We start from the raw sequence: 243,482 nt of genomic DNA, 5'->3' as shown, positions 1-243,482 counted from the left end.
CCCTCTCTATTTTGTTTCTCCATCTGCTTCCCCTTTCTCCATCCATCATTCCTTTGCCAACCATTTCACAGCGGCCACCTGTGCCAGGCTCAGGAGACACAGCAGCGGACCTAGTGAACACAGAAAGCGTTGGTTGCTCAAAGTCTAGTGACAGACACATGAACCAATGACCATGAGAAGAGCTGGATGATATCACCTGTGACCAATGCTGTGGAGCAGATGCACAGGTCTTTGAGAACCTACTGCAAGGCAACCTCACCTCGATGGAGGAGGGCCTGCTGAGGAGTGGCAGATGAGGGGGAGCCCACCATGAGGAGACGGTGGTAGAGGTGGTCCAGGCAGGCGTGAGAGTGGGGAGAAAGTACACATCATTCCAAGGGGACAGCTTGATGGACTTTCACAAAGTGAACCCAAGTTATTCCCAGTACCCAGGTTTCTGGACACGGCATTGCTGGACCCTAAAGCCCCTTTGACAACCTCTCCCCATCACACTCCTCCAGGATATGCCTGCCATGAACTATCGCAGCCCTGTTCATTTGGATAAGCTCCACCCTCTCTTTCTTTATAAGAAAACAAACCCAGTGTTGATTTAGGAGATTAAATCAAAGTCCCCACAAAAAATGGCAAAGGGGACTACTGTGACAGAGCACACATGTATACAGAGTGGTTGCCACATAGGTAAACAGGCCATCTAACAGATTTCATGTATTTTAACATTCTTCTGTGGGTGGAGCAGCAAAGTCAACACAGTGGGTGATTTTTGTTAATTCCCCAAAATATGAAGTGACCAGAGGCTCACCCAGTGTGAGTTTTCTGTGCTGTGAACTGCGTCCTGGATGGATTATGAACTGTCCAAGTCACATTCCTAGACTCAGAGCAACAGGTAACAAATCTAACATTACCTTCAAGGGAAGCATTATGATCACTCAGGTTTTCAAATCAAAGTGCCCTGCTCCTTCCCCCTGTGGTGGAATTTTGGACAAACTACTTAATTCTCAGTCTGTTTCCTCAATGCTGAAATGGTGATGATGCTAGAATCTAACTCATCAGGTATCATGGGAATTAAAAAGCAAAGGCAGGTACTGCTTCATAATAAGTCTGGTACTTAGTAACTATTCAATAAATGATGACTGTAATTTAGTAATCCAGACATGTACCTGGTTGGTGGAAGTTTAGGAGAACCAGGTGAGGAGAGAGGCTGAGACTTCTCAGATGGAAACCAGAGTCACTTACGGAAAGGACAAAGGTGATAACCCAGCCGGGGAATTTAAGCCTGACACACTGACTGAAAGTACGGTAGGGAATAGGAAGTCATTGTCGCTTGTTTCTAAAATGCCCATTTCCATGATAAGGCCACCACATATTGCAAGTATTGTCTGAAGAAACCAGCAGAGCCTGGCGTCATTCATTTCTGGTGTGGCCATGTGTTGCTGAACTGAGAAAGATAGAAGCATTTGGCCACAGACACATGAGTTCCAAACCATAGTCGTGGGCGGGCTGAAAGGCCCTGAACTCCTTTGCTGCCTCCTGATATGGCGGCCATGGGGGAGGGGCCTGGAGAAACCCAAGTCCTGCCTGCGCTGAAGGAGCTGGAGGCCAGCGCTGAGATGCTTGTCTGTGTCAGGGCAGGTTCCTGGGTGCTTGCTCTGCCCCTCGCAGTGTCGCAGCACCCCTCAGGGAGAACTCCTTTCGGGGGGGACACGGGTCCATGAGAGCACACTCAGAGGGTGCTCGTTGTCATTGCAGCCTGAGGAGGTTGTGTGGACCAGGGCCCTATCCGGTCCTGGGACTGGGAAAGGATCAGGGGATAAGACAAGGGGGAGGGTAAGAATAGTGTAGGAAATGTAGAAGCCAAAGAACTTATATGTATGGCCCATGGGCATGAACTAAGGGGGGGAATGCTGGTGGGAGGGGAGGGTGCAGGGTGGAGGGGAATAGAGAGGGGGAAAATGGGACAACTGTAATAGCATAATCAATAAAATATATATATTTAAAAAGATAAGGGACTCTGATTGCTACTTCCTTCTTTGATTGTGTCCCCGAGAAAGAAGTTCTGAGGAATTCGAGGTGAAAAGGCTTAGGTCAGCCAGTGCACGTGATAGGCTGGGGAGAGACGGGTCAGCTGTACTCCTCCCTACTTTTATTTTTCAGATAACCCAGAGCCTTGTGGAAAACCCTTCCTTCTTCCTGAAAGGTGACGTGTGGGTAGGGACAGGTACAGAGAAGAAATATTCAAAGTTGGAATGTAATGGCTGGAAGACAGAGGAAGGGCATTTGGTAAATTGGTGGGGGAAATGTTCACTTTCCCAGAAAAGTCAATGACTGACCTTGGAGGAGGGACAGACCTTGGGGAGGGGAGAACAGGCAGCACGCTGAGGACAAAAGACTGGCAAGCAGGTTCTTGCAAGGCCTGGGAAGCCACCGGATGTGGGGGTAGTGCCGACCAAAATTCACATGGGGGTGCAGTGAGAACAATCAGTCACCCGAAGAGGGTCTCAGTCTTGATGGGTGAACTTCCAGGGACCCTCTAAGGACAGGATCATGCACAGGCTGTTAAGCCAGTGCAGCTTCTGTGGATTGGGGGCTTCTCCATCTTCCCTCTGGCATCGTGAACAAGAAAACCAATCAAAAAGGATGCCTGTACCCTTTGGGGGTGGGGGAGCAGAAAGAAATGGATGTCCTGAGGAGACTGTCTTCATCTAAGCCAGTTTTGGGGTGTCAAGAGGGACAGAGCAGAGAAATGAACCTCTGGAAAACAAGAGGAAGGAGTCAGGGGCCTGCAAGAAGAAGAAAGGGGGACCCTGGGGCCTGGACCAGCAGAGGATCCTGTGGGGCTTCTCACAGGGCTGCTAAATGCCCACGGACACACTGTGAAAGATAATCCGAATAATTTCATTTATATGGATACTGACACCATCACAAAGAAAGTAAATGAGGAAGTCAAAACTGACAAGTACTACCGGGTACGGAATACACCGAGATGCCTCACAGAGATCAGACTTCAGTTAAGCTCAGATATGCCTGTTACTACAAAATGCAAGATGGGTGAGCAAAGGAAATAGCGTGCTTACTGGATAAGAAAATGCTGCTGGGGAGGTGCGCACGAAACTATTAATATCTGTTTATCCATCTTGGAGCCACAGTTACGTCTGGAGAGGACAATCGTTAGACAATGGACCAAGGGTGAAGATAAGCACAGTGTGCTCAATTGCAGACTCTCCCTCTGAACAATCAAGCTTTATTCATTGCGGGTACGCTCATCATGTTAACCTCTTATTATGCAAAACTGTCAGTGCAATTGCACAGTGCAAAATATTTGGGACAATTTACAAGCGATGCTTAACATAGCTGCTAAAAGGGGAAAAATGAACTAGAGAGGGTTTGCTGAAGAGGATTCTCATGCTCTGCTCAGATCCACACTGGCAAACTGATCTGGCCATCCAGGATCGGCCACCCCTGCCCCTGCACCCCGGTCCTCCACAGTAGGTGCTAGGCCACTAAAACACCTCAAAGGGACCTGAAGGGAATCAGGAGCGCAGCTCTGAAACACTGGACGCCTGGATTCAGAAGTCCATTCCAACTCTGACCTCACGGCACTTCGAGACCCTCAGCAGAGCTTCCCCCTCCAGGGGTTTTTCACCCTCTGGAATCTGTCATCAACTGTAACCAGGACTTTCCCTCCTCCACCATGTCCTCCCCATACTCCTTCTCCAGATAAGAAACACAATGTTTTGCCTTGGCTGGTGTGGCTCAGTGGGCTGAGTACCAGCCTGTGAACCAAAGGGTCACCAGTTTGATTCCTAGTCAGGGCACATGCCTTGGTTGTGGGTCAGGTCCCCAGTAGGGAGCAGGCAAGAGGCAACCACACATTGATGTTTCTCTCTCTCTCTTTCTCCCTCCCCTCCCCTCTCTAAAAATAAATAAAATTTTAAAAATAAACACAATGTTTTATTTTTCAAGCTACAAATCAAGACAAGGAATTATAGAGAAATAAACCTCCCCTTCTTAAGAGATTCACTGTCAAAAGTGAAAACGCATCACAAGACTACCCTTACTATGCGAACAGCATAAATCATTTTATGCACAATGACCCCAAACACCAGGCATCATCACAGAAGAAGATAATCTAGCATTTAGGACAGATCACCAGTGTGTCAACCAACATTGTATCTTATTAGCTGCATGTTCGTCTCCTGAGATCCAGCACGGGCTAATAGGCAGGCGAACCCTCCTAAATGCTACATTATCTTCTGTGGTGATTCCTGGTGTTTGGGGTCATCCACACATACAATGCCTTAAATGGAGAGTTTATCAAAGAGAACTTTGTTTTGGAAAAACACGAATTTGAAAAAAATGTGTAATTAGGAGTGTGCACTCAGCACACTTATAAATCTATCCTGAAACTTGTTTCCCTCTGCTTTTCATCATCTCACTGTTTGCATGCATGTTTAAATGCTAACTGGATCAGAAAGTATTTAGGTGAATTGTATCAAATGGGATCTGTCAGGGAAAGCGTCAGGAGGAGGCAAAACTTGTGGGCAGTGATTTCAGAAGAAAGACATTGTTCAGCAGAAAAAAATGGAATGCCTTTCCGGAAAAGAAGGAAAGCCCGTGGTTGGTGAGTAGTTTTTCTGAATCATTTAAAATATAATTATATAGATTCTCGAATTTCGAGGAACCAAGATGGCGGCGTAGGTAGACACACTGCGCCACCTCGCACAACCAGAACTGACAGAGAATCGAACAGCAAGGGGGACTGACACCAAGGAAACAGAAAATAATCATTCATCCAGACTGGTAGGAGGGGCGGAGACGGGCACTGGGATGGAGAGGACTCGCGTGGCTGTGGCGGGACTGAGACTGGCAGAGTGTGGGACAAATGGCGCAGGCAGTCCGAGCACTAGCGGACCCTGCGGCCCCACATTTGCACAGATAAACCCAGAGGGCCGGACTTAGAGTGGCAGAGAGTGGGGCAGGCAGAGTGGCGGGTAGCACCCTGCGGCACCACATTCGCCCACAGATAATCCGGACGAACGGCGGGCAGCAAAGCGGACCGCTGCACAACCCAGGGCTCCAGCTCGGGGAAATAAAGCCTCAAACCTCTGATTGAAAGCGCCCCTGGGGGTTGGGGCGGCAGCAGGAGAGACTCCCAGCCTCACAGGAGAGGTTGTTGGAGAGACCCACAGGGGCCTAGAGTGTGCACAGGCCCACCCATTCGGGAACCAGCACCAGAGTGGCCCAGTTTGATTGTGGGTATCAGAGTGGAAGATTGAAATCCGGAGGAGAGTGAGGCGGGCGCCATTGCTCCCTCTCGGCCCCTCCCCCACATAGAGGGTCACAGCGCAGTGACCAGCGTTACCCCGCCCCGGTGAACACCTAAGGCTCCGCCCCTTAAAGTAACAGACGCGCCAAGACAAACAACAACAAAATGGCCCAAATGACAGAACACTTCAAAGCTCCTGAAAAAATACAACTAAGCGACGAAGAGATAGCCAACCTATCGGATGCACAGTTCAAAGCACTGGTTATCAATATGCTCACAGACTTGGTTGAATCTATTCGAAAAACAGATGAAAAAATGAAGCCTATGCTAAGAGAAACAAAGAAAAATGTACAGGGAACCAATAGTGATGAGAAGGAAACTGGGACTCAAATCAATGGTATGGACCAGAAGGAAGAAACAAACATCCAACCAGAAAAGAATGAAGAAACAAGAACTTGGAAAAATGAGGAGAGGCTTAGGAACCTCCAGGACACCTTGAAACGTTCCAACATCCGAATTATAGGGGTGCCAGAAGGAGAAGAGGAAGAACAAAAAATTGAAAACTTATTTGAACAAATAATGGAGAACTTCCCCGATCTGGCAAAGGAAATAGACTTCCGGGAAGTCCAGGAAGCTCAGAGAGTCCCAAAGAAGCTGGACCCAAGGAGGAACACAACAAGGCACATCATAATTACATTACCCAAGATTAAACGCAAGGACCTACATCCAAGATTACTGTATCCAGCAAAGCTATCATTTAGAATGGAAGGGAAGATAAAGTGCTTCTCAGATAAGGTCAAGTTAAAGAAGCTCATCATCACCAAGCCCTTATTATATGAAATGTTAAAGGGAGTTACCTAAGAAAAAGAAGATCAAAAATAGGAACAGTAAAAATGACAGCAAACTCACAGTTATTAACGACCACACATAAAACAAAAACGAGAGCAAACTAGGCAAACAACTAGAACATGAGGGTTATCAATAAGGGAGTGGGAGGGGGAGAGGGGGGTAAAGGTACAGAGAATAAGTAGCATAGATGATAGGTGGAAAATAGACAGGGGGAGGGTAAAAATAGTGTAGGAAATGTAGAAGCCAAAGAACTTATAAGTATGACCCATGGACATGAACTATGGGGGGGGGAATGTGGGAGGGAGAGGGGTGGGCAGGATGGAGTGGAGTGGGGGGGGGGAAATGGGACAACTGAAATAGCATAATCAATAAATATATTAAAATATATATATATATAATTATATAAACAATTACTTAAATATAAAATATTTAGTACTAAGAAGTCAAAGCAGAGAACACTAGAAGAATTAATTTCCTTAGTAATATTAACATATTTTTAAAAATAAGGTTTATGTTAATTTATAATGATTATTACATATTATTGATAGTTATTATGCTGACACATAAACACTATTTTATATTTTAATAACTAGAGAATAAGTGCTCCCTAATTATGCTTCCTTTACACAAGTATTCTGTCTGACTTATTTATTATGTTTATGATTTATTTTGGCCAAAAACATCCTGACCTTTATTTTATTTTTTTATTTTTAAAGATTTTATGTATTTTTTTTTTTAGAGAGAGGGGAAGGGAGGGACAAAGAAAGGGAAAGAAACATCGATGTGTGAGAGAAACATCAATTGGTTGCCTCTAGCATGTCCCCAAATGAGGATGGAGCTCCTGGCCCACAACCCAGGTGTGTGCCCTGACTGGGAATCGAACTGGTGACCCTGTGGTTTGCATGACGATGTCCAACCCACTGAACCACACCAGTCAGGGCCTGACCTTCATTTTAAATGAGACAGCTAGGTCCAGGATGGTTATGTATCAGCCCAGGGCAGCGGTGTGCTAGACACTGCTTCTGCAGCTCCTGGGAGCCAATTGTGTACATCTCTCCCCATGTTCACATTCAGTGCCATCACAGGGTAGCTTCAAATCAGCCCCTGAAAGGGGTATTTACACCATGGCCATTGGCAAACAATACAATCAGGGTTTCTTCCCTCCCTTCTCAGAAGCCACTTACTACAAGGCCATTGGCCCAGGGCTTACATAAATCAACTGAAATGTGTAGCTAGGACTGGAGCTCAGGTCTTCTGACTAAATACCTGTGAATTACATAACTTTAGCAGTATCCAGAGGTCCTGAAAGGCTATGGTTCCAGCCTATGAAAAAAATAAGCATATGGCATCCATATTGGCATGTGTGTAAAGTCATCAGACCCTGACTCCAAATACTGTATGTATAAGCTGAGTCTTACAAAGCAATTTAGAAAACACATTGAAAGTCTTCAAATGCTCATATGAATTGGCCAAAGGTTTAGCTTCTAGCCCTCTATGCTGAGAAAACCATCCCAACAATAAAAAGAAAAATTGTGCACATAGTTCATAGTCAACTTTGATATGCGTTATGGTGTCTTATTGAAACAAATTAGGAAAAGTAAAAATATTCGACCATTGAGGATTGGTAGGTAAATATGATACATGCTCCCTGGTAACAGATGCAGCCACTACAATTAATTTTATTAAGACTGCAGTATGACAAACACATACAGTTTGGTCACAATTATGAAAAAAAGAAACAATGATTTTATGAGACGCAGAACAAAACCTATAAGTTTTTCTGTAGGCATTGGGCTGATGAGGTATATTTCCTTCCTATTTTTTGTTATGTTTTCATTACATGTTTCTTCAAGATAAAAACAACTATTTTATTTGTTTTTAAATTAAAGAATTCAGGTGGATATAGGTGCTGGGAAGGAGCTTTGAATTTCAAAAAAAAACCCATCCAATTTAAAATACTTTAGGTATCTGAGGAATTTTGTATACTTTTAAGTATCACCTCTTCTATGGACAAAATGTAATTTTACACAATAATCAATTTTAATAGACAGTTTCATTGATTTAATGTAGCTGTGTTCTGTGAATGACTTTGGGTTTTTCACTGGAAAATGTATGTAACCATTCAAACATACACACTCAACAACACTGGGAAATAAAATCATGTGGAGTGAAAAAAAGATTAAAATTTTATCGATGATGCTATCTAAGGTACTCTGCTTAAAAAACATAAGTAAATAAAATCAGGTCATGCCCATAAATATAAACTTACAAAGAGGAAGAAGGTTAGACAGAAATATTTCATAATGTAAATACTGGTTATCTCTGAATGATGGAATGACAAGTAGTAACTTATTTTCTTGTTCAGACTTATGTATTTTCCAAATTATCTATAAGTACATATATTATCCAAAAGTTATTGAAAAATTATTTTTAAAACATTATCCTCTGCTTGGAAAATAGTATGGTAGTTCCTCATCATTTAAATAACTGTGTACTCAAGCAATTCCACTTCAAAAGAGTTGAAAGCTGCGGCCCAGACAGATGTGGCATGCCCACATTCATAGCAGTATCATTCACAATGGTCAAAAAGTGGAAGCAACCCACGTGTCTGTCAATGGATGAATGGATAAAGACAATGTGTATATACGGTGCAATACTATTCAGCCTTAAAAAGGAAGGAGATTCTGATACATGTTACAACACGAATGAACCTTGAGGACATTATGCTAAGTGAAATAAACCAGTCACAAACAAAGGGGCAAAAACCGTGTGATTCCACTTGTATGAGGTACCTGGAATAGTCAAATTCACAGAGACAGACAGTGGAGTGGAGGTTACCAGGGACTGGGGAGAAGGCAACAGGGAGTCAAAGTTACGGGTACAGAGTTTAGTTTTGCAAGATGTACAGAGATCAGCGGATGGATGATGGTAAAGGCGGCACAACCAAATGAACATACTCAGTGTCACTGAACTGTACACTTAAAAATGATTAAAATGGTAACTTTTAGGTTAGATATCTTTTCCACAATTTAAAAACCAATTTCTATCTGATTTGAATTAAAAGCCAGATAATACTGAGGCCCAGACAACATGGTGAGGTTGATGATAAAGCTGGAAGGCAGTGGACCAAACACTGCAGGGTCTCAGCAGCCCGGCAGAGCTACTGGGTAGGAGGAGCCCTGGGGAGAAGATGTGGACAGAGACCCTGCCGGAGAAAACGCTGGCAGTCACACTCCACTGAGCAGAGGTGTCAGGAGAGGGGAAGGAAGTCAGAAGTTATCAAAGCCTCCTATATCCTGGATGCTCGACATAAACCTCCATGTTTATGACTAAGGAGAGAAGGCTAAGGGAAGTGACTCGGCCAGGGTCCCAAAGCTGGCAGGTGGCAGACACTGTCTTGAGCTCAGATGTCTCTGACCCCATATCTGTGCTCTTTTCTCCTTACCATGTTACTTCCAGGTATTAGAAATGAAAGAAAGGAGGAAGAATGGTGGAAGAGAAGACAAGGAAATGGGAAGAAAGTAGAAAAAGAGAAGGAAAGGGAGCGCCAGGAGACAGGAAGGTGAGATTCAAAGCTGCAAACAGGAAGAGACTTTTAAATAAGGCCCCGAGTCTGCATGGAACTTTTTGACAATTGTGGTTTGTCAGCATGGTAACTGATTCATAATTATTTTATGGGAGTTTAGCAACTCTAAATGTAACCGGCTCGGAGCTGTTGCAGAGCTGTTAATCCTGAATGTTTATTACCCACCATTCAATAAATAGCTTAATAAATCTAAAGTCCAAGTTATGGGGATGGTTATGGTGTGCTATTCAAATTCTAAGCAATTACAATAAAACCATGTCTATTGAGGGTAATACATTTTTTTTATTTGATATTGGAGGATGCAGGAATTTGATATCCCTTTGAGCTATTCTTTGCTTTTTGTCCGGACCACAGGGGGCCGGGACAGGGCAGAGGTCAGAGACTGTCCCTGGGTTGCTGTCTGCCAAGGCAGTGGAGTGAGATAGGGGACACAGGCTTATCACTTTCCATGGTATTTGGGGATATTGGTTCCTGGTGGTGGTGATATTCCAAAGTGTTTGGTTCCCTGTTCAGAGCTCATCTCCAGTATGGTAGAGTATGCCATAGCCCACATTGGAAGGGCTTTGGTCACCGTCTAGAAGGTAAGTGATTTGGGAAGAGTCAGGAGGGATGACCTCTCCTCACAGGTCCCATCAAGATCAAGGACTTCTGCTCTTCCGCTCTCCTGCTCTCTGCTTTCCGCTCCATTCCAGGAGCCTAAAGCAGCCACACAGAGGGTAGAATAGAATGGAGACAAAAATACACACACACACACACACTTCATGGTATTACTTACCCCTTGACCCACGGATCTCGTCTCACTCCCTGACATGCTGCCTTCCATTGTCTCCTACTAAGGAAGCAACTGGTGAAGGTGATGCAAAGGAGAGCAGAGAAACAGTAAAGTGGGAAAGATATTGGCCTAAAAGATTGCAGATCTGATCTTGGCCTTAGCTCTTATCTTTACTGTGTGGCTTTGTACAAGTCACTTCAACTGAGAGGCCTCAGTTTCCCCTTTCAGTTCTGACATTCTGGGGGTTTATGCTTCAATAAAAACAATAGCAAGTGAACTAGAGAGACAGGCAGGAAAGGTGCTGAGCAGAGGAGGAACCCTGTCCAGCCTGGAAACAAGACTTATTTACATCATCAAAAGGCAGAAGTCTGAATCCACCATCTTCAGCTCAAATATTTATCGAGTACCTACCAATTCAGTGTCAAGTTCAATGTTTGAAATCGTATGCAACTGAGATGCATTCCCCTCCCTGCTAGTTCAAATCTAGTGAACTGGGAGACACAGATTTAAATAATTATAGGACAAGGAGGTAAACGCTAAACTGGCATTTTAGAGAAAATGTTTTAGGGGCAGAGAGAAGGAAAGTCACTCATTTTGATTTGGGGAAGGATGTGTTTAGGTGAGACTCAATGGAGAAATTGATTGAGCTAAGCCTTACAGATGGATCAACAGACATTTACCACTGAGAAAACTGGGAAAGGGCACCCCAGGTAAAGGGAAGAGCAAAGGCAAACGGGCATGGAAATGCATTCATTCACCTGCAACATGCCAGGAATAGTTTGGGGGCACTCGGGATACAATAGTAAATCAGACAGAACCTCTGACTTCATGGAGCTTACAGACAAGTTCTGACTTCATGGAGCTTACCAATGAATAAGATGGTATTAGGACATGACCAACCCTGTGTGATGAAGTGCAGGGTGCATGATGAGGAAAAGCTGGACATCAACTTGAAAAGACACCAAATTAAAAGATTGTGGAGGGTCATAGATACAGTGCTTAGGAATTTGTATTTGTACTTTAGGTAGTGGGAAGCTAACAAAGATTTTTTAGTGGAAAAATATTCCCAGATTTATGTTTTAGAACTAAAACCAAGTAAAGAATACATTAGTGAGAAAGAGACTGGTTGCTGAGAAAGCAAATACAGTGTTATTAGTATAATCTAAGAAAAAGATGATGAGAATAAATGTAGGACCACATCTGTGGGAATGAAGACATGGAGAGATTTAAAAGGCATTTCAGAGGCACAAACAAGATCTGGTGACATGAGCAGTGAATGAGAAAGAGGCGAAGATGAGACCATTTACAGAATGAGTGACTGGAAATGTACACCATTCTCAAAGATGAGGAATACAGCAGAAAGAGGAGGTTAAAGGAAAATCATGCAGTTGAACTCTAGGTGACTACAGGTCAGCACTTGGACCTCATAAGTCCAGGCTGGACCTAGTGATTGGAGAATCTTCAATCTAGATTTATAAACTGAAGCCATGAGAATGCGTGAGGCCACTCAGAGAAAGAGTGGAGAAGAAGACTGTCACACTAATGAAACTCATCTGGAAGGGGGTAAGTGACGGAATTTAGAATAAACACTCAAGAGCATGATGTCCTAGAAAAGAGTAAGGGAAATAAGTAAACAGATGAAGGGGCTTTACAGGATAAATGCTGCCTGAAGGGCAACCAAAACCAGAAAAAAAGGGGAATATACCATGTAAGCAGTAACAGAAGAGAGTTGGGCTGGCTATACTGATCCAAGAAAATAGACTTTAAGACAAAATTGTTAGTAGAGACACAGAAGATGTAACAAGTAAAAATATATATGCACCTAACAACAGAGCCCCCACATACATGAAGCAAAATGCATGACAAATTAAAGGGGAAAATAGACAATTTAACAATAATAGTTGGAGTCCTCAATATTCTACTTAATAATGGGTACAACGACTAGACGGAAGATCAGTGAGGAAATAGAAGACTTCCATACAGAGAACAACACTATAGGCCACCCAGGCCTACCAGACATCTGTAGAACATCCTGCCCGACCCTAGCAGAATAGATGCACCTAGCGTAGGCTCCTGGACAGACCATAGTGAATTCATAAGACGAGCATCAATACATTTAAGAAGATTCAAGTCATACAAAGTCTGGTTTCCACCTACAATGGGATAAAATTAGAAATCAATAACAGGAGGAAATTGGAGAAATTCACAGATTTGTGGAAATTAACCAACATACTCCTAAATATACAATAAGTCAAAGAAGGAATCATAAGGAAAACTAGAAAATATTTTGAGAAGAGTAAAAATGAAGACAAATTTTTTAAAAACTTATAGGATACAGCAAAAGCAGTGCTTAGAGGAAAGTTTGTAAAATGTTATTTTTTTAAAAAGAAATATTTAAAAATAAAAAAGATTGAAAAACAGAAACCTAACCCTTCTACCTTAATTAAGAAACTAGAAAAATAGGAGTAAACCAAACCTTAAACAAGCAGAGGAAGGAAATAATAAAGGACAGAATGGAAATAAGTGAAATATAGATTAAAAATGGAGACAGACAATCTATAAAATTAAAAGTTGGTTCTTTAAAAAGAATCAATAAAATTAATTAATCTCTAGCCATATTGATAAAAAAGAAAGAATACTTAAATTACTAAAAATTAGGAGACATTACTACTGATTTTATAAGAAACAGTATTATAAGGGGCTATTATAAATAATTATAGGCTGACAAACTGAATGAACTAGATAAAGTAGACATGTTCCTAGAAAGGTATACACTGACTCAAGAAGAAATAGAAAATCTGAACAGACCTAAAACGAGTAAACAGATTGATTTAGGAATCAAAAAATTCCCACCAAGAAAAGCCCAGCACCAAATAAATGGCTTCACGGGTGAATTCTACCAAAGTTTTAGAGAAGAATTCGCACTAATCCTTTTACAAAGTCTTCTAAAAAAATGGATGAGGAAGGAAAGTGGAATCCTCATACATTACTGATGGGAACGTGAAAATGATATAGCTTCTTTGGAAAAAAAACTAGTTTGGCAGTTTTTCAAAAGTTAAACATAGAGGTACAATATGACCCCACAATTATACTCCTAAGTATAGACCCAAGAGAAATGAATACTCATGTTTGCAAAAAAAAAACAAAACACAAAAAACCTTGTATTTGAATGAATGTTCATAGCAGCACTGTTCATAGTAAATAGCCCATGGGTAGAAGCAACCCGAATGTCCATCAGCTGATTAATGAATAAACAAAATACGGTACCCATACAATGGAATACTGAGCTATAAAGAGAAATGAGTTTTTATACATGCTACAACATGGGTGGGCCTTAAAAACCTTACTGAAGTGAATGAAGCAGATACAAAGGCCATATACTGCACAATCACATTTATAGAAAATGCCCAGAACAGGCAAATCCATACAGACAGAAAGCACATTTTTGGTCATCAGGGACAGGGGGGAGAGGGAAAGAAGTGAGGGGCACAGATTTCTCCAGGTGAAGAGTATGTTCTGGAACTCGATAGCAGTGATGGTTGCAAAACCAATGTATTGTGCACTTAAAAAGGTACCTTTTATGGTATTTAAATTATACCTCAATAAAAAAATTATAATAGTTTATGCATTTTGGTAAAAAAAGATTCAACAAAGATAATAGACATTCAATAGATCCATGAAAGTATTTGTAATTGAAATGGTAGGTAATTCCTCTGCTAGGCAAATAGAAATTATAAATTGACCAAGAGACTAAATCACAATAAACAGAACAAATTATAACAAAATATAATTCACAGAAGGGCATATGCAAATGGAAGAAAATATACTCAATTCACTGAGAGTCTCAGAAGTCTAAATTAAAATAACAATAAGATATCATTTTGTACCCATCAGACTGGCAAAAATTAAAAAGAACTCTCCTATCTATTGCTGGCAGGGCTGTCAGAAGTAGAGTATTCTTATGTATTGCAGGTTGGGATAGTGATAAAGTTACAGCTATTCTGGAAGCTAGCAAGCAACAATTATTAATTCAAAGTACATATATACTTTGACCCAGCAACTCCACTTCGGTGCATCCTATTTAAATAAAAAGAATGGTTTCTGAGGACACAGACGATAGAAACTGGGGCTGGGTTTGTATATAAGAATCCTACGGGGAAAGCTTTTCAAAATGCACATGCCTGACACTCTCTCCACCCTGGTTCCCTCCCCCGTCTGTCGCAGGGTCTGCAAAAATGAGTTTTTTGGGTTTTTTTACTAATAGTATTAGGATGGCGCCATATACTATCCTCATTTTGCAGGTTAAGAAACTATAGACCAATGACTAATTAAGCGATATTCCTAGGATTTTATGACTGCAGAGCACATGCTTTCTCTACTGCACTCCCAACTTTGTAGGAGAATTTACCAAAGACTCTGAGTAGGTGTCTTAACATCTCAAAGGAACCATGGGAGTCCAATGCCCAGCAGCTTGTTTTAGTTTTCACTTTTCTGCAAACAGTTACTGAGCTTCCAACATGTGCCGGGAATTATGGTAGGTGCTTGGAGTCGGGGATGAGGAAGTGAGAGGAGAGATATGAAAATCCACAGATGAACAAAATAGGCTGGATGAACTCACAGTAAGTGGGGGAGCAGGTGAGTAAAATGAGGCCTTTACAATCAGTGGTACGATCAGTGAGGCCAGACGAACAGGGGATTTGTCCTACCTGTGAAGGCTCCAGTGAGCAGACATCTAAGACCCACTTAAAGTAAATGGGTCTATTTAGATATTCCTGTTTCTAAACAGGAGTAATACTGTCCCTCTGAACAGGTAAAGACTGCCTTCTTGGGGTCCATCATGTTTCACCCTTACCTTGGGGGCAGCCCAAAGTAGAACAAAGTTGACCACTTCCTCAATGCCCGAGGGCTCTGCAGGGACCAGGCTGCCATGAGGCTCTGGCAGCAGGGACCTCAAGTCGACAAAACTAAGTACGTGAGTCTTCAAAGTATTTCAGGACATGAGTGTGATCTCGCAGAAAAGATAGAGCTTTACCAGGTGAAGAAAAAGGAAGAGACTTCTGAACAGATGGAGGTGTGTGAGCAGAGGCGAAAGTCCAGAATGCTCGGAGTCATAGATGGTGGACTAGGGAGTACACTGCCGGGGTTGGGGGGGAGCCCCAGCTCCGCTGTTCCCTACATGTGCGGGCTCGGGCCACTTACCCAGGAAGAGCAGGACGTTTCTAATTCTGAAACAGAGAAATTGGGGGACAGGCGGGGTGGAAGCGGTGCTCAGATTGTAGGTTTGCCCAGATTATAAAGGATCCTATCTGAGTTTGAGCTTTAGTTGGTTGGGGAAATTGGGAGCTAGAGTAGATTTTTAAGGCGAATGTTACAAGGTCAAAAAAAATTAATTTTGATCATTTCTTCCTTACTCCCCAGTGGTTTTACTGCCCGGCAGGGATTTCTGTGAGGCGTTTGAAGAATGCCTGTGAGTGGAATCAGCCACAGAGAGATGGCAAGAGGAACACACATCTGACATGGACTGAATCACATATCTCTTCAAAGCAGAGTGGAACCCGGGGAAGGAGTGTGGTGTCCCAGTGCAAGGGAGTGAGAGGGGCCCACAAAGCCAGGTGTTTGTGCTGCATCTGCCTTTCAGGCCCAAGAACTTCTAAAACATCTGCTCTCCCTCTGTGCTTTCAACTTATAAAAACTGTCTCTTTGATCTAAAAGAAAAAAAAGGGATTCAGCCTCTAGGTTAATGCTGTTGGCTAGGTATTTCAGAGAGGCTGCATGACTTAAGCATGAGCAGAGAGCTAGGCACGGCACAAGCAGCTGTGGAGATAAAGCCAACCCACTTCACCAGTATAAATCACACTGTCCTCATCTATAAAGTGCTATAAAATGGGGGATGTCACCCCTGTCCCATATTCCTTCCCAAGGAGGGGGCGCAAGGGGTCTTGTGAGGCAAGTCTCTGCAGCAGATAGCTGATGCCATAACCATGATTCTTAAGCAAACCCTCAGAACCACAGTGGCATAAATCAGTAAACACTGAATTAGCTCATCAGTCTGTGGGGTCCAGGTGATCTGGGTCCAGCTGCTCCTCACTGTCTGCCAATGTGACTGTGGTCAGCTGCATGTCACCTGCACGGCTCTGCTGATATGGGCAGGGATCACTCATATGCCTGGGGGCTGGTTAGCTATTCCTGGCCTTGGGACAACTGTGATGACTTGACTGTGTTCACAGTCACGTTCTTCTAATGGCCATGGCATAGGACAAAAAGGAGGAAAAACTCACAAGTGCTTTTCAAGCCTCTGCTCATGTCACATCTTCTAACAACCCACTAGCCAAAGCAAACCACATGGTTACCCCGACAGAGAGGGAGGGCGTTGCGTAAGGTGAGGGTGCTGGGAGCATGAAGAATTGGGCCGTTTTGCCATCTACCAAGGCCTCTATAGACTGTAAGCTATGCAAATAAGTGTAAGATCATGTTACCACCCAAAGGCAGTTTAATCAGTGGATGCCTGTTGCATTGATTTACACAGGCATTGGCCTGTCTCAGACCTGATTACTTTCACAAGTTTTTCCCACTGCCCCACAATTTTTCACAGCTAGACTAAAATTCCATTTAAAAATTATCTGTAAACTTTTCTTGGACAGCTGAAGCTCTCTGCTCTCTCTGCATCTGATATTATAGTGTGTGCATGTGTGAGTGTGTGCGTGGGGGTGGGTGGGTGCTAGTGGTGATTTTCTGTTTCCATTTAGCTTAAGTCATCAGTGATCGCTTTAACTTGGCAGTTTCATCGGGGCTCTTTCTAAATGCGCTGACATTTCAATTAAATGTCAGCGGCGTCATTCTGTTTACCAGCTGGAAGCTCTGCAGCGGGGCATATAGGTAGTGCTGGAGACAAGAGACTTCCCCTTGGTGGGGTGCCAGCCAGTGCCTCTCGTCTGTACTGTACCCTGAGGGTCCTCTGCATGTGTATTTGGACAGATGGATTGTCCCTTCAATATGTCCCTTGTGCTCTCGGTCAGGAATTTTCAAACTGTTCCCTGAACCCTAATGCACGTGCTTCAGGCTTTAGAACGTGGAATAAAACTTATTTTGCCCTCCCAGCTTAATTAAAGAATAGCCTGGGTTAGCAGGCCAGTCAATTAAAAAGCTGTTGTTTATAACTATATTATTTATATATATATCAGGCTTTTTGTTGGGAGTAGCAAAAGAAAACAGTTATTTTAATAAAGGGCTGTAGAGCTTCTCTGCCTGGGTTTGAACCCCGGCTCTCGCCATCCCCCAGCTGTGCGCTCTTGGGCCACTTATCCAGGTTCCTTTTTTCTTATTTAATTGATTTTGAGAGAGAGAGAAACATTGGTTTGTTGTTCCACTTATTTACCGTATTTTGCCGTGCATAATGTGCTCCCATGTATAATGCGCACCCACATTTTTGGCCCAAACTTTCAGGAAGAAATGTTCGTTTTAATTTTTTAATGCAATTATTATTTATTTATATTCAGAAACAAAGCCGATTATCATATTCCAGGGTATTATTTTGCATATGGATATCTTTATTGCTTTCTAGAGCTACACTTTTAACTCATAAACATAAATAAAAGAATTAAAAACATTTATATAGATATGGAATTAGTACTACCCATGTGTAATTCACACCCTTATTTTTCCCTCAAAAATTTGGGTAAAAAAATGCACATTATACACAGCAAAATACAGTATGCATTCATTGGTTGATTCTTGTATGCGCCCTGACCGGGGATTGAACCTGCAGCCTTGATGTATTGGGTCGATGCTCTAACTATTATCCAGGTTTCTGGGCCTCTATTTCCATACCTGGGAATGATAATATTGTCTGTGCTGAGGCTTAAATAAGTTAAAATGTTTGAAGCAGTCAGAGAAGTGTCGAAGTATTTGTTATTATGTATTATTAATACAATACAACCAAAATAAGATACGGATAATAAATCAGATGCAGAAGCTGATATAACAAATACAACCATCATCCATTGTTCCTGATTTAATCTTATTTGTTAATCCAATCTCATTATTGTCACTGATGGACTTTTAAAAATAATTAAATATCATGAATTAGAAATTATAAAATAAACACATAAGTTCCTGATGAAATTTCATTTGGGGGAAAAAATGTTCTGCTGCTTAGCAGCGTTGAAAGCCAGTGCTTGGAGACGTCTCACGAGATTCTGAATTAGGAGCTTAACGAGCAAATCAGATCGACCCATGTGGCCCCGGAGGACGGGCTTCAGAGTGAGAGAGTGAGCGTGTAAGTACAGCAGTAAGAGCCGAAGTCACTCCACAGTCCTTTCCACTAGCACGTTTGGTTGAACCAAACAATTTGCAAGAGTATTTGGTGACAGTAATCCTCTATGGAAATAGTAATTGCCTCGTGTATTGACCAGGGTCTGGAAATGTCCTATGAACCATTGCTAAAGTCAGGGAAGCCTCCAAGACATGTGTGGCTATTACCAACATTGCTGATAGGCCCAGTTCTAATACTCTGTGCCCACAGAATCCACAAACAGCGGGATTTCAGGGGGAGCTGCGGCAGGTCCCTGCCTCTCCACTCCTGCCACCGTGTGGACAGATCGCTGCAAATCGCTTTGATTCCAGTTAGGGAAGAGCCTGATGGGCCATCAAGTCCAAGCAGAGCAAAGGTGGGCCCCCTCTTCTGCCGGGTGGGTGCCGTTGTGAGCTGCCCTCGCTCTCCCTGTGCTTGGACAAAGCCAAAGAAAGGAGCAGCAGGGAGACGGACAAGTGGGGTTGCTACCAGCTCGGACTGTGCTCAACACAGCTCCCTCCGGTGGACAGAATCCACCCCATGTTACCGACGGACACACTGAAGCCTCTCTCGGTGGCTCGGCAGGGCTTTGAACTAAAGGTTTCTGTCTGCAGTTCTCCTGGGTACCCTCGGGGACTGCTTCAAGGAGGAGCTGGCAAGTGCTGAGAACTTCAACTTAGAAATTAATGCAAAGCATAATTAACCTGCATTATCACTATTTTTGTTGTTGTTATTATGGCATCCACGTCAGCCGTTTCTCAATAAGCTGTATATGCCCGGGAGGCCTCAGGGAAACAGAACCTGTTCTCCTCCAGCTTTTCCCATTGGGGCAGCCAGGTGCTCCCATGTCATGGGCTCCTACCTCGATTTTACTGGCCTTATCCAAATCTACACAATGGAAATACTTTATCGTTAACATTTATCTGTTATGATTGACCATGTGCATTTTGTACTTGTCACATTTCATTGTACTGCAAACATCTTCTGTTTAACACCAAACCATCCCTGTCAGTGCATGGGTATGTAATTTGGTTTTATACATCTTATTACCACAGCGAGAACATAGGCTCAATTCTGAAACTGGGGAAGACATTGGGCTTGACCAGACACCTCCCTCGGCTGGGTGGGGATGGGGGGTGGTGCAGAAAAGATTGGCACCAAATTGTGAAAGGGCTTGCGTGGCAAATGCAGGTATTTATATATATTTTTTCTGGGCAATAAGAAAGGTATTGCTAAAGAGGAAGGGTGGGTGATATAGGCAAGCAGGGTACGAGACTGTACATTTGAGGTCGAAAGACAGAATTGAATGAAATAAAAAAATGCGAGGCCACGCGCTGACTGCTGCAGTTAGTATGGCTCTCCTTATCTCTGCTTCCTTGTCTCTGAAAGGACTGGACCGCTTAGAGCAGAGGGGAAGAGTCCCGGTCTCGGAGCCAGATAGACCTTGATGCATATGCTAGCTCAGCTACTCACCAATCTGTAGACTGGGGGGAAGTTTGCGTACCCCATGGGACTATGGTGAGGATACAGCTAGGGGGTAGACAGCGCAGTCCCACGGCTGCACAGGCTTGGATATACAGTCACTGTCTCATCCTCATTCATTTTAGGGACCGGAGGTTCCCTAAGCTGTCTTCCAGCTCAGATGTGCCACGCGTCCTTCATGTGATGAGAAAACACTTTAGAAGAATGAGGGTCTAGAAGTTAAATCACTGGTTAATGAATTCGTGGCTTAATCTATTTTAAAAAATCCTCTCCTGGCAGGAACCCCAAGGAAAATGATAGTAAAGATCTAAACATTTCTCTCAGAAAAAAATGACGGCGACTGGAGAGTTTTTCTCTAAAGCGTGTTTAATTCACATCACTTGAGGCTGCCCAGGCCTTACGGGCCAGTCTCTCCCTGCTCTCAGGAGAGGAATGGAATGACATGAGGCAAGGAATACACCTTGAACGTCTTAGATGATAAAAAAGGATTAAAAATCAATACTCCTTCTGCTTCAACTCTTTCAATTTTGTTTTCATATCCCTCCTGCAGAACGGCGCACAGCTACTGAAGAATGACTGGTGTGTTTAGGGGCACCTTCGTGTGTTTCGCCAAGGGATTTGGAAAGTTTTTCTAAATGTCACTGCCTCCTGCAAAAGTCCACGGCATCGATGTTTGCAGAGGCGGTGGTGCTGGGCCCTGGGGAAGGGAAAACACTAGGGCTGGGCTGTCTAGTATGGGAGCCACTAGCCACCTTCCCAGTGGTCCACAGCCATGTGGGGCCAGTGGCTTCTGTACTAGCCTAGGCAGAGAGCATTTCCATCGTTGCCGAGGGTTCCCCTGCACAGTACTGGCTTAGAGACCAATTTGCTGACTCATAATCCGAGTCTCCAAGTATTAGAGAGCACAGAGGGATATGAGAGATAGTCCAGTCTTGCTCCAAACCAGACAAGATGACAGAAGACCTATTTCCAGTCCTAGCTCTGCCACAGCTTGTATGCGGCCTTGGTTTACCAACCAAGCATCACATGCTTTGGTTTTCTCATCTATAAAATGGGTTTAATCAATTCATTCAATCTGCAAGCTAATTATTTTTTTTAGTATCTACCAAGATGAGATACTGTGCTGTAGACTGTGAACGTCAGGACAGGTTCCATTGAGTTTCCAGCAGCGTCCCTGAGAGCTGACGGAGGCACAGCCCTGTGTCACAGGACCGCCAGTGAGAAGCACCCAGATAATATGCACTGAGTGCCTTCCACTGGGCTTGGCGCGCGGGAGGGCTCAGCATGCTGTCTCACTGTGCTGTCAGAAGCCATGAGGATAAAGGGAACTCCCTTCAGGTTCTCCCTTCACATTTTGCTGGTCTTTCTCTCAAGCTGGCAAGCTGAACATGGCTGAGAGAAGAGACAGAGCAGTGAGCCAGAAGCTGGGTGTCTGGACAAGGTATGGCCTTATTCCAAGACCACTTCCACCCCTGTCCAGGGAGGTTACAGGCTCCAGGGACCAATGGAAAGAAGCAGCCTCAGGGCCCCCACCTGCTCAGATGAATCTGGAGTATCTGTTCCCAAGGGAGGAGCTGGAGGAATTGCCTCCACATCTCATCTTGGCCCTACAGCATCTTAGCCACACTAGCATCTCCTATTTACAGGACATAGGCGAGGAAGTGGGTGGAAGGACCAAAGCTCAGACGGGATAGAAGACCCACCCACTTTCACAGCGGCTGGTACTCAGGCCTCCTGAACAGGCCATAAGGACACTTCCCGTGTTGAGGCATGTTTGGCCCATCCTGCCCACATCACTGCTTGTCTGTGTCTCTTGTCATGTGTATGCCCAGGTGAGGGCGCCTCAGCCCCACAGCCTGGTGCCTCCAGAGGAGTGTTCTGGGCTTGAGGAGAGGAGGCCCAAGGTTCTGTCTCAGCCTTAGCTGTGTGTTCTTGGGCAAGGCAACCAACCTCTGAGAGGCCTGCATCTGTGAAATGACCATAAGTCTTATGTGTGTTTTAATGAGAACCAAACATTGAGAGATAAAAGGAAAGAGCATGCATGAATTAAAGCCCCAGGCAAAGGTACTGATATTTTGTGACTAGCGTGGATGCTCTGGGGAGCTCCTGATGCCTGCGGTGATGTCCCATGTAAGGAATCTGCAGCTTCAGGACCATGGAGAAAAGGCAAAGAAGGCTTCCTCTATTGCTAACTGAAGCTTGCTCTAATGCCCAGCTTCCTTCCCTGGCCATCTATAACCTGAGAATCTCAGGGACAGTTGGGTCTCAGCCTTCCCCCCTGATCAATTCCCCATGACAATCTCTGTGCACTGATCACGTGGCCTGTGCCCGGACACTGCTGGTGACCAGGAGTTCACTGCCTGTCGAGGCTGCCCATTCCATCTTGGGCAGTCCTGGCTGATGGAACAGCAGCAGGAAATGTTATTTTTGAGAGTTGTCTAGTTTAGTGTTAGTGACTACCTGGACAAGCTAGTTAGGGAGGAGGTAGATGCTGCCGGGCTCAGTGGTAGAATGATTAACTACCATACATTTGTCATTGGCACACTGTGGAAAGGATGCAGCATATCTGCCCTCCAACCCCTGGTGCTAGAAGCTCTTCTTTCTATGGGTTAATTCTGCTTTTACTTTATTGGTCCTTACTTTCCCCCTATGGTGAACATTGTTGGTGGCCTTGCCAAATATCAATTCCCCTTTCTTTTTTCCCAAGAAAACCCAATATTGCCCAGGTTTCCACTGCCCCCTGCCCCCACCTCATGAAATCCCAGAAGAAGCTGACTTGCAGCAGCTCCACATTGGGTCATGATTAGTCTTAACCACCCAGCACAATTCCACCTTCTGTACCACGGCGATTAATTTAGAAAGGAGTGTGTCACCCAAGAGAGCCAGTGAGATGAATCGGAGGTGTATGCTTGGGGGTTCTAAGAGCTGTCCTCATTCTTCTGAGAGTTACGGGGAGTCGGGTCTTGCATTCCTACTTGATTTGAGCAAGAGAGTGTGCAGTCATTATTGCTACCAGTGGTCATCCTGAGCATACTAGAGTAACCAACTGAGGATAAGGCGAACACTGGACGGCAGAGTGGAGGAATGGAAAGAACCTGAGAGCTAGATTGTAACACTGAGCCCCTGAATCAACAAGCCTTGAGGACCATGATACCTCTAGACCTCCAGTTACACAAACTAGCAAATGTCCTAGTTATGTAGAGTAGGGTGTTCTGCTGTCTGCACTCATTAAGTCATTCTCCTTGGGCCACATAGATGTGACAAGCCTAATTCATATCGAAACGCCTAGAGATGGCCACCCTCTACTCCTGTGTCTTCTCTTCTCCAGGTTCAACTGGGGTTCCTTCAACTAGACTTCATAAAGACTAGCTAGGAGTAATTCAGAATTTTTCAGGCTATCTTCAAATCGATTTAAGTAAGTCTATAACACCTGCATATAGTTTTTGTTTTCCACACCTAGCCACCTGGTAAGGCCGGGAGAAAAGTGAGCCAGCTGTGTACCGGCCACCCTGCCTCCTGCCATTGCTCCAGGAACCCCTGTGCTGCCAGTGGTCTCACAGGGCTTCTCTTTACCCCCCCTCTTGGCCGAGGCAGCCAAGTTCTTCTTGGCTTCTGGGTAAATAACTCATGTTCCCATCACTGCACGTCACAGATAGAGAGTTTTCAGTGGGGCTCAATGTAATTGCTACCATCTATCACTTTAATAGCCTAATGAAGGTGAGATGTAATTAGAAAGGGTGTCAGTGGAATATGGAGTTTGTTTTACAATTACCCATACAGCCGGAGGGACCATCAGCACAGAACATTGCCTTTTAAAAGCCCGAGAAACATGTGGCATAAATGTTCATCACTGAATGACTTAAAGGGAACTGTGGTCAAATTCCACCACATTTTCTTTAGCTCCTTTGAATTCTGCGGCAGGTTTGTTTGCCTTGGGCAATTAGGTGGGCTCTGAAGGACGTTGCATAAGAACTCAGTTTTTGTAAATCAAATCCTCACTTCCTAGTGACTTACATTAACATTACTGAGCTGTTTCTCTTCTCTTTTCATGTCTTGAGTGTCTTTGGTTGCCCCTTCTTTGAAGAGCAGTTAATGATTTTTAAATAAACATAATCATCCTGACTTGCTAGTAAAAGGAACTTTGATAGCCTAACATTCCTTTTCTTCAAGTGGAGAATTTCTGCCTGAGGATCTTTTAGTGCAGTAAAATATACATAACATGAAATTTAGTGCTTTAACCATTTTAGGTATGATGCAATGGCGTTACGTACAGCCACACGGTTGTACAACCATCAGCACTGCCTATTTCCAGAAAGTCTTCATCTTTCCAGACAGACACTCTGAACGCATTAAACAGCAACTCCCATTCCCCCTCTCCTCAGTCCCTGGTAACTTTTATTCTACTTCCTGTCTCTGGATTTGACTATTTCAGGTATCTCATACAAGTGGAATCACACAGCATTTGTCCTTTTGTGTCTGGCTTATTTCACTTAGCACAATGTTCCTCAAGGTTCCTCCATATTGTAGCCTGGGCCCGAGTGTCCTTCCTTTTTGAGGCTGAGTGGCATTCCATTATATATATAACATATATAATGGAATATATATATATACAATGGAATAGATATATACACCCACACTACATTTTGTTTATCCATTCATCCATGGATGGACACTTGAGCTTTCCTTCTCCTTCTGGCTCTTGTGAGCATGAGTATACAAATACCTGTTTCAGTCCCTGCTTTTTATACTTTTGGGCCATGTATAGGTAATGAATCTAACTTGCCTAAGGTCCAGAACCAGGAATTGGTGGGTCTGGACTTGAACCTAGGCCTTCTGATGCCAGGTCCAGGGCTACTTTGGTGACAGTTCATTCTGAGCTGCTTGACTCAAACCCATTCCACATTCTGGTCTGATGGTAGAAAGATAAGCAGCAGATATCAGGAGAAACAAGAGCCTTTTCCTTCACTTCCCTCACAACCAGTAGTCCACCACCCTGGTAATTTTCTGGGTGTCCTGGTATATTTAGGCATGAAGGTTTGCTCAAGTGGAAATAAAGATTCTCCCTGGTATTGTCTTCTGTGTTTTCCCCAGTGACAGACCTAGGCAGGCCTAGGAGGAATGGAAATCACCAGGCAGGAACACTGTACCGTGGGAAAATATAGCCTGGGAAAGTGCCTGCCTGGGAAACTGCCTGCCGACCCTACCCAAGACAAACGGATGCCCGGCTAAGATTGGGGTCTGGGGTCAGCCTATCCAGCATAACAGGATGTAGCTTTAACCCGAGGTCTGACAAGATGTGTCAAGAACAATGATCAGCAGAAATGGCACCCAGCAACCAGCTCTAACCAATCAGACTCTCACATCCCAACCAGTTACCCTGTGCAGGTTTTTGCACTTAAAAACCCTGCCCTAAGAACAAGCGAGTCTTAACCTCCCTTGGTTGGCTCCCCAACCTCCCTTGGTTGGCTCCACTTTTCCCTCTTATTCCCCCCTAATAAACCCTGCATCCGTCTGGTTTCTTGAGTGACTCTGACTTAACACCCAACATTCATTCATCAAACATATGTGAAAACCAAAGCTCAGTCCAGCTTCTCTCGCTCAACTGTGGTATGACAAACCTTCTCTCTCGCTGTCTCCCCACCATCCTACCTCAGTGCCCCTGCAGCCTTGGTTTGAATGTGGTTTATCCAACTGGAAGAAATCAGGGGCAGACAAGCCACTGGATGGCTGACCCTAACTTAGAAGATATTGTCAGTGGGAAGAACATTGTCCCCAGATTACAATCACTTCCCGCTAGACAAATGCAGGGCTTGTTTCCTGATGAATGTTGTAGAAGAAAATATCAATTACTCACTGTAGCTTCGTTGGATTGCTGCAGCACTCACGCTTGCTAAGGGGCAGGCACACACTTCTGGGAACTGAGCCACTGGGGACCAAGAACAGCCTCAGTTTAACAACACCCAGTGCCCAGACCAGGAGGCAGGAGATGCTAAATGGGCAAGAGGGAGGGAAAGAGGAGGCTCCATCTCCAATCTGCTGTGTGACTTTGGGGTGTTTGGTTTGTTCCAGCCAGAGAACAAGCACTGACTTCTGCAGTGGTGATGGTGAGGACATGTATACTGGGAGCCTCACCAGAAGAGGCAGCCCCTGAACTGGAGTTTCATTCAGCCATTCAGATCCCAGATATTTAGTGAGCACCTACCCTGTGCCAGGCATTGTGTTAGGGTCTGCAGGAGCACAGAGATGACAGCCAAGGACCTTCCTTCATGGAGCTTACATTCTAGCCATGAAGATAATGAACGAGTAAACACGGTAAGTATGGATTGTGAAATGTGCTCTGGAAGAGGTAAAGAGGGTAGTGTGATTGTCCATAGCTGGGGGAGGCCTATTTTAAACCTTGTGGGTGGGGAGGTGTTTTAGGAGGGGGCTTTTGAATTGAGACTGAAGGATGACAATAAGTGTCTTATAAGTAGAGCTGGTGAAAGCTCCAGATGGAGGCATCGGCTAGTGCAAAGGTCCTGGGGTGGAAAAGAGGTCATGTGTCCTGGGTACAGGAGGAGGTTCTATAGCTAGAGTCTGCTGGGCACCAGGAGAGGCTGCACCCTTGTGGTCAATAGCTGTGTTGCTGCTTTTGGGAACAAGGGAGGTTTTTAAGGAAGGGAAGGATATTCAATGGATTTTAGGGTCAGAGAGAAGCACATGGCCTGCATCAGCCTCAGCACTCCCCATCTCACTACCTGGATGGCCCTACTGATCCTCGGAGTCTCTATTTCCTCTTTCATTCATCATGAAATGTTTGCGTTAGTTTTGATTTTTTAAAATAATATTGCATTAAAATATGATTTACCTTGATTGTTGAATTCTTGGTTTCCCGCTTACATTTTGCCCCTGGAGTGAGTGCCCTGTTTTCCTAGGCCCTTACCCTCTTCCTTCAGATGTGGCTCAGAGGGTAGGGACTTGGAGATGCCACAGCTTTTATTTCCTGACGATGGTTTAAGAACACTCCTCCCCGACCCCTGCACCTTTCTCTGGCGTGGTATCATGTGTGCATGGAGACGCAGCTCTTCTCCTTCATCTAATCTCTCTCAAATGCCGTGGGGCTGGGTAACAGCAGCCATCCCCAGAAACCAGCAACCCGGGAGGGCTTGAAAAGCAGACAGAGCAAGAATCCAACCTCTCAGACACTTGGCAGCAGATCCCCGCCCAGTGGCCCCATGGATCTGGCTGAAATGCCCCTTTTCCCACTCAGGGCACAGCAGTCTTAAACAGAGGCTTTGCTTCCTACCCAGAAGAGATAAGGGAACCAACAGAGTCTGGAGAAGGGCAGAGAACAATGAGAAAATTGAATAAAGGGCCTTTGGGAAGCTCTAACCCCAGCAAGGTAGCCGCTGACACAGGAGCCAGGCACGGATTTTGATGCCTTTATCTGGCTCCCCCTGAAGTCCTGCTGCCGCCGCACTTCCTGAGGCTGGGCCAAGTAAGCCTCCCACGGGAAATAAGAGCCTCCATTCAAGAGGCCCTGGGAGGCAGCCAGCTTGTGGGAGAAGCCTCTGCTAGGTCAGGGGATTAGGGCTCAGCTCTATCTCACCTCCAGCCTGGTTCACGCCTGTGTGCCTCTGTGATAAAATCCCCAGAGAGACTCCCTAATTCCCTACAGGGCATGGACTCCTCCATGGCTGGGTCTGTGTTTAGCAGTTTTTAAAATCTTGTCTCCAGCAGTTCAGTTGGTTGAACCATCATTCCGATATGCTAAGGTTGTGGGGCTTGATCCCCTTTCAGGGCACATATACAAGAATCAGCCAGTGAGTGCATAAATAAAAGAAACTACAAATCTCTCTCTCTCTCCCTCTCTCACATACGCGCGTGCACACACACAAATCAATTTTTTAAAAAAATGAGTAAAATCTTATCTCCACATGTGATGCGTGCCTAGCACTTAACAAATTTTGGTGGAAGATGTGTAAGATTTTAAAAAATCAGAAATGTGAAGTCCTATGCCAAGGACAGCAGGGGTGGGAGGGTTGAATGCACCCAGGGGCCTCTTAAACTCTCAACTCCACAATCCTTGTCTTCTACCCTCTGCCTTCTCAACTGGATTTGTTCTTAGTGATAAACTCTTCCTCCCATCAGAGCTAAACTGGAAAATTCTTTGCTGTTCTTGAAGACCTTTGAATAATGTTTGAAGTATATTTAATATACTGGAGGGAAGATTGGATTTAGGGAAGAATATGGATTTCACACATAACAGACCTAGGCTTGGAAATTGCTTTAACTTGAAAAAAAAAAAAACCAGTTTCTTAAGTATTATATAATTTTTGAGGGCAAAGGATATGCAGGCACACAAATTCCTTAAACTCTCCCCACAGTGGGTGATGACCCCTTTGTGGGAAATCCGGTGCAGACGATTCAGTGTGAGATCTTTCGCTCTCCGCATTTTATGCAACCTCTCTGCAGTACGTGGCATCCCCTCCTCTCCAGGCTTCCACAGTTACTCTCCGATTCTCTGCTACTTGACGTGCTCCTTTCATTCTCTGTCTCAGTCTTTGCTGTCTGCATTCCCTCCTCCTGCTGCTTAGACATTGGAATTCTCCGGGGCTCTCTCCCAGGATGACCTAGCTCACTGTCCCCTGTGCTGGCCTGTCACTTCAGTCCCCATGACTTCCACTCTCTCTCCAGCTCTCCCCTCATCCTGGGACTCCAGGTTCAATGCCCAACCTCCTTGGGGAACTCTGCTTGGATTCATATTGTGTCTGAAATGAAACTTGTCTGAGAAAAAAGATTTGCTCACCTCCCCCTGACCTGGAATCCTCATCTTAATGAATGACTTCCCCACCAGTTTTGGCATGCTGGGGCGATCTTTGAAGTTTCCTGCCTGCTTGTCTCTCACATACAAATAGATTAACAGAAATGCAACAGGGTGTCCTTGGGAATATTACTTATTTGTGCTCTCCTCACCATACCCATTATCCCTGATCTAATTCAAATCTTCACATTGTTTTTCAATTTTGCAAAATTATTGCAAAGCCCTCACATGGATTTTCACCCCTCAGCCTCTTTCCTCTCCAATCTCTGCCCTCCATGCCCTGGTCGGCGTCTTTGTGGTCTGACCGTCAGGAATCGGCTGTTTTACTGCCTTCCCCTGCCTGCGAGGTGGGGGGAGGGTGCCGCCTGCATCCACGCTGGTCTAGGCATGTCAGAAGCTGACAGTAAAGCCTCCCGTGGTTTTTCTCATTCCCTCTCCAAGCTCCCACTCAACTGGAAGCAAAACGCCAGCTCTTAGATCCAGCTTCGGAGCTAGAGCTTTAAAAAAACACCTTTTTTATTGAGGAAAATTTCAAACATATATGGAAATAGAGAGAAAAATATAATAAACCCCAATGAGCCATCACCTGGTTCAACCACCAAGTTTTAACTCGTGGCCAAACTTCTATCTTCTCTACTCTGTGCGATACTCCTCTCCCCATCCTGGGTTATTTTGAAGCAAATCCCAAACTACAACATTGGGTTTTGACAGAGCAGACCCACCAGGGGTGCAAGCCCTTCAGTGTGTGATAACCTTGGTGCCCTTGGTCACCTTTTCTCAGCACCTCCCTGCAGGGCAGCTCTGGAGGACAGGGCTCTACGAGGGACCCAGGGACTCAGCCATGCTAATCGTGGGTCATGAGCCTCTGCTCCACTGTCATCCATGGGTGATGCCACCCCGTTGCACGGGCATGGAGAGAAGTGGCTGGGGCCACATGCCTGGTACCCCACCCAAGACCCCCAGTTGCCCTCTGCTGAAGGGATCCCAGCAGCTAGCAAAGCACTACCCCCCACCTCCCCAGGCTGGGATATCTCACCGTCAGGGGGCTCATCAGATTTCCCAGCAAAAGTTAAGATCCATTCCTGAGCTTAAAGAGAACCTGAGGGACACAGAACAGCAGCAAAACAAAGGGAAGGAATGCAGATGCTGAAGAGTTAAAGCAGAAAATACAGTATCCAGGTTCCCAGGGACCCCTTAGAGGGACCCAACTAAGTAGTTTAGGGAGGGAACAAGGGTGACCAAGCTACAGGTAGCACCGTAAGGAGATACTGTGTCCAGGCAGCTGGAAGCCAGGGGTGTCAGGCCCGAAACTGAAGTGGTTAGTGTTTCCTGAGGGCCTCAGCAGAGCCTTTTTTGTAATCAAAACCATTTGCAGAACTCTGGGCTCAAGATGCAAATTTGCATATTGCTTTACATAAGTCAGCATATGGAGTTCGCTCACCCCTAACACCAAGAAAGGGAAATTAAATTCAATTAGATTAATTAGTGCAACTGATTGCAAATTGTTTTCAGGCCTAATATTAAGGGTGCTGCATGCAGGAAAGAGAGAATGGATTTTTTAATTGGGATTGGTGGGAGGATGGGAGGAAGAAAGGCAGCTTGGGCAGCCCAATGAGGCTTTCAGAGATGAGGGAGAGAAATGCAGAAGGTGGGCGGAGGCTGTGCCTGGGCTTCCAGGGGGCATTTTAGCCCTCCACCTCACCCCTCCCCTGTATTACAACTGCTCTAGACCGGGCAGAGGCCGACTTCCCTGGAAGATAAAGCTTGGGCTTAGGGCCACTCTCTGGGGGGATCATTCCCACACCCGGGGTTGCATGTGTAAATTTTGAAGAGAGCCCTCCAACTGTATGCCTCACGTTCCTAAAAACCTACATCCGCCCCTGCTACTCTCCTGTCTTCCTGCTCCTCCTTCCTTTGCTGGTTCGCTTCTCCTCTTTCCTGCCTTATTTCTTGGAATTCAGGGTGGGAGATAAGGGCTCAAGGGAAGAGAGCTCTTGGGGGCAACCCCTGAAGGCCCTGTGAGCACAGGCCTGGCCAGCCCTGACACCTAGCCAGGCACACATTGGTAGCTCCAGCTCCCCCAGGTCAGGGGTTAACTGGCCACGTTTACCAGGTGTCTGCCCTGGCCATGTCTGGGACCTGTCTCTTGAGGCCTGTCCCTCCTTGGCCTACTGGGTTTGTTTAGTTCATGAGAAGGATAAGTCTGCCTTATGCCCTGTGCTAAGAAAGGATCACTGTCATGAGGCCCAGCTCACCTGGCAGGGGCCCAACGTCCTGCAAGCCCTCGCCCTGCCCACTGGACATCAGTCCTTCCTGGCATTGCCATGTCAATGGGGCAGATGATGGGAAGTGTGGCATGCCTGACACTCCTGCCACCTGCCGCTCCCACACCTGGTCCTGGCTCTCTCCCGTTTCTCTGGCTTGTATCCCTAGGGTGTCAGGTCTGAGTCAATCTCAGATCTCATAAAAAGGGATTTGTATGCTTCCTTTACTTTTGCTTTCCAGACCTGGCCTCTTGAGATGGCCGAAGGCAGGGCACTCCCCAGAGAGGTAGGGGGCCTGGCCTGGAGCCTCTGCCCAACTTCCTCCCCGCACATATTCTCAATGGGGTGCTCTGTTTAGGCTTTCTGCATGAGGAGTCACAGTTGGTGGCACAAGGACTCCTGGGTGGCTTAGCAATGCCTGAAGACTCCCCTCCCTCCCTCTCATCCTTCCTTCCTTCTTACATTCCTTCCTTCCTTCCTTCCTTCCTTCCTTCCTTCCTTCCTTCCTTCCTTCCTTCCTTCTTTTCTTCTTTCCTTCTTTCCTTCCTCAAACACGTATTGTCTCCCATGCTGTAGGCCCTGTGCTACTGTGAGGTCATTCAGACTTAGATCCATATAGTCTAGTAAGGGGGGTTAGGAAAAGGCCAGAAATAACCATAACAGGAGGCAGAATAGAATTAGCCTTCAAGAGAGACACACACAGAGCCTAGCTTGTTTAGAGGTAAGGGGCACATATCAGGGTAGGCAATCAAGAAAGACTTCTAAACACAGACCATACAAACTGGCTTTCCAGGCAAGGTAAGATGGCCACAAGTAGAAATGGAGGGCAGGGCCCAATACAGAGGGACCAGAAGCTGTCACGGCACGTTGAGGTGGGAGACTCACCCCAGGAAGGAGCTGAGCTTCACCCTAGAGTTTGGGTGGGGAAGAAGCTGACAAGTCTGGAGAGACTTGTGGGCAACAGACAGCCTAAGGGGAAATGAGGAGGAGGCATAGCTATGAAGGAAGTGGAAGAGGGCAGAAACATGGCAGAGGTGTCAAAGACCTCTTGTTCCTTTTCACAAATTCCTCCCCCTTCCTGCTACTCCCAGCTGCTGGTGAAGATTGGGGTTGGAGGATCTCAACTCACTGACCCCTAAGCTAGGCTCTGCTAAGTCTGGGCTGAGGCCTCCATGCATATTACATGTTAACAGCTGGAGTTCTCCTGAGAGCCTCAGAGTTCCTTGGTTGGGCCTTGGGCATCTAAGGAGTGTGGCTGTCCATTCAGGCAGTGGCCCATTCTGTGTAATGGTAAGTGTGTTCCTGATACCGCTAACCACTTCTAATAAACCCCACGCCAGTGGGCACAGCATGGAGGGGCAATCATCACCTTCCTGGCTCCCTCATGCTGTAGTCAGGATTACAGACACATGAATCAGAGATGGCAGCCTGTAACAAAAGCTTTACCTCCAGCTGTTCCGTTCATTTTCTAAACAACAACAGAACGTCCCCTCCTCCTCGACTCCTCCCATTTGTTCCTCTGTGTGTGAGAATTATTACCAGCAAATGCATTTATCTAAACCTCCCAGATCAGACAGCTTGAAGGAGGGAGGCCAGAAATATCCGCATCACAGGAGGCCACCCTATGTCCCATGTCACTCACTTCTGCCTCTCCTTGCTGCTGGTAACTTCCCACTGAGAAAGGGGATCCCAGGTCCCTCTGTGCCCAGCTGGACATGGTCCATCTCCCCTGCTGGCTCTGTCCCTGACCCTCTTCCAGGGCTGCTCCTGCTCAGGGAGCCCTGGCCCTGTGTGCTGAGGCTTAGCACCAGGCCTCTGGCTCGTAAGTGGGCTACTGCCTTGTACTGTGCTTGCTCCCCACATCATTTCTGCCTCCACTCGAATACTGGAGAGCCTGCCTGGTCCCTGCCTGGTGCCATGGCTGTCCTAAGATCCTTATTGATTGATTGATTCATTGATCGATTGATTTTTTTCATTGAGGTTAAATTCATATAACATAAAACTGACCATTTTAAAGTGAGCAATTCAGTGGCATTTAGCATATTCATATTGTGTTACAACCACTACTGTCTTGTTCCAAAACATTTTCATCACTCCTATAGGAAAACCCCATACCCATTAAGCAGTTACTTTAAATTTTCTTCTCCCCACAGACCCTGGCAACCAGCAGTCTGCTGTCTCTATGGATTTACCTATTCTGGATATTTCATATAATTGGAATCATACAATATGAGACCTTTTGTGTCTGGCTTCTCTCACTTAGCATAATGTTTTCAAGGTTCATCCACATTGTAGCATGTGTTAGAACTTCCTTCTTTTTGTGTTAGAATAATAGCCCATTGTATGTGTGTACCACAATTTGTTCATCCATTCTTCCATTGGTGAATATTTATTTCCATGTTTGGCTATTGTGAATAGTGCTGCTATAAATATGCATGTCCATGTATTTGTTTGAGCAGATTTCATTTCTTTTGGGTATATACCTACAAGTGGAACGACAGGATAAACTCTACACTTAACTTTTTGAGAAACGAGCAAACTGTTTTCCACAGTGGCCGAACCATTTACATTCCCATTAGCATGAGCGTTCCAATTTCTCCACATCCTTGTCCACACTTGTTTTCTGTTTAATACACCATCCTAGTGGATATTAAGTGGTATCTCATTGAGGTTTTGATTAGCACTTTTCTAATGACTAATGATGTTGAACATTGTTCATGTGCTTATTGGCCATTTGTATGTCTTCTCTGGGGAAATGTCTATTCAATTCCTTCATCTACTTTTTTTTAACTGGGTCATTTGTCCCTTTATTGTTGAGTTGTAAGAGTGTTTTATATATTCTGGATACTAGACTCTTATTAGATACATGATTTGCAAACATTTTCTCCCATTCTGTAGGTTGCCTTTTCACTTTCTTGATAACGTCCTTTGATACACAGAGGTTTTAATTCTGAGGAAGTCCAATTTATCTAGTTTTTTCTCTTGTGTTGCCTGTGCTTTGGTGTCATATCCAAGAAATCATTGTCAACCGTGTGGTCATGAAGCTTTATCCCTATGTCTTCTTCTAAGAGCTTTATGGTTTTAGCTCTTATCTTTAGGTCACTGATTGGTTTTGAGTTAATTTTGGTATATGGTGTGAGGTAGGGATTCTTAATTTACTCTTACCTCCTGCTCCCAACCCCACTTCAGCTTGGGGTCCAACCCAGGTCCCTTAGCCTGCTGGCAGTTGTCCCTGATGCCTGCACTGCTGAGTGTTTCTTGCCCTGGATTATCTGTTGGTCTGAGATGCCCCTCCATTCCATCCTAGCCTTCATGATGTGGGTTGCTTGTCTAGACTGCTGCTTCTTGCCCTGGATTGAATTCCATTAGACAGGACTTCCTTTCAGCCAAACTACTAGGTCGTTTCCTCTCTGTTGTAGATGCAACCCAGGCCCTCTTCTTTCCCTGAGACTGAGCTGTCCAGCTATAGCATCAGGCCACACCAGCAGTATCTTGTGACAACATCAAGTTTCATCAGTAAAGTGCATGGAATCTGGAACAGGGGACCAAATGCCAGCTATGCCACATATTACATGTATGACTACAGAGAGTTGCTTAACCTTTTTGTGCCTCAGTTTTTTCATGTATAAAATGGGGAAAATTATTACACCTGCTTCACAGGGTTGGTGTGGCAATAGAGTTAATACATTAAAAAGGTTAAGAGTGCCTCCAACACATGGTAACTCCAACATTCTGTGATTGTTAAAAATGTCTAAAAATACCACTGGTCCCTGGGAAGGATAATACAACCAACCAGAAGAACATTTCAGCACGCTCATTGTTTTTCTAGGTCCAAGGTTGGGAGGGGCTTACCTATCAGACCAAGGAGAAGAATAAACCTACTCATACCAATGGCTGTGATGAACAACTAGACATAGGAAGGAAGGACAGGAGGAGGGCACAGGGCTCAAAACCAGTCTTGCTGGTTGCAAAATGTTGTTGGTGCCTCCAGGTTAGATAAATCTATAGCAAATGCATGATCTAATAAAAGCAGCAGAAAGTAGGAACTGATTTCGCTGAGTTTTCCTGCGTTGTTCTATTTTTTTCCCCTGATTTGCCCACCATGGAGCTCTGGGGGAACCTTGTTATCCCTGATGTAATCACTACTGGCAGGTTTGTGTCCTGAGGCAGGTTTGTGTACTGAGGCCAGAATCTCAAAGGTTCCCTCAGAGTCCCCCCCTAAAGAAGCCTGGGAAGAGGACCCCTCCCTGTCTCCACCCCCAAGGCTGTGTCCTTTTCAGAGTTTCAGGTATCTCATCCCCAGAGGGAGGTAAGCCACTGGAATTTATTATCTGTCTGAATAGGCTCTGTGCAGTGCACCAAAATAAAATGGAAAAAATAGAGCTGTCTCAGCAAAATCTGCTGAATCAGAATTAACAAGAAAATCTTGTAACTAATGATCAGAAATTAAAATGTACTCAGGAGCTATGGTGTTTAACTGATTAGCAGGGCTGCGGAGTGGTATTGTGCAGGATAATGGAACTGGAACAGCTCATATTCTGCTGTAATGACCAAGGGTGGAAGGTTCCCAAACTTATCTAGACTGGTCCCCAGCAACCTGGAGTGCCACCTCTGCTCAGGGACTTCCTTTTCTCCTCACCCCAGCTCTCTGCTTCTCTCACTGAAGGGGCCTTACCTTTCTAAGCACCTCTCAGCTAACAGTCTTATATCTCATGACGGCCTGGTGGGACACACGAAACAGCTTGTGGTGACCTCCCCCCATTTACACAGATGCACATTGAGGTGCACAGAGGTTGTGCCCGTAAGTGGTAGGGCATGACCCAGGATTCGAGTTTTTGAATTATTGGAATCCCTGTACAAAGGCATCCTTGTAAACACATAATCTCTAGTTTAACTTTTCTATAAACCTAGATTTTCATGTATTGTGTACTTAACGGGCTGTGGACTGCACCACGCTGGCAAATATTGGCACCCGAAGTACAAAAGTATGGTTGTTTTCTATATTTTAAAATGTTTTCTTGCTTGCTTAACTCTAAAAGCACTTAAGTTTTACAAAGTAATTCAGATCTGGGGCTGCACTGAACCGTGAATGTTTTTAGTCTCAGAGCAAATGTCTTAGGAAGTTATGGGGAATGAAAAAGAAGGGTGTAGAAAGAAAAGGGCTTGCAGCCTTGCAATGCCACCTTGTCTTTCAGACAACTCTCGTGGCCACCAAATTATCAGTATCACAATTAGCCACACTTAACTTGCCAGAATAATGAACACCGATGAGGGAGGAGCCTGTCAGTCTGCACGCTGAGGGGGAGACACTGGGTGGTTTGATGTGAGTTTTATTTGCACAAGTCTCCCGGGGAAGACAGAGAGGAGGCTGTTCCTCCCAGGGGAGAGAGCTGCATCCTTCAATTATAGGGACACAGCAGGAGCCTAGAGAAGAAAGCCGTCAGGAGACTCGCCTCCAGTCTTCCTTTCACACTTTAGTCTTGAAGCTGGAGAGAATAATTCTCTTCTTTGCCTCATTTCCAACCTCTCTAAAATGGGAATAATCATGCCTCCCTTCTAGGGTTGTTGAAAAGTCTCAAATACTGTATGTAAATTATATAAGTCTGTAGACATAAAAATGCAGTGCTTCTACTAGAGTAGGAATTCAATGATAACATATCTGGTTATTAGCAAGATTAGCCAGAGTAGCAGTCCCTGTATTGTAACAGCAGGAGGCATTTGCTTAAGCATTTCCTAGGTCTGACTTGGCCCTTCTCTATGACTATACGAAAATGCTCTTCCACTAAAAGTCCTGCTGAACTTCATTTTGGTGTGACACCTCCCTGCCATACCAGTCTGAGATCATCCCTTCCTCCTCAGTGTGGTCTGAATTTCATATTAGACCAAATATTGCAACACCCAATAACACCTTTTCTATTTATAGAATCTGAGGCACAGACCGAGCTGATTGGTACAGACAGAGTGGAGCAAAACATCAGAACTTGGGTGGTAAGTAGTGGGTAAGGGGTTAAAATATGAGTCTTGACAGGGCAAGTGAGTCTATAGAGCCAGCCTGAGACCAGGAGGCCAGTGTGAGGTCAGAGAAGAGCCAGGGGGAGAACCAGTGGTGATGCAAAGTTAAGGTCTGGGGTTTAGGTCTTGTCCAGCCAGGGCAGAGATTCAAATGGGCAGGCAGTTTGCACCGAGGATGTGTGGCCTAGTACATCAGAGTTTCAAATTTAGGCAGTAGGCATTCTCAGACAAGAGTGTGCTGTCAATTAGTAAGTAGGTCACTAGAATCACTTTGGAGATTTTCTGGAAATACAGATTCCCATGCTCCAGCCACTGAGATTCTGATAGAGTAAGTCGGATGCACTGTCAGAGGAGATCATGAGTGTTCTGGCTCTGCAAGTGCATGTGCTTACCAGGTGATGCTTTTCTAAAAAGCCTCCTAATAGCAGCAACTTTGAACTTAATTTAAAAAGTTTTACCAAGAGGCAGGAGGTCTTCAAAGCATGTGAACCAGATGCTCAGAAAGTGTGGTGAGCTTACAAGCACTTTAGGAAGAAAAAGTTTTTAAAAAGAAAGGCACACGCCATTTTGAAGACCAAGAAACCAAGGTCAAATTATATAAAAAGAAAAAGAAAAGCAGTTATTTTCTTTAGACGGTTGCATGTCATCACCAGGATCCCAGGTTCTTCCTTCAGGATGTCCTGCCTCAGATTTCCCCCCTCAGACAGACCCACCAACAGCCATGTCTAAGAGACACAGTAAGTATTCAATCATACATCCTGTTGCCTTAATGCACTTGTAGGTATTTTCCTTGACATTGTAAGAGGAGTCTCAGGCACTAAGCTGAGGCCCATTGAGAGGCTGGTTTTGAGGGAAAGACCACTGTGAGACCATGAGGGTCAAGAGGCATTGGTTTATCAAATGTACTTATTTCTTCTCTTTGATAAAAACATGCTTGCTGAAATTGGTAGCCCCCAGCTCTCTTCCCCTGCCTTATGTCCAGAAAGCCATGCCTGGCTTAAATCTCTCCAGTAGGAAACCAACAGACTGTTTTCTAGAGAAACTAGAAGAACCAAAAGCAAACACCTTCCGATATTGACAACTGAATGAAAGGCCCCAATGAAAAGGCCACATCCCCTTCAATCACCCCGTGGTTCAGCTCACCAAATGGCATGCCCTGCCTCTTCACACAGATTCCCGTTGTTTTAGTTTCTCACAATTAAATATACTCTACATACTTAGGTAACTGGAAATTTGGGGAAAATCCTCCAAACCGAATGATGGAACAAAGCAAACAAACAAATCCACAGGAAACTGAAAAATTCCATAGGTAGCCATCTAATAACTAAAGAACTGGTATAAGACAAGTCTCCAGAAATGCAGGATATAAGAGTCTTCAAATTGATATATGGAACTATCAAAAGACCAGGTATAAAGAGATAGGGGGGGAAAAAGCAAACAAAATAAAGTGGCTTAGGAAAATGACTGCACTGCCATCAGTGGGAGCCCAGGAGCAGAGGGGGAAGCTACGAGGCAAGGAAACAATTTTGGGCATACAAGTAACCACACGTCTCTTGTATTCCTGAATATCTTGTGAGAGAAGCATTGGCTGCCTTTGTTCTAGACTCCCCTCTCAGGTACACATGTGTGGTGAACAGCTTTAGAAGACAGAGATAGTATTTCCCTCCAGAGCCAAAGGCAGGCATGCCCGTTATAAAAGACTTGGGTTCCCTAAGCTCAGGGTTCCTGTCTTGTAACACAACTCATTGTGTGTGTGCAAGTATCACATGGCCTTCTTTATGTCCCCTTATGAGAAATGGGGTTAGAGAAACAGGTGCAAAAATGCTGACATTTTGGCTTATCCCATGGCTGTGAGTATAAACTGTCCTTTGTCTCTGACCCAGGAGCCCTGTATCTTCCACCAGCCTCCACGGTACTGGGCCAGGCCAGCTTGCAGGCTCACGTGTAGGGCAAAACCTCATTCTTCACAGTTCCTTACAGCCATGCCGTCAGAATTCTGAAGGATAATGACTTTCACCTTAGAATTTCATATGTGACCAAAGCAGAAAACAAATGTGAAATAGAATAGAGAGTTTTAAAATTCAAAATTTTTATCTTGACAAACTTAAATTAAAAATTTTTTTACCTGCAGTGAATGCACCCATCCTTAGCAATGGATTCTAGGATGTTGTCTAGAAAAACTAACTAAATTAATTAATTACAAAATGAGAAGGTGTGTGATTCAAAAAAAGAGGAGAAGCAAATTTAGAGTTGGAGAGAAGAAAACTCCCAGGATGTCAGCATGCATTGTGAGAAGTATTATCATAACATGTAGAAAAATTTGGAGAAGAGTTTGAAAGATCCACAGAAAACCAAGGTAATGAAAAAAAAACCAAGCAATTAATAATTCTAGGAAAAACAAAAGATTGTACAAGAAAAGAATGTTTGGTTCATTATTGGCTCATTGTGTAAGTGCTGATGGTTAATTTTGCCAAAAATAATTCTATAAATATGTTACAGGAGTGAAAGGAGAGAGATGTGGGCGTTGGTATAGAAAAACTAAGTCCTTATCTACCATGCACAAAGTCAATAGATAAAACTGATATTTGAAGAAACAGCAGTAGAATTTTAAATTACAGAGGTAATTGCCAGGGGAGAGCCCTAGGAGTGTGAAGGGCGTTATGTCTGGGGAGAGAGAGAGTGCATGTGGAACAGGGGATTTCTGTACGCACACATTACTTCAAACAAGTACTCCTTGATAAAAATAATCAACACATACGAATTCGAGTCTTTAGAAACGACAAAGATAGATTGCACAGCCTTTTAGTTTCCGAACCTTTTTCCAACCAGATTGGGCTAGTCACTATCATCTCAAAACTCCCCCTTTTCTCATCATGAAAAGACAATTTTTAAAATGTGTTCCATTTTGAACTTCTTAGTTATACTATATATCACTTCAGTTTCATGTTGTTCTTGATAAGATTTTTTTGAAGTTAAACTTTCTTGGAAAAAAAAGGAAAGAGAACAGGGGCCTGGGATGTGGAGCCGAAAGATGTGGGTTGCAGCCCCGCCTGCCCCATGACTTGTTGTGAGTCCTTGGGCACGTGACCGCACGGCTCTGAAAGGCAGCTTCCTCCCTGCAGAGAAGGCCCCCACCACCCTCCTCACGGGCAGTTACAGCCGGGCTGGGCCTTCTATTACTGCAGCCTCAGGAGACTGGCTACACGCATGAAGCAGGCATCCACCAAGTATTGATGTGATTAGAGTAAACTGAGTGATTTCTAAAGACATTTTAAAACAGAAGCAAGTGGCTGCTATTATGCAGGTGCAGACCTACCAAAAAGCTGAATTTGGGCTTGAAATGCTGTTTCAAGATTCTGTTCATGGTCAGATTTCATCCTACCATAGAAATGCACAACTGAAGGCAACGCCGTTGGGCTCTTGCAATTAGAAAGAATGGGTAGAGAAGAGGCAGAGGTAATCATACCCGTTTTCCCAGGAATGACTTGGCCTTATTTTATCTTATTTCTTATTTTTTTAAAACCTCACTCAAGGACATGCTTTTTGATTTTTAGAGACGGGAAGGGAGGGAGAGAGAGGGGGAGAGTAACATCAACTGTTTGCCTCTTGTATGCACCCTGACCAGAACTTGAACTCACGGCCTTTCAGTTTACAGGATGATACTCCAACCAACTGAGCCACACCTGCCGGGGAGCCTTTGCTCCCTGATAAAGAATTCGTGTTGGTCCACCCTGGATTCCCAGCAGATGCAGGGACTTAATCTTCAAGCCACACTCCCTCATTGGAGCTCCTGGTTCTGGAGTCTGAACTGTGACCTGTGGTTGGCCCACATCGGCTGGTGTCCACTGTGCCTTCCTCTGGGCTCCCTTCCCCAGGCACTGCCTCGCGGGTTGGCTGTTACCAGAAGCTGAGTTGGTCTGGATGTCTCAAAGCCAACTGTAGCAGGGAGGAAGGTCAGCAGTCACCCCTCTGAGCTATGCCCTGCTATTCTCAGGAGGGCCAGTCCTGCTCAGGGTGGCCGAGTGAACCTGAAGGCAGCGGGAGTGCCCTCAAGGCAGTTCTGAATGCTCTGAAGTTCCTATTAACTGTGTAATGTTAATTCCCCAGGGCTGCAGGGCAGAAGCACCTGATTACCCATCAACAGAAGCTACAGTCTGAGAGTTTTTCATTTGCTCCATGATCCAACAGAAAGAGTTCTTGTAGTTACAATGAACTACAGCCTGTTTGTGCTGCTCAGGTTGCAAGGGCCTATTCTGGAGAGAAAAATGTATATGGCCCCAGCCCGGCTGATTAGACACGAGAGCAAATGAAGGAGCAGTTTAATCTGGAAAATCTAGTTCGGCCCCCTCGGGGTGGTTCAGTTCAACAGGCACCCTGAGCACCAGCCCTGCCAGACGCAGGGGGTCCCACCCTGTGAGCAGCTTGCAAACAAGTGTGGGGGAGGTAGACACACCGACAGAGGAGGTGCAGGTCGTGAAGTTCTAAGTGGGCTCTGCAGAGGGTGCTGTTCCCACAGAACGACACAAAAACCCAAAATGTTCCGTGAGGACAGAGGCTGCCATAGGGACACCCAGCCTCCCAGCACCCCGTCCTGCTGGGAGTCCAGAAAGGGTTTCTTAGGTGATGGCTCAGCTTCCTTCAGTCCCATTTTCTTATCCGACGTCAAAACAAATCCTCGAAAGTACATAAAGATAATACCTTCATTATATCAGTGCCAGGGTTGAGCCAGGTACTCAAAGACAGTGTAGAGAGGCAAATGTGGACTCCTGGGCCTGGAACTCTGCCCTCTCTTCCCCTTGTCCTCTCAGCCTTACAACTCCGCCACCCCTTTCTCTGTAAAGCTGTTCCATCCCCTCTTCTGTGCCCCTTGTACTCGAGTGACCTCTGTCATAGCTGTGGTCACACCCGGCACATCCTCCTTCCCACCTGCTCTCCTCCTCTCCCCGGACTCTGTAATGTAAGATCCAGCTCTCTCCCCCTGCTTGTTGTCCTTGAAGGCAAGGGCTGGTGGCCAGCTCCTGGCATCATGCCTGTCATGTAACAGGTGTCTAGTAAATATGTGTTGCTTAAGGATTTATGCATACAGGTGGGGGGGTGCTGAATCACCATGTACTTTGCGAGGCTACGTGGTCACTGAGAAGAGGCTCTGCCACCCATCAGTGGGGCCACCATGACCAGTAATTTATTTAACTTCTCTGAGACTCACACTCCTCATTTGTAAAATCATGAGGATAACAGCTACCTCTTTGGAAAGCTGTTAGCACTCAATGAAATGGTGACTGTAAAGCACATAAACATATAGCTGGCACATAAGAGTGGCTCACTAAATGCTAGTTCCCTCCCTCCCTTCCTTACCTAACAAATGGCTACCGAGTGAACGAATTTGAACATCGATGTGGCCAACCAGTGGTTAAAGATGTAGAACTACTTGATTTGAAAAGCCAGACCCATAGGGAGTTTTGCACCAGGGACTTCCCTCTATTTGTGGCAAGAACACACATTCATTATTCCAACCTCAACGTGAGAAGCAGTGTAGGCTAGTGGTTATGAACCCAGAACTCAGGAGTAAACTTCTTAGACTTGAATCTCGCTTCCAGTATCAGTTAGGTGACTTTGGGCAAGTTACATAACCTTCTTGGCCCTCAAGCGGCTCATCTGAAAGATGGAGGGAACAGTAGTAGTTGTTATTATGTTGCTATTATTTTCATGAGGATTGACTAAGTTAAATTCTTTAAAGCTGTTAGAACAATACCAAGTATAGGGAAGCGCAGTGTAAGTGGTTGCTAAGCTACTGTTCTTCTTTTGCATGTGTCTAAAATGTTTTATGATTAAATAATTATCAGGTACTCAAATAGAACAATTAAACGTGGGACCTTGAAGACGCTTGCTAGGTAGACAGAGCAGGATACGTTTGCTCCGTCTCCTCTCCTCCCACACCCACCACCACGATCTCCCGTAACCACGGTCTACTTTCTACTCTGACTGATGGTGACAGGGTCCCAGCCTCACAGTCTTTCCTGGACATGGCCTCTGACAGGCCCCTCTTCCCAGAACCCCACCTCCAAACCACCTTACTCTCCACGCCTCGCTACCCCTTCCACCTTCCCCTTCTCAGAATCTGGTCAGTGTTACTTCCTTGCTCCAGCACCTTTGGTGGCTCACAACTACTTACTCAGTTAAGTTCAGAGTCTTCTGCCTGGCATTCAAAACCCCCTCTTTGGCCTTACCTGACCTCCGTTCTCCTTCATTTCTTTTACACCTCAGGCTGGCTGACCTGTTCCACGTCCGCTGAGAAAGGCCAGTCCTTCCCTGTTTCTCTGCCTTTGCTTAGGCTGTCATCACCTAGGATTTGTCCCCATCTCCACCCTTCTGAAGTCTAGCTTATACCTCAAGTTCATCTCACATGAGGTCTTTTCTTCCTTTGAACCTCAGAGTTCTTTATTTGAACTTTTTTTTCTGACAAGACATCTGGCTTTGGGATCTTAACATCCTGTCTGCTTTCTCAGGACCATGTGTCCTATAAAGCCACCCCTGGTTTAGTGAGATAGATGAGACCCTACTCCTTGAGCCCTAGCGAAAGGCAGGTGGAAGCCCCGACCCTGGGCACAGGCACCCCAGACAAACACGGTGTTCTGACAGCTTCCAAGAGGAGCTCCAAAAGTGAAAATCATGCAGGTGCCAGGCTGCTGAGGAGCTAAAAGGGGCTGAATTCAGGCATGAGAGCTGAACTCAGAGGTGATTCAAACAGAGGGTAAGAGGCTGAGCTGGAGACTTTCCTGGGTACTGGGGTGTGATGCAACCATCCCTGTGAGTGAAGAGGGCGCTTCTGGGGTGCGGGGCCAGACTGGACTGTCTCTGCCAGGCCTCTGTGACTAGCATGCATGTCCTGTTTCTGTCTATGACACCAGTGACATTGTGCATGGCGTGGCTTCCCCAGAGCACACACAGGGGCAAGCACACGGGTGGCAGACCCCATCAGTGAGCACGGGCAGGGAATGAACACAAAGGCTGAGGAAGCACCCAGTGGGCAAGTGGCGGAGAAATGCAGGCAATGAAGGGCCAAAACCAGCCGGAAGGCTGCCATTTCCCTCGCTGTCCTGCATGGCTCCCCTCTGCTTCCTCCTCCCCTGGCTCATCGCCAATTCAGAACCAAAGAGCAGGGCTGCAGGGGGCTTGAGTCCTCCACTACCCAGGGCAGCCCCTCTGGGGAGTCTCAGGCCCCCGCCTGACCTCTAAATAACCCCTGAGGATGGAGGGTCAGTCCTCAACATTCCCAGTCCCTGCCCTCTGCTCTGGAAACAGATGTTTGAACCTCACACACACACAAACACACATACAAAATACAATGATGACATTTTTAGACATAATATGTGCTTGGCTCTGTGCTGAGAAAGTCACATGAATCATTTCATTTAATTCCACACTAAAATTATGAGATTATTAAAATTTAGAAAGGAGGAAATTAAGTTCAGAGAGGTTAAGTAATTTGCCTCTAGCCACACAGCGCGGAACTGGGGGAGCCAGGATCTGGACCTAAATCCATGGGACTAAGCACATTAGAGGAGCAGGTTGGTCAAAGAAAAAGGGGGGACCAGGCTCAAGGAAAGGTTTTTCTTCTGTACATCAGGGTAGGAGAAATTGGGATACTATTCCAGAAGGCTTCCAACTCCCTGCTGACAGAGGAAAAATGATATTTTCAGTACAGGCAGGGGAGGATTTTGGGCCTGGGTGGCCTGAAGGAGTCCCCTCACTGTGGGGACAGGCCTGGGCATCCCTGAGCTGAAGGACAGGCCTGCACAACAGATTAAAAGACCCAGCGGAGCTGGCTGCCCCATGATCTTACACCTTGGTGCTGTGGCTGGACACAGCTTTGGAAAAGAGCTTTGTTTCTCCCACCGGAATTTAGCCCCCGGCTGTCAGCTCACCTGGTCACCATGAAGCACCCTGCAGACTCAAATGGGGATAGGAACCCATTATCTTTCCTCCATCCCAGGAATGCGTGAAGCCCCACAGGGAAGTCACTTTGTCTTCCCAAGAGATTGGAGGCACAGTGCACACCCGCAGTCCATCAGCTTGCCCTGGCATCTGCAATGGCAGCCCTTCACCCCAGCATTGCAGCCGGCCCAGGGGCGGGGCTGTGCGCCTGGAGGCTGGAATTTCTCAGAAGGCCACCCAGCGCGACTTCCACAGGGGCGCACATCGCTCCCGGCTGTGCTGGACAGTGAGTTATTGCAGCCTGTTATCTTCAGCAGCAGGTGGAGGCATCCTGGGCTCCTTCCTGCAGAGCGAAGCCAGGTAATATTTACTGGCTCAAATGAATAAGGTAACCAGCCCTGTCACAGCACAGAGGATGCATCTCTCACCCAAGGGTTTTGGTTTTTTTTTTGCCTCCTTTCTTTCTTCATTATGTTTGTAATTTTGTTTTATTATTTCCCATTGGAAAGCTGTGAAATGAAAATGATGCAATCTACTGCTGTGAAATAATGTCGTGCTCGAGTCCTTTTCCAATAAGCCCCGAGGTTTGCACTGTGATGGCTTCATTAAATTAGCCGGCTCCATGGCAAATGAAAAAGCGCTCGGAGCTTTGGATTTTGTTAATCTGGGTTGGGCTGTCTGAGACCTAACTAAGACCACCAGGGAGCTCAGGAGGTTGGCTCTGCAGGCTGGGGAGAAGAGGCCTCCACCCACTGCCGTTTGCAGTCCCAGAGGCCACCATGTGTGCACAGCTGCTGGACCTCTGCGGTGACCTGCAAACCTTCACTGTGCTCCCCAGCATGCCGGATGCTGCCCTAGGTGTTGTCACGTGCCAAAGGAACAAAGAGGTCTCTCTGGGGACACAGTGGACAACGGGCTCAGAGTATGGAGGGGGGGAAGGGAGGGGGTTTAACTCTACTGCAGGTTCGACTATGGTGGATCGCAGGTGGAAGGTGAGCGCCTCCATGAGGCCAGCCAGGACTCAGGTTGCCAGGTGCCAGGGTATCTGCCCGAGATGCTTGCAGATGAGATGTGAATGCACCGCCATCCCTCAGAGTTTATGAAAACAGATTCTCTCTTGCTGGGTTCCGCTGCAGTATTAAAGATTTCCATTACTGATAGTTCTTTCCAGTTAGCACTTTCAGTATTAAACTCTGTCATTACAAAGTAAAATATGCATGATCTCTAAATCTATGTGTATTATAACGAGGTTTCATTGTTATAAATTTGTCTTCTCGGTCCTCCATTTCTGCTTTTGCTGTCTTTTTAAAACTGTAATGTCTGATAGCTGTAGCCAGGGGGTAATTAGGAAATGGTACTAAAGAATCACAGGCTTATTCTCTCACTTATTCATGGAGATGTGTTGGGTGTCTATACTAAGATATGGGCCCACAGCAGGTGGGAGAGACAGTGGTGACAGCCAATTACAGCACTAAGGAATTTTGGTCTGAGCTGACATGGAAGTTGTCAGCTCCCCCCACCACACAAATATTGGATAAAATGTAATAAAGCAACTTGACATCACAGCTGCATGCGGAAGGATGGAAGGAAAAAATCCTGATTCCAAAAACAAGAGGGAATTCAAAGCAAGTGGGGAGTGAGAGCCGATGGGGAGTTGTAACCAGATGTGTGCGATCTGGGCTGGGCTTCTAGCACCCGCGGCAGAGGCAGACACTGAAGACCAGCCCGACAGGTGGCTGGGACCAGAGGTGGGACCCAACATAGGGCTGGGTGCTTAGCAGGGCCAGACAATCCTCATCTGGCTGGGTGAGTGGCAATGGCATGAAAGCAAGAACACGAGTTGGGTAGAAAAAGATCACCTGCAAAAGATCAAAATCCAAACTTGTGCCAAGCATAGATGCGGGGTCTAAATTTCTATCATCGCCCCACAGCATGGGAACCACAAATGGGGAAATTAATATACAAATTGGTTTGAAATCAATGGAACCCAACAGAGACAGACTCGAACCTTTTCTGAGGCATGCCTCCATAACCAGGGGAAATAACTACTGCGGAAGAGGAGCTCAGACACAGAAATTACACGGCACACAAGAAAACAAAGGGGGCGAGTCTCAGATTCAATATGGCACCTAGCCCCGCCACCCATCCATGCTGGCCCCAGAATTACCTAAAGACTCCCATTTCCACCCATCCATTCAACATCTTCATCACTCCAAATCTCATCCAGACACTAGAGTGTCTGAGGCCTCTGCCTCTCTCCTTTCCATGTATGTACACTCACATATAGGTATAAATTTCCTTTCACGTAACTTGTACACCACACCATTAAGATACATAGAACTGATACCGTTCCCATCAGTTCCCACCAGCCAGTTGTGCTCCCAGGTGAGGGGGTTTCTGCCACACCTGGCCACCTCTTCACCTCGCAGGTGGTGAGACCGCTCCAGGGTGGTGGCTCTTTAAGCTCTGTTTGGAGTCTAAGTCTTATGAGCCCTAGAAACATGAAGAGTACAGGTTCTTTCTGGTTTCACAGGTCAATGTCATTTGAAAGACTTTCACTTTCACCCACAGCTACGGGAGGCCTCCTGAGCTACTTCTTCTAGGCTATGGAAATTCAAACTCAATGATCAGGGTTGACTCAGGACATTAATTCATCATCTATCAGAGAAACCCTGACCACCAGGTCACACTCACTTGGCTGTGCATGTGCAGGTCACAGGCATCCCACACTGGAGCAGGTCGCTGTCCTATCAGGGTATCATTAGCTTTGTCTTGGATTGGTTGAGGGTTCAAATTGCTACTGTTTTTGCTTTTAAATCACAAATTATTCTTGCTTCAGCTTCATCATCACTAGCTTAGTGGACAGAGGGCATGTGGATAACTACACAGTTGTAGTGACTTCTGTTTGCATCATCAGTGTTTTTAACCTGTATTTTCCACTAGGGAGGCCTTAGGATACATGCCCCTGTACCTGAAATGAATATAATGCTACAGGTCAATTGCACTTCAATAAATGTAAGAAAAGATGCACACCCAGCAGCTCACATGCCAACCATCCATATCTCCACTCGCAGGTTACCCTCCACATCCTTCACAGCCCCAAGTCCTGCTCTAGTAAGTGGGAGGTGGTGGGATGGGTGTTTGTTCTCCTGACACATGGAAAGCAGCCAAGATTTTTAAAAAGGCCCCCTGGGGCAGAGGCATCCACTCCTTTTCCATTTCCTCAGATGTTCGAGACAGACCTACAGCCACCTACACGTTATGACTTTTTGGGGTAGTAAAATGTAAGTAAAGTCACTTTGTCTTGGGTGAGGATAGTTGTTCCAATCACCCATTTAGGAAAACATTCACTGAGCGCTTGATGTGCCTGGCCCAGTGCTGGCAACAAAGCAAGACAAGAGACAGCTTTCCTGTCTCCACAGAGGGAGACAAGGGCACCGGTGGGGACAAGGCCAGCTCCGTTAGTTTAGTTTATTTTAGTGCAGTGCCTGGTTCCCCTGCTTAGGGAAAAGGGCACTGATGACCCTTATGTTCTTTCTTCTTAGCAAGACTGGCTTAAAGTCTGTGGACACACAGCTTAAGGAGACATGAGAACGTCTCCTTCAGATGTCTTTATTCCATGGCCTCCCCTTCTTTTCACAGTGGGGACTGAAATAGTTCCCAAAGAGCCAGATCATAACTAAGGTGAGAGGAGGACCGTGTGACCAATACAGCCACATCAGCAGTTGGCCACAATCATGCATTTTATTGGGTTGGCCAAAAAGTTCGTTTGTTTTTTTACATACGATGGCTCTAGTAGTGCTTAGTTGTCTTGAATTTCATTCAAAACAATTTTGTTAGATTGTATGGTGACAATACAATGTATGGTGTCATATCAGTATGCATTTTTAAAAAAACACCAAAATTGGTGAATTTTTGTGTACTCATTTCAATACTGAAGATGGAAGAAAATATACAATGTTTTCTGCATATTATGCTTTATTTCAAGAAAGGTCAAAATGCAACTGAAATGCAAAAAAACAGATTTGTGCAGTGTACAGAGAAGTTGCTGTGGCTGATTGAATGTGTCAAAAGTGGTTTGCAAAATTTCGTGCTGGAGATTTCTTGCTGGATGATGCTCCACGGTCGGATAGACCAGTTGAAATTGATAGCAATTAAATCAAGACATTAATTGAGAACAATCAATGTTATATAACGCAGGGGATAGCCGACATACTCAAAATATCCAAGTCAATAAAGTTATTGGTGAAAATGAAAAATATCTTTTACTTTACAGAAAAAACTAAATGGACTTTTTGGCCAACCCAATATACTGTGAGCCTACACAGCTGCCGGCCAGTGACGACTTTCTGGATGAAGGGGAGACGGACACCTGTCCAGGATATCACAGCTGTTGTGGTGGATGGATTCTAAAAGGGCCCCAGGGATCCCTACCTCCCGGCATCAGCTCTCTTGTGTAACCCTCTGCCCTTGAGTGTGGGCTGGGCCTACTGACTTGCTTCTATTGAGTAGAATGTGGGAAAAATGATGGGGAAGAACTTGTGAGATGAGGTTATAAAAGATCTGGGGCTTCCTGGCTTGCTTGCTCTGGTGAAGCAGGCTGCTGCATTGAAGAGACCTATGTAGCAAGGAATAGGGGCAAGCTTCTGGACCACAGCCCCCGAGGAACCAAATCCTGCCAACCACCGCTGAGTGAACTTGGAATAGATCCCCCCGCCCCCACTGCAGCTTGAGATGGCTGCAGCCCAGCCAACTTCTGGATCGTAGCCTCGTAATTAGCCCTGGAGCAGGGCACCCAGTGAGGCTGCACCTCGATTCTTGCCCCATAGAAATCAAGAGATAATAAAAGTGTGTTGCTTTAAGTGGCTAAGCTTTGCAGTACTTTGTTACTTCGCAATAGGTAACTAAGACCGTAACTAATCCATATGTGGTAAACTTACCTTGGCTGAGAATGCACAGACAGGTTTGGGGAACTTTTGAACAATACAGATTGGTTCTTCTCTTAAACTCTACTTATGAATGGACACCCACTGGACCTAGAACACGTGGGGAATTGATGATGGTAAGAAATGCTTTACATTAGTGGCTGCTGACAATAGGGCCATAAGGGCCCACAGAGCCACCCATCTAGGGCAGTAACTCGAAGCAGGGAGGGGCGTTGAAATCAGCTGAGGAGCCTGGACCCCACCCTGGACCCACTGAAGCGGGGTCTCCACAGGCAGAAGCCAGAGCCCCCCGAACAGGTACAATTCCCCGGATGACACACACAGACTGTATGCCAGGGTAAGGACCACTGATGAGCACATACTCTCCAAGTTGACAAAATAGGAAATGAAGGGCCAGAGACATGACAGGTCTAAGGTCACACAGCATATCAGTGGCAGCCAAGGTCTCCCACCTCCCTGTTCTCTGCTTTGTCCAACCACCACAAGGTCCCACAGCCCCCAGGCACCCACTCAGTGGAAAACTCAGCCCAGTTCTGAGCTAATGCAAGTAGAAACAAGGTAAGAGATACACAGAAAACTTCTTAAGTTTCTTTATTTGTTCAGAAAACAACTAACCTCCACTCTTCAACTTTCAATTCAGCCCTGGCCTAGTGAGTGACTTTTCTCTCCAGCCTCTCGTTTAGGCAAGGGAAAAACATGAACACTTCCCGTTAGATCTGTCTCCAGACACAAATCAGGAGCAGATCGGGCCAGAACTGGAGCTTCACAGCATTGAGAAGAGGCGGGGTCTGCCTGGGAGCTCCACTTGGCTTGTAACTTTTCCTCCATCCTCCCTGAGACAGCCGCTCCTGCCCTGGGTGGCTCTGCCTCCATCTCCCAGGTCAGGGCATCTGTAACAGTCACAGGCGGCTTGGAGCCTGATTTCCAGTCTGCTTTCCTCCGGAGAAGTGCCGCCCCACAGTCCCCGCTGGTTCCGGTATGGGTCCTCACGAGCTCACCATGTCCCAGTGCTGGCTCATCAGTGAGGACTCACACGGGTTGACCACGATTTCCCTGTCGTTCTCAGTGCCATCACCAAACATGTCTGTGTCTAGGCAGAGGTGAGATGCCATGTGCTCAATGCGGGAGCCAGTCTTGGTCCATTGCTGAGAAGACGGAGAGGAGAAAGGATGAACCGGATTCTCTGGCTAAGGCCGGGTCCTAGCAATAACATCACGGGGTCCGGCGGAATCAGAAACGTTTAACCACATGACTAGAGTCAGTCCCCTTGAGACGTGACTTCACGGTCTCATGGAGAAATAAAACTGCAACTAATTGCTCTACCAGGTATTGTTGTTTTTCTTTTTTTAATCAGACTTAAAAAAAAGTAAAAGCAAAATCAATATGTTTGCTAGGAAAACTCATTAGAAGGGAATAACCTTCCAAGCAGTAGGCCAGAAAATGTGAAGCGAGTTAGTCACAGAAGCAACCAAAGAAATGATCCACACTCAGTGTCTGCATGGTCGCGAAGGGTGGGAGTGGGCTGGGGGATGGCGACGCAAGAGGGGTGGGGGTGGGTGGGCCTCCTGGGCAGCATGTAAACCTCTGCTCCTGCAAAGTGCTTCAGCACATGGGGGGCCCAAGTGGAGAGTGGAAGGAGGGTCTCATGCTGCTGCTCCCCAGAGGTCACCTTGCATGACAAGCAGGGTGGGAATGGACATGTGTGGGGAAATCACCACTGACCACGGGCTATGGGCCATGTCAGTTAGTTTCTCTAAACAGCTACCCCGTGTGGTTGAGCATCATGGACTCCATTTCCTACAAGAAGGAGCTGAAGCTCAGAGAGATCCAAACAGCCAGTGAGACATAAACAGGCATTTGAGTCTCAGTTTCCCTAATGCCAGTAAGCAACCGGCAGGGAATTGAGCGGAGCCAGTACCTTGCTGCTAGAGGAGTGGAACATGTGGTGTGCCCAGAGTACTACGAGCTTGGTGGATATGCTGCCAGAGCCCAAGGCTCCTGAAGGCAAAGGTTTGAGCCTTGCTCAGCCTTGTGGTCCCAAGGCTTTATCCCAGTCCTTTCCTGCTCTGGGATCCCAGGTGCGACCCAGGGCAAGACATGATAGTACAAGATACACATACACGCTGGGGTCCAACAAAGTCAGTACCCACGGAGGGTATCAGAGGCAGCACTCCGCCCGTGTCCTAACCGTAAGGACCTCTCTCTTTCTTACCAACACTCCTCTTCTATAGTTTCTCTCTTTTCCTGCATATGGGACTCAGACCTACACAGGCCACCACATTATTGAAGGCAGCCACGCCCCAGGGCAGACCCAGTGCACTCACCTGCTTGTCATCTCCATTCTTGCAAAGGACAAGAACCACCGGGGCGCCAGGGAAAAAGGTGATGACTGACAGGCACAGCTCCTCCTGGAGGATCTGCTGGGTGTATGTGAAGGCCCAGACCTGGAGGGGCAGAGGCCAGGAAGGGTCACATTAGGGTCCTTGGAAGAAGCCACCACTGGTGAGCACTACTGTGCCCACGTGAGATAACATAACACAGCTCGGTAAAAAGCACTGGGGACGGGGCTGACAGAAATCAATTGTCAACAAGGTCGCCTTAGAAAATGCTACTGAGGAGCCCGCAGGTCACACTCCAACTGCAGTCTCTGTCCCCACACCCCACGAGGGGGACTGGCCTGGGTCATGCAGGCCACCTCTGGGGGGAGCTGAGCAATACCCCTGCCAAGCTGCAGGGTCTCCGATTTGTTTTGGTAGGTTTCTGTTCTCCACACTTGACGTTTCCAGCAGCTACCTGGTAGGTCGCACCCTTCAGCTGTTTTTAGAATATCCCTTCTTCTGTGAAAAGGAGTCTAAATCGGTACTGTGAGAACATGAGAGTTATGACAAGAGGCAGATGGAGGGACAAAGTGTCCCGAGGGAGCTAGTGGAAGAGGAGTGTAGCAGGAACGAGGACAGGCATGAGAACTACAATTATTCTGGCGGGCGCATGCACACCAGCACTCCCGGCAGAATAGATCCCTTGGCCCCCGAGCTCCTGCAGGGAGAGAAGCTGAGAAGCTGGATGGACAAGCAGAGTTCTGACGACAAAGGGAAAGGGGCTTCCTGTGAGGTTCATTAGGAATCATGTTCCTCAGTATTTCCTCCAAAGTGCCAGAATCAGAGCGCAACTAACTGCTGAAAAAGCCACATACTTTCTAGTTCTTTCATCAAGGGGTGAAAGTACTGCTATAATAATATCAAAATGTGAACCTCCCAGGGGTTTTGCCCAGACCGAAAAATGGGGAGATTTGCCCTTTGCTGTTATCACAGGGGAAAAAAAGGATGATCCCTTCACCTCCACTTCACCCCTGCCAACCAGCTGACCCTCAGCCTCTAGACCAGGCCCCTGAACAACTGCTTCTCCTTGGCCAAAGAATGAAAAAAAGGGTCCGTTAGCTGGCCAGCCTGCACACTAGGACCCTGTGCCTCATAAGCTGATAGTGTTTACCCGCCTCTTGCTCTCTACCTTCCCTAGCTCACGGCAGCCACCTCCTGACCCTGGTCCTCTCCTGACCTCCACTGTCTGTTAACATCGTCAATGTCCTTCTGTGACTTGGCTTGTTCCTCGCCCTTCCCACAGGTGGTCCTTCTGCTGTCCCCGCAGGACCACCTGGATGCTGACTTCTGCCTCTCCTGATCTGGGACCTTCCTCTGTCTCTCACACCTGGATGGGGCTGCCAGCCCAGTGGGAGCCTCTGTCCCCTGGGATTGGGGTATGCCTATGGGTTCTCTTGTCCCTTCTAAAGTTGCTGGTGTTGGGAGAAGACCTAGACCAGAAAGTGAATGGAAATATGGATGAAAAAAGACAGGCCATGACTTGAGAAAACTTGGGGCCAGGGGTTCTTATACTCTTCCATCTACTTCCAGATCTACATATGTTTGAATTTTTTTATAGTAAAACCTTGTGAGATGTACTCCTTGGGACAGATCAAGTTCTGCTCTGGCCTGTGTATGTCACCATTCTGCACATACCCTGCCTTCCTCCAGAATGAGCTAAAAGGGAAAAGACGTCTGATGCAGAGAGGCGATGCAAAGACAGGATGAGACGGCTAATAATGGCTAGTACTTCTGGAGCCCTTACTGTGTGCCAGGACTGCTCTGGGAGCTTTACACAGGTTAATTTGATCTTCATGAGAATCCTATTAGATAGCTATTATTATCCCCATTTTACAGATGGTAGAAGTAAGGCTCAGAGAGGGTATCCAGAGTCATGTCCTAGTAAGTGGCCCCTGCACATACTCTTTCCATCAGCTCTGCTATTGCTGCTGCTGCTGCCGGAGTCATGGCTGGTTCTAGAACCCTTTTATTCATTTAATTATGGAACATGTCTGTCCCTGAGATCCTCTCCCAGGTTGTAAATATTAAAACTATAAATCAACTCCACTTTGACAGAAGAGAGCTGGCAAGAAATTCTTCTTCTTGGCCACTTCCCAATGGCAACCCCTATGAGGAGGGAAACAAAGGTCACACCCCATTGTTGGGACTGGAGAGGAGACAGACCAGAGAGTAGGCCCCTTCCCTATCATTGGTGGGAACCAGGCATGTAGGAGTGGAGGCCACACTCGGGGGACTCCACACCAGAGCAGGGGACTCACAGAGCTCTGGCTTCCAGCCTGGACAGCCCCACTTTTCTTTCCGCCCCTGGCTCTGTCCCCCATGGTGAACTCCATGCCTGCATGTCCATGCTTGGTCATTCCCCTCTACATGGTCCCCCTTGGGTCTGGTGGTGTGTGCTAGGGACACACCCCACCTCGGGAGGGGCAACCCAGAGGTGAGACATCCACACACGTCCTGAAATCAGACTTGGGCTACGTGGGTGAGGAATTCGGGATCCTAGATGTCTAGGGTTTATCACAAAGGGGGGAGAAGGGTCTGGATTTTGTGCGGAGAATTCCCTGCTCTGTTGCGAAAGGAGGCAAAGGCCCATGGCCCAGCTTCGAGGGCAAGGCTGCCAGGGAGCCAGGGACCCAGGCCCACCTACAACCGTCCTCAACTTCAGACTCCGGCCATTGTCTGGAAAGGAGGCCAAGCACACAGTCACTGAGGGGGAAGGGAGGTAGTGTCATCCCTTTGTCCCATTACTCCTCCCCGCCTCCCCCAGTGAATGGTGGTGGCAGTGAACCCAGTAAGCTGGCAGTGAACGGTGCCTCAGCAATTTACCATTCGCCCTGCAATTATCTTACCCCCACCTTAACCTGGCTTTCTACTTTCACACGAAAAGCATTGACTGGCTCAACAACAACAAAAACTTTAAAAATATATCATAGTTTCTGATTTTCAACTGGTGTGTCACAAGAATTCTTAAGACATGCAATACCTGACTACTTAGTCAAGGGCACTGACCTCTTTTCCCTTAAATTGTCAAATTAAAAAAAATGACAACAGCCATCACAACAGTAGCCATCCGGTGTGAATGCTCTGTCTTCAACCACAGAGTCACATCTTATTGGTCACCGCATAATTACGCTGCATCTGATTGGTTAATTCTTGGTACCAGTAATCCTTGTATAAAAGTATGGGCACCTGATTTCTTAAAAAGTCACTTCGGAGCAAAAAGGATAGGTAATAACTATAATTTTTGTAAATTAATCAAAATTATACCTATTTTTTGGTGTGTTGCAGAATTTGAGTAATTACTTTGTGCCGTGAGATGAAAAAAACTGAAAAAATGCCGACCTAGTGGCTTTGAAAACTGTAAGTGCTGGGGATGATGGTGTTGGGGGCGTGTGGAGAGGGAGATTCTTTGACATCTGACCCACCCCCTCCACAAGTGCCTTTCAGGAAGGAATACACAGGATACACCCCTGAGGCTGGTGTCTGAGGAAACCATCCCAAGACCCCCAAGGGTCTTGCACAGATAGGGATCGAAGCCTTTTCACTAAGTGGATTTTCAATTAGCTGGCACTTTACGGGCATTGAAATAATTCGGCCTCTCAATTTCCCAGAGGAGCACTGCCTGATGGCCACATCTGCTAGAGAGGAGGCTGGGGAGCAGAACACAGGCGGCAGCACAGGAGCAAGGGAGGGGCTTTCCAACTCCCACCCTGTAGCCTGCCAGGCTTCCTCAGAATGGCCAGTGATGAATGGGTTTATTAAACAAATCCCGGAGTCAGAAATGGATTCAGGAGGGCAGCAGTGGTTGCTCAGACTGGCCTGGACCCAGGTGGTAAGCATTGGGCCCCTGCTGATGGTCCCACCTGGGGGACCAGCTAATTCAGACCCCCCCTCCCCCCCCCCCCCCCGCCGCCAGCCCATGGCACACAGCCACATACCCATGGAAGGAAACCCAGAGGCCATCTTGGAGGTGATGTGGGTGGCCTTGCCTCCTTTGGTAAGGGGCTGGGGAGGAGGGGGCTTTCTGCTGGAAGAGGGGAGCTGGTGATGGAGCAGGATGGTCCAGGATGGACAGCCCCAAGGCCCTCTGCGCTTGGAGGAAGTCCCTGTAGACAGCCACTGCAGTGGGAGAAGAGACTGCCTGGTAGCAGGGACAGCAGACTTCTCTCTAGGAGATGTCCAACTAGCCACAGCTGTGAAAGCTGGGATGAAACAGGCCACAGCATCCCGCCCAGGGCCTATGGTCTTGCACTGGTTGGAGAAGCACATCAGAGATTTCCTCGAGAGGAGATAAGTGAAGGAGCAAAGTTCTGAGAGGGGTATGCGTGAAGATGAGTTGGGGGCCTGGGCACAGTGGCTGAACTTAGAATGGTCCAGGGGCCCCTCTAGGAGGCCAGAAGTAAGTGGTCTGGGGCCACAGTTCTCAAAGGGGAGATTTTGCCCCTGTCCACCTTCCCCGAAGTCATTTGGTTTTGGAGACATTTTTTGATCTTTATGACTAGTTCGGGGGTGGTTACTGGCACCTAGTGGGTAGGGCCAGGGATGCTGCTAACCTTCCTACAATGCACAGTACTGTTCCCATAACAAAGACTTATCTGGCACAAAGGATCAGTAGCGCTGAGGTTGAGAAACCCTCCCCTAATCTTAAGGGCTCGGTCTCTGGAGACAGCGGGTCTGTGCCTGCACCCTGTTCTGGTATTACTCATAACCTGGGAAGCACTGGCCAACGTGTCTAGGCCTCATCTACTCCATCTGTGAGATGGGAGTAATAACGGGACATAGTTTAGGGGGTTGTTTGAAGAATACAGTGATGCATGTGAACACACTTAGCCCGGTGCCTGGCCCCTGGCACAGAGTCTCTGGGAACAGTGCTTTTAATGACACGTGGGAAGGAGAAGTGGCTGGGTGAGACTAGAGAAACATTGACACAGAGAGAAAAGTTAGGGGGCTGTGTTTTCATCAATGCACACGGACAGAGCACTTACCAACGGTGGCAAGTTTCCCTGTGTGGTAAGTAGTAAACAGTGGAGAAGAAACACTGAAAGCCAGGCAGCATCACTGCTCATGCTGTGCTCGGATGGCAAACTAGCTCACTTAGAGCTGACAAGTCCCGTATAGGTACTTCATATTCATTGTCTATTTAATCGTCATAGGTTCCTACCTCTGGGAGGTAGGTACAATTTAATGGAAGAAAACCTGTTACTGAAGTCAGTGTTATTTTGGGCAACAGCAGGAGCAGACCTCAAGGTAGGTGGTGAACGTGGGACTTCCTTGGTGAGAAGGGGTGAGAGTAACTGGGGTCACCAGTTGGCCTTGAACCTCTAAGGCTGCGATGGGCAGCACACTAGTCCATCGAACACTCCCTTGAAGCTCTTCAGATAAGGTGTCTGGAACGAGGTGGTGGGTTCAAGTGAAACTTGAGTTCAGCTGATCTCTTGATGCACCTGGATCCCTGAAGGATCACCCAAATGCACCGACTTCCCGGGGCTGGAATCCTGGCTCCCCCGCTTATGAACCCTTGTAAACTTGGGTGAGTTACTTAAGTCTGTACTGCAGTTCCCTCATATAAAAAAATGTAGAGTCAGCACCTACTGCAGAAGGTCACTGTAAGGAATAAATGGGTTAACACACAACCATGTCCAGAAGGGTGCTGGCCACAGAACAAGTGCTAGTTACCGTCCGCACGTTGACTGTGATGATGGAAAAGAGGAAGAGATGGCCGTAGAGCACAGGGGGCAAACACAAGGCCCGAAGGCTCAATCCCGCCCTCCACCTTGTTTCTACCCAGAAGCAGCACTGAGCTCTCACTTAACTGTTAGGGAGTAGTTACATTTATACAGTCCTAAAATTACATTCGGCCCTTTGCAGGCAACAGTGAGGCTGATCTGGCCCCCAGTAACAATGAGTTTGACACCCCTGCCCTAGAGGTTTTCCTTTAGAAATCTGCCTTTGCTTTGACTCCCAGGAGATGCTGGAGTGGCAGTTGTGATGGGTCCACTCTCAAGGGGGTGTTGAGAAAACTCAGGGAGGAAGGGTGGTACCAGGTGGGGAAGGTGACATGTTGGCGACCTGTCCCACTGGCAGACTCACCTAGAGGAGCCAGTGTGAGTCCGGGTCTGGGGAAGAGCTTTTCTCTTCACCTCACCGCCCCCCGCTCCCGTCTCCGCCCAGGGTTCCCAGCTGTCTGCACACCTACACCGCGAGCCAGTAGCCTGAAGTGCTGGGATCCAGGTAGAAGAACACACTCAGAAGTTTTTCACTGATGTGGTTTCCTTTTCTTTAAATTGGGATAGCAGCTAGATTGGTGCATCTGTCTTCCTTCTAGGGAATCCAATACATATTTTTCTAGGGAAGCCAATAAAGTTAAGAGGAAACTTGTTAACCTGGAGGCTGCTCGGGCTTCGTACATTTACAAACTCATGATGTATCTCTCTTGCCTTCCACCTAAGGCATCAGTTTGCTGATGTCTTCAATATACACTCAGATAAAACATTTTGCTCCCAAGGTTGATGAGCCAGCCAGGAAAGGGAGGTGAGGCAGGGTGAAGGACGAATGGGGCTGGGGGTGAAGCAGGGACACAAGCCAGCATCAGAGCCAGAGGACAGACATGGTCTGACAGTCTCCTTTCAACGATGAGGACACCCACGTGCCCAGCAACACGCGCCCTGGACAGTGAGTGGCCGGGGGGAAGCAGAACTCAGAACTCTCGGCTTTCACAAGTGGTGATCGTTCACCCCAGACATCTAGAACGCAAATGACCCAAGTCTGATTTCAGGACATGTGTGGATGTCACCTCTGGGTTGGCCCTCCCAAGGCACACTGTGTCTCTAGCACACACCCAGGCCCAAGGGGGACCATGTAGAGGGGAATGACCAAGCATGGACATGCAGGCATGGAGTTCACCATGGGGGACAGAGCCAGGGGTGGGAAGAAAAGGGGGGCTGTCCAGGCTGGAAGCCAGAGCTCTGTGAGTCCCCTGCTCTGGTGTGGAGTCCCCCGAGTGTGGCCTCCATTCCTACATGCCTGGTTCCCACCAATGATAGGGAAGGGGCCTACTCTCTGGTCTGTCCCCTCTCCAGTCCCGACAATGGGGTGTGACCTTTGTTTCCCTCCTCATAGGGGTTGCCATTGGGAAGTGGCCAAGAAGAAGAATTTCTTGCCAGCTCTCTTCTGTCAAAGTGGAGTTGATTTATAGTTTTAATATTTACAACCTGGGAGAGGATCGCAGGGACAGACAGCTTCTGTGATTAAATCTGAATAAAAGGGTCCTAAAACCAGCCGTGATTCTGGCAACAGTAATAACGGCAGAGCTACAGCACGGTGGCCGGATTTTCTAAATCCACCTTCACCACTTCCTGGCGTGTAACCTTGGATAACCTCTCTAGGCCTTGGTTCCATCATCGGTAAGATGAGGATAATAGTAATACAGTAGTCCCTCCCCCCTTTATCCTTGGAGGGTACATCCCAAGATCCCCAGTGGATGCCTGAAATCTTGAATAGTACTGAATCCTATACATACTATGTATTTTTCATACACACACACACTTTTTCACTTAAAGGGAACACTTTATGGCTTCTCTTTGGCATAGCTGAATTGTCAGCGTCACATTCTTGTGTTTGGGGGCCATTAAGTAAAATAAAGGTCACTTGAACGCAAGTGTTGCAATTCTGTGACAGCGGCTCTGACAATGCAGAGGGCTCCTAAGTGACTAATGGGTGGGGAGCATATACAGTGTGGATATGCTGGACAAAGGGATGATTTGCATCCAGGATAAGGTAGAATGGCCCTAGATTTTATCACGCTACTCAGAAGGATGTGTAATGTAAAACTTATGGATTGTTTATTTATGGGATTTTCCTTAATATTTTTAGACCATGGACAACTGAAACCATGGATAAGGGGGACTATTGTACCTACTTTATAGGGTTCTTATATCACTTGCTTGACAGAGCCTCTCAGACAGAAAAGGTGGGACCAGAAAAGGGGGATGCATGAGTCCTGTGAAGGGCAGAGGGGCAGACATGACTCCCTCTAGGTAGGCCAAGAGGCAGGTCAAGGAGAGAGAGGTAGGAGGGAAGAGGCAAGAACCCCTGGATGCCATGATACATTAGCAAAAAGGGGTGGGAAGCAGAAAGACAGGACTGTGAGTTTATGTAGAAGGGAGGAGCAGGTACTGAAAGGAAGAGAAAGGTGCCATAACTCAGTCCTACAAGGTGCATACCCCACAGATGCATACATGTGCTCGTGTGTGCACATATGCACACACATGTGTATATATGCACACCACAGCCGGGGACCTCCGTGGTCCCTCAAGGGGTCTAATGCAGAAGTAAGCATGATATCCCTTGAGAGACCAAAGAGGCCTGGCCTTTCATTTCAGCATCATCACAGTTATCAGAGCACGTAGATGTCTGCTGAATGAATGAATGAATGAATGAACTCACAAATGAAGATACAGAATTTGTGAATCAGTGAAACAGAGGAGGCTGCCAAAGCTGGAAGCATGGATAGAATCTCCAAGAAATCACTTACAGGGAAAAGAGCAGTGACCTGAGATTCTTGGTGAATACTCCTTGTAAGTGTTAAGAAAGTTGGGAAAGAATCCAGCAAAGGAAAGAGAGACAGGGAGAATGGAAATGCGGGAGAATCGGGACCACGCAGAGCCAGCAGAGCTGGAGGGGAGTTTAGGAGACGGGTGTACTCCAATGCATCCAGCAGGTCCAATGTTACAGAGGTTGAAACAGGCCATGTATTTGTCAGTGACCTTTGAAGAGCTGTTCCATCATCAGAAGGGAGAGCACTGGCCCATAGAACGTGGGGATGCTATGTTGGTGAATCAACTAAGTCACCAGGCAACCTTTCCGAGAGGGGGCAACATGCTTCCTCCAGACCTGCGGGAAGCAGGAAATAAGCAGAGGAGGAGCCACAGGCCTGGTGAGGGCAGGATGGAGGTGAACAAGGGCCCTCCTCAGAGACAGGGGTAGCAGAGGACGGTAACGGCTTCAGCAAATCTGATGTCACTACCTGGAAGTCAGGGTTAAGTCAGTGGAAAGATTCACAGAGCAGGCATTTCAGGCTGGAGCAGCGACACTCAGCGACATGCGTTTCTGTTTGCATTTCATATCTGGGAGTAGCTGTCCTACCCGCCCTGCCTGACCCAGCCCACACTGCCAGCAGGTTGGACACCAATGACATACTCATTAAACGGCTAATTTAATGGCAATTTCCTATGGGCATGACACTGTCTGGTAAGGTGTCCTTCAAAGACATCCCGTGTCCTTGGAAACTCAGCGGAGTGAACCCAGTCTCAAACTGAGGGGAGTCATGCTTCTCCTCCCCTGCTGCTGAGCTCTGGCTATAACTGGACACCTGGTGTCACATAAAAGCAGGTGATAGAGGTTGAGTCCATGCACACATTTGCAAATCCCCAGCTGGTTACTTACCTGGGACTTTGCATCCTCGCCTTTGCTCTTGACACATGGGTTTAACTTGAGGTTGTAGATCTCTGGGTTTTTCTGCCTTTGAGACTCCAGGCACTTCTGTCTCTGTCGGATATTGCCCTTCTGGATGGAGGAATCCTTGGGGACTCTAGAAAGAAGCCACAGGAGAGGTGAGAATCCATGGCTCTTGGGATTTTTACACTAGCAGCAAAGAGGTAGGGGCAGTGCTTTGAGAATGGTAGGGGTATTTTTTTCCTGGGCCCTGCTGGGGAGAATAGCCTTAGGAACAAGGCAGCAAGGAAAGACCCAGGAGTTAAAGGTCAGACAGAGCTGGAATGGAGCCAGTGGCTGCCTGTCCATGTCCTCGGGTCACATGGGGGTTAGGGAATGGCACTCAGACCCCAGCAGTTGAGAAACACTGCTCCAAGCTAACCTCAGTCCCTGATGCTACTGATTAGTGTAACTTGTCTTCTGGTCTCAGGGGTCAGAGGGAGCTCATTGGACTCCTCAGACCTCTATCTCCTTAAAAGCCCTCATCCAGTTGGCTGCAGGCTGTCCCTTATCCAGACCCAGGCAGCTGAGGGCCTTTCCCGGCAGCTACCAAAGGCTCACGCAGTAGGGCAGATACCTGAGTTCTGGGTAGACATTCTCCAGGTACCACTTGAAGCTCTGGCAGTGCAGTTTCCTCCTCAGGTCCAATCTGCTCTCAATGCTGGGCGTGAACAGGAGGATAAAACACAGCTGTGTCACAGGCAGGTACCGGGCTGCACGGCACAAGGCACAGCCTGTCCCCTGAGTCTGCACCCACCTCTCTCTGGAGGGCGCTGAAAAAATTAACCAGGAGAGATCTCTAGAGCCCCAGGCAGAGCTATGGAAACACTGAGCAATACCTCACAATGGTGTGGTAATGACACCAAGGACTTGTGCTTTAACTTCAAAGTGGATTTTGGGGGTATTTTGACTTTTCATTAAAAACAAGGCTACAAGGACAGTTGGTGTGTTGTAATAATTCACCATTGGGGCTCGGAGTCTACTTACTCACACATCCTTCTTAGGGTTCTGCAGCTGAAATGCCACCCCAGACCACCCCAGCCTCAAAGAATCCTCTTCTTTGGTTGGTTCTGGGGCCTCATCATCTATTTGTTCATCACATATTTACTGAGTACCTACTATGTGCCAGGCATGTGTCCAGTATGGGATATAATGATGAGCTTTTGAGTAATAGAGAAAGGTAATGAAACAAGCGATCCCAACCCGATGTGGCCGGGGGCTGGGCACACACGGCCTGTGGGAACACCACAGGGGTATGCCCTCGCTTGGCAGGTCTGTGGTGGTCAGTGTGGTAACGCTGAAGGAAGAGTGGACGTTACCTAGACAAACCAGAAAGCGGGTAAAACAGGCGCCCTGGTAGAAGCAGAGTAATGCATGTGAGGAAGTGTGAGGGTGTAGGCGGGAGCAGCTCTGTGGGAGGCGAACATATGTGTATGTGCAAATATATGTGGGGGGGGTGGAAGAGGGGAAGTGAGTGGGATGAGAGACAAAGATACAGACCTATAAGGTCTTGTGAGGCGAGGCTCTGTGGAGGAGGTGGGACTTTATTTTTAGGGCAATGGTGTCATGGATGGGTTCTGAGCAGAGCATAACGTGATGATGTTAGCAGTTTAAGAGCATCTTATTGATAGCAAATGGGTCTGATGGGGCAAAGCTGGAGGCAATGAAAGCAATTAAGGAGGTGGTTGTAGAAACCTGGGTGCTGATCATGATTTCAGGTAGAAAAGAGGGGGTGGGAATGGAGAGAAATGACAGGTTCAAGTCCCTCCACTTCTCTCCATCTGCACCACCAGCACCCACCTGAGTTCCATTTGCACCTTGTTGCTCCCAGGCATCCACAGGAAGTGGCCCTGCTCTGCCCGGCCACACCTGCTGCCCGCTAAGCCCACATCAGGTGCTGTCTTAGCACCAGGACTTTTTATGCAGCACTAACTACGTTTTAGCACCAGACTCCAAGCAACACAGGGGCAGGGATGACATTTTAAAAAATGCTGAATGTTCAGTGTTCAGCAAGGACCTGGGTGCTCAGTGATGCCAGGATGTGGTGATTATTTGGACATGAAGGGGGAGGGAGGAGTGAAGGTCCACAACCAGGTTTCTGACTTGGGCTATAGGATGTAAGGAAGAGCGTTCACTGAGATGGGGAACATGGGATGAAGAGAAAGTTTGGGTGCCAAGTGGATGAGTTCAGTTGGAACTTGAGTTGGAGGAGCCTGGGAGACACCCAGGTGGAGATATCTGGTTAATACTTGGATGTAAGGGACTGGAGCTCAGAGGAGAGGTCCAGGTTAGAGAACGGACACGTGAGTAGCAGCAGCACTGAAGGGGTAGCTGATGCCAGAGAAACTGTGCAGTAAGAAGGCTTATGACAGACCCTCGGGGAAGACCAACATGGAAGGGTGGCAAGAGGAAACTGAGGCTGAAAATGGGACTGTGAAGGTGGAGCCTGAGCAGAAGAACTAAAGCCAGGACAGTTACAGAAATCCAGAGATCAGAGATGTGATAAGAAGGGGGGTAGGGGTGGGAGAAGACTCATACTAATGGGGTAACAGACAATGGTATGGGGTCCGAGGGACTAATGGGTGAGCCAGGTGGGAGCAATCAGAGCGGGAGGGACAGGTAGCTGTTTCATGAAGCTTGGCTCTAAAGGAGGAGAGGACAGGGTGTAGGTAATGAGCAAAGTAGTATTGAAGGACAGTTTGATAGTGTTTTCTTTCTTCCTCTTCCTTTTCATTCCATTTTGAAGATGGAAGACACTGAGTAAGTTCAAATGCTGGTGGGAACCATGCAGTGGAGGAGGGATGAGCCATCAGGGGGAGAGTGGACACACATGGACGGCCAAGGCCCCTGGAACAGTGGTTCCCACATTGTCTGCACATTAGAATCACCAGGAGGGGGTGTCTTTTAAAAAAATCCTGCAGCCAGGCCACACCCCAGATTAAATCAATTCTCTGGGAGTGGAGTAGAGGCCTCAGCAGTTTCGGAAGCTCCCTAGGTGATTGCAGTGAGCTATTTTGGGAACCACTGCCCTCGAACCTTGCTCCTGGGGTTGAGGTCCTCTGACTAGCAAGCAACACACTATCAGCTGGGAACTTATTAGAAATGCAGTCCTACCAAACCGGCATGTGCTTTTTAACAAGATCCCCAGGAGATCTGTGTGCACATTAAAGTTTGATAAGCCCTGAGCAGGAGGCAGGAGGAGATGAATCCAGGCTGTGGGCACTCAATAAATGTTGATTTATAAATGAGTGCAGGAACGAAAGGTGTGTCTGGAGTACAGGTGGAGGGCTGGCCTGTCCCAGCAGGAGGCTAACCTTGTCCTCTGAGATGAAAGAGACAGAGAAGGATGATGCAGATACAGTGAAGTGTATACTTTGGTTCATCTTGGGAAGTGGATGCCACCTATGTCATCCATAAAACAGGTGTCATCTGTTGTGAGTGACAGGAGGGGTGTGGACTCAGTGGCTAGGGAGAGTGGAGAAGATTTAAAAGGAGCTGGAGGGAGAATGCTGGCCAGGAGAGGGAACAGGACCAGTAAGCATAGCGAGGGCCTCCCTGAGGCTGATGGCTCTAGAGTGTTAACAGTCCCAGCTGATAATTCTCAGGACCATTCGGCAGCCTGTGCAGAGGGGAGGAAAAGGTATAGAATCGGGATCATCCAGGGTTGAGAAAACTTTGTCTGGGGGTGTTGATAGAGGCACAGCAGGGCTACAGATTTGAGGACATCTTTCGAGTCCTCCCTTTAAGCAAGAGAGCAGAATCCAAGCTGGAGAGGGAGGGAAATGAAGAAAGGATGGGTAGATGGACATGGCCAGTGAACTGGAAGTTTGGTGAGGATGATGAAGGCCTTGGGAAGGTCTGGGAGAGAAAAGTGAAGGACAGCATGGGTTAATGGCTTCAGAGATGCAGATCATTTTGTCAGGGTCTGATTTAACCCCCTGGAGCCGCGATGGGATCAGCCTGTGAAGTGTAGGTTGCAAAAAAACCCCACCTGCTCCACAGCCTTAGTCTGACCAATGACTGACATTAATATAGGAAAAGGCCATTGGCTGCCCCCACCCCCCAGAGACAGATAACATAAATGAAGCTGCCACTTTTCCCGGCCTGAATCAGCTTTGGGTTGGGGAATGCAACATCGTGTAGTTTTAGAATCAGATGGGTGTGGGTTGAGCCTTGTCCTCTCTTACAGTGGCGTGATCCAGGGCAAGGACCTTAACCTAGAGAAACCTCAGCCGTCTCATTGTAAAACGGGTAATTATACCCATGTCTCACAGTTTGGGAAGTGCTAATGAGACAGGTATCTTCTGTAACGTCATCTGGCACTTCATCCCTTTCCCTGCCCCTCCCCCCTGCCCCCCCCAAAGCGGAACACTGCTGCAGGGGATGTCTGTGCGATACTATGCCTCCCAGGAAGGAGGAGGACTTAGGCTTGGGTGATGAGAACTAGGAGGAAGGCACTCCGATGTGCAGGCACTCCTGCTGGGTAGTCCCACAGCCCGCCTTCTGGAAAGAGCTGGAAATATCAGTCCACTGTACAAGGACAGCCCCACTGGAGCTGGTGGTCCAGGTTGTCAGGCAATCATTCCACAGGAGCTGCCTAAAGGCCTGCACACCCAGAACAGGGCAGGCACAACAGGGCTGCAAAAGCAAAGCAGCTGCAGCCTGAGGCCTGGACGGGCTTAGTGGCCCAGAACAGCTAAGTGACAGGTCCGTCAGGACCCGTCTGCCTTGGGCCTGTGAGCTGGGGCCCTTCTGGACTCTGCACAAATCAACCGGAAGGGCACTTACTTTCCAAAGGGCCTCTCCAGGGCAAACGGCCGGGCAGCATAATAGTATTGCTTGTATTCATCCATCCATACTTCGGCTGTCCGCTTGGTGTTCCTGGGGCGGGGGTGGGACAGGGGTGTCAGGGAGGTGGTATCTGAGAGGACCCGTGACGTATCTAGTTAAGGCACGCACATGTGAGCAAGTTGGCAGCATTCCCCAGGCCACCATGGTCCAGTAACACTACTCTTCCCAGCGTGCTGAGCCAAGTCCCACCCAGTCTCCAACGGGACCTTTACCCCAAGACACAGGACTTTAGTAGCGATGACAAACTCTTCCCCAAAAGGTATGCACCAGAAAAACTACTCATACATTGAACGTCCAGGACTCAAAAAAGGAATCACAGGGAGAACAGAGCCAGGAGAGTCCGGCACATCTGTGTGGCGCCAGTAGCCATGAGGACAGCCGGGGCTGCGCTGGCCACCTCGCCGAGGGCCGTCCCAGGCTCCTGCTCCCGGTGCTCCCCCTTTACACAAAACACAAGCCAAGGTCCCAGCTCTCCAGGTTTTCCTGCAGTCTAAGCAACTAGCTTCTCACAGGTGTGAAGAATTAAGTAATCAAGCCATCTCAGATATTTTGCCAGCACTCTCAGGTTTTTTTTAAAATCGAGAATTATTCTGAATCTGACTCCAAAGGTCACAGAAAAAAAGACTGAGGAAGAGAGGCACTGAGAAATGTCACCATTCAGCAGTCAAAGAGGAAGAGATATCAGGAGGAGGCCCAGAGTGCAGAAAAAACATATCAGAAAACAACCGAATGCCAGGGGCAGTGTGGGGAGCAGCACCTGCTGAGGCCCTCGGCAGTGAACTTGGGGTCTCACTAAAGACGGTGTGCGCCTCCAGATTTCTGGTTCCACGTGGAGCAGAGGCATTCGATAGAGGGGCATGGCAAGCCCTTCCAAGCTGGTGGGCCAGAAATGAGCCAGGCACACACAACCCAGTTTGGTGGGCAATGAAGGCTGTTCTTGCCTTGCTGACCCTTCTACTGGTCGAACCATCAGCAAACCAGAAGCTGCTTAGGAGACAGCTCTACCTCATTTCTCTAACCACTGAGTGACCCACTGGTGGCATGCAGGATGCCCCCTGGCCGGGGTCCAGTCTCAAGGACAGTGGATGTTCTGGAGCCCCAGGATCTGTCCCCACTCCCAGGCTGTCTCCACTCTACATCACAGCCACATCGCTTTCCCATACCAGATGTCAGCTCATGTTTCCCTTTTGAAAACCCAAGAGCTGAGGCAGTCCTATCTTTGTTCCCTGCTGCTCCTGCCTGCTGGGAGTCTCACTGCCCCACCCCTGCCCTCCACGTTTCCAAGAAAGGTGCTAACTTTCCCACGGCTCAAACCCACATCTTCTTTGAGACTACTGTGTCAGGGTGTGACCCATACCTGTTCATATATGTGAAAAACTGAGGACAGAAGAACGCAAAGAAGGAAAGTGACACCCCAAAGGAAGAAAACTACCAAATGAGGCGCTTAGTCCTCTTTCCTGCAACTGGACAGAATGATAGGAGAGAGTGGAAGAAAAGGGAGAGCGAAACTTTCAAATGAGAAAAGAGAATTAGGGAAAAGGAGAGAAGATGCTAGAGGGGGAAAAAGGAATGTTATACATAAATTCATTTTAAAGGAGGAGAAAGGCTGAAAGAGAAGAAATGAAGCAAAGGAGGATGTAGGCAGGCAGAGAGCAGGAAAAGGCCTGTGGGCACCACTGGGCCACTGAGTCCCTGGCGTCTTGTCCTTCCCCCAACAGGAGATGAGAGCACCCTAGGAGAGGAGCCCAGGCCACAGGGCCTCCCCCAGCCTGGACCCTTTCTGTGCACGGGCGAGTCTCTGGAGCAGCCATGGGCCTTGTACTCACTGTGCCTCCCCAGCCCCGAATCTTCCCAAGAACCTTCTCCCTGGTGACAGCCTGAACATGGGAGCAGCAGATCTTCCAGAACTCAGGGGCCAAAAACGGCTGCCCTTCCCCATCCCCAAACAACAAAAAATACCCGGAACCTTGAGCCCTGCAGAGTAGTGCTGCTCAGTGACTTAAAACTCCCAAGGCCACATGAGGGGCCTTGCCACCCTGGGGGCTCCTGCCTAATACTGGATGGGTAGGCCTGACCTCCCTACCTAGGAAGAGGCCTGGAAGTGCCACATGTGGTTCCTGAGCACCCAGAACACTCAGGCAACCTACCAGAGAACCTGAGACAGCCACAGCCCATCCCCAGGAAAGCCCTCGGCCACCACAGCTCCAAGGGAGCCCCTGGGCTGTGCACTTACTTTATATACGTGTTGGCGTTTCCATCTGGGAAAACATATGGGTGCTTCTTCCGGAAGACATGGCCCACTCGGCTGCAGGGCACGATCTCTAGGCTGCCCCCACACATCCACACTCTGAAGGAGATCTCTGCAAGAAAGCCATGTCTTCCGTCATGGCTCCGCCTCCTGGACAAGGAGGGGGTGGGACACAGGCCTGCAGTTTTGAGGCACCAGGATACACCAGATCCAAGGAAGCAATGAGGGCCCACCGCACCCAACCTAGGGCATGGCGTTAAGAGATGAGTTCACAGCCAAACTGTGCACTCCCCAGGCTGGGCAATCTCAGTTCCCCCATCCACAATTGGGGATGATGATCACTCACACCTGGGTGGCTGGTCTGAGTTAACGTGGGAATGGTGGCCTGCAAGGAGGAGGAGCATGAGTCTAAATCAGCCCCCAGAACACATGAGGGCCTGCTGCAGTGCCTTAATATGGAAAGAGAAGGCTTGGGGCCACGAGAATGCTACCTTCGGACACGTGGAAAGTGTCAGTGTGGAAGCCAGATCAAATTCTCTCACAAGACCCCAGAGGGTTAGAACTAGGACTGATGAAAAAGAATTTCCATTCAAAAATACGGAAAAATTTGCTGACAATCAAGGTCAAGATAGAAGTGGCCGACACGGAGTTAGGGAGTTTCACACTCTGTCAGGCTAACAAACCACATGGCTGGTTCCAGGGGGCACCTCCCAATACCCAGACTGCAATCCTACCACTCTGCAAGGACACCTGCATTGTAGCCCTCCCAGCAGGACTGAGAGCAGCCATAGAATATGCTAGAGGCCTCAAAGCTATTGCTGGGCATGCTCCATCGGGTGGGGATTTTGCACACACACCCATTTCTCCCTGGTTGGCTGCTGCTGCTGCTGCTGCTGCTGCCGCTGGCTGCCTCAGGAACCTCAGAGAGGACAGTGGAGTTAGCAGACTGTGGCTGGGCTGGGCACTTCTCCCTGGGGCTGCTTCCCTGCAGGCTTGGGGCAGAGGTTCTGCCCCAGGAGGAAGCAGCAGCATCCCAAGGTGGCTGGGGTGTATCTTATCGCTGCCATTGTTCAGAATTGCTAGCCCATAGTGATAGCAAAAAGCAGAATAACTGTTAGGCAGTTTTATTATTGCTTTTAGGTTCTCTAGAAGTGCACCCCCTCACTGACTGCTCCCAGGGCAGGCTGCCCATTTGCACTGTACGAGGTATTACTAGGTATGCCACGAGTGGGAAAAGCCAGCTTCCCACAGGGGAATTCCAGCCCGGCCCTAGCTTCTGCAGTCAAGTGCAAGAATGAGGACAGGCCGGCTCAGGAAAACTCCATGCCATGGGTGACTGGCCCTTGGAGGTGCCATGTGGCAGCAGGCTGGGTGCCCAGAGGCAGGAATGAGGATGGGAATATTCCAGTGCCTTCCCACCACACAGGTGCCCAGCACCATCCAGCACCCTGGGCCTCACCTCCCTTTGTCTCTTCTCTGTCACTCCCCCTTCCTGCTCTGTCTCCCTTCATTTCAATGACCCAAGCAGGTGCCTGGACCTCTTCTTTTTCCTGACCTTTACCTGCTCTCTCACTCACCAGTCCTCAGCCTCCCTTGCCCCCCACTTCCTCCTGCCATGTGTCCCTGGAAAAGCCACTGAGTTGCAGACAAGATTTCCCTGTCACCAACCCTCCTGTTGCAACCGTCACATCTGCCCAGGTGCTGTCCTGGATGGGCTACAGCTCATTCCCAGGAAGCTCGGATGTCCCTCAGTGTGGAGACAACGCGCACACTAGGATGAGGAAAGAAGTCGTGGAGGATGCTACCGAATGAGAGTAGAAACATGGAGTCAGAAGAAACACGAGCTTGGCTTTGGGGTCAGTGGCCCCGGGTCTGCAGGACCCTACTAGCTGCGTTCGTGGGGATGGCTGCTTGACCTTGCTGGGGCTGGATCTCTTCATGCATCAAATGAATATCATAAAAATACTCTGCGAGATTGCTGCTGACATCCAATGAAATAGAATTTTGAGAATAACTGAAAACTCTGGTGGGACGGAAAGATCAGCAACAGTTTTGAAGAGACGTCCCTCTGAAGCCGGTGTCTTTAATAAAAACATGGACACCGATGGCATCGACCACCTGTGCCCACTTGCAACTTCCTTCTTCTGTCACAGGAGGCATTTGAAATTCGTGGACTTAACATTTGAGATTTCTACTCTCCATCAAGGTCTAGGATGCAAAGTGATCCGGAGTCTCGTGGGGACACTGCTGGAATTGTGTGCCCAAGCTGACGTTTGCAGGAGACGAGGAACAATGAGTGTGCTTCACTGATTGTCTGCAACCCCTCTCCACCTTGCAGAGAATGTGCTGAGTGGTGGGAGGGCTTGGTCCAAGGAATTATGTTAGTACACGCGTAAGTTTAGTCTCCGGAGATGTCTTAACAGGTCTAAAGTCTACTGTGCTCCCATCAACTCGTCTTGTTCTTGTTCCTAAAAAGGAAAATGCGCTAATCCCTCAAGACTAGAGATGGAAGTCTTGCTTACTAGATATAACCAGCAAGTTTTGTGCCAGCTTTCTTAAAAATGTGTGTATGTTTTGGCTATGGTCTCTTCCTTTCCATGTATTCAAATGAGACATATGTTCCCTACTCATTTGCAAAGTGAATCCCTCTAACCTAGGCCTCAATCCCATCCCCCCATCCCCAGTCCCCTGAAACCTGCTTCTTTCCCAGTGTTTGCTTGGCCCAGCACTTTGCTTTTTTCTGAATCTGCCAACCTCCCTCCCCTCTGCCACAGTCATGCACAGGTCCCCACCTTCGAAAGTACTGTCACCTGGTCCTGGTCCTTCTCCACATTCCTTCTGGTCTCCTAGCGTTCTTCACTCCAAGGCTGTCTCTGAGGATCTTCCTGACACTGCTTCCTCATCTGATGCCCATGTTCATTGGACACTGAGGACTCACCTCCGGGCTCCAGCAGCAGCCTGATGCTCTGTCCAGGTACACTGGACACCCTCAGACACAGTGTGTCTTCTGGCCCATCAGCATCCCCCCTCAGCCTGCCTCCTCTCCTCCTCCTCCTCCTCCTCGTTTTCCTGTGTCTGGTGCTTTTGCCCAAACCTTGTGAGTATCTCACTTCTGCCAACATCATCCATGGGATGAAAATGACCCCTTCACTTCTGGCTGGGCTTTGCTCAGTCCTCCCTCAGGTGGTGGCTTAATAGTCATCTCAACAACCTGTGCATGGTCTTATTTGCTGATGTAGAAGCAGTTCTGATCGGGCAACTGACAGCAGGGAGCTGGGAACTGAAACACATCTCCCTAACTCCAGAACTCATGCTCTTGCCTGATTCCACCCTCCCTTGCTACTGCATACCTCCCATCAGCCAATGCAGCCATGGACACAAACATACTGACTTCTCCATGTTCACCAACAAGAGAGACAAGTTTATAACCAGTGGTCACACTTCTCCCACATTCACCCATTCCCCCAATCCTAACAGATGTCTGTCTTAGATCTCCTTCAGGGTAGCTGATGCCGCCCAGAGGATTCTGCAGCCTTAGGAGCGTAGGTGCTCCTCTCCCTGGAGGCCAGATCGTCAAAATTGAGCGGAGCTGAGATGTGGGCGACGTGCATGGCTGTGCTGCTATTGCTGCGGGAGTCCGGGCAGTCTGGGCGATGCAGCTTGGAGCGGTCAGATTAGCGTGATGATTCCCAGGTACTAGAGTGTGGAATATTTAAGACCTAGGACACAGAGTGGCCCTTCCTTTACCTACTCCACGAACTTCAAGATAATGATATCTATCCTCAAAGGACTGCAAGCCAGGCCCAGAGATTCACAGATAACTGCTAAAGGCTTTGGGAAGTCTTGTAACCCCACGGCCCCAGGCAGTGGGGACCTGGACATCAGCATATAACCCTTGTAGGCAAAACCTAGTCCCTTGCTCCCCACGTCTTCCAGCCCTGCAATGTCACCCCTTTCTTACGTGAAGATGAAGCAAAAAGACAATGCAGGGAGTTTGTAGGGGGTTGTCACTGACTGTCAGTGAAATCTCCCTGGTGATGAGAGTCACACCGTCTCAAGTCTTCTGTGAATTCCAGGAGGGAGATGTGTAATTATTCCATCCTCAGTGGGGACATCAATATCTTCATTTCTTAAACTTCCTTCAAACTTATTTTTAACTTAATTCTTTAAGCTTTCTTAAAAGTAACACTTGAGAGCAAATTGCCCTCCCCACCCTCCATTCTTGCCTCTTTCTATCTCCTCATCAATCCATCAGTCATTTTACTGGTGCTCACGGACCCCTACAGTCCGCTGGAACCAATGTCTACCTGACAAATCCATGATGGTGGACAGGAATTTGGGGGAAAAGAGACAGCTTCCTCCCTGGGCACTCAGCCACAGCTATTCATATGCCACAACTGGTCAAGGTTCTCATTTCATTTTATAGCCTGGTTTCTAAGCAAAGGCAAAAAGAGCATTAGACACAGGCTCCACCGAGTGCAATGGGCTGTTCTGAGTGAAGCCACGTCTATTGTACACACGGTAGCATTAACCAGCCCACCTTTGGCCATTTGAAACCTGTGGAGAACAAAGGGAGTAGGGTGGAACGTGGCAGGCAGAAAGAGACAGACACTCACCTGGCTATTTTTACTCATAAGGCCACACATATAAATGTGGTCCCAGGACCTTTCCTTTCAATAATTGTCACATTCCCAGGGCCTCCTGGGCCAGAAATCCCTGTTATTATTTTTTAATGACTACACAGATTGAGTAGGGATTATCTAATTGGCCCACAAAAGGCAGCTTTGAATCTTTGAGCAAAGCTGCTTCACACCATCTGGGACAATCACAGCTGCACGTGGGCCTCAGTCACACCACGGCCACCAATAGCCATACAACTGCAAATGCCACAGTGGCACCCTCTGCGTCTCCATATTCCCAGTGAAAGAGAATGGCCTCCAGGGAACCTCACCTGGGCACGGGGCTTTAGCAAGCAGCCCAGACAAGGAACACAGCAGAGGCCTGCTTTCACTTTGCTCTCCACCTTGGGGGGGGGGAAAGGTGACTTTTCATCAGATTCAGGTGTTCTCAGCTGGGGCCATTTCCCTCACCTTGGGCCACTGAGCATGGAAAGAATGAGGCTGAAAGAGGAAGCTGGAGGGATAAGCTGCTGCAGCAGGCCTGACACACGCTCTGCTAACCCACGCGGCTCGCACGGAGCCTGGAGGGGAAGCAGAGGTGCCGCATGTTACCTAGTTCACCTTCACAGCCGCCCTGTGGTACGGCGGTCTGGTCAGGTTCTATTGCTGCTGCAACAAACTACCACACTAACCTAGTGTGTGGGTCTGGCTGGGCCTCTGCTGAGAGCCCCCCAAGGCCAAAATCAAGGTGTCCGTAGGACCCGGTTCCTCTCTGGGGGCCCTGAAGAAGAATCTGCCTTGAAGCTCACTGAGGTTGTTTGCAGGACTGTTCCCTGCAGTTGTGGGGCGGAGGGTCCCTTTTCCTTGCTGGCTATAGGCCAGGAGCCTCTCTAAGTCCGCACTGCCCCCTCCATCTTTAAACCAGCAATGGCCAAATCAGTCCCTCGCAGGCTGCCAGTGTCTCCGATTTCTTCTGTTCCATCTCTTCTGCCTCCAGCTGAAGAAACTTCTCTGCTTTTAAGGGCTTACCTGTTCAGACTGGCCCCCCTCTGGATAATCCAGGATCATCTCCGCTGTCAATAGCCTTGATCACATCTGCAAAGTCCCTTTCAGTGTGTTCTCCTTGACCAAGCCTCAGCCAGCTCTCTCTTCTCAATGAGGCCTTGACCTTGGTCCCTGTCCTTGTTGAGCCTCCATTCTCCAGTTGTAGCAAGAATTCTACTAATCCAGTTGACAGAGAATCCCTCACCCGTAATGTTCCCTTTTAGTAATTTCTACCCACCGGCCCCCACCCCGGCCCTTGGCTCAAAGAGCCCCCAGTTGCTCTCGTGTTCCTCCAAGCTGAGCCGTATCTCCCTCCCGTGTGGCGCAGCCTCGACACCTATTGTGATAGTCCTGAAGGACGTCTTCCTCACCATCTTAACAAGACTCAGGGTAATTTTTTCTTAAACACAGGGATGACGGAGTGGGTATCTTTTGGAGGAGGTGATTCTCCCTACCTCAGGAAACTGTCTCCAGTTTAAAGAGTTGGAAATAGGCCCAGTGAAGTAAAGTAACTATTTCAGGGACACACAGCTAGTTACAACTACAGGGTTCAAACTCAGGCCCCTCTGATTCTGCAGCCCCTGTTCACGCATGCGCAGGTGTGTGTCCAAGCCTGACGTACCCTGCCGTCCTTGACTGCATCTAGGGATGCAGGAGGTGGTAGGTCCTTTTTGCACCTCACCTCATTTCTTTCCTCAGCACTGTCTTTTGTGTTTGCTATGCTTTAGAAATTGCCCATGCTAAATCCAGAGATCCCATGCTCACACTTCATAGATGTGCTAAGGCCTCCTTCTCCCCCCCGGCCCCCCCGGAAATGTGCACACCCCCCTACACACACACCCTCTTCTCACTGGGCAATAGCTTCCTTTTATCTCTAAAGACCAAAAGCTATGAGTGAGATGCAGCTGGGAGGGAGTAGATGTGTCAGATATATTAGGTGGCCTGTGTTATGCAAATTAGAGTTGAAGTGTGCGATTTTAATGCAAAACAACTTCTGGGGGAATAAAAAGGCTAAAAGCCACATTTCCTTCCAGTAAAGCCTGCTTCTATGTTAAATGCAGACAAAGTTATCAAAACTATTCAGCTCCTGTGAGAAACACCGCGGGAATGAGGCACACCAGGCTCGGGCTGGGGGAGTGCTTGGGAGGCCATCTTTCCCAGGGCAGCTGAGGCTGCTTCCAACAGATCAGAGTGCGGTGGGGCGGGCAGGGGTGGCACGGCGCTGAGAACCCTGGTTGGAGCCTTTTCAAATAAATAACCTCATGGATTTTTGTGAAATACGGTCAGTGCAACATAGGCCGACATGTCTGGAACACCCAGACACCCCGTTTCTTGGAAAGGAAACGCACCTGTACCTGCTGTTGTTATTTTTCTCCCTGGGCTCTAATGCGACGAGACCTGGTTTTACATGGAGCCTCATGGATTGGATGTGTGTTCACCTTTCCACCCGGACGCCCCCTTCCTAGTTTTCTCGATTTTGAACACACAGGGAGTAGTTTCCACCATTCGAGGCCTTAGGGATGAGAAGCTGGAGGAAGGTTCTTGCCTTTGTTCCAGGTTTAGTAGGAGGCAGGGCGGCAGGCACAGATGAATAATCACAAACACACGAGAGGGCTCAGTGCCAGGGTGGAGAGGAGAGCTGGGTGCTGGGGGCACGGAGTGAGGGAGAGGTGGGCACCGGTGTGGGCAGGGAAGGCATCCATGCCCTGGGGAGTTGGCCCCAGAGCCATGTTCCTCAGCTTGGTGGAGAAACAGCACTAGGTTGTTGGAGTATGGGCACGTCAAGGCAGGGCCTCTGGACTGAAGGCTGGAGGGGTGGGCAAGACCAAGGAGAGACCCAGCTGAGGAGTGTGGGCCTCATCCTTAAGACAAGAAGCCACCAGTTGGTGGCTGCTGGGCCTGGGAGGGTAGGAGAGACTGGCACTTTAGAGAGAGAACTTTGGTGGGTGTGTGGGAGAATGCCTTCGAGGGCCGTAGACCAGAGGTGGGGGGTCAATCAGGAGAGTATTGGGATGAAGAAGAGAGGGGAATGGATGTGAACAATGGTGAGGGGGAGCAGATCTCTAGAACTTGGTGACCCGCGCGTGGGGAGGCCCCTCTCACCACACCCTGGTGTGGGACCTGGGACCTGCTTGAGACACACAGCCTCCTTCACTCCCAGAGCCATCCATCCTTTGCAGCTGAAGCATCGCTGTCCAACCGCATGAACCCCCTGCTCATCGCCCCATCCTGCACAGACTCTTCCAAATCCCCACCTTCGCTCACTCAAGTGCCTAGCTGTCCTCGCCCACAGGACTGAAGCTGCTCACACGCTGTACCCACCATCGGACAGGCACTGCATTTTCTCACATCAAGTGCGAAGAGAAAGAAATGCGAGAGCAGGGAGCCGGCTACAACATCGTGGGCTGTTGGGATGGGAGAAAACCAAGTGTTTCCCATGAGAGCTGTCTGCAGTGCTTTTTCCGTGGCTTAAAAATGTTGTGGTGGATTCTACAACGTCTCTCCCACAGCTGTGCAGAAGCCCCTCCCTACTTCCCTACTCAAATCCACACTTGGCAGTGCACCCGACTGGGAGGCCGACTGGATGAGATCTCCGCTTGATGTGAGCAGATGTGTGCCCTCACGGCTATAAAGACAAGGTACTGGTAGGCTGGACCAGATGTGCCGTCACGAAAAGTAACGTGTTGTCGGAGCCCACATGCGGCTGTCCCAGGAAAGAAGGGACATGCGCACTTTGTAGGGCTCAAGAGGGCACAAGCCCTGACACACAAAAGCTAGAGGGAGATGGGCTTTGACTTAGAAGAATTTTTTAACACTTCAACACAAAATTCTCCACTACAGAACATGCTGAATTGTGAAGCAGTGAATACACCACCACAAGCAGCACCTGAGTGGAGGTCGGATGACTGCTGTCTGTCAAAAGGGTCTTTGTAGAAAGAACTCCCTTGGTGGCTGGAAAGAAAGGCTAGAGCACGTTGCTAAGGATCACGAGAGGTGCTGTGATCACCACGACATTGACTGGCTCTGCCCAGAAAGAGAGAAATCTCATCCCCATTGAGAACGCCCAGGGCGGACCTGGCTCCAAGTCCTCCTGGGCCCGTGCAGGCAGCTCTGACCCCAAACCCACAGCAAAGAACCCTTCACGTTCCAGGGCTGGGTCCAAAAAGGGAACTCAGTTTGGTTGGTGCGTGTTGGGGTTTTCTGCTTTGTTTGCTAAGCTTCCAATCCAGGTCCCGTATGGCAGGAGACTGGCTCTCCTGATGGATTTCCCTTCACTGCGCAGTTTGGGAGAACAGATGCTGTGGGTCAGGCCAGCGGCCATAAATTTCTGGAAAATAATTCTTAGTGACTGAGGAAGAAAGTCATAAAACACTCTGGAGGCAGGGACAGGAGAAAACAATGGCAGAGGACAATGCACCAATTACTGCTAAATGCCAGATGATCCCCATGGATCACTTTCCTGGCCTGTGCCCCTGCCTGGAGAGCCCATGCCAAACACAGTGCCTGGGGCACAGAGAGGAGATGGGGCCCAGCATTTGGGGAATCTTCCTCTTCCTTTACTGTGGTTTATTACACAGTTACCGAAGCCTCCTTCACGGCAGACTCCAGACCCAAATCCTTGCCTTTGTGCAGCTAATATTCTAGTCACCACCTGCTGGAAGGAAAGAAGGAAGGAAGGAAAGTAGGAAGGGAGGAAGGAAAGAAGGAAGGATAGGGGGAAGGAAGGCAGGCAGGCAAGCTAACATTTCTTGTGCCGTGTGGTGCCCAGACTTTTACAGACTCACCTCAAAGGGTTGATTTTCACAATGACCCCAGAAGCCTACCCACATAATCTTTTAAATACACAAGGAAACTGGATGGCCACGCAGTGTCATCGGCCCGATGGAACAGGCCTCTGACCGCTCTTGCTGCAAACTGCAGCCCTGCACCTCTGGCCACACCTGGCCCTCTGCTTGCATGGTTTTGGAACCTGTGGCCCAGCCCCTCCACCCCCACTGAAAGATAAGGACAAGATCCCCCCAGAGTTTCTGCAGTGCTCATCCCAGCCCCTCCTCATTAACCCAGTGCTGAGTGCTATATGCCTAGAGCAGCCAACACACGTGACCCAGACGTTTCCAGTGTCACTATCACTCCTGCTCATCATTCTCTTTACCTCCAGTCTCGCTGCAAATCCAAATTCTCATGTCCAGTACTCCTAGCTCATGCCTGCCTCTGGCCCTTGGTGTTCCTCCCTGGTCTTCCTGGCTTTTGGATGTCCACTACCCACTACAGGTCTGCCCAGTCCTCAGCATCCACCTGGTTCCATGGAGCAATTCCCTGGTTGCCTCCCCCCTCCCAGCAGCTGCTGCTGCGGTGCCCCACCTGGTCTTCCCCACAGGAGTAACTTCGTCCCCATCCACTGGTCCTCCACCCAGGCACATGTGGCCCACGGACACAGGTCCTGACCCAGCTCCGGCACACAGAGAGAGTAACTCACCAAAGTTCTCCCCGCCCCAGATGTCCATGTCTGTGTCATATTTCCCCAGGTAATCGAACCAGGATTTGTCCATCACGAAGAGCCCTCCAGCTATGATTGGAGTCCTGTGCAGAGAGAAGGGGAAGGGGGAGGGCCAGTGATGGGAGGGGACCACGGCCACATTCCTCTGCCCTAGCTGTCCGGAACTAAGTCCACGTTTTTACCATTTCTGCTTCTCTTCAGGGAGAGGCCAGTGTGTTTTCCAACTTACCTAAAACACGAACACGCTCCTGGGGTTTTCCCTTTCATGACAAACCTTGCAAACAGCCCAGCACACCTCCCATGGGGGACCAAGACTCACTTAGACACTGGCCACCCCACCAGGCCCTGCCCGGCATGGCTCTCTTGGGAGCTCCCTCTTGGGGGCCACTGACCTGGCAGAGAAGAAAAGCCGAGGCAGCACCTGTCAACAACACATCCATTTCTTAAGACTACGCTCCTCTCCCTTTTCCTCCCTCTTTACCCCTCTGTCATGGGTTCTGTTCCCCTAAAAAACACACTGGGGTCCTACCCCCCTGTACCTCAGAATGTGACCTTACTTGGACAGAGGGCCTTTATAGAGGTAAGTGACTTACAATGCAGGCATTAGTGTGGCCCCCATGGGCCCGGAAGAGAGACGGCAGATCAGGACAAAGCCGTGTATACAGGGCAGAAGCAGCCCAGAGGCAATGCCCCTGCCATGTTCTCATACAGAACAGAGCAGATGCGTCTGTTAACAAGCACCAGTGCCCTTGCCCTGATATCAGCCTCCACTTACTGTGTCGGCTGCCTTGACCTCCCTGGGCTGAATCCTGATATCTAAGACCTGGGCGCTCTGCTCCTGGTGCAAAGGAACCTTTTCTCTTTTCGGAGGCTCAAATGGGACCATCTGGGACCCTCCCATGTTTAGCAGGAAGCATGAGCACATCTTGGTATGTTTGTGTGAGAACAACAATGGGCAACTCCGCAGCACAGGTCTGTCTCCATCAGGCCCCCGGGCCCTCAATGAAGCTTCCCTGAGGGCAGAAACCTCCTAAAATGAAGGCCAAAGTGGTGCAGGCCTGGCTAAGGGCTCTCTTGGTCTCCACCCAAACTTCTGAGCATCTAATGTTGCACACCTCCCTATACCATGTGACAGGGGGAGGGACCAAGTGGGAATGAATCAGCCCACCCCACCCTTGCCCTGACCTACCTAATGGGCTCAGCGGGGTCCAGGCGCCGAGCCTTCTGTTCTGGGGAGAGCTGCTCCCATTGGAAGTGGAGGCTCCAGTCAAACCCTAAAACATAGCACCCACTTGGTTGCTTTGGTTTCTCAGGTGTACCTGCAAAGCTTGCTCATTCTGTCCCTATTCTAGAAGTCCATGAATATACCCAGTTTCCCAGGGAAGCCAATCCCAAGGATAACAGGTCTCACCCCTGCTGATCACAGCTTCCTTCTCTTTCTCTACCTGCTCCTGCCTCTCTGTACCTTCTCTGCTGGCTGCAGTTAGGAACGAAGGGTAGAAGATAAAGAGACACATGAGGGAGACAAGATGGACGGTTACGGAATGTGGCCCTTGGCCAGGAGCCTCGAGAAGGGAGAAGCGGGAGGTCTGGAGGGGCTGAATCACCTAAAGTGACTGGTCTTGGGGTGGGGGCCTGGACAGAGAGCTGAGGTGGGCCTCGAAGAGAGGCTGGTGTCCGATGCTGAGATGCCAGAACAGTTCAGGGCCCATGTAGCCAGGGGGCCTTGCTTCCCTCACCGCCAGGCCCTGGAGTGAGTCCAGTGCTAGAGCTGAGCTCTGGGGGCTGGAGCTGGCCCTCCTCTGGCCCCTCCAGTCAGGCCCAACATTAAGGGCCACATTGGAGCTACAGGTATCACAGGATGCAGGGCCAGATGTTCCAGACACACCACTGGGAGGAAAGATTTCCTCACTTCTCCCCTTGACAGCAATGACTAGGGGGGGGAAAGAATGTCCTTCTGGGAATAAGGCATTAGCCCCACTCACCCCCTCGAAGCTCCGCGGCAGACTCGATGTAGCTGAAGGTGTCCAGGTTGATGATATCGATCACAGGGCACACCACCCGCGTGTTGTCCTGTCAACGGCAGACGCCGCGTCAGTGTGTGGGGTAGTGGGCACCAGGGAGCTCAGTAGGGCCTCCCCCTGGTAGTGCCAGAGACTGGTTTTGGGGCCTTGACCAAACACTTTCCTTCCTGGGTGTCAATTTTCCCATCTATAAGATGGGGTGTTGGACACTGTGACCCCTCTAGTTCTGATGCTGAAAACGCTAAGAGCCTTTCCCTGACATCTGGCATGACGGCCGTCTAAGCGTGGTGGAGACACAGCGGAGGCTGGCTCGAGAGTGATGCACCCTGAGAAGGGGGGCATCAGGAAGGCAGGGCTCCAGAAGTCCTTCACTGTCAGGGGGCACTCAGCTGGGAAGGTGACCCCAAGCCTGCAGCCCCAAGAAGCAAAGCCACTCACCCACAGAGGGAACCTCTTGGAATTTCCAAATACTTTCATTCTGTGCTTTTTTCTAGGCAAGCTGATGAAGAGTGTTCCCAGAGACTCCTACCTCCAGCTGCCACCTGTGGTACTCACAGATCTGTACCTCCAGCCCGGACTGCCCACCTCGCTCCCAGACTCAGACCCAGTGGGCCGGGAGCCACCTCCCACGTGGATCTCACACAGCCTTTCAGTGGCGGCTTCGTCATCATCTCCCCAAATGTGCTCCTTCCTCTCGGTTCCGTTTCTGTTCACAGCCATCACGTACCCCACTTCCTCCCCAGCACTAAATTCAGAAGCTTCATCCCTGCCCATCAATCAAAACTGCTCATCTGAATGAATCCTGCCTCTCCTTTAGCACCTCACACCTGCAGTGGACCCCTAGTCCCTCCCCACCCCATCTCACCCTTTCCCTGTCAGCCCACAGGTGCCTGACAAAGTTGTCTCTCTGGTATGCAAATCTCACTGTGCTGCGCAATAGCTAAAGACTTGAGCTGCCTCCAAGATAAAGTTCCAACTCCTTAGCTGGCATTCAAGACCATCAAAAACGGGCCTGTATCTAGCATTCCAGCCTCATTGCTGGCTCCTCTCCCCAGGCCGCCCTGTTTGTAGGCATCAGAGTCCTCCGGAGGACATTTTCAAAATCTACAAGACAAATTCATCACCTCCTGGGGACTGCCAAGGCGTTAAATATTTTGAATGTTCCCTAGTTCTGTGTGAACTAGGTACACACATCCCTGTACCTGGTGTGCAGGAGGGGAAGCTGGACTCCCATGGGCAGTGTGTGCTAGCCATGAATCAGGGAGCTGACAGCTAAGTATACAGAATCCCGCAGCCGCAGAGGGCCTGATGGGACCACTTCTCCAGTCCCCCGCACCCACCACCCCTGGTCCACACAGGTGGGAACCTCTGCTTCGCCTTGCAGCCTTTTAACTTCCAGGGCCAATCTTCCCTCCGAATGAGGCCGTCTTTTTATTTTAAGCTCAGATTCTCCAAATGCCTGCTTTTACGTTCACAGAGTTGATTTGGCCCTCAGCCTCCCCGTGTGACTCATCCTGATGGTGACAAGGTGCCTCCAAAGCCAATCGACCCACGTGGAAACACATGCTCATTTTCATCGCATTGCTCCCACCCCTGGGCTGTGCACAGATGCTTCCTTCATGGCCAACACAGCTCCTGCCCAGCTGCCACCGTCCTCTGGGGCTCCTTGCAGGCCACTGTCATCATTCATCGGTGTGTGTGTGTGTGTGTGCACCACACACACAAACACACACTGCCGTCCACACCAACATCTACACACAGACATACCCCCAAAGACATTCTTGTAACGTGAATTCTGAAATGTTCTCAGGAGTTCAGAGTCTGACCTTATTCTGTGGGTCTGATAGCATCCTCATTTTGCTTTCGTTTGCTGAGTTTTGGGGATTCTGCAGCTTCACTAAGTCCTATATAGACCCTTGTGCAGGAAAGGATTAACCTTACCCAAAGATGCATTTGGCCCTTGCCCAGCTCCTTTGAGGGAACTTCTAAGCCCTTGAAATGACCCGCCTGTAACAATATCTCTACTTGGTGGAGCCTTGGGCTACACCAGATAGTCCATGCTAACAGTGTGATTTAGGATGAGGGCCTTAGCCACGTGGTACCAACTCAACTTGACCTCTGGAGGTCCATGGACTCCATGGGGGTGATCAGTCATATCTATGTGATGGACCCTTAATAAAAATCCTGGACACCAAGGCTCAGGTGGGCTTCCCTGTGTGGCAATACTCTCTACCTGTTGCCACCCATCCATGCTGGGAGAAGTGAGCAGCGTCTGTCTAACCACTGGGACAGGACAACCGGAAGTCTGTGCCTGGGACTCTCCCTCTGTACCTTTCCCTGTTGCCGATTTTAACCTGTATCCTTCCACTGTAATAAACAGTAACCATGCTTGTAACAGCTTTGTTAAGTTTCAAGTCTTTCTAGTGAACTATTGAAGCTGAGGGTGGTCTTGAGGACCCCCAAACTGCAATTCTGTTTTTTAAAAAAAATCTTTCTTCACTATTTGGAAATAAAAGTACAAAATAAAATGCAAGTTTCTCACATCGTCCATAGGCTTCCCTAGAAGCCAACCATGGGCTGTCTGCAAGGCCGTGGCGGGCTCTGGTACACTCTCCCTGTAAGCGCTGAGGGTTTCTGTCCTATTGTTCCTGTGGCATGTTGATAACAGCATCTGCTTGGAGCCATGGAGACCAGATAGGCAATGAGAGATGTTTGGGGCTGAGTGCTGTGTAGGGCCATGACCTTGAGAAGGGGCTGCAGGAGACTTTCTGAAGGACCCATCAAAGCCAGGACACAAATCTGAGTGACCCTGGGAGAGGGGTCAGTGCCTGCTCTGCTGTCGTATCCCTCAGCCCCAGCCCAGAGCCTGGTGGGCAGCAGGTGTTCGCTTGGCGTTGGTTGACAGAGGCCATCTATTAACTCCTGCTGAAGGCACTGTGTCACGGCTGGCGGCAACACAGGTAGATCAATGACAACTGAGCAAGATGGCCTCTCCCCCTGTAGGCTAAGGGATGGAGGGGCTCTCTGTAAAGATACCCATGCCCATCACAGATCCCCACCTGCATTTCCCAGGAGGCTGTATCTTTAAGGCTACGTCCACGGGTAGGTGAAGCAGGCAGCTGGTGGGATCCTTGGCAGACCCAGAACAAAGCTCTTGTCTTCTCCCCTCCCCCATTCAAATCCACGCCCAAGCCCCGCCCCTCCATGGGAGCCAATGGCCATGGATCACTCCTGCAGTAAAGCCTCTCATTTCTCTACCCATTCATATAATTAAAACCACATTGTGGATGGGCAATCAAAAAACTCCTGGAGACTATCATTCCTTCACTTTGCCAACCAGCAAGCATTATGGAGCACCTACTATGGTTTAGGACTTGTGGCAGGTACAAGGATGCGTCAGACCTTGCAGTCTAGGGAAGGCAGTGGACAGGTGAAGAGTTTCACGTTGAGGTCTCTAAGCTAGCGTGGAGGGAGGGGTGGGGGTCAGGAGAGGATCCTCAGGAGGTGACACTGTGGCAAGAGACCTGGGTTCCTGTTTGGGTTCTGCCATCTAAAATACACATGACCTTAAGCAAATCAGCACATAGCGAGGAACTCTGTTTCTTCATCTACGAAGTGAGAACAAATTAGTATTTGCAAAACTGTCCTGCCTTCCCAACAGGATTTTTGGGATAATTGAGGGTTTGAAGCATATGTAAGCCATTGTTTACATCAATTTACCAAATGCTACAGGATTTAAATTTTTTTTAAATATCTTTTTCTAGTAAAAAAATATGTAGATAAGGAAGGGAAAAAAGAAGCCTATGTTTTCTTTAAAAAACCAGCTTGGTGCTTGTTTCAAGCATCATCTTGTCATTGAAGGGGAGAGAAGGGAAATAGGGATTTTTCCACGTGGAAAACACCAGCCGAGGACAGGTCCGACAGCTCAAGCCAGCCTCTTTCTTATCTCTTTTCTATTTTTGAAAATCCCAAACCCCAATTACAGCTTAAAATTTCTACTTCCACTCAAAAGATCAAATCGCATTCTACTCTGAGACTAGAAAGAAGACTCCATAGGAAGTCTGACTCCATAGGAAAACACATGGAAATGCAGGGTGGCGCTCACCCACACCTCTTATCCTGAAAGGGTTGTCCCAAGGGAGTCAGGGCCTGGCAACAACCTCTGTGGGAGCAGAACAAGGACCCCCAGCCGGGGTCTGCCTGACCAACCCTCTGCAACAAAAGCTTTAGGTCGGACAGCAGTGAGGACCGGTATCTTAGCCTGGGAGGCTGAGCTCAATCTTGGACCTGATGACTCCTGCGGGGGGTGGCCCTAGGCAGCGGGTGACACTCACAGGCAGGAAGGAGGAGATGAAGGCTTCCCCTGCCTACAGGTATGGCTAGCCACCAACGCAGAAATGGGGGCATTTTTCAGACAGGGTTTCTGAGATGGACTCAGACGCCAGGAATAAAAAGGGCCTGGCAGGTACATTAAGGTTGCCTGAGGAAAGCAAACCCCCCTTAACACATCCTGCAGGGACACGTCAGACTGAGGGATCCTATAGGTCAAACGCTGAGTTACCACGTGACCCAGCAATTCCACTCTGTACCCCCCAAGCTGGAAGCAGGCACACAAACAAAACTCCAATGTTCACGGCAGTATCGTTCGCAACAGTAGAAAGGGGGAAGCAACACAAATGCGCATCAGCAGATGAACAGATAAACAAAATGCAGTACTGCATATACTGTGAAGGTGTGATATAATAAGAAATATATTTTTGGCCTTTGTTCCTGGGTCATCAAACACAGCTATTAAAACCCTTGTAACGTCCTGAGCCAATGGGGAGAGAGGAGCATCTTTTGTTCACAAGCCCCTTTCACATACCTGAGTTTATGCTAATTAGGGACTCCTGGAGGATGGGGGCTGGTAGTTGGAGGAGCCAACCTGATTAGAAGGCTGGAACTTTCACCCCACCTCTGTCCCCCTTACCTCTCTAAGTTCCCCCCACCCCACCTCAGCGAGGGCACAGATACTAGAAGGTCCAGTTGGATCATCAATGGGCAATGATATAATCAATCACCCTGTGGGATGAAGCCTCTGTAAAACCCCTGAGCACAGGGTTCTGAGCACTTCTGGGCTGATCAACCAAACGTGTCTGCCTAAGATGGGGTCTCCCTCCCTTGCTGCTCTGCCTGAAATAGGTGCTCACTAAATGTCTGCTCATTTTGAGGCGGGAAGTGAGCCTGCTTTCCTCCCCCTGCAGCCTCATCACCTCCCCATCTCATGATCGTTTCTGAACACTGGGCCCCTACACTGCAACAAGCAGGGTGGCCACAGGAAGTGACCATTTCCCCCAGTGGGTTGTCGTCTGTCAGGGGAGACAGAGAACTAAACCCAGAAAAGAAACTGCAGGGCCGAGTGGGCACTTCTTGTCTGGAGGGATCCCAGCTGGCCAGGCATCCAGGAAAGGGTTCCTGGAGGAGGGTGACCCGGATGAGGCCCTGAAGAGTAAGGGGTTTGCAGAGAGGAGGGGAAGGGTTCTCAGGGACAGGAAGGGCGTGGCCAGAGCTGGAGCAGCAGGAATTCAGCACATGTTCAGAGGGATGGAGTAGCCCAGTGTAATCCTGGGAAGCTGCAGGCTGAGCCCAAAGGGAGGAGAGGGTTTGGAAGGGCCTCTGGAGCCTGGCAAAGCACCCCCACTAAGTGGTCCATTCATAACCACTGTTTCTCAGCCCAGATCCCTCTGCCAAGATAATGCCAGAAAATGGGGGGGGGGGGGTTGTAAACAGCACTCAGTGTATGAGCACCCCCTCCCCCCACTGTGGGGGAAGTGGTCACGGGGTGGGTTTTAACATCTAGGCCCACGTGTGAGAACTCTGTAAACCCACCAAGCTTCCCTCACAGGAATGAAGGAAGTTGGTAAGGATTTCCTAGCCCTCTGGGCAGGTGGCACACCCCAGTTCTTTCACCCTCGCCACACCGCCATTTTGCAGGCAGCGCGGAAGGCACAATTAGAAAGTGGGCAGAGTGGGGAGGAAATGACCACAGCACAGGCAACATCGAGGGTTCCGGTGGGAATATCAGCCCAAGTTATACATTCTCCCCGAGACTGTCCTCATCTGCGAACTGGGGATATAAACCATACCCAACGTCATGTTTCAGAATGGCTGTCGGGCTCAGTAACTCGGGAGAAAGGGGATGCCATGAGTGCTCATCCCCAGCACCAGCCCCCAGCATACAACAGCGCCTTCTGTACATCAGGATGGGGCGGATAGACTTGGGGGAGTATAAAATAATGATGGGAAAATTCCTAATTTTTTTTCACTTTCAAGAAGAATAACTGAGACACGGAGAGAGAAAGAACACAAAGTTCTAGAGTAATTCAAGGACAGACAGAGGCAAGGAATTCAGGTCTCAGCACCCAGTCCACCTGCCTTGGCCACTGGGTGAGGGGGACACGTGGGTGAAGGCAAGACCTACAAATGGAGTGATGAGGCCTGGTTACGTCCGCTGTCTCCTTTTCACAGAGGCACTCACCAGGGCTTCCTTTCGGGAACCTTCTATCGTCTGGGAGAAACGGTTTTGGGCAGTCGGCTCCCTAGGCCAGGAAGCTGTGCGTGAGAGGGGGACACAGAGAGCAGGACCCAGGCCCTGTCCCACCGTTGCCTGCTGTGTGCCCCTGGGCAGGCTGCTCTGCCTCAGTTTCCCCACCTATAAAACTGGGACAACCCTCTGTCCCATCCAACTCCCAGCGGGACTGGGGGCCTATGCGAAGTACTGAGCCTGCAGTGAGTGGGGGCATGGGATCCCTCTGCTGCTAGGTCGGCCTCACTCACCTCTTTGACCCTGTGCAGCAGCGGCTGCAGCCAGTCCCTGTTCACCTCACAGTGGCTGTCAAGGAAGGTCAGGGTGGTGCCCCGGGCAACATCGGCGCCCCGGATCCGGGACCGCACCAGCCCTGCAAAGGGGACAAATGGCCAAGTGGGTACCCAAGTTGCTCCACCTCCCAGCAGGCTCATGGAAGAACCCTTCAGCATTTTCCTCACACGTGGGACACCCCCCCCCCAACATAACACGTACACACACACAGCACCAAACCACGCCTCACCTCCCCAGGCCCCGCCAGCTACCTAGACCCACCTTGCCGCTGGCTATTGCGTAAGCACTTCACCTTGGGCAACTTGATGAGCTCTTTGCAGTCACTGGCTGCAAAGACAAAAGGTTATGTGAAGTGAGCACCTGGGGATGGAGGGGAACCTGAGGAGATAAGGCAGCCTTGCCTGCCATCCCCACCACCGACCGCAGAGGCCAGGGGATGGCCAAGATGAATTTTGGAGCTTCAGACCACAAACTCTTAACACAGGAGACCCTGTTTGTTAACAGGTCTGTCCACAGTGCCGCCCACCACACAGAGCTGGTCCAACTTCCACCTCGCAGGCCATGTGCCAGGATGCACAAGGGACCCGGCTGCAGGCATTTGTCTGGGGTCATCCTCTAGCTTGCCCGCTGCCCCAGCACTTGTTGGGCTCACCACCCCTTGGCTCTGAACTCTGTATTGTGATCCCACCATGCTGGTTTTGCTTCATTGGTTTACCAACGTTAGGCTCTCTGCTTGGCCCGGGACTCTTCTGAGTGACAGCAGAGACTCGCAGAAGCTTTCTTGGGGCCAGGTACTGTTCTAAGCACTTTGAGTGTGTTAACATAGTTAAATCCTTATATAAGCCATATCTATTATTATTATAATCTCAATTTTATAGTCAAGTAAACTGAGACACATCAAGATTAATAATTTCCTCAAGGCATGTACCTAGTAAGATAAGTGACAGATCTAGGATTTGAAGCCAAGCAGTCTGGCTCCAGAGTCCACGCTCTAACAACCAGCCTATTCTGCCTCTGTGTGACTCTAGCAGCATTCCCTCCTCCAGCCTCAGTGCCAGGCTACCTCCCAGCAGGACAAGTGCCTCCCTACCTCCAGCCCCTTCCTCACAAGGGAAAAGAGATCAGGTCCCTGAGGTGCAGCACTCAGGTCTGGTGTGGACCTCCTACACAGCCCACTTATGTATTCCTTCCAAGGTTCCGAGGCTCTGAAACAGATGTGGGTCTCCAGCCTTCCTATAGCACAACCCAGCACAGTAGTGCCTCCAGCACCCATCCTCCAGCGTCAGCACTGGCAGGGACAGACTCCGCTCTCCTGTAACTTGGAGCTGTCCCCAGTGACTCCTGTTTGCTTCCTCTGGTCATCACTGGGAAGGGACGGTCCTGCCTGGGTGTGGCTGACTGCTTGGAACTGTACCCATGGCTCTCAGAAGAGGTGTTGGCACTATTAATATCTGAAGCCTAACAATGCTTCTACAAGTATTGTACCTGTCAAACTGAACACACGGATGCTTCAAAACACCTACATGCTTTTCTTGGGGAAAGAGGATTTGGAGTGTGAGTCTAGGTGGGACCCAGGGTCTTTGATACGACAACTAGGAGACAGTGATGACCGGTGGGTTGCAGGGTTGGAAGGCATGGCCAGGTGATAGGATGTCCCACTGGAGATCCCAAAGACAGAGAGAGCCCACCCAGCCCTCCCATAGAAAGGGTGTGCTAGACTCAGCTCAGGCTCGCAGGTGACCACAGCACTCCAGACAGGAGTCCCCGATGATATAATTGCTTCTGGGCATCAGGGTCAAACCTTTGGAGGTGTAGTTCCCATGCCCAGGAGTGCAGGCCAAGGAGCAGCTGCACGCACGCATGCACACACCAGCTGGTCAAGGATCTACTACGTTTACCTGCTTAGGTCCTCAAAGACTCACAGCAGAGACCCCAAGAGACTGTTTTATAAAGGGGAGGTTTATCTCCTTCTTGAGCCCCTTATGGACACTCAAAGTTTCCATTCCTGCCATAGACCTGGGCTTTCTTCCCTCCCCAGAGAACCGTGGGCTCGCCTCTCCCTGCCACTCAGGGGCTGGAACAGACACTTGTGTCTACAGAGAAAGGGGGCGATGTTACTTACGGTCGTTGCTGAAGTCGTCCACTAATATGATTTCTTGGATCAGATTCATAGGGGTGCGGTTTAATACGCTGTGAGATGGGAAGAGGAAAGATCATTATGACTTCCAGTGGCAAGTACAATATATGTGCATTAAATTGAGTTTTAAACAGGCACCAATGCATTGGAGGAATAAAAACTCTGAGCGGCCAAAGAGCTTGCCAGGCCCACTGCTCCCCTGGGAGCCCCTGGCAGAGAGCACTGCTTTGCGGATGGCGATGGCCCACTACCACCCACCCGGCTCCCAGGCACACGTACAGGAGTCGTCCTCCACAGCCCTGCCTCTCCCTGACACCCCACCCCAAATCAGTGCCCCAGACGGGCTGGTTCGACCTGGAAACATCACCCAAGCCACTTTCACCTCTTATCCCTGCTCCAGCCTCTTGTACAGTTTATTACAGTAGCCTTGACCTGCCCAGGCCACCCTCCCGTGGCCTCCAGAGCGAGCTTCCTGAAGCACAGATCTGATCTCTGATTGTGTGACTTGCCTCGCTGATACAAATATATAATTTGACAGCCTCCCCCAGGGGATCCCCACTATCTACACCCCAAACCCATGGCATGCTCTTCAAGGCCAGTCACAGCCTAGAGCCAGCTCCTGTTTCTGGCCGTTCACACCCAGGGTCCTTATCTAGAGACACCCTGTTCTTTCCCACCCCAGAGCCCGCTTCCCTACCACTGTCTGTTGCTGGAGATGCTCGTCCTCTGCCACAAGGACCAGTGCAAATGTCACTTCCTCTCTAGCAGCTTTCCACCCCACTTAGTGAGAATTAATTGCTTCCTCCTCTGGGCTACCTCAGCAGTTTGTATCTGAAGCTTCCTGCGGTTTTCACTGCTGCCTGACTCTGCGGGTTGGTTTTGCTGACCTTGTAGATGGTTAAACCCCCAGGGATGGATCACATCCTTGTCAAGCTCCCTCTGTATCACCAGAGTCCAGCACAGCCCCCTTCCTTGGCCCTTAACTATCACCTCCAGAGACACTTTGTGCACACCTACTATATGCTTGGCACTGGTTATATAATGAGAACAAAGGAGACATAGGCTCTGCCTTCCAGAGGCCTGTGGTCTAGCAGCTACTTACTACAGGCTGTGTAAACCTGAGTAAGTTACTTCACTGTCCTGCGCAGTGAAGTCTCTCCATCTATAAAATGGGGATAATAATAGCAGCGGCCACTTCAAAGGGCTGCTGGGAGGATGAAAGGAGAAACCGTATCTGAAGCATTCAGCAGGATGTCTGGCACAAAACGATGAAACGCGGTAGCAATGACTACTATTTGTGCATCATCCTGATGATTTTTGAATTGACTTTGTTTACCAGGACAAGGCCCAGGGTTTGGAGTCCACTCTGGGTGTCAGGCCTGACTGAGACGGCTGGATCCCACTTCTCCTGAAAACCCCCCAAAATACATGTTCTCTCGGAAACATTCTTGGGCCACAGCGCCCACCGCAGGATGCCCAGAGCCACCATGTGTTGGGGAGGCGGTTCAGATGGGTGGGGCCCAGGTGCTGTGTGCGTCCCTCCTCTCAGGAGGACCCTTCTGAGCCCTGTTTCAGGTGAGCCACTTTTCTAAATAGACTGCAGAGATTCTCCAGCACAACCTTGCCTGGAGCTACCTTTATTTATGAAGGCCTTAATTCTCACCATGGCAACGGCAACAGTGTAAGGCAGAGACGAGCCCCAACACCAAGCCTTGAGTCCGCTGTTGGGAGGTGAGAACCAGGAAGGGCAGGAGGTGGTGGAAGGAGACTCTCACTGTGATCATCCCAGGAAAACACAGGCAAACTCAACAACCAGCCCTCTAATCAGAAAGGGAGGTGGAAAGAGAGGGAAAACCTGCTTGAAGAATACCCTCTAATGAGGTTTGATTATGGCTGTAGCTTCTGCATGTGATTCCCCAAATCCCTGCCGGCTCTTTGAAATTCAAGAGTTCTCTTCTGCGAACATCAAAAGGTAAATCGCGTGTGGCTCTGCACTGGTTGAACTGAGAGATGATTAGTGAATAAAAAATATCCAGAGTTTAAAAAAGAAAAAAAGAAATCGTCAGCAGTAAGTGCTAATTAGACCATTTCCTGGTAACACCTGGCTTGTTTTTGCTCCTCTAATCAGAGCAATTGGAGTGATGGGGGCTGCGGGAGGGGGCCTGCTCCGTAAAAGGGGCTCTGGGCTGCGGGGGCAGGGGCTGGGCAGGTGCTCTTGGCTCCTGGGGTGGCTGGTGAAAGAGAAAGGTCCAGGTCAGCCCAGGGGGCCCTCTCTTCGGCACACCCCATGCCCATTCCCACCACCCCGCCCCTGGCTGCTCAGGTCTCTCCTTTGCTCTCGTTGCTTGGGCCAGCACACCTCACCAGCCCCCTCCACAGCAGAGCCAACCCTTCCTTTCCTCAGGGCCCAGATGAGCATGTTTTTTTCCTGGTTCAGCCCCTGGTGCTGTTCCATGCCCTTTCCTTACACATGGGAGCCTCAGCATGGGAGTGAGTGCTCACATCACTGGCATATCCAGGTCACACAGTGCCTGGGAATCAATCTCTAACTGAGTCTCCTACACACACCTCACATCTCTGCCAGAGGACCAGGCAGCCATGTAGGCAGCTTCTACACCTTCTGCTTTCTGCCTTCACTGTGAGGTCCATATGGAGCGCCCCAGAGGCAGCGGTCAGGGCAGTGTGGGCAGTGTGGGAGGCCAGGCAGCCTCCACCGCCTCCTACCTGTGCAGTCCCGAACAAGACGCCGGGCTGCCTGCCTTTCCATCTGTAATTATATTTTCCTTGTAAAGGCGGGCGATATTAATACTTGACCTACTTCACAGGCTTTTGTGCGTATGAAATGAGGAAATGTATTTGAAATTGCTTTGTGAACTCCGTGGTGCTATACGCAGGCAGGGTTTATCAAACGCTTTATAAATGCCAGTTGAATGAAGACCCCAGGCTGGTAGAGCAGTTGACTCGTTCTGGAGCCAGACTGGTTTGGGCTGAGGCACTGTGCCTGTCTGTCCATTCACCAGATTGAAAGCTGCGGTAAGTACTGAGCCCACAGTGCAACTTCCTCAGCGGCACGATAGGCCCCTAGCAGGTGCATGGCGCACGGCGGCTGCTCTCGGAATCTGAGTGTTGATAATGAGACAGGTTCTCCAACTGTGACCCTGGAGCCAGTACCATCGGCTCACCTAAAGTCTTGTTAGAAATGCATCTTCTTGGGCCCACCCCAGACTTACTGAGCTAGAGTACCTGGGGACAACTCCTCTGGGATCCTAACCCCTACTCCAGTTTGAGGCTGCATTAGGATGCTGCTGCCTACCTGCTGGAGGCACATCACCTGTTCTCACCTGTATAGGCTCAGTTGGTACCAGGTATTGTTTCGAGGCCTTTAGCTACCTGAGCTTATTCACTCTTCTCCACAGTCATGCAAAGTAGTTATTACCAGTAGCCCTTGTTTTGCAGAGAAAGAAACTGAGGCAGGGAGGTGAAGGAGCGTAGGCAGGTCACACATTGGTAAGGGCTGAGCAGGCAAATCTGGCCCCAGAGTCCAGTTTCTTAACCACCTCAACCTGAGAAACTGCTCCTCTAAATCTAGGACTTTACAAAAAGCAACAGGAAGGAGACTCAGGACATAATGTATAAATGGTGCAGGCTCTGGAGCCCCCGTGGGAGGTGTGGAGCTAAAGGGTGCCCCTTCCCTGGGTTTCACATATACTCGGGGACCCACTGCATTGCCAAAGATAAACCACTTTGGGGGGCTTCTTCTCTCTCTCCTTAAGTGAGAAAAGTGTCCTAATTCATCTAGGTTGTGATCCTCTCTCCCTCCCGCCATCGCCCACCCCATAGTGCCTCTGCCTAGCTCTGAGTGCCCCCTATGTAGGCAGCCCCCAGCCCTCCAGCTAACTCAGGGACTCAGGAGTCAGAGGGCGTGGACAGGCACGAGCAGAAAGGTAAAGGCTGGCCAAGTGCTGGGTTGGAGGGAGGAGAGGACCAGTCGCCCCCCGCCCTTCAGTTCCTCAAGTGTCTTTCGCTTTTGAGGGCCCGGCAGCAAAGCCATCCAAAATTTAGAAGACTCAAGATGAAAGACACCTTAGAGAAGATCCTTTCATCAATGGTGAAATGACAGGAAGAGCTTCTCATTCAGCCCCCGCTCAGTAGCTACTGACTTACTTGTGGGACAGAGCAGGGAGGGGAAGGAGGTACAGAATCCCGGGGCAAATGATACCTGGCCATGGGAGCTTTTATAAAGCTTTTATATTTTTATAAATACTAACCTTCCTTCCCCCCACCCCTGAAGTTCACTTCCGTCCAGCCCGCTGATGATGTAAACAGACATCTGTTCACACATGGCTTCCAGGCCCCCATCCTGCTACCTTTCGCATTACACCTGGGCCTGGGCCTGGGCCAGGGGCCTGGCTAACGTTGGAAGTTCCCCAAGTAGGACACAGGCCTAGGGCTCTCTCAGCCAAATGCCCAACAATTTGGTGTGGAGCCGGGCACTTCAGGGATACCCTCTGAGAAGGATAATGCTGATGGGCTCCAAGCCCCCTCCCATAGAGCAGAGCACCAGGGCATCGGAGACAGACCTCCGGGCCAGAGGACAGAGGCGCTGGGGCCACACCCCTGGCTGCCCCCCTCTTCCACACAGGAAGTCGGGAACCGGAGTCCTGGCCCCTGTGCTGCCCCGGCCACTGTGGCTCTTGTCCTCTATTCACCATGGGCACTGAACGTCCCAGACTCCCCCTGGGGCCCCGACTGGAGTGAGGGGTCTGCAGACTTAAAACTCAGCACAGGCTGAACACGTTAACGTTACATAGTGTCTTTATCACGATTATGAAGAGACGGAGGAGCAGCCGGAAGAGGAGAAGTACGTCTCAGAGCGGAAGGGGACGAGTCTCAGGGCAGCAGTTGAAAGGCCCCCAGAACATAAACACAGTGTGAGGGAAGCTTGGGGCCTCCATATTATAATGCCCCCGAAATGTTTCTGAGACATTCCCAAGAGGAAGGTTCATTGTGGGCAATGTGAAGGAACTTGAGACATCTAGCATACTTCCATCACTGTCTTTACAGATGTGGTTAGTGACTGCCCAAGGTCACAAGGCTGGAAGTGGCAGGTAGGGACTTGACCCCAGGTCCTTAGACTCCAAGTGCGGTGTCTTTAAGTACCCTGCAGCCTCTTCCCTCCCGAGTGTTCGCTAGCTGTGCAGATACAGGGACAGCTGATGCTGATCAAGTGCTTACTCTATGCCCACAGGCCCCTAGTGGTGAGTGTGTGTGTGTGTGTGTGCACGTGCGTGTATATTGAGGGTTGAAGGGGATGGAGGTGCATGGCATCAGACGGCTCCTTGATGGAGGAGGGGAGGCCAGCCTGGAAGGCAAGGAGCTTGTCTCAGGTTCTGTAGCGTCCTCGGGGAAGCACCCGGTGGACAGGGGCAGACATGACTTGTGTGGCGGGGCTGTGGCCGGCCCTTTGGAACCAGCACCTCTGCCCCCGTGTGCCTGCTCTGCCTGCGGGGCCGCAGAACTCTGTTCTCCCTTTGCCAGAACTGACACAGGGAAGTGGGGCCATTCCTCATCCCCTTCTCCCCACACGCACCCACACTGGTTTACAAATCAGAAAGGCACATTATTGGTCTACCGTGAGACTCACAGTGACATCTGACAGTGATTCAGCGCCTTTTCTTGTAAAAAGCTGAAGCCTTGTTGGAAAATCAAATTCAAATCCGGTGGCTTGTGGGGTGAATGCAGAAGCCAGGGCAGACAGGGCAACTGGCTGGTGGAAGGACCTGCCCAGCCAGTCCCCAAGGACATCTGGGCAGCAGACAGAGCTGCCCTGTGGACAGAGGGAAACACCAGGCTGGTGCCCGTGGGCTTGGGCGGGTCTGTCCCTACAGTTCTGAGGGATGCACTGGCCCTACACAGCAGACATTCATTCATCGAGAGTGACAGGTGTTGCAGAGGACTGGATGCCGACTGTCAGGGGGACCCTACTGCTGATTTCCTCCTGCCACTTGGTGCTTCCCCACCTTCCCCCAGCCATGCAGGTGCACCAGGGAGGGAGGGAAGGCGTGGCTTGTTGATGGGAATGATGGGACTTTGCTGTGCTCAGTTGTCCCCTGCTTGGCCCACATCAAATCTCACCTCCGTCTTGGTGGGATCGGGAGACCACCTGATGTGCTGCCTAACAGATCTGAAAGGGCTCTCATGGGCTGTGGGCCAGGGGAGTGGAGGTACCACAGGCACCTTCCCCCAGGCCAGCCCCTCTCTTCCTGGATGCGTGGCTGAGCGCACCTGCGGCCCCAACACCTCCTCCTCCTCCAGGGGCGCTCAAATCCCCCATGCTGAATAGCCTGGTTCTATTGAGGCTGCTGAGAAGAACTCAGATCAGAGTGCAAGGTCCAAGCCCTGCGCCCCTGCTGTTAGCTGAGCAACAGGAGGCCTTCATTCAGCTCCTCGAAGTCTCAGTTTCTCAGCTGTCACGTGGGCATAGCGCTGGCTTCCCGCCTCCCCAGCTGAGCACATGCACTGAGGTGTCTACACTCGAGGGGACCTAGGGACCAGTGGCTGCTGTTAGCACCATCTAAGATGCCAATGTGGCTAGAGACCTGAGTGACAAAAGGGTGGGCCAGATGATTTGGGGGGGAAGGGGGTTTTGGGGAGAGGGGCTCCAGAGGTGAGGAAGGGGCATGGCGTAGAGAAGGGAAGCCGAAACAACCAGCATCTTCTGAGAACCTGGGCAAAAAATTCCTGGCCAAGTCTCTGGGGCCTGTCTGTGATTTAAGGGGTGCTCTGCTGGGGGCTGACGCTGGAACTTTTGCATATCAAAAATGTAGACAGGCCACAGGACAGGGCCTACCTATCAGAGCAACAGCATGGCCCGGACTAGGCGCTGAGGGTGGATGGAGGGGCCAAGAGGGAATAGGGCTGAAACAGTGGTGGCCAAGAAAGCAAACATCAGCCATTACCGTCGGGTTGCTCCGATTTGTGCCCTGGGCCCTGGCACACGGGCGGCTGTGGAGAGGCAGGTGCTGGAAGAGGCAGCACTTGGCCTTCTGGAGTTCTAATCCCGGCCTGACACTGGGGGTGTGGTGCAACCTCACCTTCTCAGGGTCTCAGCTCCCTCATCAGCTGTGAAATTAGAACTCATGTTCTAGAGGCGGTCTACACAGGGGTCAAGGGCAAGCAAGGGCTCTGCTAGGATCTCTACAATGCTCAGTGACCTTCTGCAAATTACCCAACACCTCAGGCCTCTGTCTTTCCCCTGTAAAATGGGAGAATAGCCGCCCTCACAGGGGTGCGAGGAGAGACTGAGCGGATGCATGGGCAACGTGATGAACGGACCTGGCAGGGACTGATAACACCTGATACCCTCATCACAAGGCCAGTACGCCCAGCAAGCAAACAAGCCCTCCCCAAGGGCTGGCCCTGGAGGGCTGACCGACCAGGAAGGACAACTTACCTGCGGATGGTCCTGAGCAGGGTGGAGCGGGCCTCGTTGTGGAAGGTGATGATGATGCTGGTGGGAGGGAGGTCCCTGCAGTACATCAGCAGGGTGCACCTGGGGAAGAAAAGGCAGGAGACCACTAAGACCTTTGGGGGCAAAGCAGGTGTCAGGGGTTGGAACCAAGGGCATCATGGTGGTCACCAGCATGGACAAATGCCTGGCATCTGATGGGGCCGCCCTAGCTGCACAATCCTGGGCAAGACCCCAGGGCCTCACTCGGACCCTCACTGGGGCAGGGAAGCTCCAGAAATAACTGAAGCTCAATTTCCTACTGCCTGGGGGAATGTGGGCTTGGAGCCAAGTTAAGCTGAGATATAGAACATAAATGTGGGATTCCTCGCATGCCCCAGTTAGTACCCAGTGGTTCCTAGGGGCCGCACAAACCTGCCCCCAGTCTGTGCCCATCCAGCTGGCAGAGGCTGCACATGTTCTGGGCCAGCAGCTCCAGCCCACCACACCTGATCAACCTCCTGCCCCCACACTCCCAAATCAGCCATGCTTAAAGAGGCAGAGCCCCCAAATCCTGGCATAAACAATACTTGTAAAACCCAGTCTTGAGAATTCATTCATTCCCACGTGTCCAGGATCATTTCATATGACAATTACATCTAGGGTACTTTCAATTTAATACCTTGCTGCAAGTGAAAATTGTAGCCCGCCGCCTGAAAATTACTATAATAATGGAGATAAACCTGCCAAGGGAGGCTGGTGCCGCCAGGGGCTGTCCCTGAGTAAGTGTTTCCTCCTGTTTCTTGCTCTTTGGGGGGCTGTCCAAGTACAAGGAGGGGTATTAAACAAGGAAGTAAATAACAGACATTTGGTGAGTCAAATATTTCCCCTCTTCATATTCCATTTCTTCCCAGGCTTTTAATTTAGGGTCCAGAAACCCAAGGATGGACTTCAGGGGACTGTGAGCCCACTGAAATTGTTTGCAAAGCTATGTATGCAAATGTGCATCCCTGCCTCCCCCCCACCCTGGGAAGATGGTTCATAGTTTTGTATAGATTCTCAAAGAAGTCTGTGGCCTAAAATACTTAAGAACCTCATTCCTAGGCCAGTGGGCCTGATGTCCCTGTGGCCTCACTGATAATTCTGAACACTTTTTTCCATGAGAGCAAAGACTGAATCAGAGAACTTATTCCAAGAAAGGCAGGCTGTTCTGCTCGGCACCTAAGCACAGGCTGGGCTTAGCTCACCTGTGAGGAGCCGAGAATTGGGAAAGGAAGGCCTCAGGGGAAGACACCATGGAAAAGGTAAGTCGTGACCGTCAGGCCTTTCTGTGCTTGTCCCAGAGAGACACGGTCTCACCACATACTGCCAGCTCCACCTGCCAATAAAACGCTCCGAATCTACCCTCCTCTCTCGTCCCCATGGCCCTCCAGCCTCCAGCCCCTGCCCCTGCCAGTCATCTCCTGTCCACCACACAGCTCTGCCCGGCCTTCCTCTGGCCGCAGCCTTCTCCAGTGGCTCCTGATGCACAAATCCAACCCCCTCCCACCCCCCAGCACAGCCTTCAAGACCTTTCGTAACTGCTCCTTAGTGTAGTTCCATCACTCTCTGCCACTGCTCACACTGTTACTTCTGCATGAAGCAATGTCCTTCCTCCCTTCACCTGATGAACTCCTGCTCCTCCTTCAAAACCCAGAGCAAATGTCCCCTTTGCTGCAAAGGTATTCTGTGCTCTCCCAGACAGGTAACAGCCTGTCCTTTGTGCTCCCATAACTCTGTACACATCTGTCTCTTCTAGTGCTTCTCAAGGTGGGACAGTTTCCCCCACTGGACTGTGAGTTCCTCTAGGGAAGAAGGACCCTTGTCCATCTCCCTATCCCTAGAATAGGAATTAAGTATACCAGATGCCCACTCACAGAGAAAGGAAGAAATTCAGGAAATGCATTTCTAGCTCAGCTGATGACTTTGCCTTTTATGGTTTTAAAAAGTGTGGTAGCCAGCCTCCCAGATGGCTTCCAATGATTCTCGCCTATTGGTCCTCATGCCTTGTATAGCTCCATCCTTCACTGAATCAGGGATAGACTATATGACCAATAGAATGTGATGGAAGTGACAGAGTGTGACTTCTAAGTCACAGAAGCACTTCAGGCTCTACCTTGACCACTTGGAGCGAAGCCAGCCCACGTGCAGAGGAGCTAAGGCCCGCAGCCGGCGCCAAGTTGCCCGCCATAGGAATGCACCAGCCTGGAAGTGAGTCCGCCAGGTCCTGTCAAGCCCCAGAAGACGGCGGCTCCAGTGGCTGCAAGCCAGAACCACTCAGCCAAGATGCTCCGAATTCCTGACCCACAGAGACCATGAAGATAATCAATGATTCCTATTATTTGAAGCCACTAATTTTGGGGGGTAATTTGCTGTACATTAGATAACCATTATAAAAAGGGAAGGAAACATGCCTTGAAATGGGCCCCAGTGAGACGAGGCCTTGGACTCAGCTATCTCTGGACACAGACCTGAATCTAAGGTGGGAGTGGCAGGGAGGGAGAAGGGCAGGTGGCTGGTCAAGGTGGATGTGGGGTCCCTTGGTTGGGGTGCTGCAGGGTTCCTGAGGACACGGAGAGGCACGAAGAGTGGGGTAGGTGGCAATGTGTGTGGTCAGAACCTTTACAGGATAGTAATAAAGCTGAGAACTTGGCAGAACCTTCCCGTCTCCACTGGAGATGGAGAAAAATAAGAGACCAAGCCGAGTGACCCAGAAGGCCAGCACTGCCAGGGCTGTGTCAAGGGTCAGACTCTGGGCACTGCCTGGAAGTTCTCCTCCCCACCCTGGGGGGCAATGGGACCCCCAACCTTTGTGATATAAGTTATTCAGGGAGGGTGGTAGTGAGACTTAATGGTTTTAGAGAGCTCTAGGGAACAAGGGACACTTTTCCTGCCTTATATGTATCCAGCCAGGAGACAGGTGTATTCACTCACAGTGACACAGCCCATGGGGCTGGGGGAGCGGAGAGGAGGGCATGACTCCACCTGGGGAGGTGAAGAAGGCTTCCTAGAGGAGAACAAGCTGGATCTCACAGGGTGAGGTAGACCTGGACAGATGGAAAACAGGGTACAGCCTCCCAGTGACAGCACAGTTCTGGATCCACTGGCTGAGTGCCAAGTGAGGCAGCTCATGGTACCCTGGCCTGAGGGTCTGGACATCACTAACCAGCTGTGGGACCAGGGGCAGACCACCTGCCTCCCCAGGCTGCTGTGTGCTCATCTGTAAGACAGGGCTTTCCCGTTCAAGGTTCTCACAGCAATAGTGGTCAAAAGTTTTGATGAGGGCCGGCATTTAGTAAGCACGGTTGACTTGAATGGAACGTCAAATATTCTACAGCTGAGGCTCAACTGTGTAGCTGGACGTTTGAACTGACTTTCTAAGTTTCTTCATGTGGAAAGTGAAGACAATCTTTAACTTATAGACCACCCCTCCCCACCCCGAGATTATTAATAGATGCTTGACAAAGAGTAACCCATTTTTAACATCAAGTTCAAATCTGTAGACGCCTCCTCCACTGGATGGAGCCAGATCTTGCATGGGCTCAAAGGGCATTTTTGGTGAGTGGTTTGGCCAGTGCAACAGTGAGTGAGGTGTGCTGGGAGGCTAGAGGAGGAGGCGAGAGCAAAGGAGGTTGCATCGATGTCAGAGAAAGGAGCCTGCACTGTGAATCCTGGATCTGCTGGACGCTGGCTGTGTGTGCCCTTGGCCGTGTCATTTACCTTCTATGAGCCTCAGTGTTGTCACCTATAAAATGTGGACAAATACCTCCCTTCCAGGCTTGTTCTGAAGACCACAGATACTGCAGGCAAAACACCTGGTGTTTCGCAGCTGCTGAGTAAACGGCAGGCAGCGTTATTATCACAACTGAGGCTGAAGCAGCCTCTACGCCGTGTTCAGTCAGTACTCCTGGATCAGAACCACGAACTCACAGTCAGAAAAGGAAGGGGTTTGGAGATGGCCCAGTCCAATCTCTGAAACCAGGTAGAGATTTCGGAGCCTGTGCAGGTGTGCTCCTGGGCCTCAGCGGCCCCAGCTTCTGGTGCCTATAGGACAGAGGCTGTTCCTCTAGGCTGGGCAGGAGCCCTGTAAGTGCTGCAGGCATGCACAGGCTTTGGGAGGACAGGCGGGAGGGCGGGGGCTCTGACCTCAAAGGTATAGGCATCCTGGCTCATAGGACTCGGCACTGTCTGCCTTCTGCCCCTGCTCACAGCTCCTGGTACCTGGAGGTACCCTGTGTCTCATCTGACTGTTAGGATAGCCTCAGAGAACCTTTACTCCCCAGATGAGGACAACTGAGGCTCAGAATCTCGCTCAAGGTCACACACATGCAGAGTGAGCTGAACCCAGGTCCTATGACTTCTCACCCGGCATACGTCCCTAGTGTCCCACTGTGAACTCACCCTGCTTAAGGCACAAGAGCTAGAGGGACTGGTGCTGGCTGGGGCCCACCTGCCTGAGCCCTGTGCAACAGCCACCGGCCCTCGGAGACTGGAGGTGGGGGAATGAAGTCCTACTTTGGAACGAGTACTGGACATGGCGGCAACAAAGCCAAGGACCGAGAAAAATCCTTAAAACTGGACACAGTGAGGAGAGTCGGCTTTCGGAAAGAGCAATCTAAAAGATTAATCAAACAGCGAGATCTATTAGGGGCATGAGGGGAATGGAAAAGGCTGCCAACACAGAGCTCTGGCGCCGGCAGACGGACCAGAAAGCATGTTTATAATTTATTAAAGACTTGGGGGTTTTACTGGAGAGAAGAGCTAGTGAGCAGGAAAGATGGGCGTGGGGGTGGGACCAGGAGGCAGGACGGGCCCACCACGGACTATGTTGAGAGACAGACGCCAGCCCTGGGCTGCCATCCTGATTGCCACAGCAGCTCCTGAATAATGCACGCTTCTCTGAGCTAGTTTTTTCCTTTAAAGAAAGATTCTACTAAGACTCTTGACTTCCTCAAGTTCAGCTGGGTCTCAAAGTGCTTCCCAAAGCACCTTCTTGAGTGTTCAGGGCTGAGGTTGCTTCCAAGAGAGGGTTCTGAGACGCTAACCCCTGGCCAGGCGTTGGAGCCTCTCCCTCTTCCATCTCTTCCCATCTCTCCACCAGCCAATCGCTGCTCCCCCGCCCACCCCCGCCCGCCCCTGCACCTGAACACCTGCCAACTCGGGCATGTCAGAAACTCACCGAGCGAGGATCACTGTCAGTTATCACAGAAATGTAATGCTGTGCACATGCCTTTCATTTTACTGCACACGCTCATTAAACGGGCAGCAACCCGTACACAGAGTGTTATGATGATCACCATCCCCACCTTCTCAATGGGCAGGAGGGGCCCTGGTGGCCTGGGACATGCCTACTGGGGCAAGGACCCAGGTCCTCCGACTCCCATACAAGGTCTTCCTCCCACAGCACGCTGCCCTTAGGGAAGAAAAGACATGGTTGTAAAGCATAACCAAACGGGATTTTATTCTCGAGCATAAAATCAGGAGGGAGTGATGGAGAGGCAGCCTCAATAACTTCGAAGCAGAGAGGAAAGCGTAATTATTATTACAAAAATGTCCATGTGAAGCAAAGCCACTCTGGCTCCTCCAGAACTGACAGTGGCTCTGAGTCTGATAAGACAGACTCTCCAAGGGGCTCTGGCGAACCAGAGCGGGGAGACGGAGGGCAGTGAGATAAGGGGGAAGGTCGCACAGAGACCACGCAGCACAGTGCGGTGGGAATCCAGCAGGCCTGGGTGGGATCCCGCGGTCACGGGGAGGTGGCAGTGACTTCACTTCTCCCAGCCTTAATGCCCTGGTTTACAGAGGTGAAAATGTCCACTTCAGCCTCCGCCTTAGAGATCCCTACTGCCAGGCACTGTGCTGGACCCCCGGCATATTTAATGCTCACAACAGCCCTGTGGCGGGGGTGGGGATGGGGTGCTCCTGTTTAATGAGTTCACTAAGGAAGAAACTGAGGCTCAGGGAGGTTAAAGCACTCCCTGCAGCTAGCGACCCGGACCTGCTGGAGGCCCTGTCACCATGGCACAGCATCGCCATGCCACAGCATCACCGTGCCGGCACTGATTCAAGCACCCCGCTGTTCCCCAGGTCCACTACGTGCCCTGCACACCATGTGGGCCCCCATGCCCACACTCGAATCACCACTCCAAGAGCCATTTCTACTGAGCTCTGGAACCCAGCAGCGGCACTGACCTGCCCAGAAGGGAGAGACAGGTTGCCACCCCTCACTAGTAACAAGACAGGGATACTGCTGGCTGAGCAGCAGCAAGGGACGTGCTAACAGGGGCTCCTGCTTACTGCCCAGATGGAGCCGGAAGAGGCGAGTGGAGATGGGATTTCCACGAGGCCCCTTTCTATGGGTGGTTAATGAACAGCTCTCCCGAACGGAAAGCCATGCTGGGTCCCTCCGATTCCTGGAGTTCCAGCATACACTACAGACCTCAGACCCAGGCAGAGGAAATGAACGAGTTATCTTTCCCATGTGTTCCACTTCCTGAACTCCATGGCCACCAAGGCCAAGGGAAACACAGACGCAAGACATAAAGTGGGGTAGTTTCCTGGGAGAACACTGTCCCCAAGGGAGGGACCATCCGTGGATTCCCAGATGCAGGGGGTGGGGTACCTCCCCGTCCCTCCCTCCTTCACTTCCACCTGTCTCCCTGTGGCCATCACTCTAGCCCTGAAGAAGCTGCGTGGAGACCACTGTCTCCTCCCCTCATTTCCCTTGCCACCAAAAGTGAGGCATGTGAGAAAGAAAGGATGAGAAGGGAATAGCTCTTGGCCTGGTGATCTTCCCAGAATGTCAGCTCCCTGAGGACAGGCACCGTGGGCTTGCTGCTAGCTTTTAGAATCGATTTAGTCCTTAGAGCGGAGAAGACCTAACGCATTCCCAGCTCAGTTCTGTGTAGTGAAGCCTGCTCTCAGCTCAGAGGAAAAGGAAGATGCCCACAAACTATAAAATGCTGCTGCATCTGTAACTGGCCTCTAGGAGCAAACTCAACTCTTTAGAAGAGAAAAACACAAGCAGTCTAAAATGTATGACAACTGTAAAATCAGAAATTCCTTTTCATCTCCTTTCATGGGATATACTGTAAGGCATGAAATTTTTTTTCATGTCAATTTCCCTGGGATTTCACATGCAGGTTAATTTGTTCTTCTTCATAAAGATACTGTTCCTGATTCTCGCTTCAGTTGCTCCCTCACTTAGTATTACAGAAATCCTCCATCTCATAAAGACACTTAAAATGACAGTGAGATCTGCTCTTCCCCGGCACTGTCGTGTTTTGAATTGCTGAACGTGTTATTAAATTCCGGGATACTGGGAGGGCCTGGGGCAGGAACGTGAACTGCACAGGAAGTTGGCTGGGCACTGTGGCGGTAGCTGATGGCCCTGAACCCACCTCCCTCCTTGTGTGACCTCCCCTGGAGTGTGAGCTGAACCTGGTGACTTGCTTTCCCGGAACAGAATACAGCTAAAGTGATGGGATATCACTTTTGTGACTAGATTACCAAAGACTGACTTTTTTTGGTATGCATGCTTTGGTGAAGCAAGCTGCCAGACGGGAACCCCACACAGCAAGGACCTAAGCGTGGCCTCTGGTCAACAGCCTGTGAGGAACTGAATCCTGCCAACCACCATGTGAGGGGGCTTGGAAGAGGCTCCACCCCACTCATGCCCTGAGATGCCTGAAGCCATGGCCGACACACTTTCATTGCTGCCTGAGAAAAGAGCCTGAAGTAGAGGACCCACCTGGGCCATTCCTGAATTCCTGACCCACAGACACTGTGAGATGATAAACATCATCATTGGTTTCAGCCATTAAGTTTCGGGGTAATTTGTTATACAGCATCAGACAATGAATACAGGCATTCTTAGCTACAAAAAACCAAAACACCAAAAACACTTCAGCAGTACCTTTGGGGCTTGTTCCACTCTCTACAGATGCAACTCCCAGGCTCCTAATCTAAAACACAATACATAGGAAATTATTGGAGTGACCGTCTTCTCACTTCTCCCATGGATGGTACATACTTAATACCTTTCCACAGGCATAGAGAAGTCGACTCACTTCAGACAATGGACATCCTAGGGCTTTACGGCTTAATTCTTGTACGAAGTCCCACTAAGGAAGGCTGACCTACAACAATGTTGTAACAATCAAGTCTGGTGTCGCATGGCTTCTAGACTCATCAGAGCCACGACTTGGTAAACTACATCAATGTCTAGTCGCTATGTCGTACGCCTGAAGCTAATATAGTATTATATGTCAACTGTAAAACTGTATTTGGAAAATAAATTAATTAAAAACAATAAAATAACCCAGACTAAAAAGAGGAAGGAAGGAGGCAAGGAAGGGAAAGAAAGAAAGAGAGAGAGAGAGAGAGAGAGAGAGAGAGAGAGGGACAGGCCTAGATGGTATCATGCACATTCCCCCATTCCGTGAACACAAGGCCATCCGGCAGGGTACTTGGTTTCAGGGTGGGCCTGTTTAGATCAACAAACGCATCTCTCTGTACCAACCACCACCATAGTCTTGGCTGAATCTGTCAGATCAGCTCAGGGTCCACAGTTCACTTCTTGCTCCTCAGAGGACCCTCCTGGATTTCTTATCGAGAAGCATCTGATTTCTACGAAAATCTGCATTATGACGATTCTAGGGCACTTCCACATCAGATTAATTAATTGCAGGCTGCAGATCAGAATGGCGATCCCAGAAGTCATCTTTGCAAGCCCATTTTCCTGGCAATGTAAGAATGTCCCATGGGATCTTTGCTGACAACCTGGGAGGCTAACTAGGGAAGAGGGGCCCTATGATATAGAAGGCCATGTTGTCCAGACTCCCCTAAAGGTTCAGTCTCTACTTCTACTTTATTTTGCAGCCCACAGCAACTGGAAGACCTTTTTCTCTTTGGCAGCAAACTCCTGGGTTGCTGTAACCCTGGACTGGAAGGGACCACAGCAGTCATCTGGTTAGGCAGTCCCTGCACTGTGAGCTGCTGATGTGTCTCCAGGAGAGGGCTGTGCATGCTCTGTGGAGGAAGTAGTGTACAAGAGTCAAATAACTTTGCAAGTGAAAAATACTGGGAAAATACCAGATTACCTTTGTTTCGTTTTGTTAAGGATTTTATTTATTTACTTTTGAGAGAAGGGAAAGAAAGGAGAAAGAGAGGGAGAGAAACATCAATGTGTGGTAGCCTCTCACATGGCCCCTAGTGGGGATCTGGCCCACAACCCAGGCTTGTGCCCTGACTGGGAATCGAACTGGTGACCCTTTGGTTTGCAGGCCAGTGCTCAATCCACTGAGCCACACCAACCAGGGCCAGATTACCTTTCTGGTGCCCCACCAATGCACATTAACTTGTGAAAAGTTCCAAGACTGCTACTGGCTTACTGTTTACCAAGCTTTGACATCAAAACCTGTCCCCTCCCCCACCCTTGTACTTTTTCTTTCCCAACACACAATCCTTTACACATAATGGGAACCCAAATGTTTATTGAATACAGACTGAGTTAAGCCTAGCATTTAATATCCTACTAAAGAGAATGGTGTCAGACGCAGGTTTAGAACACGTTGGTTCCAGCTCCCTCCTTCTTTTACAGATGAGGAAACTGAGGCCCAGACAGTGAATTGACCCACTCGAGGTCGCCCTGCTAGTTAGTGGCAGAGCTAACATCTTCTAGTTCTTGGGATTGAATTTGCAGTTTCCTTAAGCACTCAGGCTTGGGGGCCCCTGTCAGATGGTACAGAGAGGCCGCAAGCCCCAGTCCACCCAGGGTTACTGGCCACCTCGGCCTTCCAGTGCCCTTTTAGTACTCTCTCCCCCTGAAACATACCCACCGAATTTCCTATTACTTCTCTATGGTGCTAAACCCAATGGAGACTTTTCAGTCATTTTCCTACTTGTCATCTCCGTAGCAGTTGACATTGAGGCCCATCCATCTTATGAAATGCTTAGTTCTTTCCCATTGGCTTTGGTGAAATCACCCTAGCCTAGCTATCCTCTTCTTGGGCTGTTTCCTCTTTGTTTTCCTTTTCTTTCCCTCATCTGAAATTCTTGTGTTTCCCCCAAAAGACTCTTCTATGCCATCCTCTTCTTAATCGTCCCTCTCTTTGAATTATCTAAGTTGTTTTCAAGGCTTCAGTTTCCCATCTGCTTGCTAAGGACCACAACCCTAACCATGACGAGCATCTTCCCTTGCATGTGACCTGCAGTGACCTCTTCACCACCCTTTGCCTCCTACATACAGGCCGCCTCTGCTGACCCTTTCGTGTTCCCCACCTCACCATCTGCTGTGAGTCCAAACCCAAGAGATACTCTCGAGTGCTGCCCCTTCTTCACCCACACCCAGTCTAATTAAACCTGGCCCTGTCATCCTTCATCCTTATCTCCCGACCTGGTGTTTCGCCCCCTTCCCGTGGTGTCTTCAGGGATTACTGCGGCAGCTTCCAGCTGGCTTTATCCCCTTCCAATCTATCCTGCATACTGTAGCTAGGATGATCTTTCCAAACTGCAAATCTTTCACGCCTGCCAACGCCGACCACATTTCTCACAAAATAAAGTTCAAACTCCTAACCACGGCTTACCGTCCCTGTGACCCAGCACCACTTCTGACTCCTCTCTTTACATCCTCCGCATTCCAGCCAGGTTCTGCCTGACCCGCTTTCTCCCTCTGGACCTGTGCAGGCACCGCCTCCCTCCCCTGTGTCCGAAATGCACTCTCCTCTCTTCTAAGGCTGGGCTACTTTCTCCTCTTCTAATCCTAGCTGGGAAGTTATTTCCCCTAGGAAGCATTTCTTGATCTCCCAAGACTTTTCCAAAGGGCTCCCCTAGGACCCTGCATTCACGTCATCACTGAAAGTTATCACCAGGTCTTGTGATCTTACATTTCTTTCTCCTCTGCTGACTGTTAGTTGCATTGAAGGCAAGGACTTCTTTGTAGCTGCAACCTCAGTTAGCTCTGAGCACAGTGAATAAGCACAACACACACAAAGTAGTGTCTAAAGAACGAGTGAGGGAGCAAGCAGGTGAGGCTTCCGTGGGGGAAAAGCCACAGGAAAAAATGTCCCTTGCCGACTTATGGGTGATGCGAACTGTGAGCTGAGAGAGGTGCCAAGGTCAGTCATGTAGAGAAGAAAGGCCAAACAATTCATCAAAAGTGAACTTGGAGTATGAAGTCACCATGGCAAGAACAGGGGGCTTGGGGCTAAGGCTGTCCTGGGAGACATTGGGGATAGTCAGATGGTGCTTCCGAAGAGCTCTGACCTGTTCTGTGTTGCACTGGAAATATTCAACTGTGTGAAACGGCTGGGATGTTCCTCTCATATACCGAAGTCCTAGGGCTGATAAGGGATGCTTCCTTGAGTAGGACAAGAGAGACTAAATCCTATGTGATAGGACCAGGGACTATGGCTCAGCACGGCCTTCCCCAGACTTGCTCTGCCCAATCTGGCAGTCACTAGGTACATGTGGCTGCTGTGTGCCTGGGATGTCTAGTCGGAATGGAGACATGCAGTAAGTGTGAAATATACACAAGAGTTCAAGGGCTTCGTACGAAACAGAATGTAAAAGATTTCAGTATTGCTTTTACATTGCTTACATGTTGAAATGATACTATTTGGGTATATTGGGTTAAATAAAATATATTATTAAAATTCACTTCACTTATTTCTTTCACTTTTAACAAGGTGTCTACTAGAAAATTTTTAATTACATATGAGGCTCACATCAATTTCTGTTGGACACTGTGGTCCTAGGTCATTCCTAAGCCTTAAAATTCCTAATTCCTAAGCCAATTAAAAATTTCAACATTAGTGTCAGACACTGGCTTCTATTAATAGATGTTGGGTTTTGTATAAGGAGAATAAAATTCAAAAATTATAGAGACCACTGCTTACAACATTTTACTCTGCAGAAAAGATTATAAAAACCCCTTCATCTAGGATCATCATTATTTTATAAAAGGAAGGGTATTTAAACACCAGCAAAGGAAGCTATCTCAGAACAGCTGAAAACAATTTAACTGTAAATGTTAGCTTTAAGAAAACCTCCCTCGTAGTCTTCCCCGCTTCTCCAACCCCATGGAGCAGATCAACACTAACTCACCAACTGGCCCCTAGGGTTTGTTCCACTAAATGATGACGAGTGTCTGTGTCTGACCACCCTCTGCCGACAGCACAGACCCTGAACCCCCAAAATGGGCCATCGCCTCTCTTTGCTCTGGAACCAGCAGCCCCAACTCTGTCCTTGGTGTCGCTGATGCTAGCCAGTCGGGGTGGCTTTTTCTTCTGCTGCCCACGCGCTCTGGGCTCTCTCCGGACTTGCAGAGCACAGATGGCGGGTGCACTGAGACCTCCTAGAAACGACCTTTGCTCTAGTCTACACTAACGCCTTTGTTTTTCCAGGAAACTAACTTTGGTCTCTTCTGTGGACCAGCCCCTTCCAGGTGAGCGGGACATTGAGTTTTGGTGAAGACTGTGGAGGCCGCAGCCAGGAAGGTCAGCTGCCCTCAGGAGGCTGCAAAGAGGCTTCTTTGGGGACGCCACCAGGACCCGTGTTACGTGGTGCAGAGCACCCCCCAGATGGCAGCTGTGCGTGCGTGTGCACACATGCGTGTGTGTACATGCACAGCGGAGAGTGTTTTCCCAAGGCAGATGCTGAGTCTAACTGGGCCCCAAGTGTGGAGGTGCGCCAAGGCTTATTTTTCAAATGTTTCCTGAAAAAGATCCCTCAGTGTCTGAGACCAGGGTGCCTTCAATTCTCATTTTAGCCCTGCTTGAATCATATTCCACAGCAGTAATAATAGATAACATTTATTGAACCCTCGCTATGTGTCAGGCATTCGTCAAGAGCTTTAAATCGGCACAGTATTTCTCAGAGGTAAGTGTTGCAATTCCTCCTCTCTTGTTGGGGAGAAGACTGGGAGGTCACAGTTGGTGAGCAGCAGAACCTCGGTGTAAAAACAGATGGTCTGGCTCCCGACTCTGTGCTCTCACGCGTTCCACTAGAATAACCTTTGACGGTCATCCAACTCACTGGCTTGCAAACCTTTATTTCATACTGACCTTTCTCTCTGCCTTTGGTCCTGAAGACCTCATCCTGGAAGGTTCTGGAAAGATGGAAAATCATGACTCTGGGCTACCCATCAGCTGCTACAGAATGATTGTGTCTCCTTGACAGTCCCTGAGCTACCTCTTATATTTTTCAGACCTCCCAGCTAAAAGATTAGAGAAGAGTCATTCCTTCCTTTTGCCTGATGGGTGAAAAGTTCCTCAAACTGAAGGAGCTGAGATAAGCCTTGTAGCCTAGTGACTCCAGGGATGTTACCAGACCAAGCACAGAGCTCAGGAACAGCCTGGTTGAGGGCCAAGGGTCCCACGTCTGTCTCTTCTTCAGGACACACACAATGGCGTACCCCTCTGCAAGGTCTGAGGTGGGAGGTAAAAAGCAAAGGCCCCTCACACCTTCCCGCATCCTTCTAGTTAGTGAATCCACCCCGAGTCAGTCCTGCATGCAGTTTGGCTGCCGCCACCTCCGTCTGGTCTCACTTCCATCAGGCCAACACCCATTTCCCACATTAATCTTCATAGCACATTGCTTCATGCATGTAACTCTATCTCCGGTAGTTACCTGAAGCTAAACCTTGACCGCATCTCAAAGCCTCTGCCATCAGGTGAGCCCTCAGCCCTGCTGTGCTGTTCCCTAGCCTGAGCCTGCTGTCCCTGCAAACCCTTGTTCCTGCCCTAAGCCACAACCTCCACACGCCCCCTGTCCTGTCAGATTCCTTTCTAGGGCTGCCTACGTTGTAACTGCTGTGCCACGTTTGGCCCAAGTCGGCTTCTTCCACTGCACTTCTCCGGGGCTGCCCGGAGTGACACCCCTTTCTGCATGGCTGCACTGTCTTCCCTGTGGACAGGGGCCACTTGTCACCTTTCGGTTCCCTGGACAAGTTACTCAACTGAGTGGAGTCAGTTTCCTCATCTCTAAAACCAGGATCACAGCAAATCTGTTGTGAAGATTAACCGAGAGAACATATATAAGGTGCCTACCACATGTCAGGGAGATAGTTTGATCAATAAATGTTGGCTGATTATGGTCTTGGATTTATGTGCTAACAGAGAATTCTGTGTTGAGTGAAGGTGGTTTTAAATTTCCTGTGATTTGATTTTCTCACTCTGTCCCGAGGATTCATTCCCATGTGCATACTCCCAAACCCTGATGTTTTCAGAAGGTAGTTTGGGAGTAAATCTAGTGAGGTGCTTTTTGAGTCCATGTTGGCTCAGCGGATACCAGTGAGGAGTCCAAGTGCCAGGCCCTGGGTAGAGCTCTGGAGGGCAACAGCCCGGTCAGTCAGCGTCCCTGCCCCAAGTTGCTCAAGGTCTCAGAGGAGAGAGGCAAAGCAAACTGATGCTTGCAACTTGGGGCATAGGTGTTGCTGGGAGGTGAGCATGGGAGTGAGGAGCAGTTACCTAACTTAGCCAGAGAAGATAGGATGTCTTCCTGGAGATGCAAGGGCCTGCGCTGAGAGAGCAGCAAGGATGAAGAAGCGTGAACCCTCGGGTACCGACAGGCAGCTGCAAACCCCGGGCCTGGCTGGGGTGGGCATGCCTTCAGGAGAGGGGCGAACTGATGGCATGGAGGGGTTGTAGATAAGGAGCGATGTGTCTGCATTTGGAAAGCTCCCATGGAGGAGGTGTGGAACTTGCACTGGTGCAGGGTTAAAGCCAATAGGAGGGCAACTGGGGTCTGCTGCAATCATCCAGGTGAGAGGGGACAGCAGATGAGCATGGCGGCAAGGTCAAGGATCAAGAGCTATCTAGGGCGCAGACTCAACAAAATGAGGATGAGAGACAAGTAGGACTCCAAAGATCTGGGCTTACGTCAAAGGGTAAAGAGTGGGGCCTGTACTCAGGTGAGGCAGGTGAGAGTGATGTGGGTGCCTATCGTTTCGAGAGGTAGTCCAGGCAGGCTCAGAGGGACTTGAGTAAGGAATAAATGGTGTGTCTGTGTCCTGTATGATGAATCAAGGAGAGACAGGGAGGAGCAGGGAAGCAGGTGAAGGATGGAATGATGCCTGCTCTGGCTAACTTCAAGGTCATTGTGAGGGTCAGGTGAGGGCAGAAGGTGAGATCTGTCTGGATACAACAGCCTCCAATCAAATACAAGGGTTTCCTCTTGTTACATCAGAAACACCAAGGACAATCACAAGGGACATTTGCTGCTCTTGCTCGTTGCTAGTGCAGCTGGAACCTTGGCCAGTTCCGTGACTCCACGGGTCCCTCAGCCGAGTCCTCCTCCTGTCGCATCGCCAGTCTTCTTAGTTTTGCAGCCGCCTCGGCCCCGCTGAGCTGATCGCGTTGTTCCTTCCCACTGTCTGTCACCTCCGCCAGCCTCCCTGCCACCGCTTCTTCCACCCACAGCTGTCATCGCCTCTCTGCTCTTTTCATCTCCTGTCAACACATTTGTACTTCCTGGCCCCCGGCCCTTATATCACGCTCCCTGCTGCCCCTGCCCTCTATCTCCAGCATCTTAAAAGTACAAACTTCACCAGACCAGACATCGCAATCGCCTGGTTGCTTACTTTGCCTTCCGGTTTTTAAAGTAAGTTTGACATTCAGGCACTTTAAGTGTTCAGTGATTGGTGCCGGTGCCGGGAGCCGGGGCCAAGGCAGGAAGCTCTCTGCCTGCGTTCCCTCCAACCCTGCCCCATCTTGCTCTTAGAGGGCAGCCCAACTCAAAGGTGGGGGACAGGGCTAAGCCAGGACCTCTCCAACCTCATTCCCACCACCCCTTTTTCCTTTGGAGCTGCTCCCTCTCTGCCCTGCCTCTCAGACCTGCTTTCACCCATAGCTGAGAAGCGGTGAGGCGATCTCAGGGCCTGCATGTTAATGCTGATCCTAACACGAATACGCATTTGACTAACTCATTGCCACAGCTCACACAGTCACCCAGTGTCACTAGAAGACAAAGACTGTGCCCAGCCTCTGACGTGGACCGTGGGTTTGCTCACCCTCACGGCCACCCGTGTCATTCCCATGAGGCCCAGGGAGTTGGCTTAACGTACACAAGGACCAGCTAGTAGCTGCTGGAGGTGCCTTACCTCACAGGTCACACAGCTAGGTCCCCTGTTAACTAGTTACCTTGCCTGGGCCTCTGCTTCCTCCCTGGTGAAACAGTGATGATGGGTATGACCCGTCACCTCAAGGGCTACTGATGATGTCACATGTGAGAGGGATGTGAGAGCACTTCTGTAAAGTCTCACATAATTATAAGGTGTATCAGGTGTGAATATTTCTACATAAGGACATCCAGGAAGGGTCAGCCTTTTACTCAGGAACCGTGCCTGGCGCCCTGAGCTGCCTCAGGGTTTCCCATGCTGCTTCTCTGGCCCCATTTCTTCCTGGCATTAGAGCCCCACATGGTGTATCACAGCAAGCCAAGGGTTCTTCAAGGCCCTGGGTGGAAACAGGACCTGACCGTGAGGGTGCTCTGTGTTTTACAGGGGGAAAGTCCATCTGTTCCCACTCCTTTTTCTAGGCTGAAAAAAGTGAGCAGGTCACCCGTTCGCAGCCAGGCTGCCATCCACGTGACGTGCCAACTCCTACAGCAAGCAGTTCTGCTGATTCGTGTTTAGTAGATCCCGGGCCCTCAGATAAGCTCAGTGACAGCGTCACACCAGCTTACGCGTGTGTCTTAAGCCTGGAGCAGGTCTGGTGACCTCCGCCAAGTGGAAGGCACAGGGGCACAGGGAAGGCTGCGTAAGGAAGTGGACAAGGCAGCCGTGAGACAGCCTGGCTCTGAAGGTTTGGCAGGTCCCAGGTCCTGCTGGGAAGGGAAGTGTGTGAGGAGAAAGACTAATCCGGGGCCATGGGGGAGGGGAGCTGCTGCTGAGCTGCAGAAGTCACGCATCTGGAAATAGCTTCCAATCCGATTCAGTTTCTAAGTCAGTTCCCACACATCCTTCCCAGCAGAAGCATCTTCAACCAGCACACAGAGCTGGAAGTGACCTTAATAACCATCTCTGAGCTACTTCTCTCTTCTTACAGGGACAAAACGGACACCAGATCGCTGAAGGGTAGGGCAGTATCCTAGATAGGAAGCAGGACTTCCCAGGTTCAGGCTAGTAGCCCCGCCCCTCCACCCTTCAATCGCACTGCCAAGGTGCAGGACAAAATGAGAATAATCAGAAGAGAAAATAGACTAAAAGTCAGGCTTGGTGCTTGGTTCTTGGGCAAAGGGCCCAGAACGAGGAACAGAAAAGGGGCAGAACACTTGATTGGGTATTCAAGTGGCCAGTAAACTTATGAAAGGCTAATTTAAACCACAATAAGATACCACCACTCAGCCTCTAAAAAGGCTAAAATGGAAAAGGCAGACAATAGCGAGGGACTGATAACAAAGCCGTGGAGCAGCTGGAACTCTCCTACCCTGCGGGCGGTGGGACTGGGTAAAGTCACTCCCTTAGATGTGTCACAGGACCTCCAAACGCTCCCCGGGATACACCCGGGAGACACACATATACCCGTTCACTGAAAGACAAGCGTGAGATTAATCATAGGCGCTCTGCTCCTAAGAGCCCCACTCTGGAAAAACCTCACGTGTGCATTTAGAGCAGACTAGGTCCTTAAATTGTAACATAGTCGCCGAAAGTAGTACTATACAGCAACAAGAGACAACATACTGTCTTGCAAAACTGTGGCTGGATTTCATAATATAATTTGAGGGAAAACAGACACACAAGAGTACATACTGTGTAATTGCATTTATGTGAAGTTCAACAACAAGCAACGCTAGCCCGTGGCATTTGAGGTTTGTAGTGTTACCTGTGCTGGGGAATAGGGGCAGGGGCACAAGGGTGGCTGCTGGTGGCATAAGAGTCTTCTCGCCCTTGATCAAGGTGCTTAATGCAGGAACATGACTGTGTTCTCTTTGGACAAATCTTCAAGCTGTCCATATTTGGTGCTTGAACTTTTCTGTATGAATGTGATACTTTCATACGAAGTTTACTTAAGAAAAGATAAAGAGAGATTTTGGTCTTGGGGCAATATTTCAAAAGCCTCAGACCTGGAAGAATTCAATATAGCCCATGAAGTAGGCAAGGGTCAAAACCAAACTCAACTATGCTTTCGGCTCCCCTTAGGCCCCCAGCTACCCTAGAAACCCATGGTGCACCAGAGAACATCCCAGAATGCAGAGTGCAAATCCAGGGTCTCCCCCTTCACCTTCCACCTTTTTCTGTGCACACCCCCAAACAATTTTTTTTAAAGATAATTTAGAGGAGGGAGAAATGATACCACCTTCCCCTTGGCATTACTGGCCCTGAGTACATGGGGTTTATTTTCAAGGCTAGCTCACGGGAACATTCTTCCCTTGGGTGCCCCACAGGTGAGAATGTACCAGTAGCCAGTGGAGGGCACTGGGGCAGTTCCCAGTCACCGGCTGGGGGATTTGCCCACTTGGGGAATATAAGCTCCATGAGAACAAGAGTTCAGAGTGCTCGTTTACTGATAGAGCACTAACAGCCTTATCTTCACTAATCTTCAGGATGAATTTTCATGGGAATTATTTAATTCCAAATCAGTTTCCCATCCTGGGCAGTAAACATACGTCACTATCTCTTTCCACATCCTCCCGTTGCTTCTGTTCTCAGGCAATCTGTGCTCAAGGAGGCAAACCCAGGGAGGAAGAAGGGAAATCTGCCCCCCGAACAAAGGCCATTTAGCACCTTCCAAAGGCACACAGGTTCTTCTTGGGTTACCTCCCCATTAGAACTTGGCCTTCATGACAGAACTCCAGAAAAAGCAATTGACCCCCCGTTAGCTAATTGATTGATGTTATATCTGTGCCCCCAAGCAGAGCTAAGATAGAAGTATTAAACTACCCTCACTGGGAAACCCAGAATTGTCACGTGTCACCTCTTTTCCGTGTCCCACAGGCACAAGTCAAAAACACACATCCTCCCTCACTCGGTGAACTTGGACATAATAGGGACTTTATGTTTGTAACAGAATTATATATATAATCTGAAAACTTGGTTTGGAGTTTCAGCCAAGCACTGACTACCTGTGTGACCTTGGGCAAGTCCCTTAACCTCTCTGAGCCTGAATTTCCTTATCTAGGTATATGCTTAATCTGCTAGTAATCTTGGTCTTTTGCCCAAGTCTCTATAGCTAGTAGTAGTGCTCAGCCCTGAAACCTAGCACTTAGTTTGGAGGTGGAGGGCACACCCCTTTTCTGGGCTCCCATCAGTCCTTTTCCTTCAGGACCAATTCTTGCTTCTCATCCCTTCCACGTCACCTGAGAACAAAGTCCCCAGGGTTAGATCCACACCTCCACCTTGAGGATGCCAATGCCTTAAAGCCAAGATCCCACATTACTCTCCACCTCCTAGGGTGGCACCCAGTTCAAGCCAAGCTGGTGCTGTGCTGTTGCCTACCCTTCTCTTGTGGGAGGAGGGACATCACTGCCACCTGGCACAGTTCTGCTCAGTCCTACCTTTGTCCCCATCCCCTGGCAGGAGCTCCCAGAATGTGGTGCTGGCCAGGAGTGTGTTGCTTAGGGGAACTCTCAGAGTTGCCATGGCGATGAGGCAATGGCAGTACGAAAGTCAAAGCATTCCAACACCTACTGAGTTAACACTAAGCTCCTTACCCTGAATTCAAGACTTTGCCACAACACGACCCCAAGTTTCCTTCCAGAAATGTTTCCCCCACCCCCTGCACTCCATCATCCCATGGTCCAAGGAAACTGGGTGGACTCCTACAAGACACTGTGGCTTTCCACTTCCTTGTCTTTGTGCATACCGTTCTCAACTGGGAATGCCTACCGCTGGCTGAAATCCTACCCGTCTCCCCCAGGTCCAGCCCAGATGCCATCTCCCACAAGCCTCTGCCTCCCATCCACATGTAGAATCCTTCTCCATAGGCCCGCCTGATGTTAAGTCTTTTTTACAGGAAAACTCCTAACTCTTGTGGTTTGCTCCATGGCCAAGAAAGGGATAGCTACACCCAAATCAGGGACGGGGCAAGAGATGGGTGCTTGGCAACTGAGGGCAGGAAGTCTGTGCATTAACTCCAGAATCAAGGATATGGCCTCAGGTCGGTCCATATGTGAGCATCAGGAATCGGTCCCATGTGCACATCCCTCACAAGACCACAAGCTTGTGGTCCCATGAGGACCCATTCCTAGTACAGAGCTCGTCATGTGGTTAGTGCCCAATAAATGTGTTGAGCAGATGAATGAGCACATGATAGGAAAATGAATGAATGAATGAGGTGCACAATGCAATGTTGAAGTTGGTGGGAATTAACTAGGAAACAAGGTGTGAGAAAACATTAACTAGTAAGGCAGTTTGTCTAGATGAATTCTCACCAGCACGTTTTCTTGACTGGTTCCCTCTCAAAAGCTGAGGAGCTGCCTCTTTGGCAAATCTGCCTGAAACTCACAGAGCAAGCAGTGGCGGGAAGGGCAGTACGCAAGGACCCAGGGGACTGGGAGTAAAAGGAACCCTGGCCCAGAGGCACCTGCTCTCTCAAACTCTGTGGTCTTTCTTCCCCCCACCCTGGTGAGGACCCATTTGAAGGCCCTGGTGGCACTCGAACAGCTGCCCTGGGCAGCAGACTCAGTTCTCCCGGATGTTCAGAAACCCCTCCTGCTGCCCCCTTCCAAAGCTCCCTGGAAGTCTGAGATGCTCTGCAGTGAGGTGCACTCGGCGCCACTGTCAACAGGCTCACAAACTCCTGTATTGAAAAATGATGCACAGGAGGGACCAGGGTACAGCAGATGGGAGCTTGTTTGCAAAGCTAAGTGTCTGTGATGGGTTGCCCCTCCCCTCCCTGCCGCCTTGACGTGGAATCACCAACTCTGTGTGCTGAGCTGGTGGAATAGCCTTGACTCTGAGGGAGTATGAACATTTTTTATGCTTAGCCATTCCAGCCGTAAAGATTTTTATCCTATTACTACTAAGTGACGAGTACAAGGAGAGAAATGATGATGATCTTTGGCAGTCATTCCAACTGAGTAAATATGAGGAAGGAGAAATGCGAGCTGAGACTGGGCTGCTGACCCTTTATTCCCTAGGATGAGAGGAGCAAAGGAAGAAAGTCCTCCTGGTGAGATGTGTCGAAGTGTGGAATTTTCCCTGTAGGCAAGTGATAGGCATCCCACTGTCTGAACCATTTAGCATGGCACTGGGCACTGGACGAAGGCCAGGAGAACGATCTTACTGGGCCAGGAGGAGGTGACCTAATGTGACTTTCCAGCTCTAACTCCTTCTAGCCCACAGCTCCTGGGCTCAGTCCACCTTGCTACCTGCTCCCCTGCAATCAAAGCAACCCCGTAATAAGTGTTGTGGGTGACAGTGAAAACATGCATTTGTTTCCTTGAAATATTTCCTCCCTTCTAGAGAGGTGTGCCCCCATTTAAGGGCCTCTCGACTGCCAGATGTTCTATGTGCTCCTTGGGTGATGGCGGATCCAGCTGCTGTCACCAGGATGGGGGGACAGGACAATCGGAAAACAAACACTATTTGTTGAGCCAGTCGATGATTTATAGACAGCAGAACCCCTGTGTTCCCGCTCACTCCAGTGGGAGTCCAGTTCTCAGACTCACTCCAGCTAGTTGCTGCCTCTTCCTTACATTTTAAGTTGTTTATGGCATACCACCCTCTCTCCCTGATATAGGTGGCCCTGATTTATCACCCTTGTGATCCACAGGACCTAGGCAGTGTCCTAGAAGTTAAAGCTTTCATCAGTGTTAACAGAATTGTGGGCCTTAGAGGGGAAGTTGAGGGTTCGGATGCCCTGATTACAGGTGTGGTTGCTTTGTTCACACTGAGGCAGGGTGGGAGAGCAGAGTGCACGCACGTGTACCTATCTGGGCGGGGAAGACCGAAGGCAGGAGGGTGAGTGGATCTCCAGTTGGGTGGTGAATGGCTCTATAGTTGCTTGGCGACTTACAGAATGATAAAGCTTCAAGTCCAACTGCAGATGAGAAATCAAAGCCAAGAGAGGAGCAGGGGTGTGTGGAAGGCCGTGGCTGGTTACCTCATCCCCACTCCTCTCCCAGGACCTGAACTGGGAAGAGGAGGATACCCAGCCACAGCAAACACATGTTGAAAGGCCAGTAGCACCAGGTTTCAATCTCGAGATTGTGAAAATGTCAAATATTATGGAATGGGTGGGGATTGAGGGGAAGTTATTAACCTCAAAGGGTGAATGAATAGGGGATCCATTGGAAACTGTGTACACTCACTTTCCAAACAATTCTGGGTATGGGCATCACTCACTGCTCACCCCCTCGACCTCATAAACCCTGGGAAAGTAGAGTTTGAAGCCTGTGCCAGTCTTATCTTCTCCAGTCTTCTCCTCAGTTACACCATGCATGCTCCAGGCAAACTGGCTGCCTCCAAAATACCATGGGCTCCATGGGGCAAAGGCTCCAGAGAAAAATGGCAACTCTGCCCTATTCCATACAAAACAAATTGAGCCCTTGGCCTCTCTGGGGCTTCTTCTATCACATGGCACCACGCCGTGACTTGCTTGTCAGGGGTGTTTCACACTGCCATCGCACCAGGCTTTTCAATCAGCATAGCATCCTGCTGGGTGACAACTTCCACAGCCTTCCTCCTTCTCCCTGTCCTCACCCCACCTGCGGCATCTTTGGATTCCTAGGCAGTTCCCCCCAGTATCTGCCCTCTCAGCAGCGCTGTTCTAATGCTCGGCTAATTGTCCTCTGTTTCAGGTGCTGTCCACATGCATCCTATAAATCAGAATCCAATTACTGTGGTAAGAAAATTGGAAGTAAATTTAATAAGCTCGGACCCCTCCCACAGGCTGTGTCTTCACTCTTCTCTTTTCAATGAGAACTCTTTAAGGGAAAAAGCCTTTTTCCTTTAACTGAGTCTGTTCAGATCCCTCATCTGAAAGCCCTGAGGAGATGGAAGGAAGACAGAAGAGGCTTCTTCTAGCTCCCCTTCTCCTCTTTGCACATCAGGCAGATGGGAGGGAGTAGTCAAGTGTCTTTCCAGTTTTACTCTCCCTTCCATTGGTTCGACAACATTTATTGAATTCCTATCACACACCAGGCACATTGTAGTAGATGTTATCAAAGACTACTCACCCTAGAGGGCAACTGGTGTCATTAACTAGTAGAGCCTTAGCTGCAAGGCATGATGGAAACACAAAAGTAGACCAGTGGGAGGGAAGCCTGTATCGGTGGGGTTGGATCCCACAAAGGAGCCAGGAGTCCAGTGTGGGCCAATGCCCACTGGCCCAGGAGTGCCCCACAGTAGGATGAAATCCAGGAGGATGACTACATATAGATTCTGTGCTTGAAGAAATTGGGAGGAGGGGGAGGAGCCAGAAGGAACCAGAGAGTGAAAGGTCTGCACAGGGCCTGAGAGAGAAGTCCTGTCCCTGGTGGAGGGAGAGTGCTATAGTGTGCAGGCAGGCGGGTGGCCTTATTCCAGGGCCTTACATTCTACTCGAACCCTGAGTCTTTCAGCTGGACCAACCAGCCCATGGACTTCATCTGGTTTACAAAAGCAAATGCAAGTATAAGCTGATGCCCCATGGTTTTCAAACTCCAGCGCACATCAGAATCACCTGCAGTGCTTGTCAGGATGCAGGCTGCTAGTTTGCACCCCCAGGGTTTCTGAGTCCGTGGTTCTGGGGTAAAGCTTACGAATTTGCATTTCTAACAAGTTCCCAAATGATGCCAGTCGCTGTTGGGCTGCTAGTTTGTGGAACCAAAACCTGGAGAACTGTTGTTCTAAGCCCTTCCTATTCAAAGTGGGATCCATGAGCGGAAGGCATCAATCAGCGTCACCCGGAGCTTGTGAAATGCAGAAGCTCAGGCCCTGCCCCAGACCTGCTGCCTGAGAGGTGAATAAGACCCTCTCACGATCTGTTGGCTTGCCTGTTTAAGTCTGAGAAACACTGAGCTGGCGCAGTGGCTCTTAAGCCTGACTGCTCATTAGAACCACCTGCAGAGCTTAGACAAAAGAGACTTCAGCTGGCTGGAGTTTGGGGGTCATCATTTTTAAAAAGCTCCCCATGTGTTCTTCAATGAGGTCTCGACTGAGAACTGCTGAGGTTCATACTCATGCCTACACTCCACACCCACAAGTACGGGTTTGACTCCCAGGCTCCCATTTCTCTAGCATTGAACTTAATCTTGAAACCTTCCTCTGTCCCTCCCTGCTCCACCACCACTCCCGACAACTTAGCCATCTTCCTAGTGCCCCTTCCCGATACCTGGGGTTAGGTTGCATCTCTTTGCCCAAGCGTCTTCACTTTTCTCAGGAGGGCCCTTGCCTTCCATTTCTGGCCCTTCAGTGTCAGCCTGCTCATGTTATTACCCTGTACTTTACATATAATTGACTTGACTCTTACAAAAAGTCACATTAGGTGGGTATCATTATTCTTTTTTTTTATCCCATTTGTTAAAAAAGGAAATTGCAGTCCGGAGCAGCCAGGCGATGTGAGGTCCCTCCACTGTGTCTGCGGCGTGGGCAGGATGGGAAACAGGGTGACCTGACCCCAGAGGCTGCACCTTAACCCCTGGGCTGTGTGTACTGCCTCCTGCCTGATTCTGCCTTTCAGGGAGGGTATGGCTTTGTCCCGTTGCTGATAACACATGTTTACATTTCATTCTTGAGAACTCAGGTAACAAGTGGGGCTGGCTTTGCAGCCGTGGTTCTCATTGCAATTTTGTCCCCAGGAGACATTTGGCCATGTCTGGAGACATTTTTGGTTTTGACAACTTGGGGGTGCTATGGCTTCTAGTGGGTAGAGGCCAGAGATGCTGCTAAACATCCTACAATGCACAGTACTACCCCACGAAAAAAAATTATCCAACCCAGAAGGTCAGTCTCTGCTGAGAATCCCTAGTCATAGGGGTGTGTGGGTCACCAGCAGCCACAGCTGGTCAGAACCTGGGCAGGCAGGGCCGGGAAGGGCTGCAGGGCTCTGTCAGGCCAAGCCGGCAGGCCCCATGCGTCACAACAGGAGGAAGCCAGTGCACAGTGGGGGCTGGACTCACAGAAGGATTCAGGGACTCAGCTGGTGACTTCAACTTCATGGACACAGGGTTGGAAGGGGGAGCCCCTATAGACTGAAGGTCACCCCACATGGGGCCCATCTGAGGGAAGAACACCAGGCTTTGGTGGCAGTCTCTGGAATGCCTGACACCACAAGAACGATGTGGGCACAGGGTCAGCCCTCTACCACACTCAGCCTGGAGATGGCTGATCCAGTTGCTGGTTTCTTGTGCTAGCCTGGGCCTTTGCACACAGTAGGTAGGCAATGCCTTGACTGCCTGGTGTGCTTGTCTTCATTCCTAATCCCTTGTCCCCTCTCCTTCCTGCTCTTTCAGATTAGGATCCATAAATGTGAAATGCTCTGAGTAACACAATCCCAGCCCCTCCCTCCCGGCCCGGGGCAAGGTTAGTGCCCTGAGGCAGACACATGCCGGGTATACATTTCCTTTTTGTCTTCCTAAAGGGCATCTGGATTTCCTGTAGAATCTCTCTTCCCCTCTTGCTGCAATCCCAGCAGATCACACTTACTGAACAGATGGAACTCACCGGGTTAGTTGCAGAGCCCAGGATTGGACAAGGGGAACTTGGATCTTTGGGGACATCCAGCCTTTATGAAATTCTTTCATAGAGTAGCGCGAATGCAGAATTCATCCTGCACAGGGTATCCCTGCAAACCTGCATGCTCAGTGAGATCCCGAAGCCCCCCTGCTGCGGGGAGAGCATTCAGGGACGTGCCCCTCCCCCACAGCTCTCACCCAAACGCACAGCTCCTTTCCTGGCCGGGAGGCATCTCTTTGTCCCTCTGGAGGGCTTGGCACCTTGGACTCAGGACAAGAAAAGAGCCGCCAGACTGAGACCTAGTGGGACTTCTCAGTATTCTGTCTCCTCTCTCCTATGTGTAACCACTGTTCAGGGAAATAAAATAGCCTAATATTTAAATAAAATTCTAACAGATGCCAAGGACCAGGATCAGTGCTGGGGGATTTCCCTAGGAATGATACAAGACTGACTCCAGGAAGCTTTCAGGCCAGCAGCAGGATGTGTTCTAGGTATGGCCCATCCCCTGGGTCTTGGGTTGTGACTTCTAGTCCCTGCTGCTGGTGAAAGGGGCCTCCCACCCTCTCCACTGGGTGGCTCACAGCAATGAGCAGCACAGACAGTGTGAATTACCACATCGTAAACCCTCTAGCAACCAACTGGCAACAAATGGTTTGCCCGCCCCGGCACTGGGCACTGGGCACTGCACAAATCAAGTGTCATGGCTACAGGGAGGGGCGGAGGAGAGTAGCGGAGAAGGAGGATTACCTCAGGTGGCGAGTGTCCGGGATGGCCCGGTTGCTGGCGATGCGCTCGCTCTCGCGCTGGTTGAAAGCATATAGCTTATAGGGATCGTCACCCACGCGCCACTTTTTGGCATTCAGGTACCGCCGCTCATCAAACTGGTCCCACAGGTCATCCCAGTCAGCATCCAAAATCTGTGTGACAGGAACAGGAAGTCTGTAAGAATGGCTCCCGGCCTCCTACCAGCCCCTCCAACCACAGGGACCAGGCTTGTTCCGGTAAGTTTAGCTCGAAGATGGACCAGAGGTAGGACGTCAATAAAACCATCAGCAACCAAAATAAACAGAATGACCGTAATGGCGACTACCGTTTACTGAGCACTATATACCAGGCGCATGCTGGGACTGTTACTCATGGGATGTCCTGTACTTCTGATAGTGGTTCTGTAAGATGGATATCGCTCACATTCCCATTATACAGGTAAAGAAACAGCCTCACCTGGCTAAGTACCTTGTTCAACATTTCACAATCAGGGAGTCAGGATTTTAGTATCCTGACTCCAGTATTATCCAGTATCCAGTATCCAAATTATCCAGTATCCAGGATAATTTGAGGACACATGACTGAAATTGCCAGCACAGCAGCTGGCACATAGTAGGTATACAACGACTGTCATCCCATAGGAAGGCAGTGACAGGACGTGGGTGATCCATCTAAGATGCTGTGCTACCACTGGACGGATACCCTATGTGTTCCTGTCCTCCTCCAACCCTGGAATCTGCAATTATTTGTATAAAGCATCAGTGGGGGAGCAAGTCATAACCCTCACCATACGGGGAGACGGCACTTATAAAGTATTAGGTGGTTTCCTTACTCATGAGCTCCTTTCACCCTCCCCGAAACCCTGTGCACTGAGTCAGGAATGAAGGTTTCACAAAGGTGACTGGCTTGTCTGAGGCCGCCCAATGGACAGAGGCAGAGCCTAAAGCAGAACTCGTTCTCCTGCGCCCTCCATGCATTCGCACAGCGATGGGGGAGGGAGGGTTTACACAGGGAGGGGGGCCTCCCTCCAGAGCCCAAGCTGCCTCCTCTGCCCCACCCCCACCAGCTCCACAGCCAACAGAGCCCTTCCGAAAAGCCAGTGAGGAGGGTGGGCCTCAGGGCCTCAGCCGCAGTATGCTTCCCTGGGCGACCACTGCACAGTGGATGCTAGCACTGTCACCGGGTCATCCAACCAAGCTCAGACCTTTCAGGTGCATCAGAGCCAAAAGAATGTTGCGCCTCTGGAAAGAATGTATTGACCAGGGTCTGACACAGGATGGGGGGCTGGGGCCCTGAGGCTGGCATCCTCACCAAGGATGAGATGCTCACTCGTGTTACTGAGCCTAGTTGCTGTGCAAGTACCCAAAGCTGCCCGGCTCCACCTGCCCCATCACTGAGCAGGACACCCTTCTCCACCTGGGGAGCCTGACAGGAAGGCACGCACACAGACAGCAGTGCAGACGCTCCGCCCACACAAGGCAGGTGAGGGCCGCTTGCCAGTGTGCACATACCTCGGGCACCCCTCCATCTTATCCGATAATTGATCTCTCTTTCTCTCTCGTTATCTCCTTTTGAAACAGCCTTCTCCTGCTAATAGCACAAAATGAAGCTTTAGAAACCAGTGATTGTCATCCAATAATTGATTTTATTAATGTCCTGTGATACTATTGCTACTCAGGGGGAACTTGGTCGGGGGGAGGGGTGTGTGCAAAACTCTGGAGCCCATGCTGTGCAATGTCACAGCCTGACAGCTGTCACCTGTCTTTAGAACGTCACCATGCAGTGAACTGACCTCGCATCTTCCAGGGAAGGAGCACGGGGTCCTGCACCGTCTCCTGCTGGCTCATTTCCAGTTTAATTCATTGCATTTTTGTAAATAAGCTGTGAGCCCCACCGTGCTCTGTGCTACGAAGGGAGGTGCAGAGAGGGGAGGCCTCTGCCCTCGACGGGGAGGGGGTTGCCATGTGGCACAGAGACATGCATGAGGACACCTCTCACACTTCTAACAGAGGCAAGAGGGAAATGGGAAGGGCTTCCTGGAAGAAGTGTCAAATGAGTTAGAGGATGAAGTCTGAGCAGGAGTTTTACTTCACTTAAGGGGAGATGGGAGGGCAAATACGTGTGTCGTGAAAATCCAGATAAAAGGCAGGGAGGCTTAGGGGGGGAAACCTGTTCAGGGAATGGCTAGCTCAGGGATGGGGAGGCCAGAGTGGGATCACAAAGAGGCGTGAGTGAAAGAAAACTCTGGAACGCAGCTGGGCCTGTAGGAAGCAGCTCAGGAGGAAAATGTCTCTGGCCACATATGTAGGATAGAGTTGGGGGAGGGGAGCTATGGCAGGACACCAGCTGGGAGGTGACCTTAGTCAACTAGCCTGGTGGGAAGGGCAGCCTGAACTGGGGCCCTGCTGGAGCCCAGATGGATGGTTCCAGCATCAGTAGGAGAAACAGGTGGAGAGGCAGGCACCCGTGGAGGGGGCAGGTAGCCAACCTCTTGGCCTCATCCCCTACTCTCTGTTCCCACTAGACCAGGCCCAGTGCCAAGAGGGCATGAGGCTGGGTGATCTGCTCAGCCTGGCATTCACCATCCTAGGAGCCGTTAAGCCTCCTTGACAGATCTGTCTCCTTGGAGATGGTGCCATGAGAACTCAGTGGCATTCTGGCCCCTAGAGAGCCTGGACCCAGAGCAGCAGCCAGGCTGGTGAAAGCAGTCACCTGAACAGTCAAGACTAGGCCACAAGGCTGTCCTTAGAGGGGACTGCTCCCTCAGATGGTCACACTACAGAGGTGGCCCACACGTTTCTCCTCTGAGATCCATGGTGGGAAGCAGGGGGCTGCTCTGCAACTGGGAGCTTGGCTTTCCTATCACGATATCTGGACATCCTAAATAATGGTGAACCTGTGTTTAAAATGATAGCACTACCATAGGAATAGCAATTTCTGGTTTACAATGCAGCGTGTGCAACTGTCACAGAATCTGCACACAACCTCATTTGCACAGGGAGGGATCAGCTTACCGAGGTTCAGTGGCTTTAATAGCTAGGAAGTGACAGGACAGTTGATCGAATTCTCCCCGGAGCCTCCCAAGGCCACGGTCTGCTCTGTCTTCTCATAGACAGTAACAAGGGGCGTCTCCACCGCCGAGGGTGAGTGGGCAGACAACAACCCATCATGAGGAGTGGAGTGCGGCATACCCACAGGAAGGGCCAGCCACTCTTTTCTTCCTTGCCCACAGAACAGGCCAGCTGTGGGCTTCTCAGGATTTCTGAAAGGTCACTGACTCCCCCAGATACTTCTAGTACTAATGTGGGGGTGGCTTCCAACCTCTACAATTTAAGTCCCATGTCCAGATCTGGGGGTCCAGAGTGCAATATGCTGCACCCACTTGCTTTCTGGATCACATGACCATCCAGGAGACCAACTGAACAGACATGTGCACCTTCACAAACCTCCACAGGACAAGAAGTGATATTCCTCTTGGAAACAAGAACACGCACCTAGGCGCCTCCAGAGGGCCCCACCCCAGGGCTGAGCCTGCTCCTGGGTGGTCCTCACTACCATTCATGCCCGCCAAGCAAGTCCCCACTTAACTTTAAAATCAGAATTTATTCAATCTAGAGTCAAATGATCAGTACGATGCCACACACAGATAACAATCTTTTAAACAGGAACCATCTGGTTAAATCAGCCAAACCCCTGGCCAAGACCTTGCTGAAATAATTTGGCACCTAAAGCAAAAGCTCAAAAGCACATCTGTTAAGTTGCTTCATTCTTTCCTCCCACCATGCTTCCACGAGAAATCTTGAACTCCCTTGCCTGCATCCCTTCCCGGCCTGCTTCCTCTCTCTCTGGCTTCAAGCTGGTATGTGGCTCAGGAATCACGGGTGGAAGACTTTTCCCTTCTGCTCAGTTTTGTAGCTGCCTCTACTTTCCACTATTTCCACTCTCTCCTCCTTTCCCCAGTTCGATTCTCCAAGTTCTCTCTTATTGTCCTATTTCTCTCCTTTTTCACCTTTAAAATGAGAACATCTCTATCTCTTCATAAGGCTTCTCTCCAACTCCGAACTGTGCATATCTGGAATAAAACTTCTCAAACTTGCCCAATAATATAGTAAAACAATTCATACCTTGGGGGTACCTATCATGTGTCATAAATATTTACATTTAATCCCCACAATGATAGATATCAACAGCACCCTCCCCATTTTATAAATGGGGAAACCGAGGCAGAGAGATGGAGTGACTTACCCAGTGAGCCAGAGCGAGGATGTAAACCCAGGGACCCTGGCTCGTGCCCCCAGGCTCTCAACTGTGAGGTGGCACTGCCGCATCGCAACCTCACTGTTGTTCCCTTGGGGCGTCTGCAAAGACTGTGTGTTTCTGTCATTTTTCTAAGTCAAGTTCTCTCTTGCTCAGGGACCTTTGTCCCCCAAAGGCTGCCTGTCCCCCTTTCCCCATCACCCCACCTGCTCCTCACTCTCCTTCTGGGCAGTTTTCCTCCCTGCAGCAGGCTTCCTCCTGACAGCCACAGCGAACAAAGCTGGCGGTCACATTCCTGCAGGAAGGTGGGGATGTGCTAGGCTAATACTCGGGAGAAGGTCATAATTTATAGATGATATAATTCATTTATCCATTCAGTGTTTGAAACCCCAGCATAACATTCCATTGTCCAGTGGGCAGCCATCCTGGGTCCAGCCAGGGACACAGAGGTCCCAAGTAGCCCACTCCAAGCTGCAAAGGACTGCAGCTTCTAGAAGTTTCCTTCTAATATTGAACCAGAACCTGTCTCCTAGTAATCTCTCCTTCTGGGTCCCAGTTTTATCCCCTAAACTGTTTGATACAAGTCTAATCTCTCTCATATCTTTCGAATAGTTAGTGGTAACTATTGTGTCTCCTGTGCCTTCTACCCTCTTGTACCACCAGCTAAGACTGACAGCTCGGAATAAATGACACAGGCGAGTGCCAAACATATATTAAGGGTGGAGGAGAACAAGACCAACTGAAGGCAGGTGGGGTTCATGAAGAAATTCAAACACCCTGGAAAGCCTGTGTACAAGTGGTGTGACCAGGGAGACCATGCTCACGATGGAGTCTGACCTGCACGTCCAGGTTTCCGAGACGGAAACTGTTGTGTGGAAATGCTGCGTCTGTGCTAACATCAGCCAAGTGGGTGCACAAAATTCATTGGACATGCAACAGAAAATTGTCTTCCCAATTTCCAAATGAGGAAACTGAGGCACAAGAGGATACATGACTTGCCAAAGGTCACCCAACTGAGAAGTGTCTGTCCCAAAGCCCCCAGACCCAGTCGCCAAGCCAGCTGTGCGGTCCTGGGGTTCTCGCCCACGGGTGCCCACAGCCTCTGGCTTCCCCAAACTGCTCCCAGCATCCCTGCTTTGCGCCCACTGGGGCTTCTGCATCTAGCACAGACCAGATACTCCGGGAACTCACGCTAAACTACAACTAGATTCCACATTAATGACAACACACCTGCCTTTAAATACATGTCTGGGTTTTCTAGCAGGAAAATCTTCAATGTGAGAGAAGTGATAAAACCAGGGAAAAATACAGGGCGCTGAAATCCGGGCTGTGATAATGGAACCATGAGTAAAGACACGTGAGGCTGCCCTGAGGGGAAAGGCCCCACCAGGTGGGAAGACCGAACCCCAGTTTTCCGTAAGGAAGGCCAGGAAGGGGGATGAAAGGGTCCCAGATCAAAAAGATGGAATCACCATAAAAAGTGGTCAGACACAAAGGAAATGAGTCACCGTAAGAGAGAGTCAGTAGAAACTAGAGACAATAGACCGGCACAGATAGCTCCCGTTTTTATTACAAAATCTTTTATGACAAAATCATAAGCATGCAATTCTGTACCATAACAATACCACACCCAAGCACACCATATGACATTTTAGGTGAAATGTTCAAATTAAAACTATAAATTATTACACCCGTATTATTACCCTCCCTACCAACCACACTCAAGCAGGTGTTACTTCTCCCAGACCTGGTATTTTGATCTTCTAAGGACTTCAGATACAGGAAATATAGATATAAAATAAAGCAAAACTGTAGATAAAATGGTTAAAATATGTAATAGAAAATTAGCAAAGAACAAAGGTTCTTTGAGAAAGAACCAGCGTAACTTAGAAACAAAGAGTCTAATCATGACGGAAAGTCCATACCAAACGGGCTGAAGGGAAATGCGTGTAACCTACAAAGAATTTCAGCAGAGTATCTCATTTGTGTTACTCCTGTGAAGAAGGCAGGCCAGTTACATTGTTCCCATTTCACAGGTGTGAAAACTGAGGCTCAGGGAAGCCAAGGAGCTTGCTTGAAACCAGATAGATAGTGAGTTTGCTACTGAGACACTAACCCAGGACTTTTCCCTTCAAAGCCGGTGTTCCTTCCACATCACCAGATGGTTCACTCATCCACAGGGCCAGTTTTTCCCCACACTGGGCAGTCACAAGAACGTAGAAGTATCTGCTATCTCCTATTCTGTTCTATTGTTGACCTAACTGGGCAGAGACTTTGTTTTTCCCCAGGAGAGGTCAATGGTTACGAAGAGTACCACATAACCCCTGCTCTGTAAACCCTCCCTAGAGCGAGTGGTCTGGGAAAAGAATGATAACAGAGACCCCCGGCGCGCGAGGCAAACTCAAACAAATAACGAGGGGCAAGCCAGCCCCTCACTCACCTGCCTTCACAACAAAGAGCTGAAAAATCCTTTTCCCCTCATCTGGGGATAGCACATCAATTATGGATTATTAGATAAGATCTTCATTTTAATATTTTCACCATGTATTAGCACCTCTTCATCTCACTGCAATTCTGTCTTGGGAGTTATTTAACTGATGTGCAGAAATCTAAATTTAATTTATTATGATCTAACTCACTTTGGAAGCCAAATTACCCAGCACTGGAGAAGGATCAAGTCAATATCCCACTTGGCTTTCTATTTATCTTCTGCCGGGTTTTCTCTCCTTCTCTTTAGCATTCATTTTATCTCGGGTGCTACTAATAAATTTAAATTTTCCTCAGAATTAGGCAATTGCTTCTTCAACGCTGTAGTTTAATGGTTAGTATTAATTACATGAGAGTCACCCCTCAAAGAGTTTGATAGATGAAATGGACATAGAACAGAGGGAAGGGCTATTTCTCAGACCCAATGAGGTGGCATGTAATCAGCAGGGCTGAGTTTCCTCTTCTATGCCACCTTCTTCTGTGCCTTTTCCCCACTCCCCTTCTCACCCCCCGCCCTCCCTCAAAAGCCAGGTGCCTAGAAAACGGGCCCGCTGGGAGCGGCTCGCTGTGGCCGCTCCGAGGCCCCGGAGGGTCTGACCGCCCGGACGCCGGGTGTAGAGCCGCTAGGGCGCTGGCTTCTTTCTCCACCTGGTGTCAGCCGCTGCCACCACGAGTCACCACCGCCGGACTCTCCCCTCCCCACCCCATCCCTGATACACACGCTCGCCACCCGTATCCCAACTGCACACCCCATGTGCATACACAGCTTTGGGCGGTGCTTCAAGCTTTCTGGGAGAAGAAAAGTCCTGGCAACTATTAATTGCCTGAAAACTCCAACCACATAATATAATGTGATTAACGGAATGGACAGAAGCCCAGCTTTTGTTTCTGGAATAGAAATAAAGAAACTCACACCATTTGGACCCTGTGTAGAGATTAATTTGCTTACTAATTAGCATGAGAGGGAGGTGCCAGAGAAGTGTAAGTCAGCATGCCTGGGCAAGATGGCCGGCTCCCTGCACGTACCGGGGTGCGTGAGCACTGATGCTGATGTGCCTGCTCCCTTCCGACCCAAAGCCCTATAAATTCCACCACCAAAGGATAACCCAGAGCCCCTTGACAGAGACAGGCACCTCCAGTCGCTGTGTCTTGCTTGAGGAGCACCTCCCCGTTGCTGGGGGGCAGGAGGACTGAGAGAGAGTGGGCCTCACCCCCCATTTATTTCTACACCCTCTCCTCTGTGTTCAGAGACTAGAGCTGATCACCGGGCCATGAGAAGCCTCTGTGCCTTCCAGCTCTGGAGCCCAGAGAACAGGAAAGCAAGGAGGGCGGGAGCCAGATACCCACATGGGGCTCAGGAGGAAGAGGGTTTGGTGGACTGCACAGGGGCCGGGGAGGGTGGGTTTGTTGACACTGGAGGACAGCATGCACTGACAGACAGAACCTGTGCCTGGAAGAGACCAAAGAGAGGACTTGGACTTGGGAAGAGAAGCACCAGAAGTGGGAACAGGAAGGGAGGTGCCCAGCTGGACAGCGCTGAACGCTGAAACACGCTGTCCATGGTGTGAACAGTTGAGCTGTCTTGGGTGCAGGGTCCCCTCATCGGACTGAGGGCAGGTCTGCAAGGGTGGTGCTGTGGTACCTCCCAGAGCAGGGGTGCAAGAGAAAGAGAGGCCAACTCCTCCTGGGGTGGCCCCACGATGTGGCCAGAGTGGCCTCGAGCAGGGCAGACACGGGACCTCATGGTAGAGGCTCACCCCACTGGAAGCCACTTCTAGAAAAAGAAAACACTAAAAACAAGATTTTGATTTCTCAGTGACAGGAGCAGCTCCTCTACAAGTCAGTCTCTTCTCTCCTCTTTTGCCCGGGTAGGCCCAGGGAATGTCTTCAGGCGTCATCAGAAAGCTCTTTAGCCACAGGAGCGGCTGTGGAGGCAAGCAATTTTCAAGGGGCACTACTGAACCCTATCTAGCAGAGTCACAAATGAACCTGCCTTCAGGGTCACTGAGAAGCAAAATGAAAGTGAGTACCTTGTAGGTAACTACCCAGTAATGGCCCAGGCGCACTGTTTAAACCTCCCTTTGGCTGAAAAAACATATGCCTGTGGGCCGACCTGGACCTGCAGGACAGCAAACTGTGAACCCACACAGGAATGGATTAAAAGGAGAAAGATAAAGAGGGAAAAAGGAGGGAAAATGAAACCAAAGGAAAAGTGCTCATCCTGTGTGTTATGCTTTTGTGACTTCTTTTCTTCTTCAAAGGGTCCCCTTGTACATTTTAAGCCAATTTCACCTGGAAGAAATGCAGGACAGCCATGTTTTTGTGTGGGAAGGTGACGATGGGCAGAGAAGGGGAAGTACAACACTAAGATGGTCCTGTGATTCTTCCCCACAGTCCCGTCGATGCTGTAGGGGCCCGGGAGCCTGGAAAGCTGGTCCCGAGCCTGGCTCTGCTCTCCATGCTCTTCCCACCTCTTGTGGTCAGTTTCTTCCTCCATCCTGAGGACAATACTAATCTTCACCCCATGCAATTTTACAGAATGAGATCTCCGAAATGAGATAAGACAGGAAAAATTGCTTGGCAAAACATAATGCACGTGTAACATATTATTATCGTCAACATTGCTTGTGGTCACCATTATTTCTTTTGGGGACTGAATGCTAATGGAGAGAAAATGTAATTTACCGTCAGCCAATTTACATTTAGCTTCTTCTTTCCGGGTGGGATCTCTGACAGTGTCGACGGGCGAGTGGACGCATCACCTACTGTCCAGATGAAAGCCATCAGTCATTATCAACACCAATGTTTCCTGGGACTCGCCAGGGCTTTCGGTCCAGAAGCTCCATCTCAAACATGGGTTTGAGCCCAGGGCCATGCAAACGGTAAGACAGGAAAACTGCTCTACGAAGCATAATACATAAGATTACCAACCAGCTTAGAAGGCTAGAAATGGAGCTTTGTGTAGCCTCTTGGCTAACCCCTCCTTATGCATGTGGAGGTGGGGCCAGCAGCTGTGTTGGGCTATTCAGGGGAGACACCTGGAGGTCTTAGAACTGGGGCCAGAAGCCTGAACCTACTTGAGACCCCAAGTCTCTCATCTGGCCCAGGAGCCTGGACGGCAGCTCTCCCTGCTCAACTGCTGCTCCCTCCCCTCCACTGACATCAGCCCAAGGGGCTTCCGAGGGCTGGAGGGCCTGTGTTGCAGCTGCACTCACCAGGAGTGTGCTCAGCAGGGGCTGCAGCTGGGCCACATCTCCCTCTGAGAGCCACTCTGGGAAAGATGACCAGAAAATGCAGATGGGATGGCTGTGGAAAGCCAAGGGAAAGGACAGATGAGAAAGGGTGATCAGCTCTCACACTGGACACAACTCAGAACAACCACAACTCAGAGTTCTGTAGAGTGTACTCTGTGCCAGGCTCTGACCTGAAGATGTCACTCATTAAGTCCCGAGAACAAATCTGGAGCAGGTGCTGTCATGAACCTTACTTTTTTACTGAAGGGAAAACTGAGGTTTGAGGAGCTGAAGAGACTTGGCCAAGATCACACAATTCGTGAGTGGAGGTGCTGGGGTTAAACCCAGGCAGGTGGGCTCTGTCCCATCCGTAACTGGGATCAGCAACAGCAGAGGGCCACTGGGGCAACAAGACGTCCAAACCCGGCACCCGTGCAGAGAAGGACGAAGGAAGGAGCGGGGAGGGGCACCAGTGGGAAGCTCAGTCCTACACTTTCTGCTAAAGTTAGTCTGGAACCACTTTCCCTAACCCACATGCCCAGAGGTGTTAACCACGATCTGGCTGGACAGAGAGTTTCAGAGTCAAGTGTCCCCTGAGCCCTGTCGTTCATCCCATAAGGTCACATCAGTGAGAAACCTCAAACTCTCAGCTGAGAAAAATCTGTCCCGTCTCCTATGCCTCCGAGGTGTGTGCGAGATCTCCCCCGATGCTGTGCTCAGAGTTTAGCGCATTTTCCACCAGCTCTGTAAATACGGTGACATCCAGCTATCCTCTAGTTCCCTCAAAACTAGGTCAGCTGCTGAATGTGTAGGTGTGGGGTGAGAGTGAATGACTTTGAAATGACTTTATCTCACAGGACTCCATAGGGGCCGCTGGCTGTCATGTCAAAAGCAGGCCCACAGTACCCGCTGTCATACCTGCTGAATCCGGGTGGGGGTGGGGTGCCCGCCTCAGCCAAGCGCAAATTAAGTACTGCGGACGATGCAGCAAGCGATAGTGGGGGTGGGCCGGAAGAAACGCTGGGAGAAACCCTCTGAGCCCGTCCTAAGTACTGACCGTCTTTACAGCACAGCAGGAGACTATCCCAGGGCGTCTTCCATGAACTATAAAAAGGGGATTTCTATGCATTTGCCATGCAAACAAGACCCGTGAGGGCGTTTTCCCTACCTTAGGAACCACCAATAATTGCTCCCCAAATGACGCGCTTGTCAGTGATCATTCTTATTGTTAGAGGCACGTGGGGTGCCGAAGTGACATTACCGATGTCTCCTACACTCTCAGGCAACGTCTTTTCATCCACAGTGGCCTTCTCTGGGCTTCCTCGGAATTAGAGGAGCTCTCACTTTCATCGCAGCCAGGACTGTAAGGGAATCCAGATTTGCAATTCAGATACTTCGGGAAGAGGTTAATCAGTTCACCGGAGCTGTTTTGCTTTGTGTTTTACTTCCAGAGGCTCACTCACTGCAAGATTCCTTTAAATACTCCACCTCCTTAGTGCAGCGATTTTCAGCCTTTTTTCATCTCACGGTACACGTAAGCTAATTTACTAAAATTCTGCAGCACACCAAAAAATACATTTTTTGCCCATCTGACAAAATAATAGGTATAATTTTGATTCATTCACACCGGATGGCTACTGTTGTGATGGCTGTTGTCATTTTTTTATTAGACAATCTAAGGGAAAAGAGGTCAGTGCTGCTGACTAAATAGTCAGGTACTGCATGTTTTACAAATTCTTACGGCACACTGGTTGAAAATCGCTGCCTTAGTGCATCAAAATTCGATTGTGATGACAAAGAAAATTTAGCGCCTGCACTTTTCCAGAGCACTGTGCTGGGAAATGAGGGGAAAACTATCAAAAGCCGTATTGCCCCGGGGGTCTCTGTGTACCTACATTCTCACCCTCTACTCATGGCCATGGGGATCCCAAGCTCTCTGTCCCACAGCCCCTGGGCAGGATGCCATGACCGCTGTGTCTCAGGTTCAATCTCTTCCCAAAAGGAGGGAGTCAAAGCCAATGGACTGAATCCACCCCTCCGATTTTTCAACACCATCCACTTTCTTCAATTTCCCATGGACCAGACTCTCTCTGAGGGCTGCCCATCACCAGGGCCTTAGGTCTGCTTGGCTGTGGCCTTCGCTCACCTCATTCACCAAGTGCTCAGTGCTGGGCTCCCCTGGCCTGCACGTCTTTGGCCCCATCAAGAAACCTTTCCCAACGCATTAAAAATTGAGGTTTTCCAGGCGGCACAGACGGCCGTACCTTCTGGTCTGTCTCTGAAGTGAGACCGGGGGGAAAAAGGAGCCGAGTGGGGGTGGTGGGAGTGCATGATGTGTAGAGAAAGTAGGTCATTAGTGGTAAAGACTACGATTTTCAAGTGATTGTTAATGCTTTATTTATATGGATTTCTCCAAATGTGACATTTTAATGGCATCATAATTGTGTGATTACAGTGCAGGCAACACTGCTCAGGGAGGAAAGACGGCAGGGACTCTGGCGACCTGCTGGGAAAGGCGGCTCCCTGCACAGGCAGCCAAGGGGACCGCCTCGGTCCTGGTCAGGCCAGGATGCCCGACAAGCAGGAGATGGGGCTCCCAGAGGGCCCTCTGCCAGACTGGAGCCAACAGTGTCCAGGAAACTTGCACTGAGTCTAGCTCTTGGATAAAACCAATGCCCAGGCTGCAGGCAGAGAGATGAGGGAAGTTACCGCCCACCTTGGAAACCCACCAGTAACAGCTGCACCGGTCATACATGTCTTCATTCACTTGATGCCTCCATTCATTCATTATTAATTCATTATTCCTGAGTTCTTTCTGTAATCTGAGGGGAAAGGCCATCCTCAGAAATAAGAAAAATTCTGAAGGAGAGAGGGGCAAGGAAAAGGTTCCCACATCGATGGGAACCACTTACTGGCTGCCCAGCACTGAGCTATGGTTTGGCGTACTCATCAACCTCTGAGCAACATCCCACCCCACTGGGGAAGCCCCTTCAGGAGCTCCTGGGTCTTGGCTTCCCCCAGCCCTCTCCTTTGGCCTCCTTCACCCTTTGGCCTTTTTTCCTATCTCTTTGCTGTTCTCTCCTTCTCCCTGGCTTCTAAATGTTGGATTGATCTTGGATTTAACCCTCCTCTCTTCTCATGACATGCTCACCACAGGTGACTTCTTCCATTTCTGTGTCCTGAAAACCTACAGGTGGATAATTCCCAACATCTCCCTCCAGTCCAGGCCTCTTGCCTGCATTCCACATCTACATTAAACATGTGTCTATTTGACTGTCCACTCGGGCATCTCATAAGCCTCTCACCCCAAGTAGGTTCCAGATGGAGCCCTTGGTCTTTCCATCACAATAGTGCCTCCTCCTGTCTTTCCCATGTGAGGACGGCACTGCCATCCATGTGGGCGCTCAGCCAGGAAGCTGAGAATCGTCCTTGACACGCCCTTCTCTCTAACTTGCGTCTTTGCCCCATCACTTGAACTCCCACACACATATCTAACCCATCACCATGTCCTGTCTGTTCTACCCCCAAAACATGTCTCTACCCACCCACCCACTCTCTGCTATGTCTACAACCATGCCCGGCCACCACTGACTCCCTTCTGGATTACAGACCGCAACGGGCCCAGCTCCATACTTCTACTCCTGACCTCAAAAATCCATTTTCCAGAACCACCTTTTTAAAAATGGTGCCTGATCCTCTCCCATTCTGGATCACAAACCCTGCAGTAGCTCCACACTGCACATGGAACACTGTCCTCCCTGCACACGGCATACTGTCCTCGCTGCACACGGAACACCGTCCTCACTGCATGGTAGCCCTCCAGGCCCTGCCTCACCCCACTCTCCTGCCTCGCCCCCTCTCCCTTCCTCTCTGTTCATGACGGTCCAGCCACACTAGCCTCCCTTCAGCTTGTAATACAAGACAAGCCCTTTTCCACTTGTTAGGGGATGAATTGTGTCCCCCCCAAGAGTCATCTGTTGAAGTCTCCAGTAGCTCAGAATGTAACTGTATTTAAAGATAAAGACTTTGAAGAAGTAATTAAGGTTAAATGACTTATATGGGTGAGCCCTAATCCAGGGGTGTCAAACTCATTTTCACCGGGGGCCGTATCAGCCTTGTGGTTGCCTTCAAAGAGCCAAATGTAGAGCTCCTTGCCTCTAGTTAAGGAGCAGTTACATTTATACAGCCCTAAAATTACATTCAGCCCTTTGAACTCTCAAAGAGGTGATTGTTAAAATGAGGCCACCAGGGTGAAGCCCTCTTCCCATATGACTGGTGTCATTATACAAAGAGGTAGAGACCCCAAGGGTGCCCTTGCACAAAGAAAAGGCCACATGAGAACACAGAGAGAAGGTGGCCATCTGCAAGCCACGGAGAGAGGCCTCAGGAGAAACCAACATTGCCAGCACTTTGATCTTGGACTTCAGGCCTCCAGAACCTCAAGAAAATAAATGTCTGTTGTTTAAGCCTCGCAGTCTGTGGTATTCTGTGATGGCAGCCAGCACCCCAATACACCATCTCCAGACTCCATGCCTTCCTGGAATATTCATCTGGTCAACTCCTACTCATCCATCCACTCACAGACAAAGTGTTATCATATCTTTAAAGAAGCCCTCCATGAATCTTTAGGCCGAATCAAGTCCCTCCTTATTCCCCCCTAGAACTTGGTGCATCTCCTTCGTAGCTTTGGCAGTCCCAGCCTAAACTGGATAACTCTGTCTAGTTATACGTTTCCCGTCTGCCTCTAGGGCTTTCTGAGAACAGGCACTTTGTCTGTCTCAGGCACCACTGGTATCCTTGGCACAGTTCCTGGCACATGGTAGATTCTCAAATATTTGCTGAGTAAATGAGTCAGTGGACATTAATGATCTCATTTAATCCTCTTAAAAGCCCCAGGATTGGAACATGACTACGCCCATGTCACATCCAAGGAGAGGTTGGGGGAGAAGAAGGGCAGCCCTCCCGGAGGTAGCGGGATGCGAGTTTACCCAGGACCACCGGCCTACAAAGAACTTGCGATGGCCCCATCCACCAGAGCATATAAGGCAGCGAGCACTGAGCCTGTCAGAGGACACTTCAGGAACGGACAAGGCTTGACATGAGACTTTCGAGATGGACTGGACCAAGACAGGAATCCAGACCAGTGAGAGGTCGGGATGGGGAGAGTGGATGCCCAAACAAGCTGAGGGTGCCATCTCCGTCCTCCAGTCACTGTCTCCATGCCCTAGGGCGAGTGATTCATCCTCTTCCTCTCACCTGAGAGTGACATAGTTGCCTATCCTGTAAAATCACGATACATTCTGTTTTACGAACTAACGAGCTAATATAAGTAAAGCGCTGAGCACTCAATAAAGAGTAGCTGTAAGTCTGTTCGGAAGATGAAGACAACACCGCGTGTCCACAGGGCAGGAGGCGATCTCACAGCGAGGCAGTGAGGAGTCCTTGGAGGACCCAGGAGCTGCCTGGCTTTTAGATCCACCTCTGCCACCACCTTGTGTCCTTGGGTGGCTCCCTTCTGCTCGCTGGGTCTCTGGTTGCTGTCCCCGCCTACGAAATGCAGGGTTAGACAGAGCAGGCATTAACTATTGTGAGAAAACATGGTTCCCTGTTCAATGTGATGGAACCCATGACCCTTTCCCCCAGAGAAATGACCTTACAGAAATAGAAGAGAGTTTCTGCTTACAGTATCAAGGAGCCAGCACCACCCTGGGGCCCCAGGAGGCACCTGGTTGCCATGTTGGGTACAGAGGAGTGGGTGCCTCCCTGAAAAGATGAGCTCACATGGGGAGACCTATCTGGCAGGGAAGAAATCAATGACATCCTTCCTCCCCTCCCAGCTGCCCTTTAAGGCACCAAAGCCGGTTCCCCAGCTCTGCCAGTCTCTGGCCATCCCATATGCTGAGCAAAGCAATAAGGCATGCTATGCAGGGGGACCTTATCATTGGCTCCTGCTCTGTGCTGTCCTGGAAAAAAGACAACAACCGTGAGATATATTATCCAGATGTAGAGTCCCCAGCCCTGGCTGCCATCTGGGTGACCCTCAAAAACATCTCCAGAGGGCCACAAGGAAGTGTCACCAGGAAGAAAAGCTGTGTGTTCTTCAGCTGCTGCACAGAAGTCGAGGGTGTTTTAAGTGGGGCACGAACGAAGAAGAGTGGGGGTATCAGCCTCTTTCAGGAACCTCTATACTCCCTGGTGCCCCCACTCTGAGTGTGAAAGAGATTTCCTTGGCCCCTTGACAGAGCTGACCAACAGGTAGGCTCCAGAGACTTGTGTTTAGGTCTGTACTTAATTTTTCACACTGCCACTGGAGTGAGTTTACACAGGTGGATCCTGCTGACAGAATGGAGGCCAAGTTCCTTACTATGGGCTGCAAGTCCTTCGCTGGACTTCCAGTCTCATCTGGTTCAGGTCCATCCTGGTCCCTGCACACTGGTATCCTTAAACTGCCACCACCAGTACTGGAAGTAAGTTGAGAACATCTGGTCCCTTCAGTCTAAAAGTGTCCCCTCCTCTTATGTCACAGCACTTACTATAATTACCTGTTTATTGGGCCTTCTTCCCTAAATAGCATAGTTAGGGTTTTCTGTCTGAATCCTGGCCTCTCATAGAGAGGCTGGGTGTCTGGAGGAAGACTGCTTGCTCACAGCCTCAGCCCTCCCTCTCACCCCTCACCTGGCCAGGCTCTCGGGCTGCGGAACAGTGGACAGAACCCCTGGCCCTCAGGCTCTGCCTCACGGAGGACAGGAGCGAGTGCAGGCAGGCAGGGAAAGGTGCCAGCACTGACTTGCCCTACTTCAGGGTCAGCAGGCCAGGCAAGATGAGAACAAACTGCAGGGCAGTGATGCAAACGTGTCAGTGGGGCAATAAAGCAAAAACAAACAAAGACATGGAGCACAGGGTAAAAAATATACTAAAAACACCCCCGCACACACACTTAAACTCCCCAGTGGGGAAGAAAACACAAACTAAGGAACAGAAGGAAGTTACCCAAACATGCTTCATGTTACAGAACAACTTAAGAACACAAATTTCATCAAGTAAGAGCTGAAAGATGAGATGATAAAGCAGAGAAATGAAACGAAGGTTTATAAAATTGAGAATCGCAAAACAGTTCTGCAGGACCCAGTAAGTAAACGTGGACACTCCACGGCACAGAGTAGACACGGGAGAAAACCTAACTAGTGACACCAGCTGCAGGGTGCCTGTCCCTGTCGGCCACACAGCGGCGGGTCCTTGGCCGAGTCGCTGTGAAAGGCTCAAGTTATTAAAGCAACTCGAAGAGAGAAAAAACATGTAGAAACGGCAAAGGTGACCCAACATCAGAAAACTGGTGAAGCTGAGGCAGAGACACAGGCGGAACACACAGACAGGTATTCATCGCAGGCAGGGTGGGCAGGGGAGGGGAGGGGAATGGGGGGAAAATGGGAAATTGAACAATCAAATAATTTTTTAAAAAGCTCCAAATCTGCACATCAAGAGGATGCTGTGTCCCATTAAAAAAATGGATACAGAACAATTGACATGAAGACATTCCTGGTTTAGGTACTGAACTTGGAAAATCAAGACAGAAATCATCAAGCATCCAGGCAGAAATATAAGTCACCTCAAAGGAGAAAATGTTTGCTGACCTCAAACCTCCCCACGGCAACGTTCATTGTCAGATGACAGTGAGGAAACAGCCCACCGAGGCTAACTCCAAGTGCGCCCCAGGAGCACCTGAACGGGCGGAGCTGCTGTTCAGATGTGAAAGGGAGAGACTGCTGTTCTCGTTATGGGAGAGCTCAGGGTTGCTGCACGTCTGAGCCCGTTTTGAAGACTCTGCTAGAGAACATCCAGCCAGTGAAGAGATGGTTCATAGCAAAAGCCTAGGAATGGAGTGTACCAACCAGTAGAGAACTGAATCTATTTACTTATGAAATCAACACTACACAGCTATGGGCGTGGCCTGAAAACTTACTCTTTATGTGATCTGGAGTAAGCTACTGAATCTATTTGAGTCTCAGTTCCCTCACCCGTACAATGGGGGGAATCATGTCTCTCTCAGGGTTTAAGGATTAAATGAAAATATCATATGTAAAAAGCTGTGACTTGCTCATAGTAACTGTTTGCTAAGAGGCGACATGGACCAAAGATGAGGACGAAAATGGGAATGAAAGTGAGCATTCCAAGTACTCCCACTCCCTTCCCCCCTCCCCTCCAAAGGAAGGCAAGAGGAGCAACCACCAGTCTGGGTTCTCTCAAGGTCCCTGTGGCCAGTGCTCCAAGTCAGAGCAGGGAAATGCCTGTCCCCCAGAGAGGCACAGGACCCCCAGTTTCCAACCAGGCCAAGAGCAGGCCTCTTTCCAGGACTGGGGTAGCGGAGCTGAAAGACTGAACGGGAAGCCAGACTTCCTCTCAGGAAGGAGCAGAGGGACAGGTGGTGTGGCCCCACCTTGCTGGCCAGAGGGCACCTCCTCCTGACAGCCTGGGGGCATCTCTGTAGAATGAGCCTAGAGGGACTGAGCACCCCTGGGAACACAGCACACAGAGTCAGGAAGCTGAGTTCTAGGCCCAGTTCTGGTGCCTGCCTATCCTTTGCAAGTGCTTGGTGTCGGTTTACTCATCAGTGAAGTGGGAGGGTGGGAGTTCTCTGAGTTCTGTGGGCCTACCCTGAGTGTGGAGTGCTGAGTTCTGAGCTGGTTGCATCCTCCCCATGAAGTCTTTGTGGCCTCAATTAATTCCACAAGCAAACCAAAGGAAACAGGGAGAAAGGCAAAGGAAGCATCAGATGGAAGTGGAAATTAGCAGGGGAGCTGATGAGAAAAGGAAGCAGGAAAGAGCTAAAGCTCTGTGGCCTATGACAGACCAAGTTCAATAGCCTGGAAGGAGTGTCAGCTGCCTGCCAGTGAGGGCTGAAAGTTACATTCCATTCCTGATAGGAGAACTGCAGAAGGAAGTCAACTCCACCTTATAAAAGGGGCCACAAAAGGCATAGAAAGTGCATTCATCTGTCTTAAAACTGGTGGGCTAGGGTTTGAGAAGGAACAGGGTATTCGCATAGTTTCAAAGTACATTCCTCCAAGATTTTTATTAATTCCAAAGGGGGGAAATGTTAATTTCACAATGGAGAAACCTGGCGGGCACCACCTTAGCCACGTGATCAGGGTCAAAACCACAGTAATAAGACATATCGATAACACGTATCCCCTGAAATCACACACTGAAGGGCTCAACGTCACTTCTACAGCAGCATCCTCACCACAAGCCCCTAACCTCAACCTGATCAGGAGAAATCTCAGACGAGCCCAACTGAGAGCCATTCTCCAAAATAACTAGCACTCTTCAAAGTGTCAAGGTCATGAAAGACAGAGACACTGTCACAGATTGGAGAAGACTAAGGAGCTATAACAACTGAATTGGTTCCCAGAAGAGATGAAGGACATTAACGGAAAAAGTGGCAGAGTTTTAAACTGTAGTTTAGTTAACAGTAGGTCTGTAGTTCAGGGTTATGTAGCAAAGTGACATATGTCCCTTGAGGCAGAGAACTCTACACCAGGGCATGGTCCTGGGGAGAGAGAGAAAACACACACACACACACATACACACACACACACACGCATGCACCACTCACCCTGAGATATCAAGTGTAGAAAGAGCATTTTAAAAAAGAAATCTAACATGGAGCGTGAAGCAAGAACTTAGCCAGGACTACTCAAAATGAACTGAAAATCATCAGACCTACCACGTCGCAAGGTTGAGCAGGCCTGGGAATAAGCCATCAGAAAGTGGAACTGGAACATCCAGAACTGGGCTGAGTGCGTCCAGAGAGCACAAGAAGGCTGCACAAACAGGTGGCCAGACCCCTGCCCCCTGCCTTGCCCCTTACAACGACTGGGGCATGGCCTCCCTTTCACTAAGTGTGATCCAGCCACCACCACGGCCACATGCCAACGTGCCAACAACACAGACCAATGCTGAGCCCCAAGGCACACCATCCACTGAGGAGACCAGCCAGCCACTGGCTGCAAGTGGATTACACTGGGCCTTCCCATGATAGAAAAAGCGGCGACTCATCCCTTGCAGCTGAACACATATTCCAGGTATGTGTTCACGTTCCCTGCCCGCAGAGCCTGAGCTAGTACCACCATCGGAAGGCTCGCACAAAGTCTGATCTGTCAGCGGGGAGCCCTCCTCCCCTCTCCACCATAGCACTGTTTTGTACCAAGGGGCCCGTTTCTGTCAAAGGGAGTACAGTGGTGGGTAGAAGACTGCAGGTCCACTGGTCCTAAAACATACTCTGCCATCCAGAAGCCACCAGCCCACTGGAGCACTGCTGAGGCACCAGCATGGAGAGGCAGCCTGAGAGGACAGCACACTGTCATCATTGCAGTGTGCCAGGCTCTGGGCTGGGTGCCCTGCACTCATTACCCACTGATGCCTCCTAGCAACCCTGCAATGTGAATAAAGGGTGCCCGACTCATGGATGAGCCGAGCCCTCAAAGCTACCTATGGCCAACTTCTCATCTGAGCCCCAATCTATCTGGCCCTGCGGTCATTCTGTTAATGCCGTTTCTGTTTCACATGTCAGTTCTGTCTCCACATTTTCATAAAGACTCTAATCTCCCTCCATCCTTGTGGCCTTCAGCAGGGATGACCTGACCCCGGGTACCTTGAAAGCCAGTACTTCTCCTCCCACGGACCATAGGGACAGTGGACCCTCAGCATACTCCTCCCACACCCCTTCCCCCCACCCACACAAGCATTTCTGACAGGTCCTAGCAAACAGAATTCTCCTATTACAACCTTAATGACTTTTGAATTTAATGCAAGTAATGCACATAACACAGTATCCATTTTAAGAAATATTGCCATTTTCTGCCGTGGCTGGTGTGGCTCAGTGGATTGAGCACTGGCCTGCAAATTAAAAAGGTCACCAGTTTGATTCCCATTCAGGGCACATGCCTAGGTTGCGGGCCAGATCCCCGGTAGGGGGCGCATGAGAGGCAACCACACATTGATGTTTCTCTCCCTCCTTTCCCCTCTCTAAAAATAAATAAATAAAATCTTCTAAAAATTAAAAAAAAAGAAACATTGCCCTTTTCTGTTGAGAAAACACAGGATTTTAATTTTTACCTACAGGGGGCCCAGTTCTTAGACAGAATGATGAAACAAAGGGTTCAAAGACTGGAATCTTCTGACACAGGATCAGAGGTAAGTGAGGAAGAAGCAAAACCAATAACCCTTTCATGATGCTCCGAGGGGCCCACTTGGCAGGGAGAGGGCTCTGTCTAGCCTCTGTCCCCATGTCCTTGTCACCCATAGAGACCACTCAGGGAAGATGCAGAAAGCCAGCTCCTGTCGGCTAGGGATCTGCCAGTGCTGCTGCACCGGTTCAGAAAGAAGGCACTTGATGAAATGAAAAGGCAACCAATTTAAAAGAGATTAAGCAGGGGAAAAAGAATTTAATGATCAGCTTTTGCCACTTTGAACTAAGTGAACCCACTGGCATGGAAACTAATGGTTTAATATGGTGTTAAACAAGGGCGAGCAGCCTGTGTGAGTAGCGAGGGCGTCAGTAGTTACAGTGACAAGGGTAAATTACCCTCCCGCAGGCCCTAGGCCTTGGGGGCCGCACTCCCTCATTTCCCACGAAGGTCGGGGCAGCCATCAGCGGCTTCACGGCCCCAGGAAGTGCAATTTTCCTGAGATGAAGGGGGGCCTGGAGCCGTGTGAGAGGAAAAAGGCCCAGGACTGCCTCTGTCACTGGCACGGGGGCCACGGCTCAGGGGTGGGGGAGTGTCAGCTTTGGAGGACTTGAGAGGGACAGCTACCACATACTGTCCCTTCTCGCTAAAGAGACTAGAGGAGAGGGCTCTCTTTAAAAAAAAAAAAAGCATTTGAGCAAGATGACATCTGGAACAGTGAGGGCTGCTAGGGATGGACAAAGTGAATCGGAAGGGATTTGGGCAGGTTCTGCGAGATGTGAGGGAGTGATGCTGAGGATGGCGACAACAAACACAATTTTACTCAGCACATAGCCCGCGTGGCCTTTCTGTGTGGCCTGCGGGCTCTGGGGTCACGCAGTGTGGCCCCGGGGCCTGCTGCCTAGCCCAGGCCCTTCAGGGCAGACAGATTCTCCATGAGTGGTCATTAAATGAGCAAATGGCAGTGTGACAGGGGCTGGTGATGGCAAGTTAGGTATCTGCAGTACTATGCTTTATTGGGCATCATCTCACATAATCCTCGTACAGCTCCATGAGGTAGAAAAGATTAAGTCATGTCTCCAAGGCCACAGGCTGGTTGAAGGCAGAGAGGCTTCAAATACAGGTGTCCAAAATCAGTAGCCTGAGCTCCTCTACCCACAGTGGAAGGGAGGGAAGCCCGAGGGCCCTCTCAGAAAGGGAGGGCACTGCCACTCCTCCACCTGGCCTTCAGCCGCAATTCTACATCAACACCGAACAGTGTAGTCCTTGTGTAGAATCTGACTTGGGTCGAGAGTTTGTTGACATCAGAGCTTTTTGTGAGTGGGTTTGGCTTTATGTTTCGATTATAAGGAACCCCCCTTTCTGGAACTGCAGAGCCTAGTGTCTGGCACCTAACTGGCCACCTCACTCATTTGTGAAGGTCCCAAGTCACTGATTCATTCACTCATTTAGTAATCACTCACTCAAAATCTAGCTGTGTCCTGCAGGGGCTGGGCTAGGCAACAGCCTAAGGGTAATCCGCACAACCACACAACCACACTACCCAGTCCCGCATCAGGGGCCTGCAGTTGATCTTAAAAGGTCAACAGGGTTATGATGGGCAGGCTCAGGGGATACAGGGTTCCTCACAAAGGTTATGTCCCAGGTCTGTTCAAAAGGTATCCAGCCATGTACTATGAAAAAAAGAGACATTTATTGAAGAAGATACAAGATACAAGAAACATTGTACACAGGACAAAGACACCTCAGTCCCCCTCAAAGTAGACACCTTGGGACCTCACACAGTTTTCCCACTTGCCACCAGCTGCTCCATCATATTTCCCTGAATCTCATCAACAGTCTGAAATCTCTTCCCTTTCAAAGGTGATTTTAGTTTTGGGAAAAGCCAGAAGTTGCAGGGTGCTAAATCTGGGCTGTAGAGGGTCTGAGTCACCTGGGTGATTTGATGTTTCACCAAAACACTCTGCATGAGATGGGATGCATGAGTGGGCGCATTGTCGTGATGAAGCTACCAGTCACCAGTTGCCCATAGCTGTGGCCTTCTGAATCAGCCAAATAGTTTCCGTGGAGGAATGTTCAAGCTTAATGCAAAATTTGATGCAAATTCATAGCCCTACTCACTCAGTCATTTTGAATGCAATGGCCACACAGTACACATGCTCACTCAATGCTGTCTACCACTCCATTGGCTAGTACAGTGAAGTCGTCATTGTTCACACATGCACATTCCAGTCCACTTTCCTTGGCTGCCAGGTTACATCTATATCATGCAAATGTTCTCATTATAGTAACAATGGCTGGACTTTTTCTAGACAGACCTTGTATCTATTGGTCCCCTTCCAGAGTCTGGTACCCTTGCTTCAGTCTGGAGCCTGGACCCTCATGTGAATGGCAACCTGGAGCAGAGGAAAGAGTACTGGAGTCCAGCTCCATCTCCATACTTGCTCCCTGTGCGACCCCAAAAGACCATGCATGGAGACTCCATTTGTCCCTCTGTAAAAACGGGCATCATGGTTCCTAGCTTGCCTAGGTCACAGGGTCGTTGTGGGAATTAAGTAAAAAATATGCATGTAAAAGTTTCTCGACAACCTAAAATACGCTACAAGCTTAAGAGATGATTGTTATGCCAGAATGTAAGTATAGAATTGTACCAGAGTAGGGGCAAGAGGAATACCCTATTAACAGCATCTCTGCTGAACAGACCACCGCTAAGTACAAGGGATTTGGAAACACACACGTTAGACAGATGTGTCCTGCTGCTATAGCACAGCAAGGCAGGGGTGGATCATTATCCAGGATGTGAAAATAGACTCTGTTTATAAAACCATACATTTTTAACTGAGCTCATTAAAAGGGGAATGAACCTAGAGTGAACCTAAAGTGGAAGCTGATTTTTCCCTGTAACTGTTCTATTGAAAACACAGCTACAGTTTTCAATACATCATGTGGGTCTATGATGCCCCAGAGAATGGAGAGGATTAGAAGAAACAGGGGACCTCCAGCAGCTTCTGATCTCCCACTCAGAGACGGTCAGAGCACCCTCTCCAGGCAGCACAAAGATGGAGGTACAAGCTTAAGAGCCTGGAGTTCAAGGTGGCCTTGGGGAATCAAATAAGGATGGTATCATCTGAAGGCCCAAGGCTCCTGGCATCCTGGGGAAGCTACTTAACTCTCTACTCCTCAACAATCATGCTGTGTCCAGGACTGGCCCTCCCAGGCCCACCTCTTCTGCTCCCTTGGGGTAAGGAAGTGTATTGTTGGTGGGAACAACCTACCTCTGTCTTGTTCTTATCTGCCTCCTGGCTCCCAAACATCATACAGCTTATAGTGATTATTTGGGACAGGCGGCTCCCACCTGCTGCTCCAGAATTCATCTGGCTCATCACCACTGAGAGTGAGCCAGCCTCAGCTGCTCTGAAAAGCAGGGTGTGCGGGAGAAACAGGCTTGCAGCCTGCACATTTTCTGAAAAGCCAATTACATGCTTATTACTCCTCTCCAGGAATGAAACCCACATCCCACGTGGCCAGTCCCCTTCCCCAGCACACACTCGCTTATCTCAGCCATGCGGTCCCTTCTGCCAGCCACTGCTGTCAGAAACATATAGCTGGGCTCTTAATCACCTGCCAATGGGCCTAGAGGGAAGGCAGGAGCATAAATGCCCATCCTGGAGCTGAGAGATTCATGAAAGAGCTGGAAAAACCAGCAAGCACTGCATGTGGGCCAGTTGGCAGGTGAGGAAGGGACATTGACGGCCATGTGAAGCTGTGGTCACCCAAGGACATCGAGGTAACAGGTGGCTTTGGAGGAGATCTGAGGTCTTCTCCCTTACCCTATGGGCCACGTCCAGCTGGCCACCTGTCCTGATAAATAGTTTTATGGAAATACAGTCACACCCACAGTTTACACACCGTGGCTGCTTTCTCATTACGACAGCAGAGCTGAGACCACACAACCACAAAGCCTAAAATACTTACCACCTGGCCTGTTAGAGAAGAGGTTTGCCGACCCTGATGTAGTAGAAAGAGCATTGGAACTGGAGCCATAAGTCAGGAGACTTGAGATTAACCACGTGCTCTGTCCTGTCCTAGCTGTGCGGCCTTGGGTAGGCTTGACGTCTCTAGAGGTCAGTGGTTCCCGTCTATAAAATGGGGATATATTGTCTACTTACAGGGTTATTGTCATAATTAGTGAAAATGAGATAAGCTGTGTGTGCAGTGAAGGCCTCGAAGGCACGTACATCACTAAGTAATCAGAACGGAGACTCTTTCTTCTGAAATGTATCTTTGCATCCCCGTCTCCGTGGGCTAGAATATTTTCAAGGACCCTGCGCGTGTTTCGTGAATATGTATATGGGTGAGAGGTGTGGGTCGGAAAGGGGAGGGAAGGAGGGAAGAAGGGAGAGTTATTCTTGACTTTTCCCAGGAGAAATACTGACAAGTAGTCTAATCAAAGTCTGCCTTCTTTTTTAATACGTACACTACCACACCTAAACTGTGGCCATGCAGTCCCTCAGTGGAGGATGCTGGGCCCATCCCAATACCTGGCTCTGGGTCAGCCTCTCCTTGAGCTGAGTATTATGGATCTCAACCCCATACTCATCCCTGCTGTCCTCTTCTCCTCCCAGTTCTGGAATAAGGCCCCTTTAAACCAACACCCTAACTTCCTCAAAGTCAGAACGCCACCCTGCACAGGGCCTCACATAACCAGGTCACGCTACCACAAAACAGTGTCTTTACACTCAGCAAATGTGCATTCAGGAGCTAAGGAGGTGCAGCAGGGGCCCCAAGGCTGGTGGGACAGAATGCATGCTCACGGTGCCATGGCTCCCTAGGGGGAGCAGCAGGGAAGCAGGACCAGATAAGAATCGTCAGGGATCTTTGGATCTAAGCACAGAAGAAAGTATGGTGCCCTCTGCCACGTGTAATTCTGAATAAGAACAATATGCCACATTGAAGCACGGTATTTACAAGTTCACTAAAAGGAACAGAGGCTCGTTGTAGCTTTTCTAGTACCACACTTCTGGGTAAGTTCACAGAAGCGGAATTCCCTCTCTCACCCCCCACCCATGGGTGGCCATGCCCTCAGTCTGCTCAGTGAGGAGGGCAGCACTGACAGAAGTGTTCTGGAGAGACCACGTAAAGCACCCAGACGGGGATGCCACTGGGACGGGGTGCACCTGAGACAGGCCTGGAAGAACAATGACAATGTCAACAAATTGAAACCTAGGAGAAAGTGTTCGAGATATCTGAAGGTCTGGTAAAACAACTGTATGGAGAAGGGAAAAAGCACGTTTGAAGGAATGGTAAACACTTTAGTTGTGCCTGCAGGAAAGTAATACAGTAGTGAGAAAACACCCAGCCTTATTGGCCCACTGGACGTGGGTGGAGGAAGGAAGAAGAAACCAAAGATGAGGTCAGCGAGGAGAGCACTAACCTGGCTGGGGATGAGGCCAAAGGGACTTGCAACATAGAAGCTGGAGATGAGATGCTGAGTATAGGAGTCAGGGTTCTCCTGAGAAACAGAACCAACCAGAAGGACAGTGAGTGTCACTGATTTTAAGGAACTGGCTCCAGCAAGAGTTGATGTTGCCATCTCAAGAAAAATTCCTTCTTCTTCAGGAAACCTCAGCCTTTGCTCTGAAGGCCTCCCACTGACAGGATGAGGCTCACCCCTATTATGAAGAGTAATCTGTTTGACTCTCAAAATCTACTAATTGAAATGTTAACCTTAACTGAAGGCTACTGATTGAAATGTTTGTCACATGCTCGAAACACGTTCACAGCAACATGCAGGCTGGTGTTGACCGAGCAGCTGGGCCCCCTAGACTCACCCAGCTGGCACACAGCATGAACCACCACAGGAGCTTGTCTTCAGGAGTGCTGAGTGTGCGGAGCTGGTGGGAGACCCAGGTGGGTGTTGGGCGCTTCCACGAGGCCACTTCTCTCCAAGAAGGGGCTGGGCTATTGGCTTTTCCGCAGGAGGTTAGCAAAGGTCAGAGTGTTTGTCCCGATTTCCGTCTCTCCTCTTTTTACATCGCCAGGTCCCTGCGGCCTTGTAGAAGCTTTTTCCTTCCCACTATTATGGCTGTTGTTATTATCCTTCTTAATCTTGGCACAGGGATGCCCTGGCTGGCTTCCAAGAAGGAGAATTACTTTCTGTTTCCCTTACATACTCCTGTTGCTTTTAATTGGATGCAGAGTATCATGTCTCCTCTCTCCAGACAGATATTGGAGTGTGGCCTGGGACAGTTTAGGCAGCTGCCCCGGCCTGGCTCAGCGATGAATGAGAGCTAGAACGGGGTGACTCCAGGTCATCCTGGCTGCTACATGGAGATTTTTGCTTCTAAGAAGATTCCTGAGGCTCCTGTGCCTATCAACCACTTACCAGAAGGGAAGCTGCCCCAGGAATCACTATGATTCCACTCCTGCCTCTGCCACGAATGAGCCAAGTGGCCAGGGACCAGCTTTCCCGATCTCCGTCCTGGAGCTTCCCTGCAGACCTAGCCAATCTCCAAGGTGTCTTCTCGCTCTAACACGTCTGTCGTGCCATCACGGCAGGTCATTTCTGTCATGCTCATATACAAAGGAAGGGGTCCGGCCTGAGTCAGGATGTGTGGACACGTGCTCAAGGATTTCAGGGCCACAGCTGGGAACTAAACCCAGGACCCCCAACTCCAAGTCCAGAGCCCTTTCCTCTCCGGTCTTCCCCACACTGCCCACTTATCTGAGTGCAACCCAAGGTAAGAAATACATTTCATAATATGACCGGCATACCCACATAGCACACACACTCATGAACACAACAGAGACCGGCATTTTAGGAATGGAAAGCTCCCTTTCTGCTTGTACTGCTTTCTCATTTTGTCCTGTATCTTTAAAAAGATACAATTCACTGATGCATCATAATGCATATTTAAAAACCACTCTGGTCCACCTGACACTAACCAGGCACAGGGAAGAACCAGGACATCCACATGCTCTCACCAGGGCTTAAAGGCAGGCTCTGGCTCTGGCTGATGTGACTCAGTAGATTGAGTGCCAGCCTGCGAACCAAAGGGTCACCGGTTCAATTCCCAGTCTAGGGCACATGCCTAGATTGTGGGCCAGGTCCCCAGTTGGGGACACATGAAAAGCAACCACACATTGATGTTTCTCTCCTTCTCTTTTTCCCTCCCTCCCCCTCTCTCTAAAAATAAATAAATAATTTTTTTAAGGAAGGCAGGCTCTGTTCTCTGCTTTTTCTTACTCTGAGAAGTCACAGGGCCCAGTCCGAGATCACACCTTAACCCTCAGGGCCCTGGCACAGTGTACACAGATCCCAGACAGTGTGAGTCGTGTGTGAGAGCAGCCGACTGTGGTGACTCCTGCAGGAAACCTGGCACACGGACGCCAGTGGGTTAACAGGAGTGTGTCCCCAGTATTCCTCTCAGGACTGGTATGTTGTGTTAGTTGCCCATTATCCGTGCTCCTGTTCTTCACCACAGTTTGATGTGCCCACCCTATACAGTTAAACAGGAACTGAAATGAAATTCACATCCACCATCGCGTACCCCTGTAGACTGGACACCTCTGCAAACAACAGTTTTTGCCTCTGGAAGGCTTTAGGCAGCAAGTGTTGCCTGAGATGTATGACATGCGAAGGGTTCCCTGGTGTGTGTGTGTGTGTGTGTGTGCGTGCACATGTGTGCGCACACTCGGGGTGGGGGGCGGCATCTTCCTTGGGTGAATGAGGTTTGCAGAGTCTGTTGGTCATGAGTGTGGGTAACAAGGCATGTAATGTACATGAATACACCCGTGAACACGAACCCCCTCTTTAGCGGTCAGTGTTCCTGTCAGTGACTTGTCATTCTCATCGCTCCTGGCAGGACCTCTTTCTCATCTTCTTCCTGCTCCTCAGTGCCGGAAGTCTGACACCCTCACCCATGAGGTTGTCCATGGAGACAGGTGTGAGGGTGCTTGGCCTCTTTGAGGAGGGCACTGTGTCCTTTATTGCCAAGCACTTCCCTAGCTGAAGTGGCACCTTCAGCCTGGTCTGTCCTGGGGATGATGCCCCAAGTCACCCTCCTCCTCCCCACCTCAACTTGGAACCAAACCAGATCTCTCAGCCCATCCAGAGCCGGCTCCAGGCCGAACACCAGAGTCCTCAATTCACCCCTGCTGGAGGATGACGCCCACGTTCTGAGCTTCAGGGCAACTGCCCGAAGCCAGGCCCAGTGAACTGGCTCTGTCCACCCAGGTTACAGCCGCCTCTGTCTGTCCTTCTCCCCAGAGTCTCCCACACATACCCGTCTGTGTCAGAAATACTGCTCCTGGATTATAAATATGCAAAGCTTGGAAGGCAGCAGGCGACGGGGATAAAACACCGGGAATTATTTACGAGTCTCCCACTCGCACGCTGGGGCTATATTTGCTTAATGAATGGCCGGGGCCAGCCATCAGCCCAAGGATTTATTTGTCACCGGGAGCAGAAGACACCAGAATGTGGAGATGTAAAAATGACAAATTCTCAGATGCAGCCGCAGTGGTATTTCATCGCCTCTGTATCCGGCGGGGAAGGGAAGGTGAGGAGAGGAGGCCAGCTCACAGGACGGGATGCAAAGGCTGAGGGGAGCTTGCAGTTGCGGGGCTGGCCACGTTCGAAAACGAAAAATAAAAACAAAAGCACTGCTTCCCACAGTGAAGCCTGAGGGCCAGGAATGAGGTCATTTATTAGCAGTCCTCAAATGCTCTACTACCCTCAGCACTCTGGGGGCTCCCTGGGCCCCCCTTTATCAGACTGCTCGATTCTAGCGTGTGTCAAGGGAAGAGTGTTAGCCCAGGAGACCGAAGACATGGGGTTGAGTCTCTCTTCAACAACTCACCAACAGTGTGACCTTGAGCGTGTCACTTCAACTCTCTGGACTTGTTTTGTCACTTGTAAAATAAAAGGTGAGCTAAGCTCTGAGACTTTTATACGAAGCACTGAAGCCAGGAATAGCCAGCCTGCCAATTCACACACATTCTGCACTTCCAGCTCCACATTCACTGTCACTGATGTCCCTGTACCACCTCCACCACCATCACGCCCAAACGCCTGGTCTTCACCGCCAGCATCTGTCTCTCTGGCCCTGCACAGAGCTGATCTCACATGGTGGCATCACTTCCTGTGTCCCTTCCCAGGGAAGCCATCCGGGCAAAGATTGATTTCTGTCTCCCTCTTTCCCCATTTCCTTCATCGGGTAACAGAATCTCTCCCTGAGAATGAGCTGGGCGTGATCACCCAGCTAGCGACTGTATTTCCCGCTCTCTGCCTTGCTCCCAGATGAAACCACATAACCACAGGAAGGTGAGTGGAAATGATGTAGATAACACACGGGAGACTGACCATCCCCCGGTCCTCTCTTTCCCCCTTCCCCTGGCCTGGGACATGGATGTGATGCTGGTGGCCAGTCTCAGCCATGTGGACAAGGACAACACTCTAAGGCATGGAGAAAGAACAAGACAGAGCCTGGCTGTCCACACGACCTCACGCTGCAGAATACTACCCTCCCTGGACCATCTTTGGACTGTTTAGAGAGCAAAGAAGCAGCTTCTACATTGCTCTAACCACTGTAATTTTGGGCATCTTTGTTCTAGCAGCGCAGTCTGTGTCCTAACCAATCTGCCTCCACTGTCCTTCTAGGAACACTGAGTCTGTCTCTGTGCAGTGCAGCCACAGAGCAAGGTCTCCGCGGCAACCCTCTAGGAGGAGGGCCTATCGTCCGGCCTTATCAGGTTACTACATGTGTGTCTTCTAGACAGTGAGCAGCTGGAGAACAGGGTTTGTGTTCTTCATTCTGATATCACCAGGGCCTTAAAAAAGTGTTTACCAGGCACAGCACATCTTCAAATAACGTTGTTTGGTTACAATGTTGGCAAAATGCCCTAGGAACTTAACTCTTGTTTTTGTCAATTAGCCTATGGGAAGATTGGTTTCACTATCCGTTGTTTCTCTTAGAGCCACAGAACCTATCTACAAAGTTAAGTGAGGACTTACTGTAGCAAGTGGTTATAAAATTATAGTTAAACAAATGAATTAATTCCCTATCAGTCTCTCCCAGGACATCTGCAAGGGTCTTCATTGCTGCAGGACTCAATTTCAGGACTCAATTTTACATGGAATGGTCTGACTTTTTGAGTTTCCAGAACAGCATAAAAGGAGGCAAGCAGAGCCTCCAGGACTTAATGGACATGCTGGGAGTGACGCCAGCACCATTTAGGGAGGCAGCCCATGGCCGCTTCTCTCACATCAATGTCTCCTCCCCCAACCCCTGGAATCAATGGATATATCCCCCTGGATAAGGGTTAAAAAAGAAGGAGAAATCACACAAATCTAGGGCTGGGTACCAGCTTTGGACAAAAGAAGAGAAAAACAAAGTATTCGAAACCACTCTAGGTATTTTCAGCGAGAAGAATGAAATGCAGGAATGGAGAAGCTTATAGAACTGTTAAAAAGGCTGAAGGGGTAAGAGTTAGGGAAGTCACTGGTGCTCAGGAAGTCAAAAAATGCAGGAATTGTGGGCAATGACAACCAATTGTCTCCTTTGCCTACAGCACAGGGCACTTCTGTCACCATTCACGTGAGGACCGCCAGAAACACCAGCAAAACCTCATGTGTACCATCTGCTGAAGTCCATGAGCCTTCCCACTGAGCTTCTGCTTCTCTCCTGCCTTGCAAATTGTAGGCAAATGCTTCTTGTTGGTGGAACCTTCATGAGTCTGAGAAATGTAGCTTGCAGGCTTCTAGCCCCTGAACTGTAGATGAGAACCACGAACGAGGTGCTGAGCACCAACAGCCAATCACAGCCTCAATTTAGATATGGGTCCACCAGCACCTCTCCTTCTCAAAATGCCTGCGGCTATATTTTGGGATTCACTGGGGGCTGAAGGATCTTGGTACTCTCATTTTCAGGCCAAAAAAGCCACTAATATTCAAGCATCATGAGACAGCGTGTTCACACACACCTCCCAAACCAACTGCACAAAGCCAGCCAGCCCCAACTGTACCATTCTAATGTAAGAGTGGAGTTTCCTAGAGTGGAAGTGGAGATCACTCTGTGTTTAGAGAATTTAATAACACCATAACCTTTAAGTGACTAAAAGTCCTTTCTCAAAATTGTAGACATCTCAAGTCCTGTCCTGATCACTTAACAGGTGAATGCCTGGACAGTCACAGGAGCCCATCAGGTGACTCGAGGGTATAAGCAGCCCCAGGGTTGGGGAGCAAGTCCCATTGATCCTTGCCTACCATGTTCTCAAGTGGATGACTAGAAACATTTACCAAAAAAAACCCCATTTTCACTCTCAGGTTACTAGACCATCATTTTCAACAATCGTGATTACCCTGGCTGGTGTGGCTCAGTGGACTGAGCACTGGCCTACTACTCAAAGGGTCGCTGGTTTGATTCCCAGTCAGGGCACAGGCCTGGGTTGCAGGCCAGGTCCCCAGTAGGGGGCGTGTGAGAGGCAACCACACATTGATGTTTCTCTCCCTCTCTTTCTCTCTCACTTTCCCTCTCTCTAAAAATAAATAAATGAAATTTTTAAAAAAATCATGATGGGATGTGATACTAACATTAGTAAGTGGTAATGTTGTAATGATATCTAGGCCCACTAACGTGACTGAAATCATACGTGTGATGCAGCCCACCTTTGCATTGCCCTGAAAACCCTCTGATTAGCCTCATCTACCAATGCCACCTCCATGCCTCCTACTTTGCTCATCACTTCCTCTCCCCTCCCCCAACACACAAAGTTAAAGGAAACCAAGTACCCAGTTACATTCACATCAGAATCCAGCCAAACAAGTTCATATGGAGAAAAAGGAAGTCTTTTTAAATGTCCTTCCTAAACCTTCAAAATAGCTGCAACCTTTAGAATTCCATAAAGTAATGTGCCTTTGGGTGCAGAATCTTAGCAATACATTCCAACCTGTGGGGAAAGGTAGAGACTTCCCCCCGGTCCCTCCACATCCCCATGTGTGGGTCACACATGAGTCACACACACAATACTGGGGTAACGCATTCTCTCTACAATAAGTATCTTTCTGTTCGGAACCTCTGTGTCTGGTATGACTGAGCTGTCCCTGTTCCCTCTGCCTACTCCTCCAGGGACTCTGTGTAGCTGCCACACTCATCTGCCGAGGACCTTCCTTCACTTGGAAGCAGGTTCCCTGTCCTTCAGGAGGGCCACACTGGAACCATTGGTAGGATTTTGGGAGGACTACCCAGGGACCAGACTTGTGGGTACAATGGGGCCCTTGAGGCCCATGGTGCTGAAGCAGGATCCCCCCAGGTAGGTGACCAACTGGGCTCGAGCCCAAAGCCCTAACCTACGGAAGTATGATTTTTCTCTGAAAGCCCCTGTGCCATGGTCTCTAGAAGGCTCCCCTATTCAAGAAACCTCCCAGCCACCAACATCCCAGAACTTTCACCCCCACCTGAGCCCCGGGGTGGGAATGGGAAAGTCAGGGGTAGTGGTATAGCAGGCAGACCACAGTGCAGGGCTCCTGAACGTCCTGACCAGCCGAAGGCAGGGCCACTTTCATTTCCGGGTTACAGGAAACAGATGAAGCCGGCAGTTCAGGGTAGCTGGGCCTGACTTGCTGCTTCTACTTTTCTGGTGCCTTCCAAGGTCAAGCGTATTGAGAAGCATCCTGGGACTGCGAAATGACTGCTGCAGCCCAGAGGTCCGTGCGAGCAAGTACAGAACTTGCTCCTGCTGGGGTAGCTGCTGAGAATATTCCCACCACCCCCACCCCATGCTCCACCACCCCCACCCCGATGCTGCCCCATCCCCCAACCAGGAAGCCCCTCTGCAGGACAGCTGAGCAGCACTGCTGAGCCAGTGAGGTCCTATCAACCTCCCACAGAGCTGCTGAGAGGAGCTGAAGATGCATCCTGCAGTGGGAGCCAGGAAGCCCTGCCTCAGGGGGCACTTTGCTCAGCACTGGAGAACCGAAGGCTCTGTGGGAGGAGGAGACAGAAAGGCTGCACCCATGCCCTAAGGGGACCGCTGCATTAGTCAACTCCCAAACCAGCCCTGAGTTGGGAGGGACCTGCAGTCACACCTCACCCCCAGCTTGGGGCCTCACTGTGATTAGTGAACATCCTTGGGCTGGGGAACAGACTGGGTGTCATCTGGCTGGTGCCACATGGGTATGGGGACAGATGGCAGTACAAGAATCAGGTCTCCAAAATGAGCTCTGCTGGCTCAGGTGGGCGGCTTCTCTATCTAGGTGCTCAGGCAGAGTCAGTGAAAAGCAAATGGGCTCTAAGGGCTTTAGGGCATCTCTGATTTGCAGAGCATTTCCCTCCAGCTTCCTGGACAGGGGCTCCCACCTATCTGTCACGTGTGGCACGGCTTCTACTTGCAAAACCCGCACCAGAGGCGGGGCAACATGGGATCCTTGTGTTCCCTTATGGCCCTGACACTTCTAACAGCAGAAGCACCACAGTTTCCATTTCAAAATAAAGAACCATGAAATCTCAACACAAGAGTCTGAAATTGTCCCCATCTCCTCTTCCTAAGCGAACCGTTTAAAAGGAACAGGGTTGCCAACCTTGCCTTACTCATGAATCTCAGGTTCTGGTAATGCTACTTTTGCTTCCACCGTTTTCTAAGGAAATGCCTGTGTGCAGCTCACAGACATACCCTCGTCCCCCGCCCCGCTGCCTTCTCTCACCTCAGGGGTGACGGCTGCGACTCTGGGGAATTCCTGCTCTCTTCCCACCCTGGCCTTCCTCTGCCCCTAACCATTTCAATTTCTCCCCTGGCTGCGTCCTTGCTCACTCAAACCTCCATCTCACTCTACGCGCCACTCCTCTCCCCGGGACAGGCTGGTGATGCCCAAATGTTAGCTCTGGCACTAATTAATGTCTCTCCAGAATTCCCTCCTATGTTTCCAACCGTCCAAGCTCAACATCTCCACGTGGACGTTCTCACTATTGAAATGAGTCAGAAACTGAGCTCTTTATGACAATAGCAAACAAGACCTCAGACTCATCAAGAGTTTGAACATTCACAAGTATCTTCTACACCTACTGACATCCATTACCCCATTTAAAACATACCCAAAATCCTGAAAGAAAAGCCAGGGAAGCAATGCTATTCTCGTTTCATAGGTGAGGGAACTGGGAATTCAGAACGGTCTAAGATCAAATAGCTAGTAAATTATGGAAGCAAGATCAAAGTGGGTTTTTATGCCTTCTTACACGTCTCAGATCAAAGATCCAAACACCCATCAAATCCTCTGAAGTCTTCTTTCCTTCCTAATCCCTTTTATACTGAACCTGTCCTTCCATTGCAAACTCGATGCCTGCCCCTAGCTGGCTGGTTTATTGCAGTGGCCTCCTGCTTCACCTTACTAATTTCATTCTTTAGTCTTTATAATGCACTGAACCCTCCTTCCAAACAGTACACACTAACACCAAATAATCCTTTAGAGCACATTTCATTTTGTTACTGTTCTAGGAGAAAGTTCCAAGGACTCCTTCTCGAGCTCACCCACCAACACAGCGTTGAGTCCAGCACGGGGCCCTTCACAAAATGGTCCCAGCATCCTTTGCAGCCTTGTCTGACGAATTCCCTGAACTGCTTGTGGCTATTCCAGTCACCAACTTTTGATCATTTCCTTGACTTGATGGCTCTTCTATTCTCTGTTTGACTTATTTCTGTTCTAAGCCTTATTAGTTTTTTTTCCTTCCGTTTGATCTGCTTTTTCTAATTTCTTAAGGTGGAAGTTGGGCTTATTGATTTGAGATCTCTCTTCTTTTAAAAACTAGGCATGTACAGCCATAAATTTCCCTCTAAGCAATGACTTAGCAGCATCCCATTAGTTTTTATTGTGTTTTCACTTTCATGCTTCTCAAAGTATTTTCTAGTCTCCCTTTGATTTCTTCTGTAATCCACTGGTTATTTAGAAGCATGCTATTTAATTTCCATATATTTGTTAATTTCTCAAATTTTCTTCCACAATTGATTTCCAATTTCACTCTACTGAGGCTAGAGAAACTACTTTGTTTGACTTAAATCCTTTTAAATGTATCGAGGGTGTTTCACGGGCTGACATATGGTCTACCTGGGGACTACCCCATGTGTTCCCGAGAAGCACGCATGTTCTGCTGTTGCCGAGTACAATGTTCTACAGATGTTTGTTGAGTTAACTTATGGAGGGTCAAGCCCTCTGTTTCCTTGTCGGTCATCTGCCTAGTTTTTCTATCAATTATTGAAAGTGGGGTATTGAAGTGTCCGCCTATCATTGTGAAATGTCTATTTTTCCTTCAATTCTGTTAGTTACTGCTTTATGTACTATGGAGCTCTGCTGTGAGGTGATTATATGCTTATATTTATGTCTTCCTGATAAGTTGATCCTTTTATCATTAGAAAATGTCCTTCTTGGCCTCTACTAAAATTTTTTTTTATTATGTCTGGTAGTAGGAAAGCTGTTTTGGGTTATTGTTTACATGTTATATGTTTAACTATTTTTTTTTACTTCCCATCCATTTTTGTCTTTGAATCTAAAATGTGTCTCTTGTAGACCACTTATAGCTGGGTCATGTTTCCTTTAAGCCCATTTGCCAATCTCTGCCTCTTGATTGCAGTGGTCTATTTAAATACAATTCGTAATTAATGATAAGGAAGGATTTTGTGTGTCTTATGTCTTTGTTCCTCTATTTCTCCACTGCTAGCTTCTTTTATGCTGAACAGATGTTTTCCAGTGTACCATTTTTATTCTCTACTCTTTTTTTTTTTTTGAGTTATTTTCTTAGTGGGTTCCCTGGAGATAACAATTAACATCTTAATTTATAATAATCTAGTTCAGATTAATTCCAACTTATTTTTAATAAAACTTTAATCCAAAATAGCTTTATTTCCTCCCACTTCATGCAATTAATGCCATACAAATGCATATTTATGCACTATAAGCCTACAATTTTAGTTGCTTTTTAAAGCAGATAAGAAAGGCATAACAAATAAAAATACATTCACACTGTAGCAACTTTTCCTACTGTTCTTTACTTCTTCATGTAAATCTGAGTTACATCTAGTGTTCCTTCATTTCAACCTGAAAGACACTCTTTAGTATTCCTTATAGGGCTGGTCCTCTAACAACAAATTTTCTCAGTTTTTGTTTATCTGAGAATGTCTTCATTTCTCCTTCACTTTTGAAAGCTAGTTTTTACTGACTATAAAAATACTTGGTTGACAGTCTTTCTTTTTCAGCATTTTAACTATTTCATACCACTGACTCCTGCCCTCCATGCTTTCTGGCGAGAAGTCAGCTGTTAATCTTATGGAGGCTCCCTGGCGTGTGGCAAGCCTCTTCTCTTGTGCTGCTTCAAAGGTTCTCTCTTTGTCGTTGACTTTCGACAGTTTAACTCTGAGGATTGTCTAGGTGAGGATTTCTTTGAGTTTATTCTACTTGGAATTTGTAGAATTTCTTGGATGTGTAGATTGTTTTTCATAAATTTGGGAAGTTATGGCACATTATTTTTTCAAATATTCTTTCCGCTTTCTTTCTCTTCTCTCCTTTTGGAATTCTTCGTGCGCATACACTGACCTGCTTTATGGTGTATCCCAGGTCTCAGATGCTTTGTCAATTCTTCTTAAGTCTTTTCATCCTGTTTCTCAGGCCAGATATTAATTGACCTGTTTTCAAGTTTGCTGATTCCTTCTTTTGCCAAACCAAATAGGCTACTGAGCTTCTTTAGTAAACTTTTATTTAACAGATGTAAAAATATATATAAAATAAATTAAAAAGTACAACTGAAATATCTACATATAAAATTTTAAACTATTGATATTTTATATTTAATGAAACAATTTCCTCATTCTTTCCTTTAATTCTCATATGTCCCCTAGCTCACTGAAGGATCCTCAGGCCTATCTCCTTAGTCCCGTCAGGTAGGAGGAGGAGAAGGGTCCACCTTGGAGGAACTCTTTTGTCATTTAGCTCCAATTACTCCTGAAACAGAGGAGGGAAACTTAAAAGATCGTGTTTCAGCCATGAAAGAGAGGAAAAAACAGGCAAGTTAATTCCACAATGATTTATTTGCCTGCTAAATTCTAGGCACCACTTTTGGCAATGGTGGCTCAATGATGAATAGAGTCCCAGCTCGAAGACATTTCAACAGGAGAAAGAAACAGGCAACATCATCAACAGGCGAAGGCAACATCAAGAGCAGACCCTACTCGCTCAGACTGGCCACACTTTTATGTTACTTAGGTTATAACCTCTAATAGACATTTGTTTCAGTCCCTGTTCTGTTTAGGCTGCCGTGTAGTGGTGCTGTCAATAGTATAGGATTGTATTTAGGAGTTTAAACAGGAGATAAAGATAGCAAAGAAAGAGACCAGAGTCTGTGGTCAGTGCATCTATGTGCAGGCTCCCAGACATACTTATCCTCACAAGTGGTTACCAAGTGGCTCCAGCTTCAAGAAACGGAGTCCTATATGAATACCTTAGAAGACCCCGTATCCCCTTAATAATACTTCATGTGAAAAGTTTATTTTACAATCAAGTAATAGAAAAATCTTTGCTTCTCTTGAAAAGCTGATTGCTTCTCCTTTTCTGATATTTGGGTTATGAAATGACATGTCCCTTTTCACTTGGACAACCAGAAAGCTTAATGTTGAATGTGAAGTTTAACTATAGCAATTACAGTCCCTGCAACTTTGGGTGCTTTTCCTGGTCTAAATTCTTTATTTCTATACTGTCATGGATTTATGACATACACTTAGCATAAATCACTTTATTAAGATGTGTGACAGGAAAATCGATCTGATATCAATTTTTTTCAGCAATACAGAAAGAGGGTAAAAGAACAAGAATTATTTCCCCTCTCTCATCTGGAAGAAGTTTTGAGGATGCTGGGATGGAGCCTGATCTCTGGAGGTACCATGAGTGGTGGATGTTGGCGCTCTTCTCCTTGCAGTACCCTGGGACCATGGGAGGACCTCAGAAAGGACCTCCAGCCCTGACCCTCCTGTTCTCATGACACAGAAGCAGAGGAGCCACTGGCCTGCAGGTCACATGGGCTAGGATGCTAAAGGGTCCTTCCCCAGCCCTTCAGAACTGATGAGAATGATGAGGCTTCTGCACAATCCTCAGGGAGTGGTTAGGAGTGGGGGATTCTCAAAAGGCAGATTGAATTTCCTGCCAGCCCAGCAGGTGGAAGCTTGGCACTGATTAAATTTCAGATAAGGAAATGTGACATCTCTCGCACCCTACTATTGTGGCCTGAAATTGATACATGCCACATGGGATATAAATACATGAATGAGTAAGTAAACAGAGCAGAGGCCAGAGTGCCTGGGATCAATTCCTAGTTTGCTGTGTTTCCACCATCAGGGTTGAGCAACCTTTCAAGGGCTAACGGAGACTCGGCCCCTAGCACAATAAATACCGTCTGCAGGGACTGTGTGGTAAGGGATGGAGGTAAAAAAAAAAAACCAACAAAAAACCAAAAACGGATGGTTCCAGCCTTCATGAAACTTACAGTTTAATGTAGGCAGCAGATGTCAACAATAAAATGTCACTGAGGAAAAGGAGAGCCATACAGTCATGTGACATACTCTGTACTCATTACGCATAAGGCACGAGAGGGAAAGGTGAGGATGACGACGGCACCCAGCAGGTGGGAAATGTGCAGGTTGGTGAGGGAGATGTGAGAGGTGGAGTGACAACGCACTGGGAGAGGGAGACAGCTATAAAATGACTTGCATGAAGTGCTATGGAAGGAGGGGTCATTTGTGCCTGAAGAAAGAGAAGACTCAAAGAGGAAGCGGCACTCGGCTGGTCTTTGAAAATGGGAAGGATCTGAACAGAGCAAGGTAGCCTGGGGGGCACTGCAGGCCAGGGGTGAGGAAGGTGGGGAGCACGCATGCTGGTGCTCGGGGCTGCAGGGGTGCAGCATCTGTTTCATCACGATGCCTCTCCGATGCGTGAGGATGGATGGATAAGCATGCTGAGGAGGCCAGAGGCCGAATGGGCATGCAGGTCGGTCACAGACAGGCGTTGGGGTACCACGCTCGGGGGGTTCGATTGTAAGCAACAGCCAAGGTGATGAGGAGGTCACAGGTCTCTGAGCAGAGAAAAGCCATAAGAAAAATGCTTTTGGCAGTTTCCTCAATGGCCGAGTGTGGGATGGTACGTTAGAAAACACGGATAAAGTAGATGCAGGAGAAGTGTTAAGAAGCCCATTAAAATGTCCTGGGCACTTGCACTGTAATAGAGGCAGAGGGTCTTAGAAAGGATGCGGGAGATGCAAGAAAGTTCACACACGTGAAGAAGTGATGAGCTGGGGGTGGGGGATGACTCTGGGATTTCAGCTGTGGGTGGAACAGAGAGTACAGGCAATGGTTTAGGAGGAAAATGATGAGCTCAGGTGAGAACACACTGAGCCTGAGGTCCCTGTGGGCCCTCTGATGAGATGCTTAGCAGGTATCTCTTGTACAGAGACATAGTATATAAGTGTGCACTCAGTGTGATACATTTACAACCTGATCTTTCAAAACTGATAAATTAGTGGAGCTCCATAGTCATCTAACAAAAGGAATGTTCACCTTACAAAAGCATTAATAATAGGGTACTTCAAATAGTTAGCTCCCCTGATGAATATAAAATAGGCTTTAATATTTTTTTGAAAGGTGACTTACACCTCTCTTTTCAAAAACCCATCTATTGTGTTAAGTAAAGCATATCTATGTATGAATATGGAATGAACTGGGAGACTCCAGCCAGGTAAAATTAATCAAGGTAGATGTCATGAAGGGAGTGATCCATCTCAAAGGGAGTACTGAAAGGGTGGCACTTGACGTAGCAAAGAAAAAAGACTGAGGGACCCAAAGGGGGGGACTGCCATCTCCCTGGGATGGAAGCCTCCCACGTCGTCCCCACTCCTTCTCCTTTCAGGAGCCAGTGCAGCTGGCTGGGGGGTGAGATTCAGTTCCGCCACAGCCTTCTCCATCTCTGCTGACGGCAACTCCATCCTTCCATCTGTCAAGGTGAAAACCTTGGGGTATCCTTCACTCCGTCCCATGCACCCTGCATCTAATCCATCAGGAAGTCCCAATGGCTCTCCAGGATTTGAAACATATCCAATAGCTGCCTTTTCTCACCACCTCCACTACTGCTACTGTCTTGATCCTAGCCACCACCATCCTGGACTTGGGATTATTTCAATAGCTTCCTAGTAGGTCCCATTGCCTCTGCGCTTTCCCTCCCAAAGCCTGTTTTCAGTATAACAGCTAGAATGTTCCTTTTTCAAAGAATACAGATCATGACATTCCTTTACTCCAACCCCCCAATGGGCCTCCATTTCTTTCTGAATCTATGCCAAAGTCCTTTTTATGCCCTGCACGGCTCTACTTGATCTGTGTCTGGTTACCTGTCTCACCCTACCCTCACCCCGCCCACTCCACTCCACTCTGCCAGCCCCATGCTGTTCCTCAAGCCCTCCGAGCACACTTTCACTTTAGAGCCTTTGCTGCAGTTCTTTCCTCTGCCTTTCCTCCGAACACACTTCCCCAGGTATCTGCAAGACTCAGTCCTTCACTTCCTTCAAACCTTTGCTGGACCTCACTTTCTCATTCTCTCCCCATGAAATGCTGCCACCTACTGCTTACCCCTCCTCAATATTTCCAATCCCTCCCCTTGCTCTCCTGGTTTTTTGTTTTTTTGTTTTTTTTTACACAGCACTGATTTCCTTTGAACATACTATATACTTTCCCTGTGGATTATGCTTATTATTTATTGGCTATCTTTCCCTGCTAAAATAAAAGCCCATTAGTTTTATCTTTTATTTTATACCTATACCTAGCCGATTGTAGCTGTTTGACAAATAACATATGAATGAGTGAATGAATGAATGGGTGAAGAAGAAAAAACGATGTACAGAAGCAAGTGGGAGAAAAACCTACAAGTCAGCAACTCCAGCCAAAAATGCTGTACTCGGAGACAGAAGGCAAAGGACCCAGTCCTGGCAGAGTCCACAAGTCCAGCTGTGGAACTCCAGACAAGGTATTAAAACTCTCTGGGATACTCCACCTTACCAGAAAGGGATGGACCAAATGACTTCTTATTTTTTTAGTGCTTTTTCAAAATTACTCAATTCATTCAACAAATACATATTGAGGGCCTACTACATGTTAAGTCCTGTGCATATAAAGATTAATGAGACATCACACCACATGGTCCCTCCCCACTGTCCAGGGAGATGAACCTGTAAATGAAGAATTATAATCCAATATGAATCAGATGTCTAAGCACAGGGCCATGGAATCATAGATGCAACAGGGATGAGATCTATGGTGGGATGGGCGGGGGGGTGGGGATGGCCAGGGATGGGCCTGCCGGGCTATAGGCTGCCTCCCTGCATCTTGGAAAGCAGAACCAGAAGGACCCACCCTCGGTGAATGCTGTCAAGTTTCCCGACTGCCAAGTTCATGTACTGTCCTCTATAACAACATAGCAACTTATTATAAGACCACCTAATCATTTTGAAGACCATTAAATCATTCAAAGATCAATTTTTTTCATGTAATTATTTCTTCATGTTTCCATTAGTAAGCCCGTTAAAGCCACACCTTATTGGGGAAAAGACAAGCCTTTTGTCCTGATACATCGGAGTTCCCAGAAATATTTGGACGGGCTCCGCAATCAAATAACGCACTGCTCTTTCAACCTGCAACAGCGCAGTGCTTGCAAACGCACACGCTGCCCTCCTAAAATAAACACATTGCAGAGCGCTTTGTTCCCCCCAAACCCAAGGTTTACATTCAAATCAAGTAACACTGTCCTCTTTTGCATTCCCAGGTATTATCATTTACTGACAATACCACCGTTTTCATCAGGCCATTGAATTAATAAGTGTCCTTCAGTGCCTAGGGTGTAATTCCGAGCAGATAGACAGACATGCGGTCCCTGCACTCCAGACACAGGTACTTCCATACTACATATCAACAGTGCACAAGCCACGACAGGATTCTCCTAGAGAGTACACACTGGCTGCACTCCACCCCAAGGGCATTCAGCTGGTCAGAAGTATGCGGCATCAGATCCCCCAAAGGCATTGGAAGTTCAAACCAATATGCTCTCAAGAAATCACCATCTAGAAACCTTCTAAAAAGGCTTTCTGGTGGGAGGTAGGGAGGCAGGTGTCAGGAGCCTTCTGCATGCTGGGAAGAGAAGAATGGCCAGGTAGCTCAGGAACAAGGTACAGGCAAGGATGGGACTACTGAAATATCTAGTAGCATTCATGATCTATCTTGGCACATTCAGAGAGATGAAAACACTGGACCAAACCTTGAACTTTGAAGCCTCAGCCATGAGGGGGCCACTCAACATCTCAGAATCCAGGTGCTGGATGAGGTTTAACAACCGCCAAGGTGCCAAGCTGAGCTCAGACACGCCTATGGGAAAACACTGGTTTCCAAACTCCCCCCACCTGGGTTATCCAGGGACGTTCATAGCTGGTTACCCAAGAATGAAAGTCTTTTCTATGTCTTTTCCTGAACAAATACAAGCACAAATCCAGGAGCAACTTCCACGATCCCCCCTCCTTTTTGACAAGAAGCATTAACTGACCATTTCTCCCTGTCCCCTATAGTCATCAGGGAGCTGAGCAAAGGGTGAAACCTCCCAAAAGGCACCACATGAGACCTCTGTGGTCCTCTTCGTCTGCTCTTGAATTCTGACTCCATCCTACCTCCCGCTTTTATTCTGTGTTATCATCATGTTATTGCTGCTTGCATCCCTCCAGTCCTTTGGGCAGCAAGGCAGAGAATAATAACAATGACACAATGAAAACATAATAATGAACTTTCACTGAGAAAGTTATGTTAGGAGCAGTCATCGGGCTAAACTTTCTATGGCTTACCTCATTTCATCCTCACAGGGTTCCAATGAGGGAGGTGCTATTATTATCACATTTTACATATTACAAAAAGGAGAGTAGAGGAAGTTGACGTAACAAGCCCAGGCGGAGACCAGGTCAGAGTGGAAGCAGCCTGACTCCGGAGTCTGCGCCCACAGAGCCTCTACATGAAGACACAACCAGGCATAAAATACTTTGTGGGGCCTTGTTCAGAATGTTGCTGAATCACAGTGTATGAATGTGGCATGGAACCTGATGATACCTGCTTTTGAGCCACACTTTACAGTAGAGGTTAGTTGTTGGCCAGAAGCCAAATTTAGCCCTTAAGATATGAGTTATTTGGAGCCTGCAGTATTTTTTTTAAGTGAATCTGATTTTGTTGTCCAGTTCTCCACCGCTCCCACCATTCCTCACTGCCTGGGTCACTCACTCATTTATAGTTCACAGACCTTGCTTTAGAATTTTCAAGATTTCGTCTATCTCTCAGCTCATTGGGTCTTTGAAATGTTTCCATATGGGAGGCAAGAAACAAATCAAAATCCCCTTTTGCAAATGGAGAAACTAAGCCTCAGGGAAGCCCAGCTCCTCGCCTGGGCTGGGAGGCTGGGAAGTGTTGGGGCTGGAAATAAACTCCATCCAGGTCTGCTGCTTCCTTGTGAGGGGGGATCACTGTCCCCGTCAGAACCCCACAGAACACAAGGGACACGATGCCAGCCATGGGCCTCTCTAAAGATGACTCCTTCTCCAGGAGAAAACAGCAGGGCCTGGCCGGTCCAGGCAGCCGAGCTGCAGGTCCCAGGCTGCTGAGAGGAGCAGAGAGGAGGCCTACCTTGCATCCTCACCTTACCTGCCACCTCCATTCACAACTGGCAAGCCAAGAAGGGAAGGCCAGTGGGAACATCTGACATGAAGTCAGCACACAGGATGTTTTACGGGTCTTTCTGTGGCCTGGCATCATTCCCTAGGGAAGGAAGTTATCTTGCAGGGGGAAATCGTAAGTCATCCATTCCTACAGCCCCCATATGCCTGTGCTACTCCTGACCTTCACACTGTACTGTAAGGCAGGATGTCATTCCCAGTGGCCCAGATTCCATATGTAGCCACTTGCAAGGCTCTGAATAGCTTTGAATGGGCTTTTCCCAAGGATTCTGGACCCTGAGAATCATGCGCAGTAGAGGTAACATCTCTTAGCTTTCCATAACTGAAAGCAAGGGCCAGGGGGCCCAAAGTGCTCCGAAGTCTCCCATTCATATCCAAATCCACGAGAGACTGGGCTGGTGACCCTGAAGAGATCCTTCCTAGAAGAGGGTGGACTCGAGCAGGGGTTCCCAAATCAGGCTGCACATAGGATCACCCAGGAGAACTTGGTCAAAATGCAGATTCCAGGGCCATACCTCAGACACCCTGACTCGTAAACTCGGCACACAGGCCCTGGAGTCTGCATGCTAACCAGTTCTGTAGATGAGTTGCATGCCCTAAGGAAACAAAGCTGTAACAGAGCCTCCTTACCAGCCGCGACCAGTAAGAGGACAGATAGCCAGAGACATGCTGTGGGGGCCGAGGCTGCCCATCCACCTCATCTTCAGGCCTGTTTTGAGTGCCAGTGTCCAACCTATTCTGGGAAGCGCTGGCTCACAGCCAAGCATCGGACCTTTAGGGCTCCAGCTTGGGGTCCATAATAGGTGGATTTAAAACATTTTAATCCAAAGCTGCTGAGCATGTGGGATGCCTCTAAACACCTGAGAGTCAGCTCCCAGCTCTCTGGTAGAAACAGCCCAGGCTCGGGGTCACGAAACCACCTGCCCTGGGCCCAGAGGGGTGTGATCAGAGTCAGGAATAACCTTATCACCCTCGGGAGAGCTCCTGGGTATATGTGCTCCCCACCCAGGGTGGGAGGGCAGGGGCAGGAAACCCATACTGGTCTGTTTCTCTAGCTTTCTATTACGGACCACAGGCTTGGGGCCTGCAGGCTCTGTGACTTTTGGCTGGGGGACACAGGAATGCCAAGGTTTCAGAGAAGCCTCCTGAATGTTCCAAGCCAGAGCTGAGCTGGTTCCACCACTCGGCTCCCAAGTTACTGGGGGACAGCAAGGCCGCAAGGCTTCTGGGCCGAGGCGCCGTGGATCCACACTGGTAGCTCACGCTCTGGGTCCTGGAGAACCCAGAACTGTGGTATGTGTGTGGTAGGGGATGAGAAGGGGGAAGAGTGAGGGCACAGAGTGAGGTGAGGGGCTGGGGGAATGGGGGAAGGTGCACAGGCTGAGAGGAGGGAGAGGAGTCCACAGGGTAAGCAGAAAAGACCAAGGCAGACAGTAGTCTTCTTAGAGTGGCAGGCCAGGAGGGGACTAGCCTGCAAACCTGTGGGTCTATAAAATCCATTTCCCCTTCATTCAAGATTCTGCTCAGACCTCCCTCGCTGAATCCCTTCTGACTTTACATTAAACTTGACTACAACGCACAGCTTGTAAATGGCATCAAAACAATTTGCTACAGCCTTTATCTGCCTTGGTTTAAATAATAAACATTTTTATTTCACTCTTCTATGAAATAAAACTCTTGGGAAGCAAAGTATGAGAAAGTAGAGGTAGGACCAAGAGGTAGGGGAGGTGAGGCAGGAGCAAGACCAAACGTAGCAGGCAGCCCGGTGGGAGTTCCTGGACTCTTGGTGGCACCAGAGGCCCTGTTCAAGGTCTCGGGGCCACACAGTGAGCACCGCCCTTCTCATTCTAGACAAGGAAGCCAGACCCTGTGGCCCAAGGGCCCTGATGATGGACACAGAAACGGCAGGCTCAGGATGTGGTCCACGAACCCACACGGACACCCCCAAAGGGCATAGGCCAGGAGAGTCAAGTTGAGGAACAGGCCAAGTAGACAGCTATTGGGGAATGAGGTTTGGGGGTGGGGTGTTACATGACAGAGCTGAGCAGAAGCCCAGCAAGGTCCCTAAGAACCTGGGCCTGCAGGGAACCTGATGCCTGATCCTGGCCCGTAGGGGCTCTGGTGGCCAGGGCCCCACCCCCCAGAAGCAGCAGAAGCCAATCCTGTCTGGGATGTTCTAGTCGCCAGCCCTAACAGTCCTCAAGTGGAAATCATTCAGGCTCTCAAGCCTCTCCACATCTGAAGAGTCAGCAACCAGCCAACTTGTTACTTTCTTTAACTAATGCCTTTCTATTTCCTGCAGAGTAAACAACTTGATTCCATTAGATGTTGTAAAATATTTACCAAGCGGCCAGGGAGGCTTCCTTCCTCCCAACATGCAAAAGAAGCTCTGAGGACTGAAGAGAGATCAACAGACATGGCGGTGGGCTTCCCGTCAGTGACCGTGAACTAGAGACAGGAGACTGGGAAGGGGGTGGGGAGCACTGGGAAGGAGCGTGATGAGAAGGAGCAGATGGCAGACAGACCAAGCCTGCCTGAAACGTGGAGGAGCCTGAAACGCACTGGGGCATCCTGGGCCTGGCCCTGGGGCAGAAAAACCTGTGAACATCAGTCTGGAGTTGGGCTAATAGTACTGTAGTTACCCATGTTGGTTTCTTAATTATGACAAATGTTCTCTGTAAGGTGAGACGATAACATTAGAGGGAACTGGGTGAGGGGTAGGCAGGACCTCTCTGTGCTCTTTGCAACTTTTCTGTAAATCTAAAATTATTCTAAACTAAAAAGTTCGCTTTTTAAAAGTGAATGTGCAGCTCTTTTGGAGGTGAAGGATTCCCGATTATGGATGGTGCAGCCCAGCACCAACAGGGACGTGCTCCGTGGGAGGCCTCACCCCGGACAGAGCCTGCAGGTCACAGGTAGGTTATAACTACAGAGAAGGGCAAAGAGGGAAAGGAGAGGGGAAGGGCTTTGCAGAGAGATGGAAGCAAAGGAATCAGGCAGGAAGATGCTACAGAGAAACTGCCTTCATTGCCAGAAAATTCTGCTGGACAGAGGCCGTGAAATGAACTGAATAGAATGCTTCACACCACATGGCATACTCTGGGCTGGCTTGGGGCAGCCCATGGCTGGGAGCCTCCACTGGGGTGTGTGAGTCCCTCTACCAGCCGGGTATGTTTGTAATTCTCATTACAGGCCCAAGGAGGGGTGCAACCCACCTGTCCCAGGACTTTGAATAAAGATGGACATTTAACTCAACAGACCTTGAGTCAAGCCGCTGGAGGTGGGCCTCATCCAATCAGTTGAAGGTCTTAAGAGCAAACTGTGAGGTTTACTGAAGAAGGAATTCTCCTCACGACTGAAACCTGAACACCCTGCCGGGGCCTCCATGCTGCTGGCGTGCTCTATGGATTCCAAACTCAAGACTGCAATATAAGTGCTTGTCTGAACTTCCAACCCTGCAGATTTGGGGCTTGCCAGCCACCACCAATCACATGAGTCAGTGCCTTAAAATTAATCTAGATAGATAGATAGACAGACAGACAGATAGGTATGAGCCACAGACACATACTGGCTCTGCTTTCCTGACTAAGACAAGCAGAGCGGAGGGTCACAGATGCCTGCTCCGTTCCTTGTCCCGCTGACATCTTTCTGTGGGTTTACAGACTATGACACCCCATCACCAGTGCATCTGCAGCCTTGCCGTTCAGTCAGTGAAATAAAGAGTTCATATTGATTGTCTTAAGAGGATGTCTTTCCCTGTACTCACAAGTGACAGTAAGTGACAAACATTTCAGAAATAGCTTAGTGGACATTCCCCCAACGGCCTTTCATTTCCAACTCAGAAATGAAAGAACAACACATCGCTCAGCTCCCCCGCCCCCACAGTCACATGTGCCCTGGGCTGATAGAATTGCCTCGGTGAAGAGAAAAAAAATGTGCCACCTGCCAAGGAGATACACTTGTCCAGGTGCTGAGTTACCAACAGCACACAAAAGACCACCTCACCGGGACAGGCTACTAGTCCTTTGAAGTTATCCTTGGACCCACAGCTCTCTCAGCATCAAGGACATAAACAGCATCTGTGAAGCAGCCCAGGGCCTGTGGGCTCTCAGCTGACTGGGAGTCTACGGATCTGGGTGGCATCCCCAGCACCCTTCGCAACATTGAGACCACCCGTCCTGCCATATACGTGCGAGCCTCGGGTTCCCTGCTCCATGACCCAACAGAAACGTTGCTGACCCATACAGTTGGGTGGGTGACATCCTACAGGCCACATCCTAGGTGTTAGTGGAGAACATCCTCAAGGTCGACCAACAAAGTGGGAAGCTGGGCATTTTTACTTGGGACACTTTTCAGGAAGGAGAAGCAGAGAGCAACAGCCTGCTTTCCATGGAATCCTGGCCTCCTGGGACACACTAGGACATTCGTCCTCCATTTGGCCAAGATACCCTTGCCATCTGCCTCCGCCCTGGCCACTCTGGCTCCTTCCTTCAGTTCAACTGCCAACCCAAAGAACACGTGTGGAGAGAGGTGGAAGGGGAACAGCAGCCCCATTGGCCTCGACTGCTGAGGACAAGCCAGGCAGCCAGTGCTTGAGAAATCGGTGGCCTCTTTGGGAGCTTCTGACTTTTGCCTTCAAATTAGGGTTGCCAGACTTAACAAATAAAAATACAGAATGCCCACCCTCACTGGTGTAGCTCAGTGGGTTGGGCATCAACCCACAAGGCGGGAAGGTCGCCAGTTCAATTCCTGGTCAAGGCACATGCCTAAGCTGCGGACCACGTCCCTGGTTAGGGGTACACAAGAGGCAACAGGTTGCTATTGATGTTTCTCTCCCTCTCTTTCTCCCTCCCTTCCCCTCTCTCTAAAAATATATAAAATCTTTAAAAAGACAGGATGCCCTATTAAATTTGAATTTCATATCAATTTCAAATATCTCTTATGTAAGAAGTGGGACATGCTTATAATTTAAAAATTATTCATTGTTTCTCTGAAATTCGAATATAACTGGGAACCCTGTATCTTATCTGGCATCCCTATTGCCAATGGCAGAGATCTGTGAGAGCGGCAGCCTCAAGGCCTGTTTGGTCACCAGCCTCTCTCTGGGCCTTCCATTCCTGCTCCTCACAGTGGAGCCCACTTACTCGGCTCAGGCCCAACCCCAACCCAAGGCAAGAGGGGTCCTAACCAGCTCCAGACACACACCAAAGGCGAGCCCCAGTGCTCCCAGCCAGCCCTCACCTGGCCCCAGCCCTCACCCGGCCCCAGCCCCTAGTCTTGGATGCCACTGGTACTGCCTGCCTCTGCTGTGTTCTGCCTGGTAACACTTCGAGACCTGGGGACCTACCTGATGATATCAGGCCCTTTGCCCGTCCTCAGATCCAGGGCCTATGCCCCAGCATAATGGGAGGATAATTAGGATTGTCGGTTACTTCACCTTGGGTAGGCACCACCATCCTCCCTGGAGGGTCTGTGACTAAAGACAACAGCAGCCCCAACTCCTGCAGCGGTTGTTGGTATAAACTCACCCACTATGCACCTGCGACTGGGCGAGCTCTCCATGCAGGTGAGTGAGAACCTTCTCAGCCCCTTTCCCCACAAGCTCTGTCACGCCCAGCTGTTCAGCCAGTCCTCACGTCTGAGAGCCATGGATGGGATCTCAGCTAGGTGGAGTCCCTGCGCGGGCTCCCACCAGAAACTCCATGGCTTCCCCTGAGGCACCTGTTCTAATTGGTAGCCTGATCCAAAAACAATGATGCTTCTGAGTGGACTGGCTTCTTGGCTCTCCTGGCCTCTGTGCTTTCTTAACAAGAGGCATAACAAAGAGTCATATTTTACTAAGGACTAAACCTTTCCTTCTCTTGCAGTCTTCAGACCATAGTGTTCGAGGGGCTCACAGATCAGATCAAGGCTGGGAAGACCCCTCCTACCAGTTCTTGCCCACTTTTGAGCCCCATCACTTCTTGGCAAGAACCCCACCAACGTGTAGTCCTGCAAAGCCTGAGGAGACTGACAAGTGACATCATTCACTCCTTCATTCATCCATCTATCCGCTGAACTCACTGCAGGCCTCCCCTGAGCCAGGCACTGCTTCCAGCCCTGTGGATACAGGAGACTCAAGTCAGCATCCCTGCCTTCAGGGAGATCACACATTATTTAGAGAGAGAGAGCCAAGTATACTGGCCACTGCCAGGAAGTGTGACAAATCCCTCAGTCCCCTGGAGTGAGCTGTCAACCTAATGGCTGTTCTGATTTTTTTAAGATATAATTTAAGACTGAAGTCATATGTGCATATGTGTGAACTTACTCTGGCCATTGTGTCAACATGATCAGGGATAATCTCGCGTGGCTGGCTCCTTCTTGTCCTTGTGGTCTCACCTTAAATGTCCCCTCCTCCGAGAGGCTTTCCCCAACTGTCTGATCTGAGGTGGCCCCATCGCCCTCCCTCCCATCATCCTGTTTTATTGTTGTTACAACATTAATCTCTGCCTGACCTCTCCTGATTTGTTAATCCATCCTACGCCTAGAACAGATTCTTGTCTGGCTCGTGCGATGCTGCACCCCCAGCACCCAGCACAGTGCCCACTCCACTGATATTTACTGCACAGATGAATGAACAATTAAATGAATGGAAAGAATAACAACCCACTGATTCCCAAACTCCAGGGGCCCTCAAATGTAATAACAAGGCACCACGAGCTATTCTAATATATTCCAAAGCCTAACAGTCTCTATCTGTTTGCTTACCCTTGATAAAGCCCCACAGGAGAGATAAAATGTCATATTTCTTTGCCTTTGACTAGAATGATATGAACTCAGTATTACTGGCTCCCATGCTAATCAGACACTCTTCATTAGTAAGTATATTTTGGATATTAAAAGCAGGAAAACAAAACATTATAACATCAGAGTCATTTATTTAGTGAATAACATCTTTCAAGACTAGAGACCATGGAGCAAAATAAAAAGCACTAGAGGATCTCATGGTGGAGGGGAGACTGGGGATACCTGTCTATTTTCTGGGTGGCAAGACTGAGGTGAGAGGCCATACAGAGCCATCAGTAAAAAAAACTGTATACTATCAGAGCGAAAAAGGATGAGACTCAGCCATGAAAATATTGCTCATAGAAGAAATCACGCTCTGGAAAAGGAGTAATTTAAATAAAAGCAAAAATTATTATTCACAGCACAGATACACAGTATCTTCAGGCTCATTGCTACCAAATAGATCATCCACATAACACTGGCAATCTTCAGAAAGGGTAATGAAAGTCTGGAAAGGGTACACCCATTAGCAAGGCACTAACACACTGCTTTTCATTATTCTAATATTTTAAACGCATAAATGACATGGGCACTTATCCCTTGGAAGCTGACCTTTGAATAGTGCTTTAAATGCTGGGACTTAAGGTGCCAGATAAACCACAGACTTGTCATTTCACTTGATCAACTGCCTGGCAAAGCTTTGGGGTCAAAATACAACAGTCCCAGGTCAGCTGGGATTCCAGCTGCTGGAGGCCAAAGGGGCCATTATGCCATTATCTGCTCTCTGAGCCCTGGCCTGCTCCTGCCACCAAGCACCTGCCACCCATCTGCAGTGCACGGGTCTTGGGAGGGGCCCCCTGTGTAACGGGGGCTTTGAGCAGGTCCACAGCAAAGCAGACAGGCTCCCCACTGGCCAGGCTGTGGCTAACAGTGGCCACTTGAAGGACTGTCCAGCGGACCCGGTGATTCGCCTGCCTTCCAGGGCATCCGGGGCTGAGACAGCCTGCTAGTATAGTGACTGGCTGCTTTGTTTCTTTTACAAACAGTGGTCCAGCCAGAGAGGAGAGCCCAGCCTGACAAGAAGGCCTCTAGTTCTGCGGGACGGAGTGAGAGGACACCTGTATGTATACTCTGAAGAGCCAGGGGCTCCCTAACTTGCATGCTTTCATCCGAACCAAATATAGCTTGGTTTAGAGATTAGATGTCTTTTTGAAAATTCAGTTAAAATTAAGTGAAATAAGCCAGGTGGTGAAAGACAAATACCATATGATCTCACTTATAAGAGGAATCTAATGAACAAAATAAACTAACGAACAAAATAGAACCACAGGCATGGAAACATGGAGCAGACTGACAGTGACCCGAGGGGAGGGGGAGGGGATAACGGTGGAGAGAAGGGGGAGGAGCTAGTTAAAGAACATGTATGAATGACCCACAGACGTGGACAACAGTGTGGGAGTTGACTGTGGGAATGGGGGGTGGGATGGGCAGAGGAGGGCAAAGGGGGAAAAACTGGGACAACTGTCGTAGAATAGCAATAAAAAAGTGATTAAAAAAAGTTTTGAACTTCAGGTCAAATTAAGAGCCCCGGAGCACCGACAGTGTAAAGCAGTGGGCCTGGGTCTCAAATATCAGCATGCCCACAAATCACCCAGGAAGCTCATGACACCCAGATTCCTCTGCCCTGCCCCCCACATTCTGATTCAGTCGCTCTGAGATGGGGTCTTAGGAGTCTCCAATTTAATCAGCTCCCCAAGCAATTTTGATGTAGGCAGGGATGAGCGACTCACACCTTGGGGAAACTCCAAGTTGAAGGGGATGGGTTTCCGGTTTGCCCTGGCCCACTTGGTGGGTCAGACTGACCTGTCCCCATGCTGTTTTCTAGAATACCAGTCTCAGAAGTGTGATCCTCAGAAAGGGTCAGTGTTTAAGTCACTAAATCCAGAGGTAGAAAGAGCCAAAACCATACCAGGACACTCCTGGAGCTCAGACCAGGGACCTTGGCCTTGGGGAGCCCCTGGCCAGGCCCTGTGACCCACACCTCCACGGTGTCACCTGCCACAATCCAGTACCTGTGGTTCCACCAATGTACACGGGATCGACACCGGGCAGTCCAGGGATCCTGAACAGTCTGTGCGTACGAGCCATGGGGAAGCCCTTCGCAGAGCAATGTTTACAAACGCATAAAACAACATGCACAATATTACAAAGAAAGCAAATTATATTCAAATATAGTTTTTCAGAAAAAAATTTAAAATTTGATATAATAATATGTTTATTAATATCTTCAACAAAAAGATCTAGCAGTAAGCTAATAACTTATTATTTCACGGTAATAACAAGATGAAAACTGAAAATTTTTTTAAAACACCTATAGCAGCTGCATGTTTAAGTGTACAGCTAGGGCCAGGAAGCCAGCTTGGCTGCGGAGGCCCTGGGCCTGGCTCTGGAACCGAAGGAGATGCAAGAGCCCTCTTACGGTTACCAGGAACAGCTACCACCAGGTGCTTCACTTTTCTGTCCCTGAGCCTTAGGGACACATGACACATCCCTGTGTGTGGGAGCCCAGGTGTAACTCCAGTTCAGCTTAGTGAGATAGTAACAAGCCCTGAGTTGGATGTCAGAGACTCGGTTTGCATCCTGATTACTCTCCATCTGCTCCCCCGGATATACTGTCTCTGACCTTTTCCATCCCACTGTGTGCCCTGGGAGCCGACCACACCAAGCCATGCTCTGCCAGGGCTCCAAGGTGGCTCCCCTCCCCTGCCCCTCTTGTCCTAGTGGGTAACGGCTTCCTGCTTTCGCTGGTCCCTGAGGGGCTCTCCCTGCCCTGCTGGCTCCTTCTCCCCTGCCCACAGACCTTTAAATCCCATCCCCATTAAGTTCCCCTCAGCCACACTCTGTGTACCAGCTGTTTCTTGCCAGAGTCCTACCAATATAACCGCTCCCTAGCCATGTGACCTTCAGCAAGGTGACCCGCTGATCAGAGCCTCCTCATCCATGGAAGAAGAGCCAGAGTTCCTCTCTGGCCACCTGGGACTGCGAGGGTTCAGCAGTCAGTGTGTGTACAGAGATCAGCAGGGTCCCATCCTCTGGGATCTCTCGCTAAGTCTCCTTTTGTTTTGGAGCTGGTGATGAACTCTGCAGACAGGCTGTTCTGTGCCTTGTTCTTGGTCAACAACCCCAGCGGGTCCCTTGCCCAGAATGGCCAGAATCGCTGTAGGGGAGGTCTCCCGGTAGCACAAGGCACTCAGAGGCCTCTCGTCCTGTAGGGCACTCAGCTGCTGGGGGCCAGGCTGGCCCTGGGGAGCCATCTGGCTTAAAGGACAACACCCTCTGGATTTCCTCTTCATCTCCCTCTTCTTTCCCACTTGGGCAGTAGATCACCACACCTGACAGGTCCATAGAGCTGACAAGAGGGTGTCCCACTTGATCTTCATGATACTGTGAAACTGGGCCTTACTACGCTACCTAGTTTTTGGATGAGACGAAGTTCAGAGATATTGAGAGACCTATCCAGAGTTACAGATCTGTTAAGTACCAGAACCAGGCCTAGTTCTCCAATCGTCTAAACCACGTCTCAAATTCCAACCCAGTAGAAAGACCTAAGAAAGCAGATATAAATGACTCAAGGAAACCCTCATGCCCTCGGGGTCTTTGGGCTGGAAAGACAGGCTTTGCCATTGAGAAGCAGGAATGGCGTCAAAGAGAGAGTCGTTTGTCCACTGGTCATTGAGTCTGTGTGTTTAATTGTGTCATGTAGAGAATTAGTTTTAGGAAAAAGAAGAGAAATACAAGAAACATCTTTCATTTAAGTAAAAGTTAGAGAGCTGGAATTTCATCTTAACATCCTTATTTCCCAAGAGACAACAAGTTCTTCACCTTTGCTTTCACAGGGGAAGCCAGGCTGGGGGCCTTGCCCTCCTCCTTGCCTGTCCAGCATTAATGAAAAAACAAAAAAACAGTGTTAGGTTTTCTTTGAATTAAAAACAAAAACCATAGCCCACTTCCATTCTGAACAGAAACAGATCGACACTTCATGTATCTGTTCTAAAATGTGACTTGTCCTGAACCAACAACTATCAGAAATTGAATTGAACATACGATTTATTGGTAAAGGCAACTTATATTTCCCTTCCCCTTACCGGGACTTCCTGAGTCTCCTCGAATGCTTAGTGTGGACACTATCCCAGGCCCTTTCCCGTCCCCAACCTTGAAATGCTTCAGGGTCACTAACTCCCCCAGTAACTCCGGAGAGGAAGGGAGGTGTTATTGGCTGCACTTCACAGATGAAGAGACCAGAAGCAGAAAGGTTAAACAGTTTGCACAAGAGTGACAAGGACAACAGTGTTCCAGCCAGGAGTCCCTACGGCGCTCCCGAGTCAGGGGGTTTTCTACCAGTCTTGGAAGGCTCTATTATGACCCCAGAGCTTTTCCAGACTGCCTTTCTCCACCCCCCATAAACCAGTCTCTCAGGCCGCTGCTTTGCCAACAATCCACACAGGCTGACCACCCAGAGCCTCTTAGTGACCCTAAGTAGGACCAATGTCAAACAGACCCCACTCCTACCAGAGAGAAAGCCCTTGGTGGAGGAATGGAGCTGATTATACACTCCGGAGCTTAACAGGGGAAAGCAAACCCATTCTGAATAATTGAATCCTCCTTCCCAGAGCATGAGGGAACCTGTTCATAAAACATTTGCTAACCATTAACTACATTCCTGCTATTAAATGCTGTTAATAGCAGCTCCTCAGAACTGTGCCTCATCAGGCTAGCTGCATTTTTAACGGGCCAGCGGCTTGTCAACGTGACACCTGGGGCCCAGCCAGCGCAGCCGGGGTGATCTGTTTAAGTTAAACAGCTCTCTCGATTAGTTTCGGTGCTTTGGGCCCAGCGGGTCACCCCCCTCCCAGGGAAGCTGGAGAAGCCCGGAAGACGACCAGTTCTGTAGGACCACCTGGCTCTGCTGTGCCATGAGTCACGACTGCACTCCACCTGGCCAGGACCTTTGTGGGAAAGCCCCAGGGCTTCTGTTAGCACAGGACATGTCTCTGGGAAACAGGCATCTGCTGTAGGAATTGCAGACTTCCTTCCCAGCGGGTTTTTAAAGGAAGGCAGGCCTTCCTCCAGCTCTCTTTCTTCATTTCTTCTTATCTTCCTTTCCCATTGCTTTTTAAGTGTTGGTATTTCTCTCCCTACCTTTCATGGGGTCCCTCGTCACTTGTCCACACCCAGGCAGTCAACCGTCACCCCTAGGCCAAGGGTCCCAAACTCCACCAGGCCTCTCTTCTGAGCCCCAGCCTGCCTACCGAGCATCCCTCTTGAATGTCCCGTAGACCTCTCAAACTCCACGCAGCTACAACCTTCTCTCCACCTCCTACACCCAAGGTGCTCTTCCTCCCCCTATCTCTACTCTCAAAAGCAAGTTCCTTTTTCCACCCAGTTTCTCAAAACAAACATTTGGCTTCTTCCTTAATTTCTCTTTCTCAACCCTCATATCCATTGATGGGGTGATTAATTCTACTACCAAATATCTCTGGCTCCCATCTCCTTCCTTGCTCGTTTTAAATGAGATCATCTCACCTCAGTCTGGGCGTCCATCATTACTCTCCAGGACAATGTGCAGTCTCTAAAATATCATCAGGGGGTTTTCCCCAAACTGAGTAATGACCATAAATTTTCTCCTCCTGGAAACCAGCTCTCTGTCCTGTAGCTCATATGGCCTTTCCTACTTGGGACCCAAACGCTCTGTCTAGTCTTACCTCAAGTGACTTTCCCCAAAAAACCTGACATTCCAACTACCCCAGACTACCATACAACCTTCAGAAAACTGCATCGCAATGCCTGCGAGTGTTCGCTCATGCTTTTCCCCTTGCCTAGAATGTGCTCTTTCCCTCATGCCTTATCTTTTAAGCCTGGTGCCCTGGCCCTTTGAGAATAAAGTCTTGCAATTTACTCTACACCTGCCTCTTTTCTGACTACCTGTCACTACATCTTATCACCCTGTCATCTGCCCCCAGGTGCCTACCGTCACCACCCACGTTGAACAGTCCTTGAAAATAGGATCATAGTTTAAGCTTACTCATACCCAGCATTTAATGCAGTGCCAGAACCAAATGGTTTCAATAGAATCTGGACAATGAATTGAATCCCTGGCATAGTAGGTAAGAATAATTTTGTCTGAATGACAAAGATTTGAAAAGACAATTCTACAGGAGGGGACCTCCAAAATGAGGATTTCCTTCTCATTTCATCCTATTGGGCAGTGTCCTCTTTTACTGATTGCAAGAGGAGAAATGACCAGGCTCCCAGCCAGCTCCACCGGAATTCCGAGTGGACCTCACACCTGGATTGGTGGGGAGTGGCCAGCTTCCCCAGATAGCGTGCTGCAAGCACTTGGGTTTGGTGGGAATAAGACTGAAACCCAGCTGTGCACACAGCTGCCTCCGTGTTCCTACTGTGTGCAAGGACACGAATGGAAGACGGTGTGTCTGCACCACAGCTTTCATAGAGTCCCCGGAGAGTCTCAACTCAGGCACAACACTAAGAGCAGAGTAAGGCAAGATAGCCCATTTCTAGAATGTTAGATCTGAAACAACTCCAGGGTCAAACCCTCCAGGCTTTCCTGACCCCATCAGACCCCCAGATCCTATGGGGGTGCAGAGAGCAACCAACTAAGGAGAGAGAGTCTGCCCCAAACCCTGGTCCCCCCAAACCAGAGTTCCACTTTCATCTAGTTCATATATGGGACCTGGCACAGATTTCAATCAAAATGTAAGGATTCCCCTGGGGGAAATGTTTGAAAGTTACCATCTAGTTCCTAAGGTCATTCAACTAGAGGACAGCCAAGACTGTATATTTCCATGTCAAAACTTATGGCACAGAGGATCCTGACTTCTATTGGAGTGGCAGGCTTTAGATTTAGGTCCTGTTGGATCTCGCCAGATACTCCTGTATTTTGAAATCTGAAAGTGGGAGGTCACTTATGCCGCCTTCCCACCCACCACTGGGCCTCCTCTGCCTCTGGGTCCCCTCTCCTGCAAAGGCTTCTGGCTCAGGAAGTCAACATTCTGTCTAAAGAAGAGAGATGAATTTCTGCTGCTGTGTGTCCGTGCAGGTAAGGCATCCGGGTCTTCCGCCAGCTCTGCAGCAGTAGAGCTGTCCAGTTCAGCACCACTACCCAGAGTCCCTGCTCAGAAATGCTCTGAGTAAAGGTGATGGGGGAAGGCAAGCAGGACCAGGGAAGAAGGACTAAAGACATTTTTGTAGGTACAAAATAGGGGGATGCTAAGAATAGTATTGGAAGCGGAGAAGCCAAAGAACTTATACGCATGACCCATGGACATGAACTAAGGCGGGGGAATGCTGGAGGGAAGAGGGGTGCCAGGTGGAGGGGGGCAAAGAGGGGAAATTGGGACAACCGTAAAAGCATAATCAATAAAATATATTTTTTAAGGAACTACATAGCCAGGCCCTCTCCTGGGAAAAACTTTTCCTTCACATTGATCTCCAGAATAAATTGGGACGAGGAGGGAGAGAGTGGTAAAAAAACTGTTACACAGTTAAAGAGATTCATCTCTTCCACTGCTGGCACATTAAGTGCTTACACTTTCAGGCTGGCTGCCCTTCTCCTGGGGGGAGAGGAGGAGGAGTGGAGGAGATGGAGGAGTGGCTGGAAGCAAGGCCCAAACTGACCTCAGCTTTCCAGATCAGCCCTGGAGACCTCCCAGCCCTGGGTCCCCACATAATTTGTAGTCTGTGCTTCTATCTTGGTCCTTTATCTACTCTTTCATTTTATTCTTTTAACTATTGCATGGATGCACTGAGTTCCTAGGACCTTGAGGGCAGAGACTACGTCTGATGTTTCACAGTCTGCCTTCAAGCCTCCCCCTTCTTCTCTCCTCCCTCCACAGAAGGCTGAGACGATCGTGGGGACAGTGAGTCAATCCAAATCCTTCCTGTCTATGGCATAGCCGTGTGATTTTTGTCAAGTCTCTGACACCCTCTGAGCTCCATTTTCTGCACTGGAAAATGGAGAGAACACTTTTCAGGAGAGCAGTAAGAACTAAGGCAACACAGATGCTTTTGGCAAACCACATGGCTCAGTACCTGGCAAATCCTAGAGGACAAGACAAGGGAGTAATCAGTATAGTGCTGGGTGGGGCTGGCAGACAAGTTCAGGGACAGGAGAAAGGCCCTGGGATGAATAGATGCTCCTGCACCCCTTCCAGGCCCATCAACCTGGTAACAGCCCCTCCAGGGTCTCAGATTGACAGGCCCTGCTCACTATTTGGGACTTTAAAAATGATGTGTGGATTGAATGAAGCACTGTGAAAGAAACCACCTTCCAGGTGCACTGGGAGCTTCCTACTTTGAGAAAGACTAGAACACACTCTCCCACAAGTCCTCCCTAGGTATCGAACATATCCTGGGTCTTCCCCGGGTTCCCAGGGACAACCCAACAGCAGGGCAGAAGGCAGGAGGCAGACGTGAGTTTCGTTCCAGCTTTGATACATCCATGCCTTGAAACTTACTTAAATATCCCCACAAACTGCCCCAAAACTCAACCCAGGGGAAGTCAGTAGAGCACTGGCCTGCTGCCAGGGCAAAGGCCTTCAGTTCAGGATTCAAAACCCTGCCCCATCCTCTCTCAAGCTGTGTGACCCAGAGCAAGTGGCTCAACGTCTGAGCCTTACTTTCCTCAGCTTGCACGCAGGGCTGTTATGTGGGACAGAGGAGATGATAGCTGCAAGGCGCTGAACTCAGGGCAGGACAGCACACAGCAGACCTTCCCAGGAGCCCTTTCCCCTTTTGCATCACTCTGGACGTTCCACTGTGTGAGAGCCCACTGCTACATGCTTTTCATTGGCTGCTCAGCTGAGCTGTTTTGAGGCCGCCCCGGAGTCCAGAGCACCAGCATCAGGGGGAGATGGAGGAAGAATTCATAACGCCCTTCCCCACCGTAAAGCACCCAGGAGCCTGTCAGAAGCTACAGGAGTGAGGCTGAGGCTTCGACAGCAGCCATTATTCACCGGCTCTGCCCAAGGACTCCCAGTGGCTATAAGAGGTAGGGGGTGGGGAAGTGGCGTCCAGCCACCATTAAGGGTCCCTGTTTGCCTGTGAAAGAGAAACAAGGGGCTTATTTATGTCACTGGAGCTGAGCAAGCAGGGAGGGAGCCCCGCAGGGAAGCCTGTTATTAGAGCTCTTCCCCTCAGAAATGCTGACGTGGGTTGGACTGGAACTACATCTCAGCCAAAACATCATCATCCCCAGGACCCCGGTGGGACAATAAACTAGACTGCAAATGTGCACAGAGCACAGAGCACAGAGTAGCCTGCAGGGCTTGGTGCAGGTGGGGCAGGGAGCCACCCTGTTGCTGCCACAGATACCCGTTCGAGGCCACCTGGCCCTTCCCAGGCCAGACTAGCTACTGGCGCCTCATATTGCCACCCCCTCAAAGGTTGACCATCTCTCCAGCAGAAGGGAAATCATGTCAGAGCAGGAAGCTGCTGAGAGTATGGAAAACCCAAGTCCCTGGCCCAGTCAGGATGAGAAGTGGGGAGCGGGGGAGGGGCACCTACCTTGCCCACATCCCTGCTCAGGGTGCTCAGACACCAGCCCCAACCCACTCGGGGGCAGGGATACCCACCCCAGCCACACCTGTGATGCAGTGGGATGTCGCCGGCTGCCCGCTCAGCCACGCATCCCCCCATTCTGCCCCTCGCAGTCGCAGCATCGCTGTTCCCCTAGGGGCTCCTCCACCTGCTCTGACACTACCTCCCTCCGGCCCCAGGCAAGCCAGGTGCCCTGTCCCCCTCACCCAGTCACCAGGCCTCCCTGGCCTTGGTCCCTCCTGTGTCACACAGAAGAGAACAAGGGAGGAGAGTGGGGAGATCCCCTCCAGACCTAAGGAGGGATGCTGAAGAGAGAAAGGGCAGGAAGGAGCGCAGGCTTTGCAACTGCACAGGGAGTCCCGACGCAGGAGCTCGCGTCCCCACTGAGGCAGAGGCCCACCCTGAAACCCCACAGGAGGTGTGCGATCACGGGGCCCACACCTTCTGCCCCGCGTCCTGAGGACTTTGCAGACAGTGGGGCTTCTCCCGGAGTCCTCCTCCTAGCAGGTTTGGGAGGCGCCAACACCACAGTCACTCAGGAAAGTGGGGTGTCTGCAGGTGACTGGACCTGTTGTGAAACTGGGCAGGGCCCCCAGCTCTGCCCCACTTGGCCGTGAAACTGAGGTTGCTTTCCCTTCCTCAGTTTACTCAGCTTCACAGACAACGGACTCAGGAGTCTGAGCTTCTCGTGCAATAAAAAATGTCCTTTGTATGGAGGCAAAGCTCTGCTTCCAGTACCATCCTCTTGCTAAGGTCCCATAAACATGTTATGAAGTGAGCATGCCTCACCCCGTTTTTCAGACAATGACGGGGCCCGGGGGTGCTCAGTGCCCTGCTCAGTGTGGATGAGCCAAATCCAGGCAGTCTGGACATGTGCAGTCCCGTCGTTCCCCCTCCTCTGAGAGACCCCCACGGATGCCTGAAACCTTGGATAGTACTGAACCCTACAAATATCAGTTCTATGTTTTCCCTCAATGTATCAACTAGGCACAGGAAGAGAGTAACAATAAGTAATAATAAAATGGAACAATTATAACAATATACTGTAGTGGAAGTTATGTGAATGTGGTCTCCGTCTCTCTCTCTCTCCCCCATAACAGATCTGATATCTGAGATGGCTAGTAAGTAACTGACGAGCAGGAAATGTATGCTGTGTGGAGATGCCGGACAAAGGCATGATTCACGTCCCATGCAACAGAGCTGGCCGGTGCAAGAAATCATCACGCTACTCGGAACAGTGCAGTGATTTAGAACTTAATTGTTTATTTCTGGAATTCTCCATTTAATATTTTCAGACCGCAGTTGACCACAGGTAACTGAAACTGCAGAACAGGAAGCTAAGGATAAGAGGGGGACTACTGAAGTACTACCCCCATGAGCTACAATCTAGGGAGATGCAGGCAGAAAGGCTGTGGGTGCAGCTCCTTCACCCCGAGCCTGCTCTTCCCTCCTGTGGGTGTGGATTCTCCCCGTCTACACCAGTAACAGAGCTCGGGGGTCTCCACTTCCCACCCTGCACCCAGCTCTGCCCAGAAAGGGATTCCAAGTCGTTCCCCAAACTGGAATCTCGGGTCAGACCTGGGGACCCAGCCCCACAGGCACCTCTGTTCTGGATGCTTAAGAAGGAAGACAGAGGGCTGCACTCCTAGAAAGGCCCCAAACTGATGGCAAACTGCTAAGTAGTAACAAAAGGTGCAGAGCCCCACCCCTGCCCTCCCAACCGCAGAGGGCCCACTCTGGAGGCAGGCAGCGGTCACCGTCCAGCACAGAGCAGCACTGCCGGCCCCTGAGCCAGCCCAGCAGAGGGGCCCTTGGGGGTTTAAGACGATGCTGGACTATTCATCATAAAGTGGAAACAGCAAAACATCCGCCAGCTGATGAATGGGTGAGCAAAAGGAGGCACATCCATACAAGGGACTATTACTGGCCAATTAAAGGGAACGATGAGTGCTACAACATGGGTGGGCCTGGAAAACATTATGCTAAGTGAAAGAAGCCAGACCCCAAAGGACAATTACTGTATGATTCCATGTATGTGAAATGCCCAGAATAGGCAAGTCCACAGACAGAAAGTAGATTAGGGTATGCTGGGGACTGGGAAAGGGGGATGGGGAGTGACGGCCAGTGGGTGCGGGGTTTCTTCTGGAGGATGAAGCAGCCCTAAAACTGGGTTGTAGTGATGGCTGGTCAACCCTGTAACACACGACAACCACCAAGCCGCACACTTCAGCGGGGTGGACTTTATGGTATGTAAATGGTGTTTCAAAAGAGCTGTTTTGAAAAAACAAGATGCTAGGATTACCCGCTTTATCTTCCTTGTTAGAAAGGGCCAGGGAGAAGGTGAGTATCTCAGAAGCAGAGTTCGACATTCTCTTTGTTATTTCCCGCACAGCCACAGCAGGTCAGCGAGGAGGTCTGTGTCTGTTAGTGTGCGTTTGTCCACGCACAGGTCGGGCAGCCTGCCTCTGCCCTATCGTCACCACACCTACCGTTTACGGCATCCTAGTCATGTCCTGAGCTCTTTGCTTGTATCTCCTCATTTATTCTTCACAATGTCTGTGTGAAGGAAATGCTTTCATTATCCCCACATTCCCAATGAGAGAATGGACTTGCTGAGTTGAATGTGATTCCTTGTCTGAGGGCAGGCAGACCCTGAGGGCTGGTGCTGGGATGGGGACTCAGTCTCTCTACAACTTTCCCTCCTCCCCCTGCCCTGACCCTGGGAGAGTTCACAGGAGGCAACCCCGGGCCATGCTGACCTGCTGGAGCAGGGCCGAAACTTCCTGGGGGCTGACTCTGGCAGTAAACACCGAACTCGCCATAGGAAGATGTCTTTTCCTCCCCGAGAGGCCTCAGGCAACAATGAGATGGATTTCCTTTTAAATGACTGTCCGCTATTGTGTGTGATAGCTCTTTGGTTTTATCTAATCCTCCTCAGTTCCCGTTACTGCTGTCATTTGTCTCCCCATCCCGATGGGGGTGATGAACTGCCTCACTCAGTGAGGAGCAGGCTGTGACAGGGAGGCGAGGAATCCATCAATGCTGGCCAGAACCGGGGCCAAGAGAAGGAGATGGCTTTATCAACCGGCCAACACAAAGCCGCCACTTTCCCTCCACCCACCTGCACCTCCCCCGAATTCTGCAAAGCATCCTCCAAGAACCTCTGGGAGGAAAGAGACAAACTGTGAGCCACCACCCAAGTGAAGTCCCAGAAATGTGCTGCCACCCCATGGCAGGGCACAGAGTCTGACCCCAAGTGCTTCCTCCCCAGGTGAACCAGGACCCGCCCCACCGGCCCACTCATTCACAAGCACCTGCCATGAGTTCAGTTTGCACACAGCATTGTTCAGCATCCTGAACAAACCTAGGAGACCAGTTTGGATGGGATAAAGGGGATCATTTAGGACCCAAGTTCCTCTGAAGATGGAAGGAACCTAGAAATGGCAACGCCACGCAGGCCTTGCCCAGGCTGTCCTGTCCTAAGAAACAGATGCCTTTATACTCCTGGTGGGCCCCTGACCCCAAGGCCATCTCTTCCACCTGCCCATTTTACATTGAACTTTTTAACAAGCTTGCAGTTAGGCTCCCAAAGCCCTGTGATCCATTCATTTCTACCAGCCTGAAAAATGATTAGCAGCCATTTGTCAGTGTGCTTGAGAAGAGGTGGCTGCCAGGCACGAGCCGGAGCAGCCAAAACAAGCGATGCTGGGAACCACACTTCCAGTTTTAATTTGAAGTCCTATCCTGAAGTCTGAATTTCTTTCAGCTGCATCCACAGTATAGGATGTAGCGATTGGCCAAATCATGGGGTTGGTGAGGCAATATGAGATCCTTGGTCCAACTGCAAAAATGCAGATTTGGAAGATTGGGTAATTTGATGTTTGAGGGACGCAGGGAGGCTGGCCCCACTCGGGGCTGGGCACTGTGCTTGCGGGAGTGGTGAGAGATGTCGTTATTAGCAGAGAGATAGCAGGGCCTCCTTGGTAGCAGACCCCAAGTAGCAGCATTGCCTCAGTGATAGAGGCCCTGAAGGCCGACTCTGGGTCCCTAGCTGGCCTCTCCTGTCTGGATCACCTGTCCCAGGAGTGTCCCCAAAGCATCTAAGACCCACCTTCTCCTTGCCTGACCTGACTTGTCTGGGTCTCTCTCCCTCTCACCCCTGCCCTCCTCTGAATTCTGCAATCTCCCTCTCCCTTCAGACCCTTCAGAGGGTTTCAGGACTCTGAGGCAGGACTGGCTACATAAATGATAGGGCACAGTGCAAAAGGAAAATGCAGGCTCCTTGTTCAAGATTCCTGAAGAACTTCAATACGGCAACAGCAGACATGACACCAAGCACAGCGCAAATGCAGGAGCCGCCAGCCCAGGTGCTGCGTGCTCTGGGGGCTGCCCTGACAAACAGACCTGGCCTGGAGGTGCTGATCAGCAACCACCAGTGGAGACAGTGCCCAGGGGACTGCAAGGACTGCAGTGGCGGGGCACGGGGCAACCGCCATGTGGGGGAGGAAGGAGAGGGCATGGGGGAGGAGCCAGAAAGGAGGTATGACAGAGACACGTGGAAGAACACGGTGAACCCAGGCAGAGAGGGGCATTTCAGGATGGAAGGACCGGAGGCAGGTCTCCAGCATGTGCTGTGCAGAGCGGCTAGGGCAGAGGGGAGGAGGAGCAGGGGTGCAGCTCAGGCGAGAAGGAGCTCATTTCCGTCCCTGACTTCCAGTCTCCTTCCTCCACCACATTTATTTAACTCACATACACACCTGCATACACATACACACATGTCAAATACACATTCTTTCCATTCCTGCTCCCATCCTTTTTTTTTCTTTGTTCCTTCATTGCTTTCTTCTGTCTTTCATTCTCACCCTCCTCTGGTCCCCTGGTCTGGCCTCTCTCTGTCCTCTCTCTGTCCTGCCTCTTTCCTTCTCTCTTTTCCTTACACAACCCCTTGCTTTGGTTTGCTTGGGAAGTTCTGCCTTCCTTTCCTTCTCCCTAACTGCATTCACAGGCTCACAGACGGGGCCTCTTGGAGCAGAAGGAGACCTGGAGGACATGGTCCCACTACACACTGACACATACATCCCTCCAACGGGATCTCTCACCTCAGTGCACAGAGACAAAGGGACTTCCTTCTCCGCCCTCTAGATGGGGCAAGAGGGTGAGGGAAACTATGCATGCCAGGACACCATGCAGAGATGTGCCTGCCAGATGGGGTGACAGAGGACACCAGATTCTATCCTGGGGTTCCTTCCATGACCACGTGTGGCCTCCACCCAGCGCTGGGCATCACTGTTGTCTATATGTCTTATTTAAACCCTAAATCCTCAACACATAATCATAAACTGGCTTCTGCTCTGAAACAGCTGAGTGTTAGGAACATGGGAGATGTGGTTAAGGAAAACAGTCAAGTTCACAGGAAATACCAGAAACTGCAGGGGCCAGGCTATATTTTGCCGGGAAAGCCCCTCCCCCAATTGCTTGAGTGACAGCAGCAAGTGGTCACTCAAGAATAGTGTCTATGGGCTTCCGATCAGGAGTCAATCAGCCCTTGCTCCAACACTAACCAGCTGCAGGATCTTGGACAAAATATTTAAGCATTCCATGCTTTAGACTTCTCATCTGCCAAAGGGCATGTTAACGGGACTCGCTCCGTGGGATTTTTATGAGGTTTAGATAACATAAATAACCTTGCCCCGTGCCTGGCACATTACATGCCCTCAGTACCTGTTGCTTACAAGGAAGGGGCTCCAATAAATACAAGTGTTGTGTGCAGGTGTTGACGCAGGCACAAGGGATACAGTGGTTAAGAAAATCGACAAAGACTCCGCCCTCTTGGAGCTTGCATTCCACTGAAAGAGACAGACAAGTCATGGATAAATTATTTCAGCTATGAAGAAAAATAAAGCAAATTTGGGGGCCAGTGTGCAAAGGAGCAACAGCTGAGGTGCAACCCCCTCTTTCCATTGCTACACAGGGCCCTCTGCCTTACCCCGGGCTGGCTACTTACCTACCTACATGTTATTTGAGTTTTCTGCACATAATAATCCATTGGGGTTCACACTGCAAACAGCTGCCTGTGAGTTGGGGACTTGGAAGAGGTCGATGTGGGTGAGGAATGACACCAAGCTGCAGGGGAAGCAGGTAAGGGAGGGCCACTTCAGGGGAGGACAGAAGTCTAACGGAGACTTTCAGCTCCTAGTATACTGAGCAGAGAATAAACAGCCTGCACTCAGTTCTGGGTCCAACCCTCCACTGTGTGGCCTTGGAGAAGCCACTTGACCCCCCCCCAAGTCTGAGCTTCTTGATCTATAAAACAAAGCCACAGGGACAGTTGCTATGAGCATTAGTGATAGCGTGTATACAGAACTTGGTATATAACAGGGGTTCTACTGTCCCCACACCTCTCTTACTTGCAAATGTGTCTCACTGAATCTTTGAGCCTCCACCCTCCACCCACTCGCCGAGAAGCTACTCCAAAAAGGCTTGTTGATTGGTATGCAAACTTCAGAACCGATCTCTGAACAGTGTTCCGGGGCTGGTGCGGAATGTGTGCCACAGCTGGCTCTCGCACGGTTTCTGAGAAATGGAAATGAACACCAGGGAGAGGGTGGGCTGGACCGGGCCCAACCCCGAGAGTGACAGCATGTTTACAAGAGCTATTAGGGCTGCTGCTCCTCATATGCTTCCGGGATGATTTACTCCGCCAGGACTGGCAGGCTGCGCCTTTGCCTTTCGCTGTTGAATTGATTATCGGATCACAACTATCCCATTTGAATAACATGATTTAACTTCAAGGCAGGCAGGAAGTTCAAAACCCACGGTAGGAACACCTCTCTCAGAGGACTCTGGGCTCTGGGACTCTGGCAGGTTCTACACACGCTTTCATGAGAGCGGAGGGAAATCTTTCTAAAGCAGTCTGCAAACAGCTCCGGCAGCCACCAGCTCCACGGGACCAGGACTGCATCTGGCATTCACCAGGGAATTCCCCGTGCCTGGCATGGTGCCTAGCCTTCAATACATATTTACTGAATGAATGAACTGGTCTATCCATCTACCTGGCCATTGAACTCGAGCGTACTCGGGTCACCAAAGGACTTGCAAACCACAGTGTACAAAGAACAGCTGGAAAAACGAGAGAAAGGAGGAGTTGAGTAGGAGCAGGCAGGGACATGGTGCCACCTACCTCTATTTAGAGGACTGTCCTTTTCAAGGCTCCCATCTATTGAGCACCCACTACAGCCAGGCCCCTTGCAATGCAATCCTTCCCTTCCAGATCTATTTTTTACTCACTTTTCTGTACAAGCACGTGGAGATTCAAAGAAGTTCAATGCGTGCTCCAAGAGCACGTAGCTCCAGGTGAGAGGCAAGGATGCAGGCTCAGGGTCTGTCCACTGCTCCACATTTCAGAACCAATTCTACTCCTAGGAACACCCCCCTCCCCTCCCCTCACAGCTCACCATCCCCTGGTGATGCCCTTTCTGTGAGAGACCCATTGCGTGGCAGACAGTGGGAGGGGATGGGTTCTGTACGGATGAACACGTAGGATGAGGTCAACACATCTCTTTGTGAAGGACTGATGCCAATGCAAAAGAAGTACTGGGTGTGTGTATGTGCTTGTGCAGGCGCATACACACACATTTCCACATATCCACATATACATGGCCTCGGGAACTCAGTGTATTTGAGGAACAGGAAAATAGACAGTGCACTAATGCTGTCTTACCAACTTAGACGTGAAGAACCATATGCCGGGTAACTGTGTGATTTGTCACCCAAACTGGAATACTCTTAAGAAGGAAAGGAGGCACTGCCCACCACTGCCCTGGGACAATAGATGTCAATGGGACTGGCCAAGGCGACCCAGGACATAGGGCGCCTAAGGTAGTAGAAGGTCGTAAGCCCCAGCCAACCTTATGCAGACTTAGTTTTCACCTGTCCTATACAAGTGCTCACTTCTGCACGGTGCCACCCTATGCCTTGTGACATCAGCCCCAATGATCACTGGTGTTATTTGTATTATTATAGTAACAATGCTAATAATAACTGCAGCTTCTATTGATTGGTTATTCCAGGGACTCCACTGAGCCATTAAGAACATAATCTCATTTCATCCTCACAATGATAAGAGGGGAGGAACATTATTAAACCCATTTCACAGATGAGTAAACACAGGGTACAAAGAGTTTAGGTTAAGCGACATGCTCAGTGGCCACACTGAGTCTTTGAAGTGAGTCTTCGAAGCTAGGACTGAATTTAAAGGACCTCGTCTTCATTACAAGCTGTTGGTTCTCTCACTATTTATGTTCAGCTGCATTCCTGAAGGAGGCCACGAATCCAACACACACCCCCGTCTTTCACCACTCACAGCTCATCTGCCATCTCAGGCAGTTTCTCTCTCTCTCCATTGTAACATGTGTCTCCCTCTTTAACACCTGTCCGTTTCCCCTTCAATTATCTTGGAAAATACTTTTCCTTCTCGCTAAATATTTCTTTCCCCATCTCCATGCTTGATTCAAACCTCCAGAGACGCTAGCTAATCCTGTTGGGTGAGCCTAAGACTTCCTCTATGCAGGCAAATGAAAGCTTACATTGCAAAATAAAATTTAAAATAATAAACAATTATATCATTCAATAATGACATAAAAAGTGCCTAGAAGTCTCCTTTCACAATCCCCAGAAATCTTTACCTCTTTATCTGTCTTTAAACCGACTTTTCCCTAAGTCCCAGCAACATGTACACATTTCTCACTCAGTTTCATCACCTTTGGCTTCCATCCCACAGTTACCAGGGGGGCCGCATCACTGCCTCTTTCCCATTGCACAAGCGTCACACTTCAGGTGCAGCCTAGGTGGACAGGCTGCGGAGGACTGGCCGAGGAACCTGACCAAGGTTTCTCATGTTGTGCCCACGGGGAAACGTGTACCAGGGGATGGGAGAGACAGGGGCAGGCCAAGAGGTTGGGGCAATGTGGAAGCAAACAATTCAAGTTGGGAGCTGAGGACATTGCTCTGTCATGCCAGAGGTGACAACGCCAAAAAAAAAAAGTGAAGGGAAGGGTAATCCTGAGAACAGACTGGCTCCAGGGGAGATGGAACTCATTCTGAAATGAGGCGGCTGGAAAGAGGGCCAGGACCAATTATGGTCATTAGTCAATAGGGACAACTGCCAGAAAGTATTGGGCAGAAGCAATGGAGGCAAATGGAAGCGAAAGTTCAGGCTCATTAGAAAGGGAGAACTGGAATGGCAATGATCCTACTCACCAACTTGCAGAGTTTCAGCAAGCCTGTGCAAATGGTAATTAGGTTTGATCATGTTAGACCATCATAAATTCCCCTGGTCTGCTCCCCACTCCCATCTTAATCCACCTGTCCCCTAATAAAGGAACACGAATTGACAAGAAGACCTTACTGTTTTAAAGGTTACCAGAAAATTATGTCCAGAATTAAACCTAACTAAATGCCTTTAGAAGAAAACATCTAAGTCTGAATCTCTCATCAAAGCGACCACTAGAGACTTCTCTTCCCCCTCCTCGGACTCTGTTCAAACCAGTCCCACCTGCCCTGCAGCACACCTGGCTGCCGTGAGTGCTCTTGACCCAAGGCCTGCAGGGATGCCCTGACCAGGGATACTGCAGGCCTGCCTCCTGGGAGCCACGCCACTCACTCAGGACAGAGTGGTCACTCAAGCTGGACAGCATGGTGAGGCCACCGAGATAAGCAACAGAGGATGACACAGGCACGTGAGATCAAGACAAGGACAAGACACGGGTCTGGGAGAACTTAAGTGAGGAGAGATTTCAGGCCAAAGTTGGTTCATAGACCAGAGGAGACCAGGGCTGCGGACCCAGGCACGTTCGGGTCTACGGGAGCAGAAAGTGGGGTAGGCAGGACCCCTGCTGCACCAGCCCATCTCAGGACCTCGGAGGAGGAGCAGGGGAGCTACACTGGGGTACTGGGGTTGGGCTCCAAGTGACATGGGTGGGCCCAGACTGCTGCTGCAGGCCTTTCTCCCTTCTAGAAAACAAAGAAATAAGAAATAGAAATGCATGCCATGATATTTGGGAAACCAGCTCGTCAGAACCAAGAGCCATAGCCCAGGCTCCAAGTCAGGAGGGAAGCTGGCAGACAGGAAGAGCTGCTCCAACCAATTAGAAAGCCACACATTTAGGGATAACTGGCCTCTGGGTGAGGCTCCCATCAACTGGCAAAGCGGCTGTGTCCCCAGGAGGGCTGCACAGGCTTCCCTAGTCACACAGTGTCTACATCTCCCATTCCGGGCACAGCGAGGTTCCTGTTCCTCAGCCCCCATCACAGCTACTTCCTCTGGTGGTCACCTGGGCACTCAGGGCTCCACTCCAGCCTCCAGCAGGTCCTGGATTTGGCCAGCCCCTGAGACCTGGTGCTGCACAGGCTTAGGAAGACATGAGCTCTGTTAAGCATAGGATCCTTTCTCGAAGAGGATGCAGTGTGTGTGTTAGTAAAAACAGTGCATGGGGCAAAATCAGAGCTGTCTAAAATGAGACATTATGTGTGTATGTGTTTAATGTGTGTGTGTACACACACACACACACACACACATATTTAATGAAACAGAAACAGAGGAGTAAAGTATACAGGGCAATTATAACTCAGGCACATCTGGCCACCTGTAAGGTGAATTATGTACATTACCTGACACCTTAAAAACAGCATGAGAAACCCCTGAATAAGAGGGAGAATAGGATCGCCAGGTACAAAGCAGGAGGCCCAGTAAATTTCTAGTATAAGTATGTCTCCTGCAACATTTGGGACACACTGGAGCTAAAAACGCATTTGCCCTCTATCTGAAATTCAGATTTACCTCGTGTTCTCTATTCTCATTTGCTGACTCTGGCATCCCTGCTAGAGAAGCGGGTGGTGTCCAGTCCACACCTGGACTCTGAGAGCAGCCTGTGAAAGCCCAGAAAAGGAGAGCTGTAAATGAACAAAAGTTAGATGTTCGTTTAAAGATGTTGGGGGGAAAATCACTATTTTCCAGAAGACAAAGACTGAGACGAGAAAATATCCAAATCCAGGCATGATTCATTACAGGAAATGCCCTGTTCCAGGAGACTCAGAGTGCCTGGTTTTTTGTCCCAGGCTTGGGACCTATGCAAGTCACTTAAATTTTACATTAAAGAGTTATTTTGAGGATGGGACAAGGAAATTATTATGTTCCTTCCAACCTTAAAATGGTACGATTTTCTTTTCAATTAGAACTATATGAACAGGGTGAACACAAATGTATTTATGTTCCAAGTCCTAAAAAAACCAGGGGGCACCTGAAAGATGTGGGCACTGTTTTATCTTTTTAAACAAATCATCATCTCACATTGGTTTTTTCTTTTTCTTATTTTTTTGTTTTTGGTGAGAACAGTTATGATCTACTCTCTTAGCCAATTTTGAGTATGCAATAGAGTATTATACCTACAGTCACCAGGCTGTACGTTAGGTTTCCACAATGCATTCATCCTTCCTAACTGAAACTTTGGCCAGTATCACCCCATTCCCACCTCCCCCCAGCCCCTGGCAACCAGCATTCCACTCCCTGCTTCTCCAAGTTTGATGTTCTAGACCCCACTGGAAAGTGAGGCGATGCAGTACTTCTCTTCCTGTGTCTGGCTTGTCTCACGCAGCCTAATGTCCTCCAGGTTCATCCAGGTGTCACAAATGGCAGGATTTCCTTCTTTTTAAAGGCTGATAAGATTCCATTGTGTGTGTGTGTGCGCGCGCGCGCGTGTGTGTGTGTGTCTATCTGACATTTTCTGTATCCATTCATCTACAGACAGGACTTCCCAGCAGGCAGAAAATGTCTGTGGAGGTGATGTCAAGGTTAAGCCAGAAACAGGCTCAGAAAGGACCGAGGTAAACTCATAAACCCAAGTAAGCTATTTGGGCCTCTAACACGGTATGGGGTCCATCTCAAATACTCTGAAGCTGGGAGAAGGAAAGAGAAGCTGTCTTTCCAAAAGACGGCCGTAGCTAAGACTGTGACCGATTTCAAATGTGAGTCTTAAAAGGTTTCGTTGTTGTGAAAATACTTTCTTAAAATACAATCCACTGATCCTTGTGAAGGCAATTGGCCTCAGATATAGTAAGGCCCAATTAATCACGAAAGATGCTGATAAGGCTTCCAAAAGTTCTCACCAATGCCTGGCAGGAGCCAGGCACGTGGATTCTCAACGATGATTAAGAGGAATATCAGGTTGGTGTGATCACAGCTATTCCTTTTCTATACATGCAAGAGTGTCTTCCAAAGAAGATTAATTCAGTCTAAATTCAAAAAATGATTTGGCAACTATGAAAGTAGAAAAGTTTACCTTTCTTTTCTAATATATAATTAAGCAGAAATGAAAGGTAAAGACTCTTGTTAACTCAAAAATAGAATATTATAAGTGTTTTGGGTTGAATCTGCCCCAAACAGTCTAATTCATTTCAGCAAAAACACATTTTTACTTTTATAGCAAAAAAAAAAAAGACACACCAAATAGTTAAACATTCAAAAGTGCACATGCTTATTTTGTTGGGAAAATTATACACATTTGTTTGATTAGCTTTGGTAAATAAAATAAACCAAGTCATCACTCAAGGCTCAGATGTGGCTGCAAAATTGATTCAACGAAATGTCAAAATAAATCACAGCTTAAAAATGCATGGTATGTGACTCCTAAAAATGAAAACCACATCTATCTCTGTCAGAGTCGTGGAGACCGTGCATTAAAATTATATCAAAAATAAATGCATTTTTGAAGGGAAAATATTGATTTAATCGACTCTTCCTGACTAGTGATTCAAATCATGATCTGAATCAATTTGATTTTAATGGACCCCACCCTATCCAAAAGTCACGGATACATGCCTTCGGAGTGCCTGCTGTTATTTTTGGTGCTCTATTTGTCTTCCTAGTTACAGAATGCTCGGACTGATATGAAAAGAACGATGTTCCCCTTGCCATACCAACAGAGCAAGGAGCAGAGGCTTCTGCAAACTTAGACCAGTTGCAGAATATCCCAGTAAGGCCAAGCAAGCACCAACTGTAATTACTAAGCGACTGAGCAGGCACAAGTCAAGGCAGCCAGAAGGGATCCAGAGTGAGGGTGCAAAGGCGGAGCCTCAGCAACAGAAATTCAAGTATGACACTCCAGACTCTTGTAGAAGTGTGGAACGGAGGTCAGGAACAAGGCTGACCTCACTCACAGGGGACTGCAGGACTCAGCGGGTCACAGCCATAGGAGAGGCAGAGAGCCAGAGGCCAGGACAAGGCAGCAGTATGGGAGAAACCAGTTTTTAGAGCCATAGGATTGGAGGAGCCCCTGCAGGAGGCTGACCTGATGCTGAAAACATGAGTTGGGGGTACTGGGTATCCAGTCTGTCTAGGACTGATGGATTTCCCAGGATTCAGGACATTCATTGCTAAAGCTAGTAAAGCAAACCAGGATGGCTGGCCCTTCTCTCTCTGCACTGTGCCCAGACTGATCACAGAGCCTGGGGGTGGGACAGACCCTGCAGGTGGGCTTATGAGCTGTCAGCTCTGGGGATGAGAGGTCAATAGAAGCAGGGAGCGGGGCACCACAACTCCTTAGGTGGACAGGTATTCAAGGATCATGGTCTGGCTTTTCTCCTCACCTAGTGAAGGGAACATAGTGAATCGATGATAGTTAACGAGCTGTCTGGGCTAATCGTTTCCTCCAGTCAGTTCCAGTTAAACAAAACAGAACAAAGGGTTAGGAGGGGATGGTAAGGAAGCCAGGCCTGGCCGTGCCAAGAATCACTGAGTTTCAGCTGATCTCCCCACCCTTCACCCAGTGCCTCACTCAGGAGCCTGGCAGGTGGGCACTCAGCCCACGTACACCAGCATCTGATAAGCTGGTGGTGGGGCTGGGATTCCAATCTGCCAATTCCTTGGATGTGTCTCTGCAGAAATGCCTAGGCGCTTGGCTGGAATTACTACCAGGGAGCTGTGGTTCAGTGGGAAGGTCCTGCTCCCTGTCCTAGGTGGCCCAGGCCAAAGGCCTTGCCCATAACCCTGACCCAAGGGAAGGGCAGTTACATAGCCTTGGGTTCCTACTCCCTCTCCTGCTGTTGGTGAATCTTAAAACTAGGAGCAAGAAGGGCCCATAAAACATTTGGATTTGGGGATGGATTGGGGAAAACGATTTCTAGAGGTTGTAGATATGGAGCGCAGCAGGGGAGAAAGTGCATTGGATTCGCAGCCAGAGCCTGCACGCTTAACACCCTCCACATTCAGCTTCACCTAACCCCTGCTGGCTGGACGCTGGGAGCAGGCCCTGCACAAGGCACTTTCTCAAAGTGCGTCTTCCTTTCACCCTCACCACAAAACTGCCAAATGAGCACTGTTAGACCTCCCCTTTTTTAATGAAAAAATCAGTCTTTAGGGAGCAGAAATCTGAGGCTAAGAGAGGTGAGCTATTCAAGACAACAAAGCTGTTTGGCTGGTGGTTCGGTGTTGGCTAAAGCTGAAACAGCTGATTTTGGAAACTTGAAGATGTGGGTTGGGTCAGACAATGTGCACCGAGCTGATGCCAGCCACCAGCAACCTCAGGACCAGAAAGGCCTCCTCTGGGCAAGCCGTCCGTTGTGGCGTTCGAGGCCCTAGGTTGATGTGTCTAGCTCCTCCACATTTCAGACTTCAGTGCCCTGACCTGATGCTCAGCATGTCAGGGTCACAGGGGTGGAGGTCTTGTCATTGGAAATACGGCTCAGGTGGGATGGTAAAGGAGATGTGTAGGTTTAGACACCCCACAAATCAGGATTGCAATAATGGCTCTGCTCCATGGTAGCTAAGCAGACTTCAGTGAGTCACTTAGCCGCCCAGAACCTGTCTCTTCATATAGAACCTGGCTTACCCAGAGCTGGTGTATTAGAGATAGCAAGTGTGACATGCTCTGCATTGTATAGGGTGCAGGTAGCCCCCCACCTACATGAGGAATAATATCTTAAGCAAACATTTCCTAACTGCCAGGGTGCCAGGCCCACGAGCCAAACAGAAGCTATCCTCCCCATTAATGGCATTAACCATGCCAACTGACTCCTCTAACTAGGAGCCTGACTCAAAGTCTCCATCCCTTGCTCCCTCTCTTCCCTCAAGCATGACCTTCAGGGCCTCAAGAAGATGCTCCCTAGAACAGCCATAGACGAGTTCAACTTCCAGCAGGAGCCAGGAGGCCGCCTTAGCCACAGGAAGGCAGCAAGGAGGGTGTAGGGGGGCCCTGGGTAAGGCGGGGAGTCAGCTCTGCGGCTCCCTGGCTTGGGCATTGATGTATGCACCAGGGAAAGCCCACACTGACCTCTGCCACCTCAATCGCACTTCCCCTTCCCCCTCATTAGGAGTCACTCGTTTCCTTTCTGTGCATTGTGGGGACCCCTCGACTCTCTTGTGCTACCTCGATGCTTCTCAAATCAAAATGCTCAGTTCCTACCCACATGTGACACTTGATCCGCCACTGTCACCCCCACCCTGACCATCAGGCCTTCACTACATCCCAAGGTGTCTGGACTGGCCCAGTCTCCAGGCTAAACCTCAGTTTTCAAACACATAGAGTTGCTGGCTCCGCCCCCTTCCACCTGCTACTCCAAGTCATAGGCTTTCAACCCCACAAATCAGCTCAGTCCCAGGGACACGGGATCGCCCCCCACAGCAGGTACCTTCAGAGTGTCTGCCCCACAGCCATGTTCTTAATCACCAGGCTGGGTAGCTCCCCAGTCTGCTGACCTTCCCTTTCCATCCCCCTCCAGGCCTTGCTGCTGCTGAAGAACCTGACCTTGAGCAAGGACCATCCTCCCTCTGGAGCTGTATTTACACTAAAAAGATAGGAGTTATACAATTATTCTAGTAGGTGAGATAAAAAGGCCCTATGAATTTAGTAGTACCTTCAAATGGATTTGTATTTTATTCATGACAACACCATCATTTGAAAACCAGTAGTACACACATGCATGAGATGTGTCCTTTAGTTCGCCAACAGCAAGGCATGATTAGTGCACTGTGGACTCTTGGGCCCAGGGTAGTAACTCCACAGTCCCTCTGAGTCCAAGCCTGCAGATTGGCAAACAGTGCACTAGATCACTTCCACGGGCCTTTCAAGGTCACTAATTCTGCAAATATTTACCGAGTGCCTGCTAGGAAGTGTACATTCTAGTTAAGGAGACAGAAAACATCCAAGAGAACAAATAAAAGAATGCCCAATTATGGTAACTGGTAGAATACATAGGACTGACATAAAAAAACTGAGACAGCATAGAAAACATGGCCTCTTTAGAGAGAATGGTTAAGGAAGGCTTCTCTGGGTTAGTGACATTTGACCCTATGACCTGGATAATGACGAGACACCAGTTACCAGAGAGCTGGGGTGGGGAGAAGAAGGGCAAAAAGCTTTCCAGACAGAAGGAATAGCCTTTCCAAAGGCCCTGAGAGAGGGGCCAACACAGTCTGTGTAGGACCTTTATGGCTGGGGGGGGGGGGGTATTGAGGGGGCAAATTATAGAGGGAAAATAATTCCATCTGGACGTATTAAGTTTAGGGGTTATCATGACACCCCAATGGCAATGTCAAGACAGCTGTATAGAAGAGATGGTTCTAGATGTCAGAAGATTTAAAGTCTGCCAGAGGAAAGATGAGTTCAGATCGGATGAACCTGAACTTCTCAAGAAATGAAGAGGCAAGATCATCAGGAGAGTATTGTTGGCGGTGGTGAGGGGGATCTCGTTGCCCTTCCTTAAATGTGTCTTTCCAATTTTCTCCACTGAATTAAATCCTGATAAGTCTCACTTTCTCCTTGAAAGCCTCTGCTAACTCATTCAGCCAACCCTGACCCCTCTCTTTTCCTACAGCATCCCTAATCTCCACCACAGCCCAATACTCTATTAGCCTTCTCACTGTTAGATACAGGACCTACATATCTTCCCTCTGCTGAACCTGAGCTTGAAGGAAAGGGCGGGGTGGGGGCAGAGAATGTGCCATCTGCTTCTTTTGAATCCCCCACAATGACCGTGACATACTGATGATCATGCTGAAGAGGCTTAAAAATTACTTGGTAACTAGTTCAAGAAGAAAAAGTATTTGTCCGTCACTATTTCCTCTTCCAGAAGAGCTGACTGGGACCAAAGCAAATCAGGCAAGAGCAGCTGTGAAGAGTTAGCCACCAGAACTATTGTTTTTGGAGACAGACATGTTTTCTAGTTCAGGGTTGTTTTTTTCTTACTTCTTATGCCAATGTCCCTGAAGCCTGATCCATTTTCCTGAGCACTTCAAAAATTCTTTCATCAATCCTGCCTTGGACATACTGACACATTCCCTGGGAAAGCAGAAGGGTTATTTTCCAGATGTTCTTTAATGCCATTGCTCAGAGGGCTTTCTGTTTTATTTTTAATGAAACAAAAAGCACCATATCTGACAGGTGATGCTAGGAAGCCGTATTTCATGCAAGGGGTCCCAGAAATAACAAGCAGCCGGCATGCTCTCTCCATCCCAACGATGCGAATCAAAAGCGGAGGGAGCTCTCAAGGGACTGACTCCCCAGCCTGAACCAAGGTGGCTGAGAATCCCTTGAAGTCTCAGTTCAAAGAACCTGAGAGTTTTAGGAGGTCCTGCACCACCATCTCCAACACCCCCAAGTTATATATGAAGACAGGACAGGTCCACAGAACACTTGCTTGGCTGCAGGACGGCCATAGGCAAACTCATGAGGGAACTTACGTTCCCTCCCCCAAAAGACAACAGTACACCCCCTCCCCCCAGTTCCCATCATTTCCAGACACAAGAATCGTCAAGACAGCCCACCTCCTCCTCTGCTGGAGCAAAGTGTCCCTCAAGAAGCCCCCAGTCCACAGATGACCTCAGGGTCCCCTTTTCCAAGCTCCTGGAAACACTGTACCCTCACCTTCCAGGGAGGCACTGCCAGGGACATTAGATGACATTAGATACTTCCCTCACGAGACACTGAGCTCTCTGGGACTGGAGCTGTATCTCATCCACCTGTATTTCCTTCTCTAGCAGGAACGAGTGAGTGAGTGACAAGTAAATGCTCTGTTGTCCTCTCACAGCAGTGGTGGGCAGAAAGCTGGACCTGCCCGAAGTAAGCCTCAGCTTTGCCTGAACTGTGGAGCCTGAGGAAGTCAGTTTATCTTTAAGGGACATTCTCCTCGCTAGTGAAGGGAACACTGAAATAGCTACCTCACAGTTGCTGTGAGGATGGAATTAAATAATGCATGTTTTATAAACCGGCCAGTGTTTTACAAAGGTTAAGTCATTAATACTAATTCATACTAAAGTTATAAAGGCAGTACTACCTCTGCCAGAGTATTTTCACCTTATAAGCAGACCTTCTGACCTCCCTCCCCCTCTTCCGTGGAGGGCGATGTTTTCTTCCTCCAGCAGCAGTGGTGTTTTGGGCATGGGCAAAAGGAACTGATTTGTTTTGACTGAGGGAGGTGTTCAAGGCCCTTAATTACAGAATATAAACCAAACGTCAGCAAACTATGTCCCACTCCCCAAATCTGACCCATCACTTGGTTTTTGTATGGCAGGTGAGCTAAGAACAGTTTTTTTAAAAAAAGATTTTTATTTATTTATTTTTAGAGAGCGGGAAAAGGAGGGAGAAAGAGAAGGTGAGACACATCATTGTAAGAGAGAAATATTCATCTGTTGCCTCTTATACACAGTCCCCAACCAGGGACTGAACCCGTAACCTAGGCATGAACCATAACCAGAAATCAAACCGGTGACCCCTGACTTTACAGGATGATGCCCAACCAACTGATCAGGGCTGGGGTGGCTCAGTTGGTTGGTACATTTTTAAATGGTTGGAAAAAAAGTCAAAAGGAGAGTATTTTGTGACATTAAAATTATGTGAAATTCAAATTACAGTGTCCATAAATAAAGTTTTATCGAAACACAGCGTGTCACCTGTTTACATATTGCCTAAGGCTGCTTTCATTCTATGCCAGCAGAGCTGAGTAGATGCTACAGAGACCATGTAGCCTGTAAAGCCAAATTATTTACTAACTGGTTTTTAATGAAAAAGTTTGCCAACCCCAGATGTAGCCCATTTCTGTGCTTGCATCAAGGCTACTCCCAGAGATGGATCTAGAATGAGTACGGGTTTGATTGATAAGGATTCTACTTTAAGAGAGATATAGAAAAAATGGGTCCTATTCAGGGGTACAACCAGGGATGTGCTGGGACTCAGACACATCGTGGGAAGAATGGTTAGAGAGATAATTCAGGGGCTGCCTTCAATTATCCAAGAACTGTCATGAAGAAGGAAGACAAGGATAATTCTCTGTGGCTGCAAGAAGTACACTTAGGACTGAAGGACCATCTCAGCTCAGTATAAAGAAGCATCCTAGCTGCCTGAGCTGTCTCAGGTGACAAGTTCCCTGTCATTACAGACATTCCAAGCAGTGGATGTAAAATGGCATGAAAATAAAATGAGATGCTGAATGACCAGCACCGGTTCATCCTTTGGAAGACTACTTATCTTGCAAAGTCCTCCTTAACTCCACCACAAGCATCCACAGGATAGGATGTCCCTGGATGCCATGTTTGTACAATGTGGTTCAACCATGGTTTATTGGACCAGGAATGGCTCCTGTCTGGGGCTGGATCCATGGGGTTCCCTCACCTTAGAACTTGAGAACAGGTCAGGGTGGGGAAGAGAGAGAGAGGATGATGATTACCTGCTCCTGCCTGTGTGGCTGGGAGGGTAACCTTGCCATCACCATGTGGGCTCAGGAGCAGGGAAGGTTGGTCTACTAGGAAAGAAGAATAAAGCAGGTATCCAGAGAGCAGGAGAGAGATGAGAAAGAGAAAGCATTCTCCCGGGGCTCCCAACAGTTTTGGGTCCTGGCCTCCAAACTCTTCGTGAGGCCCAGCTTCCATGACCACACTCCTGGATCACTACAAGAATCTCATTTTTCAACTTCCGGCCATGATGGAGGCATAGATAAACAGCTTCGCCTCCTTGTGCAACCACAGAAAGAATTACAACTAGACCTCAAAACAAATACCATATTTTGTCATGTATGTGTACTTTTTGCCCAAATTTTTGAGGGACAATAAGGATGTGCATTATACATGGGTAGTGTTAATTCTGTATCTGTATAAATGTTTTTAATTCTTTTATTTATGTGACTCTTCAGAAAATGACTCTTCAGAAGACACTGGTAATGTAGAAATTGAACAAGATGATACTTCTGATATTGACAGTGATGAAGAGTTCTTGGCCTTCTATGATGTGTAAATATTGTAAATTTGTTACTGGTACATAAAATTTCTCATACCTTGTATCTGTTCTCATGTTTTCTAATTATTTGTTACATAAAATTTCTTGTACTATAATGTGTTAAAAAATAAATGCCAAAATTTCTTTATAATTCCTTTATTAAAAAAAGGTATCTAAATATAAATAAATAAATAATTTAATTTTAAAATTAAAACAAAAGATTTATTAACTGAAAGTTTAGGCCAAAAATGTGGGTGTACATTATACATAATAAACTACAGTAACACCCAGAACCATCAGAAAATGAAGCTATATGGAAGTCCAGCAACCAAGGATTTAAAGAAGCCACATTCATCCTGACAGGTGGGAGGGACAGAGGGGTTCAGAGAAGCAGTGTGACCTGTAGAGGCAGCAGCAGAGGAAGAATGGGTGGCCCCACATTCATATGGGAGGGATACCTTGGGAGAGAGCAATCCCAACCCCAGGCCTGACTGCACAGCCTAGTATTCCAGTGGCAGGAAGCTAAATCCACAAACTTCTGGCTGTAAAAACCAGTGGGGGTTGGGGCCACAGAAAAAACTGCTGGATGTGCAGGAGACTCTGTTTAAAGGGCCCACATGGATTTAAACATATGAGAGCAGCACCAGAGCCATAGGTGGAAGGGCACCAGTCACACAGAGTGAGTGCTGGGCAAACCTCCAGAAGCCAGGCAGCAGCATTGTCCCCTCTCTGAGCCCTCCCCCAACACAGAGCCAAAAGCAGTGAAGCAGGTTGCCCCACCCTGGTGATTACCTAAGGCTCCACCCCATACAATTTACCTGTTCCTTTTCAACAATAGGCCATGCCACTAAGATAGGGAGTCAAAGCAGCTCTACTTAATAGACACAAACAAACACAGGGAGGCTGCCAAGTTGAGAAGACAAAGAAATATGGCCCAAATGAGGAGCAGAACAAAACCACAGAAAAGAATTAAATGAAATGGAGAAAACTAACCTATCAGATGCAGATTTCAAAATGCTGGTGCTCAGGACACTCAAAAAACTCACTGAATATGGCAACAGAAAAGAGACACCCAGAAGAAATGAAAGTTACGCTCAGTGAAATAAAGGAAAATCTACAGAGAACCAACAGTGGAGGGGATGAAGCCAGGATTGAAATCAATGATTTGGAACATAAGGAAGAAATAAGAATTCAACCAGAAGAGCAAGAAGAAAAAAGAATTAAAAAAAAAAAATGAGGATAGTATTAAGTGCCTCTGGGACATCTCCAGATGTACCAACGTCCAAATCATAGGGATGCCAGAAGGAGAAGAGGAAGAGCAAGAAATTGAAAACTTATTTGAAAAAATAATGAAAGAAAAGTTTCCTAATTTGTAAAGGAGATAGACTTGCTTCTTGTACAAGTCCAAGAAGCACAGAGAGTCCCAAATAAGTTGGACCCAAAGAGGAACACACCAAGACACATCATAATTAAAATGCCAAAGGTTAAAGATAAAGAGAGAATCTTAAAAGCAGCAAGAGGAAAGCAGAGTTACCTACAAAGGAGTTCCCATGAGACTGTCAACTGACTTCTCAAAAGAAACTTTGCAGGGAAGAAGTGTTGAAAGTGATGAAAAGCAAGGACCTACAATCTCGATTACTCTATCCAGCAAAGCCATCATTTAGAATGGAAGGGCAGATAAAGTGCTTCCCAGGCAAGGTAAAAAGCTAAAGGAGTTCATCATTCCCAAGCCATTATTACATAAAACGTTAAGACACTTATTTAAGAAAAAGATCAAAACTATGAATGTTAAAATGGCAACAAATTCACAACTATCAACGACGGAATCTAAAAAATCAAACTAAGCAAACAACCAGAATAGGAACAGAATCATAGCTATTGAGATCATTTGGAGGGTTATCAGTGGGGAGGGGTAAGGTGGAGAATGGTGGAAAAGGTACAGAGATTAAGAAGCATAATTGGTAGGAACAAAACAGACAGGGGGATACTAAGAATAATATAGGAAATGGAGAAGCCAACGAACTTACATGAACAACCCACAGACAGGGATTACGGGGGGGGACTGCTAGAGGAAACAGGGGTACTGCGTGGAGGGGGGCAAAGGGGGAAAATTGGGGCAACTGTAATAGCATAATCAATAAAATATATTTTTAAAAAAGAAAGCAAAATGTTTTAAAAATAAAAAAAGGATCTCATTTTTCAGAACCAGTGAGATGGATTCTCTGACTTACAGCTCAGAAACCTTAAATAGTGTAGTTTGGGCTGAGGGAGACTCAAACATTGATACTAGTACGGGGGACCTAAGATGCTATTTGCCAACCTAGGAGAGAGGCCACACGACCTCTAGAAGCAGTTCCTGGGGAGCCTGCCGCTGAACATCCTGGGCAGGAACAACAGACATGGTAGATCAATTCCCATCCGCCGTGCCTGTGTCTCTCCTCTTTAGGAAGAGGATAATGTGAATCTATCACATCATGCTGCTATGAAGAATAATGAATAGCACCGTTAACAAATGACAAGTGCTACATTTCTTATTATTATCTATCATGTATACATCACCTTATTTCTGTAGCATCCAGCAGGTGATGAATGCAAATGGACTGAAAAAACATTTTTGCAGACTAGCAGTCTCCAGAAAAACACCTGTGAGCACAGAACAGAAAAGCTGCCAGTTTCCTCCGTATCCTAGACTGAACTACCCTGAGCAGGACTTGAGAAGCCCCTCTCAAGGATGTTGATTGGCTAGAAAACCCGTTGAACCCAGATCATTTACACTCATTTTGGTGCAATGAGATCTACCCAAGCTGCAGGCTCTGACCTGGCCCCATTTGGAGGCCAAAGCTATTCTGTGATCAGAGAGGCCTAGAAACTGGATATGGGCAATATATGGCTACATGCCCATTACTCTTTGCTCTGGCAATAGGACAGCCTCAGGTCTGCCTTGATCCAACTTATTCCACACACCAGACTTCACCATTCCCCAGGTGTCTCTCAGCATCTTCTCTGCTCTATTTTGCATATGGAAAATGAAAGTTCATGTTTAAGTAGTTTTCCCAAAGAGCATGAGGTTCATCTTAATATTAGAAGGCATAGGCATATCTTGTCCAGCAATGATGCCTCTAAATACTCACTATAGGGGGTGTCCTGGAGGGACACTGAGCTCTGGTCCCATTGCTGTCCCAGTGATACTTGGCCCTGTACAGGTAATTATCCTCTCTGGCCCTAGTGGCTCACCTGTCCAATGAGCAGATTGGACCAGGAGCCAGGTCAGAGCCATGAGGTAGGAGTATTAACATCAAACTAAGAAAGCGGCCAGGAGCTGATACAGAAGGATGACCGAGCAAATATTAAGTGTGGGGTGGAATCAATGGGCATATTCCAACCCAGTCACTAAGAGTGCGAATGATGTGCTGAGAATCAACAGCAGAATCGAGTCTTGAAAGTGATCTCTGAAGATAACTCTGGACTCTGGGTCTGCCACTTTGTATTCCTGTTCTCTGCCAGATTGTGTCCTGTTGAAAGTATCCTCCTAAAACCGTATTCCTCCTTTCTGGCTATGAGACTATCAGCGCGGTCCTTGGTCTAAATGAAGGAGAAGTCACGAGCCTCTAGCTGGGATTGGGGGAGGGTCTCATGTCCTCTGTGCAGTGCTGGGGACATGAGACTCTGCTGCTTAGGTGAGACAGGCCAGCTAAGCACCATTATGGAATCTTCTCCCTGTCTTCTCAAGTCAAACCCAGTGCAAGGAAAAACAGGAACAGTGAAGACATCTTCTAGGAAACAAGGAAAGGGGAGGGAGCTAAAGACTATCTGATAGTCTTTGAGGTGCAGTAGCCATTTGGTACTTTTGGCCTCTAGCATCCACTGTCACATCAAAGTGTTCTGGCGACAACCTCTCTCCCTACTCTCAGCCCACATGCTTGATCTGTTCTCCAGCCTCCACTCCAAGGGTGGAAAATTAACTCCAACCACAAGTATTTACTGTGCACCTAATATGTACTGTAGGCATGGGAAATACAAGGGTAGACCAGTCACAGGAGTAGATGAGTTCTCTACTGTCATGGAGCTACCCAATAAATCAATCAGTGAAAATAAAAACATCCAAGAAGATACTTTTCAAGAGTGCTATGAACCATGAAAAAAATGAAATAGGGTTTTTGTTACAGGGAGAGACCAAGGGTGTTATCTGGACTTCTTTTCAGTTATGTTAGCTAGTTTCCTTTTGTTTAAGTTCATTGGGCCAGGTTCCCCCTTGTTCACACCAAAGCTTCCTAACACAGATGGTGCTTACCCCCCTAATACTGAGCCTCCCTAATACTGTCCTGTCCACAGCATCACACTGTGCTGACCCAGTCAAGACCTTTGTGATCGTGGGAAATGGGCGATGAGGAAGAACCCATGACAGGCAGGTTCCAGCTTAGAAGCTCAGGCGCGATCCAGTTCCTCTCTGAGTGCTGACAAGCTGAGTACCCTCTACCTGGGCGGGAATGTTTCCTCACCAATGAAACCATAGAATCTGTTCCACTTCCACAGTTTGTGTCTTATGCTCTACATGGTCAGAGCTGCTCAGATATCCATTATAATTGGAAACTGAGTAATCTCAAACTGTTATCAATCACCATTGTACATCCCCATTAAAAAGCTGCAAAACAAGCATCTAACAGTTGATCCAGATCCATGCCGAGTCATCAGGGGAGATGCAAACCGCACACTCAGCAAACGCACTGCGCTCTGCAAACAAACACTCCAGAGCCCAATAAAAGTCAGTGATTCAAGAAGATGCTGGTTTTACCTGAAAAACTCACAGTGGACACTGAGAAGCTGTTTCTAACCTTCAGAGTTTATTATGCAGGGAGACTTTGAGCAAATTATATTTTGTTGGAGTAGAAGCATTTGTACCCATTTCTGTAGGCGAGAGAAAAAAGGGTGTGCCTCATCTTGTTGATATAAAAATGTCAGTGAATATGTCAGAATCACGGTAACATAATAATCCCTTTCCAAAATAAAGGAATTTACACGGTTGAAGAAAAGCATGCAACGAAAAGTTTCTCTTCTACCCTGTCCATCCCTAGCTCACATCACCTCCTGTAAAGGCAAACCACTGTTGGTTTGTTGTGTATCCTTCCGGAATTTCTCATGCACGTAGATGCAAATACAAATACACATTCTCATTCTGCCCCCACCCCCATCCCACCACCTTTTAGACAAAATTAGGATTGTATACACACTGTTCTGCACCTTTTTTCTTAACGTGGCAATATGATAAAATCTGGTTGCATTTATATATAGTCTTAATTTGATTTTTTATGACAAAAGCTTGAGTATATTTTTAACACCTTTAAGAGCGTTCACAGTGAAATTGTTCCTCGGAAGTCTGGTAGCATTTTCCCTGTAAAGCCCTTGGGACTGGCGCTTTCTTCTTAGAGACATGGTATACATACATGCACGCCCGAACAGTTTTTTGCTTTTGTTTCTGTTTTTAAATTTCCACCTTGGAAAATTTGGGTTCTTTTCTAGGGTCAGTGGAGTAAATTTTATTTTCTTGAAAAATAGGGTTCAGTCAAGGCTTTCAAATGTATTTGCATAGAGCTGAGCAAAGTAGTCTCTTACAAGTCGCTTAATTTCTTGTTACATCGTTACTTCCCACATATCATTTCTTATTTTATGTATCTACACTTGCTCCCACATTCTCTTGATTAGGTTAATTAGTAGCTTACCTATTTTATGGTTGTTTTTTGCCCCCCAAACCAACTCTGAAATCTATTTTAACTGTTTTGTGTTCTAACACATTAATTTTTACTTTTGTCTAGTTCTTCCTTCTGCTTTCACTCTGCTATAATCTTTTATTGTTGTAACTCCTTGCCTTACATAACTAATTCACATGCTATCATTTTGTGTAAATATTTAAGTCCATCATTTTTCCTCTGGGTACTGCTTTAGCTACATCACATCTGTTCTGATAGTGTTTTCATTAATCATTATTTTCCAGAAAATCTGTAGTTTCCAGTTTTAGGAGCCAGGCATTGGGCGTTTCCTTGTTGTTTTTTATTTTGATTTTTCTTTCAGTGGAATGGTCTTCCAGTTTTCTGATTCAGTGTTCATTTCTAGTTTAATTGGACTGTAATCAGAGAATACTTTTTATGTTTTTCTACCTCTGAGGATTTATGGAGGTTATCTTTGTGCCCTAATAGACAGTCAATATTTGTAAATGTTTCATGGGTCCTTGAAAGATGCATTCTTTTCATTAGTCTACAGGGTTTGCTATTTATCAATCAGATCAACTTTATTACTTATGTTAACTAGGTCTTCAATATTGATTTTTATTCTTTGCCCAGTTACCTGAAACATGTAAATTAAAGCGATCTGTTACTAGTTGCTTTGTTCTATTTTCCCTTGCATTTTTTTTCAGTACTGCTGCTACGCTTTCTCATTCTGCAATGTACACTTTAGCATTAAGAAGCTCCTTTCTTTATCTTATTTAGTGCATTTTAGCCTGAATTCTACTTTGTGTGATGCCAGCTCATAATTACTATTTTTTATTTCTATATTTACGTTTTATTAACTTTTTAAAGCATTGTCCTGGTGTTCCTTTATTCATCACTTCTTGTATTTTCAACCTTTCTGTATCACTTTCTTTTAGGGACATTTCTATAAATGAGAAAGATTAGACTGTGATTTGTGATCCAATCTGAAAACCTTTCTAAAGGGTGAGTTAAACTCATTTATACTTAGCAATCTAACAAATGGATTTGTTCCTAGGTCTCGTTTTATATCACGTTCTCTGGTTCCTTGGCATTATTTTTAGTCTTTCTGTGATTGTTTCTGATGGGTGGTTCTTCTGGGAAGGTTCGTGTTTTTATTCTAGTGGTTGCACTCATACCTACAACGCTACATAATAATCGTAATGCATGTCTTTAGACATCATTATTAATCCTATACTACAAGCAAAGATAAAACTGGTACACTTTCTCTTCTTCCCCTCTATGTCCCCTCCCACAGAGGCATAGCAAAGGCTCGGTTGGGGTGGAGAGAGAAAGAGACACATGTCCCTGGATGCCAGTTCTGAAAGTGCAGAGAGACCTTAACACGGCAGCAGCTGCGTGCGGGGAGATGACAAACACATTACATGGTCCCTAGGGACCACTCCCTCGGGCTGTGCTGCATCTCTTCCACCACCTGATTTTAGTCCATAATGTTATCTTTCCTAATGTTTATCCCTTATTTTTAAATATAATTATGCTTATATCGCTTTATTCGTCAGCTCTAAATTATCTAGTTTGACTTCCTGACATTACAGAATGAGGGGTACAGTGCACTTACCCTTTTTTCCTCCTTCCCCTCCCAATAGTTGTTGGTTGTGTCCTGTCTCCAGCATCAGGGCACAGAACATTTACATTCTCCTCTGCTGCTCTAACCCTTACATTTGTTTTCGTTTACTTTGACAGTTGGGAGTATTTAGAGTTCACCCTCAGTCTTCTCTTTGTTGGCTAAAGTTCATCCCCTACTAGTTTGCTCAGGAAAGGCTCCCGGGAACAATAATCCCTGAGATAGCACATGCTCAAAACTATCTTTATACTTAAAAGGCAGCTAGGATGGATATAAATCTTGGGCTCACACTTGCTGTCCTTGGTTATCTTGTAGACGTTTCACTGTCTTCTGGACATTGAATGTTGCTGCAGAAAAAAACAGGGCTGACCTGATATTTTTCTCCTCGTAAGTAACTTGATTTCTTTACCTGGATTCCTTCCTTCCTTCCTTCCTTCCTTCCTTCCTTCCTTCCTTCCTTCTTTCCTTCCTTCTTTCCTTCCTTCTTTCCTTCCTTCCTTCCTTCCTTCCCTCCTTCCTCCCTCCCTCTTTCTTTCTTTCACTTTCTTTCTTTCTTTTACTTTCTTTCTATTTATTGTTCTTATTAGTGGCTCTTTTATTAATTTTAAAGTAATTTCAAACCTATGAAAAAGTTGAAAGTTTAGTACAAACTCTTATACTCCCTCTACACAAATTCCCTAGGTGATGATATTTTAATGAGACTTCGAGACTTTCCTTTTCACATGAGTCTGTCACCTCTAAGTGACTCCGGTGAATGCCTCCCTTCTCCTATGTCTACCACATAGCACAGGCCTGGTCCACAGACACATTCAAATTTGTCCAATTGCCTGAACAATGTCACCTTTCTCTTCCCAGTCCAGGATCCTATCCACCAACATGGGTTGCACTTAGTTATCAAGTCTCGTCAGTCTCCTTCAATCTGAAAGAGTTCCTCAGCTTTTCTCTCTGTTGTTCAAGTGTCTGAAAGTTGCAGACCTTTCATTCTGTGGGGCCTGAGTCCATCTATCTGGTGTTACCTCATGAGCAGACACAAGCCACGCACTCTAAGCAGGACTAGAACGGAAATGACATCGCGGTCTCAGTGCATCACGTCTAGGGGCACCCTAGGTCAACCCATCCCGCCGCTGGTGATGCTAACTTTGATCATCTGGCCAAACTGGTGTCTGCCAGGTTTCAGCACTGACAACTCATCATGTTTCCATTGTCTTGGATTACAATCTTGTGGGACACTATTCCAATCCGATACCAATATATTGATCCTTATGAAACCTCCACCCACAGCACTTAGCATCCATGACAACTCTTGCCTGTATCGACAACTATGGTTGGCAAGTGGTGAACATGTATTTCCGTCACCCCCTACAATGACCACTTGGCACTCTACCATAAGGAAGAGTTTTCCCACCGCCCCCCAACTAACTCACTTATTTCTTTGTGTATTTATCGACTCATCTACTTATAACAGTATGAGCTCACGGATCCCTATTTTATTCAATAGGGGGTAATCTGATACCCATTATTTACTTCGATGCTCATATTGTCCTCAGTTTAGCCCATGGAAACTCCATCAAGCTGGCTTCTGTGTCCTTTTCGCACGTTCCAATCTTTTCCTGATCTTCTGGTAAAATAAAATATTTTGGATTCATTTTACACTTCCTTGGCTCTATCCCTTAAATCAGCCATTTCTCTGAGGAGCCCCAGTAACGGTTGGTGGACAGGGAACGGTTGGCAGCGTTCGGAAACCGGGGTCTGACCATTCGATGCGTGCTCACTGCTACTGCGGGTCCACTGCTTCCAGATCGTCCCAGAGGGATGAGTCAGGGAATACACGAGTGTCTACACACAGGCCACTACCTCTAACTCCCCTCTAGCACTCAGGTTCTTCCTAGCTGTCCCTCCTTCCATGTTTATAAATCTCTCTTCAAATAATGAACAACATGGGTCCTCTTATCCTCTATATATTTATTTACTCTCTCCATCAATTAACTTACTTGCCCTCTGTAACTACTCTTTCAATCCTTCTAGTCATCTTCTGTGTCTGCCACCAGCACACACACCCCCTACCCTGCTGGGGAGACAAAGAGGAGGAGAGAGGAGAGGAGGGAATGAGAGGGGGGAGGGAAGAGGAGAGAGCACAGGAAAGGAGGGGAGGGACAGAGAGGAGAGGAGAGAAGAATCATTCCCTGTCTTTAATGTCTAAAGCTACACAACGCTGTATCTTGGTGTTAACTTTCCTGGGTAATTCTCCCAGATACCCAAATTGAATTCTTTCAACATTTAGATTTCAGCCTGCTTTATATCATGAAAGCTTCCCTAATTTATATTTTTAAATATTGATTCTATTAAATTATTTTGTGTTTTCCTTCAGGGACTAAAATTAAGTTTATGGTGGATTTCCATTGCCAGTCGTCTATATCTATCACTTTCTCCCTGATTTTTATTAATTCACCATGTTTCCCTTATTTCAGTTGCATTTATTGGCCTGTCTCATTTCCACTGTCTATATCCTACCCTGTATTTTCCAGTGTCTATTTTCCCTTGAGGTCCTTCCAACTTCATCTTCATTTCTGAGGTAAATTTGCCTTTTTTATCCAATTTCCTCCTTGAGCTCTGACAGCTTACGTTTTACCACCTCTTGCTGTCTTGTCATCCCTTCCAGAACTCTCTTTTCTGCACTGTAGTTTTTCTTCTAAAAATCATTGCTTCATTGAGTTCTTTAAATTCATTGTGAAATACTTGATTACAATTTTCATCTGTTCCCTATGAACATTTTCCTGGGTATACTCTTTATTTGGCAGGTAATTTTTTTGTGGCTACTGTCGACATTTTTCACTAGAATATCTTCGCTTCTTTTCTACCAATACTCTCAATTTCTCTTTTATGCCTTATCATTGCATGGGGTGGACTTTCTTGCACCAGCTTTTTGGAGGGAGTTCTTGCAAGGTGGGAGGAGGAAGCAGGGTAGCCTTTATTTACAACAAGCTCTCTTTGCGGGAAGGGGTAATGACTGGCAGCAGTCACAGGGAGACTCTGGGGTGACAAAACTACTCTAGATCTTGACCTGGGCAGTGGTGACACAAGTGTACCATTGTATCAGTTTGTTGAGCTAGACGTGTTTGTGTATTTTACTGTATGTATGTTATACCTCAAGGAAAATGTTAAGGGAAGGAAGCAGGGAGGGAGGGAGAGAAGGAGGATTTGTTTTGTGCTGCCACAGACACGACTTCCTGCGAATAGGTCTCTTGTGTGAACCCACCGCCTCTGCTTCTCTGAAGCAAAACAGGCCCCAGAGGCGCCTTCCTTCAGCCGTGCTCCTGCCAGTCCCTGCCCAATGTTCACCAAAAGAGCTGGGCCTCTTCGGGACACCCCTGCAACTCTGGGACACACATTTCACAGGCATTCTGCCACCTGCTGCTCCGAGGCCCTCTTGCCACTCTTCTAAACCTCTTCACATCCCCCCAGTGGCCTCTCCCTAACCTAGCTGACTGGGCAGCCCTTGCACCTAGTTCAAACCCACAGATTATATCTGTTCTTTAATTACACTGAAAATGACATCTACATTTTTCAAATTGTTCTCCTTGTTGTTTTTGTGTGATATACAAGATTGGGAAGTGGACCGGGTTGATTGGCACACACAACCATATCATGCTGGAAGTCCTATTTACCTGTGAGCCTGCTGGCTCACCACAATCTCAAACCAGTCACCCCTTGAGCCTCAGGCTCCCTGTTAGCAGAGTAGGCAGACGGAACTGCTATCCTTCTCCCAGCTCTCTCTGAAGGTGACCAAAGCAGAGTATGGAGAGCGCAGACATACCACACGTCTCATTGCCATCAGGAAAAATGTCCTAACTGGCAAAAAAACTGGTGCTTTCCATGGTGCTGACCGCTTTACCTCTCATGCAATTCCTCCATTGGTGCCTGCATTTCTACAGCCCACCGGCTGGGAAACAGCTGGCTCTTTTGGACAGAATCACACCCCACACCTCAGACTCTCACCGCCTCCCCCAAAACACCCACACTCACACCCAAAGACAGAGCAGATTCTTTAAAATACCAGCTTGCTGGCTGCCCTGTCTCATTTCTCTTGCTGGCTGCAAAGTAGCAGTAGGAATGTGCCACTACTTGGCACCAAACACCTGGCTGTGAGCAAACACCACTCCCTCGGCCAGGCAGTGTGATTCAGGAAGCAACAAACCTACACTGCTGCCTCTGACCCACGCGACCCCAGAGTTTCAGGCTGCAGATGGTTGACATCAAATCACCAAAGCCCCAGGACTCCACCATCACCACATCGGTCACAAATGCCACTCCTACTAAGAGAAATGGCAGATGGAGCATAAATTCTTCAAAAGCAATTCATTTGCCAAGGACTAAGGAACATACGAACGAAGTGTGAACAGCAAATTTTTCCAAGTTTAGAAGGCTGGACATGTCGCCCGCTCCACTATACAAACAGGCTCTAGAAGACCCAGCCTATTTTCCGTCCAGCTGAACATGTTTCTGGCTGACTTGAGGGTGTGTTCTCTCTTTCATCCGCTACCTCTTCCAGGAAGGCCTGGAACTACAGGCCCACAGCAAATCTCAAAGAAAGACAGCACGGGTAGGTGCATGGAGCATTCATTTTTCCAAAAGAATGAAGATAAAGCCAAACCTTTGATCAAAGAATCCTTTGACCCTGGTTGATGTGGCTCAGTGGATTGAGCGCCAGCCTGTGAACCAAAAGGTCAGCAGTTCGATTCCCAGTTAGGGCACATGCTTGGGTTATGGGCCAGGTCCTCAGTGGGAGGTGCTCAAGACCAGCACACATTGATGCTTTTCTCCCTCTCTTTCTCCCTCCCTTGCCCTCTCTCTAAAAATAAATAAATAAAATCTTTTTTTAAGTATCTTTTGAAATCATATGCCCTCATTCAGGATGCTCTGCAGAATGTGAAGAGTTTCCTTGGGGCAGGAGCACGATACAGGTGTTAATCACTTGCATGCCCTGTGATGGTTTTCCTGGCAGAGGGTCCACAGGCTCCCCACCCTCCCTGTTGGCAGCTCCCAGCTCTCTGCTGTACTCTGCGTTTCACAGAAGGAAACACAGACAGCTCAGAACAGGCAGAAGGCAAAGAACTTGGACTAGGGGCCAATAGGTCAGCTTCCAGATGAGTTCTGCCACTAACCAGCTGAGTTCTCTTGAGAAGGTAACTTCCTCTCCTTAGCCTCAGCTTCCTCAGATACAGAGAGAGCAAGAAGGTCTGAGAAACTCATAGGCTTCCTGCCCCACCCTGGCCAGTGTGGTTCAGGTGGCTGGAGCATCATCCTGGAACTGAAAGGTTGTGGGTTCAATTCCCGGTCAGGGCGCATACCAAGGTTGCAGGTTCGATCCCTGGTCTGCGCTCAAATGGAAGGCAACAAATTAGTGCTTTCTCGAATCAATGTTTCTCTCTCTCCTTTTATCTCTCTCTAAAAGCAATGAAAAAAAAATGTCCTTGGGTAGGGAAAAAATAAAGGCTTCGTGTCTCGACAAGTGGAGATTCTGGCTTAGCCCCCTGAGCCCGTCTTGTCATTCCTAGGTCCCACCCCACAAACACTGTAAGGGAAGGTCTTGTGTTTACGAATGAGCCGCCACTTCATCCGGGCCTGGAATGTAGCTGGTACTGGGGCAAAATGTAGTCATTACTTCAAAACCAACAGCAATGGCAAATGGCCAGGAAAATAAAATTCAGCAAACTTTGACTGCAAAACCAAGCCAGCAGATGAAAGAGTGGAGGAAGTGACAGCCTAAGTAACATTTCCCTAAATTGCCCACCTTTCGCCTCTCCACGAGAAACAGATAACAGAAGGAAGCCACCCATTGAGTCGGAAAATGCATCAGCCCTTGTTCTCAGATGAATTCAGGCTGCTAATAGTGCTGATATTTTCAGAAAACCAAAGACAAGGAATCTCAGGCTTAAAAGGAGCCTGTCAGAATGCGAAGTGATGCCCTTTTCCCTTCCTTAAAAGTGTAAACTGATTTGGCTCAAATTAGGTCTAACTGAGACACTGTGACAATGAAATATACATAAACTCACATAGCCAGAGACACTCACACCCGAGAACTGGCCCCTCCGTCCACGGCAGTGCGGACAGATTGCAACGGGCTCGGTGCAGTCCAATCATTAAACATCTCTCCAGCTTATCTGTGTGCAGTATGTCTCTCAATAATGTGTTATGAGGTGTGTTTGTAATTGGCTGCTGCTGATAGTGGTCCTTGAAAGGGAAATGGAGTGTATCTAAATGCAGACAAAGCCACTTAGCGCGCCAGGACAAGATGAGATGCTCCTCACAAGGTCCAAATGGGATACTCAGGGCTTCTTCCACCCATAGCTTGGGAGAGAGAAAAAGGAATAATCTGTCTCAATTTTCTCAGCTCCAGAAACAATATTTATAAAATAGAAGGTGATTTCAGAGCTCATTTATTTTCCTGGTTCACAATCCCCGCTCTCTGCTGACATCATTTTCTAACCAATTTTATTTCCAACAATCACAGGAACAGGCTCAATTCTACTTGAAATCGTTAAAAACAAATCCATTCTTTCCTTGTCTTTGAGTCCCATTTTTCCAAAGAAAATGGTTTAATTTCTGCATTGCCTTTCTTTGAAACAATATGCCAGGTCTCTGAATAGGATATCTTTCTTTCTCCCTTACCTCCTAAATCTCTCCATTCCCTACAAATGCAAGAAGCACACAGATTCCCCGTGGCCTCCACTTCGGGGTACTCTATTCACTGGTTCATCAATTCAAAGGGTGTCCTACCTGTACTGATTCCAAGGGACAGGTTTTCCAAACACTAGGCATCCTAGAAATTGAACAGGCCCAGGATTTTAAAAGTCACAAAAAGAAAGAACCCTGTTTCTTACCCAGAGGGCAATCTTTAGCAAGCAAAATCAAAGTGTACCAGGGGATGCCAAGCACAGTTGCTGGCTTCCATGAAAACTGTGGACGGATGCTCACACAGGGGACAATGCGTGCCATCTCTTGGAGCGCCAGGGCTGGGAGTACCTGCACACGGGTCTCCCCTGACTCCCCGGTGGCAGGACCACAGAAAAGAAGACATGCTTTGCTCTAATGGGAGCCTGGCAATCACCACGTTTTTTTCTGAAGTGCTTAGAAAACCATCTGTCCTAATTTTTCAGGGAATTCGCATCAAGCTGATTGGTCTTTTTCTCTGAGTGGGAAACACTGACTCTGCAAGACTTATATCAACTCTCCCATAGGCACTCAATTCAAGGGAAAGAATCCTTAAAGACTAATGTTCAAAGATATGACTGAACCTGAGTCAGAGGACGTTAAGGGACAAGGTAGAAACTGGGACTCCAACTCCAAATCCCTGGATGACCTGGGGGTCAAGTACTTCAGTTTTCCCACACTGACGTGCCCCATTTGTAAGAAAGGGTTAGAAAACCTTCCCTCACCCCTGTGGTCTTCCTGCAGACTCAGAGGATTGGAAATAGCAGCACTCCTGAGCATCAAAGAGATCACGCGGAGGATGGCAGGGAACTGTCCAGCTGTGGTCAGGGAGATGCCTCTGCTGAGCCGCCCAGCATGTTGACCCAGGGTTCCGCATTACCGGGACACCAAAACAGGGCCTCCCACGGTGAATACCCTCCCAAACTTCACAGGTCTCCAGGGCTAAGGGCTAGGGTTTCTACTGGGTTGGCCAAAAAGTTCATTTGTTTTTTTCCCCATAAGATGGCTCTAGTAGCACTTAGTTGTCTTGAACTTCATCCAAAACAATTTTGTTAGATTGTATTGTGATGGCTGTCATAGCACCCATTCCCACTTACCAAAACTGGTGAATTTTGGTGCAGCCAATTTAATGTTGAAGATGAAAGAAAATACATAACATTTTGGGCATGCTTTATTATTTCAAGAAAGGTAAAAATGCAACTGAAACACACACAAAGATATTTGTGCAGTGTATAGAGAAGGTGTTGTGACTGATCGAAAGTGTCAAAAGTGGTTTGCGAAGTTTTGTGCTAGAGATTTCTCACGGGATGATGCTGCACTGTTGGGTAGATCAGTTAGAGTGGGCAGCGATCAAATCGAGATATTAATTGAGAACAATCAACATTATACCACGTGGGAGATAGCCGACATACTCAAAATATCCAAATCAATAAAGTTATTGGTGAAAGTGGAAAATGTGTCTCTTATTTTATGGGGAAAACCATGCAGACTTTTTGGCCAACCCAATACTTTTATGTCCACAATGATGAATTCAGTGCCAGACACACAGCAGATACTTGTTAAACATTTGTAGAACTTAACTTGTTCACAAACTCAACATTAAGAAGGCCCCTATCTGCTTTCCCCAGGCTGCTTGGGCCGGAACAGCTGTCCTATAAGTCCCAGTTGTGGCTTTCATCCAAGGTGTCAAACTACAACCCACCGCACTTGAAAACAAACCACAACAAACCACCACACAGTGCACCGGGCCCACCCGAGTCCAGCCTGTAGGGGGCCAGTGGCTCTGAGGCGCACCATAAGCACACTCTGCCTTATAAAAGTGAAGTTTTAGTAGGTTAGTAGATACTTGCCCATAACCTGCTTTCCCACAAAGGTCCTTCTCTGATTTTAGTCACTTTTTCTGGCAAGATGAGTCACTACATTTGATCCTTTCCTCCTTTACTACCTTTATTTTGCTACCCCCTCATATCTTATTTACCTTTTAACTTTTTAAGTAAGCCACTCGAAGCACCAACAGGACAGTCGCACAGGCAGCTGTTGCCTCCAATGAAGGGGCCTTGCTCCTTCTTGCTCTATAGCTCTGTATTTGCTACTTCTGTTTTCTTCTTTGTACCTCTCCTTGTTTCACAGAGAACAGGAGCTCAAGGCCAATAGTCCCACTCCTGGCCATTCAGCAGAAGTGCCCTCCCAGAGAGCAGTAAGCCAGCCCCCCGGGCACAGGGGAGCAAACACACCACTGCTGCTTGCTGACCCTGAGCACCGTCTGAGAAACTCCTGGGTGAAAACCTACGCTCTTCAACAACTCGCTCACCTCTGAGTCAGGCTGCCTGGTCAGCTCATGAACCTGGTCCACGGGCATTTATCGTCTGCAAATGGAACTGAGCTCCACGCAGGAGTCACGGGAAAAGACATGGCCCCAGATGTGTTTCTAAGTTCCAAGAATGACCTCATAAGCCCCCAAACAGAAAAAAAATAAGTAACTTACCAAGGAAATTAAATAGCCTTCAAGTAGACCTGCCATCTGCAAAACTGGAGTCTAGAAGACAGTAGAGAACTATCCACAGACTGCCAGATATCCAAGCCACATGGCATCCGTATTTGTGGATATACAAGGGTTCACAGAAAATATAACCCTTACACTTGAAACGAATATAATATTGTATGTCAACTATAATTGAAAAAGTTTACATAAACAAATTAAAATATATGTATAAATAGGAATTCAAACAGAAAGCTCGAGAGGGGCGAGATGAACAGAACACAGTGGTGGGGGATGAACCTTACAATTTACACGGATGGCTGTAAATAGAGCACGTTAACGTGCTGGGAACATGTAATGGAAGTGGCAAGCAAGCATACTTAAAAGAAGAAGCATTCGGCAAAGGAAGACTTAACATGAAGCTCTGCAAGTGTTAAATTATCTTAGCAAAACCTAGAGGTTAGGAGTGGGTGAAGGCAGAGTGAGTGTAAGTGTTCTAAATGTCTTCCTGCTTTCGGTGTAAGAAAGAGTAAGGAAGTAAAGTACTAAAAGGCTCAGGTTATTAGGTCGATAATGAGTAGGTCAGTAAAACATCTTGGCAGGTTTTCAAAACCTGTTGATACATTGTTTTTATAGATATAGCTCTTTAAATGTCCTGAAAAGGAAGGTAATGGTGTTGATGTTATAGTAAGATATCCAACTTTTTTTTTTAACAAGGAGTTGACATAGTAATTGGCCATACTGAGGATAATGAAAAGATTAAAATAAAGGAAAATAAATAGTAAATGTTCAATATATCAATTATTTTTTACTGATTATGATATGCTGAATATTGCTATTAGAATACAAATATTATCAGATTGGATTGAAAAATAAAAACAGGTATTTCAGATAGTCACACCACCAATGGAGAAGTCAACGGTATCAGCAATTTCAGGGTGGAGTTTTAAGTGGCCGTTGAAGAACAAATATGCCAAAGTCATTCAAATTCTTCCTATGTGTTAAAAAACACTCCCTAATTCATTCATTTGCCCTAATTATGGTAGCAGTATATGCTTAAATCTAAACTCTAATGAGTACCAAAAAACTATAAATCAATCTAATTCATGAATATAGATGTTAAAATCCCAAATCAATTACAACAGATAAAATACAGAAGCATAAATATAGTAAAATATAGCTGAATAGGGCTTATTTCAGGAGAATACAAGCTTGGTTCAAAATGTGGAAATCAAAATAATTCACTGCATCAATACAAGAGAAAAGCTATATCTATGATTCAATCAAAATATGATAAAAATATGATAAAAACCCAAATAATTTCTAATAAAAATTTGAAGTAAAACAGGAAAAGAAGCCTACAAAAATATTAAAGAATATTTCATAAACGTGAACAGTAAATAGTGAAACACTACAGCCACTGCATCAAAATCAAGAAATAGCCCCATATTGCCATTGTAATTCATTTGGAATGCTCTTCTGAATGTGACAAACAAGATAATGAAATAATCAAGATAAATACTCAAAAAAGGAGAAAAATTTAATTCATTTTGATAATGATATAACTTTGTACCGAATAAAACCAATGGACTAATTAACAACTACTAGATTTAATAAGAAAATTCTAGTAAAACATATGATAGTGGCATAGTGAGGGATAAATAGGTCAGTAGAATTAAATGGAGCTTCCAGAACTAAAACCCGATGTTTATGGGAAATAAATGCATGACAAAGATGGTATTTCAGCTAGTAGAGGGAAAGATGGTTTATTTAATTAAAGGCTTTGACACAAATAACTATCTGTTTGGTATGAAATGGAGTTAAATCCCTACCTCACACTAGATATGAAAATAAAACCCGGATGGAGTTAAGATTTAAAAGTGTTTTAAAGTCATAAAGAAAAGGAAATTTAGGATGTTTTATACACAATCTAGCAGTTAGGAAGATATCTTTAATAAGACATAACACTCACTAGCTACTTCTTAATAGAAACATTTAACTATATAAAAATAAGCAAAAAATTACACAGCAACATATATCATAAAGTCAACAGCATAACAACTGATTAGGGAAAAATGTCTGCAATTGTTATGACCAATAAATAGCTCTATATAGCATACAAAGATCTCTTAAAATTGACAACGAAGAGATAAACAGCCCCGTGGAAAAACGGGCAGAAGCTATGAACAGACACTTCACAGAAGAGCAGTTCCTTTAAGGCAATAAACACGCGAGGACCACTCTGGTAGTCAGAGGAATATAAAATTACAATAGGGTTCTATTTCATACCCTTTCCTAGAGAAAATGAAAATGACCAGTTTATGCTAGAGGGGATGCTGGGGAAAGAGTACTCTCGCACTTTGCTAATAGAAATGTGCAGTCCCACACCGTTTTAAAGGCAGTCTTCACACGGGTCTGTGTGTGAGCGTGTGAGCCCCTTCGACCCAGAATCCCGCTCCTCAGCATCCACTCTGTAGAAGTCAAAGCACCAACATGGAAGAATGTGTGTGCAGAGAGAGTGAGTGCAGCACTGTGTGTCGCGACAGGAGGTAAGAGACGAGTTGGACATCCACCAGAAGGGAGTCACTGGACAAGACGCCACATCCACACGGTGGAACAGCGATGTCCAACCTTTTTCATCTCCTGACCCACATAAAGCAATGACGGAAGTTCTGCGGCACACCAAAACATGGATTATCTCTGCCGCCGACCTGACCCCCAAAATAGGTGTAATTTTGACTCATTCACACTGGACAGCTATTGTTGTGTTGGCTATTGTCATTTTTTCATTTGCCAACCTAAGGGAAAAGAGGTCAGTGCCCCTGACTAAATAGACAGGTATCGCCTGCTTAAAACAAATTTTTTTTTCCCATGGGCATGGGCTTTATTTGGGGACAGTTGGGGGAAGAGAGAGGAGCTAGGACTGGTGGGCCTAGGGGGAGAGGGGCTTCTCAACTTGCTTTTAAATTTAGTGCCTGTTGCCCAGAGGTTAGGTTGAGTGAGAACAGCTGTAGAAGCGAGCAAAGAGGAAGAGGGAAGGTCCTGGAAGGGCCAGTTTTCTTGGGGAAGGAAGTCAGGACCAGGATATGGGGCCTGGGGGAGGGGAGGAGAGGCACATTTTGACAAGCAAAGGTGTAGGGCAGGAATTAGCAAACTTTTTCTAAAAAGGGCCAGCTCAAGTTCTGGCTTTGTAGGCCAGCTAGTAGTCTCCATGCAAGTGTCCAACTCTGCCACAGGGGTGTGAAAGCAGACACAGACAGCACCTAAAGGAATGAGCGTGGCTGTGTTCCCTTATTATCTGTGCACACTGAAATTTGAATTTCATGTAATTTTCAGTAAAACTATAAAGAATTATTCTTAGCTCACCAGCCATACATAAACCACAGGAGGAAGGGCGTCTGGATTTGCCATGGGCCAACCCTCACCTAGGATGCCCCAAACAGTACAGAACCCGCAATAGCCTCACCCACCCCCACCCACACCAATTAAATGAAAGTTGGTTGTTCAGTCGGCCTATTTTCTATCCTGAAGCTGGTTTTCCTTTCCCATTATTCTTCCACAACTGCTATGCTTTTCAAACGGCAGGCACTTTGGGGACGAGTGGATTCCAGCAAATATACTTCTTCAAAAATCACTGACTTTAAAAGACCGCCCGAAATCCTTCCTTTTCTAATAAAAGGCCCTGTGGAATAACAGGTCCCTGTTATAGTGAAACAGCTTTCAGGAGGAGATTAAACTTCAACCACAGTGTTCCGAGCTAACAGAAGAGTGGCATGATCGGGGGAAGAAATTCAACCTTGCAGAACGACTCCTAGGAAATTCAGAAGCAATTGTCTCAAACTTTTATCCCATGAGCCCGAGTAAAGAGTCTTTCCATCCCCTTGGCCCCACTTTCCACTGTGACTCAGAAGAGAAAAGACTTCAGTCCATCTCACAGTCCCTTTCGCCATTACACAGACATCCTGGTGGCACAGTAACATCTTTCTAGAGAAAAAGCAACATATCTTCAAGTCCAAGAGGGGGACAGCGTTCTAGAGACAGAAGTGGCCAGGGGCCAGTCGCTGCTCCTCACTCCTGCACTCCCCAGAATTCACCCCAGGCCTCCTGCACAGGGCATCCCACACTACAAGGCCACATCAGTGTGCTGGATGAACTGATGAGCTTGACCAATGGCCCTGTGCGGGGGAATCTGCCCACTCTGTCTCCCCACACCGGTTAAATACCCAAAGGGAGAAACTCCTTCAAGGAGCTTACCGTCTTTCTCACTTGGCAATGACCCAGTGGCACCCAGCATGGGCGCCAGCATCACAAAGACCTGGCTTAGTTCTGCCACTAGTTAGCTCAACAGACTTGGGCAAATTATTGAATGTTTATGAACCCCAAGTTCCGCACTGGTAAAATAAGGGCCATCAACATGCCATCCAGAGATAATATTCATCAGACAACATTTTAACAACCTGCATGACTCGGGCACTGTTTAATCAGAGGGGTGCTGGCCTTAAACACTGGCAAGCACTAGCTAACCCTCAGCCCGCCTACCTCACGGGGTGGTTGTAAAGAATGAATGACTTAACACTCTTAGAGCACCTAGCATTTCTCTCAAAAGGCAGCCACATGCCCCTCTCCCCACGGAAACCTCTCCTTTCTACATACACTCCTGGCAGATAATGGTGGCCACAAACAGTTCCATCTCAAGCACTTCAGGACTCCTGACAGCGACTTACATCACTTATCAAGGTCATGGCCAGAGGTGCCCCTGCATCATGCTGGCTTCTCTCTCTCCAGATAACCCAGGGAGTTACCAAGTGCTCTTCCAGCTGGTCCTACTCATGGAGCTCCTAGCCACCTGGGCAGGAAGACAGCAGGAGTCTCACACTGCTAGGGACACAGTCAACCTACCTGTAGGAAGATGGCCGATTTGGTGGGAAGGGAAGAGAGGTATAGTCACCTGAGGCACCCAAATGCCCATCCCATCCTTCTTGAATCCAGAGTAAAAAGGATCTAACCTCAAAGTGCCACAAAAGAGCAACCAGGTCATTTCTTTGACAATGAACTCGCAATCCTGAAAACCCTACCACCCCCTACCCTTAACAAAGACCCCGTGCCCTTGGAAAGACCTGGATCCGGTTCTGGAACAGCCATGACGCCTTCCCTGAGAAGACCTAGCACGCATCACATGACGTGTGGCACTCAGTACCTGTCCGCTCTCTCAGCCCCTTTTGAGACTGGCAGGAAACAAGAAAACGACTTGATTACAGCTCAATAAACAAATATGCTTAATGCGACTGGGAGCATGGGAAGTCTTGGCACAGAAAAAGAAGAAAGCAAATTGCACATTACCAAAAAATATGCATTAAAAAGTAGAAAACATCATAAATGCAGCTTATTTATGGTTAATAGCAGGTATTTGTTTTTGTTGCTAATAATCTAATTAGCAGTCAATCCTATGCATCCGTTATCATCAGCTGATCCGTAATTACTGCTCCATGCTGAGTATTTTCCCAGCACATGATAGCTTTCAACTCCTCAGCACAAACAACCAAATAATTGGTGCTATTATGCTATAATAGATGCAAGACTATTCCTCTCCGGATGACGATGGGGGGGAGTTTACCATCCACTACAGCCTTTGCATTTTCTGTATCTGTGGATCAATTCCTCACTGTCCCCTCTTGAGTCAGTCTTGAGGTGTGCCCCAAGCACCTTAACGCTCCCCAGAATGTGAAGCAATAGAGACTTCTTTAAAACTTAACCCAGGGGCCAGAAACATTCCTAGTCGCCTGTAGGAGAGAAGTATTCATAAGAGATGTCAAATAGTGCTGAAAGCCCAATATATTTCTCTTTGAAAATGCTGTAAAGTTTTCTCTTTCACTGTAGTTTTAAAAAGACTTGTCCTAGAAGAGATAGCTGCTGATATAAAACTATTTCATTCAACAGCTCTAGTCTAAACAAGTGTGTGCAACTCTGGGAAGTAGAGCACAGGCAGCCCATAAAGGCTGGCTGCTCAGGGGAAAATATATTGAGGCCATCACTTTCAAGAGAGCAGATTCAGTGTGACTGTGAGGAGAGAGAAGGAAGCATGGGGTGAGTGTGGTGAAGCGGGAAGAGGGGGGCTCTGGAGCCAGACAGATCTGGTTGGGAAGCCAGCTCATCCTTGGGTCTGACCAGCACGACCTTGGGAAAGGCATGTCACTTCCCTGAACCTTCCTGTTCCTCATCCGAAACACAAAGTGAGTAACGCCTACCGCCCAGGGTTGTTATGGAGAAGAGATGCCTGAAATACAGAGGAGGCACCTGACACCTACTAGGGGTTCTGATTGTTAGTTCTCTGCTTTTCCCCCTTCCAAATGCAAAAAAAAAAAAAAAAAAAAAAAAAAAAAGAAGCTGGTTTTCTACAAGCCAGGTACTTGTACCATATAATTCCATTCTCTCCAATTAAGCCTCCGCCTCTTACCTATTAGCATAGGTAGACTTCAGTGCAGATTCACTATGGGGGCAGCTGTACAGGCTGAAGTCCTACTCATGGTTCCCACGGTCCTAAAGGGCCTTCCCTCTGCCCCTGCTCTCTCCCAGAGCCTCCCCCATCTTCCCGTGATCCAGCAACTAAAGGGTTAACACTCATCACCATACTTGTACTTGGGTTGGCTGGTGCCTTGTACCACACTGGTTGTTAAATGTCTCCCTGTCTATAAAAGGAAATAAGATCTGGGAAATTGGAAAGACATATCAGACCTTTCTTCAAAGACTCTCTTATTAGAAAACAGAAAGCAGTGGCTATAAAAAGAATGAAAACTGCCACACTTTAACCCCAAACGAGGTGCTAAAACCTGGAGTCAGAAGCCACACACAGTTCCGCATGTTTTCTTTTTGAACTTTTAATTAGAGTGGAATATATTTTACAAACAGAAAAGAGCATGCCTTGAATGAATGTTCACAAAGGGAATACATCACCAGCACCCAGATTAAGAAACTGAACAGTGCCAGCTTCCCCCCAAAGCTCCCCTGCTCCCTTCCAGTCACTAAGCCCAACCAGGGATCACCATGAAACTGACTCCCAACGCCACAGCTTAGTTTTCCTTGTTCTCATACATTGTACAAAGGGAATCCCAGAGCCCTTGGGCCAAATCTGGCAAGCTGCTTGCTCTAGTACAGCCTGCAAACTAAGAATGGATTTTACATTTATAAATATTTGAAAATAATACCAGAAGAAGAATAATATTTCATGAGACATGAAAAATAGATGAGATTCAAATTTTAGTGTCCATAAATAAAGCTTTATTGGAACGCATCCACTCACTCCTTCACAGGCCGTCTTTCGCTCTCCAGCAGCAGCGCTGACTACTTACAACAGAAACTGCCAAACCTAAAAACCCTTTACAGGAAAAGTTTGCCGACTCCAATTCCAGGGCATGACATATGCGTCTCTGCTGGGTTGGGAGCTAGGAGTGCATTGCAAGGTCATTTATATCTGTGCAGCTTTAGTAGACACCACCAAGAAGTTTTCCAAAAAGATATGCTCAGTTTTAAGAGAAAAGCTAAACCCATAATCTCGTTTAACAATAAACGGGGAGGACTGCAGGGAATTAATCTGAGCCCGACTGGAGCAAGGGATCAGAAAACCGTCAGGGCCTCCAAGCAGAGAGGTGAAATACCGGACCTGTCTAGGTTTACATTTTTTTCATTCCTACCCCATGCACACTCTAAAAATACAGCCCCCTTTAATGTTGCCATTATCGGTAGAGGTGGACGAGAGTGAAAAAGTCACATTTCTGTTGCAGATCTTGCAAGACAGACCGACTCTGCCGTTCAGGCCACGGAACCTGAGCCCTGCGGCAGTTTACCTGAATTACAGACAAAACGCCCTGAAGACACAACAGCCTCCTGACTTTATGCTTTCATAAGGTTAAACATACACGCGAGCAGCAACTATTTAAGTCACGCCCAGCCACCAAAGCAGCCACGAAGCGTCTGTGCCCCTTACTGGGCAGAACCAGCAGTTCATCCACCAGGGGTGGCCAACCTATTGGCGTCTCTGCACAACACTGGAAGAAGAGTTGTCTTGGGCCACACGTGAAATAAATTGTACATGTAATCACAAAAGAACCTCATAATGTTTAAGGAAACTTACGATTTTTGTGTCGGGCTGCGTTTGTAGCCATCCTGGGCCGCATGAGGCCTGTGGGCCGCAAGTCGGACGCCCTGACACGGAATGGACTGAACTGAGCAGTCCTCAGGGGACATTCAAGGCTCCACAGCAAGACCCAGGCAGAGCGCCCTCTGCCGTTGAGAAGGAAGGAAGCTCTCAGGTGATGCTGCTACGCGTCTAGTCCTAAAGGCAATTAAGTCCCTGGAGTCGTCATCCCCGCCCCACCACCACCCGCACACACACACCTGCTTTGCATTTCAAATAGGCCACATTAAGTTCCTTCAATGATATTTTTCTTCTTGGAGAGAAATTGCTTCTGATTCTTTAAGGACCACATTCATCACGAAAGGAATTCCAATCAACAGTTTCTGCTTTAATTGCACAATCCTGTTCACTTAAGAGTTGAGCAGCCTCATTTCCTGCCGTCAATCCCCCACCCCCACCACGGCCAGGCAGGACAAGGTGGCTGCCCAGCGTGGGCTCACCACACAAGGGCAGAGCCAGTGCCAACCACGGGACTGAGGGGATGGGACAGCCTCTCTCCACCGCTCCTTGCGACCCCAAGTCTGCCACTCTGGCCCAGCATCTTCCTACAGCACAAGGCAGTGTCCTGTGGGACATCTCTCTAAGGCCTGCAGGTGGTTTAAACTTTGCCTATCCTGGAGGAAAACCTAAGGTCCTCCTGGCCCCCCAGTGGCCCTCCAGAGACAGGTTCTGTATTTCCCTTAATTCATTCCCCAGTTCCCTGTCGTGGGCAGGTAAGTAATTCTGGTGTTTCATCAGGGGCCGGGAGCCATTTCTCAGCAAGAGTGCTCACTTTTTGTCCACATGAAAGTATGCATGTAATACAGACTAGATAAAACAGGTTTGCTTTCCCTGGAGAAGGAAAGCTGAGCCTGGCCTAACGCAGTCAAATGAGTGAGTCCAAGCCACGCACTGGTTAGGCAAGCTTGCCAGTATCCTCCCCTTGTCACCTCTGACTCATCACACTTCAGAAAATGAGGATAGTGATGATGTCCACCTCACAGGGTGGCAGGAAGGATCAAATGAGGTATTTCTGAAGAAAAACACTTTGTGAACTGTAAAAAAACATCACACGAAGTGGTGGAGAAAAGAAGCCACCTCTTACCTGCCGACCCTGATTCACCTGTCATCAGTCAAGTCTCCTGGCCCCTCCCTCTTCTGCTGAGGACCATAGCCCACCAGCAGGATGAAGTCAATTCAGCACCCAGCTGGCAGCCACCAATTGGCCATCTATTAACAGCCAATTATCTGGGTGGCTTAATTAATCCACGTGGTCTGGCCTCCCCAGATCCTAGAAAACAATGAGCCTGAAATACAGGCGCCAGCTAATTTTTCAATGGCCACCAAGGAATTGGGCGTCCATTATCCCTGCATGTTGCAGCTGCGAGTGATGGGCGCATAAATATTGATTAGACCAGCCTCTGTGGCTGCGGGGAGGAGGATGAATGATTAGAATGTTCTCAAAGGAACAAGAGAAGATACATAAATCTTCAGCCTGGACCCTAGGGAAGAAAATCCTAATTTCTAAACCTTAGTGAGGACAGAGAAGGGGCAGTCACCTCTTTGGAGACAGCTGGTCAAGATGGGGTGGTCATACCAGTCTGATAGGTGTTTCCTACTCTCTTCTGAACTGGAATGAGATGCAGATTGGGTTTAAACAACAGTATCATTAGAAAGGAGGCAGCTGGGGGAGTTTTTTCCTCTTGGTATTCAAATCCGAGGCAGGAACATAGGAGTATGTCTCTGCCCTGTATTTCGTTGAAAGATCTCTGTAGTACTTACTGTTAAGAAGGCAAGTGACACAAGGAGAATTTAATTGTTTTTTTTTTTTTTAAGTGCCTAATCTTGTCTCCCGGAAATGGTATGCAGAAGAGCCTTTGTGCTTGAAAATCAGTATCTCCCAGGAGGCGGTGGGTCAAATGGCTCCTTAATTCCTACAATAAGGGCTCCTGCTGGTCTCCAGGCATCTGAGCAGAATGGCTCAGGGTGGCCCAGAGAGGCTGCCTTCCTCCTTCAGAAAGAAGTGCCTTTGTGTACAGAGCAGCAGCAAGGCAGGCTGCTCCTGCCCTTGGTTGGAGTCTGCTCTGGGACAGGGACACCCTGGGCTCCTGTCCCTCCAGACTTCTCCCTAGAGCTCCTGGCCAAGTCCTCTGGGGCTCTCTGCTCCAGACCCTACTAACTTGGCAGGGGATGTGAGTAAGGAGGAGGAACGTGATGAAGACAGGAGGGACACATGCAAAGAAAACAGAAGGAAAGAGGACTCCTGGGGTAGCACATAATCTCTCACACTGTAGAGATCTCTTTCTCTCTCCCTACCAGCTTCCTGGTGTTCGTGAGGTCCTGTGACGGCAGCAGCTGCTGCCAAGTGCGGACTGCTGCCCCAGAAGGTCACATAGGGCCATTTATTCTGAAACACCAAAATACCATAGCCAGCAAATTTCAGGAGCTTCTGCAGAATTCCCCAGGGTACCAGTGTGCGCGCCCATGCGTGCGTGAGTGTGGGTGTGTGTGTGCACTCGCCAGTAAGTATCCCAAAGGGCTTCTTTCTTAATCAGCTCAACATCTGAGGACTCAGAGGCTGATTTATTTTTTGGTTAATCTAGCACTTCTGGTAAAATAATTAAAAGATAAGTAACAGACACAGAGTATCTGTGGTGTAATTATTGATAGCCATGAGGTCTCGCTTTAGAGTCATTCACAGGTGACCCAAAATGACTTAGAATGCTTGTAGGGCAAGTGGGGGACAGGCAGTGCCGTCTCACGCTGCTCCCATGTCACGGTTGAGGCCACTGAGCTGGATGAGAGGATCTGGGCTGTCCCTGGCACTCCCTCTGCCAGAGAGACGCCCACGCTGCCACGTGTGTAAAAAAAAAACCCAGAAGGTGAAAGCTCACTTGATTATGACACCACGGGAGTGACCAGGAGAGGGTCAGCCTCTCTATGCTAGACCCTTGTGGACAGTGAGTCTCTGAGGTCCACACGAGGAGGAAGGCTGACCACCCAGCTCCGGCAAGTGGAAGAGTCAGCAGCCAGCTACAGAGGGCATGGGCACGGCAGACTCACTTCCCCAGACAGACGGCAGGTCTAGAATGCTGGCCTCTGGGGTGGAGTGCGCAAAAGCCACTGCAGGATTCATAGTCCCCTCCCCAAGAGTGGCACTGGGATTTCGTCCCTGCTTTCTAATTCAGATTCTTTTCCAAAAGAAAAAAAAAAAATGCACGGGGGACTGTGAGATGCTCTGGAACTGTGACAAAACTGTGTGCATTAGAAACACACAAGGGCGGAGCAACACCTTTCTTCCAAATGTGCTCCTGGGTGCCTGGTCATGGGTAAGGCTGTTTGGGAAACGTGCGAAGGGACAGCTGTGGGGAAGGATGCAGGCAGCCATCGCAGATGACACGGCACGTGAACGGGCTGTGCGGAAACCCTGGGCCGAGGGCATCAGCCAACACAGTCTCATCCTGACCGCATTCGGTGTATCAGTGACCTCCAATGAATGGAAATGAACACTTTTAGATGTTACAAACAGATGAGCAACCTTGAAAAAGGGTAGTCCCTAGACAGGCTGGGGAGGCTTGTAACTGGGACACTAATTTCTCTTTCCTTCCTGGCTTTGCCCCTTTGTCTTCCTGGATTTGAGCAGGTATCATTCTGTACCTCCAGGAACACTGGAGACAGGGATTCCTAGTCTTTGTCTTCAAAAGCACCAGGCCAATTAGGGGAATAAGGGTTTAGGGAGGGAGAGAGCTCCGAAGACTGACTCAAAGAGAGTCCCTTACATTAGATCTGTGGGTCCCTGGGACAGGACCTCCCACCAGGACCTGGGGGAGAATGCTGGCTGGGAAAGGGAGCTAGGACATGGGTACAACCCAGAGCAGCCAAAAAATGACCCAGGAGAAATTCCCACCAGCTCGATGGGATTGGAAGGGGACAGGGTAAACTCAGGTTTGTTTGTTTGTTTGTTTGTTTAAAAATCTTCTTGATCTCTAGAAAGCAAAGGCATGCTATTTCTTAAAAACCTGAGGTTCCAACCTCCTACCTGCAACGTTCCCAGCCTCTCACAGCAGTCGCTGCTGCGCCATTCCCCCACCTGCTCCAGGAACCTGCTGTTGGGGAAAACACAGCCCAGGGCCCAGCTCAGGCGTAGGCGTCAATGAGAGGATAAACATTCTTGTGCTAATGAGCTACTCCTGGTCACGCCAGAGTCAACATTCCCTGGATAGAGTCCAGTACGCCTGCACTGAGCACCAGCAGATTAATAGGGTCTCTCCTAAAATTCACGATTTTTTTAATGGGAGAAATTATCTACTAAATGGGGAAAATAACAGTGTCGTATACTGAAGGCATGTGCGCCATGCAAATGTTACAGAAAGACAAGTTCTTTTCTCGTAGTGTTTGTTATATTTCCAGAACAGCACAAATACATTTACACGGGCCCGAGGCACTTTGTTCAAAGCTTTTCCATTTCTAATACTTCCCTCAAAAAGTACCCTCAGGCCTCAACAAAAATATATATATTTTTTTGCTTTTATTAAAGCCTAACCCCTGGACTAAATTTAGTTCTAGGAAATAGACAAATTTGCTGGTTTCCTACCTTTTTTAATTCTGTCATGTATTGTAGAATTCTCCAAATGGCAAACAAATGATAGGGGACAGAAGACATAAAACCATTTTGGGGGTATTTTTTGGTACCGTATTTATCCCTAAAATACAGTTTGAATTAAGACATCAGACTTGTTACAGAATTTCCAATTAGGAATTAGAGCTTGCTGGATTTGGTGGTAGGGGACCTGGTAAAAGAACAGAATCAACATTAAAAAGTCAAACTTAAAAAAATCTTTACTTGAGCTATTAATAGAGCCAGCCCTTCTTGAAATGAAGGGGAAAAAAAAACTCAATTAATTTTCTTCAACCAGTAGTACAGCACGCCTTCCCCGTCCCCTGTGGACTGTGACCAGGCATGGGTTTTATTTTATTATCAGGCCCACTTCGGAGATCCCGCCTCTAGGTGAATGCGGACATCTCCTAACGTGAAGAACAAAGACGAGGGTCTAGGAGCCCCGGACTGGAACCTATAGTGGCCCCCAGTGAGGCAATTTGCTGCATGGAATCTAAAATTTGGGAGGTCCCCAGCCCAGGAGCCCTTGCAACAGCCCTCTCCTCTCCAAGCAGTGTTCCCAACTTTTGTAAAGACTCGGAAGGGCAGGGGGCCTGCTGCTCCTGCCTCAGAAAACAGACTGACCCTCCACCACAGCGGGAAGAGGCCTCGGCAGGGAGAAAAGTTCCCTGCGGCTTTGACACGTCCAAGGCAAGAGCTCCCTGCATGGCTGTGCACAAGCATTTCCTAGGAAAACCTAGAGTACGGAACTCACTCAAAAATGGAAGGTTTTTTTTTTTTTTTTTTTTTTTTTTTTGCTTCCTGCAATATTCAAATGTCCCAGGAAATGTCCAAATTCCTACTGTTGAAGAAACAATCCCTGCCCTGGCAAATGATTTCTAACCCAAAGGTGCTGCAACCATCTGCAACTTTCGGGTGCGACCTCTCATGCGCCCTTCCCCACCAGGGTGGACTCCGACCAGACAGAGGAGCCTCCTCTGCCCCAGATGGCCTCCTCCCAGGGCGGAGCGGGATTTCCCTCTTAAGTGGGTCCCTCACAAGTTACAGCGACCCCCCCCCCAGCAGTTCTCTAAAGGCCAGCATCCAGGGATGAGGCATGAAAGCACTGGAAAGTGGATTGGGAAGCACGTGCTATAAACCTCCCTAACCCTGCCCCACCACCCACAAGGGCAGACCCAGGCGGTCCACGCAGCATGGTGGCACGGAAGGGGTACGTCGGTGGGCAGTTCCCAGAATGATCTCGTTCCACCCTTGTCCCTGACACGGCCACTTAATAATGGCCTTGTTATCATGGGCCAGTTGTATAACTTCATTAGTCAACCTTATCTGCATGAAAGTATTACCTGTTTTATGTGGTGGCTGTGAAGATTAAAAGATAATGAATATACCTGAAATGGAGTTTATGAATTTGGAAAGCACCCTACAAAGCCTAGCTATTGTTATTTCACATGAGTGCACACTCTCACACAAGCTCGGTCCACCAGCAAACTCAAGAAGAATGAAATCAATCGGGCAGTTTACTTGGGACCAACGGAATTATAAAAACTCCACACACTTGGCATTCCTCATCAAGCTCCTGAATGGCATCCATCAATAGGCCGCTTCCAACTCACATGGAGAACTTGCAAAGATACTGATCCTAGCCCCTTCTCCCAAACCCACAGGGTCACAACCCCCCAAATATGTATGGTAAACCAGCTCTCCAGGTGATTCTGACACGCAGTCAGGTTTGGGAACCAACTGCACTTCTTCAGGCAAGACGAGCAAATTTCTTATCGCGTATAGATCCGTCATGGGCACAAAATTGTTCTGGGGCTAAGACAAGATCTCTCTTTGTCTCTCCACCTCTGTTCTCAGACACATACACACTAAGCTACAGAGGGTTAGCTCATCCTCCAGACACAAACACACCCACAAATACACACGACACATCTATGCAGGTGTGTAGTCATACACGCACGTGAAAAACAGGAAGGAGAAATATACTAACATAAAAGAAGGGCACCTAATAAAAGGCATGAAGATTTTTTAAGTTTCTGGAATCTGCAGTTACAAAGGATACAGAAAAGGGGGGAAGAAAAAATAGAATGTTAAGACAAAGAGCAAGTGCTCAAAACTAGAATCCCCCCCTTCTGTGACTGCATAGCACAATGTCCAGACTTTGCTGCTAGACCACTCTCAACACTACTCATCCACTCATTTGTTTGTGATTCTGCCTCAACCAGGAACTGTGAGAGCCACCCCCCACAAAGGGTGGCCCCCAAACCTGGCGCAGAGCCTGGCACGTAGCGGCATCCGTTCCATAAGTGTGTGTCCGGCACACACCAGGATGAGAACAGGCAGATAAGGAAGAAGGACAAGGTGCACAAAGAAGGAAACATCTCTTATCCCAGGTCCCTGGTGGAAACTAAGAATAAGTGAACTTCAGGCAATGAGTTTCAATGCAAAACAGAGTTCACGTCCCCACAGGCGTCATTAGCTGCATCACAAGGAGCAGAACCACCCAGGGAAAAAGAAGAAAAGCTCTCTAGACCGATGGGCAGGTCTGAGGTGAGTTAGAAGATTGATCCTGTGCTCTAAAGGCTGTTTGAAGTTATGAGCCCGACCTTGACAATTCCCTGCTTAGTGCCACTCCAAGGCCCCCTAGCACCCACAAGGTCCTACCCAACATGACCCATATACACCTCCCCAGCCTCATCCCTGGCGCCTGCCACCTGCTTTACGCCCCAGTTGTGCCAAACTCACACAACGTGCTGTGTCATTCCTCTGAGACTGCTTGGTGCAGCTAACCTCTACCTGGAATGCCCTCCCTGCCCTACTGCTCATCCTTCTCAACTCAGTTCTGTGATGTCCTCCTCCAGTAAGTCCCCAGGCTCCCTCGACACCAAGTACACTGAGACCCTCTCGGCCCTCAGCACACTGTATGGTCTGCCCATAGATGAGTAAATCCCACCCCAGAGTGTAAGTTCTGCATCTCTGTACCCATAGTGATGGCGCATGCCCACCGCCAAAAAATGCTTGTGTAACACAACTGAAAACTGGCAAGGTTCCAAAACATACTGCCAGAAGGCTTAGTTAGAAGGGGATCTGAGAGGCATCTGGGTATAGTAGAAAGGTCCTCCACATCCGAGGTCTGAGTTCAAGTCAAAAGAGTGACCTAAAGCAAGGCATTCAAAGACTGAGCCTGTTTCCTAATCTATGAAATAAGGATAGTACCACCCAACTCACACAGCTACATATAAAGAAACGCCCACTGTTGCCTGGCAAATCGTAGGTCCTCTGTCCTGTACTTACTGGGGAGACTCTCCACTCTTTTCAGCCTCCTGCTTTGGACCTTAAGTTCTTCCAAGGGCTTTTCCCTGGTGCCTGCTCTGGGCGCAGTTCATAAATGTCGTCTCACCAGTCAGAAAACCCGGAGGACTCCTTCTTTGGCCCCCTTCTTTGGCCCATGGCCAAGTGCGTGGAAGTGAAAGAGACTGAGGAATGGGGTCTCTGAATTACAGGTAGAAGAGAGCCTGTGGAGAGAACCTTCTGGCTCTGTTCAGATGAACCAACTGGGCAGGAGTTTGAAAAGCCACTTGAATTCTCATTTCCCCAACTCCCCACCAATACCAAGGAGTTTGTTTTACAGACTCTTTACTGGTGTTCAATTTCCAATGCAGCTGAAGGGCTCAGGGACAATTACAAAGCAGGGGTGGCGGCAGGCCAGATGAGCACCGGCTGCAGCCGCCCTGGGAGGCTGCAGGGCGTTCGCGGGAGAAGCACACGCACGCACGCACGCGGCGCACCCCGGGCCTCTTGGCCTCCGGTGGTGGGGCCTGGCAGCTACGGGAAAGAAGGAGGTCAGCGCAGCCGCCAGACTTCTCGCGGGCGCCAGCATCGGCTGGGCCGGCCACCCGACCCAAACACCAGCGACTCTCTCGAGGAGTCCACAGACCGCCACCCTCTGGGCCACTCGTCTGCAGCGCCTCTTTCGCCCCGGGACCCCGGCGCGTTGCCCAAGTTGACAGCTCCGCTCTGCCCGTGACGCGTGCCCACTACCCACACCCACTCCTACTTTCACACACTGCGGGTCCGTAGATAACCCCGAGCTTTTTAAAATCCAGAAATAACACCCTGTAGCCACATCCGGCTCCCGGTTACCTGTTCAAAGCACCCAGACCCGAGCCCCGGCTTCCTGGGAGCCTGCAAACACAGCCCGCGAGCGGCGCGCCCTCCTGCAAACCGCTGCCCCGTGCCCGGCGCGCCGCCAAACCCCATACCTTGGGGGTCTGCACTTCAGGTCCCGTCGACACCTCCAACTTCTTCTTGTTTACCCAGAAGAACAGCAGCACGGTGATCCACAGCACCCCGAAGATCGGCAGTACCAGTCGGCGAGACAGGCACCGCATGGTCCCCTTTGCCTTTTCCTCTCAGCGGAGCTACGTCCCTGGGGCACCCCCTGGCGGTCAGGGTCGGCGGGGCAGGAGTCTCCGAGAGCACCTTGCTCCGTGGAGCGCTAGCCCGGGAATAGGGTGCAGAGGCGGCGGGATCCTGCAAAGCGCCCCGCCCGTTTCAGAGTGAAGAGAGCAAGGGTGGGGGAGCGGCGTGCCCAGAGGCGCGGCAGGAGAGGGCGGAGGGGCAGCCAAGCTGGACAAGCGCGGTGGCAGCCGAGATGGTCCCCGCGCCGCCGCCGCCGCCGCGCCCGCCGCCGCCGCTGCTGCCGCGGGGGAAACTGACTCGAGCTGCGGGGAGGGAGGAATCCGAGGCTGTGCCCGGCACCCCAACAGGAACACGAGGGAGGAAGGGGAGGAGGGAGAGAACGGAGAAGGAAGACACGACAGACCGACTCGGAGAGAGCCAGGGTGGGAGCGAGGGGGTTCTGACAGGGGGCGCTACCGCCGCCCGCCGACTGAGGCGCACGGTGCTGTTCTGGGGCTGCCCGCGCCGAACACTCGGCGCAGCTCCGGGGCCATCCTGGGTTGGGGCGGGGCGGGACGAGAACGGTGCACTCAATAGCCCGCCAACGCCAGCTTCATTTTGGAACTGAAGGGGCAGGCTGCGCTTTGCAGAGCTGTGCCTAGGAGGACTTCCCTTTTCACAGCAGGGGGCCACACGTGGCGCTCAAACACGAGTCCCGCCCTCAATGCATTTGCCCCCCAGAGCCGGCTCTGGGATGCAGGAGCTGCTCTTGGCAGTTGAGGGCCAAGGCTGAGTTCAGCCAGCTCCCCAGGGTGTTTGTTTCTCTACCTGCATGCAGGTGGCTGGCAACTTTTTCTGCTTAATGGAAGTCTGAGTTGGTCTAAATTTAACTTTACAGAAACCTTTTAAAAATTAAGGAGCAGTTATTCCCTCAAGGATTTTCTTATATAGCATCAGAGCTCTGTGTTTGCGGATGTTTATAGGGAGGAGGTCTGAAGTTAAGCCAACCACGTGGAGTACTTGGAAAGTGACCCTGGGCAGGGAGGATACTGGATGTAGAGGGTTACCTTTCAAAAGGAGGTGAGAATGATGTACCGATCAGTGTAGCCACCATCCTCCTACTTCTTCTCCCCATGGAGCTCAGCACAAGCAAGCACCATACACTAGGAAAGTGGGGTTCCAGAATTCATTCTCCAACAAAATGGAGCCCCCAGGAAGAGTCTGAAATGGAGGGATCTGCCGAAAGCCACTGTGTTTAGTACCTTGTCTTTCAGTAGCGTAGCAGTCCTGCCTCACACTCTAAAAGTTCTTGGCCAGGCTGTAGATCAGCAGTTTTTGGTTGGGAACAGAGGTGGAAATCAAACAGCCCAGAAAAGCTGAGCACTCTTGCCAGCTCGTCTCGAGATTTGGCGGAGCTCTCGGACCACTACACAGAACTCTGGGGTGACCCAGGACTCACCTTCATTAGAACTCTATATGCTGAAAGGTTGGTGTAGGCTCCCCAGCCATCGCTTTGGCCTTTGGCCCAGCAAAGGTCCAGGTAGACCACAGTCATGGGGCAGGGAGGTGGGGTGATGCCAGCAAGAGAACCCATCCCTGCAGCATCTTGAGCTGCCTGGATCTCTTCCAGGAGCCTCACCCTGGACCTGCAGGCTTGGGCCAGCAAAGTGTCTGTGGCAAACTCTGCAGGGGACCCCCAGGCACACCGCCGAGCCACTGTCAGCTCCAGGCAGGAGCTACTGCACCGTAGTCCATTGCTCAGCGCTTTGTGATACTACTGCTTCTGAGTAACAGATGGCAGGGAGTTTATACAACACCACCGCCGAGCTTTGGAGATAGTGCAGCACCACACTTCCTGCTGCTGAGGTGCTAGGTGCTTCCTTCTAACTGTTTAGCATCTGGGGAAACTGAGGCCCTGGGGTTCCCACCGCAGCTCCATGCAAAGGCCTGCAATGCCCTATGGAGATCTATGGGGCAGCAGGGATTGCCCTTGAAGGCACTTGCCTCTCGAATAGCTGTTTTGTTCTCCAGCCTGGTGAAGATTTCCTGGGCCTCTGGAAGCTGTCGAGGGAATCCAGTTTTGCTGAGTGCCATTACCTGATCTGGCCAAAGGGCATATTAGTCTGCGCTGTCAAACCAGCAAGTGTTATGAGGACTGAAGTCAATTTCAGATGGAACTTAAAGCATCTGGAAGCCAAGTGAAGCTCCACCCCAAGCCCAGCCCCACAGGTCCCCCCCAGGACAGTCTATCCAGGGGACCTCCATGCTCTGGCAGATATTTAAAACTTTAATAACCAGCCTGAGTAACGCAGAGCACAGTTGATCCCAGTGGGGGATTAGCTATCATTAGCAATTAATCCATGTTACTTTTTTTTCTCATCATAGCCTAAGTGGGGAGGAAAATCTCCCAGCAAAAGATTTAACATGGCAGGAAATAAGAAAAAAGTAATAGTATGTGCCCTCTTCATTAGCAATATCCTGGTGCTTGAGCATGACGTGACCTCGCTGGTCTTGATATTCTTGAGCAAGTTGCACATTTCACTGGGTCTCTGTTTTCCCACCCGTCATGCCATGCATGCCCTCTCACAGACCCTCGAGCTCACACAGGGTTCTAACCTTCCTTGTCCCTGAATTAGGATTCCTTTTGCCACTCCTGTCGTTGGCAAGTTCTGTGTAAGCTGTTCTCTCCTCGCAGCCGAAGACATTAGAGAGCGAATTGGGTATTGGAGCAGATGTGAGTCATTCATGTTAGTATAAAAACTACGGAATAAAACCAGTTATGGCTCTGAAAAGCCGTGTAAAGCAGCATATGGAGTGAACGTAAGCTGGAAGCGGGAGGAAGCCGTGAAGTCCGACGCATATGCTCTCCAGCGGCTTTTGCTGTGGGGTTTCACACTTCGCTTCTTGTTTCCTTGTGCCGTCCTCCTGTCACTCTCAGCTCCCTGCAGAGGCTGCAGCTTTTTTGTTCCTTTCGGATCAGATTCCCCACATCCCTCCTCTCTGCCCACTGCGTAGTGACTTCAGTAAGAGTGTGTGTGCGTGTGTGTCTACCATCACCAGCAGGCTTATTAGACCTGTCACCACCAGCAAGATGCCCTCTGTGCCATCCTAATGCGATTTCACCCCCAGAGGCCTGAGCAGCGTTCTGTTGAGATCTTTGCCCTTCTAGGCCACAGGGAAAGGTAAGCAGTAGCAGGGCAGACTGTAGCACAGCGATAAGACACCCGCAGGCAGGCCCAGCACGGCCACAGCAGGAATTCACACATGTCTGTCTTTATTCCACAGTCATACAGACACAAGTCTGTGGGCCAGCCCTTGCAGTCTGCTCTGTGCAAGTTCTCCAGCTGTAAATAATACATCAGCCCTCCTCTCTCTGCGTCTCTCCCCTTTTTCTTTGCCACTGGAGATTCTGTCAAAACCTCATGTCCGAGTCTCCTGCAAGGCCTTCTTATAAAGAGTGATAGAATAGTTTAGGATGCATTGTAAATGAGAATGAGCTATTACCAACCTTCTAACCTCCTCTCTCTGCCACCTTGGTGCATCTTTGTCGAAAGAATAAAGCCGGCCAGCTTTTCCTCTTATCTTTGACGAGTAGCTGGGTGGCTTTATCTAAGGGATCTGAGAGTCACCTTTCCAGATCTTCTCTATCCATTAAATAATTTCTTTCACCATCTCCATACCCTCTACCCCTCCACCCTTTTTTATTTTAGCTAGTACTGTATAATTTGCCTCCTGGAGAGGGACTCATATCTTTGCATTTCAAAAACCTGCCTTTTTCTTTCGATATTTGAAATGCCCCCAAACTTCCTTTGTTCCTCCCCCAAATGCCAAGTGTGAAACTTACTACTGCCACAATGATATGCCTGTGCTGGTTGCAGGGAAGTGGTTTGATCTTCAATGGTGGTGTCCTGCAGTGACCTGAGCCACGACCGCCCCTCCCCCACAGAAAATGCAAATTTCTAGTAGCATGAAGGGGTGACCCAGTTAGCTTAAGGAAAAGTAGAG

The 243,482-nt window shown here is 48.7% G+C and overlaps 1 protein-coding gene across 2 annotated transcripts; it reads right to left on the bottom strand.

The window, feature by feature from the left end:
• Positions 1 to 50,777: 50,777 nt before the first annotated feature.
• GALNT14 (polypeptide N-acetylgalactosaminyltransferase 14) lies at positions 50,778 to 239,604 on the bottom strand. 2 transcript variants are annotated; one of them, XM_024553028.3, is made up of 15 exons: positions 239,339 to 239,604; positions 124,180 to 124,349; positions 97,803 to 97,901; positions 90,335 to 90,402; positions 88,474 to 88,539; positions 88,170 to 88,291; positions 81,315 to 81,402; positions 80,519 to 80,603; positions 79,309 to 79,412; positions 69,154 to 69,280; positions 66,858 to 66,950; positions 62,647 to 62,730; positions 62,022 to 62,166; positions 52,527 to 52,646; positions 50,778 to 51,347 (listed from the first exon to the last, which is right to left on the bottom strand). In XM_024553028.3, the coding sequence occupies exons 1-15, from the start codon at positions 239,465 to 239,467 to the stop codon at positions 51,189 to 51,191; spliced, it is 1,659 nt and encodes a 552-aa protein (XP_024408796.2). In that variant the 5' UTR covers positions 239,468 to 239,604; the 3' UTR covers positions 50,778 to 51,188. The 2 variants fall into 2 exon arrangements, with proteins under 2 accessions (XP_024408796.2, XP_071077733.1); XM_071221632.1 differs by having other exon boundaries at positions 51,194 to 51,402.
• Positions 239,605 to 243,482: the final 3,878 nt, after the last annotated feature.

The sequence above is a fragment of the Desmodus rotundus genome, chromosome 5 (assembly GCF_022682495.2).
Source record: "Desmodus rotundus isolate HL8 chromosome 5, HLdesRot8A.1, whole genome shotgun sequence".
NCBI classification, from domain to species: domain Eukaryota; kingdom Metazoa; phylum Chordata; class Mammalia; order Chiroptera; family Phyllostomidae; genus Desmodus; species Desmodus rotundus.
The sequence above is the reverse complement of the archived record's forward strand: the minus strand, read 5'-3'. Positions and strand labels throughout refer to the sequence as shown.

What these genes read in the sequence shown, in the direction of transcription:
- GALNT14 (XM_024553028.3), bottom strand. Translation starts at nt 239,467, where the DNA reads ATGCGGTGCCTGTCTCGCCGACTGGTACTGCCGATCTTCGGGGTGCTG. An exon ending in CCGGACACTCGCCACCTGAG is followed by an intron (nt 97,902 to 124,179) that starts GTAATCCTCCTT and finishes TTTCTTCCCCAG; the next exon opens with GTGCACCCTGCTGATGTACT. An exon ending in GACCCCGCTGAGCCCATTAG is followed by an intron (nt 79,413 to 80,518) that starts GTAGGTCAGGGC and finishes CTCTCTGCACAG; the next exon opens with GACTCCAATCATAGCTGGAG.